This window comes from Podarcis raffonei, chromosome 6 (genome assembly GCF_027172205.1).
Source record: "Podarcis raffonei isolate rPodRaf1 chromosome 6, rPodRaf1.pri, whole genome shotgun sequence".
NCBI lineage: Eukaryota > Metazoa > Chordata > Lepidosauria > Squamata > Lacertidae > Podarcis > Podarcis raffonei.
The window spans coordinates 30296805-30584506 of NC_070607.1; the positions used below are offsets into that span (position 1 = coordinate 30296805).

The 287702-nt window shown below is 43.8% G+C and overlaps 7 protein-coding genes and 1 long non-coding RNA gene across 20 annotated transcripts in view; 6 read left to right on the top strand and 2 right to left on the bottom strand.

The window, feature by feature from the left end:
* Positions 1-1144: 1144 nt before the first annotated feature.
* Positions 1145-4365, bottom strand: CCN1 (cellular communication network factor 1). The gene is made up of 5 exons (XM_053391870.1): positions 3904-4365; positions 3328-3544; positions 2594-2941; positions 2191-2393; positions 1145-2071 (listed from the first exon to the last, which is right to left on the bottom strand). Exons 1-5 carry the CDS (start codon positions 3964-3966, stop codon positions 1772-1774), a joined length of 1131 nt encoding a protein of 376 aa, XP_053247845.1. The 5' UTR covers positions 3967-4365; the 3' UTR covers positions 1145-1771.
* A 2115-nt stretch (positions 4366-6480) lies between these two features.
* On the top strand, positions 6481-130053 carry DDAH1 (dimethylarginine dimethylaminohydrolase 1). Of its 6 annotated transcripts, none has more exons than XM_053391878.1 (8): positions 6482-6679; positions 12778-12875; positions 57803-57994; positions 98666-98765; positions 106803-106876; positions 108945-109064; positions 122302-122445; positions 124001-130053. In XM_053391878.1, exons 4-8 carry the CDS (start codon positions 98675-98677, stop codon positions 124115-124117), a joined length of 546 nt encoding a protein of 181 aa, XP_053247853.1. In that variant the 5' UTR covers positions 6482-6679; positions 12778-12875; positions 57803-57994; positions 98666-98674; the 3' UTR covers positions 124118-130053. The 6 variants fall into 6 exon arrangements, with proteins under 6 accessions (XP_053247855.1, XP_053247853.1, XP_053247854.1 ...); XM_053391879.1 differs by having other exon boundaries at positions 57809-57994; XM_053391880.1 differs by lacking the exon at positions 57803-57994 and having other exon boundaries at positions 6481-6679.
* A 7401-nt stretch (positions 130054-137454) lies between these two features.
* On the top strand, positions 137455-142770 carry BCL10 (BCL10 immune signaling adaptor). Its single transcript, XM_053391881.1, has 3 exons — positions 137455-137714; positions 139989-140277; positions 140913-142770. Exons 1-3 carry the CDS (start codon positions 137643-137645, stop codon positions 141269-141271), a joined length of 720 nt encoding a protein of 239 aa, XP_053247856.1. The 5' UTR covers positions 137455-137642; the 3' UTR covers positions 141272-142770.
* Positions 142771-146746: 3976 nt separating this feature from the next.
* Positions 146747-155520, top strand: C6H1orf52 (chromosome 6 C1orf52 homolog). 2 transcript variants are annotated; one of them, XR_008330989.1, is made up of 5 exons: positions 146747-147202; positions 148902-149112; positions 151486-151624; positions 152757-152880; positions 153585-155520. XR_008330989.1 is itself a non-coding variant. In XM_053391882.1 (3 exons), exons 1-3 carry the CDS (start codon positions 146912-146914, stop codon positions 150772-150774), a joined length of 582 nt encoding a protein of 193 aa, XP_053247857.1. In that variant the 5' UTR covers positions 146833-146911; the 3' UTR covers positions 150775-151270. The 2 variants fall into 2 exon arrangements, 1 of the variants encoding a protein (XP_053247857.1); XM_053391882.1 differs by lacking the exons at positions 151486-151624; positions 152757-152880; positions 153585-155520 and adding an exon at positions 150695-151270 and having other exon boundaries at positions 146833-147202.
* A 21762-nt stretch (positions 155521-177282) lies between these two features.
* On the top strand, positions 177283-222504 carry SYDE2 (synapse defective Rho GTPase homolog 2). Its single transcript, XM_053391871.1, has 7 exons — positions 177283-179125; positions 185485-186183; positions 199807-200906; positions 202080-202206; positions 211038-211219; positions 215079-215310; positions 221327-222504. The coding sequence occupies exons 1-7, from the start codon at positions 177652-177654 to the stop codon at positions 221815-221817; spliced, it is 4305 nt and encodes a 1434-aa protein (XP_053247846.1). The 5' UTR covers positions 177283-177651; the 3' UTR covers positions 221818-222504.
* A 2877-nt stretch (positions 222505-225381) lies between these two features.
* LOC128415559 (uncharacterized) lies at positions 225382-236443 on the top strand. 2 transcript variants are annotated; one of them, XR_008330991.1, is made up of 4 exons: positions 225382-226196; positions 231152-231267; positions 232369-232456; positions 236380-236443. It is a non-coding gene; the product is annotated as an uncharacterized LOC128415559 (long non-coding RNA). The 2 variants fall into 2 exon arrangements; XR_008330990.1 differs by having other exon boundaries at positions 231155-231267.
* Positions 232970-265046, bottom strand: DNAI3 (dynein axonemal intermediate chain 3). 3 transcript variants are annotated; one of them, XM_053391872.1, is made up of 23 exons: positions 264939-265046; positions 257295-257452; positions 255439-255480; positions 253542-253723; positions 252525-252629; positions 252279-252425; positions 251309-251511; positions 249482-249598; positions 248675-248865; positions 247492-247616; positions 247286-247375; positions 246452-246541; positions 245347-245475; positions 244442-244515; positions 243167-243314; positions 242218-242305; positions 240977-241107; positions 240599-240662; positions 239316-239446; positions 238236-238440; positions 237087-237178; positions 236309-236431; positions 232970-233467 (listed from the first exon to the last, which is right to left on the bottom strand). In XM_053391872.1, exons 2-23 carry the CDS (start codon positions 257434-257436, stop codon positions 233321-233323), a joined length of 2766 nt encoding a protein of 921 aa, XP_053247847.1. In that variant the 5' UTR covers positions 257437-257452; positions 264939-265046; the 3' UTR covers positions 232970-233320. The 3 variants fall into 3 exon arrangements, 2 of the variants coding, with proteins under 2 accessions (XP_053247847.1, XP_053247848.1); XM_053391873.1 differs by having other exon boundaries at positions 257295-257448; positions 264939-265041; XR_008330988.1 differs by lacking the exon at positions 232970-233467 and having other exon boundaries at positions 236325-236431; positions 238282-238440.
* Positions 265047-271008: 5962 nt separating this feature from the next.
* MCOLN3 (mucolipin TRP cation channel 3) overlaps positions 271009-287702 on the top strand; it is a 22467-nt gene continuing 5773 nt past the window's right edge. The window contains exons 1-12 of one of the 4 annotated variants that reach the window (XM_053391887.1): positions 271009-271238; positions 275594-275826; positions 278195-278362; positions 281155-281308; positions 282003-282087; positions 282172-282268; positions 283456-283555; positions 284942-285054; positions 285163-285312; positions 286439-286540; positions 286674-286796; positions 287642-287702. The exon at positions 287642-287702 is cut by the window's right edge and continues 146 nt beyond it. In XM_053391887.1, coding sequence (XP_053247862.1) covers positions 275596-275826; positions 278195-278362; positions 281155-281308; positions 282003-282087; positions 282172-282268; positions 283456-283555; positions 284942-285054; positions 285163-285312; positions 286439-286540; positions 286674-286796; positions 287642-287702 — 1384 coding nt within the window. In that variant the 5' untranslated portion in view covers positions 271009-271238; positions 275594-275595. Of the gene's footprint in view, positions 271239-271261; positions 271388-272522; positions 272559-275593; positions 275827-278194; positions 278363-281154; positions 281309-282002; positions 282088-282171; positions 282269-283455; positions 283556-284941; positions 285055-285162; positions 285313-286438; positions 286541-286673; positions 286797-287641 lie in introns of those variants that run through there. The other 3 variants (XM_053391888.1, XM_053391886.1, XM_053391889.1) reach the window with 3 other exon arrangements.

Genomic DNA, 287702 nt, shown 5'->3' on the forward strand with positions numbered 1-287702 from the left:
AAGAGCCTCGTGCTCTTAATGCCAATTTGGCCCAATTTAAGGCTAGGTCTATAGCATTTGTGTGAGCTCTGCTCGCCAAATGGCCTTGCACGAGTCCCAGTCCATCAGCTCTAAGCCCCCTAACTATGAATGGAAATATAAATTAGCTCTGTTGCTGGATTGTTGAGGATTGATAAATTATGGACTATGAAGCACTCTGAACACCAGAAAATAGGATTGAAATTGTTTAGACCTTGGCTACACACCTAGATCCACTTCCTTGGGAGGAAGCCTCATTGAACTCGGTTGAGACCAGTAAATATAAGTTTGCGCTTTCTGTTCCTTTTGAATAGTTCTGTTTCCTTTACTCTCTTTGACATTACATTGTAGGGGGGTGGGGAGAGAAGCAGAGGCAAAAGGAGAGGCTAGTTCTTGGCCTGCTGGAAAAATACTATGAATTCCTAGCATTCTTTTCCTTTTTAACAACATGTTTACTTTTAATCACCATGTTATTTAGGATTAACACAAGTAATTGCTTCAAGCTCATTTAAGTTTGAATTTAGTGAAAGCAAACTACCTCCTGCAGACTGAAGGAAACCTTTTCCCCACAAACAAAGAAATGTATTCATCTGCAAGAAGCAGCAGCAGTAGAAATCCTTAAAAGCACTAGCAACAACCTATTTAGCTGCAGAGCGAGAACGTTGCATTTTAGAGAAATGCCATCAATAATGAAAAAATACTTTGGCTTCACGGTGTACTTAAGAATCAGTATATGATCTGATTTAGAATCCTTAAGAACTGACCTGGAATAAGCACAATGCTGTGTTTAAAGATTACAAGTACAAAGATATGTATAATTTAATCAAACAAGTTACTAACTTCTTTGGTAAAATGATGGCAGAACTAAAGTAAGTCTAACAATGCAATGCTATACATGTCTATTTATAAACCGCACCGAGTTCAATGGAATTTACTCCCAGGTAATACGTGTGCATAAGACTGCAGCCTCAAAAGCCAATGCTGAACATGTTTAGTTGAAAGGAAGCCCTCTAGTGCTAATAAGTTTAGTGAGAGTAACTTTTCTTAGAAATTGCTTCCCATAGCCATCTAAAATTCCATAGCATCTCCTGCTTCCCTAAATCAACACACCATATTGAAAATGAAATTAGGTAAATATTTCTTTATTAAATGATTAATTTCATAAATAAATTCTCTTAATTCATTGAATATAAAATTAAATCATTTACAACTTATTCCAGTATTAGGGATTTTTTTTCCTCCAAAAAAACAAAAAAGCTACATTTTGATAAATAAAATATTCAGCTTTAAAAAGAACCAATTTCTGTTTGTGGGTATGAAATATATAGCTGGTGCCTATAGCTGCCATAGGCGAGGACTCCAAAAGTGCCCACCATAGGAAGGAATGTAACCTCGAACAAAAGTTTGGAACAACAACTAAAGCATGATATTATGTTGAACAGTAAGAAAATGAAGGTTTTCATAACCAGAACAGACGGACAAAGTATAAACAGATCAGTTACAAACAGAAATCGGTCATCATGAAAGTGCTCCAAAATGAAGCAATAAGATTGCTCCAGTACTATGAAGCTTTAAGTATGCTCAAACTGTTGCATTAGTATCCAGTTGCACAGTGCATTTTGTGTGTGTCTCAGTGTTGCCCTCCAATGGACAAACGCACCACTTCTGTAAGAGTTCATTTCTCCACTGTTACTTCAAAAAAAAAAAAAAAAATTGGAGCAAGCCTTCCGCTCAAGCCTGCACAAATCACAACCTAGTCCCTAAATTTGTGGATGTCATTGAATAGCCGGTAATTAGGATAGGCCTCATTTGCATGGGGGCAGTTGTAGTTGCATCTGCAAGACTGGATCATCATGACGTTCTTAGTGAAGGTCTCTCCGTCGTCGCAGCGGAAACGGATCTTGACAGTCCTGGTCTGCTGAGGCGTGCAGCATCTGCTGTCCACACATGAGCCGCAGTACTTGGGCCGGTACTTCTTTACGCTGGAGCAACCTGCGTAAGTGAACTTGACTGGCTCTTGGGACTTCTTGGTCTTTGTGCATTTCTTCCCCTTCTGGAAGGAAGAGATCAACAGCGTAAGTTAGGTTGCAATTCCAGCCAAAAGGCTCCCTCCACCCAAAAAACGACCTGGGAATTGTTGTGGGACCGTAAAGGGGGTTCTGTTGTTTTTACCTTTAAGGAGTCGTAGCTGGGTTGTCCGCAGGGTCTCACTTCACATATCCTGGTCTCTTTGACTAGTCTGCAGTCGGGATTATCGTTGGTGACTCGGGTGGAGACGCCCGTCCCACAGGTCTTTGAGCACTGGGACCAGGAGGTTGTCTGCACAATGCACTTTCGGTTCTCAAAGAAGTGAGTGCGTGGCTCAGATTCAAAGACTTTTAAAAAAAGGAGGGGGGGAGAGAAAAGAACAGTATAAATTTCTCATTTTTACGAGCTCTTTGTTTCTCTTCTCATCAACATGCATAGCAAAACACTGTAGACAGATAATCCCCCACACTAAAGAATTTCCAGTGGTAATCCCCCCTCCCCCTCCCTGGCAGAAGAACAACATGACCCTGGTCATCTTAAAACTCACCGGGTAACATTTTCAGCCCTCCTTTCACGATGGCTATGAGCTCATTGTTCCTGGTTAGCTCTCCTTCGGAAGCATCCTGACCAAACTCTTTGTCCATGAAACCTTGCAGGTCATCCAGGTTATCTTTGGAGTCATCACAGACCCATTCCTCACAGCACTGGCCAGGGACTTTCACTAGCCTTGGGTTAGGACAGCCCAAGTTAGGAAGGGAGAGTTCTTGGGGGCACAGCGGGATACAGCCAACCGCTCCATCGATGCATGTGCACTGGTGCTTGCAGTTGGGCTGGAAACTTTCTCCGTTCTGGTAGATTTTGGAGTTGTACTCACAGGGTCTCCCTTCTGATTGTGCTGCAAAGATTAGGAAAGAGGAGAGAGTTATAAATGGGGGCTCAGTCTGCTGAAGCAGGGTGTGTGTTTCTCTCCCCCCCCTTTTCTTTCTGCTCTGTTAAATTCGATTTATGGTAAAGTTCCCTGCAATCCCCAAGAGCTCTAGGCTAGAACAATAAGTTAGTCAGGAATCACTTTTCCTTATGCGCTGTTAGTGCAGCCCAGACATAGTGAATTGCATTCCAGACTGTTGAAGTCATATGCCCTTTTGCCAATCTACCAACAACAAAGCATAACCATACATGGACTGAAAATTACTAAACTTCACCGCTACAAGGACTGGTTGGTAATATATATATTTATATATATATACACTTCAAAGGGAGCCAAAGCCACAAGCTTTTTACCTCTGCAGATCCCCTTCGGAGCTGTGGAGCTGGCGCCGAAATTGCATTCCAGTCCCTTGGTGTGATCGCAAGGCTGCGTCTTGCTGCAGTCCTCGTTGAGCTGCTTAGCACAGACTTTACAACATCCACAGCCGTCCAGGACCAGACCGACTCCCGGGGCACATCTGGGGACCTCCAGGGGGCATTGGCAAGCAGCTGGGCAAGAAGAAGAAAGCACCTGGGGAGGAGAGACGGATAAAAAGTTTGGTGAGACACAAACAGGTACAACTAAGCAAAGCAGGAAACAGTCGGCCCGGCCTCCCTGCCATAAATGCAGACCAAAAACACAGGCACGTCACCTTTGATCATTGCCACTTCAGAGCTCAAGTTCCTTATATTTCTATGAACTGGCAAGAATACATTCGCTTCCCTCACAACAGGCGTGCCGGCTGCCTCTGCCTTCTCCCAACTTAAGTATATGCCTCCCCAAAGCCACACTATATCTTATTTAAAAATAAAAATAAAAACCATTCTGCCCACAGCAGACCAGAGAAGGCAAGAATCCTCAGCAAATGAGAAAGAAACGTCCACACCTACCCTGTTTACTAACTGAAGGAGTGCAAAAGCCAGGACGAAACAGCTGGTTCTCTGAGAGTTCATCTTCGGTTCCCTTTTTTTTAAGGCGAAGGATTTCTGGTCTCTTTTCTCCCTTCTTCAGCCAGAAGCAAACTTGAACAGAGAGAGAGAGAGAGGGAAAGTAGGACCTAAACAATTTCTCGGTGTTTGTCTGAGCGAAGTGGCGGTGACTTTTTGTTTTAAAGAGAGAGTCGCGAGTCCTGGAAAGCCTCGGGGGCTCGCTTTGCTTCTCTTGCGGGGAAGGCGGAGAGGAGGACTCGGCTGCTTTCTCTTGGCTCCCTCTGCTCGTGGCGCCGCGCACTTTCCCGGGGATCCCTTTGCCGTCTGAGGAGGCTCCGAGAGGGAGCAGCCTTATATAGTGTGCAGGCGCCGCGTGCTGCAGCTGCACTGACGTTGAGCGTTCCAGAATTCTAAAGCACCAGGAATTGTAAGGCATCTCAGGAATGTTTCCTTGGCGCGGTTTGCATCCAAGCTCCGCCCTGTCTAAGCTGCACTTTTTCCCCCTCGCCGTCTCACAAGCAAGAAAACAGGTTCTCCCTCCCCTCCCCTTTCCAACGCTTTTAAACAATCGCGGAGTTATAGATTGTAATATCGCAACACGAACCCCTCTCCTCTTTTTTGGGTGGGTGGGTGGTAGAAAATATTTTGCTTGGCTATAAAGATTTCTTCTCTTTGCCCCCCCCCCGAAACTTTCCCCATTTGCAGCCTAGGAAACAAGTGCGTTAGACATATTGTCCCGGTGTGTTTGCTAAATAGCTTATATGCTATTGAAGATTAAAGAGGAGGGGGGGTTGAGGGGGAAGGGGAAGAGGCATGCAAATTTCTTAAGACACTCGGATTTGATCTAATAGTGGAATGGAAAGGTGTATCCCTTAACTAAGACCCAGATGGCGTCGTTTAAATTTGTATATATATTTTTTGAATGGGGCATGGGCAAAAGAAATTACTCCCCGTTGTCTGGACCGGTCCCAGGAAGGGGGAGGGGTCCTCTTGTGCCCTTAAGTTTTTGGGTTATGGATTATTATTTTTACCTTCGGTTACCTTGATCTCGGAAGCTCCATTTCCGCTATTTGAGGTCATATCAAGCAGAACGTCTCCAGCAGCTCCCTCGCCCTGCAGCTATTAATTAACTTCTCAGGGTTTAATTGGCACATTTCGATGGCTCGAAAAGCAGCTAGCCAGACCTCCACGCTGCAAATGTTTCCAGCTTTTCAGGGAAAAGGTTCGGCTTTTCTTATCTCTCTCTACCTTTTAAGCTGATAATCTTTAAACTTGGGATGTTGCTGTAAGAATTTCGAGACGCTGAGAGTAAAAGCACACACACACCCTTTTTAAAGGTCCCTTTTATGATTCTTGATCTGTCTTGAAGAGGGCTGTGACCGTGTGTGTGAAATCTGCTTCAATAAAAGCAAAATTGAAAGTGGTTCCTATGGAACAATGAACTCTCCGTGACCTTCCACTCTAGCGTGGAATGATAAGCAATTAGAATAAAGCAGCGCCTACCCTGCATGTCCTGGCTTAGCAGTATTCAAATAATGTTTTTTGGGGTTTTTTTTTACTATAATGTGGAGAATGTTTTGAAAGCTATGCAGATGATAAACCATATATTGCAATACACCTACGGCGTTCTGTTCAAAATACGTAAAAAAATAAATAAATCCGAAAGTTCCTTATTGGCTCTTTAATTACGCGGAAGGCAAACACTTTGGTAAACGTGGGCTCCCATAATAAGTCATTTAAAAGCGATGGCGGGCCTTCAGAACACGCCTTCCTTTGCAAGCCTGTTGTTTATGGGTTTTGGGGGTTTGTTTGTTTGCTTATAGTATTTTCCTCTTCGGTTAAGTTTCTTTCCTAATGCATCTTCTCTGGTTTTAGGATTTGGGTTTTTTTATTATTATCGTGGAGGGCACGACGACGACGACACAGAGGTGTTCCTAGCTTCTGTTGTGGCGTCTTTCAACCCTCCTTCATCGCCCTAAGTATTTCCAGATGGCGATTCAGACACCAGACGTAACAATATTTCCATATTTGGTCGAGCAGTAGTCCGCATTTTCCACATTTTTCTGCACTGTTACCCAACCACAAAGCATTCTTGACAGCTTCAGATGTTGTTAAATATAGACTTCACTTTTGTTCCCAGGGCAGGAAATTCTTCGGAATTCTTGTTGGGGTGTTTTTCTTCTCCTCTCTACACACCCCCCCTTTCTCTCTCTCCCCACCCCCCGTCCTTCACGCAATCTACCTATTATGGTTTAGGAGGAATTGCATTGTGGCTTTGCTGGCCTGTTAGTGACAAATACATAACTTAGAAGAAATATCCCTTGCTGGATATCTTATTCCCCTGGGGAGGGGAGGGGGGGGTTGTTGCTGAGCTTAACTTTTAATAAAGCAACTATCGATTCCGTCCGCGCCGTCTGATTTCCAACCACAGAAACGTGCTGCTCCCAAGCAGAGAGACCATGTAGCAGTGGGGGGCGGGGGGTAGGGGGGGGAGAGAGGTTGTTGGAGGCGATGCGAAGGGGGGGAAAGCAATGTGATCGACCTGGCCGCCTCCCATGGCCATACGGGTTGTGTCTTATATGCGCTATTCGACGCACAGAGGGTGGCCGGTGGCGGGGAGGGGAGCGGACCCCTCGCCAGCCCCGCTGCTGCTTTGGAGCAGGGCAAACCCAGACGGCTCGTCGCCGGGTCCGCACACAGGGAGGCGTTTCAGAGGGGCTGGGAGCGTGTTTCCAGGGTAAGTTGTTGCTGCTCCTGGGTCCTAATTGGAGGTGGGGGGTGCGAGTGTGAGTCTAAGTGAGAAGTTGGGGGCAATGTTCGAGGAATAATAACCAGCTTTGTTAAATCCTGCAGGGAACTTCAGAAATGACAGAGTGGCTGTTGTTGTTAGGTGTTTTTTTTCCAAGGGAAAAGGGGTTGGGTGTCTCTGCAGCCAGGGAGACAGAACCAATATAATGGAGCCCTGTGTCCTCTGAGGGGGGGCGGCGGGTTGAAGCACCAGCTTGCAGAAGCAGTTTCCACGCACATATACGGTTTCCCTGTCTCTCCCCTTCGACTAAAGGGGAGAGCTCAGTTGGTACAGCATGAGGCTCTTAATCTCAAGGCCGTGGGTTCGAGCCCCACATTGCAGGGGGGGGGTTGGACTCTCAGTGGTCCTCATGGTCCCCTCCGGCCCTGTCAAATATGGGAGTATTTTCTGACTAGCTCCAGACACCTCCCCCCCCTCAAAAAAAGAAGAAGGAATAAACACGGGGTTGGGGTAGCATAAAAGACCCGTCTTTTTGTGCATCCTTCAGGAGGGAATTCTCCATCCCTCTATCCCCACCCCATCAGAAGACAACATGAGGTAACCATCTGTCCAAAAAGGAATTGAGTCCAGGGTTAAGACGATTGCGTTCCCCAGTGACTGTTCACCGGAAAGGGAGAAAACTTGTTTCAGTAGCTCGTGGCTCCCCACACCCCTAAAAAATGAAAAAACCCCACGCCTGTCAAAACCGATGGGGCTTGCGCGTGGGGGCCAGAGAGGAGCCGAGGTGTGTTCTGGCGCCGCCTCCCATTTGCTCCTCGTCGGATCTCAGGCAGAAAGTGCTGAGTGGGGCAGCCAGGGAAGCTGCCTCGTCACTGTTAGGCAGAGTGGGGTTTCCCCACCCCCACCCCTCCTCTCCCTTTGCCCTCTGCAGCCGGGTTGGTGGGGTCGGATCCCTTCCCTTGCTGCCTGGCCTTTGCTTTGGGAAACCGACGTAGCAGAGGCGGGGGCTTGGGGTGGATGGAGAGAGAGAGGAGATAATTGCCAAAGTGATTTCCGGCTCGAGCTAAACAAACTCCCGAGGTTTCCAACCCCGATCCATATTTGGTGAAAGTCTTGAGGAGTGTCGTCATCCGCTAGCCACCCCCCACCCCGCAGGAGGACGACGATGATGTAGCCGAAAGGGTAGGCGTAAGGCGCGTCCGGCTCTCTTTTTAGCAAGGCGAGCTCATTTGGGGTCGTTGACCCTGCAGCGTTCCAGAGATCCGGATCACTCGGGAATCTCTGGGCACGTGTCCCGAGCCTTTCCTAGAGAGGGGTTCTTCCTCCCTTCCGCGCCGTCGAAGATCCTCCCCGCGCAGCTCTGCGTGCGCTCTGCCTCGCTTTGCTAAGCCAGCAGCAAACCGGGTTAAGGACTTGGTACCTCGGGGCTCTTCCTGCAAGGGACATAGGAACCAACTCCTAGAGGACGAGGTCCTTTTGCATCACTCACCCCACCCAATAAAATATTCGAAGGGTGGGGCAAAGTTAACAGGCACTGCCATTCAAAGGGTGTGTGTGTGCCGCTTCATGTGATCAATTAATGTGGAGGGTGGATTACCTGAGGCCTCCCCCCCCCCGAATATTTTATTCAAGTTGGCATCCCTGGCAGGGGATGTTTGAGGTGGGGGGAGAGGGAGAGATTAGCCATGCAGGCAACTTTAGCTGGATTTGGCAGTCCTTACTGGCCAGAGGTGGGTGGTAGGAGTGTGGTGGTTTAACTTCCTTTCTTAAGGTTAAGTTAAAAGGCACAGATTCTAAAATTGCCAGACTGGCTTCACATGCGACCAAGAGGAAGCGCATGGGAGCGTCGCTATAGATAAGGTCACTGGCCAAGCAGTGGCCAACCTGAGAGGTGCATCTGAGAAAGCCTTGCAATATTACGGAGGGTGCTAAGGCCTGTTTCTAGGGCCGTACGCCACTGCAGAGAATCAGAGAGTAGGCCCCAGTATTTTCTCTGTGGCGTTTTGGTGCACCGCTCTTAGATCATTTGGTTGCCAGCACAATCTATTTGTTGGCTCTGTTCAAGCCATAGAGCAGCACTTCCCAAGCCTTTTACTGAAGTCTAGCCTAAGACATTTACCTGCACGTCCTATTCATTTGCTTAAGAACTGGAAAGCTGCATTCCCGGAAGCCGGTGCAGTCCTATGTGCGCATGGGTCCTTTCGCCCACATCTAGCCCGGCACTTTACCCTCAGTGTTTCCTGTGGATGCTCTTTTGCCATGTCTGCACCATCCATTTCCCCTGGAGTATCCTGGGAACTGTGGGTTGTTGTGGGTGCTTGGAATTGTAGCACTGTTAACTCGTTTCATATTGTCTTCTGTAAGCATCTGTTGCAAGACTGTGTCAAGGTCACTGTAACTGCAGAAATGACTGCATGGTGCACCGAGGCATAGACCCTCTAGTGCTGTGAAAAAATGTCCCTAGGTCCTGATTAGCTACAGGAAATACAGGCCTTTTTGTAATAAAAGTTGGTATCTGGCTTTGGTTTGATGCAAAACCCACATGTGCCTGGATACAGCTTGTTGGTTCAGTAGCTAATCTTCATGATTAGTTAGTATTAGGGTGGGAGCAATCTAGTTCTGTTATTTTCTATTCTGTACCTGACTTCCTAAAATTATCTCTACACTGCTGGCCCTTTTTCAATTGCCCTTTCTTGGTCCTGGGTTTATAACCTCCTTAATGAAGCATTGCATTTTTGCTGCTGTGGCTTTTTGGAGTAAACTTGGCTCTGAATCTGGATGCTCGGCTCCATGCGACTGGATAAAGTGTGTGGGTTTGAGGCTCAAAAGACAATGAATGGGACTGTTTGGCTCCTGTTTTTGTGACTCCCAAGGATGTCAAGATAAGAGCCTGAGTTTCCCCTGGCTCAGCTTGCAGAGCTACAGGTTTGATGGCCATATTACCTGGCAGGGCTGGTATTCACCCTAGTCAATGATCATTCAAACATCCCTCACACCAAAGGAACTCCTGGGAGCTCCAGGTCTAAGGGCACCCTTCCAGGAGAATCCTTTACATGGCAGCAGGATGGGATGAGAGCGAAAGGAAAGACGAGATAAAACTGATAAAGCTCACCTTACCAAACCTATTCCCACATATTTTCTTCCCCTAAGGGAGCTCATAATTTCTTTCCCTCTTGGTTTGCCCCCTGGCTCTATCCCAGTAAATGTGATATCAAACCCACACACTTCACACGGTCCCATTGGGAGCCTCTAAATCAGGGGCGAATCCGTGCCATTTTATAGTCCTGAGCTGAATTTTAAGGAGTTGAATCCCGCAGCTACGTGAATGACTTTTGAATTCAGATTTCCCTGTGAGCATTTCTCAGATGCTTTTCTGTTGCAGTCTTTTCTGCAGTCTGTACCTTAGAGAATGAATCTGCTTCTCTCTAGACACATTAGGGTAGCATATATATGTATATATATTTTCCTTCAAGATTGCTGATTGCCGTTATGTCGTTAAGGGGGAGTGTCCCACAGAGAGAAAGAGTGTAAAAGAAGATTGGAATGATTCTGTTTGTTTCTAAATGAAAGCCGTACAATTCCTCCCAGACAGGAGGCAATGTTGAACACAATCAATTGCATTCTGTTTTGATCTGAACATTTCTGCCCGAGGAAAAGCCTTGCTCGTGTATTGTAAGCATATGCCAGGGCTTCTATAGCAGTGGTTCCTAAGGCGATTCAGCTGCAACTACAGGTGCTGCCACAGGCCATGCATGGTGAATTCAGGACCAGCCTTTCAATATTCTCTTTGATCAATGGAGCAAATAGTGCTCCGCTGAATTGTGTAGAGGAGAGGGGCAGGATCTGCAATTGTAGGAACCAATCAGTTGGAGGGGTGGCTTTTCTTCTCTTCCACATCCCAGGCCTTGTTATCCTGAGGCAGTGGGCGATCTCCATCAACGTTTCTTCTTCCTCAGTCCTTCACCCATCTATTCCTACATTTATCTCCCATGTCACTTCTTGCCTCTGCTTCTCCTCCTCCATCCCATAGTATAGGGATGACTAACCTGTGGCCCTCTAGATCCTGCTAGACCAGAGTTTGCCAAACTTGGCCCTCCAGCTGTTTTTGGACTACAACTCCCATCATCCCTAGCTAGCAGGACCAGTGGCCAGGGATGATGGGAACTGTAATCCAAAAACAGCTGGAGACACAAGTTTGGGAAACCCTGTGCTAGACTCTAGCCCCCATCAGCCCCAGTCAGCATCACCAATGATGGGAGTTGCAATCTACTACCATTTGACGGTCCACAGATTAACTGTACACTTCTTGGGAACAAACTTTAAATAGATTTCAGAAGTTCAACACAGAACATCTTTGCTCCTATAGCATGAAGGTGACTTTGCCCCTTCACACACACCCCTCTTCCCCAAATAATAATTCATAATTCTCGTCATAGAAGGAAATCCTAATGTTTGGCTTGCTAGCACCAGTTGCATGCCTGGTTTATGATGCTTTGGCTGGAGGTGGAAACCAGAATTCCAGCCGGTCTTCTTGGTCAGCCAGGGCTCATGAGGCAGTGTTGTGTGCTGTGGGTTTCTGCCGTGCTGCACTGACTTCCTGGAGTAGCTTGCAAAGACATGACAACATCAGCAGCAGGAGCTGACTACAGACCACAGCATAAACACAGCAATATGGCACGTGGACTTCAGAAACTATCAGATAAAGTTGCCCCTTCCTTGACATGCCAGGAATTGAAGCTTGAACTTCTAGTACAGGCTACAATGGGAGAGAGCAGAACTTGACCCTATTGTGCCCTACTGGCTCGTCTTGAGTTTCCTGTGTTCATTTAAGGACAGTAACTCAACCAAGGAGCATCTATTGGGGCCAAGGTTTCATTCTGCATGAATGCCCTGAAAATATATATTGAGAATGGAGATGGATGGCAGTCATGTCCAAAGGCTGTCTAAATGTTCTCTTAGGAAAGCTTTTGCTCAATGGAAACACCTTTTGTGGTGTTCTTAATGTTTCCAGATTCGAGTTTTTCCTTCCTATGTCTTTCATTCTTCTCCTTTTCTCCACTTTTGGTTTCTTCCCTCAGCCCTACACTTTTCTGCATTTAATGTTTGCGCTTACCTTCGAATGGGCCTCTCCTGCTGCCTTTGCCAGACCACTGGTTCCTGCAGCCCTAAATCATCCCTTCAGTAGTAAACGTCTTGGTTCCGTGACTCACAAGGGAGGTGAAAAGCTGGGGAGGGGGCCAGCTAAACATGGAAATGCATAGAGAAGACAGCGGAACTGAAGTATGACCTCAGTGTTTAATGTTCAAGTGGTTTCAGGTTTTTGCTTCCTTGGTTTGCACAAAGTTAACGCAGTATTCTTCAGGAACAAATAGACAAGTCTACATTCCTTGTGCAACAACTGTATAAACAAGGCCTGCTAAGAACAGGTTCTGGGTGCTTTTTCAGTCCTTGGGAATAAAGATGTTCTTTCATTCCTGTGCCTCTCCTTTCTTCTTCTGCTGTATCTTTGCAGATCTCATGGTTCATCTTACCTACAGAGCCTTTGGGAACTTCCTGTCTCATTTGCTTATTTTTCTTCAGGGAATTAAAGAGAGGGGGGTGGAAATCTAACAGTTACCCTGGCGTTATTCAGAATTGGGGCTTCAGGACTGAAGGTGGATGTTGAATAATGTTTCATTTCAAATAGAAGAGGTGCAGGGGCTTGAGCAGGAAAAGCTATGTTGCTTTTCCTAGAAGAAGCCCCATCCCCTAATGCGGTTGTGGTTACTTAATGGTGAGGAAAAGGTCCTTGGTACTTGCTCAACAATACTCACTTTTTATTGTAACCAGTGTGGATGGTGCTGGCATTTCAAACCACTTCAGAGGCCAGGCCAAGCCCTAATCAGCCCTGAACCATATATTGGAAGTGAAGAAAATATGTACTAAATTGTGCAACTTTTTTCCAATAATGTGGAATCCAAATAAAAATAAAGGCAGATTTCTAAGAGCCAGAACAGACAAAACGTTTTCATGTGGTGGTGAAAACATTTATGTGTGGCGGTGAAAAAAACCTCATGAAATCTTTATGCTGTTTTTCATCTGAACAGGAGAAGGCTATTGTGACTGACCTGTGAACTTTTAATAACCCGTAAAATGACTGGACAACGAGGAACATTGGAGGGACAATTGCAAGCTAAACAAGAAGGTGAGACTACTCAGCTTTTTGAAAGGTTATTGACTTCCTTATCACAAGTTCTGGCATGGGAATTTCTGTCTGATGTGTGTTTCTGTGTTCTGAAACTTCTGAAATCAGATAGAAGGAGCATAGCTGGGCGATGATGATGAGATCACTGAGCAATTACATTTGATATGAGCATTTCTTTGCTGCATAGCGTGACAATCTTACCGTATTTTTCGCTCTATAGGACGCAGTTTTCCCCCTTCAAAAATGAAGGGGAAATGTGTGTGCGTCCTATGGAGCGAAGACGCCATAGCCCCGCGACCCTCTCCCGGCTGGAGAGGTGATGCGCGGCTATGGCAGGAGCCTCTATAGCCGCGTGTCACCTCTCCAGCTGGGAGAGCGCGCGCAGGGCTAAAGAAGCCATAGCCCCGTGACCCTCTCCCGGCTGGAGAGGTGACACGCGACTATGGCAGCAGCCTCTCCGCTGCGCCTTTCCGCTGCTCCCTGACCTGCTCTTTGGGGCTGGTGGTGGGCTTCCCCCCGCCAGCCCCAAAGAGCAGGTCGAAAGGAACCTGAAGCCTGGAGAGTGAGAGGGGTCGCCCCTCTCGCTCTCCAGGCTTCCAAGGTAGCCACCTGAACACACCTTAAACGGCACCTTGTTTTAGAGCGGGAAAACGGGGGAAATTCTCCCCCTCTCTGTGCAGCGCCTCCTGCCGCTTCGCTGAAGGGGCGCTGGGCAGAGAGGGGGAGATTTTTTTTTTCTTGTTCTCCCCCCTCTAAAACAAGGTGCGTCCTATTGTCCGGTGCGTCCTATGGTGCGAAAAATACGGTAATTGAAGCACCTAGCCTGTTCTTATACACATTTACTCATTAATGAAAGTAGCATTCTGTTCCTTGCTGCTACTAAGAATATACACACCAAGTTTCAACTTTCTGGAGTGCCTAGAAGCATCTTAGCTATTTGGGAGGAACAGTTTTATCCCTCATTTTCAGGAACACCCTTGCAGTTGTCTCCCTTTTGGACTTTTTGAGTCATCTGCATGTTTTGGGCAACCTGAGTGCCAAATATTCAGCTTCTTTGTTGTCGAGAAGTACCTTAACCATTTGGGGTGAACTTTTGAGCCCCCTGTTTTGACAGAATAGTGTTTTTAGCTTTGGATTACATATGTGCCAAGTTTCAGAGCTCTAGGTCCTTGGGAACTTTTCTAATAATTTGGATATCCAAATTACTGGACACAAGTTGGACACAAGCGTGCAAGACTCAAATCACCAGAACCGGTTGAGACGAAATCAAGAGACCAAATAAATGCAAAGGAAACACAAAACGGGTTCTGCTATAACTGCTAAATTTTAGTTACAGCCTCAGTATGAACTAGTTTCAATTTAGCTCCAATGTGCAAGTAACATGCTACCTTGGGATGTGGCTTTGTGCATTATGCAATGGGTTTGAAAGGAAGCGGGAGCACTCTTAGTCTTCTGCACTTCAGGTTGATGTGCGAAGGAGGAACTCAGGCTTCTTCCCTGCAAAAAGATGTGTGATCTGTCTGTGGCAGATGTTGAAGTTCCCCTTTCATTAAAGACAGTGGGAACATGAAAAGCAAAAGGGTTATTCATGCTTTCATCTCCCCCATACTTGCCACAGGCAAAGCTTCTATATGCAGAAAGATATGCCAGGGCTGATGATGGCTGGTGTATGTGGAGAGATAATCTAGTGCATTTGTGAGCAGCAGCCAAGGATGTAGAGGCAAATAATGGCTGAGTCCATGCATGGTGTTAATGACGTAATTGTTTCGCATGGTTATTTGCAGAAGGAAGCAGCATATGGAATGTGTGGTCCTTTCCCTTTATTATTATGCCTTATTTTATCTAGGGTACTTTTAGCTCCCTCTTTGTTAAAATAAATCCCGCAGCGGAAACAATATCACAGCATATGTTGAGGACTATAATCATGAACACAATAAACAACGAACCAATTCTAAAACAAAGAGCAAACAGTAAATATCGATCAAATCACAGATCAGTTCAGCGAGCTTGCAATATGCGTAACTTTGTGTTATACTTTTGTTACGCCCACTAGGCTGCAGGGGCCAGGAAACAAACTGGCTGTCCTCTTTGTGGCTTGGTAGCAATCGGTAAAGACTGCAACATGTAGAGCAGCAGAGGAGGTGCTGAAGATTGGAGTGCCCGCAGAGCACATATGGTGCGTGATGTCACGCGTGTGAGAGCAACTTCATGTATGTGACATCGTGGCAGCTTTGGGAACAGCTGGTGCCTCCTTTCACATCAGGAGGAGGAGGAGGAGGAGCTGGCCACGGAAGCCGTGCCATGCTTGGCTCCACACTTGGCCTCCTCCCCCCCCCCGATCATTCGGGCTATTGGAGAACCTGAGCCCCCCAAATACTTTTTGGGAGGGGAACATAGCTGAGCCCCCATGAGGTTATGCCCCTGTATAGTAGCAAGTGTGCTGCTGGCCACATGTTCCTGTAATGCGTGTTTCTGTTATGCTTTTACCTGTGACAGAAGGTGTTCTTGTGATAGTTGCCTTCTCATGAACATCGAACCCTTTTGCACCAAACTATCTCTTACAATCTCACCAAATCCCTCTGTCCTGTTTTATGCCAAAGTCAATCATGTTTGCTCGAGAATGACTCAGTGGCTTGGATCTGAACTTGTTAATGCAAGGCAACATCCCAGTTTCCATTCATTGCCTCCTCCCAGAGCCGCTACCTGTGCCACATTGTTCCAGAGGGTCTCCCAAATCCTTAGAAATGGCTCTTTAAGAGGGCACGGGAGGTGCAGCGAGAAGGAGAGGGTAGGAAAGTGCCATTGTGCCATTAGATGCATTTCAAGACTACCAATTCCATGATGCAGTCTGATATTGGAGAAAATATGCATGATTGCGAGTGATTCAAAACCATTAATACAATGCAGCCATGAGCCTAAATAGTATCTTGGTCCTAAATTGCTTTGAACAAAGATGTGCCAGAAGAGTGCACATTGAATTTTAATTTGACTTTCTGCAAAAAGTCACTGTTGGGGTTTGGATAATGGAAGTGGAAGCACACTTTTCTTCTCTACATTTTGCACATAACTTCCGCAAACCTGTTAACATATTTTGCTTGCAGTCAGGATTCCAGATTCTTTCGTGAATATGTGAGCTTGTCGCCAGCTCCAGTACTCCTTTTCTTGTATTTTCCCTTAAAGGTTCTTGCAATGTGCTATATCTTAAATGTTTTCATCATCTTCTGAAGTTCATATAATGCTTACTTTAATATTTTTTCCACTTCTATATGACCCAAAAGCGTGTTAGGCATTTAGAGAACAAAGCGAGAAAGGTGCTGTCCTTTCTCCAAGGAGCTTAGAATCTAATTTTACACATGACGGAACAACAAGGCCATGGCAAACAATAGGAGAGATGGGGTGAAAAAGAACAAAAGATCCAGCACGCTAGGTAAGCTTCAGTCATCCATTCAAAGAGCAAAATATCACCATGTAACTTAGGTGACCGCCTGCTCGCAAAATAAAAGCCACATAGCCAGAGCAAAGAATTAATGAGCACCCCTTGTGCGGAAAGAGGTCTGCGTGAATTTTAGATTTAATATCGCAATCCGAAGAATGTGCAAGTTAGTCAAAGCTGAAAGTCTGAGAATAATTCTAGCTTTAATAAAATTATCACTTGTGTCAATGTTATTTATATAGACGTCCCCCCTTTATCCTCCCTTCGTATTCATAGAATCCACTGGATAGATTATAAAAGCAATACATAACTGTACTAAAAACAGCAACTAAAAAAAAATAGAACAATAGGAAAAAATGCCTTAAAAGCTATGATGTCAACTATAAATTCAGGAAAATGGGATGGTTTTGGTTTGGTGTCCAGTGAAAGGCTCCAGGTGAACTTCTCTAGGAAAGGAGTTTAAAAACTAGGTACTCTTTCTGGTAACACCTGCCTAACTTGTGACGTGGGAGAACTCAGAAGCACACATCTCACTGAACATGGAGGTCCACATATTTGTGGGGAAATTTCCAGAGGATTCTGCTGACCTCATATCCTATGAGTTAGTTTCTGTCCCAGGCCATATAAGTTCCAGTCAGGAAGGGGGGAGGGAATCCACTGACGCAGATGTCACCTAAACCGACATAGCTTTCATTGTCACAATGACTACAAATAGAATTTGGTCACTCAAGCAGTCGACTGAACAAACATATAGGATGATCAAACTGCTGCTGTCCTAATTCAGAAAAAAGCTCCTCTTACCTATGTGGTTTGGCTAATTTATCAACAGGAGAAAAGTGAACAGACATGATGTCACTCTTATATTCGTGGAGGCATTCCAGGAAACCTTGGGGTCAACATACCTGACTTATTGACGAATGATTTTTTTTTAACACACACACCGACCACAAAGACCCCCATTTAAATTAGTATTTAAATTATGCCTTCTGGTTTTATTTCAGTGAGAGTATAAACCATGTGCAGATAAACTAAATATGTAGTCCTCCTTATGTTGTCATGCTGGATGTAGTGATTGTAGAGTCGCTGATCCTTGCCTAAGCTCTTTGCATGGCACCTTAGCATAGCAATACAGTGGAACCTCGTGTTACGTACCGTCCTCCTTGCGAACGCTGCAGGTTACGAGCTCCGCTAACCCAGAAGTAGATGCTCCCGGTTGCGAACTTTGCCCTGGGATGTGAGCGGAAGTCGCACGCCGGCAGCGCGGCAGCAGCGGGAGGTGCTATTAGCGAAAGCGCGCCTTGGGTTATGAACGGTTTCAGCTTAAGAACAGACCTCCGGAACAAATTAAGTTCGTAACCAGAGGTACCACTGTATTGCCCCCAGCAGCAGAGTTTAAGCGCAGGGGAAAGAGGCAAAGGGAATTGTAGAATCATAAGAGTTGGAAGGGACCCTGAGGTTCATCTAGTCCCTGGTTCCCAAACTCAGGTCTCCAACTGTTTTTGGACTACAACCCCTATCATCCCTAGCTGGCAAGACCAGTGGTCAGGGATGATGGGAGTTGTAGTCCAAAAACAGCTGGAGTCCCAAGTTTGGGAAACACTGATCTAGTCCAACCCCCTGCAGTCCAGGAATCTTTTGTCCAACATGGAGCTCATACCCATGATCCTAAGAATTAAGAGTCTCATTCTCTACTGACTGAGATATTAAGTCCCCTTATGCAAATGGGAGTCCACTCGCACAAAACTGGATGTCACTTATGACTGTGTCTGTTAATTTGTCGTATTTCCTTTGATACGGGCAATGGGTTCACCAAACGTTTTGGAAGGAGTTGCACATATCACTTTTTTTATGGAGTAACCTTATTTCAAAAAGAAAGGGGATGTTGCTGTCAGTGCAGCTTCTCCCATTACAGACTGAAGCAGAAATCACTTAGAAGCTTGTATTTTATGCTTCATTACCTTCCTTTCCGAGGGACGTGGGTGGCGCTGTGGGTTAAACCACAGAGCCTAGGGCTTGCCGATCAGAAGGTCGGCGGTTCGAATCCCTGTGACGGGGTGAGCTCCCGTTGCTCGGTCCCTGCTGCTGCCAACCTAGCAGTTTGAAAGCACATCAAAGTGCAAGTAGATAAATAGGTACCGCTCCGGCGGGAAGGTAAACGACGTTTCCGTGTGCTGCTCTGGTTCGCCAGAAGCGGCTTAGTCATGCTGGCCACATGACCCGGAAGCCGGCTCCCTCGGCCAATAAACCAAGATGAGCGCCGCAACCCCAGAGTCGGCCACAACTGGACCTAATGGTCAGGGGTCCCTTTATCTTTACCTTACCTTCCTTTCCAGGAGGCCTATCAAATAAATAAATAAATAAATATCATAGTTCATCCCCCTACTGGCTGTGGGCTCAGTTCCTCTGTACCCTCTGTACAGTGGTACCTCGGGTTACATACGCTTCAGGTTACATACGCTTGAGGTTACATATGCTTCAGGTTACACACTCCGCCAACCCAGAAATAGTGCTTCAGGTTAAGAACTTTGCTTCAGGATGAGAACAGAAATCGTGCTCCGGTGGCGCTACATCAGCAGGAGGCCCCATTAGCTAAAGTGGTGCTTCAGGTTGAGAACAGTTTCAGGTTAAGAACGGACCCCCGGAACGAATTAAGTACTTAACCTGAGGTACCACTGTAGTTGCTTCTCAGCTTCCCCGCCTCCATCCATTTGTCTAATTGCCTTGCAAAGTTAAAACAAATGGCTGATACTACATCCTGTTGCAATGAGTTCCATAAATTTATGCTAACATTCACAGTCCTTTAAAAGATTAAAGCCCTCTCACTTTTGGAATGCAGATAACTGTGATCTGACTCTGAAATAATAATAATAAAAATGCAAACTTCTACATGCATTACTGTACTATAAGCAGAAAACATTCTGCATTAAAACTTAACGGAGTTCGATGTACCGAAGTCCCTCTTGCTCACAGTGAGATACATGCCCAGTAGTCACATCTGGTGCCCAGTGAACACATTTTATTACAGGAGAGAGGCAAGAATTCCCTTTTGGATGTTGTGTGAGAAGCAGGTGACTGTGTCAGCTGCGCAGCTGCATTCTCTTCCAAGTCATATATAATGTGCAAAATCTGTAGGTCACAAATGCACAGCAATCTCTTGACTTTTCTTCCTTCATGAACTGAGCCCACTGAAATTCGCTGAGCGTGTCAGATGCTGGTGAGATGATATGAGTGTTTATTCTGTGTCATTTGCTTTCTGATGTCACATTCACACATGCAAGTCACCACTTGGTGCTTCGGGATGAGGGACCCCATCGTGTCTCATCGTGGCTGGAAGTCTTTTCGCTCCAGGAAATTATCAACAGTCACTCTCTGTTCTTCTTCCTTGCAAAGTCGTCTATATCAGTTTCTGTTTGGCATCCTGTCCATCCTTAGCCACGCATGGCATTGCTCTTGGAGATAAGGCCTTCCTGCGGAAGAGTGGGCATTTACAATGTCATGGGACCTCCACATTTAGGCAGCTTTGTGTTCCTGGGAGGAAAAGCCTTTGAGAAGGAGAAAATGTAAGCAGACACGATGTCATCTTTTCCTACCGATAGGGAAGACTTGGTGGCAGCCAAGAAATCATGCATGTGCTTTAAGAGTGATGGTTGACCCAGCGTTTCTATTTAGGAATGCACAAGGACCTGCCCACCCCAATATTACACGCTTGTGAATAAAGCAAATGGTGGCATGTGAAGCTAACCTCTTAGCACAACTGGTTTCCAAAACTTGATGTTATTTCATACCTGATGTTCCTGGTTCATCTAAACGGAGTGGAGTGATGGGTTCGGGCCAGTGGGAGGAGTGAAATTTCGTAATTCTTTTATTTCTCCATGAGACTAGAAACAGATTTTAGGAAAGAGAAGAGCAAGGTTTGGAGCTGTGCTCTCCAAAAAATAACCTCGACCCCTGTCCCTTCCAACCCTACAGTTCTGTGATTCTATAGCGGCATGTGCAATGCATAATTCTTACTTTGACATACTGCTTTGTCAGCCCAAGCCAACTTCAGCAAAGGATGTCCTGTTGAGCCAGCCAGAATTTTAAAGCAGTGTAGATCACACATCCCTGGGAATAAAAGTACATTTCCATGTTATGCAGGTTGTGGGGTGTAACTACATCTTTAATTGTGGAAGATGACCGGCTTTTATACTGGTGACGTAAAATCCATTCATTCGTGGTGCTTGCTTAAGGAGCCTTTTTTGTTTTATCGTGGCAACGTCAACGGTGGTTTCCCTGTGAGGGATTCCTGGCCGCATCTGGCTTCCTAGATTATACCATAAAGTGCTAAGCAGTTTCCCTAGGATCACAGAAAAGAGACTGGATTCTACATATTTGGACATGTCTAGACACTTTCATAATAGCTCTGGGACGCATAAGCAGGAAGTGCAGTAAGACTGTGGTAGAAATGTTTGTCGGTACATATGCCACCGCTGATGGTAATGGAAAGAAAGCATGGCCATGTTCCATGGGCATTTTTTGTGTTGTTTTGGAAAGGTGTTGTTTTTTCTTATCAGTATTGTCAATAGCACATGGTAGAGATGCAGAACCTGTGGCCTCTAGATGTTTTCTAGACTCTCAACTCCCATCAACTCCAAGAAGCAAGGCCAGTTGTCAGGAACAGTAGACATTGCAATCCGATAACATTTTGGGGTTCACCAGTTCCCCATTCCTGGCATAAGGTAAAGACTGTGCCAGGAAGCACCTTCAAATACTGCATTAACATAGTTATTTAATATAGTTAGAGAAGCCGAGATTCCTAGTGTGAAGTGTTAACATCGTGCCAGAACATTAAATTATCCAGGATACTTACTGACAAGTATTTCCTCCAGCAAACAGTAAAAATCCAGCTCCTGCGTCTGTTAGGTATACAATAAAATTATGAATTAACGCAAAGCTATCCGCCTGTAGAGCAGTTGACTTTTATATGCCATTACACTTTTGACCTTTCTTTCGGTTTTGCTTCTTCACCTCCAGCACTGTCTTTTTGCCTACCTCTCTTTTTAATTGTAGGGTGTTTGCTGTTCCAGCAATCTCCCTTGCTGGAATACAGCACTTTGTGGTGTATGGAGAACTGATGGCAGCATGAGAAGTGATATTGCCCTTTCATGCCAGGTAACGGGGAGATAAGTAAATACTGTCTATACCTGGTGGTAACTGACATAACTTAAATTAGGAAGGGTTTGCATTTTCAGAACGTGTTGGATATAGAATCCTGGGCTCTGCAATGGCAAGGGAACCATCCCAGTTCAAAAAAAAATGTCATCTTCTTCTACTGGCAAAACTTTTTCAACATATGCCTTGTAAACAGCAAATGTGTAACGTACAGATTTCCTTGTCCACCTTTTATGCTGACTTTTCTCAGCTTAACAGCAAAGGCAGACAGTCTGTTTATAGCCGGTTCCATGTGCTAGCACAATGCTGTACTGTTTGGCTTGTGGGCTCTGGAGGGGAATGTTTTAAAAATATAAAATGGTTCCATTGACTTTCTTCTTCTTCTTCCTTAATTCGGGAAAACATTGCTGTTAATATTAGCTGGTGGAAAAGCTTCCTTTTAAGAAAAATAGCAGCTCAGTCCTATATATGAGGCTTGAACTGTTGACACAAGAGAAAAGGCTAGAATGTTGTTAGAGTAGGTCTAATAGTGTTCAGAAGGGCTGGATCGAGGATGCAGTAAGAGGAAATTCCTCTCTGTCTCCTTAACATATCCTGTGTAGGAGGCAGTCAGAATAGCAACCCTTAAACTTAATGGAGCACAGAGCTAATGTCCAAATATTATTCCTGCATACCTGCATAACCACCGGAATGATGGGGGTAAAGGAGCAAGCTAGGTGGAAGTGTGGCTAACTTTCAGCTGTCCCCAGAAAACCCTGTGGATTGTCTTCTGCTACCACAGAATAATCAATCCCCTATAGAGGAAATAAGAGTCTTTGTTCTTCCCATTGATTTCAAGGCACCTTGAATGTTTCCTGTTGCCCTGCAACCAGTGTTGAGCTGAATCATTAAAGAACAGTAACACTCAAACGCCGGAATAGATTAAAGATTTAAACTCTTCAATGGCGAGGGAGTGGTCAGTTTTGGTGCCATTTTGAAAAGTAATGCACAGGTATGGGGGGACATCATTGGACCGAATCACGTGTCATTGTGGTTCACATGAACACCACTTGAGCTTTGTACGACTTGAACCAGCAGAATGGTAACAAATCTTTATATTCTTAATTCCATTAAGCCCTACTCCATAAGCACTACTTAGTAAATTCAGCACTACTTACATACCTGCTTAGTAAGCACTAAGTTGAATGCTAGAGGATGTGGGTACTCCTCCATCTCTATCCCTCCAACTCTGCAGCTTACTGAGCTTTGCTCTTGACCTTCTCCCCCAATCCCCATCCCCGAATCCCAGGTCCATCACCAGTTGTGATTTGCAGGTCAGCCCTCTATGATTGATGGCTTTCAGATTCCAAGTTGATGCTTTTGCCTGATACACAGCCTTCTGTATACTGGACTCCTACAAACTCAGAGCCATGTGGATATTCATTTTGTTGTCTGACTCACCTTTTCCTTACCTCCACACGGCAGCGAGCCTATGATCCTTTGTTTTCTTCACGCTGAATACGTGTAACAAAAGTCCATACATCCAAGAGATTTGGATAGGGGAGTTCCGTTATATCTATTTCTGTGGAAAAGGGCCAACTTCTTACAGAATGCAATGCTTAGGGGGCCATATTGAACTGTGTCACATGGAAAGAGCCACCGAGAACAGTGTGTTTGCTAGTGGGGTGGCTTTGGGTGAGGGGAGACACCGATTATTATTTAATTTAATTACTGGAATACTATTTATTAGATCTCTTACCAGCCATAAAGCAAAAGTAGTAGGGGCAATCTTTGGATTATATAGATACTTGACTAGTTTGCATTGCAGGTTAAAATGTTACAAATACATTCCTCATGAAATAGGATAGAAAATAATTAATATTGGTGGCGAGGTTGTAGGCTGGAGTACAGTTGAGGGTAGAGATGGGGACCAGGCCTTCTGAAGCTGGGGGGGGGGAAAGTGTGTCTGTAATCTTTCGGACTTAGCAGTTTCCTCTTCCCCGAATTTCTCATTCTTTTTGAAGGCTCTGCATCTCGATAGAGTCAGGGACAGCTGGCATGATGACAGGAGATGTAAAAAATGAATGCTTTGTCAGCCTCCGTCTGGATGCTACCATTATTTTAATGCTAATGCGGTTTCTCCTCAGTCTTTTTCCCATCTGAATGTAGGGAACTAAAGCCTCCTGATATTTATGGGATTTTACTAGATTAGCTTTTTAAAAAAACAACCCCCCAAAAAAACTTTAAAGTAAAAGAGGCAGTTCATTCAGTAGTGGGGGGTTGCTGAAAGTGCCACCTCAGATAAAATATTACAGGAGTCAAGTAAGTATAAATAAGACTCTTGCCTATGAAATGGCTTCTTATGTGAATTTGGGATTAAGGCCAAGAGTATGTCTAGGTTTTAGGGAAATTTATTAGCCGAGGTCAACTGTATTTCTAGGACTCGGAAGATGGGATGGCAAAGAATTTGCCAGTTGGAGTCAGCTACATCCTCAAGTACCATGCCTTCCTTTTACTGAGAGTTTTTTCTCTCCTCTCTTTTTTTATTTAACATTTTGAACTCTTAGGATGATACTGTTTGCAATTTTGACTGTTATGCATCCTGAATCGCAGCAGATTAGTAATAGTAACACATACTGAACACATGAGTGCAGCACATTGTTCTTCTGAGAAACTGCCAAATTTTAATGACCCCCCCCCCTTTTTGGAGACACATAGCTCTGCTATAGGATATTTCTCTCCCCCCCCCTTTCTTCTACTTTGGTAATTCCATCTGAAAGGATATACTGTTGGCCATCTTAGCTGACACACCACTTATTGGTTGCTTGCCCTTTCCCCCCTCGAATAACTTCTTACTGGATTTTGTAAACAAGGATCGTAGGAATAGCAAATGATACAAATAAATAAATAGACCCTCCATCTGGTCATATCAGATTGTCATGAAGTGTTGTGGGAGCAGATGGGTGTCCATGGGCTGTAGTTAGGATTCCTGCCTTCTGTTTCCAAGTATTAAGCATGGTTTGTATGAATTTGTTTTCAATTTTTTAGGCCAGTTTTAAATTTTTTGCTTTAAGAAGGGATATGCGGAGGTTGGAATTTCCTCGCTCAGTTCTCTTTCCAATTGTTTTGTAGCATCATCTAAAACAGGCATGTACAACAGGTGGGTCGCGATCTACTGGTAGATCCCCTTGTGATCCTGATACATCACGGGATCCTTATTGATCGCTCCCCAAAGAAAGCTGTACACCTGTGGGCTCCCCAAAGAAAGCTGTACACCTGTGGGCTCCCCAAAGAAAGCTGTACACCTGTGGGACCCTAAAAAAATCTCAAGAAGTCTGGGCAATCCTCCCCCCTCCCCCCAAAAAGGTAGACCACTCTGAGTCCTCCCCGAAAAGCTCAACAGCTCTGAGCAATCCCCACGCATGCTCCTCCTCCCTCCAATGACAATGGGTAGATCACTTTCAGTTTTTTTATACTGAGAGTATATCGCAGTCTCTTGGGAGTTGGACGTGCCTGATCTAAAATAAAAGGGATGGTACATCTTACTTAGGGATGCGGGTGGCGCTGTGGGTTAAACCACAGAACCTAGGATTTGCTGATCAGAAGGTTGGCGGTTCGAATCCCCACGACGGGGTGAGCTCCCGTTGCTCGGTCCCTTCTCCTGCCAACCTAGCAGTTCGAAAGCATGTCAAAGTGCAAGTAGATAAATAGGTACCACTCCGGCGGGAAGGTAAACGGCATTTCCGTGTGCTGCTCTGGTTCTCCAGAGGCAGCTTAGTCATGCTGGCCACATGACCCGGAAGCTGTACGCCGGATCCCTCGGCCAATAAAGCGAGATGAGCGCCGCAACCCCAGAGTCGGTCACGACTGGACCTAATGGTCAGGGGTCCCTTTACCTTTTTACATGTTACTTGGTTAGCAATAAAATATAGCTTCAGTTTTGGGATGACCCAGCCTCCTTACACTGTGAGGAGGTACAGAAGTTTGGCATTTATTCTGGGTCTTTTGCAGGGGGGGACCCATATTTCTGCCACTTTCATATCTGTTTGAGTGGAATCCAAGTTGGGAGTGATTGGAATAGAAACAGCAATTTTGATAAGACCCTCACTTTAACCATTGGTGATCTGCCTGGGAGGGTTTGCTCTATTTTCCCCCTTCAAATTTCTTAGAATTGTTTGCCATACAGGGGGATAGTGAATAGAGTGTGTTAAGGTTTCTTGTGATAATTCTTCTTAAGTATCTTAAACTTCGTGTGACGGAGTCTAACGCCTGTGAGTTCTGCAAATACTTCTTGGATCTTATGTGGTACACTGAAGCATAAAGCTCCAGATTTTGAGAAGCTAACTTGAAAACCTGGTAATGTTGCAAAGTTGCTGAGCAATTGAAGTATTGCTGCTTCCCTGTTTGGCAGGCCAGGTGTCAAAATCATTAAATCATCAGCAAATAGCCTGGTCGTGTAGTTTTGTTTTCCAATTTGGGCTCCCTTGATGTAGCTAATGGTTCTAAAGCTAGGATGAACAAAAAGGGAGAGTGTGGAGCGAGTCTTCAAATCTCCACTAGGGATGGACTGATAATTGTTTATCCTTACTTTATCCAGGGTTTTTTTGGCTGCGGCTCCAATCTGGTGGAACGCTCTGTCACAAGAGACAAGGGCCCTGCAGGACTTGACATCTTTCCGCAGGGCCTGCAAGACAGAGCTGTTCCACCAGGCCTTTGGTCAGGGTACAGCCTGACTCCCTCCTTTGGCAATCTTTATAAAACTTTAGTTTATGGTTGCCATCAATTTTGATTTTAATTAATTTTTATAATGTTTTTATAATGTTGCACTATTTTAGTGTTGTTAGCTGCCCTGAGCCCGGCTTCGGCTGGGGAGGGCGGGATATAAATAAAAATTTTTATTATTATTATTATTATTATTATTATTATTATTATTATTACTGTGATGGAAACTTCAGAGTATATTTGTTTCAAAATATTTGATTGCCCTTTTTTTACTGTGAGTCAAGTTACGGTTTCGTGACCTGTTTAAAGTAGAACTGCAAAACAGGGCATTTCTCATCCAAACTTTTCTTTTTCCTTCCATTATCTTCCACTTAATCCTTTAAGAGTGTATCCTCCTACAAATCCTCTCAGAATCCAGCAATTCACAAATACCAGCGTCAGGGGTGACAAAAGCCCAACTGAAAATGCCATCCACCAACAGATTATATATAAAAGAGGCTTAGAAGATGCTTTTCTTTCCTTGGCTCCTCAATGTTTTGTACCCTACTGGCGCCACTGCAATCTTTCCCTAGAGCTCTGCCTCCCTCTTCGGATCCCCATGTTTTGTCTTCCTCTCTGTGGTCCTCCTGCCTGCTGTCCATTCATGTTTCTGATTTATTTTGCTCACAGTCTCCATATAGGTTGGTGATGTTTTGCTCCAGGCGATTATATTACAGGCTAAGATTCAGAGAGGGTGGAACTACGCATGAATGGATGCCCGCTGTGGGGGCAATAAGTAAATGACAAGGCACTTGCCGTCTTCTCATAAACACAAGCAGAAAGGCCCCACCCTCCAGCCATGGGTATCATTTAGGGAGGGCAAGGGGCATCTATGTCTCTCATTCTGCGCTCTGATTGACTACTGTAATAAACAGTATGCAAATAAAAAGCAATAAACTATGTGCTAAGTACGCATGCCAAAGGCACACATTCCATTGCTTCATAAAACGGAGACCTTTTGGCCTGTGTTGATAACATTGCTATAGTATGAGGTACAGCAAAGAGCTCCTTGGGTCATTCCACACCAAATCACCTGGTGCCATGTGCTCTCACGACTCAGATTTTCTTCAAAAAAAATTATGTGTAGATGTAGCACCCTGCTTGTGGTTAACGCTTAGCTGGAATGAAATATTCAACGCAGCAATAGAGAAATTAAAATAATAATTTATTTGTCTGACAAATAAATGATAGGCACAGTGGTATATGGTTACCAAAGCTCTGCCTGCCTTCCAGCCCTGATGGCCAGCACTTATATTTCTTCAACCCAGCCCCCTTGCTCCTCCTTTGGCTGCCTCTGTCCAATCAGCCTGGTTGAAATTCCTATTGGCTGTTTGCTAGAACCAATCATAAAAGATACACCCATTTCCTATTACCTTTTATGGGAGACAAAGAGCTATATTTCCTTCTATCCATAAATGGCAGACAAGTAGCCATATATCTTACATTTGCCTCAACAAGGCACCTTAATTACCAGATCACCTTTTGCCCCTGTTGCCCCTGCTGCCCCTGCATTCCAAAACAAATGGCTAAAACAGATGGCTCATGGTATTAAGTTCTATCTAAACAGAGATCTTACTATTTACCAACTCTTAATTAGTGTTTTTGCAGCTTGATTGTATTCTGTAATATGTAGGGTCAGTGTAACCTTTGCTCCCAGCCTGTATTTCCCTTTTACAACCTTGAGAAACCTGTCTCCTGCTACTGCTATAAATCAGGGGGGCCCTTGTCCAGGAGGATAAACAACTGCCAAAGTCCTTAGCCAGCTGGTTTTCTTCCTGGCATGAAACATTTGCAAATCTTTAAGCTCATTTTAAAATACAGGCCTTGATCAGATGCCTCATAGATACCTATGAGATAAGCTCAAAATAATATTTTAAAATTTTTTGGTCCAAAATTGGGCACAGGAGAATATTTTGAAAATTTCAAAATTTGAAGAAAATCTGAGTCTTGAGAGCACAGTTGACTATTAAAATCAGGTGATTTGGCGTGGAATGACCCGTTTTAAATAATGCTGGAAACTTCCTCCCCACTACCCTGAAATATCCCCCCCCCCATTTGAAATGTGAGGGGCTTTATTTCTTAGGGCCCAGTGGCAGCCAAAGAGAGAGTGTGTGTGTTGTAGCTTTCCATTTTAAAGCTTTCCTGTGGTTCTTGGCTTAGACACAGTGTTTCTCAACCTTGGGTCCCCAGATGTTGTTGGACTACAACTCCCATCATCCCTGAGCACTGGCCTGGCTAGCTAGGAATGATGGGAGTTGTAGGCCAAAAACATCTGGGGACCCAAGGTTGAGAAAGGCTGGGCTTTAGAGTGTGGTCATTTCCCCTTCCAAAATGGCGCCCATGCAACCATATCTACAACCATAGTAAGCCCTCCTTCCCAGGCCTGAGCACTATACAAGTTTGAAAGGATTGTCTCGTTTCTGGCGTTGGTCATTGGGAAGTTCTCCTTTCCCCACACATATGTTCCACAAATATCTTAGCAAAATGCTGCGGGTCTTCATCTGGATAATAAAATAATAATACAAATAAAGCATAGCTTTCTTGCTTGTTGAGACTTAGAGTCAAGAGTGGTTGAACATTCTCTCCGACTCTGATACAAATCAGTGTTTTAAAAGAAATCCAATACAGTGGTGCCTCGCAAGACGAAATTAATTCGTTCCGCGAGTCTTTTCGTCTTGCGATGTTTTTTGTCTTGTGAAGCACGGTCAGTCGCAACTGCACCTCTTCAAGCGGTTTTAAGAAAAAGGAAACAAACTCGCAAGACGTTTTCGTCTTGCGAAGCAAGCCCATAGGGAAAATCGTCTTGCGAAGCAACTCAAAAACCGAAAAACTCTTTCGTCTTGCGAGTTTTTCGTCTTCCGAGGCCTTCGACTTGCGAGGTACCACTGTAGAGAAATCCACTTTGGCGTGTCATTTGCAATCTTTCTGGCATCCAACTTCGCTGAGATTTTTTTGGTGAAGCTCTGAGCTGAAGTGTGGGGGGGAAAGCCTTCAAACTGAACTTCACTTCTTGTCTTCTGTGTCATTTCGAACTCTGGAATATTTGTCCTTCCCTTTATTTGGACTTTCCCTGCTCTCGTGAAGCATCTTTTGCTGTAGCATCTGTCAAGTCTATTTCATCCTTGTAAAAATAAAACACGTCTTTTAGCATAAATGAAAAAGCAGACAGAAGAAAGAGCAAATAAGAATCATGCTGCTCCAATTATTCATTTTAGTCCAATATAACTGCAGAGATTATGGCCTTAGTCCTTAACACTAGAGCATGAATTTGATTTAAATAAACTATTGTTTTAATAGTAATTTAAATATTTTTAAAAAATTAATACACACGCCTTACCATGTTTACCTATTGAATATAAAGGGGCTTGCTCCCAGATAAGTGTGTTTAGGATTGCCTTAGATTGTGTTTGCACTTTCTTCACAAGGTAAGGTCCTCACCTTCATGCCTGTACAGTGGTACCTCGGGTTACGAACTTAATTCATTCCAGAGGTCCGTTCTTAACCTGAAACCATTCTTAACCTGACCTGAGGCGCATTTCACTAATGGGGCCTCCTGATGCCGTCGCGTGATTTCCATTCTCATCCTGGGGCAAAGTTCGCAACCTGAGGTACTACTTCCGGGTTAGCGGAGTTTGTAACCCGAAGCGTTTGTAACCCGAGGTACCACTTTACAGTATACACAGCCACACTTCATGATTGACAGCACAAGCCTAAAGGATCTACAGTGGTACCTCGGGTTACATACGCTTCAGGTTACATATGCTTCAGGTTACAGACTCCGCTAACCCAGAAATAGTACCTCGGGTTAAGAACATTGCTTCAGGATGAGAACAGAAATCGTGCTCCGGTGGCGTGGCACCAGTGGGAGGTCCCATTAGCTAAAGTGGTGCTTCAGGTTAAGAACAGTTTCAGGTTAAGAACGGACCTCCGGAACCAATTAAGTACATAACCAGAGGTACCACTGTATACCAGCCTGGTTTGTTTGCTTAAGTGCCTACATGCAGGGGTAGAAGTAATGCACCATTTACAGTTTCGCTACATGTGACACAAGATTCCCAGTGCTATTTTAAAAAGTCCAGTAATCGATATTTTCAAGATTGTATCATGAAATTAAAAACAGTGTGTTTTGGTATCATTTGTTGCAGTCCCTTCTAAATATTTGTTGTCCCTTCTAAATATTGTAATAGCTATAGTGATGTTGTTAGCGCAGGTCAGTTACATACAGATACCCTTTTCCTTTGAAGCAAAGGGATTTGTGTCTTATTACGTGTAGACAAAGCGAGCACCGGACTCCTAGAAAGAGCAAAGGGACTAGTTCATGCTCTTGCGCAGAATCTTCCTTCTTGCAATGACACAAGTGCTGGCGATAGCTCAGCCTCAGAAAACAGCATAAAAACAAGGTTACGAGGGTTTGTTTGTTTTTAAGATAGGCTTGTTATGTGTGTGCACATTTGTCGGCACTGCAATCTGTGTAATGAGCTGCATTTGCTCCTGGGTGTAGGTCCAATTTGCAGCTATCACACACACACACACGCTTTTGACCACGTTGGAATGGCAAGAAGGTAAAACGAAGAAACAGCCTAACTGCTTTCAGTGCTGACTTCTTGAGAAACTATAAACAGCTGATTCAGGAAAAGGAAATATTGTTAATATATTTGTGCTCGTAAGAGCATGCCGCTGTGTTGTGGAAAGTGTTCTTGCAGCAGCCTACCGAGTTCAACAAACCATGTGAAAAGCGAATGGTTTGCTCATTTGCAAGCTGCACGCGCTCTGTTAGCAGAACGGGCGTCTGACCATGTGAATGTTTAGCAAGATGGCCCCCATAACTTTTTATGAAAAGTGAAATTTTAATACACTGTTTATCGATGAACTGAGCTGCTTGTTTTCTTTTAGTTCATCATCTTTGAAGGTAGAGGATACATTCACATGTGTACATACACATGTGTGTATATGTGTGTGTGTGTGAGAGAGAGAGACAGAGACAGACAGACAAAGACAGAGAATATGTGTGCATATAAATTAGGGGGAAGTCACATACGTATATAACTAATTAGGTTGAAAACAATCAACATCTGATCTGGTCCTCGGCTACTCTGGTAAAGTGCTATAAATATATACACGCCTATATTAATATGGAAAGGGGCTGAACGCCCAGAAAGTCTCTTGGCAGCTCCCGCTGTCTGGTTAGAAAAGGAAGCGAGCAACAACATCTGAACATTCAGTTCTGAGACTTGAAAGATTTCTGGATTTTATTATGGGCTCAACAGGGTTTTCATTATGCATGTGGCCAAGCGGAGAGGTTTACGCAAGAGGAACATATTGCCGCTGAACGTGTTTGTAATTTTACACATTGTTAAATAATTGAGATGAATAGATACCTTCGAACTGTATGCAGACCGAAAAGAAAAAAGAAAAGAGAGGAAAAACCAAGGGTAAGGAAGGCTAGCAGTGTCAAGGCAGATTGACAAGAGTAAACAAAGGCAAAAGGACATCCTGAACCCGATTCTGCACTGCTAAAATTAATGACAGGTTGAGAGTATTGACTTGAGGCTGCTTAGATCCATTTAACTACCCTTGCTGCTTGGCAAGTCTTGAGGTCGCTGCATCCGCTTCTCCAAACTGGTCCACCCCTTACTCCTTCCCCTTGCTATCCTTAATAGCCCTTAAAAAGTGAGGGTGAAAAGGCTGGTACTGGAAGGTGGGGTGGAGTAAGGGGAAGCCACTCCACAATGAATTGGTTTTAGTCAGTGCTGTTTTTTGTTTCGTTTTCTTTAAGAAAAAGGCTCTGGAACTCACCACAAATGCTTCCCTTCTTTCTCAATGGCGCCCACCTGAGAGGTGCCGGAACTGAGATTCTGGCTGAAAAACACACACCCTGGTTTTAGTGAGTATATTGGTTGATAAGGTAAAGGGACCCCTGACCATTAGGTCCAGTCGTGGCCAACTCTGGTGTTGCGGCGCTCATCTCGCTTTATTGGCCGAGGGAGCCGGCGTACAGCTTCTGGGTCATGTGGCCAGCATGACTAAGCCGCTTCTGGCGAACCAGAGCAGCACACGGAAACTCCATTTACCTTCCTGCCGGAGCGGTACCTATTTATCTACTTGCACTTTGACGTGCTTTCGAACTGCTAGGTTGGCAGGAGCAGGGACCGAGCAACAGGAGCTCACCCCGTCACGGGGATTCAAACCACCGACCTTCTGATCAGCAAGTCCTAGGCTCTGTGGTTTAACCCACAGCGCCACCTGCGTCCCTTATATTGGTTGATAAAAGGGTTCTATTGCTACAAAACAGTGGGGACAAAAATCATCAAAGCACCAGTGGACACTTATATTACTAATGTCTCTGTATCATAAAATAATCCATCCTATCTATTACTAAAACGATCATAGAGCTTATTGCAGACCCTCCAAGTGTCCCTATTTTCCAGGGACAGTCCTGGATTTACAGAAGCTATCCCGGCTTCTGATTTGATTCTGGAATGTCCCGCTTTTCCTTAGGACATCCCTATTTTAATCAAGATAAGTGTTGAAGGGTATGGTAGGATGTCCCTATTTTCATCAGAGAAATGTTGGAGGGTATGTTATTGGCCCCATCTAACTGAAATTAGATGGGGCCAATACCATTGGTCCAGTTAAGATGGCCAATACTAGGTTGATGTTTATGCCCCTGTAGCTGGTTGGGATCCTATTATCTTCTGGGAACGTAACTGAAAGCACAATAATAACAGAGGCAATGTAGCAAAAGCCACTCCCACTGAGCCCCTAACAACTTCATCAAAACCCATCAATCGCATTGTTGCTACTGACAACACCCCTACACTAGCTGTGTCAAAAGCAACCTTATGATGATGACCAGAATGCAGTTCTGCCAGGAAGGGTCCACAACACACCTAATACAATAGCTAAGCAGCCCAGAGAGCAGCAGTTGACGCTTGCAGCCTTAAGGTCCAAGCCTCCCCTTTGGTGATGTGCAGACATCAGAGAAGATATTATTGCAGGGAGTGGCAGGGAGCTCAGCCAATGAGGCAACACCTTTGAGGTTACAAAGCTCCCCTTGGCTTCTCTATTTCCCTCCCCTGTCCCACAGTCTTCCAGATTGCTCCCCTTTCCTTCCTGCTCTCTTGCTCATTCTGCTTTCTCTCGAGCTGCTCAGGTCTGAGTAGAACTGAGCCTTAAAAAGCACATTGCTGAAAGAGGAAGTGGGGAAAATCTTGGCCCTTCCAACTTCCTTTGGCTCTATTAATTTTTCCACGTGTCAAAAAGTAGCTTACCTTTCTCACCTCATAGCGAAGGGAGCTGGAAACAGGGGAGGGGGAGAGAGGCTTAGAGGTTTTGTTGGCACTGGAGGCGTCCTCAGTGGCACGTTGGTGACCCCAGAATTAGGCTGCTAAACCAAAATGGAATGTTCCGCTACTTCCGAGGATACACAGCTACACTACATTACAGCTGCACCATTTTTGTTCTGCTAAAATTTTGTATCTGGATTAACAACCCATGTGCTCTAGGCAGCATTTCCACTGAACGCTCCTAGGTTGGTTTCTGAATCTCTGGCTACCTTTGGATTCAGAAAGATGAAAGCTTAAAGGTTTTATAATAGATTGTAGCAAGTGCCGGACCTATTCAGAGTAGACCTATGGAAAATGGCTAGCTTAGGCCCATTTAATATCATTGGGTCTATTCTGAATCAAACTCAGTTGGATGCAATTTTCTTTGCCAATACGTCTATCTATATATTGTGCATCATCCTTGTGTCTTTCTTGTTACACCTAAATGCATCTTGAAGGTCTCACAGTTCTTAAAAGCTTTTATTAATTAAAAATAATAATATTGTGGCGTTTCTCAAGAAGTCTCACCAGCTGACGGGCTCTGACTTTGTCCAGATTATGTGAGGTTAGACTGCAATGTAAGATGTATCCGGCTCAAAATAGTTTTGTGTGGTTTTTCGTTCACGTTGCTTGCAATGCCCTCATTGACATGCTTCCATAGCTGATGCACACATTATTTCCCCCACTTCGCCAGCATGCATAAAGTTATACTTGGCTGTCCCTTGCTTGTCTGTCATCCTCCCAGGTTGACCTTTTAAAAAAAAGAAATCCTTTCAAACATTGTGCTCTTGCAGACTCATGTAATCCTGGAACGGCCCAACTAGAATGAGAAACAAATGGCACAGACCAGCCACAGTTAAGCACTTTTAAGTCCTTGTCTGGGTAGGAAGGTGCCCCCACCCCTTCCCAGCTGCAGCTGCAGATTTTCCCTCTCCCTCTGTGACCTCAGCTGGAGAGAAATGAGATCTCTGGTAGCTCAGATGCCTTCTCCTTCTCTCCAAGCTCCAGTTTGTATGCAATGCTAGTCCTGGTCACAGTAGACCTGTTGCATTTCATCTTCAGCATGTCCTACTCTTAGTGGGAGTAGCATTGGATTCAATCCTCCATGGCTAGCACTTGAGGAACTCTGGGAACCTTCATTTCTGGCTACCTGCCTTCTGAGCCGTTGTAGGCAATTTCTGGGCCACACATGTCCCCCACCTGCCTTATCTTTCTTTCAAGATTGCCTGGGCTCTGATCAAATGGTCTCCAGCAGTCGACAAAAGCTCTAGCCCATCATAAAATAGGCTTTAAGGCGCTACAGGACTTTTGTTGCTGTCTTTATGAGAACTAAAAGGTCGCATCAGTTTGGAATACCTGCCTGTGAATAGAAATAAAAAGATATTCAGGTGTTCCTAAATCTTCTGCCAATTTATGTGGTTCTGCGGTGACATTTGCCTTTCACATGCTCAGCCGCTGGGTGTGGATTGACTCAAACAATCCTTAATGGTCACTTGTAGAGGAGAATAATGATTCAGTTCTGTGAACAAGACACTAGGATTCTTTTTAAGTTTATGAATATATCTATATCTAGTGCTTTTTTCTGGGGGGGGCGTACGCAGGGGTACGCATACCCCTAAACATTTTGTGAATCTAAGTTTGGCCTCACTGAGGGGCAGTATTTCAATATGAGTAGGAAAATGAGAGTACCCCTAAACATTTCTTTTAGAAAAAAAGCACTATATCTATATCTATATATCCTGTAGCAATACTTTGATAACAATGGCTTTGTTAGTAAGTTTCATTTAAACAGTAACTCGGCTGCAATTGCTTTTTTTTCCCCAACAGCTTCAGGGGGGAAATAAAATACAAGTTGAAACTTTCAAATAATGAGCCAAGCATCTTGCAGGGTGCAAATATGAGACTCCATAGGCACCTGGCAGAGACAATGAGTTGCACCCAACATTAGGTAGCTCAATCCCTTGTGTGTGTGACATCACACACACAACATCACACGCGTTGCGATGTTGCACGACTGTCGCAGCCCTCCCAAGTGTCTGTGCTGTGTCTCCCAACGCTTCAAGGTCACCTGGGGCCATGCAGCATTGGGAGACACAGCACAGACACTTGGGAGGGCTGCGACAGGTGCGGTGGCCAAGCCACACCTGTCTGAAACGGCATCTCCCAAGATGGCAGAGGACAGTGGACAAAGGGAGGGTGGAGGAGGCTGGTGGGCGAGGAAGGGCTCTGCCTCCTCTGCCCCCTCTGCCCCATCAAACATTGGGGGGCTGAAAACGCCTCAGCCCTATAGAGCTGGTGCCTATGGCACCCAGCATGCCTTCCTCCTAAGGGAAGGCTGTAGCTGAGTGGTAGAGAGCATTTGGTCCCAGGTTCAGTCCTTAGCATCTTCAAGACAGGCTGGGGGTGTCCTCTATCTGAAAACTTGAGTGTGTGGGCAATCCTAAACCAGATGGTCCAATAATCTGACTCAAGAGTAAGGCAGTTCCCCATGTTCCTTTGTTTCTTGTGTCTCAGAAGCCTGACGAGTGAAATCCTCTATGCTGCCGCTTGTGAGTATAGCCATAAAACTCTGAGGCTGAGGACAACTGAAATTCTATGTCTGGCACAAGGGCTTAATTATTCTCTCACTTTGTTTCAAATCCAGCTACTCAACGCTTTGCAAGTGTATAAACAGCACTACTGGGGTAGGGTGTGCATACAATACCTAGAGCTCCAGGGAGCCTGACCACAACAGTTAGCAAGTTAGCAAGACCCATGAGACCACTACCTTGCAACAGCTAAGCCAGTCTGGGGCTGGGCAATGCCCGGGTTGGGTAACCACCTGAGAAAAAACATGTACATTTTCTTGAGTTCATGACAGAAGAAAGGTGGAATATGTATAAACTACAATGCCGGTCTTAGGAGTGGGGAACTTACACGGGGCGAGTTACGTTGCTTAGAGCAAGTTTTGTATGCTGCCCTATAGGTATACTGTAATGCCACTCTACTGAGAAAGCAAATGGGTTATAAAGTGCTGGGGAAATCTTTAAAAGATGGCAAGTGTTTCTTGAGAGTTCTATGATACATTCAGCAGCCCAGCTGGTTGTATGTGCCAAGAAAAGTAAAATTATACAGCTGGTATACATTATGCAAATGTATTGCTTCGTATACATTTTGCATAACTTATCCCTCGTCTGCTATTAATGGGGAAGAACAGAGACATGTCCATGAGGCATCTGGCTCTAGGGATTTTACCTGGCATTGCCCAAACGCTTTCAAACCCTTTTTGGTAGTCCTAAGGGCTAAAAACTTGCTTTTTTGAAAGGAAGGAAGGAAGGAAGGAAGGTTCTTAAAATGCAGACTTCTGCGCCCATTATCAAATAAATTACTTTTTCTGCAAATGTGTAATCATGGAATATAAACAGCACTGACTAGGTTATGTTAGGCTTGCCATACGTCAGAAAAATTCCTGACATGTCCTGGTTTTTATGTGTAAAAATGGTGTCGGGGAGAATTTTGCCGAAATGGCAAAATGTCATGGAAAACCCGGATGTATGGTAACGCGATGGAAATAGTAGTGGAAACAGCTCAAAAAACTTAAAATCACTATTTTGGAGGGAGGTTTCCCCAAAAAAGCTCAACAACTTTGCGGGTGTCAGGAATTTCACTTTTTGAAATATGGCAACCCTAGGTAGGTTTCCACAGCAGCACAATTAACACAAGTCCCCACTTGCCAGGACAAATCTATGTCACCAGAGGGAGCTTATGAATTCACTAGACAAGCAGGCTAACAGCAGAAGGCGTCACTTCTTGAATCTCTTCAGATTTCTACTTGGTTCCCACCATTTGTTAACTGAAAAAGAGAAGCATTTGTTTGGGGGGAATATTTGGCTTTGTTCAGCCACTGACAATTCAAATGAACAAACCCCCATCTCTAAGCATAAGAGCTGCCTGCCCACGTCTCAGTTGCCCTCCTGAATGCATTTCAGGAGACATTGATTGTACTAGCAGGTGGGCCTTTGCCAAGGGAAGGGCCTTGGAAACAACTGAGAATTGCCTTATACAATGAAGGATGCCACAGAGGCAGCATCTGAGACTGAAGCCGGGGCTGAAATATAGGACATGGACAGAACAATCCTAGCACTCTGGGTAATGTGCCATGTGTAATTTCTGTCCTGTTCGGGGTGGGGGTGGGGAAAGCAAAATATTAGTTTCTAAAAGGATAATTTGTGAGCTCAGACTTCTCTGTCAGCTGCAGCATCTGACGTGGAAGCCCTGTTTTGACACATGGCCAGTGACCTGGAGTGAATCGGTGCTGAGGGAAATCTACTCTGTATGTACATGGTGATGTTATCATTTCTCAAAGGCCAACTAAATAATACATGCAAATACATGTAATGATACCCAGTGCTTCTTCCGTTTTTGTGGCCTTCAGGTGGCCTTCAGCAAAGCACGCTCTCTCAGCCTGCATTATGGGGATAATAATCCTGACTTCGCTTACAGAGTTGCTGGTAAGGATTACAGCTAGATAAAGTACGCAAAGTGCTTTGAACACTTGGAAGTGCTGTACAGATGTTAAATCATGGGCAAACTAAGGCCCGGGGGCAGGATCCGGCCCAATCGCCTTCTAAATCCGGCACGCAGACGGTCCGGGAATCGGCGTGTATTTACATGAGTAGAATGTGAGGTTTTATTTAAAATGGGTTATTTGTGGGGCATAGGAATTCGTTAATTCCCCCCCCCCAAAAAAAATATATAGTCCGGCCCCCCACAAGGTCTGAGGGACAGTGGACCAGCCCCCTGCTGAAAAAGTTTGCTGACCCCTGTGTTAAATGGTGGTGGTGGTGATGATGGAAAGGGATAGCTTAGGAAGGGAGTGCTTAATTCTTTCCCCTTCTGGCGTTTTTCTTTTCCTAATTTCCCTCTCCAATGACCCCCGGCAACTGTGCTTTGCTACATTTTGAACCCGCTGGGGTGGTTAATTTTGAGCAGAGCAACAGTGGGCAAGGGGGAGTGTTGATAGCTTTTCACTCAAAGTTTCCTCCTCTTCAATGATGCCTCTTCTTGAAAATAGCATTTGGGGCAGCATAATATGCACTGTAGCCACTCGTGGTTTTTGGCATGCAAAAGTGGTACTGACATTTTAGTACAGTCATACCTTGGCTCTTGGACGCCTTGTGACTTGAACATTTTGGCTCCCGAACGCTGCAAACCCGGAAGTGAGTGTTCCAGTTTGCGAACGTTTTTTGGAACCTGAATGTCTGACGCGGCTTCTGATTTAGTGCAGGAAGCGCCTGCAGCCAATCGGAAGCCGCGCCTTGGTTTTCTAACGTTTTCGGAAGTCAAATGGACTCCTGGAATGGATTCCGTTTGACAACCAAGGTATGACTGTGCTGACATATTTTAATAATCACAATGTTGGCAAAACTTGACAAAAGGTTGCAAGTACTAGTTGGAGGTTCGTGTCTCCCCCCCCCCCAAAAAAAAGTATTTTTCTTTTCTCTTTGAAGCATAATACCAGATGTGTGTGAGAGTTTTGTTATCACAAAGTCATCTTTTCCCCCCTGACGGCTGATATGTGATGCTATGCTGTCCCATTTGCGGGGTACATTACTGAACTGGATGCCTGCAGAGCTGCCTCTGTTGAGATGAGTTCTTCCGCTGTGCAAAAATGCATGTCAAATGGGAACTCTGAGAGGTCAAGACGTAGTAATAATAATAATAATACTAAAAACACAGACCAAATAGCTTGCAGTGTAAGCGTCTCAAGCATGCTTGTCTGGGCAAAGCTGGGGACAAACCTGAGACTTCCAGAGCACTTTGGGTCAAACATTGATATGCAAGAGGAAGAAAATGGCAATCAAGGGTTTTTGTTGTTGTGCTTGTTGTTCCATAAGCAAAATATACGCATAACATTTTATTGGAAAATGCTAAATCATGTTCCGATAGCAATGCGAAGAGAAACATTTTTAGCACCTTCTCCACAACCATGAGCTCTTTTCTCATGACCCAATTCTGGAGCATCCTTCTTAGGACTTTAAATGGAGGACTTTTTGAAATGGGATAACTTATGGCCAGGGTTGGAGAGTAAGGGGTTGTGGGCTTAGTTCATGGCCAGAAGCAGGAATCAGCAGGGCCCGTGCCAAGGCTCAAGCCCTAGCAGGTGGGTCACTGCCAATTCCTGATGCCCTGTGGCTCTGCCACTTCTTCTTGCTGTTGCAGTATGCTCACTTGGCACCTCTAAGCAAGTAAACAATGGCAGCAGGGCTGATGCGGCCATTAAACAGGGTGAGGACGCTGCCTCAGGCAGCAGAAGTCCCCTGAGCCGACATCCCTTGTGGTGCCTTACATGCCCCACCTCATCCACCACTGACATCAGCACTGATTTGGGGTAAGATCTTATGGAAAGTGAGAGATCTCACCCGAAATCGGCACTAGCTTCTCCAGCAACCAGGCAGGTCTTGGGCCAGGCAGCACAGGGCAGTGTGGCACTTCCTGTTTCGCCTCAGGCGGCAAAAGGGGATGCGCCGCCCCTGAGTGACAGAAACGAGGAAGAAGAGAAACGTCCTTGGCTCATCTCTTGTCTCTCTCTCTCTCTGGACTGAGCTCCAAAGGAAGGGGCAGGCAAATGGGCAGTGGCAACAGCAGTGAGGGTGAGGTTTGCCTCCTGGAAAAGGGCCGGCTAGGACAGCTGGCATCTGAAAGTGCTGTAGTTCAGGGACAGAGTGTCTGCTTGGCATGCAGAAGGTCTCAGGTTCAATCCCCGGCAAGTCCAGATAAGGCTGGGAACGCCTCTTCGCTGAAGAAGAAGAGTTTGGATTTGATATCCAGCTTTATCACTATCCGAAGGAGTCTCAAAGCAGCTAACATTCTCCTTTCCCTTCCTCCTCAAGTGAGTGGGGTTGAGAGACTTCAGAGAAGTGTGACTAGCCCAAGGTCACCCAGCAGCTGCAAGGAATCGAACCCGGTTCACCACATTACGAGTCCACCGCTCTTAACCACTATGCCACACTGGCATAGTGGTCATTGTGGATAATACTGAGAAAGATAGAAGGCAGTTTCCTCCAACCTGGAGCTAGCACTGACTGCTACATCTGCTTTAGGTTGAGTTTGACAGGAGTATACCCCATATACTTACCCAGAATGTGAAGAATGGATTGGACTAGCTAGAAACTTCTGAACAATGTGAAAACTTTAAACAGGCCATCTTTCATTACTAGGAATGCTGTTTGAGGCAGGTGAAGAAGTCCACCCCTGACCCACATATGATAATTCCTCAGAAGCACGTGTTTATTATGCGGGATACGAATGCTCCTAAAAGACATCACTCTTTCCTGTTTAATCTTCAGTATATCCAGTGACAGGTCTTTAAGTGATGCTGTCAGTCTTGGCTGACAGCTCAAGTCTCTTCTTCCATCCCAGCAGAACACTTTCTTCACCCATCCCCATTCATTGTATGCCATGTCTCAATAAGTGATATTCAAGAGTGTGGTTTGAAAGCTAAAATATTTAGTTGATCATGCAGAAAACACCACAGTCAAATCAGAGCGGGGTGAATGCGCTTCAAGTGGAGCTACCTTTGAAGGTGACTCAGAAACTACAACTAATCCAGAATGCGGCAGCTAAGCTGTTGACTGGGAGCGGCCGCCGGGACCATATAACACTGGTCCTTAAGGATCTACACTGGCTCCCAGTACATTTCCAAGCACAATTCAAAGTGTTGATGCTGACCTTTAAAGCCCTAAATGGCCTTGGCCCAGGATACCTGAAGGAGCGTCTCCACCCCCATCATTCAGCCTGGACACTGAGGCCCAGCTCCAAGGGCCTTCTGGCAGCTCCTTCACTGTGAGAAATGAAATTACAGAGAACCAGGCAGAGGGCCTTCTAGGTAGTGGCACCCGCCCCGTGGAACGCCCTCCCATCAGATGTCAAGGAGATAAATAACACTACAACTTTTAGAAGACATTGGAAGGCAGCCCTGTCTTGGGAAGTTTTTAATGTTTGATGTTTTATGCTTTTATATTGATTGGAAGCCACCCAGAGAATAATAATAATGTTGTTGTTGTTGATGATGATGATGTTGCACAAAGGAGATTGTGCACCTTATTTTCAGTACATTTTATGGTCGGTGGGACACAAATCGTTGCAAGAGGAAGGGAAGGAAATAGCCTTGGCACATAGCAACACCATTATTTCCCATGGAAGAGGAAATAAAAATTTCTTCCATATACAGCTGAAGTCCTTCACATTCTTGAGCTTTTCATGGTCAGAGCAGAAGCCTTTGATGACAGCAAGGATGTTAACTTGTCTGGAATCTTTCCCCTTTGCACCTTCCCCTTCCATCCCATAAAATGCAGCCAAGAACAGCGTCTTCTCAAGTAACACAAGAACTCAGCTCAAGGTCTCACTATATCGGGTGAACCTCTTGGCTAGGGGTTTGGGTCAAGTCCTGCAAGCTGTAATAACAAAGCCCTGTTAAGAATGGTTACCCTGACCCACGTCTGTTGTTGTCACTATAAATTTTGAAAGTGCCTAAAAATACTGGAAGGACAAAGTGTGGCTTTACTAGTTGACCGTTATTCTTCGTGCACGGCTATGGACGGAGCAAAACTTACAAGGAAGCACGATGCAACAACTGTGCATGGATTCTGCTGCAGATGTGTTCATGCAGGATGACGACCGCAGAATTGTACAGGATTGGAAGGAGCCACCAGGGTCATCTAGTCCAATCTCCCATGATGCAGGAATATTTTGCCCAACATGGGGCTCGAACCCACGACTCTGAGATTAAAGAGTCTCATGCTCTACCAGCTGAGCTATGATGTCCAGTTCAGATTATATTGTGCTGGCAGGGGCTCAAGCAGCATGCCACACGGTCTGTATCTTTAGCCTACCTTGGTAGCCTTCTGTCAAGCCAATAATAATAATAATAATAATAATAATAATAATAATAATAATAATTTATTATTTATACCCCGCCCATCTGGCTGGGATTCCCCAGCCACTCTGGGCGGCTTCCAATAAAACACTCAAATACAATAACCTATTAAACATTAAAAGCTTCCCTAAACAGGGCTGCCTTCAGATGTCTTCTAAAAGTTTGGTAGTTATTTTTCTCTTTGAGATCTGGTGGGAGGGCGTTCCACAGGGCGGGCGCCACTACCGAGAAGGCCCTTTGCCTGGATCCCTGTAACTTGGCTTCACATAGCGAGGGAGCCACCAAAAGGCCCTCGGCGCTCGACTTCAGTGTCCGGGTAGAACGATGGAGGTGGAGACGTTCCTTCAGGTATACTGGACCGAGGTCGTGTTCTTGAGTGACAGAATGGAGCCGCGTGTGTAACACCAGTACCTGTAATTGGCTGGTACTATGCAGCCTCTGAATTGGCCAGGTCTGGTTGAAATACTGGGAGCCCGGCCGGATCAATGGGACAAAATTTCTGTCCTTTGAAGTAAGCTCCTGGGATCCTCAGCTGGGGATCATACCCTCCAGGTCTAGACTGGGTATAAGTACACAGGAATATGCCTTATAGTGAGTTGGGCTATTGGCCTATGTAGTTCAGTGTTATCTACACTGCATGGCAGTGGATGTCCAGGTTTCGGATGATATTATTCCCATCTCTACCTGGAGATGTCAAGAATGGAACCTGGGACCTTCTGCATGCATGCAAAGCAGATGCTGTGGTCATAGGTAGGGCTGCCCATAGTTCTAACTTGGCCTTGATGTGCAGGTGTAGATCAATGCACATTTTAGTATTTTTTATATACATACAGATTTTCATACAAATTTTAAAAAGCACGGACTAATGTGGAACCAGGACGGAACACAGTTAGGAATGAACACAACACAGATCAAAAACCGACTGATCCGCCCATCCCTACCCCAAGGGTGCCTCCTCCTGGCCTCTGTAGACTCTGCAATAACAATAGACATGTGAGGCAGGCTTTTGGAAGCTGGCACTGCTCCTACCAACCACGGCAGTATCACTTAAAGGAACACAGCACCATAGTCCCATGTTGGCTTAAGGAATCCAGTTCCAATTTCTGTTGGGTGGGCAAAGAAATTTCAGTGCATGTGAAGTTTAGCCTTGAAGGGCTGCTCTTGGATATATGCAGGATAAAATTGCAAAGGAGTAATGCACTATATCAACTTATATTGTGTAAACTTTTGTTTAAACCTTACAATAGCAAGAGTAAAAATATTGTCAACACAGCTGGTTCGGATATAACAATCAAACAATGGTTTGGCTGTCTGGCCTCAGTTTCACACTTCCTCCTCTCTTCTTCTCACAGGGAGGTCTGGTTCTCTCCCTGACCTCTTAGTTCACAGCAAAACCATCGTTTGCTGTCACATCCAAACTGGGGAAACTGTGGTTTGCAACTACAGCTTGAATACAGTTTCCAGTTCTGACATGTGGACAAACTGTGGGTTGCCTTATTTGGGTATAATGTTATATCTGTTCGCACCCCCATTTCCCCATTCTTAAGCGAATGAATCTGTAAACATGCCTAGTTTAATTTCACTTAACACTTTAATTCTCTTCATTTACTTACTTGTTATATTTATACTCCACCTTTCTTCAGTGGTATCTAGGACCGTACCATGTCTAATGTAAGCCATACATTAAGAATTGAAAACAGTATAGAAATTGGATTGTATCCACTGCTCCACATATGAAATTCCGCTTGCACAACAGGACTTTCCTTTCCCTTCCTCATGCTGTGTGCCCCTCCAGGGGGGTCTTCCAACTTTCTAGAGCAGATTTTGAGGGTGCAGAGGGGGCTTCACAGGAGAGGAGAGGAGAGAGAAGTTCCATTGCACAAGTGAAAGTCTGCTTCACAAGCAGAACAGCAGCATTGCCAGTCTCAGAAGTCTTTAAAAAAGAAACAGTTCTGCCATCAAAACAACAAAATCCATATTTCACATAATTTTTCAATAATAAATAAATACATCACATGCAAAACAATCAAAAGAAAAAGAAAAAAAGAGCAGGGGTTAGGGAGAAGAAGGCAGGGTGGAACATGTGGTGGGTGTGTTTCTGAATCTTTAGTTTCTTGGACCATCATACGATATAATTTATTTGGAAAACAAAAGCAAGTTGCCTAGCCGTTTCCAGTTCATGGTCTTCCTTCGTTACTGAGCATTTTCAGTAATATTTCAAAAACATGTAGCTCTGTTGTTACACAGTAACAGAGCTGTAATTTGCAAGATTTATAGTGATTTATAAGAAATCAAAATGTGATATGTGACAGAGTCTGTTGGGCTAAATATGCGTGTGTGGTCTCCAAAATTCACCATATGTGTCTGTCAAGTCAGGATTGGTTTGCTCATCAGACGTGCAGCTGGCCAGGGACAGGTCATGCTTGCAAAAATGACGCAGATGACTAATGGCAGCTTGACAGCATCACCAGCCGCTAACTTAAGATGGGGATGTGCACGATACAGTGTTTTGAGCTCATCGCTCTGGCTCATCCTGACCAGCCACTTAGAGGCTTAAAATAGAAACCACCTCAACTGGAGAAAGTACCACACACTATAAAGTTTCCAAAAATAAATGTGATTGTTGCAGAACTGATTTCTGGAAGTAGTGTGCACTTTGAGCCCCTTTCTGGCTAATGCATGTGCACCCAATAACCCCTCGTTTGATTAGAGCTATTAACACTATTCACTTACCTCACTGAAGTGGAAACATAGCCTAAACCGGAGCAAAACCAGTTTAGATATTCTGTTTACAGATTAGCACCGGATCCCTTTACAGTGGTACCTCGGGTTACAGACGCTTCAGGTTACAGACGCTTCAGGTTACAGATTCCGCTAACCCAGAAATAGTACCTTTGGTTAAGAACTTTGCTTCAGGACGAGAACAGAAATCGCGTGGCAGCGGGAGGCCCCATTAGCTAAAGTGGTGCTTCAGGTTAAGAACAGTTTCAGGTTAAGAACAGACCCCCAGAACGAATTAAGTTCTTAACCCGAGGTACCACTGTACTCTTCTTGATAAAGTCTTTGTTTTTTTAAATTGATTAAGAATCATTAATAAGACAGCATCATCAATGTACACAGAAATTGGATAGTGGAGAAGAAAACTAAGGGGATGAACTGAAGGGAGGGATGGAGATGCAAGTGGAGCATTTTCACAGCATGGTGGGGAACCCTTCTCAGAACATAGGCCAGTGACGGGCAAGGACAAAAGTGGGAAGAGGAATGGATGGATGTGAATCTTGCTTTGTACAGTAGGCTCAATTCCAGCCGTCCTGAAATTTAAAGATTTCCATACATCTCCTAATTGCCACCTTCAGTTCTAGCAAGTAAGATGTGTTATTATAAGAACATAAGAGGAGCATGCTGGATCAGACCAATGACCCATTTTGTCCAGCATCCTGCTTCCACATTGGCCAAGCAGATGCCCACAAGCAAGAGCCAAACACAAGAGCATCCCCCCCTCCTGTGGTTTCCAGCAAGTGGTGTTCAGAAATATATGGGCATGGAGACAGAGCGTTGCCCAGTTGGCTAGTAGCCATTGATAGGCTTATTCTCCATGAATCTGTCTAATTCTATTTTAAAACCAACCAAGTTGGTGGCCACCATCGTCTCCTGTGGGAGTGAGTTCCATAGTTTATCATCATGGAGTTTTTTTTGAAGCAAAGCAAACCACAATTCCTCATTTGGACGCAATGCTAAGCCAGGGATCATGGTTTGTTTCTCCTGCATACTATCAGGGAGGTGCAAAAGAACCCAGTTTGGTGCATTCACAGTAAACGACTAGCTGTGTTTTCACCATGTGAATCAGTACAGATCACAGAATAGAACTATAGAGCTGGAAGGTACCGCGGGGGTCATCTAGTCCAACCCCCTGCAATGCGGGAATCTTTTGCCCAACATGGGACTCGAACCCACCGCCCTGAGATTAAGAGTCTCACACTCTACCGGCTGAGCTATCCACGTTTCGTTTCAGTTGGGGTAGTGAGGGTTCAATGGTTAAGTCAGATCCTTCCTGGAAGAGGTAGGATTTGAGGAGGAATTTTAAACAAGAGAGATGTATCTCCGTAGATGTTCTGGGATGTAATTCTAAGTACAGAGAAAGAGACAAGGCTGAGGTAGTTGGACAACTGAGGATGGCAGAGTTGGTGACCTGAGGCCATAGATATAACAGAAAATAAGTGACAGTAAAAAAGTCTGAGGCAAAGTGCTGGTGTGGAAGGGAATGGGAAACTATTGTGGATGTCTGAGGAGACATGGCACGTGTCCTGAGTAATAAGATGGATAATGTTCATCTAAGATAGAAAGCTGTTTCATAAGGCCTCTATCACCTGCCAGTGCCGATCCACACAAAATATCAGAGCCCCACATAGATCAATGCGACCAAGACTTACAAGTATGCTGGAATCAGAAAGCTGGAGGCAACTTCTGTGTATTTCAAATGGAAAAATGCTTGTGTGCCCTTGGCAACTGTTGTGGAGAACACATATTTTGCACTGGTATATTTTTACTTGAGTACAAAATGTGAGAAGACACCCTCCAATTATCTATTCAGCACACTGCATGGGTCATTTGGTGACTGTGTTGCTTTCCTTTTACCCAAGCAACACCCTCTGCCTGTTTTTCTAAAGCTATGGGTATAGATTTGGAGATTTGGTCAGATCAGAGATACAGGAGTGCTCCATACCAAATTATCACAGTTTGGATGGCAAGGGGAATAGGTTCATTTCTGAACCCTGAGAAACAAAAAACATAAGATGTAACCTGTCAGAGTGGATTACTGTTTTATACTAACTAATTTGTTGTTGAATTTTATATAGAATATGTTGTATATGCAGTATATACATGTTTTAAATGGATTAAAAATGTAAATATATAAACAAAAGGGGGGAGGGAGGTGTGAAAAAAAAATTAATGGGCTAATTTATGTACTGAATTTTGCAGTAAGTGGTGAAAAGATGAATAGTCAAGCCACACACCTTTTTTGTGTAGGTCAGGATTCAATTTTGGATTGTTGAGTTGTGCTATATGACAAGGCAGGGCTGGAAACAGTTTATTTCCGGCATACGTTCTGCTAAAGTTTAGTTTAACTATTACACGATTTGTCTGCCATTTGTTGAATGAGACAATCTGTCTTTTCCCAAAGTACCCTTGAGTTCGCATACAATTTCCCCCCGCATTTGTGCACTTTTCTATAATACACCATTTCAAGGCAGATGCACTTATTAACAAGAGTGTAGGCTGAGGAGAAAAGGTGTGGCCTGAGGAGACTTCTGGGGAGGCTGCGTTTGATCTCCAGGCTGAGGTGCCTCTAAAAGGGTGGGGCACTGCCAATCCTTGGAGCCTCCTGGCTCTTTCGGCCCCCCTCCTTGTTTTTGTTGCGTGTTCACCTGCCCTCTCTGAGCAAGAGAGCAGTAGGAGGAGCGAGGAGGAGAAACAATAATCTCCACCAACCTTTCCTTCTTCCTCTAGGAGTTGGTGCTGATGGAGCCTGGCAGAGTCAAGTACAGTGGTACCTTGGTTCTCAAACTTAATCCGTTCCAAAACCCAAAGCATCCCAAAACCAAGGAAAGTAATGCATAGAAAGTAATGCAAACGGATCAATCCATTCCAGACTTTTGAAAACAACCCCTAAAACAGCAATTTAACATGAATTTTACTATCTAACGAGACCATTGATCCATGAAATGAAAGCAATAATCAATGTACTGTACTATAAAATAAATAAAACAGTATTGTAGATGATAAAAATTGAAAGTAATTTTTTTCCCTTAGCTGCACTGATGATAGTCACTGTTTGGATGAGGGGGCTTTTATCCATTTCCGCAGTCACACAATCAATCAGTCAGTCAATCAATCAATCAATCAATCAATCAGTCAGTCAGTAGCTGAACTGGGTTCCACACAGTCACAAAAACAAATGAACCGAAAAAGCCTTAAAAACAAAAATGCAAAATAAATAGCAAAAACAAAAGCACCAAACTTAATCCATTCCAGAAGCCTGTTTGACTTCTGAAATGTTTGAAAACCAAGGCACAGCTTCTGATTGGTGCAGGTGCCCCAGAAACAATAGCTGACAGCCGCATCCGACGTTCGGCTTCCGAAAATCGTTTGAAAACCAGAACACTTACTTCCGAGTTTTTGGCATTTGAAAACCAAGGCGTTTGAGAACCAAGGTACCACTCTAAATGGGAGCTGGACACAGTTGAGGAGGAGGTGACAGGTGTCCATCCAGCACATGAAGTTTGGTATTTGTGCACAAGTATTTAAAAATAACTCTTTGGATCTCAGCACATAACCTTGTTTGGACAGGCGTGCTCTGTTGTCTCTCATACTAGTGGCAATGACAAAGTAACTTTGGAGAGGAATGTGGCCACAAACAGATACTCTGTGCCGTTTGCCATCTAAAGTTTGTGGTTGTCAAGATATTTCTCCAAGATGACTCACCAATGGAATTCTTCTCTTGACTGAGAATCCACCTATTGGATTACACTCCACAAGTCACCACTTTCTGCATGGTGCCTCAGTGTCTCCTTTGCCCACCAGCCCATCCAGAATTCCTGCTCCATGATTGCAGCCATGGGATTTTTGTCTATCACATGACGGTGTGTGTTTTGACTCCACAGAGTGGGAAGTGACGGAGACAGGATGTTTGTGTTACTGTGTTCCGTGAAGTGGGACTATTGTCCTTTGTTCTTTCTCTCTTTGCTGTCTGATGCTAGAGAGAGAGGGAGCAGTGTTGCAGTGCACCATGTGTGTTTATATGTAAATAAAGTAGATTAGCCAAAATGCTGAGTTGCTGAGGTCTGTTACACAACTGCGAAGACTCTGCGGATCCCTAAGTGTGCCGGTGTCTGTTGGCATCGGTTGCTGTGATGTTCAGGCAGAAGAAAGCTTTTGAAGCTCCCGAACGATCGACCAGGAGGGAGGGAACATGCTAGTCGGGCGTGTGTCTCTGCCAGGGTCCTACTCGAGAGTAGGACGAGCTCCTAACACCAACCACCCATTTTGCAAATACATAGCATAGTGTTTAGGACAGATTGTCCCCCTGACACTGGGCATATGCCTAATGGATAACGAATTGGGCTGTCACATTGAGCTTGCACACTCTTCCCACTGGCAGCATTCGGATGATTGTATTTCAGCTTGATAAGCCAAAATACAAATGAGCTTCATGCAACCGCATACAATGGTTTTGCTCCTCCCCTTCATTTGGGCAGGTAAACACGCCAGAAAGCAAAAATGAACAATGGCTGCCCGTTAAACGGAGATAAGATGAGCCTCCTGCACCCACATTACAGTTAATGGCTTCCATACAAGGCAGGATATAAAGTCATGATTTCAAGTTGGCTTAATATCCTGGCTTGTGTGGAAGCCATTAACCACAGTTTCCTGGTTTGGATGTAGCAGGAAGCTATGATCAACTGCAGCTTCCTGGCTTGTTTTCTCGCTTGCACAAAGGGCACATGCAGGCGCAGGAGGCTCATTCGTATCTCAGTTTATTAAGCAATGTTATGATCAAGCCAGATGCAACTGCTGTTTCTCTCTGTGTTTAATGAGAACTTGGACACGCATGTCTTCACAAATATACTGTGCTTGCATCTTTCAAGACAGAGCTAAGAAACCTGTGGCTCTCCAGATGCTGGATTCAACCCCCTGACTTTTGGCAACACTAGCTGTGGCTAAGGGAAGTTGGCATGTGAGGGTTTCTCCAAGGCCACAGGTTCCCTAGCCCCATGTTAAGTGGTGAAAGTATTGCAAGGATCAGTCAGTTGGGCATACTCTGCTCATTTCCTGTGTCACATTGTATGGGAAGATTGGGTAGTATTTAAGTTCCTGCAGCAGTGCAAGGGCTAGCGATACTACAGAGCGATTCCCCCCTTCCCCTGCATATACTTGTCATGGGCCAAGAGTCATCTTTACCTGCTGAACAGCAGCCTGAAGGGGGAGAAGGCAGAGGGACCACCTGCAGCTGATCAGCTTTCAAGGACACTGAGAAGAAGGCACTGATGAGAACCAAGCTGGCTTCAACTTTAAAAAGAGCTCTCAGCAACATTGAGATGCTGGAAACAATGCCTGTGGTTCCCAGCCCTACCTTGCTGCTTCCTGTTTCCCATCTGGTCCCTTGGCTTCATGATCATCGGATTCCCTGACCCCTCCAGGTTGTCTGACTATGTGGATTGCTGTTGGCCCAACCCTCGAAACGGACCTAACTTTGTGTGCTGAATCTGTCTCCAGGCAAGCGTATCTCAGAGACTCTTACGTTCTGTTTGGGGACTACGACAATACTCTGTGCTGTCCCAAAATCTGCCCTGGAGATTTAGGGGCTTGTGGGTGGGGGAGTGGAGTGCTGTGTTGAATGCAGCTCAATCAGGAAGTTTTTAATGTTTGATGTTTTACTGTGTTTTCGTATATGCTGTAGGCTGCGCAGAGTGGCTGGGGAAACTGAGCCAGATGGGTGGGGTATAAATATAATAATAATAATAATAATAATAATAATAATAATAATAATAATAATAATAAAAAATAATGTGGGTGGCCACTATGAGAACAGAATGTTGGACTAGATCAGAATTTGGCCTGTTCCAGAATTTGGCTTCTTATGCCCAACTTGTATGATGTTTCTGGGTAAGTGGATGCAAGGCCAGCCCACCCATGAGACGGGGCGAAGCAGCCTGCTCAGGAGGTAGAGGACCTGCCCCACCCCACCCTGAGACACCCCACTGCCTCTGCTGTTGATGGAGAAGCGGTGCCAGCACTGGTGCCTAATTCTGGTGAGATCTCACCCAAACATCAAGAGATCTCACTGGAAGCTGCTGCCGCCACACAACCTAAATAAGAGACGCTCTGGCAAGGGAGGCGTGGCGGGGGTGGGTGGGGCAGCATTTCCTATTTTGCCTGCGAAACAGGATGCACTTCCCTTGAATGGGTGCATGAGGTGGTGGTAGAAATATTCTGGTAGAGAGGTGTGCACACCAGAATATATAGCCCAGTTTGGCTGGTTTATCGGAAATGACTTTGCTGCACAGGATGAATGCAAGCTCCTGTACCAGCGGCTTGGTCCTAACTGGTAACTGGTTAGCTAACGTTAGTTCTAACACTATTCCCAAGAGCTGTTTGCATAACCAGAGAAAATCAGAATTGTGGAAAGTGGAATAAAGAAGCATGTCCTTAGATTGGGAAGTAGCAAGCTGAATGAAATGCCTCATTTAAATAAATAAAAAATGTATGTAACAGTCAAAGCACAGGTCCTTTCTTATCCAACCTGAAATTATATAAGGTGGCCGGTTGGGGTATATATATATATATATATATATGTATTATTTTTAGTGTTGGACTGGAAGGTAGTTTGCGGGAAAAACAACTCGCAATGAACTGGTGGTTGGAAAATGTATTTCAAACTACTTAAAACTTAAAGCTAAACATTCTGCCTTTAAGTGTGGCTTTTGTTGAATGGGTTGTGTGCATGACACAGTAAGTGGTGGGATGTTATGGTAATTAGTAATGACCCTTGAATACTCTGGTTTACCACAGTGCAGAATACCAAGTGCAGTAGCTTTTCCAGGAAGGTTTAGCTCCATCTTCAGGATTAACTGCAAGTCTCCTGTTTCAGCAACTTTTCAGTTATTTCAGTCCAACTCTTGGAGTTTCCATTCTGGAAAACAGCATGTCCTTTTGACATTTGACTTTTTTTTTCCTTGCGGGGGTTGGGGTGGGGGGATGTTCCATTCTCTACCTTCCTAGTAATGAACTGTGAGGTTATGCAAGGGAGGAGAGTGGGTGGGGAGGGGGGATTTTTGAACCACTTGTTCTGGGTGGTGGTGTTTTTTTTCTAAAGTTTGCAGAGCCACACTATAGAAAGATCTTAAGACTGCTGCATTGCAGGAAAACCTTCAGGATTTGCAATTTCTTAATCCTGCTTAGGAAGGGGCAAGAACTAATGGCAGCTAGACTAGAGATAGCTAAGCACTGGGAACTGGGAGGAACTTTACATTTGAGGGATGGCTCCATAGAATCTGGAATGTCTTCATGGCAGAAAAACTGGCTTTTTTTACTTTTAAAGGGGAAAGCAAAACCAAAGGATTTATTTTTATTTTATTTTGCAGTCTGGTACTCTTTTATGAGGGACGCGGGTGGTGCTGTGGTCTAAACCACTGAGCCTAGGACTTGCCGATCAGAAGATCGGCGGTTTGAATCCCCGCGACGGGGTGAGCTCCCGTTGCTCGGTCCCTGCTCCTGCCAACCTAGCAGTTTGAAAGCACATCAAAGTGCAAGTAGATAAATAGGTACCGCTCCAGCGGGAAGGTAAACGGCGTTTCCGTGCACTGCTCTGGTTCGCCAGAAGCGGCTTAGTCATGCTGGCCACATGACCCAGAAGATGCAAGCCAGCTCCCTCAGCCAATAAAGCGATATGAGCGCTGCAACCCCAGAGTTGGCCACGACTGGACCTAATTGTCAGGGGTCCCTTTACCTTTACCTAGATGCAACAGTATGCGATTGAATCTTACCTGCAAAATAGTGACAGTCTGCAATTGCCCCTAGTAGGCAACCTGATGCACAAAGGAAAAACATAGGTGTGTGGTTGTCCATGCTACAGATCTTCAGCCAGGGGGCAGCTCCAGAGAACAGTGAGGTATACAAGAAGGTGAACAGCAGTCAACAGAGGAGCTTGTTGGAAGCCCAACAAAAGCCCAACATGGTCTTTTGAATTCCCCTTGGTCTTAACTTAGCTTTCTATTAATCATCCCGTTGTGCTTAATTAAGTTCACCCACGGAGGGATATTTTTTTTTAACATACTTTTAATAGATCATTCTAAGCTCTACCAAGTAATTAGAATAACAGGCTAGATCCATATTCATAAGGTGTGATCTTGTATAAACTGGAGTGTGAGAAAAATGTTATTGGGGGCACTTTTATGAAGGATGGTGGCGCTATCCTTTTAGATACACTGTGGGCAGTTTAAAAGATGACTTTTAAAAAGCCATGTGGGTTAGTCTGATTATGTGATTCAGCTGAGAAGATGATTTAGGAAAAGCGTTGTTTGCATGCTGCATTCCATCTCCCCTTAGCTGCTTATGCCCCCCACCAAACTGCCTTTAGTTGCGGGGGGGGCACCTCCGGAATCCTACATTTGTCCCAGTGCCACACTTTCAAAAATCATGGCTGAGAATTAGGACCAAAAATCTGTATCCCCTTTTCTCTCCCATAAAGGCAGTGGAGGTGGGGATATATATTATATTAAATTAAAATCAAGGGCTTACGTCATCAGACTACGGCAGTAAATTTAACGAAATGCCAATTGTAAACTTGGGCATTCTGTTCTGAAAAGAAAGAAAACTGGATTCAGCTTCTCCAAAATGACTTGAAATACTATATGTTTTGTGTAGAGGCAGAAGACGTTGCATTAAGTACATGATAGCAAGCTTGGAAACGTCGCAGCCCTGACTCTTGCAATGTAGTTGTTTCTGTTGAATTAGCTCTGTTTCCTCCCATTTGGCACAATAATACAGAAAGCCAAATACTGTATATCTGCGAACACTTAAGGGATTTAACCACCATTTGTTTTATTTGTAGCCCCACAATTATGTTAATGAATCACCTGTGTTGCACTGAACTACTCTTGTGCTCGATAAAGCTTTGAGAGTGGGGCTGTGAGTCATCAGCTTGAAACTGCGTATTACTGAATGTGTGTTCAGCAGCAAACAGCGGTAATCATTAATGCTCAGGAAAATGGTAATTTCTCATCCATATTCCTAAACATGAGCATGCTTTCAGAATCAAAATTGATAGTTACTTTTTACATCACACATGTAAAAGGGGGAGGAAAGGAAAGGAAAATCTATCAGCTACTCTTTTTCTGTTTTCCATGTCCAGTGATGGAGTGTGCCAATTTCAGGACAGGATGAGGACTGAAAGAGAAGCATGTTGCTTTGGATTTTGGAATGATGGCAAAACCAACAGCACCCCATAGTCGAATTTGACTGGACTTAACCATCCAGGGGTCCTTTACCTTTTTTTTATCCTTATGTACCCTGAGCAAGTTGAAAAAAAAATGCTTTGGACGATATTCATTTGCTTTGGAACTGTTGAAGTAAGTCCCCTTCAAAATCAAAATTTTCATAAATCTCTGCCAAATTACATTTCACTTTCCTGTGTATAGGAAGCAACCTTTTCTTAGGAACTTTGCCAATTGTCTGTATCATACCGGCTGCTTCTCTCCCATTAGTTTGGGCAGTGGATAATTCCTACTCTCCCTTCCTAGCTGAGCTTCTGTTTCAGAAGTTTCCCTCTGTTTTTCTCATATTGCGCTGCGTTAGTTTCTTTGTTATGTTAAATGACCTTGCAAGATATTTAGAGATCTAATCTCTCTCTCTCTCTCTCTCTCTCTCTCTCTCTCTCTCTCTCTCTCTCTGTGTGTGTGTGTGTGTGTATGAGAAAGAGAGAGAGAGATCACCTTGGTTCCTGATTCGACACCTTGGTTCCTGATTTGAACATAGCTTGTTGTGCACTCTAGTACAACATTGCTCGGACATGTTCATTCTTACACTTCTCACAGGCAAATTTTGTGGTAAACACACATGCCCTGAATAGTCACAGATATTTCCCAAATATTTGGTCAAGTTGTTGTTGTTTGTTGTTGTTAAAAAGCTTAATTAATAAAAGGGGGAGATTCTCAGTGCCACATTTTTTAGCCCAAAGTTCAAGTGTCAGCATTGTAGAGTTGGAAAAGCTGCAGGACAAGAGACCCAGGAGCAACTTCCCTGCAAGGAAAAGCATTTGGGGCTCTTTAGGTTTAATAATAATAATAATGATGATGATGATGATGATGATGATGATGATGATGTGGGAGATGCAAGAGGTGTTTGTCGAATTGTGCATGGCATGGAGAATGTGGAGATAAGCATCCCTTACACTTCCTCTCTCATAATACTAAGATTTGGGGTCATTCAGTGGAAGAGCAAGGTTCCATGTTCAGTTTCTGACATCTTCAGGTAGGACTCAAATAGGATCCTGCCTGAGACCCTGGAGACCCACTGTCAGTTCATGACCTAGATGGACCAATGGTCTGACTTGGCATAACTGTCTTAGTTACATCACTTGAGCTAGTTCCAAACATTGCCATGATGATCTAACAAAGAGGAAGGCAGCCGGGAGTGACAGCTTTCTCTATGCTCATTTATGGCCAGTTATGCTATCTGTGTTCCTGTGGGGCTCTCGCATTCCAGAGTCGACGGTGCGAGTTCTGCTCACGTGCACAGCTTTGGATCACACTCATTACGTACCACTCTCTTGAGTGTCTTGCCAAAAGTGAAAGGGGATTTGCTACAAGGGAGAGAGGATCAGCCAGAGGTTGACTGCAGCTTGCCTAAAATGTCACTGGGGACAGATGGCAATTACCGAATTTACAATGGAGTAAGTACCACATAAATACAGTGTCTGTGCAGGTGAAAAGGGTGCAATAGAATTGCAACCCATTAACTTTGGATCAGGCCCAATTGCTTTAATTTGGCTGTTCTGGAGAAAATCCGTTGTGCGTTGTGGCTAAAGCAAATGAGTTTGGCTCTTAAGTAAACCTTTGTGACAGAATTTATGCAAGGCTCTGAAACTTACTAAAGTAGTCCAACTGACGAAAGAACAGTCCCTTAAATGAGATACAAATTATTCGCTCCTTTTATGACTTTTTGTACCTTTTGCCCTTGCGTACGTATAACCAAAACAAACTTGTTTGGTGGAAAGAAGGGGAGCAGAAAATACTGCACTCTTTCCCCCCTCTTTTGTCTTTCTCTTTAGCAGTGTGGGCTTCATATGCAAGCCCAAAATGAGGCATTCTAGATGTGAAAAGATTTCCTAGCGGAAGCCTGGACATGCATAGCAATTCAGGAAGTGCTTTGTGCTGAGAACAGCCCGGCTAAGTTTCTGAGAAAGCAAGATGCCCAGCACATGGTGGGAATGTGCATGGAAGCATAGCCATAAGGCTGCACAGTGGCTAAGTGGGTTTTTGGGTAATGACGTCTACTTCCTTCTCCAGCTGCACTGGCCCCAGATCTCTTGCCCCTCCATGGTACCAGGTTAAGATCACTTTGGAAAATGAGCTTGAATAGCTCTGTTGGTAGAGCATGGGACTCTTAATCTCAGGGTTGTGGGTTTGAGACCCACGTTGGGCAAAAGTTTGGACTGGATGACCCTTCGGTAAAGGTAAAGGGACTCCTGACCATTAGGTCCAGTCGTGGATGACTCTGGGGTTGTGGTGCTCGTATCGCTTTACTGGCCGAGGGAGCCGGCGTAGAGCTTCTGGGTCATGTGGCCAGCATGACTAAGCCACTTCTGGTGAACCAGAGCAGCGCAAGGAACTCTACACCGTTTACCTTCCTGCCTATTTATCTACATGCACTTGACGGGCTTTCGAACTGCTAGGTGGGCAGGAGCAGGGACTGAGCAATGGGAGCTCACCCCGTCGTGGGGATTCGAACCGCTGACCTTCTGATCAGCAAGCCCTAGGCTCTGTGGTTTAACCCACAGCGCCACCCGTGTTTGGACCAGATGACCTTCATCCCTTACAACTCTACAATTCTGTAATTCTATGACTGTTGCTTCTACTCATTGCCTGATTCACCTGCATCCGCTGCTTCCTTTCTGCAGTCCTATTCAGCTCTTGCCCGCCATCTTAGTGAGCTCTGCATAACTCCTGTCTGCACAGCCCCATCCTGATTGCCTTAATCCTGGACTCTGTTGCTTGGAAGTTCCTGGTGCATGCAGAGGAGGAAGACTGGTGTATCAAATTCTGATGTCCCAAGTGTTTATGCATTCAAAGAGAACAGAAGGAGTCAAGGTCCTATTAGCCGTTTTCAGAGTGGGGAGTGGGTGCAGTTGTGCTAGCCAAGGGTCTGCTGGATCCTAAGCCAGTCCAGGTACCTGCAAGCTGTGGCAAGGGGCCCAATTCAGGCTTGTTTCCTGTATCAGCCTGGAACTTTCACAGCAAACTTGTAGACCTCTCCTGCCTTCTCACCTTCCACCCTGGACAGTGGAATCAGAGGAGCTGCGGGTGCAAGTGGTGGCTCCACCACTCTGTAAATCTGCTCTGCTGCCGGCCAGGAGATAGGATTGTGCACTTAGCAACAGCCCACCCTCAGATAAATATTGCTGAGATATTTTAAGCAGCGCAAAATGCCAGTAATAGTACTTACTGTGACTAAAACATTAAATCGGGCAAAAATAAAGCAACACGTGTAGCCCCTTGCCAAGAGGGCCGAAAAATACCTAATGCCATTGTTTGTTTTAATTGAAATGCCTAAGCAATTGAGTTCCCTCCATTTTTCCTTTAAGTTTTAGGTCATGGAACGCCAAACAGGATTTGCATCGCACTCTATCCCGAAGCCTCTATTTGCTTGCAGATGCCAGAATTAACCGCCCGAAACCAGCTCTTGGAAATGACTGTGGAACTTTCATAGAACATTGTAGATTAAAATCTGCAGTGCTTCACCAACATAGATGAAGACATACCGCGCATTGTGAAAGGTAATCTTCTATACCTATTTTGAGAGGTGTTATTAAGACAGAACATTAAAAAAATGATGGTGGTGTCGAACAGATGGCGTCGTTCTCTCTGGATGTGAATGCCCACATGTTTCCTTTGAATAACTCTTTGCGTGTGATTCCCCCCTCCCCCGCTTACTTATTTTTGTTGCAATTAGTAACATTTTGTAAGTATACCAGACAGTTTCTCCCTGACGAGCCTTTCTTCTTGTCAGCCGTGAGTCTGGTCTCATTTACATGAAGAGCGATTCAAAGTGTTTGGTATACAAAGATGAAGGGGAGGGATGGGGAATCAGAGGCCCTGCAATTATTGCTGGACTCTTAACTCCCATCAGCCCCAGCCAGCATGGCCAGTAGTCAGGGGTGGCTGGTTTCTTTAATTGTGATAATTTATTTAGACCAGGGTTTCCCAAACGTGGGTCTTTAGCGGTTTTTGGACTACAACTCCCATCATCCCTAGTTAGCAGGACCAGTGGTCAGGATGATGGGAATTGTAGTCCAAAAACAGCTGGAGACCCAAGTTTGGGAAACCCTGATCTAGACCATTTCAGTAGCAACTTACCGTATTTATCCATCTATAAGATGCCCCCTATGTATAAGAAGCCCCATATTTTTGGGGACTCCAATTTAAGAAAATGGGGAGAGATGGCCCCCATGCATAAGACGCCCCCAAATTTTGGACATTATTTTTTAGGGGGGAAAACTAGTCTTATACATGGAAAAATATGGTACATTTCTCTCTCTCTCTCTCTCTCTCTCTCTCTCTCTCACACACACACACACACACACACACCCCTACCTATATCTCCAAGCGGTTTACAACATAAATTGAAACATGAAATGAAACATTAAAATATATCAATGTGAAACATTACAAAATACAACAAAGACCCACATTTAAAGCAGCATTATTAACAAGAAAACAAACTGTTATCTGAAACATATACTGTATATTTTTTAAAAAATGTGAATAAGACTCAGACTTAGAAATGCAATATAAAAAAACCCCCACATCATTAGTGGTTAAACAAAATAATTAAGGTAGAAGGTGCACCCCCACTATCCCCCCCCACTCAGTAACACCTCCCAAACACATCCTTAGCACTCTCCCTCATAGAAAATTCACTCTCAACTATTCGTATCCATCATAATTCAGGGGTGGTGTGTTCTGTTTCACTGCTTGAGGTGAAATGGGAAGCGACACCTTGCCCTGCCTCTGCTACCTACCATATCTCTTGCTGCCGGCACTGCTGCTCTGTGGTGCCTTGTTGCATAGTTCTCCTGTTCGGATTTTAAATATACTTCAACTGAGAAAATGCACGCTCAGCTGAGCAATTTGTGACCATTAATGTTAAAAATCTGGCAATGGAAAATTTCTGTGGTGTCCCCCTTCCCTTGACGCCCTAAGCACATGCTCATTTTGCTTAATGTTTAATCCAGCCCTGTTTACGCCACAATAAATTGGTTAGTCTTTAAGGTGCCACAAGTCTCCTGTTTTGTTGCACCAGACGAACATGGCTCTGGAAAACGTTACTGGTAAAAACATAAGACTGATTCCCTGAAATTTGGATAGGCTTTTTTTTAAAAAAAAAATATGAATGTGCAAATTTACTTTCTCACATTACTTTAATCTCCATGACATTTAAATAATTCCTCGCTTTTAGTGGCTTTCGTCTCCAGAGAGCTTTAGACAAATTAACTAATTCACAATGGATTCTAGGCTTATTCAGAATGGCGTCACCTTGGCCAAAGTCACTGTAGTAGTGTTACTGGAAGCCATTAACACCAGCTGACAGAGACCATAATTTATTTTTTGCTTCTGCCTCCACAGAGAGTGGTGTTTGCTTTGCAGAAAATAATACAGATAATCTTGCACATTTCTGGCAAACCTATCAGTTTTTGGTGCTGCTGCCAGTTTTGACTTTCAGCTTCTAATCTAGAGGGATCGTTTGAATAATTTAGTCAGGAAATCCAGTGCTCTTGTTGGTCTTCCATTAAGCTGTGCTTGATAGAATCTGGTTTGCAGAATAACACTCAGGGGCTTGGTCAGAACCTTTCTGTCTTCTGTCTGTGGGACACAAGATCTGGCACCAGGGGTTCCAATAGAGCAAAGGGAGCAAAGCAATGTTTTCTTGCTCAAGTCCAGTGAACCAGGCCTGTCCCCTGCACTGGTATTGTACTACAGACTCTCCAAGTGTCCCTATTTTCTAGGGAAAGCCCAAATTTACAGAAGCCATCCCAGTTTCTAATTTTACCTCGGAATGACCCGCTCTCCCTTAGGACGTCCCTATTTTCATCTGAGAAATGGAGGGTATGGAATTATCTGACCCCTGAGCCATCTGAAGGCAGCCCTGAATAGGCAAGCTTTTTTAATGTTGAATGTTTTATTATGTTTTTATATATGCTGGAAGCAACCCAGAGCGACTGAGGCAACCCAGTCCAGATGGGTGGGGTATAAATAGTAAAATTATGATTATTGATGAATAGGACATCCCTATTTGTTCTAGAGAAGTCTCATGCACAAAAGAAAGTCTCGTTGACTTTACTGAAACTTACCTTGCTTAATGCAGTTGTGATTAGGAATGAAGGTCCTGTTCTTGTTTCTATAACAATCTGAGTGCCCAGAGTGCTGCAGGAATTATAAATAATTACAATCTTACCTGGATTAAAGTCAGATGAAGAGGGGAAACAGAAGTTCTGTAGATCCTTAACATTTAAGCCTGTGGTTAAACAGACTGTACTGGATACAACTTTAAAGGCAATGAAGACACCTAGAGTCCACTGAGTATGGCTGATTGTCTCTCCTGCGTAAAACTGCACATTGTACAAAACTGAAAATGTGTTCACTCGTGCAGCTGAATTAATTGTCCTGTCATGCAACAGTAAGCTGGGGCAGATGAGCCTTCTGTTTATTTGCTTGAGTGTTTCGGTTCTTTGTTTTTGCTTTGATGCTGCGCTCCCAGCAGTGGCACAGAGGAAAAAACCTCATCCACATGCTTTAGCGCTGAGAGCTGATCTCTCTCCCCTTGCACCAGGGTAGCAGCAGGAGCCACAGGAAATTATGTACAAGCTCTGGGGGGGGGGGAGCCCTTGTGCAGCACATGCATTCCCCGAAGGCTTTTAGAGGCTGTGAAAGGAGTGGAGGAGGAGTGTGCATGGTGCCACCTTAACACTGCAAGAGCAGTAGTTTGCACTGGAGCAGAATGGAATGGAAACGGAGGTATCAGGGCCCCGAGGTATGTGATGTCCTGCTTCAGACTACAGAAATTGGGTTGTTCTATTTTTGAAATCTCTCCTCAAATGTTAAAACCTGCAAAACAGAAAAGCAGCACAACGAACAGTTGGCTGAGCTGAAAGCTGTGCACCTGGATAGGCTAGGTTATTGGTTTGTTTGTTGTCGTTTGGCAGGGAACATTCAAAAATGTGTCTTATCGTGTGGCACAGCCCACACAAATCTAACTCCCTTTTTCTGCTGCAAGAGAGATTTCAGGCAGAGATCAGAGGAAAGAAGGATTCCAGTAGAGCTTCTTGCACAGTAAAGTTTCCTGCAGGTCCCCCCAAATGCAAATTCTTCCTGCATTGCTATCCACTTGCCTCTTCTCATCTCACCTTTTGGTTTGAAACTGGCTCAAAACACACAACGCCCCACCTTCATTATTTGATTTGTTTGTGTGAAGATAGCCAGTGTAAGGATTTATCAGGGGCAGGTACTGAAATATAGTACAGGTCTTGAGTAAAGCAGCCTAGTAGGAAAATCTTGTAGGAAGTAACTAACTGGGGTGGGGGGTGGGGACTTTATCCTGGGGAAATAATTGCATTACTCATAAACATGTTTAGAATTGACTTTCATTTAACTTAACCAACAGCCATCGTCCAAAACATATTAACAGTGAAATAAGTACTATTAATTTCACTGAAATAGCGATGCTGTCTTTAGCAGCTTAATCAGTCCAATTATTAGAAACTAAGCTTAATTCTAGTTAATCAGGAAAAGAATAATTACCCTTTTGTGCTTTAGAAGGTTGCTGCAAATTGAGCAAAGAAATATGGAGCCAAAACAGAAAATAACCACTGTGTTTCCTAATTATATAGTGGTACCTCGGGTTACATAAGCTTCAGGTTACAGACTCTTCAGGTTACAGACTCCGCTAACCCAGAAATAGTACCTCGGGTTAAGAACTTTGCTTCAGGATGAGAACAGAAATCGTGCGGCGGCACGGGACCAGCGGGAGGCCCCATTAGCTAAAGTGGTGCTTCAGGTTAAGAACAGGTTAAGAACGGACCTCCAGAACAAATTAAGTTCTTAACCAGAGGTACCACGGTACTGTAACAGTGATCTGGAAAAAGGTTTCAGCAGCAGCATTAACATATTAATATGTGATATATTTCATATCACAGCTGAAGTGTATAGGGCTTTTGCTGCTTGAGGTGAAAGACAAAATGGTGCTCCCTCCCCATGCTATATACAGAAGCTGACTGGACTGGCAGCTGAATCTTACTGTAATACTTGTGATGGGATATTTATTTTTTATTATTCTTTATTAAATTTGTATACCACCCTATACGCATAGATCTCAAGGGGTTCACGACATAAAATCACAATATGAAAAACACTAAATACATAATAAAAAAATTTAAAAGGCAACCCAATAATCCCCACACCACTGTACCTGAGGTAGAGGGCCAGATTAGGGGGCCCAGGAGAAACCATGTGGCCCAAGGGGAATGGTTGAGAGTTCAGGAGGACGAGCCACCTGAAGCAGTTATCTCACTCTGCCGAATGGTATTGCTGGCCCTGCTGAAGAACACCAAATATTTGGGAGAATAAAAACCATACTGTTATTCATTCTAGTTATCTGAGAAATCATCAGTTAAACAAACTATTTTCACTCAAGATTCTCCCAAATTGGCCCACTGAAACGAAATGTAATCAAAAAGTTGTGTATTACTGAAGGGAGGTAGTTTGTGTTTTTTTATCAGCTTAGTTGTGAATTGACTGATTTGTCCAATGAGCCTTTCCCTTGCTCACCCACACACTTGCCTGTGAAAGCAGCAAGCATAAATTGAGGATATACTGGGATGGTTTACATTTTTCAAGTAACATTTTATTTATTTCAGATTTGTGTCAAAATGTAATGGCTTCTCAAGAACTCATAACTCTCTCGCAGAAAACACATCTGCTAAGGGCTCAGTCTAGGTTTAGTACAGTCAGACCTCTTTGTTACGTTTGCTTCATGATACAGTGGCACCTCGGGTTAAGTACTTAATTTGTTCCGGAGGTCCGTTCTTAACCTGAAAATGTTCTTAACCTGAAGCACCACTTTAGCTAATGCGGCCTCCCGCTGCTGCCGCGCAGCCAGAGCATGATTTCTGTTCTCATCCTGAAGCAAAGTTCTTAACCCGAGGTACTATTTCTGGGTTAGCGGAGTCTGTAACCTGAAGCATACCTAACTCGAGGTACCACTGTACGTTTTTTCAGGTTGCGTCCTGCGGCGACCCGAAAGTACCGGAAAGCGTTACTTCCAGGTTTCGCCACTCGTGCATGCGCAGATGAACAAAATGATGTCACGCACATGTGCAGAAGCAGCGAATTGCGACCCGCGTGTGCACAGATGCGGGTTGCGTTCCTTTCTGGTTGCGAATGGGGCTCCGGAACGGATCCCGTTAGCAACCAGAGGTACCACTTTATTCATTGTCACAGTCCCAATAGTAAGGTCCAGCCCATTGCTCACTCCAGGTCTGGTGTCTGCTTCCAGCGTGGTGTAGTGGTTAAGAGCAGTAGACTCATAATCTGGTGAACCGGGTTCGCGTCTCCGCTCCCCCACATGCAGCTGCTGGGTGACCTTGGGCTAGTCACACTTCTCTGAAGTCTCTCAGCCCCACTCACCTCACAGAGTGTTTGTTGTGGGGGAGGAAGGGAAAGGAGAATGTTAGCCACTTTGAGACTCCTTCAGGTAGTGATAAAGCGGGATATCAAATCCAAACTCTTCTTCTTCTTTTTCCACCAAAATCCGGTGGCACAGAAGGTGTTAATTCCTTATCAGTCCCATTCTAAAGCTTACAAAGGATGGGGATGAATCAAGGGTAATGGAAGGGTGGTTACAAATGTGGGGGGAAATTATTTACACCCTTGTTTAAGGTAAGCTGACCTTGGCAAGGAGCAAGGGTTTTTGGTGATGGCAATGGGGCTATGGAATGACTTCTTGGACGCTTATTAAAGTGCATCCCTGATAAATGAATTTGTGAGATGAATTTGTCAGCCGTTTGGACTTTTTTCTTGTTTGAAAATTTGTTTTTATTACTGATGGTTGCTATGATTTTAATTGCAGTTGTAAGCCACCTTGTGCTGCTATAGGATATACATATTTTTAAGTAAATAAAGAGCAACTTGGTTCTGACTCCATGTCTTACCAAGTGACCAGAACAGGCTCATACTAACCATTAGAAATCCATATTTGTCATGGCAAGCAAGCACAAACAAAGCAGTGTTTCAGAGTTGGCTGACATCTTGCCGTCCACTAGATTTTTCCTTTCTACTTTGCCTGCAGAAAAGGTTGACTCTTTGCTGTGCAACACGTTTTGTTGGGATTCGCTGTGCAACACGTTTAGTTGGGATTTAGTCATTAGCAATTTTCAGGAAATAAATCAACATTTTCCAAGGTGGACCGTTCAAGAGGAATAAATATTACTTTCCCCTCATGTGTCAGGTGAGGTCTGTTTAAAAAGAGTCAGTCATAGCAGAAAGCTTATTGACAGTGTCAAGTTAGTTTCCTGCTGCGGTAAAAATGTCGAATTCAGCCTTGGAAATATTTGGGAAAGGGATTGAAAACAAAACTTCCAAGAGTTATTGCGCCTTTGAAGAGATTTGTGGAAATACATACAAAGCCTTAGATGACAACATCATGCCAAGCCACATTTGGAATATAAGTATATCTTATCATGCTAGACTCTGTGCATTCACAGTGCCTCTGAACATTGCCTGTTCTCTCTAGTTACATAGGATACACAGGATTTGCTGTCAAAACTGGTTTCTAAACAATCACCATTGGCAGCCGTTCCCCCCTCCCCTTCTTCTCTGCCTAGCTGTCAGTTTTGCTGACACTGCTATTCATCTGAATGTAGAAAACGGCGGCAGACAAAATGCCAGGTTAATTTAACCGCATTGGGTGACATAGACATACCCCATGCATCTTCTAAGGATCTTTTCATGTGACAACTTTTTATCACCTGAATTGCTAGAACAGGAAGGTGAACAGGGTGCGCCTCAGAGGAAGGCTGGTGCTAGGGTGGTAGCTTTGATCCTGCAAGTTCATTTGAACTGGAAACAATTGGAATGCAGATCACTATATCATTTGAAGGTGATAGTAAAGCTGATTCTGTAATGTGACACTTGCAAATTATTTCTGCCTGGAAGTGCGCCTAGAAATAGCTGTGCCACAGAATGACAGACAGTTTCTAGTTGCGGTGATAGTTTCAGTTCTTCCTGAAGGATCTTCCAGCTTCAATCTGTAATATCTGGGAGCTGGTTCAGACAGCAATGTTAACTGTCCACATTTGTTTGTAGGTAATGGCCATGCCCACGGTTGTGCTTGTGTTGCTTCCAGCTTCTGTTGTGATTGTCCAGGATTACTTGGTCCACACATTCTGTCTGCCCTCATGAGCATAAATGTGGGGATATTTAAGACTGCTCACACAGGCAATTATTATTTCATCTATGCTGCCTATCTGGGATTAAATGGTGGTGGGAATATGTTGTCCCACTAATTTTGGGAGAAAGAGGTGATTGTTTGAGGTTGCACCATAATTCATGCAAAGTTCATGTAGGGCAAACAGCAGGTTACCAGTGCTGTGGGTGTGTGGTTTTCAAACATAAAAATTATACAGTAGAAAGAGTTAAACTATCCCTCTACCTAGTCCTGATTTTAGTTGGGGGGGGGTCTTCTTTCCTGATACCAATGTTTTGAAAGAAACTTGGGAAATCTTAGTCATGGATCTCACATATATTTAAACCATAACTGGGATTCTAAGTAACAAGGCTGCCTTTGCAGCCCAAAGGAAACTGTGCATTATCTTTGGGGTCACTTGCAATAGAAAACTCAGCTGCGAATTTTCTATAAGTTGTTCTTTCAAGCAATTACCCCCTCCCCCCCCCCATTTCTGAAAAGCTCAGTTTGGGGAAAATAATTGAATACTGAAAGGGCATTGTGGGGGGAGGGTTGAGCACCTCCTCTCACCTACTGGTTCATCTCTGCAAGTGCCCCCCTCGGTCCCCACAATATGGTTATGAAGGAATCATAGGATTGGAAAATGCATGTTTCCAACATGATGTCTTGTTTGGCCTTTTGATATAAGCATTGGTGCTCCTCACCTTTGCTTTTAAGTCAGACTGTTCATCTGCTACACAGATAGCATGGCTATCTCCTTAGATAACCAAAGTTAGAAAGTAGCCTGTAAAGTATAACTTGAAATCTCACATCCAAGCTTTAAACTCTTGTACCCGGGCAGCTCCTTGACAAAATTCTAAACATTTGTTTTCAAATTTAAATCTGCAGGAGGGGGAGATTTCATAGATTGCTGAATGAATGAATGAATGAATGGTTGAATTAATGAATGAAATCTACTTGTTCACAGCCAATGGAAGTCACAATATGCACTTTGTTTTAACTTATTTGCTGTGCAGAGCGCTTGCAGTTCTTACTCTCACCAACTCTCTGAATTAGGTCACTCCTTATTACGGTGTCTAATTAATGCAGGCACTTTGGAACAAAATAATTATTATGTGTTTACACATGGGGACATGAAGTTCAGGCTTTGTCAAACCCATCCTCTGAGTCCAGAGTCCATGGCTTTGGGTAAATGGTCAATCCATGTCTCTCCAGTCCGTATTTAAGACTATGTACACATTAGCAGCTTGAAATGTGATGAGCTCATCCCACCCTGACCCCCCGCTGTGTTTCAGGTTGCATTCTTACATTGCTGTACTCATGTCCCTTACCTGACTCTCCTGCACATGTGCAATGCCTGACTGAACTGTACACACCTCAGCTTAATTGGGGCTTCCATTTTCTAATTGGATGGAAACTGGTTTCAGGGAAAGCATATCAGACAGCTGCAGGATACATATGGATTGTGGCTAATATAACAAAGCCTAACACTTTATCCAGGAGGCGATACTGCAGATCGTTGAGGTCAATGTGCAAGGAAGTTGTGAGATCCAATTGTCCCCCACAACTGAAATCATTTTCTTCTAGTCACAGTGCAAAAGGTCTCTTCTGCAATATTTTATATATTATATTATATACACACTTATTAACTTTCTTCCACCTCTTTTCTAGCTAGGCAATACCACCACCAACATCCCTTAAAAAGGCATACACTGAAAGACCTTTATGAGCTAGGGGACTCATACTGTAGGTTATATATTTTTCATCATCCCTCAGTTGAAAATAGGTGTATTTTGTTTTGCATTATGTGAAAAAAAGTTTTCTTACACTGAGGGACTAGAGAGACAGATGCTAGAATTATGTGCCATAGAATTTTATAAAGGGGAAAGATCACCTAGAAAGTCTTGAAAGTTACTTCATCCCACTTTGCAGAGCAAATTTATTTTAGCTCACTTGTCAGGGAGATGGGCTTTTGAAACCTAATCACCAGACTCTCCTTCCTAGAGGAAAAGTGAGGTGTGTGCAGGCATCACAAGAAACTGCCTTCTTCTCAACTCACCTGCAGCCCTCCGAGAAAAGAAGCAGAACACTACTAAGTCTGGTTCCAGCCTAAGCTGTCTTCTGCTGGAGAACCTATGTGAAAACTAGGTGGGGAAAACATACCTAACGTTTTCTGCATTCTGTACCCCGTTATCAGGTAGAAGCTTATTCCGTGCTCACACTCTTATTGCTGTTGCTGGTGTTAAGAACGGATCCCTTGGACAGAGGCGGTTGGTGGGTATGTCCAAGGCCAAGGTTTCCCCAAGGTTGTAAATCAGCGCACAGGTAATTTCTGCCGCCTCGAGCCAATCGGATGCCCCGACCAAAGCGCCCAGCCAATGGACGGTCCCCGGGATGCAGGACTGCGATGAGGCTAGCGTGGCCAATCCGAAGCGGTTTCGGCTCCTGGCGCTCGCCCACCTCCTCCTATTCTGAGGCGGTGGGGAGGGCGCTTCAGCTGGTGGTGGGAGGGAAAGCGGAGGAGAGGTGGGGGAAGCTTGGCAGCGCCGGAGCCAGACGAGAAGGCGGGCTGTGGTGGTGCCTCCTGCTCTTGCCGCGGCTGCCCTCTTCTTCCTCCTCTTCCTCTCTCTCCCCAACATGGCAGGGCTGGGCAGCGGCGGCGGCGGCGGCGCCTCCGCCTTCGGGCGCTGCACGCACGCCTTGGTGCGGGCTCTGCCCGAGTCCCTGTGCCAGCAGGCGCTGAGGCGCGAGAAGGGCAAGGAGGTGGACTTGGCGCGCGCCGAGCGCGAGCACCAGCTCTACGTCGGGGTGCTGAAGAGCAAGCTGGGGCTGCAGGTGCTCGAGCTGCCCGCCGACGAGAGCCTGCCCGACTGCGTCTTCGTCGAGGACGTGGCCGTCGTGTGCGAGGAGACGGCTCTCCTCACGCGCCCGGGCGCGCCCAGCAGGAGGAAAGAGGTACCGGGGCGGGGCGCGCTGTGAGGGGGCGACTGAGGAGGGAGGGAGCGGGAGGGGGCGCCTCTCCGTGTATGCGTGAGTGTGACTCCCCCACGCCACCGCCACCTCTAGGGCGGGGGCCGCTGCAACTTCCCACCGTGGCCAAAGGAGTGTGGAGAGCGGGAAAGCCGGTTGGGCGGGAGAAGAAGCGCCTTGGTGGGGGCGGCAGCATCTTGGGATGGGCCGGCAGAGCGTTGGCAGGCTACGCTTTCCTCTCAGCCGGACCTGAAGGGGAAGGTCGGGGTGGGAAGCGCTCCCTGAGAGGAGCGAGGGGCTCCTGGGCGCAGCAGGCTGCTGCCGCCGCCGCCTCCGCGCGCGCTGGGTGTGGGGAGTGCGGTACTGTAAGGCGTGGCCGGCTGTGCTGGGAGGAGGGAGAGATGCTGGAGGAAGAAGATGCTCAGCACCAAGGCAGTCTCCTCTCTCGTTCCTCGTGAACTCTGAAGCCTTCCCATCTTCCCATCCTCGCCCGTCTTTCACCAAGCCAGCACAATATTGCAGATTGGGAGAAAAAGTAGATCTGAATGAGGTTTTTTTTTGGGGGGAGGCATGAATCAGTTTTCAGTCGTGGGGCACACAGATGCGTTCTGGCAGGGTGCTTGCTTTAGAAATAATTGGCTGGACTGAAAAGATAATCTCGTTCCTTTCTTTGTGTCTTCTACCCTGCCCGCAATTTTAGAAGGGACAGCTTTTTTTTCTTTTATACATGGGCAGGTTCTTTTCGGAAGTAGTAATGGCTCCAAATGAAACCACAGCAGGTTTCTTTTTAATGAAGCCAGATCAAGAGTGATGCTCATCACGTTTGCCAGGAATAATTAGAAACAGCAACCACAGGAAACTTCACAGATGCAAGGAATAAAAGGTACACTTCCATGCACTGTGGAAAAGTTGTCCATGAATATTGCTTGAAGAGATATCTTTGTATTCCGAGTAGGTTATTTAAAGCACAGGTGCATGTGCCTTTGGAAGAACAGCAGAACGTAGATGACATCTTTCACATTGATGTATAGGCATCTTTGTGGGGAGCAAAATATCCCCATTCACTTCATTAGGTGAACAGTTGCTTAGTCTTCCACACCAGTATATATTTCCTTTTGGTGTTTCTTCCTAAAAATCTGTAGCTTGGTGCAGTTTTCCCAACAGGTTTAACTGGTAATTTAAATGGCATCTTACAGCACAAGTCAGCGCATGATTACTTTGGAGAGAGTCCCATTGTGTTCAGTGGGTCTTGCTCTCAGGTGAGTGCAGGGCTGCCATGCTCTGCTCTCTTTCAGGTGAGAGATCACAAAGTCTCAGACATTTCTTTCTGTTGCAAAAAGACTCTGATAGAAATTGAATTTATCCTGGACAAAGTGGTGAATTCCACATGTAAACATTCAACATTCCATGCATAAGTTCCATCCGTTTTTATTTAGGGCACAATCCAAACTCGCACATGCACATCGTGCTGCCAGGGCTTTGCAAAGCGGCAGAGCTATTGCTGCATCTGCAGCTCTACAGCTCACACAACCAGCAGCAGAAGGTCAGGGGCAAGATGACCAAGCCTGATGTGGACCTGACGGCATTGCCCAATTGTGGTGAGACTGGCTTGGGAATCCAGTGGATCCTGGGCCAGCTCAGTCCCATCTCTCCCCACCTTTGAAATGTCTCGTTTTGGGGTCTTTTGCCCACTGACAACTCTTCCACTCACCTTCACAGTCGTGACCTGGCAGAAGGCCAGTTCATTAAGGAAGGCTGAGCAAGGGTATATCTCCACCTAATCCAACCTTCTCTCTACCAGCTCAGCAATAGTTTCAGTTGCTCTCTACTTTACATACAGTTTGCTATTTCAACATATCCCAACAAAAAAGTATTGGTGTAAAATGCCCCGGTATATAGTCCACATTCAAATCTAAACCATCCTGCAGCTACCACTAATAATAATAATTAATCCCACATTTTAAATAACATAATTAAGCAACAACAAATAAAACTATATGCATGAATAAATAATCACAAAAGTAAATTATTTATGAAACTTAATTGCAGCATGTATTGTCTAGAAAATTTGAATGGTAATACAAAATAATACAGCGGTACCTCTGGTTAAGAACTTAATTTGTTCTGGAGGTCCGTTCTTAACCTGAAACTGTTCTTAACCTGAGGTACCACTTTAGCTAATGGGGCCTCCCACTGCTGCCGCGCCACCGGCATGCGATTTCTGTTCTCATCCTGAAGTAAAGTTCTTAACCCGAGGTACTACTTCTGGGTTAGCAGAGTCTGTAACCTGAAGTGTTTGTAACCCAAGGTACCACTGTACTGGGAGGATTTCAGCAGCACACACTTCTTGTTGTTTTGGCATTTCTGCTGCTGTTAGAATGATCCTTCCGCTCCTTCCTGCATACTCTTCTGGGGGTTCTCCTGACCCTCCAGCGTGGGAGAGGGGAGGAATAAAAAAACCCTTCCAATGTTCAACCCACCAAGAGTCCTGTGCAAAGAATTAGGTCCACTCAATAAGAACAGCTCAATAACAGCAGAAAAAAGCAAACCAATAACTTATTCATTTCAACCCCATCTCTCACCTGGAGCAATACAAACACTCTTTGCCACCTTCTTAACCTGGAGAGCCCAATCCCTTCCCACAGGCAGATGCTCACCCAGTAGGGAGGCAGATGCAGCCACCAACACTCTTGATGCTCACCACTTCGCAGAGAGCATCCCTATCACCCAGACAAACACAAAGACAAATCTCTTTTAACAATGCCTCGGGAACACTGAATAAATAAGCAGGTGTGAGGACTCTGAAGTGGAAACCCAAAAGGGACGGACCTCTTTGGTGTTTTCCTGCGGTGCCGTTCACTGCACTGCAGCAATCTTGCTTTTTTAGATCTATGGGCAGATGGTGCTTGGCTGCCCAGAGCTCTCTCAGCCACCACCATGCTTCCAGCTGGTTCTGCTGCAGCTGTAGAACTTTGCAGACAGATGAGAGACTATTGGGAGCCCAAGTGTGGGGGCTGGCAATATTTTTTTCTCTCCCAGTCTCTTTCCTCTACCTTAGCCACAAACAAAGAAAAAGTCAGTGTTCTTCCAATGTGTAATCTTCAAATGTATATTTGCACTTTATATAGGAAGAATGCTCAAACTATTGAGATATATATATTTACAAACTGCGCCCCCCTCTATATAAGCTTTGTTGATTTGTTTGTATATACAAATACATATTTCCATTTCTTCTTCCATAATCTTGTGGAGATGTGTGATTTTTAGACCTCAGTTTCAGAGCCACTGAAGTAGACAGTTTGGGCAGAACCTGAGTTCTAAGTTTTAAATGATGATGATAATACGCGACCTAAAGTTTGCTTTTGTTTTCAGCAATGTTTTATTAACATGAAATCCAAGTACATTATATTCTGCCCTGTTAAATTTTCTCATATAGCCCATGAGTTGTAATTGGTTTCCAGGACGGAAGACAGTCATGTCAAGAACCACCTCTGCAATCCATTCAGACAGGCAGGGATAAGATCAGTGAGCCAGAAAATGAAATAAAAGCAGTCAGCAGAGTCTGATTTGGGAAATGGCTGAAGTGGATTAGCAGCTAAAGGGGTGTGTGTGTGGAACCAGGCTGCTAAATACAACAAAAATCTACCATGGAGTACTGATTACTGTATATTGGGAAATAAATGTATTGCATGTATGAAGTTAAATGCGCTTAGGTACTATGGAAATCTTCAGCACATATTTGCATGAATGTGTCTGTGATTTTAGTAGGATGTGGTTATATCAGTAATTTCCAAACTGTGTCCTGGTGCATAGCAATATCTTTCAGGAGACTGCTTGGAATAAATAAATAAAAGGAAGTAGTTGCAGTGAGAAATACATTAATTATATAATTAAATGCTCCTCTGAACCCAAAATACACCACCACCACCACAACAGCCTCCAACACATACAATGCTGTCCGCTGCATTTCTGTTCTGTGCTTGCCTATATTCCAACAGCCTCCACTAGGAGTAGGTAATTTTGCCATATCATATTGGGTCATTCATTCACTACTAAAGCACAAAGTGGTAGAATTCTCATTGCCATGAGGGGCTGCCTGCTACACCTCTGCATGAGTCACTGATCTTGGGTTTTCCGTCTTCCAATCAGCTGGTACCCCAGAAATGTGATTCATGCAGAAATGTGAGGGATAGATTAACTCCATTTAAGGTGGGATATGTTCACTCATCGGATGTGGGTGGTGCTGTGGGTTAAACCACAGAGCCTAGGACTTGCCGATCAGAAGGTCAGCGGTTCGAATCCCTGTGACAGGATGAGCTCCCGTTGCTCGGTCCCTGCTCCTGCCAACCTAGCAGTTCGAAAGCACATCAAAGTGCAAGTAGATAAATAGGTACTGCTCCGGCGGGAAGGTAAATGGCATTTCCGTGCGCTGCTCTGGTTTGCCAGAAGCGGCTTAGTCATGCTGGCCACATGACCCAGAAGCTGTACGCCGGCTCCCTCGGCCAATAAAGCGAGATGAGCGCTGCAACCCCAGAGTCGGTCACGACTGGACCTAATGGTCAAGGGTCCCTTTACCTTTACTATGTTCACTCATCAACATACTAAATGTAAACATTTTTAGGTGTGGGGGTAATGAATCTGCATCCAATAACAGGTCAGAAAGTTTTCCTCAGATCTGTGAATTTTCAGGAAGCACTGGATTCCATTGTAGGTTTGGATATAGTTCTCTGGAGCATGTAAGGTCTGTTAAAGGGTGCAGATTTCCTGTATCTGTTACTGACCTCCCTCGTCTACTCACCGGTGTGGTGTAGTGGTTAGAGTGCTGGACTAGGACCTGGGAGACCAGGGTTCAAATCCCCACTCAGCCGTGAAGCTCACTGGGTGACGTTAGCCAGTCAGTCAGTCTCTCTCTCTCTCTCTTAGCCTAACCTACCACAGAGTTGTTGTGAGGAGAAAAATGGAAGTGGGGAGAATTATGTATGTGCCACCTTGAGCTCTTTGGAGAAAAGCTAGGATATAAATGTAACAACAACAGCAACTCAAGCAACACTAGGGAATAAGTTGGACAGTGGTGCTTATAACTGAGCAGCAAAGAGAAGCAACAACAAAAAAATTGTGGCTCCCTCTTCTCGCCTATTGTTGCCACAAACCAGAGGGAAGCGAGTGCAAAGGAGGGAGGAGCAATGAGTTTTCCAGAGCATTAAGAATAACCTTCCTGTAATTAAATTGCTGTAATATATTAACCTAGTTTCTTTGTAAGATAGCAGAACATGCATATATTGTAGTACGAGATTCATTATTTTTCATGCTTAAAATGTAAATTAAGAGTATTAGATTTATGTTTGATTAGATTAGCGCAACTAGGATATTCAAGGGTATTTCAATCCGTTCTGCATCCCACCAAGTTCCTGCACAGTGGGGAAATGAGACTTTTTATTATTATCATTATCAGACTGGTATTTAATAAACAGTTGCAAGAGATTTATTGTTGCAGTGGGAGCCTTATGTTCGGAAACGACTGATTTAAAACTTTAAATCTTATCTGGCATTTGGCTTTTGCCAAACCTGCTTGGCGATAGATCTCTCTCAGTTCCCTCATATATCTCCTGAAACTTCCCACTGCTTATGGGTGTCCAGTGGAGAAGGGAGATGTTGGTAACAAATTGAAAAGCAACACGCAAATAGTAACATGCATAAAGTTCAATGTATAACAAGTTCAGTTAGTGAAGTTGCTGCTTTCTTTTAAAGGCTAACTTTTAGGTAATAAATTAATGGAAAGTAAACTGCTGGCTAAGTGCTAAAGCGTATTCATCGGACCAAGTGATGGACTTGGACCTAGAAATCAAAGGCTTCAAAATCCCTTTTAAGCATTTTCTTGGGTCAGAGTTATTTGGGAATGTTGCTGTCTCCATTCTACTTACTTTCTCATCTGTGAAACAGTTGACAATAGAAACTTGCTCTGCAAAGAAGGTTGAGTGGAGGGTGTGCTGAAATTCACTTTGTGCTTGCGACAGAAGCACCCACCTGCTTTCCTTAGGGCATTCTCAAACAAACATTTTGCCCACAGTGGGACACAGGTTGCAATCACCAAGCTGAACGATTCTAGTGGAAACAGGTTGTCTGGACAATATAAATAGTCTGTGTCCATTGGAGAAAGGGAAATCTGTTTGTCTGAATTTATACCAAGGGGTTTTTTACCCACAATTCATGACAATTCTGCTATAGTAGTGAGACTGAAGGTCTTGTTTTCAACCGTTGCAACTGGAGAGAGCAACAACTATAGTGATGGTGAGGGGTGATGTAAAAGAAAAAGAGTCCAGTCCACAGAGGAGTTTTGGCATTGTTTAAGCCACTTGGAGATTATTTGGTCGAAAGGCAGGTATAAATATTTAAAGTAAATGAATTAATTGATGGTTCTTGGGTTAGACAACAAATAGTCCAGCTTTGACTGGAGCCAAACCCTGATGAGTCCTGTGGCTTAGGTTGTCATGTTGATCAAAGGCAGCAATTTTACAGCAATTCCTGTAAAAAATTGTCCATGTTTTTGAGTTCTGAAATCTGCAGATTTTATTTTAAATGAAATCGGTTGATTTAATCTGTTTCAAGGAAGATGATTTATCAGCTTAAAATTCTGTGATTGGTTGGCAGCTCTGTATATGTACCGTATATACAGATGCAATATCAGTTCAATATCAAGGAGTCTCACTAAAAAAGGAAACAGGATATGCTATTTCCATCATATATGCACTGTTACACCTTTGGTTCTCTGTTAATTTGAACAGCAGCCCAATTCCAAAATGTCCAATAACCTATGGAAAAGCTAAGCACTCCAAAGCGTTGAAGCCCAGCCCCCATGCTGTTACCACTTTTACAGCCTGATCCTACTCAGAAGCAAGGCCTATTGAGTTCAGTGGTGCTTACTCTCAAGTTAGTCTGCCTGTGGTTACAACACTGGGATTTCAAAGGCGGACTTGACGTTTGAGGCAGGGGGCGGGATTTCCAAAAGGTGGTGCTTTGTCCTGAATCTTAGGAAAGTCAATCGAAAAATCGTGGGGGGGGGCATTTTTGTAAAAAGAAAGAGAGAGAGAGAAGCTTTGGGGTTTGTCTAAAGAAAAGCTCCTTAAAAATGCGCAACAACTTTCGGGGTGTCCTGGCTTTTACTTTTTGAAATATAGCAAACCTTATTTAAGTGTGACACAAACAATGTATTAAGCGATTCTGGGTGAGAGACCCGAATTGGTAGATGACAATTTCATTATCCTGCTATATACATACATTATTTGTATTGTATAACTGGATATGTTATTTGAAACATTGGGTGACTGCTAAAAACATGGGGTTTTTTTCCTCCTTTCCCCCATAATGTGTTGGACTTCTTACCTGGTTTTGTGAAGAAGAGGGGTGCACAGAGGGGGAAAACAGTAGAGTTGACTTCAAGTGGATGGTGTTAACATAATTTGTATTATAACATGTTCTAAAAAAAGCAGTTCAATATAATTCAGATTATAAGTTTTACATGATCGTTTATGTAATTTGAAAGGCAGATCTCATCAGGTCCCACCTAACTTCAATCCTTTTGAGGCTGCAGGTCCAGATAAACTGGTTCCAGATTTGAACTCACCTGGTGGGACCAGGGTGCTCTGTTTCTGTTCTATTAGCCTTTACTGAAGATGGAGATTCTTAGGTGAGCTGCAAGCTTAAATTGCGTGTGCCTTCAACATTTAGGGTTTTTTTGAGTGCTAGTAGGGTCCCATGAAGGAAAAGAGAAGAAGAAGTGAACCCAAGCACCTCACTCAGGCTCTGCAGCCTTTCCTTTGATGTTGTCCTAGGAAGCATTCATTCTGAGGACAGCTTTAAATGGATTAAGTAGTACTACTCAGAACTGTGATACGTGTGATGCAGTTTGTGAAGTTTATCATAGGTCCTGAAAGCTCTGTGCCAAGAAATGAATAAGAATAAGGTTGTTAATAAGAAAAAAAAACTAATGAAAGTGTTGGCCATATGCTAACTTCCCTATCATTAATTAGAATAATTAACTTCTTTACATTGCACATTAGTAGCAGCAGTAACTCCAGTCACTGGCAGATCATTTAAAATAGACTCTCTGCTGCACAATTGGCTGTGGTCCATCAGTAGTTCCATGGGGAATTAGCACTTTACAGTAGATCAAACCCAAGAGATGCAAACTCAGGCTGAAATTTTCTATTATCACTTTGCAGTATTTATGTCCAAGCTTAAGTATACCAGTATGTACACTTGGTGGAATGTGTGTGTCTCCATTTTCCCCTCTGTTGCATTTGCTTTTGCTCTTTTCCCTGTCTCAGCTAGGAGGCAGGCTTCTAAAACCATTTAAAAAGCATACCAGCCTAGAAAAACCTGCAGGGCAGAGGGAACCTTGGAAAATAGCTCAGTTCATTCCAAATCCAATTCAGACCCTGTCACACTCCCTATGATATAATCAGGAGTGTAACAGAGTCTCACTCTCCCCTCAACCTACAAGATGCAGAAGTCCTCTGCATGGAGAAAAGGATACCTGTACGTAAGTTATCCCTGACAAGTAGACCAATTCCTGAGGTAACATTGATGGCCTTACAGCTATGTTCTGTGTGGGGCTGGAGAGGCTCAGGCTCACTGGCGGATGAAGAAGAGTGTGGGGGGAGCGCCCTGCCCCCAGCAGCATGATCACGACAGGGTGCCATCGCGGCTTCCCTCCCGCCCGTGCTGGGTGCCCCGCCCCCGCAGGTAATGTGCCACACCCCTGTGGGCGGCATGCCCCGCCCCCAGGATGCACGCCAGCCCTGCCCCCACCTGCTCTCCGCCCCCCCCCCGGTGCCAGAGCATGAAGCTCCGCCACTCCTCAGGCTTAAAAGCCTTCCTCTCTAGCAACCGAATGCTAGAACAATGCCTTTGTGCTATGTGGCTGTTGGCTCTGGCTAACTAATTATTAACATCAGAGTCAGCAGACTTTTTCAGCAGGGGAGCTAGTCCACTGTCCCTCAGACTTTGTGGTGGGCCAGACTATATTTTGGAAAAAAATGAACCAATTCCTATGCCCCACAAATAACCCAGAGATGCATTTTAAATAAAAGGACACATTCTGCTCATGTAAAAGCACTCAGATTCCCGGACCATCTGCGGGCCGGATTTAGAAGGTGATTGGGCCGGATCCAGCCCCGAGGCCTTAGTTTGCCTATCCATGTGTTAACTGAACTCTGTCTCCCTTATTGGTCTTTGGGCTTGCTTCACACTTCCTTCAGGCTTTGTATCTCTTATTTGTCCTTATGGGAGTTATTGATCCTGTGTGTGTTTTGCGCAGGTTTGTGTTTGAGTGTTGTTCATTCATAGCAAGGGAGGACTGAGTGTCTAATTCACTTGTTTGCATTTACATAGCATCATCTATATTCTCTCTTTAGAAAGAACAAGTATCATAGGTCCCCACTACCAGGGGCTTATGGCTTATGGTGAACAGATGAACAGATCCTCTGTAATTTCCATGAGGGCAGTTTTTTGTGGGGTGCAGGGGTGAAAAGCTATTTTGAAGGGTTGTGTGTCAAAGGACAGCTGCAGGAAAGAGAGTTTGGACACCGGTTGTTAAGTAGCACATGCCAGGAGCTTGGAGATAAAGCGTAGAAGGAAAAGTGCTAAATAGCTGGAGTGGGATGATGGGTTTTTTGTTTTTTGTTTAGAACAGTGGAAACAGTGATGTGCTTGCATATCTATGTGTCTTCCATCTAATATTTATTTGGTTGGTTCCCTTTATTTTTGTACTTGCATATGTATACCTATGGTGCATCCTTTTGGATGCAGTGTGTGTGTGTGTGTGTGTGTGTGTGTGTGTGTGTGTGTAGAATTAGGTACCTGTCTCCACAAAGCCCAGCTGATATTTTTTTGCACACCTAATTCTACATACACACACTCATCACATTTGACAAGGTACGTGGGGTTGGTTTTTTTAATAACGTGCTATGAATCCCTGGATACAAAAAGGGAAAATGAAGAACAGCTCATTGATATGCAACCTGATTTTGAAGCAATGTTTCTTCTGCTCTTCTCTCAGAGAAGGCCAACGTAATTATAATTACTTTAACGAACTGTGAGCATTCTCAGGCCATCATACATGGTGAAACTGAGATTTTCTACATAAAGTTTTTTTGTTCGTTGGTCTTTGTGAGCAGAGCTGTTGAAATTGGAAACAAAATAGGTGTGTGGCTTTGTATGTTGAACCCATTAAACTAACAAGCCCCACTGGTGGAAACTTGCACAAGGACTAGTCACCAGAGCAACAAGGTTTCCACCCTATCCTCCCCATGCGTCCCCCAAAAATTGGCTCAGGGTGGGGGAACCCCCACTACAGCAGGAAGGAGAAGAAGAGACATTGTTCCATCTGGCAAGCTGAATTTCTTGCATTGATGGAGTGATTGTCATAGTGCTACAGTACAATGAATTCTATCCATTGTTGTTCAATAATAATAATAATACAGAAGCAAAATGTGCAGGAAAGAGTAGCTATAGCATGGAAAAGAGAACATCGGATTTCACCTTATTCTAACATTTACTCTTCCAGTGCATAATAAATAACATCCAGCTTTCAGTAAACGTATCAACTGAAACCCATATCCAGGCCTTCTGCGATGTAATTTGGACCTAAGTGCACTGGTCCAATGCCATTCTAGACTGATAGAGCTATGCTGCCTATATATATAATCCTAACCAAGTCTACCCAGGAGTAAGTCCTGCTGAATTCAATGCAGTTCATTCTCAGAAAATGTGTTGTCTTTGAGTTTCTTCTCATCCAGTTTGGTGCAATGAAGGTAGTACAACTGGCCATGTAGCTTGCAAAGTTTGATGCTACAAGTCCACTTGTTCTCAGCTCCTGTAATTACTGTGTAGGAGGTTAATCTATGATTAAATCAATAGTTGATTGAGTATACCATTAATTTGATTTGAAGATTGCAGACTTAACATGACGACATATACCTTATCTAGTTTGGTTTTGTAACAAAGATTTTAGGCAAGAGGTTTTATTTTATTTTTTAAAGGTAGTATGTGATTGATGACATCCTGAATTTTGTACTGAGTGGGCTGTGCACCTTTTAAAAATGTGACTGAGAAGTAACTGTTTATTGTGTTAAAAATTGCATTTTGAGCACCTTGTAAAGAAAAAGAAAAAGTAGCAAGAATACGGTTAACATGATACAGTCCATTAGCCATTTCACCCTTCTAAGTTAGCCTGTATTTATTCACCCATGAAATATGAACATTTGGCAAGGCGTTTTGACAATGTACTATATGAATAGCGCAATCAAGGTTACTAACCTTGGGGCACTCAAGGTTATCTGCTTAAGAAAATATGTCATCAGATATCAGGCCTATTTTGTGGTTGAATCTCTGGTATGAAGTGAAAGACTAGCATTCAGGAGAAAGGGAAAATTCAGCAAAAATGGAGCTGCCTGAGCCAGAAGCTTTTTAAAAAGGTAATTAAGTAATGAGTTTCTGTCATGTTTGTGGAGGAAAGAAAATAATTTGTACAAGTAACCATGTTAATTATGCTTTCTGGTATAATGTTAAATATTTTATTAGATGTCCAAGGGTTTCTTCATAAAACATTGATCTAACAAAAGCTATGGGACATTTGACTGTGGCAAAGCTTTGCATAACCAATCTCTACAAAAAAAGGGAGCTAGATAAGTGAAAGCTTGTGGAGGGGGCAACAGAAGACCCTGATTGGGGGGCGGGGGAGGAAACAAAACAAACATATCCTTACTCATTTTGCCTGAGACCTGAAATGGAAAAACTAAGAACGGGGATATGATTTTAAATAAAACATTATTATGCCTTCCAGAGTGATGTATGAAATATGTTTAAAGGAGTCTGTTATAATGTTTGCACCTAATTCTCATTGCTATCTGCAAATCTGTTGTATTCAGGTAGGGTTGCCATACATCTGGAATTTCCTGGACACAGCCGGAATTTGGCTGTCAGAAACTGTGTCCGGGCGGAAATTGCTGAATGTCCAGGAAAATCCCATGCCGGAAGTGTAGATTTAGGCGAAGGGCAGATCTTTAGCTCAAAAACTTTTGTGTCCGGATTTTCACATTTTGAAATAAGGCAACCCTAATTCAAGATTCAAAGTTCGTTTTGTTAATGATCACTACTGCATTATAAAACAAGCAATGCTTTGGGACTTTGTGCTGGAAAATCACATCCAAATGTTCCAGACTACAGAACACCAGGTCGCTGAAGTTGCAGTTTGAAGCAGAAGGGTAGAATGGGGGCGGGGGAAAGGAAGAGGGACCTCTTAGCTCTTTCCTCATGTATAGGAAAAGAATAAATAAACTACATTTACACAATGCGTGCATAGAATACTCTTCCCTCTGTAATTGTGCAAGCTCTAGTGATGTGACCCTGGCGGCCCCAAGCCCATACCTCTTAACAGTCCCGATTTGAGTGGGACATTCCAGAATTGCAGAAGCCATCCTGGCTTCTGATTGGATTCTGGAATGTCCCTCTGTTTGGGTGTTTGGGCATTCTGGTATGAGTCAGGTGGCTCGCGCCAGAGCACCCAACCAAAAGCTGCAATTTTTTGCCTCTCATGAATCAGTTGGCTGAGGACCAAATAACAAACGTCCCAATTTTGATCACAGCGGGGTTTGGGAGGGTATGCAAGACATGACAAATGGCACCAACTTGTAGGAACGCTTTCAGGGCCCAATGTCTTGGACTGTGGACCAGGCCAGACCCTAGTAGGCAAGTTGCTAGAACTTTCAGAACCAGAAACACATGAAATCAAAGCCTACATCCCTCTCACTTCAGTTGCCAATTAATTCACTTAGAAAAACCAGCATGGGAAAGATTGCAAAGCTTTAGGTAAGGATGGCTCCTGCTCTTCAAGATATCCCAGAGAGGGGAGTGAAGCCTGGGGCTGGCAGTGTGGCAGACGACTCCCTTTGGTGGGCACTTACATATAACTCCCTACAAATGATGCTTTGCAGAGCAGTTGCTATCCTTGAGGATGTGTGCTCCCTCCAGTTCCCATCCTCTGATACAGATTTTCTCCCTTCCCTTGCCAGAAATAGCTGGTATAGCATCACCAGTTCTTGAAGAGTGAAATTATGGTACTTGGGCAGGTGGCAGCGCCTAACCAGGTGTTGATCCATCAGTGAAACTGTTCACAATATGCATTCTATGGTCAACAAATTAAGTACTTAGAAAACACCCAATGTGCATTTCTTTTCCTGATCCCAGACAGAAATGCTCACTCACACCCTTTCATGCATGCACATGTCCTCAAAACATTGAGGTCACAAAAGGACCCAGAATCACATCATGTCCACAGCAGAAGATAGGAGGGAAGTTATCTGCATTGCTGATGCTCCCATTACATAAAGAATGCTGAATGTGTGCTGGCTGTGATTCATTTTGAAGGGTTTTCAGCACAAAAAACCATCTTTGATGATTTGGCTTCCTTGCCAAATGCATATATATGCAGAAAACGCTTTTACTTGCTGGCAAAGATCTTATACAGAGTGCATCTCACGCCTGTTTGTAAAAACTCATACGGACCAGGGCATCTGTAGTTGGAGTTGCTAATGTATGATTCAGATACATTAGATCCCAATTCAGCAAAAGTTAGTTATGACTGAAGTCCCACTGAAAGCAATGGAACCTAAGATAGTCATGACTAACTTGTTCCAATAGCTAACTTTAAATAAATAAATTTAAATTTAAATAACTTTAAATAATAAATTTAAATAATAAATAAATAATAACTTTAAATAACTTTAAATAACTAACTTTAACTGAAGTCTAAGAAATCTTGCTTTGAGAGCTCATGGTGTATCTTCATTCAGGATAACAGTTATGTAACATTTGCCGTGTTTTTGCACTCCGAGTGACACATCTCCCTGGTCTTTAATGATAAACAGAAATCATAAATTTAATAACACAGTAGCCTTTAATAACATTGTAAACCAGTAAGGCTAAAAGAGCAGAAGAAAGCAAATTCTAATATCCTAAAAATTAAGCTATTTAATTTTCCACTGAAACTGAGTTTTGGCCTGGACAAATAAGGAGCAGAACGAAAGTGCCAAAATACCACAAGAGTGTCTGCTGTTGTCTGGCCTAACCAGAAGCAGGAAATTCTTGCAAGATCCTGTCTCCTGAGATTGTCAGCCAGCTCTGAGGCTTGCCTGTTGCTAGTTATTAGAGAGCAAGGAATGTAGCTGAATGCAGCATCTCTGAAGATGTAAAAAGCAGTGGGTCGCTGGACATCTTTTTTGCATTTTTAAGGAAATGGCCTCTAGGTTTTTGCTTTCCCTTATAGCATGTGGCACAGCTTGCTTGTTCTGAGCCATCTGGCTTTGTTTTATTAAAACGTCTACTGTTTATCCTGCAGCCACTTCACTTGTTCCTTCCTCTCCTGTTTGTAGGACATTTTAATCTGGATGTGATGTGTTGTATGTTAAATGTTGGACAACAATGGGGATTGAAATGCTACTTGTGTCTCAGACCCTCCAAATGTCCCTGCTTTCCAGTGACAGTCCCTGATTTACAGAAGCTGTCCTGGTTTCTGATTTTATCCCAGAATGTCCTGCTTTTCCTTAGGATGTCCCTATTTTCATCAGATAAATGTTGGAGGCTATGAAGTTATCCGACCCTCAAGCCATCTGAAGTCAGCCCTGTATAGGGAAGGTTTTTTAAATGTTTAATTATGTTTTTATATATGTTGGAAGCCGCCCAGAGCAGCTGGGGAAACCCAGTCAGATGGGCATGGTATAATTAATTAATATTAATATTAATAATAATTGAATATGACATCCCCATTTTCATCAGAGAAATGTTGGAGGGTATGGTGTCTTGAGAAGGATTAGATTAGCAGAATTAATTTTTGTTTTGTACGAAAACTGCAGCTGTGACACAATTGTCCAGTGGGATTTCATTTTATTTCTGAGCATTTTCACAGGAGACATTATACAAAACTACATCACAGAAGCTGGATATATGGGAAAGGAGAAACCATAGGGGAAATGGGCACTGGACAAAGCACATTTATGCTCATGATTTGGTGTGCCACACTCTTCATCAGTGATGTACATGGAGTGTTAGCTTAGACTGGGGGCAGGTTGATACCTCTTGAGTTACTATGTTATGCAGTTTATCAGAAGGCTATGGTAAACCCTTTAAAAAAAAAATTATGTCTCCCAGACTGCCTCTGCTAAAGGAATATTACTCAGAATCCTTCATTTAATAACCACTTCCTGCAGCACCAAAGCCCATACTGTGTAGGAATTTCCAGAATGACACCTATAGGCACTCTTCCCCTGGTTGCCCACAGAGGCTCTGATCCTTCCCTCAGTGGCTCCTTGGTCATGAGGTGGGTGTGGGGGTTACCTTCCATTTAAAAGTACATAGAGGTGAAGGACAAATTTGGAAGTAATACCCTTTCCAACTTCATCTTCAAGCTATATGTGTTTTCGTACATATCCCATGGCAAAGTGTAGTGTTTCTCTATTTCTCCCCCACTATGGGAAGGGGACTGGGAGCAAGAAACAGAAGTGACCAGATAACTTCTCCAAGGTAGTCCTAAAAACAGGTTTGTGGGGGTCAGGAATATATTCGGCTTGGAGAGAGCCCTACTCAAGTGACTAGTGATCTTAAACATTTATGTTGATTGCTATTGCCATTGCAACATTCCTAAAACATTATTTTGTGATGCTGTGCTGTTTTGCTGATTGACAGTGCTGTCAGTCTTTTTTCTCCACTGCTTCTTTTGTTCTAATAAAATTAAGTAGGAAGATGCCAAGGAATGGTAGATGTAACATTGTTGTAATATTTTTTTCTAGAGTTGATGCCGTATGACAGCTTTTAATTATAGCCAGCTAGTTATTGGTATAGTGACCAAGCAATAAAATACAGTGGGAAGTTAGTTTTCTGTAAGTACTATTGAAATTGATGAAGCAAGTTAGTTACAATTAACAGAAGTTTATAATTGATTCCAACAGGTGCTGTCACATTTTGAATTAGGGTATATCCAAGCCCTGTCAAAGGCCTTATCAAATAAAATAAGAAACAACAGGGAAGTGCCTGATTGTGCTTGTAGCAAGGAAGCCTCTGATTGGTTGGCCTGGTCTGGTGCTGTAGAATGTACATGACCATTCTAAGTGCTTAGCAAAATATCTGCGAGGGAACAGAAATTTCTGCTATACCTAAGGTCTATATATGGTTTTACTCACAGTAAAACCATACATAGACTTTAGGTGTAGCAGAAATTTCATTGGGCTGTCTGAGAGCTTGAAATAGATGCTGAAAAATAGGGGAGCAATGGGGCAGGTTGCCCGGTGAGGCAAGGTGGCAGAAGCAAGGGTTCACAGTAAACAACAGATTGAGAAACAGAAGCCGAAGGGGGGCTCTGATAAATGGGTGGAGAAGGCAAATGCTAAAAAGGAAGGTGGGACTGAATTTCACATCTTGAATTAAATAAATCAGCCAGTTCTTGGGCTGTGGTATTAAAGAACTCTTAGAAGAAATTCATGTGGTGGAACTAAACATGAAGTCTGTAAGCTCCTTTTCAGTGTCCTTGCCCATTCAGATTATAAAACAGCTCTGGAGCTCTCATGTTGCATATTTTATTTTAATTGAAACATTTCAACATCTGTATACAAACAGTCGTGGTTTTATACTTTAAGTTCAATTAGGTTTATTGAACTAAAAGTTACTATAAGAGAAAATGTTCTGTGCTTTGTAAATCTCAGCTTCCATGAAGAATGTTAGTTCCAGATGTTAAACTGTTGTTTTTTCAGAAGCCTTGTTAAGTTGCCAGAACGTTTTGATTTTTTGAATGATTTTCCAAACCCCAGCTGATTATCACAACATGTAGGAATCCAAATTCGGAGTTTGGCTATGAAGTCATCTCAGCAGCTGCAAGAAATATGTGTGAAGAGACAGGTTCACAGAATTATCCTCCAATGCCCTTAAAAGGTTTAAGGAAAAGGTAAATGGTTCTTCCTGCTCTGTATAACTGCTCCTAGTATTTCATCAGCATTTAAATCTACCACTTTTGCAGCACATATTAAGTTTCTTTAATTGTGTAACATGTTTATGGTGTGTGCCGTAGCCCAAACTTGTAATGCTTAGGACCCCACCCCGAAAGTAACAGTTCATGCTTTGAAATTAATGGATTACATTGGGGTACTGTTTTAAGCATGGCTTGTTGATATTGCAAGATGATCTATGAAAGACTGAGTAAAAGTAAAGAACCCCTGACCGTTAAGTCCAGTTGTGGACAACTCTGGGGTTGCAGCGCTTATTTTGCTCTATAGGCTGAGGGAAACGGCGTTTGTCTGCAGACAGCTTCCGGGTCATGTGGCCAGCATGACTAAGCCGCTTCTGGAGAACCAGAGCAGCGCACAGAAACGCCAGAGCGGTACCTATTTATCTACTTGCACTTGAGGGGGACCGAGCAACGGGAGCTCACCCCGTCGCGGGGATTCGAACTGCCGACCTTCTGATCGGCAAGCCCTAGGCTCTGTGGTTTAGACCACAGCACCACCCACGTCCCATTATGAAAGACTGAACTTTGGCTCAAAACAATGGTCTGGTTTGGAGTAATGTCGTTGCTTATGAGAAACCTGGTTTGTGAAGCCAGGAACAAGCATCAGACTTGTGTTCTCGCTCTCTCCTCCCCTCTCTCGTGACACATTGGTACAGAGATCCTGCTTTGTTTTAAAGCCAGAGTTCCCCACTACACCCCAATGGATGTTACATTACTTAACTAATCAGGGTATTAATCCAGAATACTGATCAGGATATTAATCCAAGAAGCAAAAGTCACGTCAGAAGAAAAGATGGAAGGAGGAGGCAACCAATTAAAGAGCTAGTGAGCTAGGAGCAACTTCAAACGTGTCTTGCTGAGCCACACAGGTGGGTACTACAAATGCATTATATTATTTGGCACCAATGGTATCTGTATAAGCAAGATTCATTCTGAATTGAACACCTACTCTTCCTCAGAAGGCTTCCAATGGCATACTCAATTTCATTATCTTCCACAATGCAACCATTATTTGTTTTGTGGGGTGGGTGTATCCAAACCAGGCCATTGTTTTGAGCCAAAGTTCTTGTTTGTATTCATTGAGAGAGAACACAACATATCTTGTATGTATCAAATAACATTTAAAAAAACCTACGGATTGGACCCCATCATAACTACAGGCCACTCTCCATTCTGCTGAGCCCATTTTTGCTCTGATGGGTTTTCTTTAGATATACAACATACCACATCCCTAAAGCATTGGACAGGAAACAGTTGTGTAAATTATCTGCATTTATGTAGATTAGAATAAAAGTTAGCAGCTTGCCCAATAAAATCCTGGCCAATTTGCACTCGGATCATCCAGATCTACCGGTGGCCATGCAAACTTCTTTCTTTAAAGGGACATAGTTAAGATTAAGTTGCTGCGATATTTGTAAAAGGAATAACATCTGGAAGAGAGCTAGATGTGAAGGTAAGATCATTTAAGGCTAGCCTGCATTTTCCAATGAAGTCACTCATGCCCGTGAAGGCAAAATTTACTGCTTTGTGGAATGCAGGTTATTTCCCGCCCCCCATGCAAATATCAACAAGGGATCCCAGTCAAGATATGAAGCAGTGTCTCTGAGTGATTATCTGTACTCTTGCTGCATCATCTCATTAGGTAGCTATTCCCCACACCCCCTCAACATGTTTTTAATGATTAGAATTTCCAAGGTTGGCGGTTCAAATTCACGTGATGAGGCGAGATCCCTTTGCTCTGTCCCATCTCCTGCCAACCTAGCAGTTCAGAAGCACACCAGTGCAAGTAGATAAATAGGTATCGCCACGCTGGGAAGGTAAGCAGAGTTTCCGTGCGCTCTGGCTTCTGTTGCACCAGAAGTGGTTTAGTCATGCTGGCCACATGACCTGGAAAGCTGTCTGCGTTTTGAGTCATTGCACATTGACTTCCAGTTGCAGTTGCCATTCATGGAGACGCTTCTAGAAATGCGACACTACTGGCAAAATAAGGATGAGTCAGCCTTTTTTTTGCATTCTGCTGTGAGAGCAGCTTTAATGAGTGTTCATAATGGCATCCAAAAATAAACAAATAATGCAAGCCCCTGTTTCCTCTGAATTCTGCATCTGGCACCAGCATTCAAATGACTATTTCATTCCATGTTACATGGCAGTCCTGTCTATCTCATGACTACAGTGCCTGTCATATAAACAGGTCCTTAAGACTGTCTCCATTGCAATCTCACGATTCACTTTCAGAACCCTTATTTTATTCTAGTCCCCGATTTGCATAGAGTAGTTTTGAAGCATTTTCAGCCAGAAGTACAGTTGTTCTAATTAAGAAGAACAGAGATCACTACTTTGTCAAAAAAGCAAGATTTAGAAGAGTTACCTGGGTGTAAGTCCTATGAGGCATTGAGAAGAGAGACGTAGGATTAGAAGGCATTTGTTTTTTCTCCAGGCGTCAACCGAGTTGGAGGAATGTACGCAGCTTAGCTTTCCTCTGATATAATAGTTTCAAAGAGATCAGGGTACATTTTGCCTTAGTGTCTAGCAATATGAGTTTATTCAGGCCGTTTGGCAGACAACCCTGTGCTAAAAACTGTGAATCATCCATTGTTGGCTGAATCCACTCTAGTGACTAGTTGCTAAGAGATTTATCAAATGTTCACAAAAGCTTAAGACTGTGTTTGCTCCAAGGAATGATAGATGTATAAAAACCGAAAGATTTTTCACCTATTTTCTAAACAAACAACTCCCTTTCTGTTGTTATAAGCTGAACTGTAATTAAATAGGCAAACAGGGATATTTCTTGCTACATGGGATTCGCAGTTCACGATTTGCTAGGGAGGAGAAAAATTAACGCAACCATTTTTTAAAAAGCTACACGTAAGCCACCTGAAGCTGCCCTAGGCCACACACGTATTGGAAAACGTCACCGTGAATCAGATTGTCTAGACACACAACCAGAAGTATTTATTTCACTTGTGACATCACTTCCCACTCACAGGAGCTTCTGTAGCAGTTCCAATGTAGAGTGTGTCTCACCTGGACTTCCTCTTAAAAGCTATATGAAATTGTTGCTGTGTTGATCAGATTTCCCCCCCACACTACTTTTTTTTTTTACAGTCAAGTATATCATAGTAGGAAAGAATGAATCCTCTTTATAGAGCCCTATAGGTCCTTGAAATGAATAGTCTTCTTAACAAAGGAAAAGCAGTTTCTTTTCTCTGTTTGTCCTTTTTGTTTGTTTGGCTTCGGTCAGAGAATGCCAACCCCTCCTGTCATCCAGCGTGACTGGTTTTGTTTCCTTCTATTTTTCATGGGTTGTTGTGAACAACTTGTGTTGGTCTACTTTTTTACCCTACCCAATACAACCATGTTCCTGTGTTCTGAAAGGTGTGTCCAGATCTATCATTAACCAGGGAGGTCGTCTACATAGTAACAGAAGCAGATTTAGACTACATTCTTAAAACACAGAAAGGAAAATGCAACATTGAAACCAGTAGAATTTTGTTCTGAATAAGCAAGGACTGTGCTTGAATCTGTCTAAGTTGCCAACAGAATAGTTTTCTATCTTCAGTGCTGGGGAGGGGCACACACCACAACCCACATCTTTACGCAGAGGTCTAGGTTTACTTTATACAACACACACTATTTTCTTTAATAAAAGTTTTAGGAAAATACACAGCTTTGGGGTTATTGATATATGTTTAGAAGGGAAAGTACTATAGGGAAAAGTACTATAGCCCACCCTTAGGCTTCTTGCCATGTCTCCTTCCTTTTGTTAAGTTTATAGCAGCCTCCCTACACGTGTTTATTTAATTTTTTTAAAAAGATAAAGGACCCCTGACAGTTACGTCCAGTCACAAACGACTCTGGGGTTACGGTGCTCATCTCGCTTTACAGGCCAAGGGAACCAGTGTTTGTCCGCTTCCGCAGACAGTTTTTCCGGGTCATGTGGCCAGCATGACTAAGCTGCTTATGGTGAAACAAGAGCAGTGCACGGAAATGCCATTTACCTTCCCACCGGAGTGGTACCTATTTATCTGCTTGCACTTTGACGTGCTTTCGAACTGCTAGGTTGGCAGGAGCTGGGACCAAGCAATGGGAGCTCACCCCGTCATGGGGATTCGATCTGCCGACCTTCCGATCAGCAAGCCCTAGGCTCAGTGGTTTAGACCACAGCACCACCCTTGTCCCAGATTATTTAAATTAGCAATAAGCTATTCGAACTTAATCTTGGCTTCCATTGATAAAAAGCATAAGGTTCACTGGAATCTCAGTGAAAAGGCATCGCACATTATTCTCTAATAGCAAGTAGTATGAAGGTGTATAGATATAGATATTCTTTCCAGTTCTTCTGATCCCTTGCAAACCATTGGGATACAAAGATGGAAGTATATTATGTACATATCTGTTATTCTGGTCTTGCCTTTCATGCTCTTTGAACAGCATGAGGCAGAGTATAGCTTAAACTGAGAGTACTAAATCACTATCCAAGTGTCCTTATCAATCTCTACTATGTACTTGTTTGGAGCCGCTCTTTGCTTTAGTGCGCACAGTAGCGGAGGTGAACCATGCCAGTCATTTGTTTGTGCTGTAAAGATTCGGCTGTAGTTAGGTAGTTGTCTTTGTTTCCTTTGCATTGTTTTTATTGTCAGAACTAGTCAGCATGATGGAGAAAAAAAGCCTCTTTCCTGTAAAGGGAATAATCATTGCAGGATATCACCAGTTGTCTATTCAGAAAACATAAACCACTTAGATCCCCCCAAAAAGAAACTCAAAGTGGCAACAATAAAATATAGAGGCTTCCCTTCATTTACACACATTCAAGTCATGCATCACTGCGCATACGTGCAGTGCCAAAAACCCAGAAGTGGAGGAAGAAACCTGAAAAGCTTCAACAAAGTCCCACAGCACCTCCAGCTTATAAGGAGACTCTCCCTAGAGCCCAAAAGGGGAATCCTCTTCCCACTCCTGGAAGGTTCTCCTCGCAAGCCAGAGGGGCTGTGGTGTGCTCCTTGTTTATGTGCGCAGGGGGCCAGAACATAACCTCTGCATAAATGAGGAGTCACCTGTACATACAATGTAATCAAGTCAACAAAACACACTAAACTACCACCAGAAAATACCAACATCAGAAAAACAGTACCTCCCCAAAACAAAGTGAAGGCACAGAGAAAGCAAAACAGCCTTAACATACTCATAATGAGGAGATAATGTGGTTTTTCCTCAGCTAAATGCCTTCTTAACCAGGTTTTGGTAAGTACTTAAAGCCGTGTAATGCTGTGGGGCTTGATCAATCTCCACTAAAAGGGGTGGTTGTCACCACCAACCAGGTCTTACTCCTTGTTGGTCTCTGCTGAGCCTCTTGTGGCTGAGGAATTTGGACCAAAGTCGCAGATGATGAATGGAACATGCAGGAAAGAACACATAGAAGACAGGACCATTCTGTTCCTTTCCTTTCTGATGTGCCATGTCTTGAAATCTAGACTATGAGCAGAGCCTGCTTTCGTATTCAACTGCCTCTAATGATTTTAGACACTTTATAAATGAACGATAACAACACCTTGTGGCTCTGCCTTGGCCCTTCCCTTCCATCAGTGGTTGTCTGCTGTGGATTATCCATTGGGCTTGCATAAGGCTGCTGTAAGAGCTTGGAACTTAGAAAGAAGATGATAGAAAATGTCCACAGGCCTGGCCAGCCCATGCAGGTAAGAGTCTGCAGCCTGATGGGATGGCAGAGTGAAAACCATTCCCAGAACCTTCTGCCCTGGTGGTCTAACCAACCCACACTTAGAAGTGTTCGGCATGTCGGAGAGAAGGTTTCTGAAAGAATGAATGAAATGCTTATTGGAGCCATTGGTTGCTTTGTTTTCAGTCCCTTCTTATGTGAATGCTGCAAATATAAAACATTAGGTTTTCTCAAGGATGGAGGATTCCAGCGCTTCTTTCATTGTAAAAATGCCCCTTGTAATAACCACATGTTTAGTTTGTTGCACATCTTGAATGAATTTACTAGTTTTCCATGATGCTATTGTTTTCCGCTTTGTGTGATTTCATAATTTGCAACATTTCCATTCCTGTTCAACACCATTGTACAGCAATGGGCGTTGTAAAGGACTGAGAAAGGAAAGTTTTTTTAAAAAATGTGTGTGTATGTGTGTTTTAAAAAAACAACAACATGTACCTATTTATCTACTTGCACTGTGTGCTTTCGAACTGCTAGGTTGGCAGAAGCTGGGACAGAGCAATGGGAGCTCACCCTGTCACACAGATTCGAATTGCCAGCCCAAAGCATATGGACTGTGGCAGACCAACTGAAGCCTTTTGGAGACTAATGTATTCAGAAGAAGAAGTTAGGAACATTTCAGAAAGTTTAGAGCTGGGATGGAGAGCTTGAGGTCTCCCAGAGGTTGCTAGTCTCCCAAGTCCCATCAGCTCCAGCCAGCAAAGCCAATGGCCAGGCATGATGGGCACTGTAGTCCAACAACAATTAGATGGCCAAAGGTTCTCAGACTCTGGTTTAGGGCAAAAATGTTTTAGGAAACATGGAATCTAGATGGCAATTTGAAGAGGCCCCAATATAAGACAGCATTTAGTCTTGCCCTAATACTGTTGGTATTCTTGCAGCCATACATAAGCACAAGTACATATAAGCTGCCTTTCCCCCTGCGATATTAAATAAACATTGCCATTACATTTCCAACTTTTCATACTGTATATGAAGCAAGAAGAATTACATTATTCATTCTCGCAGTTATATTATTATTTAATTCTCCTCCTTTCTCCCTTTGTATTTTAATTAATTTGATAGTAAGGCTTCAGGCAAAGCCTTTTATATTTTCTTTAAACTGTTTTTGTAGAGTACCTAGTTCATTTTAGGTGCTTTTTAAAAAACAAAAACCACGATAATTAAAAGGAGGGACTCGGCAGTAATCTACACCTAAAGCATATTCTGGGCCCTTTAAAACAGAGCAGCTTGTGATCTCTGGAATGGAGCAAGCGTTCTGAATACCTTGCGTCAAGCCCTGAACAAATAGCACAGAAACAGCAGTACTGTACAAAGTGAAATCTGACATCTCGGTGTTAGGGGAAAGGAATGCTCCTGTATGGCTTGATTGTTATCTACATCTTCAAGTGGGTTTATTAGCAATTTAATGGAATATTGGTTATTCAAGGGCAATAGTAGCTCCAGCTGAAATGTCCATTATACTCTCTTTTTCCCATGCACTTTGGAATGAGTAGAATGTGACAGCTGAGCTTTCAGCAAGCTTCATGAATTTTAAATACTTTTCATTGCAAAAAAAAAAGGAGGGGGGAAATAGGGTACATGGCGTGTGGTCAATGGTGGACTTGGAACTAGCAGTCAGTCTTGGTATTATGGGATATTGGGTGTCTCAAAGATAATGAATGCTTCGCTTATGCAGGTGCATTCTTGGCCTACCGTGCAGGTCCCGGCAGAATAGACTGTGCCTCTCTCAGTCCAGCATCTAACAATTGACCATTTTGTAATTGTGAGCAGAAAAGTATTTAGAATGTTGCTTTCTCAGCATACTTGTCTAAGATTTACATTTTCTGTCATCGTCTCTATCCAACCAAATATTTACTGGTATTTTGCAGCTAATTATCAGCAAAAGTTTTCCATGCCTCCGCAACTTATTCCCGTATTTCATCATGTACATTTTGACCAGAATTCTCCCTCCCTTAACCCTCCTTCACCGTTAGCCCTCAGACTTTTTAAAAATAAATTTTTACCCTTGTTCTAAATAATATGCATGTATAAAGCTGTAATCCATTAATGTAATATTCACACAGGCTAAAAATAGCACACACGTATATACCTAAGTGACGATGTTGTTTAAAGAGCCCTTCACATGCCTGTTTTATAGCTCTTGCATTAAGCACTTTTCAAATTAAAGGAACAGTCAAAAACTGTAGCATGTGGGAGTGGGGGCTGCTGATAGTGAAACTGATGTGGTGAGCAGAACTGTGAATCCTTATGACTTTATGCTTAGGATTGGTTGAAGGAGAGAGATATGTCAATTAAACCAAGCAGAACACCTGAATGTTATGTGTACACAAACATGCTTTGTTCATGGAAGCAACCCAGCCAGATGGGTGGGGTATAAATAAAATGATGGTGATGATGAAGAAGAAGCAAACAGTTGAATACTCACATAGGAAAATTAAGAGTTTCACTTACAAACGAGAAAGAAATTAAGATTTGGATGCATGCTGCAAGCTCATGTTTAGAGCTTGAAAACATAACTTACAGAGTTGCTTGGACATCTGTTTGACCTGGAGCAGTAAAGAATGGGCATCTCTGTGGAAAGCAGTGATGGGGCCTCAAAACCTAATACAGTCATACCTCGGGATAAATACGCTTCAGGTAGAGCGCATTCAGGTTGCGCTCCGCAGCGACCCGGAAGTAACTGAGCGTGTTACTTCTGGGTTTCGCCGTTCGCGCATGCGCAGACGCTCAAAATGACATCATGCGCATGCGCGGAAGTAGCGAAATGCGACCCGCGCACATGCAGACTCGCTGTCGCGTCTTACGTTATGTTCAGGATGTGAACGGGGCTCCGGAATGGATCCCGTTCGCATCCCGAGGTACCACTGTACTAGCTAGAGTCTTAACAATTTCCTGTACCGCTGGCTTGTTTGTTTCACTAATAATATTTCTTTAGAGGTGGTGCTAATAGGCTTGTTCAGCATTGCCATTTGTTCTCAGAGAAGAGGGTTAGGGGGCAAGGAAGGAATTTTAACATACTTTCATGTAGTCTATAGAACCAAGTTCTGAACAAGGCATTCACAGTGGGAGAAATTCAGCTCCCACCGAATGACATTTCAGCTCCTGTGTTGGGTTAAGTTAAGAATACTTCTTTGCTGGCCATTTTCTAGAGGGTATGCAAAGACCAACAGAGCCATGGCCTTTTTTTGACATAGATCAGGCATAGGCAAACTCAGCCCTCCATATGTTTTGGGACTACAACTCCCATCATCCCTAGCTAACAGGACCAGTGGTCAGGGATGATGGGAGTTGCAGTCCCAAAAAACATACGGAGGGCCGAGTTTGCCTATGCCTGACACAGATCCAGGCATTTGTTCAAGGTTTTCAGCTTTCAAGCCAATTTTATAAAATGTTGTACGCTGTTTGCACCGGGCAGCTAAGAAAATAAAGGGTTCGTCTCCCTGTTTCTTTTCCCTCCCTCCATTCTGCTCATCAATCTGTCATTTCTGTTCTCATTTTGAAAACATTTGTTTTGTTGCCAGAGTTGAGATAACCAAGTGCCAATAAATAACTTTTTAAGAAATGGCTTTCATTTAAAGCACATTGGCACAACTGTGGAAGGGATAGATATTTTGCATATAGCAGCTGAGGCAGTTGATGGACTGCATCTATGCAAAGACTAATGAGTTCCATTTTAAAGTGGTGGGGCCAAGGAAATAGGATTCTTATAAATGCCATCAAACACATTTAATATCCTTTTTCTTCAAACGTAGCTCAGCTGGCTTAAGCCCAGAGTCTCTCGACCAGATTTATTATGGATTAGATGCATTCCATCGCACAACAGGAATGTGCTTATTTGGGGTGGGGGAATCACAGCACAGAGCAATAAGGGCTTAAGCATTCAGCCACTTGATATATTAATGGGTAGCAGTTATTATAAAAGCCTTCTGTTGTGTGCTCTTAAACTTAAAATTGACTCTACATGCATCTTTCTTTTTCAAAGGGCATGTGTACAAATGTAGGCCATTTTCTCTTCTTCTGTAAGCAAACATACAACTTGCTTTCTAGGGTGAGCTTAAAAACACAGTTGTGAACTTCTAACATAATATAATTTAGCGGACATCAGAACACCAGTGGAGAGCACCTGATGTTCGGAGCTTCTGATATTATAAGCCCATTCCTCACTGCACCGATCACAAAATTCCTCGAGTAGTTTAGCAAGCCTTTATACAATAAAAAATAAAAAATAAAATAAGAGGGTTGGACTTCCCTTCCGACTCTACAGTTCTATGATTATATGCTTCTAAGGAAGGCTAAATTGACTCAAGGGCTTCAATATTGGATCTGGGCACAGGGGGACCTAAGTTAAGTTCAGGCTCAGTTAAAGGGCTCAGGTTCAATGCCTTCTCGGTCATACTCTGTTCTGTCTGTGACACTGCGGGAATCTGAGGTCATGAAAGTTTTCCTGTTGAAATCTTCTCCCACCCCCACCCTCCGGAGCTGCCAATAGTCCACTGCAGGCAGTTGGGGGGGAGACAAGTATAATGGGGTTACATTAAGCCCATTAGCAACTGGGGGTGATCATTTTGAGCAGAAAGAAGTGATGCAGGGAGAAAATAATTAACCTTTATTGTGCTCACATATCTATCTACTATCTACACAGTTATTCAGGGTTGCACCTAGCTTTCACCCAGAGAGAGAGAGAGAGAGAGAGGGAGAGAGAGAGAGAGATTTTAAAGTTTGAAACAGTTCATAATATTATTAATGGGCATCGAACTAATATGATCAACTCAGGTCATGGCTTCAGGGTTTTTTAAAATGAATTCACTGTTTTGTACCACTACACTCATTTTTTTTTACGGGTGAAATAATTTTTTAAGTCTGATTCATATTGATTCAATATTTAAGCTTTGACACTTGCAGGCAAATAGATTTTTTAAGAAATTATGACCTAGCTTATGAGTTCTCTCTCTACTTAAATACATCTGTCTCATCTCTTCTGTATCACAAGGTTAAACGAATCTCTACTTAATCTCAGCCAATTCACTTGGTATTGCTATGCCATCACAGGCAGTGGAGACATTTGCTTTCTTTGTGGCCGGCATAAGCTTCGGTATTCCTAAGAACCTGCCTTTTGCTTTGCTTCTACCTGCCTTATCATATTGATGTGACCTCTTCCCATGGCAGCGAGTTCTGTATACTGAGTGTTATCCAGAAAAATCAATGGAACCTTATGGCCAGTTCTCATGTTACCTTTGTGACTTGTTTTGTCTTCGCACATGAGGGCAGCTCATATGGCAGTGAACCATTAACTTGAATTTTGCAACGGCAGCAAGATCCATGATTCAGAATGGTCAGTGAAATTGCTAGACTTATGGTGTCTAAAAGTATTTTTGTTGGCATCCGTTGGGAGACAAATGAAAGAGCATGCCTTCAGGGGTGAAGTCAAACCCTTGGAGAGTTGCAACGCTTGCTGTGGCTATAGAGACCAATATGGGAGAGACATGTTTTATTGCAGGTAAGGCAGTTAGATGTGGCATCCAGTTTTGCTGCCACAGGTGCACCATGGTGTGTGTTCTCTCTGTGCTCCCCCCAATGATCTTTCCTTCTCTGGTCACTGCTGTGGTTAAACAACCTGACTGTCTGTCCCCAGGTACTGAGATCATCTGCAAGGATTCCCATAAGGCGGGGTTAATGTTCCCAGCCTGCATGTCACTTTTGCAGACATGTTTGTACACAGAGTTGTATTGCCAACACCTGAACTACTTGCTACAAACAAGTAAGGACTGTTTTGTTAGCTGTGCGCAATCACGCCACCTTTTGCAAAGAAAATGCCCAGTGCACACCAAATTAGATATTTAATGTCTATCAAGGAATAAGTGCAAAAATCATAGCAGAGCAATTGCAAGTTTGTCAAGGAGTGGGCAACTCAGAATACCCAAGTTGTTAGTTTACTATGGTGGTCTATTTGCGTGTCAAGACCCCGCAACCACCCCCTATTTGAAGAATAAACACACAGGACAAAAATATTAGGTTAATTTTATTGGGCAAATCTTGGCCACAACTTTATTGATTACAGAATGTGAGCGGTATTGGCTTAGGCATTGAATGAACCGGACTGTATCTGACTCCTGCGTTGCACAGGGAGTCTGGTAAGGGTAAACCACCAGAAGGGGGAGCCCCGTCGATGCAGACCAACTCGAGCTCCCCCAGGTGTTCCTGATGGGGTCGTGGCATGGCCCTAGCCCAGCCCCGGACTTCGGACAAGATCCACACCTCCCGGATTCCTTTAACAGAATACCCTTAAGCTTGGAGAAGCAGGTGATGGCCACACCTCCCCTCCCCCATCATAAGGACAAACAATGCCTAACCGCAAAACCTTACAAAGTTGTGACAATTGCTACGAGGTAGGCGAAAACCAAATGGCCCCATGCCAATTTTGCCAAGTAGAAAAATTCCTACCAGACCCCTCAATGACCACGCCCCCACCAGCCAGAGGATTGGCTGGCTGCTCATTGATGTGGCCAGGTTCCCCCGGGCAACGCGGGACTTTGTCCCCCACCCCGGAGGTGAGTGGGTGGCCACACGATCCACCGCAACTCCTCCCCACAATGAAGTGGAGCGGACTTCCTGTCCCCCCCATGCATTAGCACAATTGACAACTTTTAATTGTAAGATTAAAGACGGCTTCTGGGCACAGAAGTATTCTAGTTCAGCAGTGGTGCTGTAGTTAAGATGCTTGAAGTGCTTTTATGTGGATGCCCAGAAGACTTTACAACAGATTCCCAGAAACTTACATTCAGTCTCGCAGGGCATGCATGACTAATGTCAAAGTGTTGCCTTTGAAATGCATTTTGGGGACTCTTCCAGTATTCCAAAGCAAATGAGGTACTCACAAGTCCAAGCTGTTCATTAAATCTTGAAATATTTTATTTGGTTAACCCCTCCCAACTGATTGATTTGGGGGGCGGCTGAGGTGGGGCTTGTCTTTCATTTGAATCAACCTTCACAAAAATAAGTAGACTTTCCTAATAACAACAACCATCAGTGTGATTATGCCAGATTGAAAGTTGGTTCTCTAAACTTGGCTAAAAAAGCATATCACCTTTAAATAAATTTCCAGACATCTCTTTTTGGTTTGATTTGTGGATGTTCCAGTACAGCAGATACAAAGCTGAACAATATGCATGGTTAAAAACTATGCCTAGGGCTTCAGCCTTTAAATGAAATTCTAAAATGTGTCCTTTTCCAAACAGGTTGAAGTAATGAAGAGAGCGCTTGAAAGCCTTAACCTGAATATTGTAGAGATGACAGATGAACATGCAACCTTAGATGGAGGAGATGTTTTATTTACAGGTACAGTAAAATAAAATACGAAATTTTGCCACTTAATGTTTCGGCTGCACAGACAGCTTGATGGTAAGGTACTGATTTAAAAAACCCATTTCCCGTTTCTCTTTACATTTTCATTAGTTAATTTGCTTGTCCAACAGTAACATGAGACTTTGAACACAGGAAATCATTTCCTAATGCAATAAATTTCCTGACATCAGAATAACAAGTGAATTAGGAGAAGTAAACTAAGTTTGTTGTTGTTGTTTATTTCATTTCTATCCCATCCTTCCTCCCAAAGGGGTCTGAGATGGCAAAGCAGCAAGACAACACAATTACAAACAAAATAAGAGCATTAATAGTATCTAAAAACAATTTTAAAGTGCTATCAACAGGAGTTGCTCATATCACACAGGTACCCTGAGTTTTTGTATGTGTTTATCAGTCTGCTTTATTTCATAGGTTGCTTGGAAAAAATAATGTTAGTACAGTCATACCTTGAAAGACTTGTGAGATGAACGTTTTGGCTCCCGAACTCCGCAAACCTGGAAGTGATTGTTCCGGTTTGCAAACATTCTTTGGAACCCAAATGTCTGTTGCGACTTCCAATTGGCTGCAGCCAATCGGAAGCCGCGCCTTGGTTCCCAAATGTTTTGGAAGTTGAACGAACTTCTGGAATGGATTCTGTTCGACTTCCGAGGTACGACTGTATTAAGATTGTATCAAAGGTCAATTATCCAGGCCCCGCTGCTCCTTCTCATTGCCGTTGCTGCTTGTTCACCTGCCCTTTTTGAGCTAGGGAGCAGTGAGATGGTGAACAAGAAGGAATGGGAACTTCCAGAAACCTTGCTCTCTCTCAGTTGCTATCACTGGGAGCAGATAGGTAGCCGTGTTGGTCTGCCATAGTCAAAACAAAAATTTTTTTTCCTTCCAGTAGCACCTTAAAGACCAACTATGTTAGTTCTTCGTATGAGCTTTCGTGTGCATGCACACTTCTTCAGATACACTGAAACAGAAGTTGCCAGATCCTTCTGAAGCCTTAGATTAGCAGTACCCGGAGGTCCAGCGGTCCGCCAACCCCGTGGCCAGAGGGGAAAAACAATTCCAGAGACTTCTTGGTCAGAGAAAAGAGATTTATTGCAAATCTGTGCACAGAGACAGTCAGCAGAATATAGTTTCTGAAATCTGACTGTGTTGTTACCATGTTCAGCAAGCATTTTTATACCTGAAAGCATTCACCCTCCTCCCATACCTCCCCCCCAATATTTGCTGGCTAAGGCTGCTAGCTAAGCACTTCCTCTGCTGGTTAAGCATTTTCTCTGCTCAGTAAGCACCCCCTCCCACCTTCTTGTACACGTGTCTTTCTTTTGCTAGCTAAGCATTTCCTTCGTATCTCTTCTTATCTTGCATTACTTAAAGCAGAAGTAAAGCAGGAAACATCTTGCTAGTGGTTTTTAGTTGACAGCAGTTTTTGGCTAGGCAGGAAACGACCTTCTGACCTGTAGCTAGCATCAGCAGTTTCAGATAGCTGGTTAGACAGAAAACGGCCTCCTGACCTGTCTGATTTAGGCTTTGCAAATAACTGCATTTTTGAGTTTGAGCTTGTGTAGCCATCCTAGCAGAGTGCCGGAATTTACTATGTGTAGATAATATTAATGATTAACCGTTCCCCTCTCCCTTCACTCCCTCCTCTTCTTCTGAACAACCTAATACTTAGGTTCGTTCTGGGGTATGGGCCTATACTCCCTCATCACAGCGATGACTGTGGGTCCTAGCTTCCGTGACAGGAGTCTTTGCATCATTTGCTGCAAGCATTGCAATAAGCAGGGGATACAGAGGCAAAGAAGCAAAAGGATTAATAGCGGTCCTGCTAATAATACTATAACATTCCTGAGCCAACTGCCATCAGGCAGCCAGGAATACAACCAACCCCATGCATCACTCCCTGTGGCTTTCAGCGGGTTTTCAGCTATCATTGTTTCCATGTGATCAATGGTGACTGAAATATTATCTAGGACATATCTATTTTATTGCTGAAGGGCCCACTGATACTCGTGCTCTATCAGCTGCCTTGCTTTTTGGGAGGTTGTGTCCCACCTCTCTGAGGAGGAGCTTATTATCTTAACCAATTTTCCCACCTGTCCTTGTGGATGCTTAATACTCTCATGATTTCTTCCCAACACACTGTATCCGAAAGGGGCTTCTCCCTCTACATATATTAACATATACCCACAGGAATATATATATCCACCCTTGCAGAGGCCTGACACACGGAGTGACCATATCAAAGAGTTCTGGCCCCAATATCAAAAGTCCTGGCGGTGCCTCAGAATTTGCTGGGAAAAAAGTCTCTACGTTGGGGACGCTGCCCGCGGGCGTCCCTCCCATCCACTTGTCCAGTCGTCTGGCGCTCTTCTGGAGATGGTTAGCTTCAGAGGATCATCAGGATTTGGTGTAACTGTCCAATCTAAAATAGCCTTCTTCACTTAAGTGTGGTGGACCCAAGGGGTGAGGTCAGCAACTTCAACAGCAGTGGGCCTGGGTCCACCTGTTGAGATAAGAGAAAACTTGGGAGAGTGACTGTACATAATTATTCAATTGCACATCTTGGCTAGCATATGGAGTTAACATTCTAACATATGGAACTGGTCTTCCAAACAGAATCTCAAAAGGAGACAGGTGGGTTCGCTTTGACGGGAGACTGCGGACCCTGAGTAACGCCAAGGGCAACATGGTCACCCAATTAGACCCGGTTTCCTGTGTCAGCTTGGACAGCTGATTCTTTAGAGTCCTGTTCATTCTCTCTACCTTTCCAGAACTCTGGGGTCTATAAGCAGTATGCAGCTTCCAGTTGATCTGGAGCGCTTTTGCCAGTCCCTGTAGGACGGCATGAACAAATGCTGGTCCATTGTCAGATCCTATGGACCTTGGCACTCCATAGCGAGGGATGATTTCCCTAAGCAGGCACCTGGTTACTTCAAATGCCTTTTCAGTCTTTGTGGGCCATGCTTCGACCCATCCGGTGTAGGTGCACACTGCCACCAGCAGGTAGCGGTGTAGTCCACAACGGGGTAATTCAGTAAAGTCCACGACAAGATGTTCCATAGGTGCCGTTCCACTGTGCTGAATCCCTGGGGGAGCCAGTGGTCCGGTTCTGGGATTATTCTTTTGACACAGCAAGCATTTCCTGGAGATCTGGGCTGCCAGTTGGTAGAGGTGGGCTATGTAGAAGCATTTTTCCAGCTGCTTGGTTGTAGCATCGGGTCCTATGTGGGTTGAATCATGGTACCTCTGAATAATCTGCCGAGAAAGGGACTCTGGAATCCATATTCTGTCATCATGAGTAAGGTAACATCCTTCTTTGGACATAGTCAGCCCCTGGGCATCTGCAGTGTCCTTTTCCATTTTGGTGTATATTGGCTTATCAGCGGTGTTCAAGATCCTTCCAGGGACCAGTGCTCCAATAACTGATGCGGGAGCTGGTTCTCGGGCTGCTTCCTTGGCCACCCTGTCTGCTAGTCGGTTTCCTCTGGCCACTTCTCCTAGTCCAGTTTTGTGTCCATAACAATGGATAACTGCCACTGCCTTGGGCTCCCATACAGCATCCAGAAAGTTCAATAAGGCTTGTGGGTGGGCCACCTGGTTTCCTCTGGAGGTAAGCAAACCTCTTTCCTTCCATAAGGCTCCATGGGCATGTAAAGTCAGAAAGGCATACTTAGAGTATAAATGTTTATCTTCTGTCCCTTTGCTAGGGTCAGGGCTCTGGTGAGCGCTGTTATTTATGCCAGCCGGGCCGACGTTCCAGGCGGGAGTGGCTGCGCTTCAATCACTTGGTCTTCCAAGGCTACCACTGCATAGCCTGCCTTCCGCTGTCCAGCCTTAACAAAGCTGCTTCCATCCACAAACCATGAAGGCCAGTGGGGGTTTGCTTCATCTTTGAGGTCAGGCCTGCTAAAATATTCTTCATCATCTTTGCTTGGGAGAGGAAATAGGTACCCTTCATGTCAAGCAGAGCTGGGACTGCATGCGGGGTCACACAAACAGTGTCTTGGCCAAAAGTAAATTTGTCTGCTTTGTTCAGTAGGGTGGCTACTGCCACAACTGCTCTCATGCACGGCGGTAAGCCTTGTTCTGTAGGCATCAGGCGCTCAGATAGGTATGCCACTGGCTGTTGCCAGCTTCCCAATTTTGGCACAAAACGCCTTTCGCTGTCCCTTGGTCCTCATCCACGAATAGAGTAAAGGGTTTCTCAGGGTTTGGGATGCCAAGCGCTGGGGCTTGCTGTAGTGCCCTCTTCAAATCCACGAAGGCTTGCTGTTGTTCTGTGTTTCAAACAAAGGGGTCTCTCTCAGTTCCTCTGGTTGACTCATGTAGAGGCTTGGCAATGATGCTGTAATTAAATATCCATATCCTACAAAATCCTGCAGACCCCAGAAAGCCACAGAGTTCTCTGCAGTTCTTTGGCTCTGGTATCAGGATAATAGCCTGCTTCCTTTCTTCACTGGTAACAAAAGGGTGTTCCACTGTGATTGGCATTGCCTCAAGATCCTATGTTGGAGCAGTCGCTCTAGATGCACCTACACTCCTTCAGTCGCCCTTCGTGGGATGGGATACTTATTTACTGCAACAGGATTGACAAATGGCTTGGGCTTCACAATTATTGGTGGGATATTCTTTGCCATTCCTGGGGGGTTCACTTGTTCCAGAATACTGGCGGGGATGGGTCCCTCCTCTTCTTTTATTATCATGAGGCGCCAGTACTCCCTCAGGGGTGCCTCCACAACCAGTTCCCCAAGTGACATAGTGGACAATGTGGCTTCTCCCAATGGCTTAAAAGTAATTTGGGCTTGCAACTTTACCAACAAATCTCTTCCTAATAATAGAATAGGGCATTCTCTCTTCCAGTGCCCTTCCTGTCGGCAGATGGCGCACTGATTCCTCCCCAGACGGCTTCGCCCTCCTCCCCGGGCACTTCCTCTTTCCTGAGGGGTGGGTGTGGTAGCCTGTAATGCCGTCAACTTCCTTGTTTGATACTACTTCAACATCTATTCCAGCCCATGATCGATGCACCCCTCATGCTTTTGGATTTTTTCTTTTGGCGAATATTGGACGCTGCCTGAGCTACAAAGGCAGCCTTTATAATGGGGCGTTGGCAATATCATCTGGGTTCTCCTCAAAGGTAGGGTTCTAATTTCTCCAATTGCACACATCAGCACTTGAAAAAGGCACATGTTGGACTGTATAAGTGCATGGTGGTGCTTCCCCACCCTGTCCTGGGGGGCTGGTGGGTCATACACTCTGCATAGAGGCATCATTGCAGTCCCACCCTTTTTCTGTGCCTTATGGGACTTATGGAGGGACACCCTGGTTGCTGCTAACAAATGGGAACTAACATCCACTTCTTTCACATAGGGTTGTACATACTGTTGCAATCTCAATTGTCTGATACTGTGTCCACATTTTTCCTTTCTTTGCTAACTCAATTAGTCCCTTCATAAACTCCTCATCATCCTCTTCCTCTTTGCTCTCTAATTCATCAACCTTGGAGGGTTCAGGCTGAGGGCCGGCTCCTCCCTAGTCCTGGGGCCCTGGGCCTGGGGGATTCGCTAGAGGGGCAGTTGGTGGAGCATAGGGTGGCGGCGGTTTAATGACTTCCCCCTCTTCTCCTTCTGGCTCTGGTATCACCGGGGGCTTTTCTGACTTCCCTGCCGGTTGGACTGCACAAATTGTATTTTGTGGGGCGTCGCCTCGGCAGGCTTTCAACCACGGTGGATTCTTTTCTACATTGGTTTTCCAAGTAGAAATATAAGGGATCTGGTCTGGGTGGACGTTCAAGATATTTTGATATAGTGGGCTGATTAGTTGCAAATCAAAGCTCCCCTCCGAGGGCCAGTTAGTTTGTTGGGGCCAATCAACTTCACACAATGTCCTCATCCTCTGTATTCTCAATTTGAACCCCCAATCATCATGCTTTGTGGCCGCTTTCCAGTTCTTTAAAAAACATTCCAGAGGACTACATTGGCTTGCCCCAGACCCCATTTTTTTTTTTCTTTTTCAGATACCCCGCACCTAATGGGCTGTAAATTCTTTCACACTCCACGCACTACAGATTGTGACCTGCCGAGGTCGCCCTGGCAGAAAATGCACAACCCTGCAATCGCTCGGCCAAGGGGAACGCTAGGCCCCGACCCACACTTGACAACAATTCAGTCACTGGGGTATCCGACATGCAACATATAACATACAAATCACACCATTATAATTGCAACATGCAACACACAAAACACACCAATACAATTTCCCCTCTGTTTCCCTTTTACCCAACCTTACTGGCGGCACTCTACTGCAATCGGCCAGTTCCCTTCCTGGCGGCCCTCTGCACAACCAGGTGAGGCTTGATCAGACCTCGCCCCCCTTTTCCTTGGGGCCCACGCCCTTTCCCTTGGGCTTACCGTTTTCCGCTGCGGATTCCCTCCTTCGGCCGTCCTCTTTTCTCTCCCGACTGGGTGTCTCGGCTCAGGCACAGCGTGGCGATCTCCCCCTACGAACTGGCAGGGTGCGCGCTGGAGATTGCGAGCGCTGGTCCTGGTTGCTCACCCGGTCGAGTCTGGCCCCTCGGTCCACCTTTCGTGGGGTGGGGACCCATCCCGGACACGAGCCCCCAAAACTGAAGCCTTAGATTAGCAGTACCCGGAGGTCCAGCGGTCCGCCAACCCCGTGGCCAGAGGGGAAAAACAATTCCAGAGACTTCTTGGTCAGAGAAAAGAGATTTATTGCAAATCTGTGCACAGAGACAGTCAGCAGAATATAGTTTCTGAAATCTGACTGTGTTGTTACCATGTTCAGCAAGCATTTTTATACCTGAAAGCATTCACCCTCCTCCCATACCTCCCCCCCAATATTTGCTGGCTAAGGCTGCTAGCTAAGCACTTCCTCTGCTGGTTAAGCATTTTCTCTGCTCAGTAAGCACCCCCTCCCACCTTCTTGTACACGTGTCTTTCTTTTGCTAGCTAAGCATTTCCTTCGTATCTCTTCTTATCTTGCATTACTTAAAGCAGAAGTAAAGCAGGAAACATCTTGCTAGTGGTTTTTAGTTGACAGCAGTTTTTGGCTAGGCAGGAAACGACCTTCTGACCTGTAGCTAGCATCAGCAGTTTCAGATAGCTGGTTAGACAGAAAACGGCCTCCTGACCTGTCTGATTTAGGCTTTGCAAATAACTGCATTTTTGAGTTTGAGCTTGTGTAGCCATCCTAGCAGAGTGCCGGAATTTACTATGTGTAGATAATATTAATGATTAACCGTTCCCCTCTCCCTTCACTTCTATATAGTGAGAAGGTGGGGAGGGGTATTACTCAGAAGGGTGGTGGGAATGGGTGATTGGCAGATAGCTGTGGTGAGCCTGTTGATGACTCTTAACGACTGCAATAGGTCTTACAGGAAAAAGCAAGGGGTGAGAAGGTGAAAAATGGCTTTGTCATGTATAATGAGATAAGAATCCAATGTCTTTGTTCAGACCAGGTCTCTCCATGGTTTTAAGTTTGGTAATGAGTAGCAATTCAGCAGCTTCTCTTTCCAGTCTATTTCTGAAATAATCACTGGGAGATTATGCTGATAGGGCACGGAGGGAGAGTCAAGTGAATGGGCAGCAAAAGTGATGGGAAAAAATTGGCTTCACTCTGAGATGAGTAGCTCATTGAGATGATCGTGCCCACACAACCTAGGTGTAGCATCGGTTACTGTGCTGATCTCAAAAGGACAGGAGACCAGGCAAGAACAATAGTACTATTCAAAGGGTTCAGTGTTTATTTCTATGTAGGAGTTATTCCTTTGGCTATCTGAAGGAGGTGATGATGTTATACTTGTAAGTTACTATTTCTAAAAAAATTATAACTATAATTAAACTTGATGTTGCGAGATTGTGTGTGCATGTTTTCAAAGGACATTTCTTTGTTCAGTTTACGTATTCAAATGATGTTAACTTCAACAAGATTGGACGAAAACAGTAGATTATCTTATTGCATACGAACTCAATCACGCCTGTTAATATTTTCTTTTCTCAGGCAGGGAATTTTTCGTTGGTCTTTCAAAGCGGACCAATCGACGTGGTGCAGAAATTCTGGCAGACACCTTTAAGGTTAGCAGAGTTGCAGATTGACCTTCGGATGGGGGATCCAATGCGTGGTAAAGTTTTGCACACTGTGTAAAAGGAAGGAGCCAAGATATATGCCAGTACTGAGGCATCTTCTGTGGAGAATTCAAGGCATTAACACAGTGCAAGAACTAAAAACAAATGAGAGAGATTACTACAGTTCTGTGCTATAATAACATATTTATTTTTTGTTAGTCACTTTCAATTTTTTTGGGGGGGGAGGCAACATTGCCTGAATGATCTTGTACCTTACCTGATTCTGAGGATGTGAGGCTGGGAAATGGATTGTTCATCTTTTCTTACTTCATTTTTACACTATAAATAAAATTCTGCTGAGGCACACAGTGTCAATGTAGGAAAGTGGACAGAGTGCTTGTCTTAAATTGCTGTGACCTGGGTTCAAAGGTCCACCGCACCGTGAAACTCAATGGGTTCTGGTGAGTCATGATGACAAGGCATGGTTCCATGAGAACTTGGAGAAAACGTGAGAAAAAATATATAATTGAAAAACATGTCTTATGCTGCAATCATATGCACAAGGTACTGGGAGTGCGGGACTTAAGTCCAAATAAACATGCATAAGATTTGCAGGTTACAGCTCATCTTTGATTTTGATTTTGATTTCATTTTGATTTAAAAAGTGGTCGGCATTCCCGAAAAGTTGATGTTTCAATATTTCTTCTTTGACTGAACATCCTTAAAGTATGGATGGAAAATGTTTTGAAGATACATACAAGGAATAAAGAGAATTTTGTTCAATCTGCATTTTTAAGCAGACTGACCTAATTTGCACATCCCAGACTAATAAACTAATTAGAACATTATTATACTTCTAATTTCCAGACTGCTCTGAATTTTGCAATCCAGAAACATTCCAAAGTTGTTGTTTTTTAATTGACTATTTTAGAAATGCTTATTTTAAATAATTATTTTGTATAGTATACAGTACACTTATTTTGTGATAATTTACATATTTAAATACTCATGAGTATTGGAATACAAATTCTTGCATGGGTGGTGGTGAAAGTTGTAAATTGCAGATCAGTGTGGAAATGGGATGGGAGGAGGCTTAGGTCTAAACACATGGAAAAATTAACATGGACTGGGAGTAAACTGATCCATCCTATCCCTACACGTGAAACAGTTCTATTAGTGGTGCTAAGCAGATCCAACGCAAAGCAACCCCAATGATGTCATTAGATTAACTTCCATCCGCTCTAGCCAGTATGACCAATGATCATGGATGTTTGGAGCAGATAATAATAATAATAATAATAATAATAATAATAATAATAATAATAATAAAAATATATATTATTTATACCCCACCCATCTGGCTGGGTTTCCCTAGCCACTCTGGGCGGCTTCCAGCAGAATATTAAAATACAATGATTCATCCAGTATTAAAAGCTTCCCTAAACAGGGCTGCCTTCAGATGTCTTCTAAAAGTCCGATAGTTGTTTATTTCTTTGACATCTAATGGGAGGGTGCCACTATCTAGCCTAGATGGGAGACTTCCAAGGAGCCATACATCAGATGTTCAAGCTCTTTGGAGGAAGAATGGAGTGAAGTATAATAAATCAATAACTTCTGAAATCATAATTGAAATACTATTTTGACCATTATTTCCCATCCAAACCACATTGTAAGAATGGCAATCCGCTGGCTTCAGCATAACATGCTTCCATGGAAAGTATTCAGGAGAAGGGTGCTTGTTACTAGGAAACTGTTGTGTCTCTTAGCCACTCAACATTTCTTTTTTTAGAGGCTCTTGAAGTCAAACTGTTGATTTTATGGAGGCTTCTTTTGCATGTTAATGAAGCATTTTTTTATCTACTTGTTTCCTGAAACAATGATGGCACTGAAGTCCACGGAACGACCCAAAACTCTCCATAGAAAATTGCTGTGGTTCTAAGAGTTGACTCTACATATATCTTCAAGACACATGAATTCATTAATGCACGGGGGTTGGGGGATGCAATTTATAATGGTGCTAGTTTACGAGATTACCAATCTAATGCATTTCCTTTGCAAATGCCTACTTTCTGTACAGGATTATGCCGTTTCTACAGTCCCTGTTTCTGACTCCTTGCATCTGAAGAGTTTCTGCAGTATGGCTGGGCCAAACCTCATTGCTATTGGTTCAAGTGAAGCTGCACAGAAAGCCCTCAAGGTAAAGCATGCTAAAAATAGCCTGTGCTTAAAAAACATTGCTTTTAGACTCCGTGTTTCCTTATAGACTCCGTGTAAGGGGGAATCCGGCCTATGCAAGCTGCAAGCATCAACAGCCTCAGCAACTTCAAAATGAAGAACCATTCCAGCTGTGATATTAAATACATCTTTGTTATTCACTTTAAAAAAAAAGTGCCAGTAATGTCAGCTTGAGGGGTTGATAGTTTTGGGGATCACAGCAGATGTGCGGGGGGAAATTAACACTTTCCTCCTCTTTGGTGCTGCAGAGAATCTGCCCCCCCCCCAGCTATCATTTACATGGAGTAAAATAAGCAGCATGAATGTTGAGAGATGGGGGTAACGGGAAACTGTGGGGAGCTGAATTAAATGGAGTATCCTAAACTAGGCATTGCCTGCTAACTGGAACACTGTACTGCACTGCACTGCACTGCACTTCTGCACTGCAGCATTTTATTATTACAGGTCCCACTTGTGTTAGAGATGTAGCAGAAACCAAAAGTGAAGTAAGCAGTGTTTTAAGAAGGAAATAGCAGTTATGCATGCTTATTGTTTCGTCACGCTGGCCACGTGACCCGGAAGTGTCTTCGGACGGCGCTGGCTCACGGCCTCTAGAGCGAGATGAGCACGCAACCCTAGAGTCGGACACGTACAGGCAGGGGTACCTTTACCTTTTTTATGCTTATTGTTAGTGGGATGCGGGTGGCGCTGTGGGTTAAACCACAGAGCCTAGGACTTGCCGATCAGAAGGTCAGCGGTTCGAATCCCCGCGACAGGGTGAGCTCCCGTTGCTCAGTCCCAGCTTCTGCTAACCTAGCAGTTCAAAAGCACGTCAAAGTGCAAGTAGATAAATAGGTAAATGGGGAAGGTAAATGGCATTTCCGTGCGCTCCTCTGGTTCGCCAGAAGCTGCTTAGTCATGCTGGCCACATGACTCAGAAGCTGTACGCCGGCTCCCTCGGCCAATAAAGCGAGATGAGCGCCGCAATCCCAGAGTCGGCCACGACTGGACCTAATGGTCAGGGGTCCTTTTACCTTTACCTTTATGCTTATTGTTCCGTACTCCCCTGCTCATCGTTCTTCCCAGTCACTGCATAAGTTACAGGCCGCCATTGTGTTCAGTTATAATATCTGAACCCAGGCCAAAATGCACATGCTAAAGCATTCATCAGGTTTGGGGGTGGGGGGAAGGGTGCTGCTAACCCTAACCCTAACCCTAACCCTTTTTAATTAGCACATTAAGCCAGACAGAGTACCCAAAAGAAGATGGATTTTAAAAAAAATAAAATTCTGGCTGTGCTTCTCTTTGTTGTTCCTTATCAGGAGTGACACATGAAAGTCATTTCAAGGTCAATGTTCTTCAGTGTAGAAAGTTCATCTCACCCTGCTGAAAGAGCAAGTTTACTATGATACCTGTGTGGCTAGCTTGCTATATTTTAAAGTTGCAAAAACTATATCAAATCAGAGGAAGATTGGAATTGAGTCGTGCATCAGTGTAAGTCAGGAGCCATTTAAACTGCGCAGTGAGGTTAACTGGTGGTGTCAGGCTAAAGGAAGGAGATTTTGAGATAGGCAAGACTCCTATCAAAAGCAGGCAATTTCTAGGGCAGGTGCTTAATGGAACTTGGAAGGAACAGGAAATCTTCACTGTGCAAGAGTTCAACAATTGGCCTTCTGTGGTTGCTTGGCCTGCTTTGGATTAGCAAATCTATTGAGCTGTGGAGACTTGTTTCTGTCTCCTATGCTGTAGTAGAAAAAGTTTTTCCTACAGGACTAGCATAGGACTAGGAAGGACTCCAGGGGATACCAAGAACTATCAGGTGCATCTCCAAGCATGTGTCTTGCTGCCCCATATATTTGATCAGAAACTTCATGAATGATCAAAGATAAATAAATTAAAAAGCCTTCACTCTGGGTGGGACTAGCCAACGGAGGCTTCACCTGAAGCACAAATAGCAGGGATTTTTGTTTTGTTTTGTCCAAACCATAGAAGAGAGAATGAGTGTGCCAAAGGTGATTCAGGCTTCCCTGCGACCTCTATTTTACATAACAAAAAACACGCACCTTCATTGCATTCACATAATTAACATCAGGACAAATGACATTGCTGAAAACGCAAACTTAAGTGGATACCCTTTGGGGAGCTCTGAACTCATCTAAGAAGAAGCAAGGAAGATGAAAATATGGCCTAATTACTGCATTCCCTGCCACGATAGGGGAAAAGAATAACAGGAATATCCCAGGGCATGAAGAAACCCAGGCTTAAATTTGCAATCACTCCACAAATTCTGGAAACTAAAAAATTCTGGAATTAGTATGTGGCACCTAAAGGACTATCAAGTATTAGTATGTGGAATTAGTATGTGGCACCTAAAGGACTATCAAGTATATTGTGATGTACGCTTTCACGGACTAAGAGTCCATTTCATCACTTACATGACATGGGCTTCTTGAAAGGTTTGCAATCATCAGGGTGATGTCACGGCCAGATTTCTGACACTAGATCCCTTTGTAGAATTCCCCCATTGTAGCCTGAGTAGGTTCTGTTTTTCTTTCACTGCTTTTGATGTACAGCAGAGCAGAAGCTGTACCCAAAGGGCTTGAATAATAGCTCTTTTCAGTGAAATGAAGTTTGGTCCTAAGGATGCAAAGGTTACACTGCATCTCAGCCTGTAACTGAAATCGGATCTACTACCTAGAGCTCCATCTAGTGACTTCCTAGCAAGATCCAGAGGATTTCCCCCTCGTTTTCTCTGTTTGAAAACAGAAGAGAAAAATGGTTTATATTAAGATGAGCAGATGCTGCTGGGGGAATCAAACTGAATAAGGCTATTGTGAATGGCTCTTGTTTTGCTTTTTCCTCCTGTTTATAATTGCTGAGGTTTTGTGTAGCTCAGATTGTTTGTACTTGTTTGTTTGTTTGAAATGTTTTTACCCCCAAATTCCTTGATCTGCTGGTTTAACGACATGGGTTGTGATGGTAAGAGAGAAAACTGAAGACTTGAGGAGGTATAGTACAGAATCTACTACCTTATTTTGCATAAGGTATAGAAGAGGAATGGGGGACATGTGGTTCTGCAGATGTTGCTGGACTCCACTAAGCCTCCACCAGTATAACCAGTGGTCAGATACGACAGGAGATGTAGTCTAGCAACATCTGAATGGTCATAGGTTCCCCATTCTTGGTGTAGTAAGACTCTTTAAGATTTATTAAACTGCAATCCTGTGGAAAACTATAAATGCCATTGAATGGACTTATTTCTGACTGATCATGCATAGGATGGTGATGCTATAGTTTAATATTCATCTTGCTTGATGCAGGTTGCTGGTAGAACTAGTAGTTCTTCCTCTTCTGGATGGGATCCAAAACAAAGACCCAAAGTCAAGAGAGAGAAAATATAAACATTAAGGGCTGGCGCTACCATTGGGCAGAGTGAAGCAACTGCCTCAGGTGGCAGATGCTGGGGGCAGGGGGGCCACAATGAAGCACCAGAGGACAGAGCTGCACCGCTAGGCTAGCCTCCTGCCCCCAGGTCACCAGTGTTGAAGTAAGATTCAGTGATCTGTCCAGCTGGAATGGAGTGGGGTGGAATGCACAGGATTAAAAAAATAGGGATGACATGTTGTCTTTTGCCTCAGACAGCAAAATGGCAAGGTCTGGCCCCGATAAATATCCATGTCTTCCAACATCTACAGAGTGCTTAATAGGATCAGTAAGTAACCGTCTTTCGTCCAAGATTTATTTTAGTGGCTAATGCTGGTTGTTACAAAGAAAGAAAGAAAGAAAGAAAGAAGATGAGGTAACTTGCACTCCCTTCCTAAATCCTCTTCCAGTAGGCCAGTAGTGCTTCTGACTTCCATCAGGAACTTTAGCTCTGAGAAGTCTGGAGCATGCTCCGTGTAACTTAGATTTCCACGTCAGCCAATAGATATCTATCTAAGTATTATGCTTTAAATGGCCTCACTATCCTGTGTTTTGTTTCTCGAGTCACTTTTTAGCAGCCCTTAGAGTCCTGCTGAGGCAATACTTGAACGGATGCCTATTTCTGATGTAATTCAGTTAAAGTTTCATTAGCCCTGGGGACACAGGCTAGACAAAATCACCACTAGGAATTACTGGAAGAACAAAAACCCACTTTATTCCTATTATGCTCTCCTTCTCATCCCTTCCTTCAAATGTAAATCCCAAGATTCTGCTTGTTTACTTAGCTGGCTGGGCAAACATGAATGTCCAGCTACCAGGCTCTGTCTAATCCTCTAGAGCTTGTATCAACTTTACCAGGCAACGTACTTCTGTGCTGCTTGCCGTAGGTGGACAGAGGCTCTGACTTATTCAATATCGAGTCCTGCTTCAAGCCATCTGTCATTTTCAGGCACTTCAGAGCTTTCCCCTTAGTTCCAAAAGGCTTTTGTACATGACAATCTGTATTCCCATTCAGGCTTAAGTACTATTGCATATGCGCCAGCAAAAAAAACCACACAAAACTTTGTGCATATTTTCTGGAATATTATATACTAGTTATTTTCCAGTTCACTAATTGCTGAGTTTACAGAGAAATGAAGAGGTAACATGCTTTACACTCAAGACTTCTGGCTGGTGCTGATCATTGTGTGCCACTGAATTCTCCTCTTAATTGGGTTGGGTTCTTCGTGCAGATGTATATTGGACAGAACTTAGTGTGTTTGGCAGCTGCGAGAGAGGGAGATGGAGGGAGGGTCGGCAAGGGGCACAGATAGCCACAGGTTTGGTGGAACTGCAGCAGCTTGCAGATTTCTCTAGCATCTAAAACCCTATCTGAGGGTATTAGAATGGAGTAAATAGGTAGAGCCATATAACATTTCCTGGGTAGATTCTGTGAGGACTGCTACACAGAGATCTAAACGGTTTGGCTTTTGATAATAATAATTTTATTATTTGTACTCCACCCATCAGACTGAGTTGCCCCAGTCACTCTGGGCAGCTTCCAGCATATACAAAAACATAATAAAACATTAAATATTTATAAACTTCCCAATGCAGGGCTGCCTTCAGGTGTCTTCTAAAGGTTATGGTTATAGTTACTCATCTCCTTGACATCTGATAGGAGGGTGTTCCACAAGGTTGGTGCCACTACCGAGAAAGCCCTCTGCCTGTAACCTCACTTCTCTCAGGGAGGGAACCGCCAGAAGGCCCTCAGAGCTGGACCTCAGTGTCCGGACTGAATAATGGGGGTGGAGACACTCCTTCAGCTATACAGGGCTGAAGCCATTTAGGGCTTCAAAGGTCAGCACCAACACTTTGAATTGTGCTCTGAAACATTTGGAAATGCTGTTCTAAATGGCATGTGGTGAAAATGCTTTTCATCTTGGGTTTCATATGTATTCCCAACATATTGCTGTGTTAATTTTGGAAGTAATGGTAGTTTTCTACTACTTCAGCATAGTGAATGCTGATCGTTCTTAATTGCATAGCTGTAGTTGACACATTACTCTCCTAGTGAGACATTTGTCATGGGATATCAAAGTAATTGAAATAACACTAATTAGCTGCAAGTATATCTGTAAAGAGCAAATTAGCACAATTTCTCAAGAGCATTCTGACTGTAGGAGAGAGCACAGCAGCCATTTAATAATTTTAGCACTGGTGCTGAGGGCAATTGGGTACGAGCCCAACAACCTGAGACATAGAGAGCTGTATCCAATGTTAGTCCTGCTGAGAGTAGACCTATTGAAATGAGTGAACCTAAGTTAGCCATGTTCATTAACTTCTGTGGGTCTCCTCTTTGTACGACTAGCATTGGGTATAACCACAAAGAGTCAAGGACGGCACAATGTGTCCTTGTCTACATATGTGTATGCAAGACATACACACTGATGGAACACACATAGGTATGTATAACCAAGAGTGACAGTGTACCCTGACTTGAGGTTTGCTTTTCTAAGAAGGGCAATTAGGAGCAAGCTAACAAGCCAAAGTTTAGTGCAAGTGTGGAGAACTACTGGCACTCATGCATAATTAGGCTCTCTAGGCTTCCCCCACCTGGCTTCCAAGACCAAGCTGCACCTTTTCTGAGAACCTGCTAAAACGCAACACAGCATCTCATGGACCTGAATCTTCTGCCCTTCTTGGGCCCACGGCTCAGTGCACCTGCTCCACATCTCCGGGGGCTATTGGAGAATTGTCAGCCATTTGTCTTCCACCCCTTGAATTCTCAGGTTTGATCTCCTGGTCTACTACTGTGTTCCTGCAGCTTAAGTTTATTATTCAAATGAAGTTATTCTAGGTTTTTTGTTTAATTCGTTCTCCTGCCAGGTTGACCTTCTCCACTATTTCAGTGTTGTTGCTTTTGACTGAATCCACACACTTACTCAGATCGTCTGGCTTGTTGTCTAGCGTTGTCACCCAGCAATCTTTTAAGTTCCTCTTTAAACGATGAATGTTGTTGCAATAACTCCTCCTTTGCTGCATTAGTCAGCATTGCCAACGTTATCAGGGCTTCCTTGGAAGGAGAACTCCCTGTTTAAGAAATGTCTTTGGGGGTTCAGATGTACCAAGAATATTGCTGCAGAAAATGCAATTACAGATTAAGGAAGGCGGATTTGGAATTCCAGATCTGGAATTTATACCATCGTGCTTATGTATTGGCAATTATCGGACACTGGAGACCTGCTGATGGTCTTAATCTCCCGAATTGGGCAACCCTAGAGCATACATATACCGGTACAACACTTTTGGTTGGGTGGGCAGTATTAGGATCAAAATATTTGAAAGTTCCAGCAACTCCTGAAACAATTAAGTCAGCTAATGAAGGCTGATGCTGTTTTCAGAGCTCGCAGCATTCCTAGAACCTTCAGCTTTTAAAGTATGCTGAAACCTCATCTTATCAGTTCTGCCTTTCCCCACTATTCTACCACAAGCACAGAGATATTGTTTATTAAGCTGCGGGTCACTTTAGGCAGGCTTTGGGGTCCATTTTTACTGGGTGAGCCGGGTTGTTCCCTCGCTACGCCAACATCTAGCAGGCACTGAAGCGCTGTCCCCTTATACATTTTTTGAAACTTTTTTTTCAGATTTCTCTCTCTCTTTTGCTGCTGTTGCGTAATAAACTGGGCGAATCTGTGATTGTGAAAGAATTCAGCTAACCACAAAAATGCTGAGAGTACAGCAATTAACCATAGCAAAGAAAAGTTAGCAGAGAAATTAAGCTAGTAAACAAATGTGTGTTAAAAGTTTGGGACTCCTCTAATCATGTACCTCTGGCCACCCGGCGCTTGCCAGCTCTTGTGACTGGGGAAGCTGTCCGCTTGGCTTACGTAAATAGGAACTTGGCTTCCCTTGTTATTGTTCTTGTTTGCTTTCCTTTGCTTTTCTGAGGACCAACTTCCCTTCTCTTCCCCTGCTCGTGTTCCAAAAGACAGGATGTTCATTCTCTGAAATTTCTTGAATGCAACAGCAGTTTGAGCCATTTCCTGGACATGTTTTTTGCTTTCTGCAGGAGTTCCTATGCAATGGCTGAAGCTATGCCCCCAGTGCCACCTTGTTTCAAGGTTATATCAGAAGAGGCAGCAGAGCAGCTCAGGGACACCATGTCAAGAGTAGTGCAAATCTACAGCCTGGTTATCAGTTAGATTCCTAACTGCCTCTGAAAGGCCAAAGTAAAATAATGGCGGGAGTATCCTGTGCTTTTTTTCAGCCAGAACGCACCAGGGGGCAGTTCCAGCACCTCTCAGGTTGGTGCCATTGTAGGCCAGCACTCCATTCCCCCCACCCACTCACTTCTTGCCTTTACATACAGTGGTACCTCAGGTTAAGTACTTAATTCGTTCCGGAGGTCCGTACTTAACCTGAAACTGTTCTTAACCTGAAGCACCACTTTAGCTAATGGGGCATCCTGCTGCCGCCGCGCTGCTGGAGCATGATTTCTGTTCTCATCCTGAAGCAAAGTTCTTAACCTGAAGCACTATTTCTGGGTTAGCGGAGTCTGTAACCTGAAGCGTATGTAACCTTAGGTACCACTGTACTTCTGAGAAGCCCCAGATGAACATTTCAAGTCAAAATGGCAGCTGGCCAGTGTGTTCTTTAATATCAATTACTCCACCTAGCTGCTAGCCACTCCTAGCTGTGATTGGTAAAGCTACGGATCGGGGCCAATTTGTATTTCCTTTTCTTCAATCCATCTCCCATGTAGTGGCGGCAGGCTTTAAGCTTTTCAGCCAGGCCTCCACCATTACCCATGCACACGTTTGCGTGAGGGCCCTTCTGAACTGCCCTAGCCATTCGCCTGAATCTAAGAGAATGAATGAGGAGGGAGTGCATTTATTAGACCTACACCAGAATCAGGGGCAACCTCCAAACCAGCTTTCTGTAGTGTTTAGCACCTCCGTGGGTGGTGAATGCAGCTGTTGTCAGACCGGCATCTGTTCAGTGCTGCCTCGAGTAGCCTGGCGACTTACTGTAACAACTTCATGGTGAGTTCCGGCACCTATTTTCTTGCGGGGGTGGGGAAGCCGTGGTGGTGGTGAGGTGCACTAAAGAAAGAGTGCCTTGTGCCTGCATGTGTGGTCAGTGTGCATGCTGTATATGTGTTTGTTGTGTGCAACATGCATGGTGCTGGTGTGAGTGTATATTTGCCATATGTGTGATGAATGCACATATGGGTGCAAGTGATGGAAGCCTGCTGGGAAAGGTTAGGTAAAGGTGAAGGGACCCCTGACCATTAGGTCCAGTCATGACCGACTCTGGGGTTGCGGCGCTCATCTCGCTTTATTGGCCGAGGGAGCTGGTGTACAGCTTCCGGGTCATGTAGCCAGCATGACTAAGCCGCTTCTGGCGAACCAGAGCAGCGCACGGAAACGCCGTTTACCTTCACGCTGGAGCGGTACCTATTTATCTACTTGCACTTTGATGTGCTTTCAAACTGCTAGGTTGCCAGGAGCAGGGACCGAGCAACGGGAGCTCACCCCATCGCGGGGATTCGAACCGCCGACCTTCTGATCGGCAAGTCCTAGGCTCTGTGGTTTAACCCACAGCGCCACCCGGGTCCCTGCTGGGAAAGGTTAGCCACCCATAATAAGCCTTCCCCATATCTACCACATGTTAAGTTGGCTGTTCTGTATTCACTCTTTCCCTGAACACCATCTGTTTAAAATAAGGTCTCCAGCAGTTGAAAGGAACAACAAACTAAATATGGGATGTCTCATTTAAAAATTAAAAAATAATATATAGAGATTTGACTGGAATGGGGTTCAAGGCACAATGGAACAATGAGAGCTGGGATGACAGCATGTGAATGAAGAATACTCAGTCTGTTTAGGGTCTTTGCTGGGCACATTTAATTGCATTACTTGTTATCCTAGACTTCAGTTGGCAAAGTATGCCTTGTAAAACACAATTGGAAAAAATGAGATTGGGGGCTTTGGAAATTTCTTTGTTTGACATCAGGAAAGCGTGACTCAGGCTTTGGAGAATGCGGACCAAAAATTGCCCTGCACAGGAAGGACAGATTTCCCAGAAAAATCATGCATGAAGGAAATGCCAGGCTCGTAGTGTAGATGGCCATGCAAAGGTTTCTGGGCAGGAATCCAGATTCACACATACTGAATTTGTGACTGTTTTAATCTTTGTCAATAATGAAGTTTCCCCCTGTAGTACATCTTAAACACAGCACACACTGGCGAAATGGATGTTATTTTTTCTATAAAGAGACATTTGCAATGAGTTAAATACAACGATGCCTCTAGTTACGAACTTAATTCATTCCAGAGTTCCATTCTTAACCTGAAACTGTTCTTAACTAGAGGCGTGCTTTCGTTAATGGGGCCTCTTGCTGCCACTGCACCGCTGGCATACAATTTCCATTCTCATCCTGGGGCAAAGTTCTCAACTCAAGGTAACTCTTCCAGGTTAGCAGTGTTTGTAACCTGAGGCATTTGTAACTCAAGGTCCACTGTATGCTTGTATCATCTTATATTCAGAAGGCCTTTCTGCAGCAAAATCCAATCCATCACTACCATCTTTTAACTGCTAGCTAAAAGAGAGGTTTAGGAAGAGAAGGGTTTCATTTGCTCCAGGAAGACCTTTTGGTGCATTGTGGTGAAAACTGGTTTGCATCTAAATGGTAAATGGAGCGGATTCTTCCCATTTGTAGCCCCAGAATGAAATACTACTTGTTTTGCAGTTTTAGGGCACCACGAAACAGCATTTTCATCAGATGGTTCTCTCAGTTATCTGCATAAATTTGCAATTCACTGTGCTATCAATACATTGTAGAAGATGTCTCGTTTGGAGCACTTTGTCAGCAGCACTGATACTGCTGAAATTTGAAAAAGGTTCTGAATATGCATTTTCCCAGCTCACAGTTCCCAGATGTATTCCAAGAAGATCTCACTTGTCCTGAAATCCTTTGTCTACATGGAATTTAAATGAAAAGTATTATGGGTTTATGTGCCAGGTTTGTGCTTATGCAGTCTTACATTCATTAGGTTAGGCACTCAAAGCCAGCAGCAATGTTGGTACATGTTCAGAAGTTAATTGCTTTGATCCTTATCTTGATGACACTCTGGTTTATAGACTAAAACTTTAAAAAATGAAAATGTAATTTACAGAGCAGTACCTTGGCTCCAGTTGTGAGCAGTCAACTGCACCTGGAATTTCCAAGTTTGAAAAATTCATTTTTGCCTCAAGAGCATACATGTCCTGCATGCAGCCCAATCCTGGCAAATAATAGACGAGCAAGGAATAGATGCAGGTGGGCTTGTGTGCAGGTGGGCAGTATGGCTGAGGGAAACCTCTTGCCAGAGACCGTGCTGACTTTCCTGTCCCCCATACTTAATGGTGTTGAAGAACTTGCATGCATCTTTTAAACTTTCTTGTATAAAGGGTCACATGCAAAAAGTATTCTGAGACTATATGAATATAAATATTAATAGCTATTACACTCACACACACACAGAGAGAGAGAGATTCTCCAATAATGCTTTAAATTGCTGGTTTGATTCCCAGTCAAGCTGATGGGAGTTGGCTCATTGCTGACTTCAAATGCAGAGCCATCCCTGCACCACATGGCTATGACTCCTTTTGCATAGACCTGTAGGTTGTCACATTAGAGACAAAACACTACTATTTAGTCATTCTAAAGTGTTTTGTCTCTTTCTTTTTCTATTGGCCCTATTTTCATCTAAGGAATGCTGGAGGGTATGGATGGAGAAATAATGTGATCTGGTATAAGTCAGATTCCATTGTCCTTATGTGACTCCTCAAATCACAGCTGTGGGCCCATCCTTATACCCTCTTTTTAAATGTTAGTTACTTAGACCAATGTGTCGTGGCATCCTGGGGTGCCTTGAATGATGGTCAGGGGTGCCACAGGCCAACATTGGCCTCTGTCCCTCTTTCCTTCCCTCCCTTCCTCTGATGTCCTCCTGCGTCTCTGCCTCCCAAAGGCTTGCACAGCTGTTTCTTGCAGCAGCCCTGCTACAAGCTCCCCAGGCAAATGGTGCCTCTGGGGCTGGCCAGGGGGTGCTGGTTGCCAGGAGCAGAGGTGGCCTCGGAGTAAGCAAGCAGGCGAGGGAGCCCAGCCAGCCAGTCCACCAGCCCTTGCTGTTGGGAATGGACAGAAAAGTCCCAGGCCCCTGTGGGCCAGTGTGAGGAGGCACCTCTCTTTGTGGCAGGGGGGCAGCTCAGAGACCAGGGGCGGCAGTAGAGGCTGCCCAGAGGACTCCCAAGGAGAGGAGGCTGAGAGAACACCCCACAAAGGAGGGTGTTCATAAAAAGGGTAAGAGGCTGCCAGCTCTGCAAGCAAGGGGTGACATATCTGAGCTCCTGAGCCCCACAGGGGTGCCGAAGAAAGAATGTAGTTGAGCAAGGGATCTGTGGACTCAAAAAGGTTGAAAACCTCTGACTTAGACTATTAAGGTAAATAAAAGAGCTTAAAATGGTTCGTTTGATATTCTTCCATAGACACTACGTGCACAAACTATGGGATAGTATACAACACAAGAGACTGACTTTGCTGTTTCTATATTTGTGTTTGGTTCACATCTTTGGTTTTGTAATCTACTATGTGATTTCCAAATGCCTTCTGTTATTCCAGAGTTTGGTCTTGGTTTAATTTGCTGTCTCACTTGGGGGTCTTACATCTCTCAGAAAGTATCGCTCAGTATAAGGTTACATATTCCAAGGATTCGTTGCATACTGTAAACAAAATAAAAAGGTGTTTGGTCTCTGTGCCTTCTGTTTAAATGATTGTTTGCAACCGACTGAAAATACATTCCTGAGAGCTGAGCAACTGCTTCCATAAAAAAGTACAATAGCAGGGATTTATCTCCCTTTTCCCTTCAAGAGTGAGGCACCCAATTTGTGTCAGATCATATCCAATCATAGGTTCTTTTTGCACTGATACCAGGAAAATGATGCTACGATAAATTATATACCTTAAATGGAACCTCGACAGGTTTACTATGAACAGATCTAGCACAAACTAAATTAATTCTCAATCAAGGTAATCCAAATATTGTGCAAAGGAACAGTATTTGCAAAAGAACTCATCCTCCTGCCACCTGTTTGATCTTGAGATTTATCTATTTAATTGGTGCTAAATGCATAGAAGAGCATGAATCTTGCAAAGATCATCTAGTTCAATGTTCCCTATCCTATAGTGGTCAACCATATACTCCTGCTCCCTCTGTGGCAATCAAAAGTATCACTGCTTCTGCCTGCAGTCTGAAGTGAAACAGTCCAGAATTTCTACCAGCTTAGTTTATCACATCATTCTGAGTAACTGAAATTGAGGATTGAAACTTCTATAGAGGGCATGTGCTATTGTCAACTGCAATCCTATACACACTTACCTACTGGTAAATCTCACTGAACTCAGCTGGTTTACTTCTGAGTAAACATGTACAGCAGACTTGCCCTGTAAATGCCATAGCTCTTTCCTAGAAACTGATGGAAACGCACAAGAGACAGTAGCAGGCTTTACTTTCAGAGACTTGCTTTAAGAAATCCTTCTGCCATCTTGGAAAGTGTGCAGTCCTAAATTGTACAAATGGAATTCATTGTGACTTTGCTTGTTGCTAATACGTTTGGGACTTGGAAGTGCGTGGTATGCATTAGAGACCTCTCTGCGGAAACAGTACCTTTGTGCAATTATTTCTTGTAACCCCCTCCCCCAGAAGAGCCCCCCCCCCTTACAGCTGATGAAATCTTGCTCTAAAGGTCTCCACCTTAACTTTCCATAACAGACGATGCAGCAGATGAGTGACCACCGCTACGACAAGCTTACAGTTCCTGACGACGCTGCAGCAAACTGTATATATTTAAACATTCCTGGCAAAGGTCACATCTTGTTGCACCGAGCCCCTGAGGAATATCCAGAAAGTGCAAAGGTAAAAAAGCTAATAGAATAAAAGCTCCTTCTTATAAGGTGCCGATCAATGCTAAACTAATAGCGGCTGTGTAAGGGAAGGTGCGGAATGTTACTTTAGCCATGCCTTCAAATACTAGCCATTTCCACTCCCCCTTGCAATGTGCGTTAAAGAGGGGAAAAGGAGTGGAAAGGTGAAAGTTTTATGTGCATGGTGCTAGCAAAAATAATTAAGCAATGGGTCTTGTGCTGTGAATTCCAACAGCTTTTCTTAGCTGCTCCAGGTGATGGCACAAAGGTTGCCATTTCCAAGGATGTACCTGAGTGCAGAGCATTTTTGTATCATTCACATGTGTTTTCTTTTTTTTTTAATATTCTTTTTATTAATATTCAACCAAAATTATACATTTTTAACCAAATTTTCACAAATTATACTTTTGAGACTTCCTTCGATTTTTCTGGTAATCATCCATATTTACCCCTAAAGAAAACGCATTTCCTTTGTTGCATTGCCTTTTGACTTTCACCTCTTTCAATTTATATTTTCCCAAACAATACATCTTAACCTTTACAGTGCTTCTTGGAACCCCACTAGCGTTGTTTGTAAATCACATACATTTTTCAGATAATCTACAAACTTCCCCCAATTTTCGATGAACTTTTGGTTTTCAGTATATCTTATTTTCCCAGTCAGTTTATCCAGTTCCGCATAGTCTGTTAGTTTCATTCTCCAATCTTGGATTGTCGGTGTTTCTTCCTGTTTCCATTTCCATTTCTGGGCTAGTAGAATTCTTGCTTACAGTAGAATAGCTTACAGTCTTTTCTTCTTATTTCTTTCCCTGTGATTCCTAAAAGAAAAACTTCTGGTTTCTTAACAAAAGTATATTTTTACATTTTTTTTAAATTCATTATATATCCCTTCCCAGAAGTTCTTAACTTTCTTACATTCCCACCACCATTCACATGTGTTTTCATAACTAAAGCATAGGAGACCTGGTTACAGTTCCTGATGCTTAAGTCGCTCCTTCGTAGCTCTTTGAAGTTTTCCATCATCTCTGCTCTGTAAAGGATTCAGGGTGCAGGTTTGGGATACTTGCTGCTACTGTAGTACTGTTTGGTTTAATCAGTTCTATAAGTGATGCCGACACATGCTGCGATTTTTAACCACCTGATAGTTGTGCAAGGCTTTCCTTGGTTCGCGCCATTAGCGCACTTGCATTTTTTGCTCCAATGAATCATTTCCCTGTATCCCCTTTCCAGTTTAAACAATTTGTTGGACCGAGAGAGGTTTTGAACTAGGCCTCCAGAAAGCGCTCCCCCTAAAGGCATCTTTTTAGCCCTCGTCAGACTGAAATATGTGCTCCCAGTGTGATCTGGGAGCTGTAGACTTGTGTGTGTGTGAGAGAGAGAGATTTCCAAGTCAGAACAGTGGGGGGAGGCATAAGTAAATATGTAATCAAAGCACAATTTTAGTAGTGCAACCTCTTATTTAAATACTTAGAAACCGTTTCTGTGAGAGTAAGAAATTCGCAAATATAACACCTTTTCCCTCTTGTTTCTTCCCCCCCCCCAAATAGGTCTTCGAAAAACTGAAGGACCACATGTTGATCCCTATAGCGAACACAGAGCTTGAAAAAATAGATGGGGCGCTCACTTGTTGTTCTGTCCTTATTAATAAAACTTCGCAATTATGAGTTTACAGACTTCCTCCCTTGTAACTGGCAATAACGTACATGCAAGGCAGACGAATCTGTACCCACTTTTTATTGGTTCCCTTGACAATCTACTGTACCACTGTGCTACTAACCTTTGTTTACAATGGTGCCCTTTCAGGTGGTAATTAAGGTATGTGTGTATATATATATCTGCTTTTTTCTGATGTAAAAGGACTCTGCTGCATGTTTGTCTGGACCATTATGACGATTAGTGGTTTATATAGTTGGTGTGAAACTGATCTAGAAAGCAGACGTAGGGGGCCACATCTAACATTACTTTTAACTGACACAAACCTTATGACCCAGGTCTTAAATGCTACTTTATAGAGTGCTCAGGTGCATATTGTGTACATTTCACTCCCAAGGCATGCTTTAGGTGCAAGATTCCAAATGTATGAAGCAAGTCAAGTCCCCTTAACGGCACATGCGGACAGGTGCTAGAGAAAGTATAACTTTTAGAATTTAGCCTCCCTTCACACAAGCCAGCTTTATTGCTGTATTGTGTCCAGCAGTATGCTGATGACTGCCTACCTTGTACCCCAATGTAATACAGGGGTTAGGGGCCGATGGTCCAACTCTTTGCTTCTGCTGATGTTGACTTTGTCACGGGAATTTCAAATTTGTTCCCATAAGGGCTTTCTCGTCTTCTTTCCCCATTGATCTGCCTATCTTCCATCCCAGGTATTCATGGCCAAAAAAAATGACCTTTAGAAATAACAACAAAGCTATGGATTATCTTCATGTTAGAAAAGAGAAATGGCAGAAGAAAGGGGATAATTATCTCTTCTCCCGCCTGACCACTTTTTAAAACTAAATATTGGTCTTCTAGCATCTTTTTTTACCTTCTGGAGAAAAGTTATGGTACTGTATATTTTCTCCCGTGGGTAAAAAAGCAGCTTGAGGAGGATTTCAGGGGGGGAGTGGCTAGATGTGAATAGCTTTAGCAACCCCTCCCCTGCTTATTCCTCCACTTGGACTTGAAGATATCCACAGCTGTTTTTCTTTACAAAAGGACTACATGTGACTGCCATGTAACTTCTGCCATGTAACTTCTATAACCTCAGGTTTGAGCGATAGCTGGGACATAAAAGGCTCAGAGTAATACCAATGCCTTTAACTGGGGATGCATTAAGATGGATTTCACGCCCTCAAATCAGACTGTTACACTTTGGTGGCCTCTAGTCATTTCCCCTTGAATTTTGGGATGCTTGCTCATTAAAGCAAGATCTTTGCGCCTGTGTTAGGTGGGTTGCTTTTGTGCTTTGCTGAAGGCATCTGTTGGGATTGAAATTTACATAGCGTGCCATCACGCATGAGGCTTATATTAGTTCTTGCTTCAGTCCATTTTTAATGTAAATGTGAAATCTACATTGGCCGCAGTACTCATGTTGCAAAGGCCTCTAATGAACATCTATAGCTGACATTGGTTCTGACGTCTGTGCTCATTAAGAGTAATGCAGAAATCAGCCTCGGTTTTATTCATCCCTGACTTTTGCCTTTTTTGTTCTGTGTCTCGTTTTTTCTTCTCCTTCTCCCTCCCCTTCTACCTTTGCCTTCCGTTTCTCTTGTCTTCTCTCTTCCAGAAATCCCTATTATAGGTAACTAAAACAAAAGAAATTCGATAGCATCATGAACCTGGGCTTCTGTGTAGTCCTTTTTAGAGTACCAGCTGCAGTGTGAAATGTACTGTGTTTTATTATTCCACAGTATTGTGTTGCTGCTCATGCCATGGAAGTGCATTAGAAGAGAATCGTGAGCAGAATCTATTGCAAACGGCGGGTGGCACCTAGAGAAAAAGTGTTACTGCAAAGGTGGATTCTCAGGGGGATTTCATTCTGATAGTCTTGAATTTCAGCAAGGCTTAAACTACTAGTAAGTTTATCCTACTGGATCCTAGAAGCTGAGACAATGGTCTCTTTGTTTATCCACTGGATAGACAGATAGCTCATAAATAAATCTTATATCAATCTTGTTCTAAGAATAATCCACGTGTTTTTGTGAATCTCAAACTTAATGTTCTGACACCCGTACAGTCGGCCTTAACAAATGATGTTAACAAATTTCTTCTTCATCTCACCTTCACCAATTTTGCTTTACTTTTCATGGAATTTTGTTTTGTTTTGAATTTTTGTTTGATCAGAGTTCTTCTGAGAGCCAACAGTGAACTTCCTGGGAAGTTTCGGTAGTGAGAAAGAGATTGCAGGAGTTCTAGCTGCAGAAGTTTTGCTTTGGTTTTTTACTGTGGTGTATTCCTTCAAATAAGGAAGAGAGTTGTCTTCCAGCAGGCTGCCATGACTACTCTGTCTAAGCTTTCAGGTTGTTGTGCTCGGAACAATGAATATCTTGGATGATTTTTCTAACTTTTAATTGTGTGACTGTTTACTATGGAATTCAGCTGAAAGAAATATTTCTTATGGTAAATTCCGCAACACGCTTAAGGCCTTAGTCATATGTTTTTTCACCACACACACAAAGAATATAGACAATTGCATTGTCTTGAAACCTGTTATGTCATTTCAAAGTATGGATATACTATCTAGCTCAAGTAGCGGTAGGAACTCTCCAAGGGCTGACATACGGTCTGAGTATTTTATCAACTTCCTGGTTAAGGCCACTATTCTCCAATGCTAATTCTGTCTAGTTGCTGAGGTGTCATAGAAGGAAGGAAGACTGGGTAGCCAAGTAATAAGGAAAGAATCTCTGAAACTATTTAACCATGTAGGGAATCCAAGAAATGTAAACTGGAAAATGCTACCAATATCATCCTGTTGCCTTTTAGAAGGATTAAGTATACTTAAAAACTCTCTGGTTCGTGATTCTTTTGCCCTTTCATTTCTCCCTTTTGATGAGAAATTATACTGCGTCTTATTCACTTGTCAGGTATTGCTCATGTTCCATCAAGCCAAAAGCCTTAGAATGAGTTTACATGAAATTTGTGGAGTGAAATAAACATTCATGAAAGAGGCAGGGCTGATTCATATGGGAAGGGTTTTATGCGGTAAAGGGAATTAATATGAAAGCAATGCATTTCTTTCACCATTTGGAATTCAGTTTATAAGAGAGAGAGAAAACAGTGGAAGAATTGCAGTGATTTTTGTGACAATATATCCCTGCAAGGAAAAATGAAATAAAAACAGCTGCAGAAAGCCACTCTTCAAGAAGTCACCATCTCTCCAGCTGAAGGAGGAAAGAGGAAGAGGTATGAAGTCATCTTCCCCAAACACAAGCCCCACAGCCCAAAGGATGAGAGTTCCGCTCTGTTATGTTTCAGTGGACACCCTGTCAATCAGTCAATCAATCAGTCTCCTTTACTGGCATGCAGGGACCACTTGCCACGGAAGTAAAATCTGCAAATTCTTGTGAAAGGGTCTTCATCTTTGATGCTTTCTTTTGTCTTGCATTCCAGCTTCAGAGCTGTGTTGTCACTACGCCAGGCATATATCTTTCTAATTGAAGACATGTAGATTATGTTTCTCATCTGCTTTTTGTGTATAAATTTGTGTGATGGGTTGCCTCTGCCGAGCTTTTGATAGTTCATTGAAGGCTTTTTGGGCACATAGTTTAATTAATTTTATTCATGGATAAATTCGTATGTTGCGCTCCAAAACCAGTTTCTGTATTGTTTCCGAAACAAACAAACAAAAATGGATTGCTATGCCTGATTATGCAACAGTTCTAGGATTGCCAGCTTTCCTGATTTTTATCATTATGGTCCAGGAAATTACTATCACCCCAGTATCCAGAAACATCGCTCCACAATGGGGGGATTTTCAGAATTTGAAGGGTGTTAATGTAGAGTGAGAGAGACTCATTTAGATCTTTATATGTGTGCATACTTTGTATTCTTCCAGCAGGTACATTTCCCTTCCGTTATTGTGTGCCACATGGAAGCATATGTAAACACTTGGAAATCTATGCTCCAGAATCAATGTTTGTAGTTCAGCTTTGTAGCATAGCAAATTCCTTTCTGAGGCTGGAACTAGACTCTACAGCTAATGCAGAGCTATTGCCAAAGCCAATTCTCCCCTTCAATATCTAGAGGTTTGTAACATAATCACAATGAGTATCCTTATATGTTATGGGTGGGGTTGGGGAAAAGGAAAAAGGGTATGGAGCTGTTGCTTTCAGCTACTGCCTGCATCTTCCTAATTTTGGCCTGAAGCACTGAAACTTTATCTAAATAATTATTCAAGCCTATGTTTGGCACTTGTACAATCTGATTGCCCGTTGTACAATCAGTAGACTCAAATGGTAAGACCTTTCTTACACACCACTGCTTCGAACTTTGTTATTGAATATTCCATTATAGAAAATAACCATGTATTTAGAAAACTGCTATTTCCATTGAGGGTAGTTCAGCCTGGCCTTCTCTCAGTCCTGATATGTTATAAAATTCTTCAACGTGTATGTTGGGGGCATTTTTTTAAAAAAATGCAAACCCTTTCCCTGAAGTGTAGTCTAAATTGGTAAGAGTCCATTTACCACCTGTTGATTCAGCTGGTAAGGTAAAAGTAAAGGACCCCTGGACAGTTTAGTCCAGTTAAATTCAACTATGGGGTACGGTGTTCATCTCTGCTTTCAGGCTGAGGGAGCTGCCATCTGTCTACAGACAGCTTTTTCGGGTCATGTAGCCAGCATGACTAAACCACTTCTGGCGCAGCAGGACACCGTGCCGGAAGCTAGAGCACATGGAAACGCCGTTTATCTCCCCGCTGCAGTGGTACCTAGGTATTTACTCACGCTGGTATGCGTTCAAACTGCTAGGTTGGCAGGAGCTGGGACAAAGCGACATAAACTGGCCCTTAACTTCTGATAAAATCTAAAATGACCTCCCTTGCACTACCCAATTCAATGTTCGGAACTGCTTAAATTAAAAGATGGCAAGCCTAGCACTGTTGTATTCTGAAACTTACTTTGTCCCACTGTTTCCTCTGTCATCCATGACCTGCCCAGACCTTTACACTTTCCCCCCAAACACTTTGGTGGTTACAAAATTGGAAGCCCCAGATAAGCTCTCCCATTTCATTCCTTTTTATCCTTGTGTTGTTTAGTTTATTTTGGGGCTGAAGAAAGTGATGCAACTTGTGGGTTTCCTTGTTGGACAAAATGTGATCGGTGTCATCTAAGGTTCCCCTCTTTATGCCAACAAGAAGTTTGTATACATGATGTACCTTACATTGCTACACTTGGCATTTTTCCACTCCCACCCACACCACAAAGTATACACTCAGTTGAAATATTTCACAGATATGCCCCGTTTTAGAAGTGTACTGTGGCATTTTTTTGTTAAGGACAGGCGAAACACAGCAGTCCCATAAGATGGGATCATAGCTCAGGCAGAACATCATGTTCAGCTTAGTGAAGAACTGTCAAAAATCTCCCCCTCCCTGTCTTCTCCCTCACTGAAAGCAAACTCTGGTACAACTTTGGCACTTATTTAAATATAGGCAGGGCAGAATCCATTTGAGTAATAATCAAATGTTTCTCAGGAGTTGGTACATATCCATACAAAAGAGAGACTGTGTTGTTGTTTTTTGAAGAGCATTTTTTCATCTGTTAGAAGCTGTGAGCAAAATATCAGGGACCTTACTTGAACTCCCAGAAAGCTTGACACTGGATGCTTGATGGTGTAGCTTGTATGAGATCTACTATGAATCAAGTGCATTGTGTTGCTTTACTATGCACAGATATGACTACTAAATTACCACAGTATTTTAGACTCTGTTACCTTTGCGAGACCTTTATTACAATCCAGTATATTGTTGCCCACTTTTTTGTGCCAAACATCCACGCATTCCATAGTCTGTTAACACTGGAAAAAGTTGATCCAGATTTTCCATTTTGTTTCGTCTTCTGCAGTTTCAGTACTTCATGTACACATATCACTATGGAATAAAGTGTCAGTTGTACCTGGACCATGTGTGTTTTGTTCCAGCAGATGACTTGAATTTTCTGCTTAGTTTGGGTTTACACAAAAGTTTGCATTATTTTGCCAGCCATGCAGCCTAATTAGAGAAGTGGAGTTTAGTCACAGACATTGCTTTTTAACATTGGGTTGGATATAATAATAATAATAATAATTCTTCAAATTATATACTACCTCTTATCAGAAGACCCCAAGGCAGTGTACAACATTAAAAACACATAACAGAACATCAATGATATAAACATAATTGAAACATTAAAAAAAAACATACTGACAAATCTCGTTTGTGACTTAGGTCACAGTGCAATCAATGTGAAAAAATTAGTCATGACTTAAGTCTCATTAATTTTAATGGGAACTAGCAGTGCAGTTCTATATATGTCTACTCTAGGGGAGACCCAAATAATTTGGCTGCCTGAGGCAAAGGACAAGATTCCACCCCAATTCTATATTCAGAAGCTGACTAGAATGGCCATGGAAACTTATTTCAATAATTGCAATGGAATATTGCCTGAAGGCAATGGGCTACTTATGGGGGGGGGGGTGCAGAACAGGCCATATGGCATACAAAGCCCTGTCCTTTAATAGGAGGGTATGACCCAGAAGGTTCATTCCTGCTGCTGCTCCTCCTCCCCCCAGCACTAGTTGCCTGACACAGTTGCCTCACTCTCCCAACAGTAGGGCTGGCTCTGTTCTATACAGAATTGAGTCTGTTTGAGCTCAGTAGCACCTAGTCCCAAATTAAGTTTGTACAGGATCACTGCTGGGCATAGCAAACCAAACCCTGCATGGAGCAGGGTGGGGGTGATCAGAGTGGCAGAACCACCATTGCATCAGAAGTCTCTCAAGGTAGAATGGGGTGGTGGTTTTCTTGGTTTGTTGTTGTTGTTTTCCTGCACCAGCTCCAGGCTGATACAACATATTGCCCCCCCTCACCTGGCAATGGGGCCAACATAGGATCCAGCTTTGCTTGGACCATTTGGTAGCCTCCAAACTATTTGGAGAGAGGTCAGAGTCCTCATGAATCAGTGGCAGTCTGCTCCACCAGTGGAGAGAGGACTGCACTTCATCCTAAACTCCCCCCAGCCATCAGCTTTGATGGGTTAGGATGGTTCCCTAAGTCTAACAAACAATGGACCCAACCCGTAGTTCATAAAAGCAAAATATTCCCATCTATTATATTGGTAATGCTATTTAGATAATTTGAGTACTTAATGTTTATATAGCAATAATAATAATAATAATAATAATAATAATAATAATAATAATTTATTATTTATACCCCGCCCATCTGGCTGGGTTTCCCCAGCCACTCTGGGCGGCTTCCATAGAAACCAAAAATACACTAAAATATCACACATTAAAAACTTCCCTGAAGAGGGCTGCCTTAAGATGTCTTCTGAATGTCAGGTAGTTATTTATCGCTTTGACATCTGATGGGAGGGCGTTCCACAGGGCGGGCACCACTACCGAGAAGGCCCTCTGCCTGGTTCCCTGTAGCTTTGCTTCTCGCAATGAGGGAACCACCAGAAGGCCCTCGGCGCTGGACCTCAGTGTCTGGGCTGAATGATGGGGGTGGAGACGCTCCTTCAGGTATACTGGGCCGAGGCCGTTTAGGGCTTTAAAGGTCAACACCAGCACTTTGAATTGTGCTTGGAAACGTACTGGGAGCCAATGTCCACACTAGTTTAATAAACCGTTATTGCAGTCCTTAACAACCATCCTGTAAGATGGGTCTGTGTTATTATCCCCTTATTGTAGGTGAGGGGGCAGGTAGGGATGTTTGATAAATTTGATTTATTTCAGATTCTGATTAGGAACTGACTTGATCAATGCCTCCCAGACTTATACCTGTACAGAAGAGAACATAGCCACCCAGAGTGGCTGGGGTATTATTATTACTATTATTATTACCTTTGGTTTTCACATGCTCTGAATTATGCAACACAGTGCTTAATTTAAAACAATACTGACTTGGAGGTAAATCCCACTGTGATTGATTGAACTTAACTCTGTGTGTAGGAGTGCTTCTTTAAAGCGAGGATAATGCTCCTACGTTTTTTTAAATAGCAAAACCATTTAGGTTACAGAAAGAATAGTTATATTATTGTTCGACCTATATTGCTTATATTTTTATACCTGCATTTGATTATTATATATGATAATATTAAAACGTGTGTGTGTGTCTAAAAAAGAACAGCATACAGAGGATATATTTAGAGAGAAGAGTTTTTCACAGCAGCGTAGTACCTTTTAGTGACAGCTGGAGGCTGGTATGACTATTAACATGCAACATTAAAGTCTACTTTACATGTAACATTTACCATAGTATAAATCACATTACGTAATACAATATATAAATTTGTTTTTATTTTTTGGGGGGTGTGGGTGTGTGAATGAATGAATGAATTTATCCATCCATCCATCCATCTATCTATACACACAGACACACACATATACAAATAGTTGATATATTACAGTAAAGTTTGCATTAACCATTTGCTGGAAACTGCAGGAGAGCGGAGTGCTCTTGGGCTTGGGTCCTGCTTGTAGGTTTCTCACAAGCATCTAGTTGGCCGTTGTGAGAACAGGATGTGGACTAGCTGGGCCACTGGCCTGATCCAGCAGGCTATTCTCATGTCTCCTTTATTCATATTTAGATTTATTTATCAATTAATCACTTTAGCTTCATGGCTGAATGGAATTTTTTTAATCCTGTCTGCCTTAATGCTAACCCAGAGCTTTCCCAACTGTGTGTCTTGACACATTAGCGTGTCGGCTGCAATATGTAGGTGTGTTGCGTGAACGCTCCTCTTGGGGCTGGAAAGGGGTTAGTTTAACCTCCGGTTTGCTAGTAAAACTAAATTACTGCGTCGTGAAATGATGCATGTCTAAAAAGTGTGTCACCAACATGAAAAGTTTGGAAAGCTCTGTTCTAACCACTATAAGCGTGGTTTTAGCTAATTTGGCACAGTTTAATGAATACGTAAGGCACAGGTGTAACACACGGGGCCCATGATCAGAAAATCTCTCTCTCTCTCTCTCTCTCTCTCTCACACACACACACACACACACACACACACGCACACACGCGCGCACACACACACACACACACACATATATATATATATATATATAAAGTTAAATAGTAGCTGGGTATGTATGTGTTGGATTGGGACTGCAGTACTGCAGCTAATATTGCACAGGTGCAGTGTTTTTGCCCTCTGCAACTAAAAACACTTGGAGATTGGTGCTTTTAGTTGGGGACTGGTATATTGCTGTGTTCCCTTGCCATCCAATATGCAGGGTTTTTTGCTCAATTTAAGAATAGTATTTAAAGCAGGGAACAAAATTGTATCCCAACTGACCAGAGATCCTGGCCTACCTTCTGCAGTAATACATGGGTTTGGCTTTCCTGGAGAAAGGTGCCCTGCAAGCATTTTTCCGCATGGCAACTGTTCTCTGCCACAATGTGGTCTGATCGATTGAGATTGATCTAGGCAGGCTCAACCTGTGGGGTATCATTCTTCCACTGAAAAGAACATATGAAGCAAGGAGGCTTCTGCTGGCTTCTCCATAACATTGTAAAGAAGAAGGTAAAAGGTGAGAGGTAAAAGATTGCAAAATTACTTTCTGCAAATTCCCATCTTGGCCCGTGTAAAAGCATAAGCCTGAAGACAGTCCCCTTGCGGAAAGATGAGTTTTGCATTAGGGAGTAAATAAAAAACAGAAGGTCCATTTCACGATGCAGAAGCCGAGTTAAATGTGGAAGGAAACAGACAACAGCCATGGCAAAAGCAGGGATGAGTGCTGTTGCCACATTTCCAGGAAAACATCTCTGGCAGAACAGTAAAAGGTAATAAATGTTACATGCATTTAGGAAGACATTTGCATGCACAATGTGTTTTTTCCTTAAAAGTCTGCCGCCTATTTCAAGGTGACCTTTGATGATTGCGAGCCAACAGAAGTTCAGATTGTCAAGGATTAATCATGCGACTGCAAGAGGAACGGGGTGGTAATAAAACCACTACCTGCACAGCAGAGAGAGCTGGGAAGAGAGCTAAAGAGTCAAGAGCTATGAACATCACATGTAGATGACCTGGATACAGCAATCATTCTGGGTGATCTCCTTTCAGAGCTCGTTTAGAAGGAAGAGAGAGAAATCTTCCTCTCCCTGATAAGGAAAACTGATTTCATCAACTGACAGCTTACACAGAGAGAGTGTTTCTCAGATATGGTATCAAAGGAGGGGGCAGGGGGAGGTTGTGTGTTACAAGACTGAATGTGGTTCCTGGTTGCTAGTTCCTTACTCAGTACAGAGGTACACAACACAAGCAGCTTCAACAAGTATGCACACAATTTCATCAAATCATGAACACGATGACTTGAGAGGATATCTCTTTCAGCATTGTCTCCTACCCCAAGCCTTGTTTTTGTGCCATGAATTCATAGAATTATAGAGTTGGAAAGGATACTAGGGTCATCTAGTCCAATCTCCTGCAATTCAGGAATCTTTTGCCCAACATGGGACATGAACCCATGATGTCCACGAGTGCCAGTGCTAGGAGAGAGAGAAACTTCTCTAGCCACTTTCTCCATACACTTCTATCCCGTTTCTCTACAATGTAGGTGGAAATTTCAATCTAGTAGCTATAAATTATAAGAATTTAAAGTAATGCTGGAAATGATTGGGGGGGAGAGATTTGTTGGGGTGAAAGTGTTAAACAGCAGAGACCTCTAGTGGGAACTCAATAAATAGCACTGCCGCAAATTTGCTTCAGCATTGTATCTCCCATAGTATAACAGTCAGTATTTTGAAGGAAGGCTGACATTATCGAAAACATGTTTTACTTTTGTGGAAATAACAGTCTCCACCATCTACTAAAAAAATGGTTTCTGGGGTTTTTCCTGTTGTTGTTCTACACTACAGCTACACTAAACCTACCATTAAAATTATGGACTGGTCATTTCTTCGTCAGGGGGAAAACGGGCAAATTTAGCAGGGGACCAAATACTTTTTTCACTCACTGTAATATAATAATATGACTATTATATTATTACTACTAGCCTCAGACTATAGTGAAGAAAGTGTTATTACCAGTGCAATCCTACTCACATGACTACTCAAAAATAAGTCTAACTGACTTAAATACAGGATTAAGGCCTTACAAGTAGGCATACAGAGGGAAATCCCACAATAGTTTCCTCAGGTAGTTCTGTGTTTCCCATATTTGTTAACATTAGTTAGCTAAAATGAACATCTATTTAAAGGGTCTTTTCACAAGTGTTTACTTTGATAGAATGATAGAATGTGACTGTAAAAAAGGGAGGAAAGAAACAAAGAAAGAAGAAACTAAAAAACACGTCTCTTAAAAATGGCTTCAGGGCCTGGCTAGATCAACCATAAGAAGCATATAGTGTGATGGTGTCACAAAAGGTTAGCTATTTAATTTATTGTTGTATATTTGCTGCCAGAGGGATGAGAGTTGTCTGTGAGATTTGCTGTCTCAGGTGGAATGTACAGTACAGTACAATTCTTAAAGATTTTTTTTACAAGGGATTCTATTAAAATTACCTTCAAATTATAGTTCATGCTTGTACCTGTGGACTGCACAGGAATAATAATAATAATAATAATAATAATAATAATAATAATAATAATAATAATAATTATTTATACCCCGCCCATCTGCCTGGGTTTCCCCAGCCACTCTCAGCGGCTTCCAACAGAATATTAAAATACAATAGTCTATTAAACATTAAAAGCTTCCCTAAACAGGGCTGCCTTCAGATGTCTTCTAAAAGTCTGGTAGTTGTTTTTCTCTTCGACATCTGGTGGGAGGGTGTTCCACAGGGCGGGTGCCACTACCGAGATTCACTGCACCCAAATACACAAATCTAAGACATGCATCCCAAAGAATTTGCATGATTTTGTACAGATTCCCAGCAAAACCACTATAAAATCAGAGATCGTTTCCATATCCATAGACTAGACTGGGAAAATCACAGGTGTGGCACTGGTTCCTGGCACCGTCATAGTGCAAAAACATGATTACAGGGTGTGGATCCTCACGGAATACTTGGGATTTTCTCCTGGCATCTCCCCAAACCTGAGTGAAGAAAAAGGTTACACCCGTGTCCTCGACTGTACAGTAAAAATAACACTATGGAACCAGTATGGAGCTTAAGGACAGATCCTCACGCATCCTCCGAATTTTTATATGTGATTCCGGCAAACCACCATCAAATCACAGAGCACATCTGCGTCCATGTATATTATGCTGTTTGATACAGAGGGTGTGTGTGTCAAACACAAATTCTTAGGGATTTATGCCTTGGGTTCACGTTTTTGTGCCATGAAGCAGCAGATCCATTACTGTACTGTGCAACTCTATGGATGTAGATTAGGCTTCCTCAACCTCGGCCCTCCAGATGTTTTGCACAATTTTGTTTTGTACAATTCCCATCATCCCTGACCATTGGTCCAGCTAGCTAGGGATCATGGGAGTTGTAGGCCAAAAACATCTGGAGGTTGAGGAAGCTTGATGTAGATATAAACTAATGGCGAATAAACGAACAAATGATTTTTAATTTTTTTTACATTACTTAGTTAACAATGGTTAACCACAACCTTATATGTTTTAAGCTATATGTGTTCTATCTCTAGATTAGTTTTGAGCCACCTTGAATCCTGGTTCTGACTGGGGGGGGCGGGAATTGTGTACACTTGAAAACGTTGGCAGCAATAAGATAAATTCAACAGTGTAAATAAGTTTTGATGGATGTAATAGTGGAATACTGAATGGCTTAGTTTGTGTAAAATATGCAGGGATTTATGATATGCCAAATGAACCATGGAAAGAGGAAGGGAAGTCACTGGTATTTTAAGGATGTTTAAATGAGTATTCTAAATTGTAAAACAGAACATTCCTGGTTCTGTGAGAAAAGCGAGATGTAGATAAATATAGAAAGAATAATAATATTAATAACGCAGCTAAAATAAGCACTAAAAAACCAAGCAGAAACGATTAGCAATAGTTAAAGAGCGCTGCCATGATTTTTATTAGGGCGCGGAACATCAGCTAATTATTTTTTTATTGATTTACTTTTTTGGACGGGGGGGGCAGTTGCCTAGATAGATAAGATTAAGAGCTCAGTTGGTAGAGGTAGTTGCATCTTTTATCTCAGCGTCATGGGCTCGAACCCCACGCCGGGCAAAAAGATCACTGCGTTTGCAGGGGGTTGGACTTGGATGGCCCCCGGCGGTCCCTTCGAATGGTATGATCCTGCGATTTGGCAGGAAGACAGCAGCGTCCTGAAGCGCGCGCCCGCGCCTGCGCCAACGGTAAGCCTTGCGTGAGGTCTCTCCCCACGGCCGGCGGAGAGTGGGCGTGGCCTCGAGAGAGGTGGGCGGGGCTTCTCCCCACCCCGGCGCCGGAAGCTTCGGCATCTCCCCGGGGGAGTCGGGCTTGAAGGGCCGCTGAGGAAGAGGGGGGCAGCGGCTCCCTTCTCTTTCCCTCCCTCTCTTCCCTTCCCTCTCTCGCCCTCTCACCGTCGCCCTCCGAAGCCGTTTCCGCCATGGCCGACTCTGGGCTCCCGGCTGCCGGGCGGCCGCTTACCGACGACGAAATGGCGGAGGTGAAGAAGGAAGTAAGGACCGCGAGGACGGGGAGAGGAGCCTCTGTCCCTCCAGACACGCGGGGAGGGAGGGAAAGCGGGGGGGGGTATTCGTATCGTGTGAATGGAAAAGCGTGTCGTGGGAAACGGGGAGAGCGGTGGGGAGGGGTAAAGCTTTTGGGGAGGGGACGTGTGGCGGGGTGCTTGTTTATAATGCCGAGGCTGCCGTGTTCTCTAAAAGCAAAAAGCGCTGGTTTGTTTAAGGCTCCTCTGTGCCAAGATTCCCGCCTTTTTGTTTGTTTCTCTCCTGGAAAAGGGGAGATGCCTTTTCCTGCCTCTGTAGGATGGGCGTAGTAGCTGCCGTCCCCCCCCCCCCCCGCCACCAGATCAATAAAAATAAATAAAAATACTTAACTCATGGAGGGCCTGCCCCACCCCCACTAACCAAAGTCTGCCCTCCGCCCCACTACTCCCAGCAAAAACCCCATGCTCTGTAGCAAGAGGGTGAGAAGGAGGAAATGCATACCTGGATAAGATCCTGGCTCTGGCTTGTAAGATGGATATTGTCCTGAGCTAATGGTGTGAAGATCATATGCCCTTTTAAAATGTGGGGTTTTTTGAGTGGGGTAGTTATTGGGTTGTTTTTATTTTGATTGTGTCTTTTGCGATTTTGTATTTTATTCTGTGAACCACCTGCCCCTGAGACCTCTGGGTATAGGGTGGTATATAAATTCAGTTGATAATAATAATCATAATGGAGGCTTCTGTATTCCTTTCACCACCGCCACCCCTTCTACGCTTGGTCCCCAGTGCACCACCCACCGAGGGGTGCCGACTTGAATAAAATATTAGGTGGGGGGAGCCAGGTAAGCCTCGCCCCCACACAATGGATCGCATGATGTGGTGCTTCACACACTGCTTGAATGGCCATGTCCATCAACTTGAGGGGGGGCTGGCCCCCTTAAATATTTTATTGGGGGAGGGGCAAAGAGACCCCAGCCCCTTTGAGTTGGTTGCTTCTGTGCACCCACCCCACTGCTCAACCTGCATTGGAAGGGCTGTATTAGAACGTAAAATATACTGTACTAGGTGAGAGCTGTGAGTAATGACAATCACAGTTCCTAGCAGTGAGGCATGTTCTCACAGGAATGCCACTGTTGGGGGGCAGGGGAGGTTCTCTGAATTGCAGAAAAGTCTCTGGGTGAGTGCCCTTTCGTGTCCTAGAAGAACATTAAAAAGGAGGAAGGAAGGTCCACTAAATCGCATGCATTCTGCCCCCGTTTGTAAATTTCTACGTAGGAGTTTCTCTTGGAGTGTTTATAGGAATTCCCCTCTTTTGTTTCTGAGCTTGACACATGTATGAGTCAATAAAAGTAGTTCTTGCTAGTCCTATTTTTTCCTGCTATGAAGTCCACATACTATGTGTGGAATACACGATGTTTGTTCAGAACCATAAATCTCTCTCAGTACGTTATTACTTTATGCTGGGCCAGAGGGTAATAACAGTTTATGTTCACAGCAGTAGTGTAATGACAAATTTAGGAAGTGCAGGTCCATGATGTCGCAGCCGCTCGTCTTCTTAGATTGCACCATAATATACGTAATTATATAGTAATAATTTGGGATGCATTGTAATCATCAATGCAGATCTCCACTTGTTGCTTTTCAGCTAGATACATTTTTTTTCTATGCATGTATACAAATAAATGATTTGGAGTGCTGCAATATTTTATTTCACAGTGACTTTCCTCCAAGTTCCATTGTACTTAACAGAATGTGAACACCATTCTCTTGAAGCTGAAGCACTTTGTGTTTTCAGTGTTCCTAAATGCTAAGCTTTGGAGTATACACCTCAGTTTTATTTCCATAGACCTTCACCCGAGTGACCCTAGGAGCCAATCTTCAGAGGCTGACTTTCCTCCTTTCAATTGGATTGGCTCCAGTGTGCACAAAGGGTGAGAAGACCTCTTCTCAGTGGCTAAAAAATTCCCCTTTCATGCTGATTGGGGAGCTATAGAATCCTAAAGAGAGAAATAGCTGAAACACCTTTGGTAACCCCTTGCTGGCAATTTCCTTTTTGTTTCTGTAGTCAACATACAGATACTTTACCTTAACTTGAAACATCTGATTCCTTTCTGGTGTGTGTGTGTGTGTTGGTCAATGATAGCGATTAATGAAATTTGTTACAATTTGAAAGCTAGGATGAGTATTTGAATGTGCACCAAGAACTACCACACATATATTCATAGCACAACATACAAGATGAAAAATTCATCTGTTGCTAACTTCGTCATTTCTTCTTGCTAGGTTTTGGAACGATTGCGCCGCTATCTGTGTGACAAAATTATTGCAGAAAGACACTTTGATTATCTACGTTCAAAAAAAATACTCAGCAGAGAGGACACTGAAGAAATCTCTTGTCGATCTTCAAGTAGGAAGAAAGCTGGGAAGCTGCTGGATTACTTAGCAGAACATCCCAAAGGACTGGATGCACTAATAGAATCTATTAGATGGGAAAAAACACAGACCTTCCTGTTAGAAAAGATAACTGATGCTGTCTTGAAGGCAAAAAATGAAAAACTGGAAAGCCTCAAAGGTAAATGGAATAACATGCATTTGAATCTATTCCAAAAGGTTTTGTAAAAATTAATTTTCATGCAACCTGCTTCTGTGCGTGTTTGCTCAAAAGTGTGTTCCGCTGATTTCGGGGGACTTATGCCAGGTAAAACTTCAGTTGTCAGCTGTGGGTTTTGGTCCTCTTTTTGTACTTAAGATGAATAAACCCAAGGCACAAGCTACTGACCAGAATTAGTTTGTTCAAAATCAGGTGATAGCATTAGGGTGGGGGTGGGGGTGTCCTTTGGAAAGGGGATATGTGGAAGAACTTAATGTAATGTTTCTATTTGAGTGTTTCATGTCTGGCCTGGGTAGTTGCATTGGATTATATTGGTGATTGGTTTCTGCCTTTTAATTTTACCTCTTAAGAACCTGCTGTATCAGGCCAATGGCCCATCTACTGCAGCATCCTGTTCTCACAGTGGTCAGCTACATGCCTCTATACCTGAGGATTGGAAAGTGGTCAACGTAACACCAATTTTTAAAAATAAGAACCAGTACTCGTAACACCGCTTGCATGGACTCAAGAGGCAGTGTTGTAGACTTAAAAAAACAAACCAACCACCACACTATGTAAATTGTATGCAAATGATACATTTTATGTCTTTATTACAGGCTTGAACTGTAGCAACTGCATGGCTTCAGGGTATGACCAATCGAACAATCTCTCCAGATCACAGTCAAATGAATCTAATCTCTTTGAGAAACAAAAAGACAGAGAAACCACCTACCTTCATCCGGAAGAGTTTAGTACATCTGCTTTTGTATCCGCCGCTTCTCTTCATTCAATGAATTTGCCGATTACTGAGGTTGGAAGTACGGAAAACTCTGTTTTCTCAGCCACGCTTCCTGGCCCTGGAGATTCTGGAGCCCCACCTCTTCCGCCGCAATTGCAAAATGAACAAGAGGAAACATGTACGACTTCGAGTGACAGTCCTTTCCTGCCTTTAAGATCCCGCTCTCTTCTTCCGTAGCGATATTTTTCCTTGAGTACTATCATGCTGGATACCTTGAACAGTTTTGGGTGGTGGGAAAAAAAGTGTCTAACTGTAAAGTCACAATAGATCAAGAAATAGCTTGACAGCTCACTGCATCTTATAAGTTTTTTATTAAAAAAAATTGAACAGTTTCCCCATTAATTCATATTTTAAATGTTCGTTTGTATGCTTTTATTGATTTTTTTTGCAGTGTAAAAGCTTTTAAATGGTATTTTCTATTCAAAAACAATATAGGCAAAATGATGCTCAGTTGAACATTTTAAGGAGGTTTTTCCTACTGTTTTCTATATGCACTGTCTGCATAAAATTCACACCGAGAAAGCATAATTTGATCCTCTTCTGCATCGTAAGAACAATTTAATCTGGTGATTTTTTGGGCTTGCTGATTACTGAGAACTTCCTAGTTTTCTCCCAACTTACATCAATTCGTGCTGATGAAGTGTCATGAGGAGGGAAGTTTGCACCAAGGAAAGTTTTGATATGAACATAGTAGTCATGAATGAGGGTGGTGAGTCTTACATCTCACTGGTGTTGGCATTACATTGGTAAGTTCTGCTTGGTTACTATTGACAGGAAGTAAAGAAGCCTCGGAACATAGGGAGACGTATTCTTTGATTTGCAACCCAAGTATACGATTGTTTTGTAATGTATCATGGGGCGCCTGCCTTATCCAGTTTTTGTGTGACATGAACAAATTCCTGGCTGTAGGGTTAAGTGCCTTCTTTTGGAGTAAGACATGATCTTCTGAGTAATACTCTATTGTCACTGATCTTCAAAAGCAATTAAGTGTGTACTTCACAAATCAAATTCATTTTTATTCACTATCAAAACATTTAACTTTCTAGGCATTTTACTTCGTTTTAGTACATATGCCTTGGGCTCCTTTACAATACTGAATATATATATAAAATTAACAGCTTAATTACTCTCGCAAAGTGAAACAGGTTGCCGCAAATATGAATTCCCTGCAAGCCACTAAAGGGATTTATTGTTGCTAACTAACAGGGAAAAGATGCAGCAAAAGAAAGATGGCAGTAAAGAGGGGCCTTACTTTCCTGTGAACTTACAGGATTTGCCATTTTTTATTAACTTTTTTCTAAACCTCTTTTCTACTCTTAATACTATTTTTTTCTAAACCTCTTTTCTGTTCTAATACCATTGTTGCTTAGCTTTACTAAAGATGTGTACTTCTCAACATTTGCGAACGTACAAGGAAGCGAACAGGATATTCTTTTAAATTCCAGATGTATACACTTTTAAAAGTATTTGCGCTCTGGGCATTATCAGGGATGTAGTGTGTTTTTTGCTGTCTTCTGTGCTAACTGTATGTCTACTCTAAACCTCAGGGAAGCAGTGCCTTTTCTATATCCGGTCAAAAAAAAGTCTCAGAAATACCAACGTATTGTGAAATGTGCCTGCATTTTTCTTTCACAAGCCCTTGGATTAAAACGTGCAATAAATTACACTAATTTACAGCCTGCTTCTATGCATGTTCACTCAGAAGTAACTCCCACTGTATTAGGATTACAGGCAAATATTTTAAGAACATTTGATCTGATGGCAATGGGTCAATTACACTGGTCACTGTCTGCAGAACACAGTAGATCTTAAGCACAAACTGATCTGGTGGTGGTTCTGTCGCAGTGTATTAAGTACTTGCTTGCCATGTAGCTTGCCTGAACTCAAACTTCCATGCTGGTGATTTACAGGGCATTAAGTTCCTACTCTAGATGTTGCTGTGTTAAACAAAACCTTGTATTCACACAACCGTGAACTTAACATTTAATATTGTGTGATGTTTTCCCCTGAAAAGCTTTATGGCTTTCTAGATTTTGAAATTGCACTAGGGTTTATTCCTCTCCCAAGCATGTGATCCCATATAATCCAAAATTTACTTGTGTGGAAATTTCCACTATTTCTGTGACTATTTCTGACCATAATGTGTTCTACTGTGTAAATTGCGGACTGTTCACAACTGCTGTATTACCCCCACCCAAAAAGGTACAACCATTATAAAACAATACTGAACTGAAAAATTGTTTGGAAACTCTAAACTCAACTTTTCAAAAATATTTCTCTTGTAGAGTTTAACTTTTGAAACAAGCAATCCGAGAAGCATTAATTTCTAATAAATTGTCAGTAGGTGGTGTTTTTTTTTAAAGTACACCTCACATGTGCTAAGCTTGCTTTCTATTCAGTGGCAGCTGTGTTCTTAATGGCTTTGCTGAGCAGCATTGTTCAAGGGTTGTTGACACCTGACAATAAAATACATTTAGAGCAGGTTATATCTTTGTGGTATTTCAGAATTGGAGGATCATTGTAGCCTTCAACAGGTTCCTTTACAGCACTAGGCTCTGATACATTAGCCATGATAATGAAAAGGAACATCCATGTTCAGAACCCATGTATTCTGCATATTAGAGGCTTGTGTGTGTACTGCAATGGGCTTGTTTTCATGCTTGGCTTGTAGACTTCTGGGAAGAATCTGGCTGCCTGCTGTTGGAAAAAGTGCTAGAAGAGAGACCCTGGTCTCACACAATTCTTAATGTTTTGGTGTCCTGGGCAGAATATTTTTCTTCTAATATGATAATTTGTTTTTGCTTACGGTAATTCTACCCATAACTATTGACCTAAGGCATTACTCTTAGGAGTGGGCTGAGATTGGTTTGGTCACAATTCTTTCTAACATTGTAACTTTTCATGAATACTATAGAAACCACAGTTGATGCTAGCCAAATGACATAACAAATGCATTCTAGCAGATTGTTATGGTAATGCAAGGGTGTAAAATAACAAAAGCTTTATATCCAAGTAAGGCTATATGGCTACATAAGGCATGAACTCTAAGGTTATTTAATGAGTTTGTAAATATATTTTGCACCAGAATACTTGTTGGGATAGGTCATCAATGAATTTGGCAGTGAGTGTTAAAATATTTTATTCCTTCCCTGTAATGGCTTTTGTTGTCCTTGCAGTCAATTATGTAAGAATGAATTTAAAATGAAATAATGTTTTGACCATACTCTGCCTTTCTCTGTTGGAATATAAGGTGAGAAATATTTGGGTGGAAGATATCAGTGTTTGAATGTGTGGTTGCTTTGGAAAATGGATGGCTGCCAAAGCTTGGATCTGCTATAGATGACCAGAGTAAAATCTCAGCTGTTGATGGTTGCTGGAAAAAAAGGGGCTTTGGGATAACTTTGGACCCACACATCTAGTACAAGGGTTTATAAGCCTCCAGTAATGTGCTGCTCTTTGAAGCTTAGTTTTTCCTTTAACTACAGGATTTTGAGTAACCAGGTCTATGCTCTTTTTATATCCTGTTGCACACAGAATAGCAAAGTCTTGTAGCATTTTACACATCAAATTTATTACAGCACAAGCCGTTGTGGACCAGAGCCCATTTCATCAGATGCATGCATTGTGATCCTTGGTTGGCATGTGTGTTTATAAAGCATTGTGAGCTGGGCTGAGTGTAGTTCTGCTCAGCCAGGTACTTGGTGCTATACTAATACAGACTGGGGTGATGAGGCATTGCTGTGGTCCAGAGAGACTCCCATCACAAAGAAACCCCTATATCTTGGAGTGGGCCTAGATCATGGGTAGGCAAACTAAGGCCTTGGGGCTGGATCTGGCCCAATCACCTTCTAAATGTGGCCCAATCGCCTTTTAAATCTGGCCCACAGACAGTCCGGGAATCAGCATGTTTTTACATGAGTAGAATGTGTTCTTCTATTTAAAATGCATCTCTGGGTTATTTGTGGGGCCTGCCAGGTGTTTTTACATGAGTAGAATGTGTTCTTTTATTTAAAATGCTTCTCTGGATTATTTGTGGGACCTGTCTGGTGTTTTTACATGAGTAGAATGTGTTCTTTTATTTAAAATGCATCTCTAGGTTACTTGTGGGGCATAGGAACGGCCCCCTGCTGAAAAGGTTTACTGACCCCTGGCCCAAAGAGGCAGATTGGGGATGCATGCAATGTACCATCCACCCTGCTGCACTACAGCCTCCCTGACGAAATTGGCAGAGATTACATTGGAAGGATCATTAGAAGAGCCTATTCTAGGCTTCCGTAGGATCTCTTGGTCTTTATGGCAACTTTGGGACTGTCAGGGACCCAACGCACAGAACTTTGGATTTGGTCTTTGCTGCAGGGGCAGAGGTGAATGGTCTGAATGCAGCAGGGAGATTCCAAACAACTTTCAGATAACTACCTGGTGAAGTTTCGACTCATTGTGACTGTTCTCCCTTTGGGATTGGAAGACCTATCTGCATGGTCTTCTGCAGACTCCTGCAGTGAAGAGAACTGGTGATAAGTGTTGAGGCCCTTCTCTCACTATGGAGAGGTGAGATGTGAAAGGACATCAATGTTATTGCTGCTGAGCACCCTCTCCAACATGAGCCCACAATGCCATGGAAAACTAGGTAGCTGTGAGCAATGAAGCAAGATGTACAATAGCTAGAATGCTTGCTGATAATACAGGACCCATGGGTGTAGGCAGGATTTTTGTTGGGGGGGGCATGCCTTTTGTTAAGGAGGCAGAACCTCGGCTACTGATTTTTATTGATTAGGGGGGGCAGCTGCCCCCACTCCCCCCCCTGGCTATGCCCATGACAAGACCTGTTGCAAAGGTGAGTGAACATGCCTTTGAGCATGTTACCATGCCTATTGTGTAGCAGTCACAGGCAAAGCAACCCACTTTATCTTCCATTGCATCCTCAACTTCACTGCCCAGTAGAACGACTTCGAATAATTCAACACGTATTAACTTCAGCCCATAAAGGAGGCATTTAAAGCACATGGTTCCTGGCCACCAAAGAATCCTGGGAACTCTATTTTACTCCACACTCAGCAACAATTTCTAGAGCCTTTAACAAACTAAAGTTCCCAGGATTTAGGGGAGGGGACCCCATGTGCTTTAAATGCGTGGATGCGACTCCCTAGACTACAATCCCATACCCTCCAACATTTCTCCGATGAAAATAGGGACATTCCATTCCATAATGATAATTTTACTATTTATGCCCCACACATCTGACTGGGTTGCCCCAGCTACTCTGGGCAGCTTCCAACATATATAAAAACATTAAAGAAAACAACTTCCCTATACAGGATTGCCTTCAGACCGCTCGGCGGTCGCATAAACTCCATACCCTCCAACATTTCTCCAACGACAATAGGGAGGTTCTATTCCATCCCCTCCAACATTCCTCCAAGGTAAAGGTAGGGACATCCTAAGGAAAAGTGGATCAAATCAGAAACCGGGACAGCTTCTCTAAATCAGGGACGTCCCTGGAAAATAGGAACACTTGGAGGGTCTGCAATCCCTTACACGTTCACTTGGGCGTGAGAGCCCCCATCGACCTCAACACAAGTTATATATTAACACTGGATATATATACTGTATATTTCCCCCAAGTGGGGCAGCAGCAGAGAGGAGGAGAGTTCTTTCCCAGCCGAGGTGGCAGCTTGAGTTCGGCCGCCCCCTCTCTTCCCTTCCCCAGGCCTGAGAGGGCGAGTTGTGGTGTTTTGTCCCCCCCCCTTCCCCGGAACCTCCCTCTCCTCGCGCCTCCGTTTCCGCGGGCGGGTGTTTCTGCCGCACCGGTCCCCCGCCATGGCAGCTGCGGAAGGGAAGGACCCGCTGGGCTTTTTCGCCGCTTACGGGGCCAGCGACGACAGCTCGGACAGCGCGGGCTCGGACTCGGAAGGCGACGAAGGGCCCGGCTCGGGCCGCGGCGGGGAGGCCAAAGGGCCGCCTCCTCTGCCGAGGGGGAGCCCCGAGGGCAGGCCGCGCTTGCCAGGGCCCGACGAGCTGTTCCGCAGCGTCCACCGGCCGGCCTTCCTCTATAACCCGCTGCACAAGGAGATCGACTGGGAGAGCCGGGTCCTGCGAGCTCCCGAGGAGGTGGGTGGGAAGAAGCGGGGGGCTGGGGAGGGGAGGGCTGGGGGTCGCTCTCCTGCAGCAGCAAGAGCTGGGCGACGAGGGGAGGACCACGCTGGGAAGACCTAACATGATGTATTCCTAAAGGGCGGAGTTGTATACGGGAGGGACACACACATGATGTGCATCCAGGGGTAAATAAAATGTTTTTTGGGGGAGCAGGTAAGCCCCCCTAATAACCGACCACAGGACATGGCATACACGCACACTATTTGAATGGAAACTTGGGGGGGTCACATTTTATTGGGGTGGCTGAAGGGACTTTGGCCCCTAGGAGTTGGCTCCTATGTGTGCCTCGCTGCCGGGGCCTGTAGCTTTTCCGGCTGCGTGTGCCCCTGGAAGTCTATATTTGTGTTTCTTGTGTCCTAAATTTATTTTATTGGGGTGGCTTGTGGCCTAAAAACGTTGGTTTAGGGCTATTGGAGGCCCTGGCTGGAGAGGGTATTTGAGACTTTTAGGCCCCACCTAGAGCATATACACATATATACACACACACACATGTACACACACAAAGCTATCTTAAGTGTTGGTTTGCTTCATCGGATATGTGTTATCCTGAGTTTCAGGTGCATATGGAATGCTGAAAAGTTATGTGTGATGTTAATTACCGGTACATTATAATCAATGGCTATGCATAATTGATGGCTACGCATAAAAATAATATCTAGATCAGTAGTTCCCAACCTTTTTTTGGCCATGCCCCACCTAAGCATCTCTAAAATCCTGTGACATATAATTCTTATTCAAAAAGTGAACTCCTGTTCATGTGGAGGAAGCCTAAAAGGCCATTAACTTGGTTTAACTCATTCTCGAATTGCCCCCCTTTAAAATCAAATTGCCCCCCTGTGGGGCGTGTGCCACATGTTGGGAACCACAGATCTAGATATTCTGGTATTGACTGTTCGTCTGAGAACAGAAAGGGCTGTCATTGAAGGTCCAGCCTATGGCAATAGCAATTGCCCCAGCAGCACTTGTCTCTTTACAACTTCTCAGTGTTAAATATTTTATTTTTTTATAATTAATTATAAAAATAATTAATTTTTTTAATGAAAATCCTGTGTTGTTCCTTCCATCCTTCTAGGGGAAGGGATGGGGATTCTGTGGACCTCCAGATACATTAGGCTCCAGCTCCCATCATCCCTGACCATTAGCCATGGTGTCTGGAGCTGGTTGGAGTTGACACCAAAGAACATCTGGAGAGCTTCAGGTCCCCAATCCTTCCCTAGAGCCAGAGGCTGCTTTAAAGCCTAGTATTAAAGATACGGAACTCCTTGGTCAGTGGGGTTTGCTTTCTTGTTTGTATCCAAAATATGGAACTTATTTATCCTATTTGCGATGAAGATGGAGTCTTTCTCCTAGATCAGGATTACTTGTTGTTGTATTCCTCCTCCATTTATCCTTGTAATGAGTGGCTTGGCTTATTTGCTTAAACCATTTTGATTTCTAAACGGCCATGGCATTGATGATACTATGTTGCTGCTTTATTCATTCATTGGTGATACTGCTCATTCATTAGATGCTGGGTATATTTTCAGATATGAGAGCAAAACAGCTTGTGCCCATGATTTCGCCTATGCCTTTAAAATGTATTACAAGATACGTAGTCCCTGCACTTGGTCTTCTGACAGCACAGTATTTTAATCCAATGTGTTCCCCCAAACAGCCTCCAAAAGAGTTCAAGGCATGGACGACACATGCTGTTCCGCCCCCTGAAACTTATAGTGTCAAAGAAACAAAGCCACCGCCACCTCCTGAGCTCGATATGGCAATCAAATGGTCCAATATGTATGAAGATAATGGTGATGATGCTCCAAGGAATCCAAACAAAGTTAACTTCTTACCAGCAGAAGAGGAGCAAGAGCACGTAGAATCAGGTAACCCTTTGTATATAAATAATTTGATTTAAATCTCCCCCGTGCCAGTTAGATACTTCCATCAATGCCAATTTGTGTAGTATATTTTTGAATCCAGGCATACTTTTAGCCAGCAATACATCCCGTGGCTTTTTCTGCAATGTAATAGTAAAAGTAGCTTAGTTTTCCCATTACAATTTTACACCTGAAAGTAGTTTGGGTTGTTTGTCATGGAATGCGGGGGCACAGGAAGTACAAGGCACTTCCTGTTTTTGCATGCTTACCTATAACAGAATCTTTGCATCTCCCTCTCAAGATGGGGATTGAATAGTGCAGGAAAAAACAGGGTGGGAGAGTGCAAGACATTCATTTTCATTATGTTTATGTCCAACTTTTCTTCTATTATCATGGAATCCAAGGTAGCATACATGTGGTTTCCAGGTAGTCACAAGGCATCAGATCCAGACTTGCTTAGCATCAGCAAGGCTGTATCTTCATGTATTTTCAGACTACAGTGGTACCTTGGGTTACATATGCGTCAGGTTACAGACGCTTCAGGTTATAGACTCCACTCACCCAGAAATAGTACCTCGGGTTAAGAACTTTGCTTCAGGATGAGAACAGAAATCTCGCAGCAGTGGCACAGCAGCAGTGGGAGGCCCCATTAGCTAAAGTGGTGCTTCAGGTTAAGAACAATTTCAGGTTAAGAATGGACCTCCAGAACGAATTAAGTTCTTAACCCAAGGTACCACTGTATAATATCTATTTCTGTTCTTCCTCCTTCGCTTTCCTAACGTTCAAAGCCACTTTTGTCTGTTGGCTTTTACTGATGCGCGGGAGTTTCTGTTTTGATAATGAAGGTGTGTGTCATGTTCTGAGGTATTTTAAGTAGTTTCTTCCTCAGGACAATCCCTGAATATTCTGATACTAACTCTGAGTTTTTCATCGCTTAAATCACTGGAGGATATTGCTGCTTCCAATAAATGGTTTAACTTGCTATTTTAGATTTCTTTTGGACCCTTGTTTCCGTGTGTCCTTTTGGTTTGACTGCTATTCCTATTAAAGATGCAAGCTTTGACTAGAATGTTTAATATATAAAAAATATACCTCCATTCTACCCCATGCTTAATTGGTGATGCTCACAAGTAGAAACTACTAGACTGTAGACCGTTACTGGCCACAGAGATGTGCCAGCACAATCCTCCCTGTACCAAACACTTTGTTTTTAAAAATTGTTGAATTGCTCTTACCATTAATTACCAACTATATACTTTCCTGTAAATTAAGCCTATTGGATGTAATCCTACAGTCTGCTAAATTAGAAAACACACACTTCAAGGAATATCAAGTCCCTCCTCATTTTTTTCCAGGTTAAAAATATCCAATTCCTTCATTTAGCCTTTCCTTATAGGACTTTTTTCTATACCCTTGATCATTTTTTGTTGCCACCTTCTGAACCATTCTATATCCTTCTTCCAAAGTGTGTTGCCGAGAACTGGACGCATTATGCCAGATGAATTGAAGCCAAGCTTTTGTAAATGGGGCTTTAAAAACCTCCAGCTTATGCATATATTTGCATTTATAAATACTTTTTTATTTGAAGATGATGAAAAAGATGAACCTGCTTCGTTTAAGAAACGCAAGCTAGACCCTGAGGAGCAGATGAGAAAAAAGAAGCAGTGATGAATTGAACAAAAGTTTGACTGCTGACAATGTTGTTCTTGAACACGTAGAACGTCTACTGAACCTTGATTTCACCACTGGACCAGGGAGCAAAAAGCATTGCCAGCCATACAGCACATTTATGGACTCTATTATTATACAGGAAATTATAGAATGCATTGATTGGTATTGTTTTAGATGTCATGTCTATAAACCCACAATGTTTCAATTAGAACCCTTTTAATGAAAACACAACCTTTTAGAATATTGTGGTAAATATTTGTGCGGGCTATGGAATTTCAGAGTGTTCTGTTCATCCATGAAACTGAAAAAAATGTGAGAATTGTTTACTGAACTACCATTGGGGTAGAAGATATTTGTTTCTAAAATCAAGAAATGACATTTTAAAGGGGTGAAGTTTTCAACAATGTATTGTGGTGATGATAGTGATGCTATTTTGAAATGTATGTAAAATATGTAAATAGGTCACTGAAATAAAACTATATGTTTGGAAGTGTATCTGGTATCCTTACTCCAAAACTGACAAAAATGCGCATAATAAAAAACTCCATAATTTCCTATAAATCAAGAATATCTGTGTTGAATCACACAAAGCTTTGTATATGTTTTTAATAGGATTTCGCCATGCCCCTGCCCCCTGGTGAGTTGTACTTTTCTTGCCATTTTTCATTTTTACCACCATAGATGTGCCATCTGACTTTTCTTCCTCAGACTCAGAAAAGGACTTTGTCTACAAGAAGGCATTGTTGGGACGCAAGCAAGAAAACAGCAGAATGTTTGACAAACACACAGTGTTCCAAAATATCTGACGTTTGCTATCTCAAACTCTGTTGCCTCACTCTGCCTAATTGTAAGTCTAGCCCCGCCTTGCTTTCTTTGAATTTGACCAACTAGTTGCCTTAAATGGTGTTGCAAGCTTTTGAGAGCCATCAAGCATCTCTGCAGCAGCAGCAGCAAATTTTTTTATAACGTGTCTGCATATTCTTTTCTGAGAACAGCGAGGAAAGTGAAGCAGATTATATGAATCAGACAATAGTTACACTTTATCCTGAGTAGTGTAGGGACCATTTAAAAACCAATGACCCTTTTGTATTTAGATTTCTGTCATCTCTCAGTCATTCAGATTTTAAAGGATTTTTTTTTAACACAAGATGATAAAGTGAATAAAAAATAATACTTTGTAGTACAGTGGTGGAGAACCTCTAGCCGCTAGGCCTCCACATCTAGCTCACGAGGCTGCTTTGGCCAAGCCACACCTACCTGTCTCATCACCTGATCTCAGGTGCGGAATAGGTAAAGCTACGGTGAAGCTGAATTCAAAAGGAAATATTCTTCTTTGGCAGGCGTGGCTTGAAGTCACCACCTTCCCAATTTGGCACTTGAGTTCATTTCCATTCAAGCTTTGTCTGCTTCGGATTGAAATAAAAATCTCCTGGTGTCATACGGCATCAGGAGATTGACAAGGAGATGGCCCTGATCCAACAGAAAGCCAATTCTGCCCATGTTCTACTCTTGTGGCCTTGGTTTGAAGAAAAAGTGACAAGAAACCGTTCCTCCAGTTTGTCTTTTCAAGAGACTTAGCTGCAAGCTCTGAATATTTTTATTTTATTTTTGGTTATTGCTTAGTACCTATGACATTTTAACACTTTAAAATTCTTCACTTGAGTTGCAGTTTCTTGCAAGCATTTGTTAGGATGAACCCACAATTGCTCCTCCATCTGGTATCCAGGAGTAAGAAGAAATGCTAATTGGGTGCCTGTCTTCAGAGGTGCTGCTTATTCATGCAGCATATGCTCTGGCTAAAAAGATAGATAAAAGTGGGTCTGACTTTTAAGAGCTAACTTGGGAGCTTTCGCCTACACAAAAAGTGCTGACTGATTGTTCTCAGTATGTTTGCAAGTGACAGATGTTCTCCAGGACCAGTCTGTGTTCTCGGAGAACAATGAGTGTAGTAAATAACACAGATCCTTGTGTGCTTTCAGGCGTCAAATGAGAATCACCAATCAGCTTGGAAAGCAGACATCTCTCCCCTCACAGACACGAAAAGGAGGCTCTGGACAAAAGTTGCCTACCAAAGGTCCCAGGTTCAGTCCTCAGCATATCCAGGTACAACCAACAGAGAAATCTATCTGAAGCCCTGGAGAGCTTTTCTCCTTCTGAGTAGTAGACAATTCTATGGGGACAAGGGTGGTGCCGTGGTCTAAACCACTGAGCCTCTTGGGATTGCAGATCGTAAGGTTGGTGCTTCGAATCCCTGCTACGGAGTGAGCTCCCATTGCTTTGTCCCAGCTCCTGCCAACCTAGTAGTTGGAAAGCACACCAGCGCAAGTAGATGAATAGGTACCACTGTGGCGGGAAGGTAAATGGTGTTTCCGTGCGCTCTGGCACTCGTCATGGTGTCCCGTTGTGCCAGAAGCAGTTTAGTCATGCTGGCCACTTGACCTGGAAAAACTGTCTGTGGACTAATGCCGGCTCCCTCGGCCTGAAAGCAGAGACAAGCGCCACATCCCATAGACAGATTTGGCTGGTCTTAACTGTCCGGGGTTCCTTTACCTTACCTTTAACTTTCTGAGCTAAATAAGCCATTTGTCGCACTTGGCAGAAGGCAGAGGCCTCAGCCCTTGTTCCCTGTTGCAGTTCTGACTGCAGTATGTATTGTAGCGTGTTGAAGCACCATCCTCTTTGAGTTATAACGATGCAAGCTGCAGACCAAGTCACCCAATTAAATATGAGAACTGAATAAGCAAACCTTTCTGAAAAAAAGCGACTAATAAAAACAGCCCCTAAGTTGTAGAACTCTTTCCCCACAGAAGTCAGTCTAGCAACTTCACTATGCAGTTTTTGTCAAATGCTGAAGATGTACCACTTACCTGGCCCTGAGAGGTATGTATTTGAGGACCCACCCTATTTTCATGAGTTTAAGTTGTTTTGAACTGTTTCTTTTTTTAATGTTTCATTTTAAATTGCTATCACATGCTCTGGGACCTTTGGATGAAGGGTGGGTGGTTGTTATCATAATCATCATCATCATCAATAGTTTGGCCAGGAAAACAATTCTGCATTTCCTTGAGAGTCCACTAGGAGGTGCTAAATTGATGTTTTTCCATTTGAAGCGGGTGCTTTTAATAGGGCAGGAATTTGTTTTGACTGAGGGGAGGAAAATAACTTTCCACTCAACTAACTCCTTGTTGAAGGTTGCACACCTGCTGTCTTGAATCTGTGCTCCCTCTGACCTGGAGCTTTTGTTTCTGCTTAACGGTCTTTGCAACGTTCCGTTTTTTTTGTTTGCTCTAGCCAGTTGCTTGAAATGGCTTTTGTGTGTCTCAAGCGGCTGTGTTTGTATTTCTTCACCCAATAAATATGTTTAAATAGCCATGTCAGCCTTAAGTTATGGCTACTTGTGGAGGTTGAAAACTGTGTTTTGGGGGTTCAGACCTGAACTCCTTATTTACATCTTCTATTTAGTGTCAGGGCACAGCTGGGGGCTCATAAAACCAACACTGGGGGGAAAGAAGAGGCGCACACACAAAGTATCATTCTTGACAATTTGTCCTGCACAAACTATTTGTGCAACTGGAGCATCCAAAGTTTGAAGTGGAGCAAATACCAGATAGAAACGTACCGCATTTTTTGCTCTATAAGACTCACTTTTTCCCTCCTAAAAAGTAAGGGGAAATGTGTGTGTCCCCTATGGAGCGAATGCAGGCTGCGCAGCTATCCCAGCAAGAGGGATTGCTGCTTTCACTGCACAGTGATACCTCTTGCTGTTCTGGCTTCTGAGATTCAAAATATTTTTTTTTCTTGTTTTCCTCCTCCAAAAACTAGGTGCGTCTTGTGGTCTGGTGCGTCTTATAGAGCAAAAAATACGGTACATTCTATTTGTGGATAGCTTTAAATTCAGGGTTGTTGTTATACTGTTTCAAAATATTTGCTCCAAATTTTGTTCTTTTGGGCATTTCCTGCACCACCCCTCCTCAGTGCCTCAGCTGTTCAGTTGGCACATTCTGGTTCTCTCACCCTGGAGTAAAATTGCCTCACTCGATGTGAAGAAATGTGCGTGAGAGAAATTGCCTCTGTGTTGCGACTTAAAAGGCCAAAGGTTAACCAAAGCAGTTCACCCCCCCCCCGGGGCAAATGTCTTACCACCAGATGTCCCAGGAAGCAACTGTGGAATGTTAGATAAATCTCTGCGTGTTCCTGAACCATGAACTAGATTTAGATTTAAGCCGGTCTGCTTCCTTTTAAAGTCCATAAAACTAGCAGTTAATTGTAATCAGGTTATTTGAGTCATATGGGGTTTAGGTACTGAGGTTCATGTAAACAAGCCAGGACTAAAGAAATCCATTCATTGACTGAGCATTTTTATTCTGCACCTCTCTCGCTGTTTGACGGCTTGTAAACACAACGAAAACGCAACTGTTAAAATTTCAGCAATGTTGTTGATGATTTCATTAAATGGCAGAGATGAGGCGATCTGATTATAACCATGGTTTGATTGCTGGACATTGATGGTTGGGCTGAACCATATCCTGTGTTCTAGTACATATTATTTCCTTTTTAAAACATGACTAGGTGCTGTGGGTTAAACCACAGAGCCTAGGACTTGCCGATCAGAAGGTTGGCGGTTCGAATCCCCGTGATGGGGTGAGCTCCCGTTGCTCGGTCCCTGCTCCTGCCAACCTAGCATTTCGAAAGCACGTCAAAGTGCAAGTAAATAAATAGGTACCGCTCCGGTGGGAAGGTAAACGGTGTTTCCGTGCACTACTCTGGTTCGCCAGAAGCAGCTTAGTCATCCTGGCCACATGACCCGGAAGCTGTACGCCGGCTCCCTCGGCCAATAAAGCGAGATGAGCGCCGCAACCCTAGAGTTGGCCACGACTGGACCTAATGGTCAGGGGTCCCTTTACCTTTACTTTAGTCACTTTTCCTCTGTCAGGCGCTGGCTGCAGAATTGGTTTTTGACGCTGGGTCCTTGGTTTTCTGGTCACGTGCTCCCAACTACATCCTGCCACCTGGGTCTCACAAGATACTCTCGTCTCGAGATGGTCTGGCCTCATCCACAAGCCAAATGTTACCAGGTGCAGTGGCTGGTACAGTGACATGGCTTGCGATGTGGCATCAGTGCATCCCAGCAGCTAGGATGTTACTCTGGTACAGCGATGCAGGACAGCCTAAGAACCTGCAGAAGTCAGGTGTGTGTGGACAGCGAGCATGCTAGGAGTTTTCTAGGGCAGAACTGCTCAGCTACCTCCAACCAGGACACTGCGTGCGACTCTCCTTACGGCTGCTCTGGAAGCTGCAGCCAGTGCAGAAGGGGTCCTTTGAACAATGTGCAACACCACTGCCAAAAGAACTGCACTGGCCGCCAATGCGCTACCCAGACAAGTTGAAGGTCTTCAGGGGTAGGTTAAGCTGAGAGACGAGGCCACAAAGTGAGCAGCGGTTCAAACATGAAGCGTCCACACCCAAACAGTGCTCTAGGTGCACAGCCACAGGAATTCCCTTGACTCACAGATGCTTCAAAACTGTTTTCTGTATCTGAGAAACATGACTCTTCACATGGTGCCCTGATTTGATTTTTGTTGGGAGAGTTTACAGGTCCCAGTCCTTGAAAAGCTCCATTGCCATTGGTTGAGCTCATCAAAGGCGGCTGCATGCTGAGTCTGCACCTGCACCACCGAAGAGGAGGACAGCTGGAAGTGACTTAATTTTTATGCAAATAAACTGTGGTCCATCCGTATCTGGAAATCTGCCAGTCTCTTCCACTTGCGGTGGCAGTCTTCGTTCTACCTCAGGGCATTCTTTCCCTCCATTTGTTCTGAAGGGTGAAGGATTTAACAGTTAGACGTAGCTTGCTGTTCCTCCAAGGGGACTCTTTTTTTTACTTCAGGCAATAAAAATACCCTTAATACTGTACTGTTTTATTTTCTGGCCAAGGGCAACTTACAGGGAATACTACGGATATTTTATCATACAGTACTTGTGCAGCTTGAGATTCATTCTTTATGGGGAAGTAGACGCTGTGTCTTGAGAAATCCGTAAGGATATTCTCATTCAGGCAATTACTTCTTTGGTTGCCCAAGCTGTCTGATATATATATATATATTATGTGTGTGTGTGTGTGTGTGTGTATATATATATATATATATATACACACACACACACACACATATACATACACACACATTATACACACACACACAAACACACACACACACATGGGCCATGTGATATATTGCCTGGATACAGACTAACCCAGAGATTTTAGGGATACGTTGCCAAAATGTAACATGCAAACGAAAGCATGGGTGATGATGGCAGCCAGAATCTATATTTAAAACTAAATTGGGATGCGTTATCTTTTTGACCTTCTCAGTTCTTTGTGGGAGTAGGGATTTCTCACTCTTATCTATTTGCTATACAGTTTTTAGAAGTTTCAGAAACAACAGTAGATGCTTGCAGCCAAATAGTTGCTTCAGTTTGATATCTGAAAGCCCTACTTCTTGACATCACTTTGAGACCCACCCATCCACCCTTTTTCCTGTGTTCAATTCTATTTCCCCTCCTAGCTCTCTACTAACTGCTGGGGTGTCCATGTGTCCTGTTTTACAGAGGACAGTCCCCTGTGTAAAGGGCTGCCGAGTCCATGTCCAGTTTAAAGATAAAGGACCTCACTAGTTTGAGATAATTGTTTTTCAGCATTCATCAGGAAAACTCGAAGGGTCCAGTTGGTTTTGTCAATCAGCACAAGGCTATGTGTTCTGCATTAGATTCCAGCACGGCTTTTCCACATTTCTCAACAAACCAACATATAGAGACTTCACTGTGATTACAGTATGGTAATGATGGTCCCCTCTGTGTCTGCCCTGAGGGAGAGCGTATGAACAAGTCGCTGCCTCTTTTTGTTCCCTTTCTACTGCCCTCGCAAAGCATTCCCTGTCGGGCTACTTGAGCAGTCTTGGAACAAGATAAACTTAGCCGAAAGCAGTTATAGACGTCTTCTGTCTGTGGTGGGAGGTCTGAGGGAAAGGAATTTGGGAGAAGTATCAAAAGTTGAGGGAACTGGGATACAAGGGGAGGAAAGAACTTCCACTCCTCTCACTTGACTGATAGTCCTCACCCAGACAGTGGAAGCAAAGTGGGATTCAGGGAATTGAAAAATTGCAAGTCTCTCTGTGGGCCAGAAAGAAGATAAACAGGAAATACCATGTGTATGTTTAGTGTAGGTGAACTCTCCACTTGAAGAGTTTTTCTGCAGCTGTCTGTGTACTCTAATGGGGGGGGGCGTTTAGAGACAGAGAGTCAGAGAATGAGGCATGACATACGTATGTATGTGTGAATGAGTTCTGGCTTTGTACCCCCCGCTGAACACTTCCCTGCCCCTTTGTGGAAGAGGGATTCCCCACCTCAAGAAGAAACAGTAAAACTGTGTGCCCCCCTTCACTAAACATCTAAATACATATCCTACCACTTTAAGCAGGCTACCCCCAAAGAATCCTGGGAACTGTAGTTTGCCAAGGGTGCTCAGAGTTGTTGGGAGGTGACTTATTCCTATTGTTACATGCTTCTGTCTTTTCTTTGTGTAATTAATCTTGGGATTAATATTATAACCAGGACATCATGCTCTTAAGCCACACTTCTGTGTCGCTGCATTTTTGCATATTTGTCTCAGTAGTGATGTATGGAAGTGAGAGCTGGACCATAAAGAAGGCTGATAGCGGAAGAATTGATGTTTTTGAATTATGGTGCTGGAGAAGACTCTTGAGAGTCCCATGGACTGCAAGAAGATCAAACACATCCATTCTTAAGGAAATCAGCCCTGAGTGCTCACTGGAAGGACAGATCCTGAAGCTGAGGCTCCAATACTTTGGCCACCTCATTAGAAGACTCCCTGATGTTGGGAAAGATGGAGGGCACAAGGAGAAGGGGATGACAGAGGACAAGATGGTTGGACAGTGTTCTCGACGCTACCAGCATGAGTTTGACCAAACTGCGGGAGGCAGTGGAAGACAGGAGTGTCTGGCGTGCTCTGGTCCATGGGGTCACGAAGAGTCAGACACGACTAAACAACAACAACAACAAATCAGCATGTATTGCACAGAAAAGACCATAGTGTTTGCTCGCTTCTTGAGAGCCTGGAAGCTGCATTGGATTATTCTCGGTTGTTTCAGAATCACGGTGTGGAACAGGGAGGGCAATGCTTGAAATAAAGTATTCGCACGGAACAAGTGGGTTTGATTAGAAAGAGAGGGTCATGACGTCACTCTGTAAACTCAGTAGAGTGGAGAGAACACTCAGTATTAATGAAGAACATCGGTATGGGAAATGGTAACTTCAAGCCGTCCATTCATAAGCTTCAGATGGAGAATAGGAAGAGGTTTCTGAACAGTGGTGATGTCACAGAAGCAGAGAGCCTTCAATATATACAGAACTGGGACAGGTGATGACTATGGTTCCATTTTCATCGGTGTCTCCCTGATACCAAGAAGGATTCTTCTCCCCCTGTTAACATCTTAGTATTAGTTTGGTTTACCTCTTATCTCTGGCAGTAAGAGGTTGAGAGAGCCTCTGAGATGAGATATGGACGTTGTAGAATGCAAGAGGCCCTCAAAATATTTGTTCTAAGGCCACCTTCCCCAACCTCGCACTCTTCAGATCTTTTTTTGGACTACGAGTTCCGTCTCAGGTAGCACAGCTAAGGCTGGTGGTCGTGAGTTGTAGCCCCAAACATCTGTAAGATCCTAGGTTGGAGAAGGCTGCTCTAGAAGATTCTCTGTGGCATGGAAGAGTTTCGCTCCACACTCAGCACAACGTCGGATAATAAAGGCATCTTCCCCTGGTTGGCTTGGGTGGCAAAAACCCCCATCCTCTTGTCATCTTCTCTTCGAGCATGTGGCTAACTGAACTGCTCCTTGAATTGCATTGTGTTACTTCTCTGGCATGAGACAGCGCTGGTTTTCTTTGGATTCTGGCATGCTGCAGTTTGATGGGTTTAATGATTGATTCCCACCCACCCCATCTCTGTCCTCATGGCAATGTGGCATATTTTATGGTGTAACACTGGGTTGCTGAAGGCTGGATTCTGCCTTTAGGGCAGGGATGATATAACCTTTGGCAGTAGGAGCCAGATAGATAGATAGATAGATAATTTATTTATTACTGTCAAAGACCAGCTCACATGGCAATAGGAGCCAGTGTGTATGTTGCATTTTACCTGAAGCCCTGTAAAATGCCTGACTATATCCCATAATGGACATTTCTATGCAGAATAAATTTATCTTTACCACTTTCTTCTTATCAGCAAATCTCAGGCTGATAAAAGAGAGTGTGGCTTGTTAGGGAATCCGTTTGCATAATGTGTTTATCCGAAGATCGTTGCAGGAGCAACCTTATTCCATGCCTGAGTCAGTTGTAAAAAAATAAAATGGTTTCCTTGCTCTGAGTGTTCTTCAGCTGAAAGCAAATCATTTGGGGTGGGGGATATGGTTTATCAATACAGTGGTACCTCGCAAGACGAATGCCTCGGAAGACGAAAAAGTCGCAAGACGAAAGAGTTTTTCGTTTTTTGAGCTGCTTCGCAAGACGATTTTCCCTATGGGCTTGCTTCGCAAGACGAAAACGTCTTGCGAGTTTGTTTCCTTTTTTCTTAAAGCCGCTTGAAGAGGTGCAGTTGCGACGGACCGTGCTTCGCAAGACGAAAAACCGCGCAAGATGAAAAGACTCGCGGAACGAATTAATTTCGTCTTGCGAGGCACCACTGTATCATTTCCCCTCAAACCACCGCAGGGATTTGCCTAGAACATATGCCATTTAAAAAACAAAAATAAATAACCGGCAGTTGCTTAAAGGTTTTCGAAAGCCACACTTACTATTTCAGGGATTTTTGTTGTTGACATAGGTGGTTGGCTTCTCCTGGGGAGTTTTCTCTGCTTGCTCTAACAGTTAGGAGGAGGGAAGCTACCAAACAGGCCCGGCAGGTTACAGCTGCCTAAGACAGTTGTGTGTGTCTGTGTGTGTCTCCCAAGATTCTTCCTTTCAAGGTCTGCAGGCTTTGACCTGCTAATAGGTGCCCAAACAGGGACCTATCCATCACACAAATATGCAACAACATCAAGTCAGAAAGACTTGCAATGTAGGGATTGCCTCTTTTATCGCACAGTTCAGCCTGTTCAATAATCGTGTGACACAACTGGAATATGCTTAGAACAACGTGTTTAGAGTTGTTAACCCAAGAACTGGCAAGCCTGGAATAAGTTCTGTATTTTTCTTTGTCTCCCCCCCCCTTTTTTTAACATAGACTGTAAATTACATTATCAATTGACTTCCCATCCTCCCTTTCCATATTTATTACCCTTGAATGCTGCATATTTCACATGTACTATTTAACCAAATTGTCTTAATAATTCACACTATTGCTCATATTTCAAGTCCTGCTCGTGTTTTCATCTCACCATAAAAGGTAAAGGTACCCCTGCCCGTACGGGCCAGTCTTGACAGACTCTAGGGTTGTGCGCTCATCTCACTCTAGAGGCCGGGAGCCAGCGCTGTCCGCAGACACTTCTGGGTCACGTGGCCAGCGTGACAAAGCTGCATCTGGCGAGCCAGCGCAGCACACGGAATGCCGTTTACCTTCCCACTATAAAGCGGTACCTATTTATCTACTTGCACTTAAGGGTGCTTTCAAACTGCTAGGTGGGCAGGAGCTGGGACCGAACGATGGGAGCTCACCCCGCCATACGATCGGCAAGTCCTAGGCGCTGACCCGCGTCCCTCTATGGTCCCATCTCACCATAGTAGTTCTTTAAATGCACAATAAAAGGTCTCTACTCCTCAAGGAATTTTTCATCATTTGGGTCTCTGCTGTTAACTTTGCCAGTTCCGCGAACTCCATCCTTGTCAAAAGCCAGTCTTCCTTTGTTGCAACTTCTCCGTCCACCTTTCTTTGGGCATACAGTATTCATGCCGCTGTCATTATATACATGAATAAATTAACCAACTTTTTTACTACATCGTTATCTATAATTCCTAAAAGAAAAGCTTTGGGTTTCTTGGGAATCATCAGCTTGAACATCTTTTTAATTTCATTATACATCATATAATGAGTTATATTCTCATAATATATCATATATCCCAGGCTTCCTCAACCTCGGACCACCAGATGTTTTGAGACTACAATTCCCATCATCCCTGACCACTGGTCCTGCTAGGTAGGGATCATGGGAGTTGTAGTCCCAGAACATCTGGAGGGTCAAGGTTGAGGAAGCCTGATATATCCCAATATACATCATATAATGAGTTCTGTATTTTTCTTACGGCTCTGTAAACTGCAGGAATTCTCAGACCTGATGCCCAATACACATACACACCTGATGTGTTAAGAACACTCCCTCATTCTTGGAGAACCAGGCAGCTTCTGATTTCTCTTGTATCATGCCTCTGCTCTTACCTGCGCTCCACCCCAGCAAGTTTTTTTGAACTTCCTAAACAAAAAGGCAGCTGGGACAACCCTTAGTAAAAATAAAAATAAAAATCAGGTTTTGTGCCACAGTGGCCTATGTGACATTCTTTTCCTTTTGTGGCTTCAGGTCACAAGTATCACCCAGATTCCATTTGGGATTTCCTTCCGTAATGCTATCCTCTACAGTGGTACCTCGGGTTACAGACGCTTCAGGTTACAGACTCCGCTAACCCAGAAATAATACCTCGGGTTAAGAACTTTGCTTCAGGAAGAGAACAGAAATCGTGCAGCGGCAGCAGGAGGCCCCATTAGCTAAAGTCCTCAGGTTAAGAACAGTTTCAGGTTAAGGACTGACCTCCAGAATGAATTAAGTTCTTAACCTGAGGTACCACTGTAATTGCATTTTTTTTTTAAGACCAGCCTTCCCATTCCTATGCGCCACAAGGTGATGTGGTCAGCAAACGTAGAGGCCAGTTTTGGGATCAGGACATCTCTTGCACCCACATCCATGATCAAGTTATAGCAAACATCCAAATGATTTTCTGTTACAGGCAGGGGTATTGCTACAGTACTTAAAGGACTTTGGGCAAATTAAGAAGGCAAGTGGCTGGTTGGGGGTCCCTACAGGGCGAAATTTACACCCACACCCCTGGGTGATTCCCAGGTGCATTCTTCAGTCTGAAGGTTTCCTGTATCTTAGGGTTTCTATTTGCTTTCAGATCAAGCAATGCTTCACCCCACCACCTCCTCAAATGGCAATACAGTGGAACAGTGTTTGTGTTCAGCATTATACACTGCCTGCTGAAGGGTTAAACAGCACTAGAAGCAACCATATGCACTCCAGATCACAGATGACAAACCATTTTTCAAAAACGACCGTCAGTGTTTCCTAACCCATCTGTTTCCATCTTTGGCAGAAAGGGAGAACTGCTTTTTTGAAAAACTTAAGAAATGGGTTTTAATTATTAGTATTAATAGACGTTCTAAAAATATTCCAGCTGTTGCAAGCCTGAAACAAGCTATTCAGCAGCGAGGCAAAGTGGACCGTTTGTGAGCTTGCGGTTTCTGGACTCCAACCCTAATCTTCCAAACGGCATATGAGTTTATAAACAGAGATTAGTGCATATGTGGTATTTCCCTGCCTCCCCACCCCACCCCCAAAATTATTGAAATGTTGCCAGTGCTTTAGGAATGAATAGGAAAGATTATGCCAAGAGAGATGTCGGGGAAATCAAACTATTAGAGCAGAGATTAGAATAAACCAGTGCTTTTATCCATCAGAGGAATGCAAATATTTTGAATATCTTTGACCTCTAAAAATTATCAACAGCAATCACCATCGGAAGACCAGGCTTACTGTGAGGTTAGAGTGGGGCGGGGGGTACAGAACGCTTCGCAGACCTGATTGCATGTATACAACAGAGTCAGCTAAATGTATTTATCCAGGATGGAAAATCTTAATGCCGTTGCTTCATGCTTCTCATGCAGACCCTCCAAATGTCCTATTTTCCAGGGACAGTCCCAGATTTACAGAAGACGTCCCGGTTTCTGATTTGATCCCGGAATGTCCTTAGGATATCCCTGTTTCTACCAGAGAAATGTTGGAGGGTTTTTCAACCCCCAAGGAGATAATTAACTATACAACCTTTCAAAGACATCCAAAGGCAGCCCTGTATAGGGAAATTTTTAATATTTCATGTTTCATTTTGTTTTTATATATGTTGGAAGCTGCCCAGAGTGGCTGGGACAACCCAGTCACATGGACGGGGTATGAATAATAACACCATTGTTGTTGTGATGGTTGTTGTTTAATAGGCCGTCCCTATTTTCATCAGAGAAATGTTGGAAGGGAAATGTGTGTGTGCGTGGTTCTATTGTGACTCTTTTATTTCCATGATTTGAGAGCTGCTTAGGCAGAAGCTCTTTAATTGCTGGTAGTTGATTGCCATGTGTTAGGGTAATGGGGTTCAGTAAAAGAAGCAGGAGCTCAAATGCTTTTAATGGTTGCAAAGAGGGGACTTCTGACAAATGCAGCTTTCAAAAGCACATGAACACTCTCCAGTGTTGTATTTGGCAACTCAGTAGCAGACACCTAGCCTTAGCAAACCCCTCAAAGGTCAGCACAAGTGAGCCACGTGCCATAAACTAATAAAGTCAGCACTGTCCTCTTTTAACCCTACTCTGAAGCCCCAGTGCAAATCTCAACTGTGCCATCACTTCAGAAGGTGGCCTTATAGGCAGCAAATTGTTTTAACATTCGTAGCTCCGTGATACGGAGGTGATAACATTGGCCTACTGACAGGGCTGTCGTAAAGAGAGCCGAGATAATGTATTTGAAGAGCTGTGAACTCCCTAAAAAGGTACAATACAAATGGCTATCTGTTCTTAGAAGCTACCCTGCTGCACACACAAAAGACTTTCTGTGCAACTATTTATACTCTGATACCGAAAATGCTTTTCCAGCCCTTTGCTGTGGCACAGAAGCACTGGCGTTGTATATGCAAGGAATGAACTTATGTGCTCATAAAGGGTTCCCCCCGCCCATTCTGGTTTCGGTAAAGAAATACTCCCCCCCCCCGCTTTAAAACCACTATGTGTATGTCTAACATAGCTGTGACTCATATGTGAAATATTTCATTTGTTTAATTGCATGGCAGAGTAAACAGACGTAGAATTCCATATGCCTCCAGGCAGTCTGAGTTTAAGCTTTGGACTTTGCTTGCTTGCTAGCTTTTTACTTCTCTCTCTCTCTCTCTCTCTCTCTCTCTCTCTCTGCCTCTTCGTCTCTTTCTGTTGGCTTTACAGCCTTTCGATGTATATTACTGAAACTGCCCATATGCAGCTCATGAATATACCGTATTCCTATAGGACGCACTGGCCCATAGGACACACCCTATACTGGACGCACTGGCCCATAGGACACACCCTATAGGACGCACTGGCCCATAGGACGCACCTAGATTTTGGGAGGGGGAAATAAAGGGGAAAAAATTTATTTGCCCCCCAGGCACGGGGCTGGGGCGGGGGAAGCCCGAGCTTCCCCCGACGCCAGCCCCCAGAACGGGACCCAGAGCGATGCCGAAGCTGCGTGGCTGGGGGAGGGAGGAGGGGCTGGAGAAGGGGGAAGCCCTCCACCAGCCTTCTAACCAAGTCGGGGGACAGCGGGAAAGGCGCGCTGCGCCTCCCGCTGTCCCCTGAGTTTGCGGGGCTGGTGACGGGGAGGAGCAGGCTTCTCCCCCCCGCCAGCCTTCTAACCAAGTCGGGGGACAGCCGGAAAGGCGCGCTGCACCTCCCGCTGTCCCCCGAGCTTGCGGGGCTGGCGACGGGGAGGAGCAGGCTTCTCCCCCCCCCCCGCCAGCCTTCTAACCAAGTCGGGGGACAGCCGGAAAGGCGCGCTGCGCCTCCCCGCTGTCCCCCGAGCTTGTGGGGCTGGCGGTGGGGCTCTCCTGAAGCCTGGAGAGCGAGAGGGGTCGGTGCGCCCCGACCACTCTCGCTCTCCAGGCTTCAGCGAAAGCCTGCATTCGCCCCGTAGGACGCACACACATTTCCCCTTCATTTTTGGAAGGGAAAAAGTGCGTCCTATAGGGCGAAAAATACTGTACTCCCTAATTAGCAAATGACGAAATACATACAGCCACAGAAATGGTTCCCCCTTCAAGCTCTCGTATAAAACTGTGAAGAAAAATCCGCAGTCTTTTGTACAACTTTTACAAACTTTTTTTTTTTTAAGGGAGGGGGGGTGGAAACATGGTGATGATGATGGCGACGACTTGTTCTGGCTCATACCGCAGTATAACCCTTCTCATTAACCTAAACAGAGAGCAGCATATGGTTTTTGGCGGTATAAATGCTCCAGACGATGCTCTCGCCGCCATAGCTACATTCTCTTGTTCAGCTTTGAATTACTTTTTTGTTTATTAAACAGAACTAAGCCTGGAGAGCTCAGTTGATTAGTGTGTGGTAATGATAAATACCAAGGTTGCAGGTTCAGTCCCCGTATGGGACAGCTGCATATCCCTGCATTGCAAGGGGTTGGACTAGTTGATCTGCTGGGTTGATCCTTGCAACTCTAAATTCTGTGATTTTATGACAAGCAAATGTGTGTTTGTGTAGTCATGCACATCTCACGGGGTGCAAGACTAAAAAACACACAAGAATAGGGCAAAAACGTTACCCATGCAGAAGTGAGAGGTATTAGTAGACTTGGGGGAGGCCCAAAGTTTGTAGGGACACAAATAAGGAGAAAAAAAGGTATAAATTGGGGCTAGAATCCCAAAACATCCCCATACGGATAAATATAATGTCTGTAGGGGAGGGAAAGCTGGTATCTGGGTTGAAGTGGGAATAGAATGAAGTGACTGGGATGATCGGAAGAAAGAAGAGATGATGATAGAAAGTGTGGAATGACCCCCCTCTCCATCTCTACTAATAGATTGTTTCTTGGCTCACAGTGAAACAAGAACTGTCCATACAAATCAATTGAGAAATTGATGTACCCAGGATTGGGCCCCAGTGTGTATCCCCCATCCCCTCATAAATCAAAACTAAACGAAAACTTAAGGTAGCAGCAAAAGGGGTAAAAATCCTGCTTTTTCGAACTCGCTGATTATTTGATGTTATTTCTTTTTTTTTTAACCTCGCTAATGCACATTTCAAAGCAAATACAGTTCATTATCCACCCCGAACCGTGTAGTTCACACTGAATACTGCAGGGCAGATTCTGAGTGCTTTACAATACCCTGGCAGTGTTACTCTGCAGTACCCTGTTGCTGTTTGGGCAGAAACTAGGAGAATCCAGAAATCTGGCAATGCTATCCGCTGTTTTTTTATCCCCATGCTGCAGGTTGAGCCAGTGTGCATCAATCCAGCAGGGCGGTTCATTGTTACACCCCTGTGGCAGGCTGGAGGCCTGTGCCGCAAGTAGCTTCCACTAGCCAGGCAACTGCGCTCCACTGTTAACGCTGCAGGTCAGAGGTGGAGCTGAGCCTGATTTGGATTCCCAGTCAAAAAACACCCCACACCTCTCAGGTTGCAGCAAAGGTCAGGTTACTTAAATTGCCTCCTCAGGCTGCATGCTGAAACCTCAGGCTCTGTTGACTTGCGTGCAAACAGCTTGCTCTTTTAACCGGTCAAAACCTTAAAAATAAAATAAAAAATACATTTTGTACATGGCTTAACATCCAAGTTAGAGCAGGGGTCTCCTGTCCTTGATGCTAATCCCCCGCTCCCAACCACAGGCTCAGGTAACACCCCTCCCTATGGCAGGAATATACTGCAATACTGTGTTGTGGTCTGCCAGCTAGTTTCTACTAAGGCTGCACATACATCATACATTTAAAGCACATTGGAAGCATGTTAACCCCCTCCAACACACACACACACACAGAGAGAGAGAGAGAGAGAGAGAGAGAGAGAGAGAGAGAGAGAAGAGTTCTGGGAATTGTAGTTTGCTCCTCACAGAGCTAGAATCTACAGCACCCTTAAGAAACTACAGTTCCCAGGATTCTGTTGAGGAAATAATGTGCTTTCAATATATGGTGTATATGCAGCCTAAGAATGAATCCACTCTCGAAGTTCCTATCTTTATGTAATCAAAATGGCACCACCATCCACACACAATAGGTTTGGGAAACCCCCTCCCCCCAGAATTACACAAAACTTGAAAAGGAAAAACATGGCAGGAGGAACCCCAAGTACATCCTAATGAGGACTCTGCGTGCTCAGTGCCCATGGAAGGCTGGCTGACTCTTAGGAGTGAGCGCAGAAAACAAGGGGGAGCAGGGTAGAAAAGGCCGTGGTTGGCTGGAACCTGGGAGCACTCTGCACTGCAACATTTTGTTGCAGGAGCTCCCACTCAAATCAATCTATTTTTAAAAAGGTATGGTGGTAATCCCTCAAACAGACCAGTTATGTTTAATAAAAGGTAAAGGTAAAGGTACCCCTGCCCGTACGGCAGAGTCTTGACAGACTCTAGGGTTGTGCGCTCATCTCACTCTATAGGCCGGGAGCCAGCGCTGTCTGCAGACACTTCCGGGTCACGTGGCCAGCGTGACGAAGCTACCCTGGCGAGGCAGAGTCGCACACGGAAACGCCGTTTACCTTCCCGCTAGTAAGCGGTCCCTATTTATCTACTTGCACCCGGGGGTGCTTTCGAACTGCTAGGTTGGCAGGCGCTGGGACCGAGCAACGGGAGCGCACCTGCCGCAGGGATTCGAACCGCCGACCATGCGATCGGCAAGTCCTAGGAGCTGAGGTTTTACCCACAGCGCCACCCGCGTCTGTATGTTTAATACAGACTCTCAATTCAGGAAAGACTCTCAATTCAGGAAAGCCCAAGAATCCTTTCTTGCGCCCTGAGTTTTCCACTATTTGTTTATATCTGTGATATGTATTATATATATGTATTTTGAACCACATATTCTATAATATGTTTTTGAGACCTGTCTGTGTTTGTTTGTTTGCTTGCTTGCTATAACCTGTATTTGGCTGACCAATAAAAACTGATGACGATGATTTGGAGACAGGCAAGCGTAAATGACACCAGTGCTACCGGTCTGAACATGCTAATGTTGGAATAAAGGCCATTGCACCTAGCAAGACCTATTTCTGAATAAACATATTCCAAATTGCTCAGTAAGGTAATCTGAGAAGTCAAGAGAGCCTTGTATGCATCCACAGTCACTGCTGGTGTACAAGCTCCTTGGTACTTTTTATATATATACAGCCAAACCTTGGGCTACAGATGCTTCAGGTTGCGTTTTTACGGGTTACGGACCCACCGAAATTGCCTAATTGCAACCCGCGCGTGCGCAGATGCGCCGCTGCAGGTTGTGAACGCTGTGGGTTGCGAACGTGCATCCTGCATGGATCACATTCACAACCCGAGCATCCACTGTATATATAAAAAGTGGGGGTACATGGGGTGTTTGCTCTATGCGTGCCAGCTCCAGTCCTTCCTGTTTTGGTCCCACCCACTTTTTCTGTTGGCTCTGCCCATCACTGGAATGCAGTTCCTGGAAGGATAGGTAAAGGGACCCCTGACCATTAGGTCCAGTCGTGGCCGACTCTGGGGTTGCGGCGCTCATCTCACTTTATTGGCCGAGGGAGCCGGCGTACAGCTTCCGGGTCATGTGGCCAGCATGACTAAGCTGCTTCTGGCGAACCAGAGCAGCGCACGGAAACGCCGTTTACCTTCCCACCGGAGCGGTACCTATTTATCTACTTGCACTTTGATGTGCTTTCGAACTGCTAGGTTGGCAGGAGCAGGGATCGAGCAACGGGAGCTCACCCCGTCATGTGGATTCGAACTGCTGACCTTCTGATCGGCAAGTCCTAGGCTCTGTGGTTTAACCCACAGCGCCAACCTGTGGGCTAAAAAATGTCCTCCACTCCTGATGCACATAATACTAAGCTAGCTCTTCAGGGTTTCAGGCAGGACTCTTCTCCATCCCGACCTGCTTTCAAGCAGCTTCCTATGTCCCTACTCTGGGTTAAATGCAACAGCACCGGCGAAAACCTTAAAAAGCAAAACTCCAGCTAAGAATCGGCAGCCGGCCAAGCGCACATACCTGGTTGAGTAGATATGAGAATCAACCTTCAACGACCTGCTCTTTTTGTCCCAAGGCCATTTAATATTGACTATAATCTGGTCAGCAAATACAGGGGCATTGTTAATAGTATGCAGAATTTCTATTTTTATTTTAAATGTAATATGCTGTAGATAGCTGAGTAAAGCACAACGGGTGATTTTAAAATCAAGATCAATTTAAAAACAGAGCAGAACACCAGTGTCATTGAAATTTCGTTGTTGTGTACCAGTTCAAAAAGGCTCAGTTTGCATAAAGGGATATGCTGAGACAGAACTGACCCTGGAAAAGGAGAAGCAAGGTCACTCAGAGTTGTTTGCCAGCCGTCTTGAACAAGCCACTTTAATTTTTCCTTACCTCAGTCAAAATTAGCCCTCAGGCAGGTGTCCTTGCTTTCTGTTCAATATCAGCTGCGGGACTTAAAACCACTTACGCTGGAGTAATTCCTACAGATGGGAATGAAGCAAAGCCAGTGGGTCAAGAGACTTAAACCAGTTTGCGTGTGAGCTTTTTGTTGTTCTTCCTTTGCCACGGAGTTGTGCTTTGCCGAAGACTTTTATCACTGCAAGCGTCTTGAATTTCAGGCCTATGGCAGTCATTAATATTCTCACTTCGTTGGTGCCATATCTGATAGCTGAGGCGCCCAAAAAATGCAAGCAAGCGGGGACTGAAATCTTACTTGCATCTTATGAGAGAAGTATGTGATTGAATCTGTACTGAGGCATTTAGCAGCATTATTTTAATGTAACGATGAGTGAATCTAAACACAAGGTCCTGAGATGAATTTCAGAATGGGCAAGGATTATTTCCTAGATTGCTGCTGGAAGCCTAATTTTTACAGTACCTGTACAAGAAAACACTAACACAGTTCTAGAATACTTGGCTTCAGTCCATTCAACACAGGACCTCAATGGGATCTGATTTTTTTTAAAATTAAATTTATTTGCAAATATAGGGTAGTGATTTTTTAAAGTGTTTTCTGCTATCACCAGTTTGCTGGAAGCAATCTGCTAAGTCACAGAGCGATCCTATGAAAGTTCATAAACATAGGCTACACAAAGGAATCCTGTTCATGTCTACTCAGAAGTAAATTGCACTGAATTCAATGAAACTTGCTCTCCGTCTCAGGCAGGTGTGTAGAGGATTGCAGAACTCTCCAACTGGAATCAAAGGGACTTAAACATGTTTGTGTTTGGATCATGTTCCTATAAATTAAGCTGTGCTTGCAAACTGAAGTTACCACTTGTTGTCCTGTGCCCATGTAAAAAGTCCATAGCTGAACAAACTTACTGGGAAGTTCCATTTTATTGCAATGGGATCATTTCTTAATAATCATTTGTTGCTATCTATTGGTAGCAATTGACTATTGGTTGCACAATAAGGTTTTCAAATTTTGTTTAATGCCAAATCATCGTAAAGTGATATCTTGATGCTCTAGTGATGCAAAAGAAGTAACATGTCATTTGTTCCCACTGTCTTCAGTTAAGTGAAGGAATGTGCCATATGTCTGCTCTGAGGTGGGGGATATCAGGAGAACCCCAGAACAGTGTGCAGAACAGATCATTTTGTCTGGCAAGCTGCTGTGCTTGCGCAGATGGAGCATCTGTCATAGCGTGCCGCTGAATTCCAGCCACTGATTTTAATATTGCATTTAAAAATTGTTGTAACCCACCCTGTGAGATTCTGGTGAAGGCAGGCAAGACATTGAATGACAGATAAATAATGCTCTTGGGTCCTCCTTGGTTTTGCACCATGTATTCCAAGGCTGGACTCCAGCTCATGTTGAAAGCTCTGGCTATGCAAAACAAGATACCGCACTGTTTCCCGCCCTAGTTATAAAATAATTATTGTGTATTAGATCCCCCTTCTCCTTGATCCCACTTTGTGCAGTTGCCTCAACTAACACCACACCGAAAACTAAAATACCGATTGTAGCTATTCAGATGTGAATGGCAAATATTTTTTATTTGCTTAGAGGCACTTTTTTCTTTGTTGCTGTATCAAGTATTCCAGTCCCACCACTGAAAACAGGTTCTGGGCTACATCCTGGCTTGTGAAACCCTTTTGATCTGTGCTACCTTTTTTTCAATATGCAGTATTTTTGTTAATGTTGTGTTACATTGATAAGCCTTTCTTTCACCCCACGGGGGCACCCTAACACCAAGTCACAAAAGAACGGAACCATTCACAAGTAAGCAACATTAATTTTCAATATGTTGCTGCTTTGACATTCCTGTTACCAAAACGTCAGAGTAAATGCTGACATGGTTTGGTAACATCTACTGTCTAAACACTAACCTTTGATGAGCAACTTCAGGGCCTCTTTTCTCCCTTCCGTTGTTTTTTTGAAACATATAGCTAAAGTGGACTTGGACCAGACAGCCTTAACATAAACTGCTGTCCTCTGTAAAGTAGGATACAGTACATGGTCACCCTACATGAAAGCAAGGTGTGTTATCAGCTCCTTATGAGTGGATCCATAATTCATCCATTGGCATACATCATCACCATACTGAATATTTTTCAGCCCTGTTTCAAAGATACATTATTAGGTTAATAAGATTCTAATTACAGTGGTACCTCGGGTTAAGAACTTAATTCGTTCTGGAGGTCCGTTCTTAACCTGAAACTGTTCTTAACTTGAAGCACCACTTTAGCTAATGGGGCCTCCCGCTGCCGCCACGCCGCCAGAGCACGATTTCTGTTCTCATCCTGAAGCAAAGTTCTTAACCCGAGGTACTATTTCCGGGTTAGCGGAGTCTGTAACCTGAAGCGTCTGTAACCTGCGGTAACACTGTATTTTCCCCATCCCATCCAGGCTATCCCTGTTGTGAAAGAAAACAAAGACACAGAGCAATATTTTCCTTCAAATGTGAAAAGAAAGATAGGTTGAAGCCATTATTTGTCCCAGGGAAAGATCAACCATCTTTTTGGCTTATCAAAAAAAATGGCTTGGATTTTTTTCTTTTAAAGAAACATACTGGTTTCAGTAAGGAAGTCAGCATTTATCCGGTAGATGGAATACTTCTGATACTTATTTTGAGAAAATGTACAACATGTTGTACTTTTATGCTTAGGTCTGCATCTTTGGATTAGTTGGGGATATATTTACAGGGTCGCTTTGCAATATGAATACTGAAGGATACTTCAGTCTCAAAAATGGGCATGTGAATGAAATGATGACCCCTGGTGACACAATCTGGTCCCTTGGCACCATTTACCATGTAGCCGAGGCCTTGGATTACATAAAACGTTTCTACCAGCTGATGGTAAATCAGTGTGCTGCAGGGAGTTCTGGCAGTGTATTCTGCAACAAAAGGGCTTGTATAAAGGCTACTCATTTTCAAGAAGGGACATCTGGCATCCCTATTTCAATGTCTTCAATCAAACAAGCTCCCAAGATGAAGTTGTGTTAGTGGGAGTACACTGCAGAATTTTTAAGATCAGCGGTTCAAAAGGCCCTTCTTCAAAAACCACTTTGTGACCAATTCCACAGCACGTTTTCTTCTGTTATACGAGACCAGCTGTTGCACTTGTCTCTCTTCTTCTTCCCTATCCTCACACAAAAGCAAACAAGGGAAAAATACTCTCCGCAGCTCCACTAACCCCTGTTGCTTCATTGTGTTTTTCTGCAATGTTTGTTGAGAAATACTGGATACAAGAAAAAGAAATAATCAATAGAAAATGCTCACAAGTATATTACATAGTTAATTATCACATTTAAACATTATTGCTAGTTTTAAACAAAACCATAGCAGGTGATGCTCAACATTAGCCATACCCAGAGCTGATGCATTCAGATCAATGGATTTAAGTAAATGAAGTCAATTGATTTGAAAGAGTAGGGCTGCAGGCACACCACCCATTTAAAAACACAATTTCCTCCAAAGAATCTGGAAAACGGTAGTTTACCGAACCACAATTCCCAGAACTTTTAACAAGTTACGGGTCCCAAGATTCCCAGGTCAGGTGTGTTAAATGTGCTTTAAAATATAGTGCATATACAGTGGTACCTCGGGTTAAGTACTTTATTTGTTCCGGAGGTCCGTTCTTAACCTGAAACTGTTCTTAACCTGAAGCACCACTTTAGCTAATGGGGCCTCCTGCTGCTGCCGCGCCGCTGGAGCCCGATTTCTGTTCTTATCCTGAAGCAAAGTTCTTAACCTGAAGCACTATTTTTGGGTTAGTGGAGTGTGTAACCTGAATCGTATGTAACCTGAAGCACATGTAACCTGAAGCGTATGTAACCCGAGGTACCACTGTACAGCCAAAGTCATAAGTAGATGTAATCCAATGTGCTTAACAGTCATTATGGATATTGCTCACCATGTGTTAATTTAAGGAATGTTATGTGACAGAAAGAAGAATTTTTTAAAAAACCACATTGATTTCCATGCCCTAAGTAATTGTTTTTATTCTCTAACAAACAGCCCAGTTATGATACCAATCTATAATAACATTAGTCCCTTCTTGGACACTTGAAATACCACTCTGGACAGCATCAGCTCTGTCGCTCCCTCTCTCAGAAATTTCCAAAATAAGGAGGGAAAAGATAACACAATTTTGCCGTTTCTTAATACAGTAGTACTTAACGATTGATCAAAACGGCAACTTGCTTCTATTCTAGGGGCTTTCAAAATTCCCAATGTTGAGCAGAAAATGGCAACTCATCTATTTCTCCGGCTCCTGGGACAAGTTGCAGACTAAGTAAGTCTTTGACCTTAGCTTGCAATTTCCCTTTGGCAGAGAGGATTCCAGCCCCTGGGGACGCAGTGTGACAGGGCAGTGTCCTTGCCTAACCTTATCAGGGTCAGGAGACAACAGCTGGCCCCCAAGGCTGCTGCTCCTGCCTGCCAGGTGGCACTGCAATGCCAAAAAAAGGGGCTGGTGGTGGCAATAGGGGGCGGGGATGGTTGTCATCCCCAAACAGTGCCTATTTTGTCCAACTGTTCCCTTCTTTTAAAGGGTCACATTGAAACTGCAGGTAAGTGTAGCGCTCCATTGCGGAGACTGCAGTGCAAAGACATTTGAGGGCTTTTCCATGGTGTTGGCTCCGAAAAGGGACACTGCAAGTTGCAATCGATTAGGAAAAAATTAAACAAGACCGCTGCCCCAAGGGTAGATCGGCTCTAAAACATGGCAATGAGTGTGACTTCTAAATCAAACTAGGGCTTCCATATATTACTTTAAATGAAAGAGAAACAAAAAGGCACCCAAACAATAGCTGCCATTTGCATGGATACACCAGAATAAACAATAATTGCTGTTATAATCCAGAGAAAAGAAAAAAGGAGCAACATACATTAGTGAATTGCATATAATTTTCTCATGTAATTGCAAAAGGATTATAAGTAATCCTGTGCTCGCTCTGCCTGCTTATTCCAAAGTTCTTTAAACGTTTTCCATTCTTGCTCAGATCTATTTCTTTTCTTTTCGCGTCAGACCCAAAGGATCCAGGCGATTTTATTTAAAAGCGGCCAGTTCCCAGCTTTTTTAATAGTCCGTTCCCCTCAGATAGGGAAACCTATTTCTTTTTCCAGTACATACAAAATCCTTGCTGCTAGAATCATAAATCCTTGCAGCTAGAATCCCATTATAATTTCTCTCCCTTTTTTCTCATCTTCCAAAGCACTTGAATGCCTTCGCTTGCGCGACCATATGGCAGGGAGAAATCCAGCCTTTGCCTGGAGGAGAAGCCATGTTTGCTGAATACGAACCTCTCCAAAGAGAAGGCACCAGGGCCTGTTAGTCAAAGTGATGCAAAGGCAAAAGTTGCTGAAGGGTGGAGAGAACTGATGAGATGTTGGACTTCACAGGGGTCCCTAACCTGTCCCCCTCCAGGTGTTCTTGGACCACAATGCCCAGTGTTCCTCACATACTGAGGCTGGGGGGAGTTGGGTGTCCACCCCCCCCCCGTGTGGTCTTTCCTGTGCCTCCTAGGCTGGCTTGCTGCCCTCACGTGGAGGGGAGGATGTTCTCCCCTCAACAGCAGTGAAGGACCTTTTGTGTGGGGAAACGTGAAGGACCTTTTGTCTGCGTAATAATATGCCGATGCAACGCCCGATACCGGTAATACCAAAGTTGCCGTATTACCTGTTGTTGGGCCGTCCTCCAACACGCTTGCAAACCTGGAAAATGTTTAAAAATCTTACACTGAGTTTATTTTTACAACAACCCTGCAAGCAGACCCATTTATTTTCATTGTGTAGATGGGGGAGCTGAGGCATAAGAACAGAAGAAACTTGCTGGATCAGGCCAAGGGCTAACAGCGGCGGCAGGCAGGATGCCCAGGATGCAAGCAGGACTTGAGCTTGACAGTTCTCTCCGCACCCGTGTTTCCCAGCAAGTAGCCATGGTGCTTAGCAGCTTTTGGCAGCCTTGCCTTCCATGAATTAGAGCCCTTCAAAGGAGTGGTCATAACTTCTCATCAACTTTCCGGTAAGTAAAAGTAGAATCTTGTACATGGAGTCATGGCAGATCTATTTCCCTTTGCCCCACATGGACCTGTGGAGACCCTAAACCGGCTCCACCTTTTGCTTCCACCAAGGTGGTATGGTTGTGGCAGGTGCTTTTCCCTAGACCAGGGGTTCTCAAACTATTTTCTCTGAGCCACATGTTCAGAATAAAAATTTGCTCTTGTCACACCAAACTTATTTTATTGATAAGAAACTCACTGAAAAACAAAAAAACAAGCAACTCCTGGCAGGGCTTGATTTATAACACAGAACACAACTACTTTATAATATGACATTCAGAAAGTACAGCTACATAAGAACAGTAACCATCCCTAAAATATAATCATAAATGAGCTGCTTGCCTATGTACCATAAGTATGTATGCAAACTCAGTGCAAGGTGTGAGCTTGCTTTTGCAAGGTAATCTCATTTGTATTAGGTATAATTTGAGACAGACTCTCTTCTCATCAATGCAAAGAAGCCCTTCTCTTTTCTGATCTTTCCTATTTGTCAGAGTTGAAAATCGCTGTTCACAACAGCATGTAGTGGAGAACTGCAGAAAAATAGGCAATGCTCTTTGACGAAAGGCTTGGAGACTGTGGTTGTATATCTCCCCCCCCCCCCGCCGCAAATTATTGCTATGCTATGCTATATTGAAACGTTTAAATGTTTTTGGATTCCTTCAATCTTCCTGAGCCACTTGCCATCATCTCCTTCGCCTGCCACACCCTTTGAGAACCACCGCTCTGGGCTCTAGCTATCAAAGGCAGAGAAGCCTCCCCAGAAAAAGGGAGAAGAAAGCGAAGCAGCCTCGCGGCTAAGCCCAATTCCCTGCCCAAGGTAGGCTCACTGAGGCTCGCGCAAAGTAGGTGCCTTAGAGGGGCCAGTTAAGGGTTAATTTCCAGGCGAAGGAGGGGAGAGGGAGCGGCGCTCGCCCCGCCCCTGCGCGTGGGGAGGGGAGGAGGTGCGCGGGGTAAAAGAAAAAAGAAGAAAAAACTTCGCCTCTCCTGTTGTTCTCCGACGTCCTATCCCAGCCTGTGCAGCCTCGGGGCTGGAACGAGGAGGCGGCGGCGGGAGGCCGTGTGCGCGAGGCTCCTGCGAGAGCGCTCAGCCCAGCTGCTGGCAGCAAGGCATGCGCATTGCAGGGCGCCCTCTCACCCCTCTCAGCTATGCCAAATATGTGGTGAGCAGCAGCGAAAGAGGAGAGAGAGCGGGACGCGCGCGAGCGAGAGAGGGGACCATGGGGCGCTCCTGCCAGCCGGGCTCCGGGCTGCTGCGCTCGCCGTCTCCCTCAGGGGGACCCTTGCGCGCAGCGGCGGCGGCGGCGGCGCCCAGCAACTAGCCCCCAGGCGGAGAGAGGCGACGACCAGCGCCAGGCATGGCTGACCCTCTGCGCAGGACCCTCTCCAAGCTGCGGGGCAGGCGGGCGCAGCGAGGGGCGGCGGGGGAAGCCGCCGGGCACCCCAGCGGAGGCGGCGCCCTTCGAAGCCGAGCCCAGCAGAATCTGGCGCGCCCGGGAAACGGAGCGCCGTGCGGGGTCTTCGCGCCCCACCTGGAGGAGCCCACGCTGAGGGAGCCGGAGTCTTGGTCCCGGCGGGGGAAGGCTGCAGCGGCGCCTGAGGAAGAATCCACCGGAGCCCGCCTTTGCCCGCCGAAGAACCGCGTGGAAGGGACGCGGCAGCTGCCTCCGCCGAGCCCGCCGGGGCTCCGTGCTCCCCCGCCGGCGGCCGAGCTCTGCTTCTCGTCGTCGTCGTCGTTTTTCCCCCGGGGGGAGGACTCGGGCTCTGCACTGGAGCGGGGCGGCGGGAGCGAGGAAGAGGACTATTACGACAACCACAGCCTGCCCGGCTGGAGCTGCCCCAGATTGGCGTGCCGGGCGCAGGGGAACGCCGACGGCAGCGTGGCCCTTGGCAGTGGCAGTGGCGGCGGCCACTCCAAGGCACAACAAGAGAGCGCGGGCCGGCTTCGCAGCCAGCTGCAGGAGGCTTATTACCTGCTGATCCACGCCATGCACGACCTGCCCCCGGCGAGCCCCGTCGTCGGGGCTCGCTCCCCGCAGCCCCTGGCCCACCCGCCGCCCTCCTCCTTCTCCTCGGCTGGGAGGAGCCACGATGCCTCAAGCTGGTCTTTCCCCTGCGGGGACGGGTCCCCGCCGTCGCCAGCGCCCGATTCCGGCTCCCAAGGCTCCGGCAGGCGCCGGGGCATCAGCAAGAGCTGGGAAAGCCTCCCCGCTGCCCAGCCGCCCGCCAGACCGCCGCCCTTGCGGAGGTGCAGCAGCGACGGCGCGCTCGGCCCCTCGCCCCGGGGCCACCTGCTGCAGCGGCTGGGCGCCAGGCGGGGACTAGGCTGCGGCGCCCTCGCAGCTGCCGCCGGCTGCTCTGGCCACCGCAGCAGCTGTGAGCAAAGCCCCGGCAGCCGGAGCGCTTGCGAGGGACATCCGTCGGCGCTGCCGCGGGACGACTTGGGCCGCTTGCTGGGCTCGGAGCTGTGCGCCGCCCTGGGCGAGGCGGGGGCGCTGAAGGGCGCCGCGGACCCGGCGGCGGAGGGGGGCGGCGGCAGAAGCCACGTGCGCCCTCCGGCAGGCACCCACGGCGGCCCCTTCAAGCCTCCCGCCGTGACGGTCCGGAAGCTGCAGAAATGGATGTACAAAGGACGCCTCCTCTCCCTGGGCATGAAAGGCCGCAGCCAGCCAGCGGGGGCTTCGTCGTCTTCGTCTCCCGCAAAAACATCCAGGACCTGCGGGCCACCTCTGGGCAGAGAAGAGGGGCCGGCAACGCCGCCTCCTGCCCCCTTGAGGGGTCAAGGTGGAAAGGGCCTAGGATCCCCTTCAGACCAAAGAATCTTGCTGACAGGTAATGATTTTTGTGACCGCTCCCCCCCCCCTCACTTTCCCATGGTTGGGGGTTTGCAAGGCTCCCCAGAGTTGCTCTGTTCTTCTTTTTTAATGGACAGTGGTGATGTGCTTTTAACAGCTGCTTGATAGAAAGAAAACACTTCAGTGCAGTTTGCCTCACCCTTGCATCTCCATGGTTGGGAAAAGCTTCACTTGGCCGAATTGCTTTCAGGTGCAGGAGACTTGCCTTTGTTTATTAAGGAGCAGGCCTACTCCAAGCTTCACCTGCTCTGTTGCATTCTGCTAAAGGCAAAATAGTCTCAGTTTCTGGGCCGGATGGAGTATACCACTAATGCTTATGGCATGTGAAGCAGTATTGCATAAAAATAGCAAGTTTGCTATAACAGGCATGCGGAGTGTTGAGAAAGAGGCAAGGCTTTCGTAAAGTTTGCATGCCAAATACTAATTTGCAAGTAGTGTGTGGGATTCACATGAAGGGAAAACGCACGCACGCACAAAAATGAGGTCACTTGTGTTTGCAGACCAGGACAAGTAGGTTAGTTAAAGGAAAGGAGAGTACATGTAGAATAGGAAGAAATACTGTACAGTAACCATAACTTCTCCTTATTCCAGTGCGCAACCTGGAATTTTTTTAAAGCTCACTTATTTCATTGGGAGAGTTAAGCAGTTGCATAGATCTCCCCCATTCAAATACAGCAAAACTTAAAAATGCTTGCTGCCATTAAAATATTAATTAAGGGGGGGGAGGAAAGGCGTAATGCTTCTGAGTCTCGATTTCTCCAAAGGTAAGTTGTGGGGAGGGCTTTTCCGCATCAAATATCGCTGCAGGTGGAAAGCTGGCGTAGCAAGGAGAGAGGTTCCATCCTAACTAACACTTCCCCTTGCATGCTGTTTTTCATGTGCAGGGAGCTTATTTTATTTTAGGCTGGGAGAAGAATTTAAATATTGAGGACTTGCCACATTTGCAGCGTTTGAGCCCGCTGCAGCAGTGCAACCCCTTTCTCTGGTGTAAGAAAGCCTTGAGGAGGAGCCTACCTGGCACAGTGCTACTCTAAATCCAATGGGGAGGAGCTGCCTCTTAAACAGTCCTCATTTTACCCCAAGTTGCAGAGCAAAGTGTTGCCCAGTAGCACTTCCCCTGCTGTGAATACAGTGTGAAAAGTCATTCTTGGTATGGAATGCAATTTGTCTCTCTCCGCCCCAGTTACTGTTTTAAATTGTAACCTCTGCGTGAAATCTTAATGGACGTGTGACACTTATTAACCATAAATGTTTAGTTACTTTGAGTCCAAGAAGTATCGTGGAAAATACTTCTCTTTTTTATCTCTCCCTCCCACCCCTGAAATCTCTGCCCAGTGGCAGGTTCACAAGTACACCTCACAATTCCGGTGACAAAACAAAAACAGGGGGGAGTGGGGGGGAAGTACAGTGGGGTGGGGAGGAACATGTTACTGTTATCTGGTCAAGCACCACTGTCTCATTTATTTCTATTGGCCCTGAGGGGGTGAAACATTCCCAGAAGGGTTGGCAAATCAACATGGATGCTTCCAGAAAAATGCCTCCCTTTTATACATTAATCTCAGAACGTGTTGCTAAACCGTGTTAATAGCTCACTTATTAAAGTGCCCGTATATGAAGTAAGCTTTCAGTTTCTAGGTCCCTTGGTGTTTAATTTCTCTATAAAGTCCACATTATTGTGGATAGTCCAGTATTGTATGTAGAAATTAGAAGCTACAGATTCGAGTAATAGTAATGATGATGAATAATACAGTGGTACCTCGGGTTACATACGCTTCAGGTTACATACGCTTCAGGTTACAGACTCCGTTAACCCAGAAATATTACCTCGGGTTAAGAACTTTGCTTCAGGGTGAGAACAGAAATCATGCTCCGGTGGTGCGGCGGCAGCAGGAGGCCCCATTAGCTAAAGTGGTGCTTCAGGTTAAGAACAGTTTCAGGTTAAGAACAGACCTCCGGAGCGAATTAAGTACTTAACCCGAGGTACCACTGTAATAATAAAAATAATAATAATCGGAAAATGCTTAATTATCTTTTTCTGGGCAAGCCTATAGTAAGTTTCCTTTGTGAAATACTTCAAGTTCAACAGAACGCTGGGTTGGATCCAAATTGAGTCATGTTTAGAGCAGCTCCATTGAGTTATTTATTTAGAAGATTTTCAAAATGCTTAATCAAAGAGCTTTCGAATTTAAATGGGTAGCTTAGTTGCTTTGATTGGTTTATCCTGAGGGGGGATACAGTCCTTTCCACCTGTTTAACCTGTCTTTGGCCCTCTGTGTTGTTCTGGACCATTTTCTGCTGTATTGCCCTCTGCTTAACATCCAAGAAACAGTACAGCTCAATAAATCCTATATTGTATTTCCTTATCTAGTTCCTCAAGACACAAATGTGTGGGGAGAGACAAATATTAAAGATGCTAGTATGGGGGACGATGGCACCCACTTGTTGTGTTCTGTACTAAATCAAAGGCACCCTCCACAGTGCCCAGTTCACACACAAAAAATCAGTACTTAGCACACCACTGACCACATTTTGTGACAATTAAAGAAAGACCTGTGTATCTGCTATGTCTTTAAAGCACATTCTTTCACTCAAAGTAATTCTGGGCACTGTAGTTTATTCCTCACAGAGATGCAATTTCCAGCAATCCTTAAACAGCAGTGCCCAGAATTTCTTGAGGAAAGTAATGCATTGTGCATGTACTCTAAAGGTACAATGTGTGTGCAGCTGATTGAAAGTATTTCTGAAACAAACAAATTCTGTATGTCAGCGTAGGCCAATGCTTCCGAGAGTGGGTGATACCGCCCCCTGGGGGGAGGTACTGGAACGATTGGGGGGGGTAGTAACCTCTGGTGCAATTGGGATGGGGCATTGAATAAAAATAAAGGGGCAGTGGAAGCATGAAGAGAAGAAAATTTTGAAAAACTGTACATGTTTCATCTGTTGTTTACAACTACATCTTTATTTACTATGTTGTAGAACGTAGGTAGAAATATAGATACATAAAAGAACACAAATTTGTCACTGCACCTTTCTGTTTGTTCGCGTAAAGAAGGTAGATTTTCTGGGGGGTGCTGGGTAATGTTTTGTTTTGTTTTTTTCCTGAAAAGGAGACAGTAGGTCAAATAAGTTTGGGAACTTCTGGTGTAGACCGAGGCATGCTTCCTCGTAAGCAAGCCCCATTGTGTTCAGCAGGATTTACTTCCAGGTAATAAGATCACACAATTCAAAGACTACACAGGGTTTGAATATATTTTGTCATTGCATCTTAGCACCCCCCCCGCACCCCCCACCTTAAATAACTTCTAATTAGGATTGCTGCGATAAATCTTCAGGATCACTGTGGTGCTTTGCCCTTGTTAAACTTGCTTCTGCTGTTTTTGTAAACTAGACATAGCCTTAGGTCTAGTTTGTACATGTGTGATTAATGTTGAGTAGCTATGGATATGAGTTATGTGTTGAGAATCTGCTCTCTGGAGGGCTGTTAGCTTTCCTAACTTGTCCTTAATGGAGGAGGGAAAACTTGCCCTTTTAATATAGGGTGGACATTTGTGAATTGCTTCACGGTCCTACAAACACAGAGATGTGTATCTTGCTAAGGTGCCCAGTTGTAAAGAAACAGACTGCACAGGAAAGGGAATTTCAGCAAGTGCTCCTGTCAAAATTCTCATTTCTACGGGGCAGTTAAAGAGAAGGGATTCTCCTCCTCCGCAAATCTTGCCCCCAGGGGCAGCTCATGGCAACTGGCCCCAGTACCCTCAAGTGACCCATTCTCCCACTGTGATCAATCTAGATCTTGCAGGAAAGCCCGGGCATTTAACAAAGCTCCAGGATGTCCACTTTGGTGTTAACAGTGCTTGTGTGAAATAGTCACTTGCATTAGCAGGTATCGGTGCTTTTTATAATGAATGAACCAGCTTGTAAGTTAAATGTTAATAATTTATTTATTCAAATACTCCTCTTTAACAGTGTGTGGTCTCTAATCTTAACTGAAAGAAGCAGTTGCTTTTTAGTACAGTTTCTTTCATGTTTTAACTTTTCCACATAAGTGTGTGTAGAATAGCTGCAGTGGAAAATCCTTTTCGAGGGTGCCTCCCCCCCCCCCCCAGTTTTGTTTTAAGTTCTGTTTTAGGATTATGCCTGGTTTAAAGTTTCATTGCTCTAAATCCTCCTAGATTTATTGCAAAACACTGCTTCAGAAAAATATAATTAGCCAGAGCATTCTAAACATTGGTTGCACAATGGTACTACATTCTGTGTATTGTTTTACAGACATGGGAAGGTTAAAATGCACATAATTACGAGGTGCCTGTTAATTGTACAGACTTGAGTAGTCACAGGAAAAGAAAAAGACTTACTCCAGAAATCTGGGTTGAGATGTAAGAATGCTTCTTGCCCCATACAGGGGCGGACTTTAGTCTTTCAGATTTCCAGTAATAACAAAATATATAAACCAACATAGCGAGTGATGATGATGATGATGATGATGATGATTATTATTATTATTATTATTATTTTAACAAAGAACTTATCGATTTGCGTTTTTAAAAATAGGCAGAATGAATTCTGTCTGCTTAAATAGGTTTTATGGAGACATGGGTAAAGTTAAATGAAGTCAAGTTCTGTTCTGTTCTTGGTCGTAACCTCGAGTTTGATTGACTGATGGGAATTGTTCTGCCTAATGGCTTTATTTTTACAATTTCTTTTGCCCAATAACCTTAAATATTAGGGAGACAGTAACACGGCGAAACTTTTCTTAAACTGCTTCCATGTTCTAGTAAAATTACAGGATATTCCTAGTGAGTATTTGTTTAGCATATGGACTATTGGGGAGGCCATGATGGTAGCCCAAGCCAAGTCTTTGAGCACTTCTTAGTAATAGCAGTGCAGTTGTGGAAGGCGATGCCCCTAGAGGTTCAGCTGGTGCCAACATTGTCCACTGTGACACGACCTGCTGAAGAACTGCCTTTTCCACCAGGTTTTAATATAGTAGGATGCTTGGATCTCAGGAAGCTGGCCGACTGTTCTTTTTTTTATTATTGTATTGCTGATACTGTGTTTTGTGTTAACGTTTATTGTTTTGTGTATTTACTATCGTAAATTGCTCTGGGGTCTTAGGACGAAGGGTAGGATGCCAGTGAGAGAGAGATTCTCCTGAGGAATAATTGTAAGCGGCCAGAAATGGGGTAAAAGGGAACCTTCACCACATCTGGAGGAACAAGAAGACATGAAACGCTGAAATAATGCATGATTAAATGATTGCATCTCCCCCCCCCCTGTGCCCCTTATATATTATTCACAGGGAGCATAGAAGTTTTAAAAATATTCCCCCCCTTTCTTTTAGAATAAACGTTTGTTTTATGAAACCTAGGAAGAGTGACATTTGTAAAAATGCATCTCAGATAAATCTATTCTTTGGTTATTTACTTTCATCCCAGAAGGATGAAAGAATCTGAACTAGTCAGTGGCGTAGCGTGGGGGGTGCAGGGGGGGCCAGCCGCACCGGGCGCAACATCTGGGGGTTAGGGTTAGGGGGCGCAAATCCACGGGTTAGGGGGCGCAAATCCACGGGTTAGGGGTGCAAATTACTTGCCTTGCCCCGGGTTCTGACAACCCACGCTACGCCACTGGAACTAGTCAAGAATCTGGTCCCTTGGTGGGTCATGATAGCTACATTATAGCATGCTCCCTAACTTAATGTTTATCAAGCAGTGTCTGATATTGGGGTGGGGGGTGGGGTAGATCCTTTTCTCGCTGTGTCTGCACACTTGGAATGTGATGCATGTTCAGACACGACTGTCCTACCATTTGTAGTTACTTCAAGACTTTTATTGCTGTCGGGTCTGTGCATCTGGTCAGATTTGAATATTTAGCCATCAAAATATACAGCCTCCCCCTCTCTGCCCGCTATCCCTGTTGTATATTGAATCTGTGTGGAATGCCTGTATGCTGAGCTATGCCTGTATATGGATATAATGTGTGTATTATGTATAGCTACAGAGTTTATGTAGTTTTTTGATTTAAAAAAGGGGGAAAGTAAAATCAAGGGAGTTCTGTTTCCATCAGAGCTTTACCTTTATGTCAGCCTTTGCCAACCTGGTGCCCTCCAGATGTTTTGGGCTGCAATTTCCATCAGCCCCAGCCAGTAAAGCATGCTGGATGGGCTGATGGGTTTTGTAGTCCAAAACTCTTTGGAAGGGCACCAGGTTGGCTGCTTTACTTCTATGAAACAGAAGCTTTTTTCAGGCTTTCTGGACACTTGCAATGTGCTGCTGTAGACCATCCCACTCCGCAATTACAATTTGCTCTCTCTGTTTCCCTCCTCCCCGTCCGTTACAGATTTGATTGAAACGGTGTACATACCGTCGGTGAGCAGAAGAGAACTTAAGAACTTCAAATCCACCGAAGTTGTTGAGTGCAGGCCTCGGATTGCCAGCATCACCGTGTCCAAGAAACGTAACTGGCTACATCAAAGTTCTCCAAGGGTGCCCAGTTTGGAAAAAGGAAACTCGTATAAGAAAATTTCAAGAGAAACGCACCAGAGACAGAAATCGCCCAGCCCATTGCTTGAGCCGAAGATGCCTCACCTTTTCCCCAAACTTCTAGGGCATGAAAGCCCTAAAAGAAGAATTGGTTGCGTACGAACTGTTGAGAACGGGGCAAGCTCTTTGGCACGGCGAAACTGTACTTTAGATTTTGGGGATGATAACGATGCAGATGATGAAGGAGAAATATGGTACAACCCTATCCCTGAAGACGATGAGCCCAATTTCCCTGGTTGTAATGCTGACCATTTGGACCCTCAAGCCATTAATTGCAAGGTGCCTTCTGGGAATGACTTGGTTAAAGTCATAAGGCCTAATGAAGGCCTCGCACACGTCCTAGACTGTGTCGGAAACACTCTGCCCAGGGAAATTAATGAAGTAGATGGTGTACATTCCATGGAACATTTGCAAGTACACAAGCAAAAGCCTACGTGCAGTATTCAGACTGGATTTGCAGTGGAAGATAGCCCTACATTAAAAGGTACTTTGGGAGGTAAGAGGAGTGCAAACATTTAACCTACAGCGATGTTGTTAAATATTACATTTCATAAGGTGGTACTAGCTATCATTTTGGGGTAAGCTGAAAGTCCCATTTCTCTGGAAGTTCAAGTCTTACGTAAGCATTAATTCACTCATACAGCTTGATCAATGCATCTTCATTCAGAAATGAACTGATTTTTTAAATCAGACTTACTCTTTTAGAAAGCTTTATTTTCACTAGGCCTACTTTGGGTTTCTTCTGTAACAAATTCTGAAACTTTCATTTGCTCATGTAGAAACATCTCTCCCAATCGTTCTTCTAGTAGGTTTGCGGAAACACTATTTTCAGCCACGATTGGGAATTGGTTATATCCTACAATATGAGATCTGCCGTTGATTTTTGTTTGCGTAGAACTGACATTTTAATTTTTGTTCAGTTCTTAGAACAAACTATATAACACAAATTGCCCATTACAACTTATTGAACATTTTTCTTAATAGTGCTGTCTATAGGGATACGCCTAACATTGTTTCTAAATTGGCTTTGCTTCTCAGGGTTGTTTTTAAAAAACAAAAACAGAAAACAAGGAGCGAGGAGGGGGGGATTCCATTTTGTGTGTGCTTTTAATTTCTACAACATCAGAGTTATGCTTTTCTTGAGACATACTAGCTATTTTTTGTGGCTTCTACTGAGTTCATCGTAATATATACTTTATTTGCAAGCTGGTAAGGTGTAAATATGACCGCTGTAGGAAATCTACATGCATTTTATGCCATGTTTCATGGATCAATTTCTTAATACATACATAGCTCCCACGAGTATTGGCAGAGGACTTCTGATAGATTAAAGTTCGTTTTTGAATTAAGGGAAATTATATAGAGGCTTTCAACTCACTGGGGGAAATTTGTTGCTTAACTAAATCAAGATTGGTTCATGATTGTGGTGCCTATAATGAACCCTGGTGAAATTGATTGCAAATTTATCCTGTACTGTTCCTTGTGTATTAAGTTAATGAATGCAGCCTTGCCTCTGTGTCCATTGAATAGTAATCACACAATGCAATAATTGATGAAGAGAGTCCCTGCTGTTACGTAATTGGCTTTATTGCTAAGGAGTACTTAGTGATTCTTTTAATCCTGTTAAGGTGTCTACAGTTAATTTCAGTCAAAGCTGAAATGACAGCTCCTCCAGACAAAATTGTCACATAAAGGGCAGCAGGGCAAATCAATTTGTTTGTATGAATGTATAGTACTGAGTAGCACATGCAGTTACTCTGAAGTGGGATGTAAATGTCTTCATGCCTTTCAATCATAGCTGGTTGTTACTGTCTTCTGCCTAGTGATTTTCTAAATATTTACCCCACCCCCAAAAGGGATATCCTTTGAGGTGGGGCAGATGCCAGCTTGTGTATAGTTTTTATGCTGAGTTGATTTTGAAATACTTTCCTAGTCCAAAATTGACCTGTTTCCATAACAGCACAACAGATATGATTGCTATATTTCCCAGAATACCTTTTAGCAGATCTGCAATATCATCTAATCATCCTTGTTGCCCGTAATGGGGACTAAACAGCTTAACCGTTGCATGCAGACGGGATTTTGTGTAGCGCTTCTTCAAGGGGACTTACTAATAAATGTCTTTAATATCTTTCCAGGTTCTGATTTGCACTAAGTATGATTTTTATTGTTACTTTCCTGCAAATCAAGATAGGGCTGCCATCAAACACGCCATTCAATATCAAGCTTTGCAACAACATAGGGGAACTTACCTTTCCTGCCATTGCTCCACATTGCTGACTGTTGCTGATGGGAAAAAACACAAAGCGTGATGTTGTCAGGACACGGGATAACTTTTACTAGCCAGTGCAGAAGGGTGAACTTGGCACGGTTGTGCTGTTCACAGCGACAGTTGTGCTTTGTCCATTTTTCATTCAACTCTTCTCCCTGACTTTTAAAACCAGCGAGAGGCAGATGACATACTGCCTCCCCTTTACAAAGAAAGCAACTTTCTCTTCCAACTCTGCATGTATATATCTAAACCTGGCAACAGAACCATCCCTCCTGAAGGGCTGCTGAAACAGAAGTCTTGAACTGCGTGACCACAGAAAGGCTGCATGAGTTGGCTTCTCAGTAAGCATCACATTGTTTAATACTCATCATGCTTTCTAAGGCACTCGCATTTTACTGTCTTATTTTCTTGGTACAGAAGTCTCCTGTATGTGCTATGCCGTATTTTTTTTAACCATTCCAGAATTAAGCAGCAGGCCTCTCATAAGAAAAAACAGCAATCCTTAACTGCCTGCCTGCCGTAGAGGAAATCTCTTTTTTAGACAATTGCAAGCTTTCTGAAAATAAGTGTCTCTCTATTGCTATTTCCATCTTAACTATAGTGTTTGCTGCTGAGGTTTTCCGAGATAATGTTTACTGAATTATACCTAGCATCCTTAAGACTTCCTCAAATCATAAAAAAGGGAGAGCAGTATTTTTAGTTCAGGAGGTACTGAAAGGAACATTATTTGCATTCCATCCTGCAGCCGAGTAGTCCATATTTAGATAAAAAAGCTTTCTGTTTTTACCGCAATGCGTTGCCTTTTATATAAGAACTGCAGCTTCAGAGTTTGTAAGGCTTTCTGTATGAATGTGTAGCTGTGGGAGGAGAAAGATAAATATCCCTGCAGACTTCCTTCGAAAACAGAAGGCTGGTGCTTTTGATCATAATTTTATATAGCCAGTTTGCATTAGACCAAATGAATGTGTTCGGTCCAAGACAATAGCTGTATCCGTTTAGTATAACTGGTGGCGGGGGAGCACGGTGAGGACTCTTGAGTATTGACTTCTGGGGTTAATTTGAGTCAGCCTTTCTGCGTCTGAGCAGAGTTGTGTACATGTTGTTTTAATTAGGATTGACTTGATGGATTAAATAGACTTCGATTGAGTAGATGAGATGAGATCTGACTTTATGAAGTACAGTGATTCCCATGTGATGCTTGTTGGTCTCTAGCTTTGAAAGAAGTGGGTGTGCGGCTGTGCATTTAATTGCTTTATTGCAGAAGCTCTATAACTTTTTAAAAACTAGGTAACACAAGCTCACGGGCTAATGTGGCTATCTTCACTTTTTGTGTTATCTGCAGAAGGCAGTTTATAATCTTGTGTAGTTCCCCACCTCCACCCCAGGTGCCATATTGAAAAGCTTGCAGACACTTCTGTGCCAAGATGATGAATTTAAACTGACCGCAAAATCTGCCTTTTCTTTCTCTGTTACTTGTGAGTGAGTGTCTGCACACATATTTATGATGGCAAAAAACCACCAAAGCCGCCTTATTGTAAGGCTTTGTTTTTTCCCAAGCACTTGCTTTTCATTGCAAATATCTGATAATGCACTTGGAAAGAAAATGGGATGTGGCAAAAATCACAGCAGTGTTTCTGTTTGTCCCAATGGGAACTGCATAGGTGAATTCTGTTGGCTGTTTGCAGTTTAGTAGCGCAGAGAGCTTGCTGGGGAGACCATGCATTAAAAAATAAAGGACTCAAAAATAACTTAAACTAGGTTTTAATAAGAAAAACAAAAACTCCTTTTACACTAAATACATTAACAACCAAACCAGACCCAACCACCAACCCATCCCCCAGGGTAATGGGAGAGCTAGGTGCTGCTCCTTATATACTACACCCAAATGCTGACACACCTTAATCAAATACAACTCAGCAGCACCTGCTATGCTTCACAGCTGTAAAGCTGGGTCTCGTTATCTTACTCTGGCCCTTGCTCTGGCCCCTTAAAGACATACACATTGGGTGCAACAATGATGAACCTTTACATTTAAATAAACCATTCAACATTTCCCCTGCGGTTCATCATTGTGGAACAAAAACATAAAGCATATTTTGTACATGTCTTTCATGTGTAACCTTTGGAAGTGCTTTAGTAAAAATGTCCGCAATTTGATTGTCACCTGGAACATATTCAAATACAATCATTTCGTCAGCAATTAGTTTCTTTACAAACTGTAAACGTAACCGTAAGACTCTAGTGCGCTGCGTATTGGTCTCTGAACACAGGATAGCAAGTCCGCTCTGGGAATCAAGGTAAACTTTTACTGGTAGTGTTACTTGCATCTGTAGGTCTGCAAATACTTGCAGATACCATTCTACATCACGAGTGGCCTGAACGCATGCACATAATTCACTCTCTGTTGTGGAGAGACAAATAATGGTTTGTGTCTGGGACTTCCATTCAAATGGACAACCGTTATAACAAAACACCATACCAGACACACCCCTGCAATTATTTTGTTCCACTGCATGAGATGCATCGCAGAAAATTTCAAAACCTTTGTCAATACATGTTGTAAACTGCAACCTATAATGTTTGGTGTGTTTAAGGTACATTACCACTCTCTTAAGAGCAGAGAAACATTGTGTAGTAGGCTTTTCCACAAATTTTGCCAGAAAGTGAAAAGCATAAGTTATATCTGGTCTTGAGATTCTTTGAATGAAATTTAGCTTGCCTATAGCAGAACGATACAAAGTTTTGTTAGGAAATGGCTTATCTTCACCTGTAAAGGTGAAACCACACACCATAGGCGTTTCCTTCCCATTTGCATTTTCTAAACATAGCATTTCAACAAGATCATCAATTTTTGCGGTTTGATGAACCAGAAAAGATCCATTTTTGCCTTTCTCAATTTGCATGGATAAGTAATTTTTAGCTATGCCTAATTCCACCACATCAAATTTCTTCTGTAACTGTGATACTACCAGTTCATATTCCTGTTTAGTTTTTGTAGAAATTAACACGTCATCTACATACACACATATTTTTGTTACAGAGTTTGCCCTTTCCTTTATAAACACACAGTTGTCTGCCTTTCCTTGTGAAAAACCAATATCCAGCAATTCTTTCGCTAAAGTTTGGTGCCAATTCCTTCCACTTTGGTGCAGACCATAAAGGGATTTGTTTAATTTGCATACCAAACCTTCAGCGGCATCTATGCCTTCAGGAACACGCATAAAAATTTGTTCTTTTAAATCTGCAAACAAATATGCAGTTTTTATATCTAGGTGATAAACAGAATGTCCACGTTGTGATGCATCTTTTAACAAAAGCTTAACTGTTTCATATTTTACGCTTGGTGAATAACACAAATCATAATCTTCGCCTGGAATTTGTTGAAAACCCCTAGCAACTAGTCTTGCTTTGTACCTTACAACTTCATTTTTGTCATTCATTTTAACTCTATAAACCCATTTTGAATCAATAAGTCTCATATCTGGGGTTTGTGGTACAAGAGACCAAGTGTTATGCTCTTTTAAAGAAGCTATCTCAGAGTTCATAGCTTTATACCAATTTGCAGCTTGTTCCTTAGGTAATTTCTGAACATCATTGTAGCTTTTTGGCTCAAAAACTGCCTTATTGGCATACACAGTATTAAAACGTTCATCTGCAAAACGTTGTGGCTTCTGTCTCTTTCTATCTGAACGTCTCAGTCCAGAAGGAGAGTCAGACTCCTCAGACTTAATAGGACTAAGTGAACTACTAGTTTCAGGTTGTAAACCATCGTCAGATTGAAGAGATGCCTGTAGGCTAAGCTCACGGTCAGAAAACTCAAGAGAATCTAACCTCCCCTCGGGTGCCTTTGACTTTAAATCATCAAACAAATCAGATTCAACAGACTTTTTGTCTTTTTCCATTAATTCAGAAGCACCATTTCCTGCTGCTGCTGCTTCTTCCTCTTCTTCCTCAGTATTATCTATACCATCAGTATCTTGGAAGACAGCAACTCCATTCCAATTTACAGTTTGTATCATGCTTCTGGTAATATGAAATTTGCCAGTTGCTGGTATGTAAATTCTGTACGCTCCCTGCTGGTAGCCCATTAATTTTCCCTGGACACTACGTTCACCCAATTTCTGCTTAGCGGGATAATGCATTATTACATCTGAACCCCAAATGCGTAGGTATTTCAGATTAGGGCGTTTTTTAAACAGCTTCTCATAGGGGGTGACATCTAAACCAGAATGATAACTGCGATTTCTAACATAACAAAAAGCATTAAGCGCTTCAGCCCAAAAGTCTTTGGGCAGATTAGCATCGTGCAGATAAGTTTTAACCCCTGCCTGTAGGTCACGCTGCACAACTTCAACAAGCCCATTTTGCCAGGGACTTCGGGGGCAAGATAACTCATGAGTAGTCCCCTGCGCTTCCAGGAATTTCTCAAAATCCTCAGAAACAAATTCCCCGCCCCGGTCAGAAAATAGGTTCTTAATTGGTTTGTTAAAGTGCGTTTTTACCCAGTTGCAAAAAACTTTGTACTTCTCAAATGCTTGGGACTTCTCAGCTATTGCATAAGTCCAACAATATCTACTATACTGGTCTATCAGAGTAAGCCAGTACTTAGAACCTCCTAATGATGGTGGGAGTGGCCCAACTAAATCACAATGTACACGCTCAAATGGCTCAGTTACTTCCCTATCTGAGCACCTACCCTTGCGTGCAACCTTAATCTTATTCTTGCAACAGGATAGACATTGCATAAAGAATTTACATGGTTTTAAGTTGAGGCCATTAACAATATTCTTTGTCTTAATTACATCAGCAAAATTCAGGTGTCCCAGAATTCTGTGTGCCTCGTGGACACACCCGGAATGTGGCCTTACATTCCTCAACCCCTGGCTTGACTGTGCTGCTCTGCAATTTATAGGCGATTGGGAGTATGTGCGAAAATACAGTCTATATAAACCATCAGATTCCCGGGCATACAATAGACGTTTGTTCCCATCGAAAAACTCACACATTGACTTTAAGAAACGCACAGTTATGCCTTGACGAGCAAAGCACCTTACTGACAATAAATTGTCCACTGACGGGCAGTAAATGCAGTTCGCTATTGTAATGTTTAAAGAGTCAAGTTTAACGGTACCCCTGCCAAGCGACTGCAAGACTTGTGAATTGGCTAAATGTACATTACCAATATCCTCTTCGAAAGAAATAAACAAGCTTCGATCGTTGCAAATATGCTGAGATGCTCCTGAGTCCACAACAAAAGACTTCCACTTGGCACGTTTAAGTCTTTTACGATCTGTTGTCCTAGCATGGAAAACTCGCGGCTCGTTTCTGTCTCTACTATACGATGTCGGCTGCTGGGCTGACAACCGTGACTGATGAACAGAAACAGGCTTGGGAGTACTTTGCTTTCTTTTGGATCTGCAGTCCTTTGCAAAATGTCCTTGTTTATTGCAGAACCAACAACGCTTTGCAGCTTTAAATGCAGTTGTACCACCACAGGTTTGCATATGGCGTTCCTCATTACTTCTGGAAATAGGAGTGCTTATGGCACAAGCCTCCCTTCTGTCCAACTCGCCCATTAATCTTGCCGTCACCCCTTCCACAGTTAATTGTGCTGGTGGAACAGCAGATATCTGGCTAGCTATACCATCAAAGTCCTCATTAAGGGAACATAGAATGATAAAAACATACTGAATATCAGGTATGTCCATGTCTCTTCGAATTAATTCGCCACGTATTGCCTCCAGACGTCTCAAGTGTGCTGCCAAATCACTACCAGGCTGCAACTTCGTCTGGTACAACTGCTTGAAAAACGTCAATGCAGATGCTGACTCTTTTCTAACATGCACTGCTGCAAGACTGTCCCACATTTCTTTGGCAGTTTTCTTATTTCTTATATAGACTACTTGATGGTCGCTGACTGCCAAATTAATTATCGCCCTGGCTTTTGCATCTCCTTTCGACCAAGCATTAGTCACAGGGTCAGGAGGGTCATCAGTTACATAGGTCCATACTTCTCTAGAGGTCAAAAGCGCCTCCACCCGAAAAGACCATAAACTATAGTTCTCATCTGTTAGCTGTGGGAAGACCAGAGCCTTCTCAGCTTCAGGAACCCAGTCAACCATTCTGGAACTCTTCCAGACCCACAGAACTACGCTAACAGGAGAAGGAGTTTTCAAACCTTTCTCAGAGTCAAAAAATATGCAGTCATCCACTCAGCAGCTGGGCCCATAACCAAAGATGTTGGCTGTTTGCAGTTTAGTAGCGCAGAGAGCTTGCTGGGGAGACCATGCATTAAAAAATAAAGGACTCAAAAATAACTTAAACTAGGTTTTAATAAGAAAAACAAAAACTCCTTTTACACTAAATACATTAACAACCAAACCAGACCCAACCACCAACCCATCCCCCAGGGTAATGGGAGAGCTAGGTGCTGCTCCTTATATACTACACCCAAATGCTGACACACCTTAATCAAATACAACTCAGCAGCACCTGCTATGCTTCACAGCTGTAAAGCTGGGTCTCGTTATCTTACTCTGGCCCTTGCTCTGGCCCCTTAAAGACATACACATCAGGTGGAACAATGATGAACCTTTACATTTAAATAAACCATTCAACAAATTCTCCATTATATAATACTCCTTGATAATTCCACCCTCACTTTCAGAGAGCAGTGTGCATAAAGGACAATATACAGCAAAAGCAAAATATTTATTTGTTCTACAATAGAGGGGGTGTTGGTTGAGAGACTCTGGGAGCAGAACTCGTGCTCTGAAGGACTGGGGGACTGGATTGTGCCAACCAAGGCTTCTTGAAGGGGATGGGCTTCCCTCCCCCCAGATATTTTCCTGCATCCATCCTTTCCTTCCCCATTTTCCTTGGCTGAAAGCAGGTGTCCCTCCTTAACCTCATTCTTTCCTGAGCAGCTGGAGACAGTCATCCTTGTGAGGTGATAGCCATTTTAAAATAGCTGCTACTTCAGGAGGATGGGAGACTAGTGGCTTGAGGCACATGAGTAGAGTTTCCATTGAGGGAGTGCTATTCCAGCCTGTACTGAAGCTACATTCTGCATTTGTTTCAAGCAAAACAGCAGTCATGCCTTCAAAGCGGAATTAGATTGACTTTGGAATGGTCATATACAGTAGTTTACAACTCATGCGAGAAATACCTTCGTGTGTTTCTGTTCAGACTTTTGCACATTCACATATCATCTGATCACTGTTCTGTTCCACTTCACCTGTGCACACGTTCAACTTTTAGCGAGGGTATGCAATAATTTAGCGAGGTTTTACCATAAAATGGGGAAGGTGCAGTTCAGAGGCAGAGGGTCACTGGCTAAATGCCAGTAATGAAAGTAAAGTTTAGCAATGTAAAACAAAATACCAAACGCTCTAGACTGGAGCTTTCCAAACTGTGTGGCGCGACACGTTAATGTTTTGGCTGCAATGTGTCACACAAACGTTCCCCTTGCTCCTCCCAGGGCTGGAAAGGGGTAAGTTTAACCTCCGGGTTTGCTAGTAGAACTGAATTACTGTGTCATGAAATGATGCATGTCTAAAAAGTGTGTCACCAACATGAAAAGATTGGAAAGCTCTGCTCTAGACCCTGTGTGCGCAGTAAGATAGACAGGGGCGCCATCTTGGGAGAGGCTGAGGGCACCCCTTAAATTTTCAAGGAGTGGGCTGGGGCCCCTCAATATTCCACAGCCTGCGATAGGCTCTGCAGAGCATCCCTGTGGCTGCAGTGGGCCTTGCGGTCTCCTCCCGCCATGTAATGTCATACATGCATGCCAGGCACCCAGTGCCTGTAACAATAGATATACCGTATTTTTTGCTCTATAGGACGCACTTTTTCCCCCTCCAAAAATTAAGGGGAAATGTGTGTGCATCCTATGGAGCAAATGCAGGCTCCTTGGCTTCAGCGATAGCAATGCGAAGCCCCCGAAGCTCAGAGGGAGCACTCCCTCCGCGCTCCGGAGGCTTCACGTTGCTTTCACTGAAGCCTGGAGAGTGAGAGGGGTCGGTGCGCACCGAAGGAAGGGGCTCCGTTTCTCCTGCCGCTTCGCTGAAGGGGCGCTGAGCAGAGAGGGGGAGATTTTTTTCCCTTGTTCTTTCCGTCTAAAACAAGGTGCGTCCTATGGTCGGGTGCGTCCTACAGAGCAAAAAATACGGTAGTATTGATTTTTAAAATAGCTTGAACATGCATGTAGGACCATGAGAAGGCCTGAACCTCCTCATGGATACCATTTGGAAAAGGTATAAGCAACTTAGACGGCTTAGCAACAGAGATGTCTCTGGCATCTACATCTGTAATAAATGGATGCCACACTGCCAGGAAGAATTCCAGTGCTGCCCTTTCGACGTCATTTGTCACTCTAACAAATTTGGGTGAGGGGAGAGAAAAGGACTGAAGCCACCGGAAGTTAGACGGGAAAACGTCAAGAACGTTAAGAACTTCTCAGCTGTAATGGAGCCGAGGAAAGTTTTCTAATATCTTGGCTGGCTTTCCTAAGCCTTTGCCAGAGGCTTCTGACAGAAAGGGAAGATTGATGTTAGCAGGCGAAAGCATGGCACTGATTACTATAGAAGGCTCCAGAGCAGGCCACCAGTGGGACTACGCTGTGATTTGCAGTACAAGGGAAGCCTTTGTCCGGTTTTATCAAACACCGCATTTCTTGCGAGCTGCTTGCCAGAAAAGCACAGCAGGCGTGCTAGAAATAGTCTGTTCCCTGCAAGGAAACAGCTTCAACAGAAGCGTAGCAACTGGGAGAAACAAGAAGATTCATTGAGGCATTTGGAAAACAGACTTTGTGCAGCATTGTATTCTTTTAACTTTTTTTTGTCTTTTTTTAAAAAATGAAGCTCCTTGTGAATTTGTATCTGGGAAGAGAGTTATTCAGCTTCCTGAAGGATTTTGATGAACTTTAACTTGTTGAGCTTCGTTTTCTAACATGAAACGTGGAATGGGTATTGAAGAATCATGCCTGCTTTGTCCTGTGTGATTAGTCAACAGGTTTGGTATTTCTAGACAAAGTGCATTAAAGATGTATAGTACATAGTTACTAGTAGAAATACTTGATGCATATTTTTTTTAATAAAAAAGGGAGGGAGGATATCATTTTGTATTACAGTGTTGTTTAAGAACTCGTTTTATTTTTCCTCCAAGCAGGAATTTTTATCACCGGAAGTGAGAATGCAGTGTGACTATTTGAACTTTTTGTTGTTGTGACTGATGGAAGTACTTCCGCAGTCCCTCTGCTCATTGTAGGTTAGGAAGTGATGGCCTAGTGGCTTAGTCTGGTCCCTTTTGCATAGCCTTCGAAACTAAGGAAACTCTTCTTGTTATGAATCCTAACTTAACTGCTTTCTAATGACCTTTGCATGTGTCCTGGAGTGAGCAGCAGCTATACATCATAAGCAAAAGGATAAACTGAATAATATTTCACCTGAGTCTCTGTTGGCATGAGAGTAGGTTCTTGGGCAATGCTAATGTTATTGAATCTTCAATTCTTATTCTGTCCAAAATATGGTCATTGCTAAAATTAGATAAATAGGCATTTGTTAACCTGTTGGTCTATGAAAGGCTCATGAGAGAATTTTGTTAGTTTTGGAAGTATACTGACTTCTGAGGCGTATGGGATTTTTAGATTGGGGCAGTGGTGGAGGAAGGGTTCTTTGTAACGTAATCACATGTACACTCAATAGCTGCTGGTCCAAAATATCCAGATGAAATAACTTTGTAGTGGAGCACCTGTCTTGTTAACAGCTTCTTGTGAAGTCGCAGCCTCAGTAGAGTCTGCTCTGATAACAAAAATTAGGAAGTGGTTGGTAGCAGATGCTGCTAAAGAGAAACTGTCAGAAAGACAGTAATATATTCTAGAATCTCACCTGACCAGTTCCTATGAATTATGACCAGTTCTGTGAATTCGCCAGTTGTTGTGAATTATGAAAATGTGAATTACGTTTTTGATATAGCTCTGTAAATCCAAAGAGAGAAAATCGAAATAAAGCCACTGTTTCTCTCTCTCAGTTTAGAGAGAGTGGTTCGCACTAACCACAGTTTAGTTTCCAGATTGTTGTTTGAGTTCCCAGCATATGGGCCAACTTTTTTAGAGATACATGCCTGCTTTACTTTTCATCTCGTCGGCAGTCTTGTTTCTTGGTGCAAGAGCTTCCAAAGGTAGCATAACAACTATGGTCAGTTCAAAAAATTCACATCAGAACGGTTAGCTGAAACATATTCTATGGTTTCGGATTCTAGTTTGCTGGCTGATCTCAAACCATGCTTTGCCAATTGAGACTTTGCACTAAACTGTAACTCACAAGGAGAGCAGGTGCTTTTGTTTTTTGTTAACTACAGCTTGTTTTGTCAGAACCCAACAAAAAACATGCATGGTTTATCTTATTTATTTGGAAAACTTACAGACTGCTAAACATGAGCAGATATCATAGTGAAGTACAATAGTAAATAAGAGTACTTGCAGGTTCTTTGCTATTTTCTGATTGGATTCAATCATATACTGGCAAATTCAGCTTGTGAAATCAAAGCTGATTTGGAAGCTTCTTGTGCAACGATACTGCTTCCTCAAAAGGTCATATTCTTTCTGATACGGAAAGTGAATGGAAATGCAATGGAAAGTATGGTATAACTTTTGCTTCATTGCAATGTTTTCCAGGCTCCCTGGGGAAAAAATCTAAATGCTGATAATTTACCGGTAATCTTTCTGCAAACAAATCAGGATGAACCCTCAATAAACAGGTCATCTGGAAAAGTCAAGGCAAATAAAAATAGTTTTACTGGAGAAATTAGCTGTTAGGAAGCTGGCTTATTTCAGCAAACCATAGTTAAGATTAACCATGCTTTAGAGGTCACATTACTCCAAACCCTGTAGTTAGTCAAAACAGAAGCCAGAGCTTCCGATCTCCTCCTCAAGACTCACCTAGGCTTACCGTAATAAAGCTTAATTTGTTATGATGCCCTCATGCAACCACAGGATGCAGGGCTCCTGATTAATGCTCAGTTTTTCTTCTCCTGGCTATGATAATTTTTTTATATATATAAAAAAAGAACAGTCATCCTGGATCAGCACGCAAGCTGGTAATCCTTTGCTGAATCCACTGGATGCTTTCTTAATTCCTAGGTGGCTATCACCTGGGAGCCAGCAGCTTTCCATGACACACAGAAAGGGGCATTGTGCAAGAAAGGAAGAGGGCACTTTGGGGCTTGAAGAAGCAAGGCAAGTTAGAACTGTTAAAAGACTTCCAAAAGCATTCCATCTCCACCCTGCCCATCAGAAGCAGAGGGGGACATGGTTGTTTGACAAGAGGGGGCAAATTACGCTCAAACATGATGCAGCTGTTTAAAAGATGCAAGTTCTAGAGCAAAGTTAGGTCCCCTTTAATTTTCCATTCTTTTCCAGTGGCTTGACTTGCAGACAAGGCACAGGAGTCTGAGTCTTCCCCCCCCCCCAAATGACTTGCTTGCACAGAGCAGTTGCATCCAGGAGTCTCTTCTTCTGAAAGAAGCTAAATTAACAAGTCTGAGAAGGCAATGCAGAGAGACAAAACAGTACGTAACGGGCAGGGATCGGTTAATTGTTCCGAGGCAGATTCTTAAGGGAAGGATGGGGCAGGTTCCTTGTGTGGTTCTGCTTTTGGCAGAACAAGGCAGAAAAGTACAGCCCATAGGTCAGAGCATGTTGTAGGAGCATCTGATGCTCTGCGTTGTCCTGAATAATACCACACATATCTTTTTCAGGTCCTGGCAAATTAGTAGCTTCTTAAATTAAAGTATCCTTTCCCTTCATTTTTAATATGTCCCTTTCTTCTTTTCCCCACCCCTGCAAAGGTCCTGGGATCTTGTCTGCAAGCAAGTCCGAGATGGGAGTGACAGAAGGTTCTCCTCCGAGTCCTAACCCTTTGAAGAAAGGTGGTTCGATAAACTGGTCCTTCCCTGACAAAATAAAATCCCCGAGAACAGTGAGGAAACTTTCCATGAAAATGAAAAAATTGCCAGAGCTGAGCAGGAAGCTGAGTGTCAAGGGAAATTCAAGCCATAGTAGCACGGACAATTCTTCGTTGCTTAAGAATAACTGCCAGGTCATAGGTCACGGGTCACTACCTTCTTCCGGGAACATCACGGCGGCAGCCAGCAGGAACGTCATAAGCCGGTACCATCTTGACAGCAGCGTGTCCTCTCAGCACAACTACAAAAAGAAAAGCAGTGGCAATTCGAAATCCTCCAGCAAAGGGGGCTACCTCAGCGACGGAGACTCTCCTGAGCTTATAACAAAATCAGGGAAGCACAGCCTCGAAAGCCGGGCTGGGAAAGGAGGAAAGGAAGCATTCCCAAGCAGCAACGGTAGTAAGGCGGAAATAGACATTGACGCTTTCAGGCACTACAGTTTCTCCGACCAACCTAAATGTTCCCAGTACATATCTGGACTCATGAGCATCCATTTCTATGGCGCGGAGGACCTGAAACCGCCAAGGATGGACTCCAGAGACGTCTTCTGCGCCATTCAGGTAGATTCGGTAAACAAAGCGAGGACTGCCTTGCTGACCTGCAGGACGACCTTTTTGGACATGGATCACACTTTCAACATAGAAATAGAGAACGCCCAGCATTTGAAATTGGTGGTCTTCAGCTGGGAGCCCACACCGAGGAAAAACCGGGTCTGCTGCCATGGGACGGTGGTCCTCCCTGCTCTTTTCCGGGTGACGAAGACTCATCAGTTGGCAGTAAAGCTGGAGCCCCGAGGTATTATTTATGTCAAGCTGACCCTCCTGGAGCAGTGGGAGAATTCTCTCAATGGACTAGATGGAGAAAGAGAACCGGTAATGTTTGGAGTAGATGCTCGGAAGGTTGTGGAGAAGGAAAACGTGGGCTTGATGGTGCCCCTGTTGATGAAGAAGTGCATTATAGAGATTGAAAAAAGAGGCTGCCAGGTAGAGTTAATTAAAAATAACAACCACTGCATTCTTCTGCATTTAATTTTTTGCTGCTTAGAGCATTACCCCTATTTATTTACTTTTGCTATAAATAATGTTGCCTTTGTTGGATGCACCATATCCTTCACTTCCTTAGTTTGGGGTAGCACACCTGCATTGCAGTGGGATGAAGGCTGCTCTCTCCTGCTCTTTGCAGTCATGGAGACATGATGTGTTTGTATGATACAAGAAGTGGAGGGATAAAAGCAGTTTGTGCCTTCTGGAACGCCAACAAATCTATTGTGGGTCTAAGTTCCCCCTGGCCTCAGGAACTTCCAAACCTGTAATATGGTGGTAGTGAAATTAATTGGGGTTTTTTGTGCTATTCTGAACAAAACTGAACAAACAAAACAGCTAGTTTTTACTGTCCCAGTGTGGAAGATGAAGTTGTAGTAAGCAGTTTTGATGGATAGATTCCTCACAGGGCAAGTTTAAATGTTTTATTGCTTTTATGGGAATTACAGTCATCACATGATAAGCTGAGAGCATGTAATTGCTATCAGAGGTTATTGCGTCCTCTGGTCATAATGGGATTATTGAATTTCCAAGAGTGGAGAGAGAGAGAGAGAGATTTCTCTCCCTGTGGCTTATTTATTAAGCCTTTTATGGGTTCCTAATAAAGGAGCCTTTGGGGAAATTTTCTAAACAACTTTGCTGCATATAACCTAAAGACGATTTTGCCTACTGGCTGGCTGACTATGTAGAAAGCATTCATTGCATTCAAAAATGCAAACTGATGTCCTTTGTAATTTTGAGTTTCAGCTTATTTTATCGCCTGATACTAATTTCCAGGCTTCCAACAGTTTGACTCCACCCCCAAAGGCACACTCCTCCACTGTCTTCTGAGACAGATAGATGCCAACAATATTAATTTATTTTGTTATATCTCTGGCAGAGTACTCCGTAGAATATTGATAACTGTTATGTCTTTTTCTAGCGAAAAACTCATACTGTGTGCCAATGATACAATCTGCACGTCTCTCAGCGTCTTTGGGGGTCTTGCATGAATATCTTGATGCTTCTACTGGGCTTACTGAAAACTGTGTTTGTGCTTGGTATTTAACTTACAACCTTCGTATTCCTTAGGTGGCAAACCTGTGCCATGTTGTAAGGTTATGATTTTGCTTCTAGGTTGTAGGCCTGTACCGTTTATGTGGCTCAGCAGCCGTCAAGAAAGAGCTTCGTGAGGCATTTGAGAAGGATAGCAAAGCAGTTACCCTCTGTGAAACCCAGTACCCAGATATAAATGTGATAACAGGTAAAGAAAATTAAAAACCTTGACTTTTTCCCCCAAAAAAGGAAGAATATGCTTAAAATGTCTGTCAATGTCAATGTGAAAATTATTTTAATTTTGGTAGTCTACACGTGGAGCCATAGATATCATTACAGTGGTACCTTGGTTGTCAAACTTTATCCGGAAGTTTGTTCAACTCCCGGAAACATTCAGAAACCAAGGCGTGGCTTCTAATCGGCTGCAGGTGCTTTCTGCGCTCAGTCGGAAGCCGCGGAAGCTGCGTTGGACGTTCGGCTTCCAAAAAACATTCGCAAACCTGGAAGTAAGTGTTGAGCTTTCGTGGAATTTTGGGTCTTCAGCTTGGACAGTTCCTCAGTGCTCATCTGCTTAGGGATTCCTGATCAGGGCTGGTTCCCATTTATCTGATGAGAAGGAGCTTTTGTCACAACATTCTGTGTATGTGTGCTTTACAACAGAAATGGGAAAATGTCCAGAGTAAGTAGTTGCATTGGCTGTGTAAGGCAGGGATGAAGCTGACATTTTCAAAATAAAGAGTATGCTTTCTGTTTTGTTTTTTTAAAAAGCAGAAATGCTCAGGACATGATCAACAGAACCCTCTAACTTCCCTGACCAGTAAGAGCGAGCTGAGAAAGGGGAGGAAGAGAGATCCATTTTATGCTGACCATGCATAGGGCAGGATTATGCCATCGGAACAATCCTGGGTGTTATTTTTTGGCTGGGCTTGGGGGCATGAAGGTTATATCTTACAGCTATTTCACCTTGTTATTTGCCAAGGCCTACTCCCACCCAGGATCCAAAATGGACATGGCTTGGAGAATGTAGTATCAAACAGAGAATTGCTCAGATTGTCCTGCAAGTTTGGCTTAGGGTGGAACAAAATTAATACATTTTGACTTATTTTGCTGCTGGAATTGTCCTCCCCAGGTAGTTTTCAGGGGTCACGAAGCCATGGGAATACTGGAGGAGATTTTAGAGCTGCTTTAGGATTTAGCAACAAGGACAACTTTTATGACATCAAAATTACTTATTGGGGGGGGGGTCTAGCTGCACACTGCATGCTGGTGCCTGTTAACAGTCTGGAGCAAACTGGAGGGGAATTTAGGTCAGAGAAGTGAAGGACAGAGAATGAGCCCTTAACCCTTTCCTCACACATCATCTTGCTACTTCAGTTCAACCTCCAAGTGTTAGCCCCACAAGGTTCAAAGTGTGTGTTTACTAGGGCCTGTTTGACTAAATTGTGTTCTGAGTCTAGGCAGTGCTGCACCTGTCCATTATAAGTTCAGCAAAAATTGCTGAAATAAAATATAGCAGTTCTGAGTGTCTTCTCTGATGTAGATGAATCTGAATACCTTGCTTGGACTGTCTTGATTCATCTCTTGAAATCTCCGATTAAGCTTTCCCCTCAGCTGAATAAAAATGCTCATGGATTCCTTTTTATGGAAAATTCCTCTTTGTGCTCCTTTTCCATCTTGGATGACAGCGAACCTCAAGTGTGGAATTTCCTGTGGGATGGGCAGTTTCAAGCAACGCCATCTGAATTACAGCCGTTTTGAGAATAGAATGTCTCTTTCAATCTTGTCTCTCTTGATTTGAGCTGCTGCGGCTGCTCTGCTTTCATTTGTGTGCACAGGCTAGGCTTTGTAGCACTGCGCAGTAATGAGAACATAGAAGACTCAGGTCAATAGTCCCATCTAGTCTAGCATTCTGTTTCCAACATAAGTCAGGCAGAGGTCTCTCGGAAGCTTGCAAGGAGGGCAAGAAATCAGTAGGTCTTGCCTGTTGCGTTTCCTCAGTATCTAGTATACAGAGGTACACTACCTTGTAACGTGGAAGTTTCCTTTAGCAATCATGGCAAACAGCTGCTCATAGACCTATCCTGCATTAATCTGTCTAAAACGTGGAATGCATGAACAGTGGTTGGAGATGATGGAAGTTGTAGTCCGACAACATCTGGGGTGGGGTCCACAGATTCCCCACCTCTGGTATAATGCTTCTTTTAAAATAGCCATCTAGGCTAGCATCCATAGCATGATTATATCTTACATTTAAATGTGGTTTTGTTTTCGAGCATTGGTGAACATTCCAGTTACAGACATACTTTAGATCTCAAATGCCTTGGCTCCCGAACAAATCAGCTCCCAAACGATTGAAACCTGGAAGTGAGTGTTCTAGTTTTGAACCATTTTCAGAAGCCGAATGTCTGCTGTGGCTTCCAATTGGCTGCAGGACGCTCCTGCAGCTAATCGGAAGCCGTGCCTTGGTTTTCAAATGGTTATTCTGTCAAAGAACTAAGGTACGATTGTACTTCAACTCTCCAGCAAACATTGCAGTGCCTGTATCCTTCATTTTGGTGGCAGCCCTTTTTAAAAAAACAAAATGAAAAAACACTGTTCCCCAGCTAATGACAAATTCCAATAATGCCTGGATCAAGTTGAGTGTGTGACTGCTGAATGGTTAGTCTTTAAAGCCCAATGCAAGGATGGTAAGATGTGTGTGTTATTGAGTTCATAAGAATATGAGCTTTCACTTTTTTTTTAAAAAAAGGACATTTTTCTAGCTCTTGTTGTTGTTAGTCAAAAGCCTAAACGAGCCTCAGCAGCACCTGTTGAAATTGGCTGGGAGCTCAGCAAAAACAAAGAGGAATAATAGCTCAATGGGTAAAGACAATGCTGTCCGCATGCAGATGTCCACAGGTTCAGGGTACCTGGCATCTCCACTTAAAAGGAGCAGGGCTGGGGAAATATGCTCCCTGAGACCTTACAGAGCATTGCCAGCCAAAGCAGACAGCACTGTGGGCTAGCCAGGCCGCCAGCCTGACAGTACGCACAGTGCTGCTTGCCAGCATGTGTTTTAACTCGTAAGCCCTGCAACACTTCAGATAAGGCCGTGCTATTTGTTTCAATAGATGAGAGCAATAATGGCCGTCTGTATACGCTGTAACAGAAATCCAAACCGGATGCTTCTTAAGCAAAATCAGAATCCCCTTCTCAGAAGAAGAGTGCTGGTGGACTCAGGTTTTTGAAAGGTTTGTTTGTTTTCGGACAAGATCAGATATAACGAAGCAGGTTTTAGCAGTTTTTGCTTTGCCACGGCAAGGGCGGCACTGCCCTCTGGTGAGGAACCAGATTTCTCCCAGCATCGAAACTGCAGAGTTGGGTTGAGGCTGTCCTGCACAGGGGAGAAGCACTTGGGCACAAAGTCGCCCGTGTAGTACTTTTGCCAGCAGCATACTCTCCCTGCCGACGCTGGTGGGAGGGTTGGCAGAAGCTTTGGCCAACCAGAAGTTGTAGGCCACTGTGGTAAAGAGAAAGGGAAGGAGAGACATAGAAATGGAAGGTGTTCATTGTGTTAGAAAGGTTTTGTTGTTTAGTCGTGTCCGACTCTTCGTGACCCCATGGACCAGAGCACGCCAGGCACTTCTGTCTTCCACTGCCTCCCGCAGTTTAGTCAAACTCATGCTGGTAGCTTCGAGAAAACTATCCAACCATCTCATCTTCTGTCGTCCCCTTCTCCTCGTGCCCTCCATCTTTCCCAACATCAGGGTCTTTTCCAGGGAGTCTTCTCTTCTTATGAGGTGGCCAAAGTATTCGAGCCTCAGCTTCACAATCTGTCCTTCCAGTGAGCACTCAGGGCTGATTTCCTTAAGAATGGATAGGTTTTGCAGTCCATGGGACCATAATTCAAAAGCATCAATTCTTCTGCATCAGCCTTCTTTATGGTCTAGCTCTCACTTCCATACATCACTACTGGGAAAACCATAGCTTTAACTATATGGACCTTTGTTGGCAAGGTGATGTCTCTGCTTTTTAAGATGCTGTCTAGGTTTGTGTAGGTTAGAAAGGTAGTAGGAACCAAAAAGGCTAGTGGTAACCAGGGAAACGCAACAGAGGCTCATACTTTTCATTAAAGCTCATCTTGTGACTCCTTCAAAGGTCAGGAGAATTCAACTCTCCACTGAGTTACAGTGGTACCTTGGGTTACATACGCTTCAGGTTACAGACTCTACTAACCCAGAAATATTACCTCGGGTTGAGAACTTTGCTTCAGGATGAGAACAGAAATCGTGCAGCAGTGGCATGGCGGCAGCGGGAGGCCCCATTAGCTAAAGTGGTGCTTCAGGTTAAGAACAGTTTCAGGTTAAGAATGGACCTCCAGAACGAATTAAGTTCTTAACCTGAGGTACCACTGTATTAACTTTCAGCAGGCACTTTGTAGGCATTTGCAACTGTGAGGGCTAGAAACTTGTCCTACAGCTTTGAAGTTTATGACTATTTGGGTGCTAACTCCAAATACCAAATTCTGTTTTTAGAAGATATGTATTTACTGATGTGGATGGTGCAGACAGTGTATCAGTGAAATGGGTGCAATTTCACTGCTGGGATTGAGGACGGTTTTAGTTCTTAACATTTATTATTTTGAGGCTGATGTGTACATGTGTATGATAAAACACATTGTTCTTGTTAAAAGTATTTTGTTGAAACCTCAGCATAAATCGTAGTTCTTTTAAAAGCTGATTCGTATTTGATGCTGCTCCCCCCATTCCCACTTTTTAATTAACTGTGGGGTGTCCCTAAGACTCTAAAAGGCATTGCTTTACTTTGAAAACTCCAGTTGGTCAAGGAATGTGCATTTAATTATTAAACCTCAACTGAGGAATGCTCCTCTGGCTGGCAAGCAATTAAATGCACATGTGATTTAGAATAATGTGTTCTGCTGGATTTGGATCCTGGTTGGTTTCTGACATTGCTGCATCGTTTCTGCTTCCAGCCATGTGAATTCTCATCTTGGAGTAAAGCATGTCATACACTTAACAGTTCAGTGGCTCAGAAAAATGGGAAATTAATGAGGTGGATTGGGGGAGGTATGTGTTTTCTGCTTGCTGCCTAAATTAGTTCTGTGTGGACAGTGGTGTATCAAGAAAACCGCAGCTGTCAGGAGAGCAACTCCATAAAAATAACTGCCGTCTCTTACAGAGCTCAGCTAGTGAAAGGATTTGGACAGGGGATGTGGGTCAGAGGGCTCACAAGTTATTCTGTTCAGGAATTAAGCAGGAGAAAGTGTTTTGAGAAGGAAATGCCAGGTTACTCTGTTGCATAGCTCAATGCTGATGCTATGAATAGACATTGCAAGTGGTGCCTCTGTAACTGAATGTGTTTAAAATACAGGACAGATTCCTTTCCTATCAGTTGCATATGAGCTGTCTGCAAAACTTCTTTTTTTAAAGCATTCTGGTGACAGAATTTGATATCCTCACCCCACCCTGTTTCACTATATTTCCAAACCATTATTTACAAAGACCAGCTTCTGTCTATTTGGTTCCACTGCTTGTCGAGGTTGTAAATTTAGGCCTACCTAGACTTGAAATAATTGTGTGAAATGCATCCCTTTGGCTTGCAAAGTAACCATCAAACCCTCCTCACTTACTAGCAAGGTTTGAAGACTCTTGCGTCAGATGGGCCTCTTAGGAGCTGTGGAATTCATAAAGAGCTCTTTAGTGTCATGTTGTGATTAAACAATTAGCCTTTACATTCTGGCTGGTTCCAATATTCCTTGACATCAAAATTATGTAGTCTTTAGGGCTTTTTCAGCAGCGCCCCCCCCCTTTCCCCAAACAAAGAGTGAGAATAGAATCCCTCACTTTACTCTTAAGGATTTTTGCTCTTAACAAAGTCTTCAATTAACACAGTTCACATTACAGTTGGGTCATAGGGCAGGATTTGTGGTAGGCACACTGAGGCTTGCAACAAGTCTTGCTTTGTTAAGGAACACTCAGCAGTGGTATTTCTGTCATGGTTCGAGGATTAGCAAGGCCTTTATTTGGCAGATACTTAAACTGGTATCTCGGCTTCCTATTTTCAGTTCTCTTTGTTTTCATTCTGCATTAAATGGTGCTATTTATTGAAGAGCAGGCTGTGCTTGCCTAGTTGGGCCATGAGTTATGAACAATACAAAAAAGGTCTCGTGCACCACTACATTCGCCCCACCTCCCAATTAAAACAACTGAGCTGCCATTTTAAGAGTTTATAAAGTTAGGTGTTTGGATTTCTGAGCCTAGATACTTGGTAGCATAAAACAAATATCTTGGTTGCCAGATGGGGTATTCCTAAAAAGGGGAGGCAGTAGTTTTAAAGCTGGTATGGTTGCAGAATTTTGTGTTGGGGATGCAGTTTGTTTTAACTTGACTGCTTTATTTTAGTTTCTCAAAGCAAAATGTTGGGGCCTGAAATGAATAACGTTACATGATCTTCAAAGCAAACTATACAAAGTGTCTGAGATCTCACTATCTATCTCGGAAAGTTGTTTGTCTTCCTCTGTTCGCTTGGCATTTGGACACCACTCAAGATACCGTAACCAGATTTTGCTTGCTGGTTGGTTCCTGACTTAAAGGAGCGGGGTTTTTTGTTTTTTTTATCTTTGGACACCATTTTCTAGCAAGATGGCAGCCTGAACCTTTCAAAAGTGTGCTGATTTTAACTACTGATTATTTTTTAAAATAAAATAAAAAATTCAAGTGATGCCAGGTATTTCACTTAGTATGAAATTACTCTTGTAATGCCAGGTATTTCTGCTAGTATGAAATAGTCTTGCACAAGGATTGGATGCTATGTATTTGACATCAGGATTTATTTTTGCACAAGTACCTGTTACATTGAAATTAGCATTTGCGCTCATCATTCTACGTTTCCTGTAGTGGCTTGTACATTAGAAGGGGGGAAAAACATAGTGTGATAAAATATTGCTGGTGTTTGACATGTTACTTATGTGAAGAGAGGGCAAGGGTAGGGTTGATTGCTTAGCTCTGTTTCCAGTATTGCATGGCTTCTCCTGCCTCCATCGTGTCTGCCAACCTTACTCAGTGGGGAACAGTCGAATATGTGGAAGCTGTGTGATGTACATAGTGAAAGGTCCCTGCTGCAGAAGCTATGGCAACCACAGTGCGCAGCCCTGCAGCACCCATCACCACATTTAAAACACTGTACACTTGACTAACAAGAGTAAAGAGACCTATAGACAACAAACTGTTCTAAATTGTAGCAAAGGAATTCAGAAGTTGCTAAAAAAACAAACAAACCCAAAAACCCTCTATTTTGGGTTTGTGGGTGAAATGTCTGCTGGCTCCTTGATGCCGTTTCTCTTCCACAACCACAACACATTCCACACTCCAGTGTGGAGAGCCAGTGTGGTGTAGTGGTTAAGAGCGGTAGTCTCGTAATCTGGGGAACCGGGTTCGCGTCTCCGCTCCTCCACATGCAGCTGCTGGGTGACCTTGGGCCAGTCACACTTCTCTGAAGTATCTCAGCCCCACTCATCTCACAGAGTGTTTGTTGTGGGGGAGGAAGGGAAAGGAGAATGTTAGCCGCTTTGAGACTCCTTAAAGGGAGTGAAAGGCGGGGTATCAAATCCAAACTACTACTACTACTACTACTACTACTACTCTTCTTCTTCTTCTTCTTCTTCTTCTTCTTCTTCTTCTTCTTCTTCTTCTCCTCCTCCTCCTCCTCCTCCTCCTCCTCCTCCTGTGGAAGATGGCATCATAGGTCCAGTCTACAGATGCAATAGGACGAGGCGGTAGAATCGATGGTATCATTTCAGACTAGAGGTTGCTAGAAACGGGGGGATTAAATTTTTGAATGCTCCAATGTGTTGAGAGCTTGCTTCAAGCTGATCAGCACAGTAGGTGAAAAGGTAGACTAGAACTTTTCTCCTCAATGATTTACTTTCATATTACCATGGAGGTATGTGTTTGGGTTTTTCTAGGGGGTGGTGGAGTTCGGTAGAGGAGTGGTTAAAAGCAGCATGCTCCACTTCTAGCTTAAAGCATGATATAATCCATTCTGCCACCTTGTTCTTCTGTGGGTATAGACCCAACCACAATGTGAAAAGTTCTAAACGCAAGCTTAATTTTCTACCCTTCAGCCCGGCTGATCCTCATTTTGCTGCTTTAGGTTTGAGCAGCTGCTTCAGGCTGTAAAGATTTCTCTCCCTAGGGTGTGATTTTTGTTTGAGCGCCAGTTCTGGGCTTTGAATAGCACCACAATGGTAAAGTTAACACAGTACTTTTTCTTCTGCCAGTATTAAAGAACTGGTACTACAAGATTTCCTGATATGGTGAATGGTAGTCTTGAAAGGGCCATAGCTCAGGGGATAGAAAATTGGTTTTGCATGGAGAAGTCCCAGAGTTCAGTCAGTGGCATCCCTCACTAGGGCTAGGAATCTCCTCTAGGGAGCCACTGCCAATCATTGTAGACAACACTAAGGACATGGACTCGGTATAAGGTATCTCCCATGCTCCATAAGAGTATTGCACTATCAAAGAGGATAAAGCAAAATGGGAAAACAGAATATGCAGAAAAGGAAAATGTCCCAGTCATTGCATTCTACCCTGAATGCCCAGTTCTAAGATTATTGGAATTCTATATGGCATAACTCAACTGACGTTGAAATGGAAAGCATTATAGTGTTGTGACAGCTTCCCTGTATTATTTAATTATTAGATACTATTTTCTTTTTGGCCATCCATCCATTAGCAAACATTGAATACAGAATTCGTGAGGGAGGGTTTAAAAATCGGAATTAGAAATTGTTGTGAGATCGGAGAACTGGAATTATTTGCAGGATTTTGTAATATTCAAAATGGGCCATTTGTAACACATGTGCTCATGCATACATGCCTTGGGATATACGCTCATACATACATGTCTTGAGGTCCTGGGATGCTCTGGGAGTGGTACCCTTGTGCTTTGTACATATGCTCACAGTGTGTGCAGGGAGGTGCCTGCTGGCGTCTGTCATTGCAGTTTGTTCATTGCACCTTGTCTGCATCTCTTCTGAAGGTGTTCTCAAGGACTATTTAAGAGAGCTGCCTTCCCCCTTGATAACCAAACAACTCTACGAAGCTGTGTTAGATGCCATGGTGAAAAAGCCCTTGAAAATGACAGCGAATGGATGTGATAATAACCCTGGTGATTCTGAGCATACTGTGGCTCTCTTGGATTGCCTTCCTGAAGTGGAGAAGGTAAGTATCGTTTACTGGTCTGTTGTAGATGGCATATTAAATTCCAAATCCGTTTTAAAGAAAACAGATTGCGTCATGACCTGAGACAAATGGGCTCTTCCATAAGATGTTGGACCTCATGAATCATACAACGGGTTTCTGAAAATATTGCTAAGCGGGTAATTAGATCAGTCTAGTGAACCCATTCTTATTCATGGCAATATTAAGCTGTTTTTGTCTTTGCATTGCTGGGTGTCAATGATGCTAAATAGTGTTAGCTGACATTCTGTCCAGATTTATGTTGGCATTGCTGGAGGTGCATCAGCAGAGATCATTCTATGTGCAAATTAAAGGTTTAATTTTATTGGTATTAAAGTCAACTAGTCAAGAGGGGAATAGGTGGAGCTGTTGCTTAGCAACCAGGCTGACAGTGGCATGATGTTTGCTGAGGTAGAATGTGGTCCAGTTGACTATGTAGTTCTGAAGTCGTTTTTCTCTGTGTGGCTCCCTCTGCACTATAAATTTAAAGCAGTATACGTGCTACTTTAAACAGTCAAGACGTCTCCCAAAGAATTATGGGAAACTTATGTTTTTTGTTTTTGAAATATTTTTATTAGCTTTCAAATTATTATGGAACCACAGAGATTGCTAAACTATAACAGAAAATTCAATAATATATCCACCCTAAGGACCAGGGCATACAGAACCTAAATAATATTAAATAATAGCATCCAGTCTGCAATCATGACAACCATATTTCTCTAGACTGCATGGGGAGAGATGCCTGTAAATCTGAAATTAAACTGTGTGAAATTTAATTCCACCACAGTGAATAGAATGATCAGAACCTTATTTTTTTAAGGGTGCTGGGTTAAGAGTGTTAAAGAGACCACTATTCTCATAGACCTACCATTTCCAGTGTGGAAATCCTTCTCAAATAGATCCATGAACTCTGATAATGCTTCTTGTTTGCCTTGTTTGCCTGGTGTGTGTGTGTGTGTGTGTGTGTGTGTGTGTGTGTGTGTGTGTGTGTAAGAGAGAGTGAGTGCTAGAGATGGATGTGAGAGTGTGTTAGGAAACTAACCTGCAGACTTGGTATCTAGATAATATACCGTATTTTTCGCCCTATAGGGCGCACTGGCCCATAGGGCGCACTTATTTTTTGGGGGGGGGGGAAATAAAGAAACAAAATTATTTCCCCCCCGAGTCCCAAAGAGCAAAGAAGCCATGACAGCAAGCGGGATGGAAGCCCGAGCTTCCTCCGACCCCAGCCCCCAGAACAGGCTGCTATCCGCAAGCCTTGGGAGCCCGGCGGGAACTCCCCCTGGGCTCTCTAGGCTTCCGGATATCTGCCCAAAGCCCGGGGTGCGCTGCTCAGCGCGCCCCAGGCTTCGGGATGCAGGCTGCTATCCGCAAGCCTAGGGAGCCCAGGCTTGCAGATATCTGCCTGAAGCCCAGGGTGCGCCCCGCTGCGCTCCCTGGGTTTCGGGCTGCAGGCTGCTGTCTGCAAGCCCGCTGGGCTCCCAAGGCTTGCGGATAGCTTCCTGAAGCCTGGAGAGCGAGAGGGGTCGGTGCGCACCAACCCCTCTCGCTCTCCAGGCTTCAGCGAAAGCCTGCATTTGCCCCATAGGACGCACACACATTTCCCCTTCATTTTTGGAGGGGAAAAAGTACATCCTATAGGGCGAAAAATACGGTAGATTGCAAGTGTCCTGCAAGAAGGTTCGTGTTCTGCTACTGTCGCCATGCCCCCGGTAGTGAGCAAAGCGAACTTTAGACCGCAGATGTTTAAAATCATCTGCTAAGCACAGCAACTTAATGCTCCATCTCAGCAGATCATTCCCATGTAAACAGAGGGCCTGGGAGCCAAAGAAAGAACATATGTACATGGCAACAAACAACACCTGCAGCTACAGCTCTGCTTTTAATTATTTGTTTATTTTCTACACAGTTCCCACTACCAAAGAGAGAAACTGGGGGGGGGGGGTTGGGGGGGGGCTGAACAGTGGCTTTGTCTTCCACAGTGGAAAATAAAAAAGCAAATCTCCCAACAGTTCTCTCTTAGGCATGCATGGCCCCTTTTAGATCCCCATGCTGTTAAAAGCAGCTTTGGCAAGCACTGTGTGGTTGCTTTCAAATAGTAATTTAAAAACAGTAAAGTGCTGCATTTTGTTTATGAATGAGATGGTGCGACGTCTGTGAGTGACTGAAAATAAACGAAAGGCGAGATCGTTCAGCAATGCTGATGGAAAGGCCCATTGATTTTGAGCAATGCCCAAACACTGTGAATGTTTAACCGACAGTCAACAATAATGCGTGTGCCTGTTCTGAATATATCAGGAGACAATGATTTTATTGACTTGCTAAGCTGCCACGTGTTGACTATCCCTGGGCCACTGTAATTTTCAAGTACCTCTAACGAAAGACTGCTGCTTAATTAATTTCACATACAGCCAAGGCATGTGGGCATTCTAACCTTCCCAGTGAAGGGAACCAGCTGCGCCATTTTATACTCGGGCAGCTAGACAGGGGCGACTTTTTTTTCTACATTGAGTTACTTAATCCCAAAGCTTTATTTTTAAAAATAATATTTGTTTTCCTCCGGCATCTTACCCTTTCCTTATCCAAGAGGCAGAGATGAGGCAGGTGCTGAAGGGCTGGTGCTGGTGCTGAAGCCCACCCTCCTGCTGCAACCACCTCACCTCCTTTCTGGTCTCCCAGAATCCAAAGAAGTATGAAGTATGAAGAGGGTAGAGCAAAGACACGCAAGATGACAGAGCCTCAGATTGCCTGGGGAAAAACTGGGGGAGGAGGCGAATTAGGGAGCTGGGGGAAAATGTGGACTTTCAGTCCTTGCAACTGCCACATTGGGGCAAGATCGACCAGGAAGTGTTGTTGTGCTCACGAGGCCTGGCCTCCTGAGCTTGTTTCCTTGAATGAAGAAAGTTAAATTTACTGCCACCGTGTGAGTTATCGCTGACACCCACCCTGACAGAAAGGATGATGGGAATTGTAGTCCCACAACATCCTGGAGGGATACTGGCTAGGTGAGTTCCGTGGTGGAACTCTCACATGTTGCTGTTGTTGGCGTAAGAGAAAATTATGTGATGGTACCAGTTGGAGAAAAGGACACACCTGCAAAAGGAAGCCATGCATGCTGTGGTAGATTCATTGCTCTGGTTTTTGCTGTCGTGATGCCCACTGCTGAAGAGCCACATGCTGAGGCAAAGAGCCCCCTACAGTTTAGCTGCAGGGCTGTTTATGGGGGGGGGAGATGGAATTTCTGTGCTGGCATTATGGTTATAATTCTGCCCTTGATCCTATGGGCTGCTGTGCCAATAAAACAGTTCCTTGATAGCTAAAGCTTCACTTTGAGACCGAAAGTGTTTTATAATTCTTCCAAAGAGCGGGGGGAGGACCCAGTGTGAGCATAAAACATACTAAAGATTTTTTAAACTGTAACTAAAATGGCCCATCTGTGACTGATTATGCACCCAAGTATGTGATGAAGCACAATTCTATGTTTATGTGGAAGCAAATCCCACTGTTTTCAGCTAGGCTTATTTCCAAGCAAGTGTGCTTAGGACTGCAGCTTAGGGCTCTTTGGCAAATTTTTCCTGAAGAAGGAATTACAGAACACAGAGCAGCTGCGAAAACACCAGTTATCTGCGCCCTTCTACGTGGCACACAAAAAGGTACTATCGAAAGGTTATCTTCTGTTGACTGTTGGCATCATGCATAAATGACGATATTGTGGCTATGTGAAAAGGCCCGATTCTTCAAGAGGATTAGAAACAAAACAAAAACCCTCTCTCCCCACCACCACCCTGAAGCTAACTAACTCAAATTATTCCCCACCCCATTTTTATTTTATTCTTAGGCTACTCTAAGGATGCTGTTGGACCATCTGAAATTGGTGGCTTCGTACCATGAAGTAAACAGAATGACATGCCAGAACTTAGCTGTGTGTTTTGGGCCTGTGTTACTGAGCCAGCGGCAGGAAACCACCAATCACAACAACAGAGTTTTCACAGATTCAGAAGAGCTTGCCAGTGCCTTGGATTTCAAAAAACACATAGAGGTTTTGCATTACCTCCTCCAGCTGTGGCCAGGTAAAAGTCTTAGAGGAGCATATCTGGAAGTGATTTAACTCTTTATTTGCAGAGGGGGAGCTGCGTTGGGATGTAATCCAAACCCCAAAGCTGGGCTGAGGAGGGAGGCATTCCTAGGCTCACTTCTGCCAGCTCAGCTGGTTCCCCACCAGTTTGCCCAGTGGATAGCCCTCAAATGGGGCATTCCAAGGGCAGGGCAGTGTTGAGCCAACCCCGCTAGAGCCCAGGCTGCTCACAGGGCCGACACCGGCCAGCAAAAAACCTGATGCAGCCTGCAGGGCCTCAGTAGCAGCAGCTGTGACAGATTTGGATTGCAGTCTTAGTCTGTTGCTGCAAAAAACCAAACAAACCAGAGTGTCTTAGTACATTTATTACGGCTTAGCTTTTGCAGAGTAGGGACCACTTCATCTGATGCCCTAAATGGGCAAGTATAGGTACATATATATGTGTATATATGTATGTATGCACACACACACACCTGTTGTAGTTGTAACAAGGACCATTCACAAAGCAGTGTTGATGGTAACACAAATACACAATCCAGGCATGAGTAAGCTAATCACACCTATAGTGGAGTTACCTTGATTCAGGCTACTGGTGATAGGACCGAACTTCTTGATAAGTTGCAATTCAGCCGGCGTCAAGCTGGAGTTTCCCACGTGAAGTTCCTTTGCTTGAGAATGGCCACCTTAAGGTCAGTAACTGTGTTATGGGGAAGTTGAAATGTTCTAACCTTTATTTTTATATATTCACTTATTTATTGTATATTATTCTTGAGTTTATTTGAGAAAGATGATGCAAACGGGTTTAAATAAAAATTGGTGGTGGTTATTTTATTTTTTGGCTTGCCAACTAGAGGAAAGGAAGTGGATAAATAGAATATGAATGCTGAAGTGTTCCTTCCCCCCCCTCACCCGCCCCCACTGTATAGCATAGCAAAAAATAAATAAATGCCATTTTAGGTATGAAGCCAGAGTTTGCTTGTGATATTTCAGAATGCTCATCATCACCATATAGTTCTGGTGGTTGCAGCAAAAGACACACTCACTCAGTATTTTTCTCCATCGCTGATTACTGGTGCCTCAGCAAATAACTTATGCCTTAGGAATATTTCCAGAATGCTTTCCAGAGCCAGAAATATTTGATATCAAGCTCTTAATCCCATTTCAAGCAGAACTGCTTCAGTAGTCAGGAATAAAGCTGATGATCGCAGCAGATTAAGTAGGCAAGTCTGTGAAAGGTTGTGTACTGGGAGGACTGTCTCATTTTCTGCATAAGTGTGTTTTCGATTGTCTGTCTTTTTGTAGTTTTGAATGAGCCACGCTTAAGAAGGCTTGATCCTAACACTGGTTAATGACAGCTGTTAAGGTCAGCTGTGATCAAGTGAAACTCATTTTGCGATAGGTTTGTGGCATCACTTGCCAGATCAGATGAGTCATCCGAAGCTTCCCTAAGGAGATGGAGGGTTCCCCTGTGCTACCCACTGGTTCCAGTCTGGTTGCTGATACGGACCATAGAGTAGATGGGGCAAGTCTGCTTCAACTGCCCTTTGGGTGCCTACACCACATTTAGAAATTGTTTCCATCTTCTACCATTCCCATTTCTACCATCAAACCCTGATGGTAGGAAAGATTGGGTATTCAGGGCAGAACCCAGGCTTCACTGTGCTACAGGTTGTCGATTGGTCATGTACTGAAAGCCCAGCCCACTCTTAGAAATGGATATTTATGGCCTTCCGGTGTTTATGTAGCAACAATATCTCCATTTCCAATCTGTGCAGTAATGTGGAATATTCTTCATCCACCTGTTGGTCCACCCAGCAACATAGCTGTCTGGAGTTGTGTGCTAACATTCTCAGTTGGTTAGAGGGTGATGCTGATAACGCCAAGGTTGCAGGTTTGATTCCTGTATGGGACAGCTGCATATTCCTGCATTGCAAGGGGGTTGGACTTAGTTGATCATCAGGGTCCGTTTCCACTCTACAATTCTGTGAGTCCAGCAAGCAGGATGCAGTGCAGATCTGCAATTAAATTTCGCTAAATTGGGAGCAGAAGAGATATTGCACAAATGCAATGAAGACAAAAATATTTAACTGAACCCAAACATTTAGAAGCACTCACTTGCTGTCCGTGTGCCACGAAATACCATTGTTGATGCTGTCCCCTGAGCTATTCTGTTTGCTGCTCTATAAGTGCAAGGAGCATCCCCCCAAATGGGTCCCTGTTCCTTGGTGCTCTTGATTTTGTCTTTCCTTGCCAATGAGAGCTTCTGCAACACTGTAGTTGCTGTACAAGTTCATTCACCACCTTTCCCACAACGGGTACAACGGAAACCTCTCAAGGCAGCTACTCCCCGAACTGCTGTGGCAGGCCAGGCTGAAAGAAGAAAGTGCCTTCAGAGTAATGTGTCTGCTCCTAAGCAACAGCATCTTCTGGTGGTCACATGTATAATGCTAGCTATAACCTGCAGCCATGCTTTCAAGGTCTGTTCGTTGCAACCATGATGTGGCCGTGCTGTCAGTGGAAGCTGAGATAGTCTCCGTAATTGGACAAATCCTCATGTTTGCCCAGGAAATGAGGGCTATGGCTGGTTGCCTAGGATTTATGAATCTCTGATTTGAATGTCAGAGTTATAAACGTACAGGATGTATGGAGACTGTTTTGCTATAAAAAAAAATTTTGTGTGCTATTATTGTCAAGGAAGCTAACCATGGCACAAACGAGAGGATTGCAAAAACTCCTTGTAGAGGCATGATACTGTACAGCGTATTTCAGCTCTTCAAGAATTTAATTAAACATTGTGGAGTGAGCTCTGTTCCAACGAAGGAGCCAAAAGCCAGAGCTTGGGCTCTCAGAGATTACGCCTCCAATGGATTTGAAAAACTAGATAACCATGTTTGTGCTCCTCGTGGGTTTTTTTAATTTTTAAATGGAAAACACATGCTCCTTGTTCAGTAGGAAAGCTCAACAACGCTGGCACTTAAGGTTTAACACATGACCCTTTTGCCTTAAGAGAGCAAAGCCTAAACAGAAGAGCTTTAGTTGCTGTGGAGAGTTCTCCCCACTCCTGGTTTCTTAAAGAAAAAAAGCCGAATTGTTAAAGACTAATAACAAGACGTATCCCCACCAATAAGGCTTGCTTTTGCAGAGGGCTCCCAGCTTGTAGTGTGCTGTTTATAGGCAGGATTTGACTCTTCACATACTACTGCAAATGCTGTGTGTGCAATTTTTACTTTTTTAAAAAAGAGAACTTCCTATTCCCCATTTTCTTGCAGGTAACATGTCCTGCTTTTTTACTTTTGACCTCTACGGTTGTACTTTAGAGCCTCTTGGTGGTGATTTCTGTCGTGGTTTTCAGTGACTTACGTGGCTGAGGATCACAGCAGTGTGCTCTTGTAATCTGGTGACCCTGCAAAGAATCTGACCTTGTCTTGCAAAGCCAAGGAACGCGTACTTCCAACACAAGTCAACACCAATATTTCATCAGTGGAAACATCCCCCCCCTTTTTTTCTTGGAAGGGTAGCTAGACTCACCATTTCCCTCAAAAATACTAGAGGCACAGAGAATATTCATCTTTAGAGAACTTGAAGGGAGGAGGGATCCTCTTCATGCCCCAAACCAGAAAACTACTACAGATTTTTCAGTCCCTTGTTGCTTGTCTCACCAAAGTCCTCCATCTCCTAGTCAAGCCCTTCAGATTGACCAACTGTATGCCTGAACTGTGTCTGAATTAGACCATCTGGAAATCGTCTGAAAAGGCTCCTTGGTTGGCAACTTGATTCTGCAGACAATACGGAATGCTCTGGCAGAGACCATTCTGCTGTTTGCAGAGCACAATGAACACAACTGCCAGCATCACTCTGCTTTGACTCCACTAAGTCATCTGGCTGAAGGAGCAGCTTTTGCAGAATTGCCGCCTTATTGTGGGGTTTGTTTGTTTTTTAATTCCCAGCTTTGGGAAACAGGCAGGAGGACTCCAGCATCCTGTCATAGCCCTGTCACCTCCTTGCCAAAGCCCAGGAAGCTTCTGTCCAGCTTAGGGAGGAAGACGTGATGCCCATGTGTGTGACATCAGGACATCAAGACGTCATGTGTGCGACGTCACCCCATCGCCCTGGCAAGCTGGCGCCTCTGGCCCTAACTCTTCCTGTACAAAAAATTTCATGGCATGCCACTGATGCAAAGGCCTTTGGACTGTCTGGCCATGTACTAATCTATGGGGAGATGGCCCCTGTGTGTCCATTTGTCTTCTTTTTTCAGTGTGGGATGTCAGATGGGGAGTTTGTACAGTCGGAAAAACTAGTTCAAAAAACACTGGCTTTCTGTAATATAGTTGCCAAACCTACGCTTGCTAGAATGTTCTGTCACGTTAACGTCCGCATCCTTTCCCTTATTACCAAGAATCATATCTGACACACATGCCATGTGAGAGGCTCAAACTGTAGTTTTAAAGTATGAAATGCAAGAAGACCCCTTCTGTCTATCAAACTGTCAAAGCATAACAAGGGCTAACTCTCTCCCTTTCCCCTTTCATATGTCCGCCATGCCATGCATGATCCTATCCTCCCCTTTTTCTTAGCCCAGTTATCTTCCATCTTCATGCCTAAATAAGATGTTTCCCCAGACTTGGATTAGTCTATCCTACTCAGCGCTTGAACTGTGAGGGTAAAGGTAGCGGAGGCCTCTCATGAAATCCACAAGGCCCACCCCATACTTTCATCAGTTTTCTCCAAATCACAGTGCCCCACTCCTGTAGACTTCTAAATACAGAAGCTGGGAAGTCGGCCCCTGTCACAAAATGTGGTGACAGGCCCGCTTTCCCCCTCACCCCAGTCCCAGATTCAAGCACTGCTACCAGGTCCCCTCAGTTACTTCTGGATCATGACAACCTACATTTCCCCCATAGTTCTCTGTTGATAGCCTTTCCTTCTCCCTCATCCTTTAGCCACGCCAGGGCGTTACCTGGTTTTCAACATCGTGTTATATATCGCCAGCTAAACCTCGCAATATACCAACATATCGCAATGTGTGAAATAAGGATGGAGCTACGTAGAGACATTGGCTGGCTTCATGTTTTCCCCGCATCGTGATTTTTGTATAGCACACGTGCGCACACACATTATAATTGCCAATTATGAAACCAATATCACGATATGGACTTCAGATTTGGACGATATATCGCCCAGCCCTAACCTTAGCAAGTATTTAAGCATTTGGAGGAGGAATTACGCCCCTTTCATGTTCCATATTGCAGCCAGCAAACAGCTAAAATTGAACAAAAATGGCATGATGGTAGAAGCACCATGGGATAAAGATATTTTACAGTTGAAATATTCAGCCGTCAGCTGTCAATAAAACATTTGTACTATTTAACCATAGGGAGCCGGTAACCAGAGGAGACTTAGTTTCTTGGGGTGTAGATCCATGAGTTCAGGTAATAAAAATTGTCAGATGTGTGTTGCATGTATTCCCCACCACTGTCTCTGAGCTGGAGTATATGGCTGCTTAGAGGTGGGGGGGAAAGAAACCTTTGAAAAGCTTCGACTGGCTTTGCACACACTTGGATCCAAAATAGTCAGCTTTCTAGAGTGGTGGCTATATTTGCAAGCTGTTTTAACACTTGCCAGGCCTTGCTTTTGTCTTACACAGCTGAATGTGGGTGGCAGATGAAAGCCCAGCCCTCACTTGAACTGTGTTGCGTTTGCGGGTTTGGGATTAACTTGCAGAGTTCATTGAGGCGCTTAGAAAATTTAACAGACTCCTGCGGTTGCAGGTGGACTAAGGCATGATAGTTTTGAGATGGAACGTTTTCTCCTAGGCTTCCCCCTCCTAATATAGGATTACTAGCTAGCTCCACTACCCCAGTAGTAGAATGTTTTGGCTGTTAAGTGTGCATGCATACATGCATGTTCCAATTGTAGAGAAATAGAGAGAAATAATGCAAATGTTAACACTGTTGGTTTCTTGTCGTATACACCGTTCAGCTAACATGTCTTAAAACTGCTGTTTGTCTTAGTGCAACATTCAGCCATCAAGGAATCTGCATTGTCTGAGCAGCAGTCGTCTGTGAATTACTTGAGACCTAAGAAGCAGCGGCCTCAGATGTTGAACTTGAGCAGTACCGAGATGTCAGGCATCCTCAGGTCCAGGCCAGCCAGACTGGATAGCCCTTCAAGCAACCGCTATGCTGGAGACTGGAGTGGCTGTGGGGAGAGCTACTTCGTCAGCCCCAAGGAGGCCCTGAACGAAGCAGACTATGATGATGTTCCTTCGGAAGATGCCGAAAGTGGCGATGACAGCGGCAGAGTGGATGGCTCGGAGAAGCTTGCCGAACGGCCCCATTGCATGTCCAAAGAACACACTTTCCAGGCCTATTTGACGGTGCAAGCCATGGATTCTGCAGGGAACCACAGAGTAAACCTCAAAGATCTGCAGGAAAGCATTGATACTCTGATAGGAAACCTGGAACGGGAACTCAATAAAAACAAGCTCAACATCAGTTACTGATAAGTAATTTCCCTCTGCAATACCTCCTCTCTCTTTTTTTGCTGTCTCTTCCCCCCCCAACCCCCTGTTTCTTCCCCAAAAGAGAGACGGGTGCAGTGCTGTTATTCCCATTGCATCGTGCAGTGATTTTGATCCACCGTGGGCTTAGTGCATTCGTATTACACAATCTGTTTATTGCTTTGTTGTAATTTTCCTCCCCCTTCCTTCTTCTCCGTTGAGGATGGTTTCGGGTTGACCCTTCTGGGTTTAAAATGGTACGTTACTTTTCGTGAGATGATTGCAGAATTTCCGTTTCCCTTTCAAGGTACTATGCACTTAGGAAGTTTGGACAATTTATGCAAGGTACGCAAGGCACCATCTCGGTCTACGTTACAGCAGGAACAGCACTCATTTGTTCCTGAAACTTTAGCCCTGGTACACATGCTTTCCCAGAAAGGGAGGATTAACATTGCTGCTTACCTGATAATTTGCAGCGCAAACTGTAGGTAGATCATTTTTTTTCTACCATATTTTGACACCTTATTCACTTGCAATGCAAAGGCTGCTATGAAAAGAAAAAGCTTTTTATATATACCTATATAGCTATATATGAAAACGTTTAAATGTACAAATATTAATGTATTCCTGCATTAACACTTTCCAGCAATTATTTAAAAGTGAAAAGAAATTAAATATTTTTCTAACTTTTTTTTTGTTTTGTACATATTTATATACATATATTAAAAAGCATTGGGCTTGATCTACTCCATTTGGGGCACAGTGCTTGTACAGTTCACCATAGCCCTCCCTGTCTTCCCTCTCTTCCCCCCTGCTAAGCTGTTCCAGCTGATAAGCAGGAAGGAGCCAGATTAAATTCAGCTGTGAGCGGAAGGTTCCCCATCCCTGCTATAGAACATAGCATAGGAGATCATGCCTCCTTACGCAAGACACATGCATTATGCATCTACAGGCAGCATACTTGGCTTGTCGGAAATAGGAGGACACTGCATTCCTCCTCTTCCCTGTCCAGCCTTCCCTTTCCCTCGCCGCAAGTCAAGAAACGAGAGCCTTGCAGGGCAAGTTCTATGAGACATTATGAAGAGCAATTGCTGCCTGTCTCAAACCCTTTGTAATCATCGGTACTTCAGGAAAGGGCCGTTTTAGATTTAAACATGAACACAACTTCTAAAAGGAATGTGTGTCGCGCGATGCCAAAATAAATGGCCAGCTAAGCAGCAGTGGATATGGGTCGGACCAGAAGGGACTTGCTGAATACCTGCAAGGAGTTCGAAGGCCACAGATGACATTGGTATCTCTCAGATGTACAAGTGCGTAACTTTCCCAGATAATGTGTCCTTGTCTCATCGTGCAATTTCCACGTTTTTGAGAGTTTCTAGAGAGGCTTTGGCAATGGGAACGATTGTTTCCCAGAGTCCAAATTTCACACCGTGGTGGCTCACAAATATGCATATTGTTTAAAATGCAAATTTCCCCCCAAATATACATCCCTGTAACCCTTTCCAAAGTTCAGCCAGATGCAAACAATGGACAGAGCAGTATCTCATGCATGATCAAAGGCTCTGTTAATGGCAAATGTTCAGAATAAGTTAGATGCACACAAACACAAAAAAACTCCATGAGACTTAAATTGGGATGGATTTAAAGACTGAACATGTTTTCTGGTTCAGCCTCAAGTAGCAAACATAATTCAAGAGTGCAGATCCCTATGCTGAACCATGTTTATGAAGTTGTAGTCCTTGTGACTACAAATGCAGTGATCAGGGATTATGGGAACTGTAGTCCAGAACAAACCAGAGGACTGCAGGCTCCCCAAACCCTGCTCTGAATCAACCATCCTCAGCATCTGTAGTCCAGATGTTTTGGTCTATAACTTGTATCATCCCCAACCATTGGCCATGCTAGTTACATCTGTCGGGAGACAGACTCCAACAACATTGGGTGGGCATCAAGTTGAGGAAGGTACTCTAAATGTTTTGGGTTTTTTCTCCCCTGTCTAGAGTTTTGCCAGTGTCTCATGCTAGCCAGACTGGCTGCTAGAACTCAGAAGTACGGGATGTGGCCACTGCTCCCCACATAGTGGTGAAAACCATCCACTGTGTCTAGAGCTTGCATAGGACTTTAAAGGAGACCTTGGCATGGATCAGGTCAGGAAAAATCTCTGTGTCTCACCCTGCCATCACCACAAAAGTAGAGAGCGATACTACTGTAGGGGGACTCCCATTGAACTCTAATTGTATTCCATAGCTTACTAGTGGCAGCACCCCCGGCATTCTTATTCCGACATTACATCTTGCTGAGTTCAGTGGTAAATGTTTAGGATTTCAGCCATAGTGTTAAAGCTAATGCAGGTCTACCTTCTTGTCTGATGCGAACTCGTTAAGTAGAGGTTCTGTGGGAGGACTGTCTTACAATGGTGTATGTGCCCTTCTCTTAATAGTAGGGTTGCCTACTATTAGGAGAAGGGCACATACACCCTTGCTGAGCTTTTTTTAGACAAACCCCAAAGTTGTTGAGCTTTTTTACAAAACGCGTTTTTGGACAGACGTCATTTCTGCCTTTGAAATCCCGGTGATGTCCAAGAAAATCCAGACGTATGGCAGCCCTATAATAGGCATGTAGAATGGGCCTTAGGACAATATATATAGCTACCAAGTAGTCCATACCCCTTGAAAATCTGGGCACAGGTTGTAAGGTAGGAAATATGTTTATAGGGGGTACAAATCCAATTGCAGCACATGTTATACATGTCTGCATAATAAGTATTCACAATCCCAACGCTCCCACACCCAACTGCATATAAATTGTGTGTGCCAGACTGGTGTCAACGGGCTCTTCATTTGCACACAAATTGTTGGAAAGAAGCCACCTAGGACTCCAGAATATAGCCTCCAGTGTCTACTCATGTAGTAAACACTATAGCTCTGATACCTGATGCAAAGGTATACAAACAGAGAGAGCCTGTTTTTTGTTTTTTGAAAAAAGGAGGAGAGTAGTCATATTGGTTCGAGTGGGATATTTTAGATGTTCTGAAAGCTTAGTAGATGCTAAAATGGCTGTAGTCCCCTCCCCGAGAAAGTCCATCCTATTTTTAAAGGTTGACATGTGAATTGAGAAAGTGCCTTTTAAAAATAATGTATCTAGGTCCTGAATGCATTTTGAAGTTCTTAATATTTGCTCTCATACCAGAAATATTAAATAAGTATTAAATGAGACTATCAATTTACTGTTTATCTTGCCAGTTGTCTTAAATGAGTGTTATTGACAGCTCCTCAGCCCTTCCCTTAGAAGGATAAATGTGACAAAACGTTTATTAAGCTTGTCCTCGGATGTTGGCTATCTTAGTAGTTAACCAAAGCAATTGCAAGTCTTATGCAAATATATAAATGAAAACTCAACTTCTGTCCACTGTCTAGCAATAAAACCCAAGCAATAAAAATTATACAACCAATTGCCTCATTAAAAAAGGCTGCATTATTAATAATGCAGATGAGTAAGTTTTTAAATGAAAATGCTTTTAAAAATATAAGTTAGCAAAGGTTTCTTAAACAGTGCTTTGGATCTTGACACACTGTAAGATTTCATTTTCTCCTGTATTATGTTAGCGGCCGCTCTCTTGGCCTATGGACCTTGTGTAAATGCTATTTTAACTTGTTTGTTTCCCTCCTATATTTTGTCTGGCTACTGTTGTTGTTATTGTTATTATTTATTTACAATAGGATGCACAAATTTGGTGCATGAATTTTTTGCCACGTTTTTTCCTAAATATCTCCACTTTTTATCCAGTGTCCTTTTTATTAATTTATTATCGTTAGTGTCTCAGTACACAATACAGTCATTGCAATTAAATAACAACGGTACTGTTTGGAAATTTTAACCTGAAGCATTTATTGATAAGCTGATGTATTTTTTTAAAAGTATATATGTACAGGAAGTGGATTATTTTTAAAAATATAAATGTTAATTCTGAATAAAATCTGGATTAAGAATAAAAATGGGTTGCATTTTGTAAAAGGTTGCCATCAGTGCAATTTTTCTAGGAAAAGAGGTGCAGGAACTCATCATGAACAACTTCCTCGTTCTCTTAGAATGACAATGGTGCTCACCTGAGAGGTGCCGCAACAGAATTCCAGCAAATTCCGGCTGGAAAAAGCCCTGGTTGCCATTATTTGAAGATAAGTTGGATGCATTTCTGATTCCACATAATACCTTGAAAATGTATTTGCCCACACAGAATCTGCTGTGGTTGTGAATATAAGTTTTCCTTCATATTTTTCAGGGCTAGTCGTTCAATGCGCTCAGCAACTGAGAGGGAGGATGAAGGCCTAATCTCATGCAGGAATTTGAGTGGCGATTTCAGTGCTATTTCTTCCCAGCCAGAGGTACCGTATTTTTCGCACCATAGGGTGCACCTGACCATAGGGCGCACCTAGTTTTTAGAGGAGGAAAACACACAAAAAAATATTCTGAATCAAATGTTGCACTAAACTATTTAAAGCACAAAGCGGGCGGCTCCTGTCCGCTTTGCTGCTTTAAATCGAGCCTCAAAGGAGGGTAGGAAGGGGAACCATGGCTTATCTAAGTCCAGTTAATAATGCTGAGCCTGACTTATGGCCATCGAGATTAGCCTGGCCGTCTCAGTGGAAATCTGGGGAGGCTGGGGTGGACTTTCAGTGGTCAAAGTGTGGTTGTGTCTTCCTGCCTGGCATCTATTTCCTGCCGTCTTTCCCCCCTGCACCCCCGCACCCTGCTTTGAGGGAAGGAAGCGGAGCATGGATCCTCTGCTCGCAACTGCAGTGGATTCCCTCCACTTTGAAGCAGGAAAGTGGGAGAGGAGCTGCTTACACAAGTGTAAGCTGCTCCCCTCCCACTTTGCTGCTTCAAAGGGAGCACGGGAGGAGGGAATCCTCTGCAGCCGCAAGCAGAGGATCCATGGTCCCCTTCCTTCCCTCTTCCGTAGTTGCTTTGAAGCAGGAAAGTGGGAGAGGAGCTGCTTACACGAGTGTAAGCTGCTCCCCTAAGTGTAAGCTGCTCCCCTCCCACTTTGCTGCTTCAAAGGGAGCCGGAGAGGAGGGAATCCGCTGCAGATTCCCCCACCTCCTGGAGAGCCCGCAGAAGCCGCCAGCTCTTTAAAGGGGCTGCGCGTCGTCTCCTGGCTTTTCTGGGATGTGGGGGGGGGGATTCCCCCACCTCCCACAAAACCGGCAGAAGCTGCCAGCTCTTTAAAGGGGCTGCGCGTCTTCTCCTGGCTTGTCTGGGAGGTGGGAGAAGGGACTGATGCAGCCAGTCAGTCCCTTCTCCCTCCTGTGGAAAAGCCCGCAAGAGCGCACGGAGCTTGTGTGCGGCTCTTGGGGGCTTTTCCCGCCTGCCTCCCCCCTGCATTCGCTCCATAGGACGCACACACATTTTCCTTTGCTTTTTAGGAGGGGAAAAGTGCCTCCTATGGTGCGAAAAATACGGTAGTTTATCTGATACAGATTTGTTTGCAGCTCACTGGGTGAATTGTTGCATTGTTATAGCACGTGTTTTGCCATTTGCTACCAAGCCAGGTTTAATGTTTTGCTGTTATGGAATGAGTTCAGCTGAAGATGTGTCTCCTATAATAGACCTGCCTGGTCATTGAAGTTTACAGTGTGAAAGTGCTCCTAATGTTATGGCCTTCTTCTCTGTTACCATCTTGATCCTCTGGGATACCCTGCTAGAGATGGAGTACAGTATTGTCTCCTTCCAAACATCTTCCCAGAAGCAACTTACCCTTTCTACCTTTGAAAACTAATTGCCTGTCTGATCTGCTTGCTTCTGATCTTCTGCATTTGTGTTGTTCCGCTGACTAGTTTTAGATAAATGAGAACTTCAACATTGGAAAACTCTTTAGTTTTTGTACGTCAGAATAAGTAGCAAAACCTTGTTTTGTAGTTTTGGGCCTGTGGTGTCTCATTCACACAGGAAAACAACTGATGTTGCAGTTGTCTAGCAATGAACATGGATGTACAAACGAAGCCTTCATGTCTCAGTGGATAGATAATTGGAATTGGGCCAGAGAGAGAGCCTAGCTCAATAATGGGCTTTGCGTTTTTCATGCTTGCCCTTTGCATAATGAGAATGGAAGTAGCCTACTTTGTCGCGTTGTGAAAATCACAGTGCCCTTTTAGCACACACAGACATGCTATCAGAATGTTTAGCTTTCCAACAGCTTTTGAACATACAAATTCCCAACAGAAAATGAGTAAAATTCTACTCTATCCACATTGTATCTTGAGCCAGAACATCATGTTGTTGAGTAATTTGATCAATTTCCCAGAGGCCTAATGAGCTACAAGCACACAAGGACTCTATTGTCATCGTTTTCCCCACACACACCTTCCTGCTGCAACATATCTGTTAGAGGGGGAATAATCACACAAATTAGGCCATTGTGCATATGACTGTACATGCAAATGCTTCTCATCCAGACCATTTCCAAGGGTGGTGGGGGATGCACTCACTGGCCCCCCCTTGAACTTCTGTGCTCACCTGCCATTCACTTTCACTTTCCCACTGGGCCTGACTTGTACACCTGCCTATAAGCAGGGGTGCAGAAACTGTGGTCTTCCAGATGTTGCTGGACTCCAGCTCCCACCATCCCTGCTGATGAAGCTGGCTGTGGATGATGGGAATTGTAGTCTTGACAACATCTTGACGATCACAGGTTCCTCACCACTGGCCTAAAGAGAGAGTTCAAGGCAACTCACCTTTGTTGTTGCTACCATGCTCAGGGCAAGCATGGAAGGGGTATAGCTCTAGGGGCTGGAAACTGGCCCTCTTCAGGAGAGCAAGGCTGAAGTTCATGGTTGTTCTCCCATCCATAGAACAGGCTGTGGAACTCAGTAATGTATGAGCAGTGACTGAATTTAATTCTGTTAGCAAATTTCAAGACTTCATGTCGTCTTGGCATTTTGGCCAGTAGTTTTTGTTATATTACAAGTAAACAAAAAACTTTAGTTTTAAGAAAGCCTAATATTAAGTCCACCACGTCAGATGTATTTATATCTGTTTTCTTCGTAGCAATTGTTTGTGGCCATTTGGGAGAGATGCACGTTTTCCATACACATTATTTTAGAACTGAAAGAAAGCTGTGCTTGTTTCAACAAGCACAAATGATAAAAAATTTATGTGAAAACTTGTGTCTCCCAAATGGGAATTCATCATCTGTCAGGAAACAATTTAATGATGCATTTGTTAAATTGAAATGCAATCTGAGAGCCTGTATTAAATGGCTTCAAATCTGTTTTAAATTAATGGCTTCAGCACATCCCTGCTTAGAGGTAGATTGTGTGCCTGCATGATTTACAAATTAGATGTGTGGAAATTAAGAACTGTGATGATGACCCACTTGGTGGTTTTTGCTCACTTTATTAGAACCTTCTGTGACATGCATGTAAATGTTTCCTGCTCTTATTAAGAACAGAGGAATGCCTGGATTCTACCCTGGTTAATACAGCTTACATTTTACCAGCATAAATATATTGCTGACTGGTATTGCAGTCCCCCATCCCACCCCCAGTCCGTAGCTGGTTAAGTGTGTGAATGCAAAAGAGCCCCAAACCTGTACCAAATGTCAGCTTTCTGTCTGTTGTTCAAGCCACCTAAACTGGTGATACATGTTTGTGTAAGCTGTTGCTTGTTATATTATGTAACAGTTTATATAATAGGATCCACTCTATGTACATATTGCAATCAGGCATAGTCGTCCCCCCCATAAAGAATAGGATTAGGATTCAGATTGCAGACAAACAACAATAAATGCAAGGATTACAGCTTGCTTGCTTGCTTTAGGAAAGAAGATGAACATCATCTTCTAACAGACGTGTCTAGGGTTTTCAGTTTTTCAAGAGAAGATTCTAGGTCAGCCAGTAGCGGATATATTGGTGAACCCATATTGTTTACCTGCCTTCCATCCGGCTGATTTACTACTGCGGCAGGCAGGCATAGGGTGCGGGAGGTGGTGGGGTGGGGGTTTGAGGTCAGCATGGTGCAAACAGGCCAGCAGAGCTAATCTGTGTTTAGCATCTTCTGCAGGTTTGTCTGGGTTTATGCAACAGTGCAAATGAATGGTTCATGTGATCATTCTTAAAGTTGCAGTTTAAGGGGTGCATGTGCTTTTTATAAACTTTTAAAAAAATGCTCTTTTTTTGGTGTGGAAGCGTTTTGCAGTGCAATAATTCCAACAATAGTGAAGTTTTTGTTTGCAGGCATTTTTGTTCTTCAGTCCTTAAGTGCAGCCACCCCATATTCCTTACTCGTGAATAAAGAGAGATGCATTTGACAGAGACTACTGAACTGTGGCCTCTTGTTATCTGCCTCCATCTGTCTCTGTCCACCTTTCATATTTGAATGCCGACAGATGGAACATTGTCAAGTACAAGTTTATTGATCTAACCCTGCCTCCACCATATGGTTCAGATGGAGGCCCCGAGTTTGTTCACCTAGGCTGAACCTTCCAGCTCATTTTTGGGGGGCCCTTGTAAGTTATTTTGCAAAATACACTAAGGAAACTAGTGTTTGGTGAGCCAGCCAGTCCCCTCCTCACTGCCCTGGCGTGGGGGGGGGGGAGGGCAGGCGGCAGAGATAGCTAAATTGGTATGCTAAAAATAGCTGGTAACTTCTCGTATAAAAATAGATCCTCTGGATTTTTGCAGCACAAATCTCTAAATCTGATAAGCTTGGGACACATCTGGTCGTTCAAGGCCACTCATGTTTTAGGGGGGCTAGTCTAGTACACGAAATGCATGTGTGATATTTGAAGCATATTTATCACAATATATATATAATTGTGGCTGTACCCAAATACTTCAGAGTTTATTGAAAAGGTAGTGGCAGGGATCCACCTTTGCTGCTCTTTAGCCTGCCTGTGTATGTAAGAGAAAGAGTGGGTAAACATATTTTAAGGGGTTACTTGTTCATCATCTCATGATATTTGAATGTGCTGTCTGGAACCATGCCTTGGGCATACAGTCTGGGTCATGTAAGAACATAAAAAGAGCCCTGCTAAATCAGAGCAACAGGCTACCTTGTCTTGCTCTCGCGGTGGCCAACCCAGATGCCTATACGAAGCCTATAAGCAGGATCTGAGCTCAAGAGCCCTCCCCTCTCCCAACTGGCATTCAGAGGCCTGCTGCTACCAGGTGTGTGAGAGAGGATCTAAGAGTTGGTGGCTGAAAGATAATTTGGACTGGGGAGAAAAGGAGGACAGAGACCTAAAATGGTCTTTGGCCACTGTATTCTGTTAGACCTTCTGTTACTTCTTTTTTTAATGTTTTCTTCCCAGCTTCTAATTATCACTTTCCTGTGCCCCAAGCAGGTTAGCATCTACTATGGATTGTTGAATTAGAGGAGGTACGATGGCCATCTTCAGATATCTAAAGGGCTTTCACATGGAAGGTGGAGCAAGCTTGTCTTCTCCTGCTCCGGAAGGTAGGACTCGAACCAATGGATTCAAGTTACAAGGAAGGAGATTCTGACTAAACACCAGGAAGAACTTTCTGAGGGGAAGAGCTGTTTGGCAGTGGAATGGTCTCCCTTGGGAAGTTGGGGACTCCCTTTCATTGGTGGCTTTTAAACAGAGGCTAGAAGGCCGTTTGGTAGGGACGCGGGTGGCGCTGTGGGTAAAACCTCAGTGCCTAGGACTTGCCGATCGTATGGTCGGCAGTTCGAATCCCCGCAACAGGGTGAGCTCCCGTCGTTCGGTGCCAGCTCCTGCCCACCTAGCAGTTTGAAAGCACCCTTAAGTGCAAGTAGATAAATAGGTACCACTTTATAGCGGGAAGGTAAACGACGTTTCCGTGTGCTGCGCTGGTGCTGGCTCGCCAGAGCAGCTTTGTCACGCTGGCCACGTGACCCGGAAGTGTCTCCGGACAGCGCTGGCCCCCGGCCTCTTAAGTGAGATGGGCGCACAACCCCAGAGTCGGACACGACTGGCCCGTACGGGCAGGGGTACCTTTACCTTTAGAAGGCCGTCTGTCATGGATGCTTTAGTGGAGATTCCTGCATTGCAGGGGGTTGGACTAGATGACCCTTGATGTCTCTTCCAACTCTATGATTCCCGATTTGTTATTTTCACTGATCAAAGCTAGACAGGAGCAGTGAATATTGCAGACTGGTAAGAGTCGCTTTGCAAACCGTCTCCATGGGTCTTTCCGCTTTCTGCCCTGGCCGTATGACCGCTTGTCTGACAGGAGCCTCTGCTACCACAGCAGGCTGTGGAAAGTGTGGATTCACCCTCTTGAGAGTCTAACCTGCCCTTCTCTGAAGCCTTTCATTTCTGCTTAATGGTCTCTGATGGCACCTGACCTGGTAACATAGCACTGCATGATGAAAAATGTCACCCCAACCGATAAGAGAGCGACATTAATATTAATCAGCTGCTGTTCATTTGCACAGGTAAATAGTCAAGCTGTTGTTTAACTCCTCCAGGGGGAAAGCTGCTCTCCTGCTGCAGCACAAGCAGCCGGTGACCTGCTTTTGTGTGCCAAGGGAAAGGTGCTCCCTTCAACACAAATCTTTTTACTATTGCAGTTTGTGCATCCTGACGTTCATATGTTGAGAATGTGTATTGGACAGAAGGACTATGTAAATAAGCAAGCTGATAGCACAGTGACTGCAGGTGAGTTTGAATGGTGATTATGCCTCTTGCTTGGCTACATGGGGAGATGATGTGTTTGTGGGGGGGTTGTAGTGCTTACTGTTAATCGTTAAGTCGTGGCTGTTGCGGCGCCCATTTTTTCATTCAGCAGCATTAGTTTAACCTCCAGTTTGCTAGTAAAACTCAATTACTGTGATGCGAAATGGTGCAGGTCTAAATAGCGTGTTACCAACGTGAAAAGTTTGGAAAAGCTCTGGCCTAAATCAACCTTAGTCACTTTGAAAACTGAAGTGTTGCTGAGGCCAGCTGTTAGCATACACAGAGAATTATGTGATAACAACGGAATATGTAGTAGATCTGGAAAGAAGCCTGATGTGCACTTCCAGATGTCTGAAATGATTACTTGTGATGTTTCCTGGCGTTGCTGCTGTTTCCATATTATGCTGTATTCCAGGGCACTTAATGGGCATACATATTAACAATATTAAATATTGTTTTTAATATTTGCATTAAGGCGCTACAGGTTCTAATTAATGCAAAACCAATTATTTTATTGTCAATACGCACCTTTAGCCATGTGTGAAAATGTTGCTTACCTGTATATTTATTATGATACATAGTGTAGAGGTATGGAGGAACAGCACCTACAACCATATTGGGGAGGGGGGCATTTTCAACAGTCCTACAGTAAAAAAAACAAGCTGCAAATTGAACAGTACAGCAGCAGGTCCTTTTGGCTTGCGGGGAGCTCTCCTGCATTGCAAATTTTCAAAGCCACACAAGGGTCTCCTCAGGTGCTCCCATGTCTTTGGATCAGTGTCATTCTAAATATGTTGCTTACAACAAGTTACGCTGTCCTGAATATGACAGTGGTGTCTTATGCAGCTAGTTGGTCCTGGAGGCGTATCTGTCTGGCACCTTCAGTACCCCAAGACGAGTCAGAATGGTCTTCTCTAGATCCAAAAACTCTGTATAATCTTGATTTGTCTGTTCTTCCATAAATTCTCTTGACCGCTGGCCACCTAGCGCTCTCTGCAAGGAAGGAGGGGGTAAGTTAATTCTCAAAGCCTTAAAATATAGCCTGCTTAGGTAGACGATGATATACCGTATTTTTCGCTCTATAGGACGTACACGACCATAGGACACACCTTGTTTTAGAGGGGGAGAACAAGGAAAAGAATTCTCCCCCTCTCTGCTCAGCGCCCTTTCAGCAAAGCGGCAGGAGAAACGGAGCCCCTTCCATTTCTCCTGCTGCTTTGCTGAAGGGGTGCTGCGCAGAGAGGGGGAGATATTTTTTTTCTTGTTCTCCCCCTTTAAAACAAGGTGCGTTCTGTGCGGTCAAGGTGAGCGGGAGTTCCTTGGAAGCCTGGAGAGCGAGAGGGGTCAGTGCGCACTGACCCCTCTCGCTCCCCAGGCTTCAGTGAAGGCAACCCGAAGCCTCAGGAGCGTGGTGGGAGTTCCCGCTGGGCTCCGGAGGCTCCAGGTTCCTTTTGACCTGCTCTTTGGGGCTGGCGGTGGGGGAAGCGCTGCTTTCCCCCACCACCAGCCTCAAAGATCCCTGAAGCCTTCAGAGCGCAGCACGAGTTCCTGCTGTGCTCCACAGGCTTTGGGTTCCTTTTGCTGAAGCCAGGAGAGTCTTGCTCGCACAGACCCCTCTCGCTCTCCAGGCTTCAGCGAAAGCAACGCGAAGCCTCCGGAGCGTGGAGGGAGCGCTCCCTCTGCGCTTCAGAGGCTTTCTGTTGCTATCGCTGCAGCCAAGGAGCCTGCATTCGCTCCATAGGACGCACACAAATTTCCCCTTAATTTTTGGAGGGGAAAAAGTGCGTCCTATAGAGCGAAAAATACAGTAATAATAAAGGACCCCTGGGTGGCAAATATAGGGTTGCGGCGCTAATCTCGCTTTCAGGCCGAGGGAGCTGGTGTTTGTCCACAGACAGCTTTCTGGGTCATGTGGCGCAACGGAACACCGTGACGAGTGCCAGAGTGCACAGAAGCGCCATCTACCTTCCCGCCACAATGGTACCTATTTATCTACCTGCACTAGTGTGCTTTCGAACTGCTAGGTGGGCAGGAGCTGGGACAGAGCAATGGGAGCTCACCCCATCACAGGGATTCAAACTGCCGATCTTCCACTTGGCAAGCCCAAGAGGCTCAGTGGTTTAGACCACAGCGCCACCCTTTATCAGAATATCCCAGGACGCTGTGCAACATTAAGAATACATTGCAGAACATCAATGATAAAAACATAATGAAAAGCATGTTGAGACAGCCTGTTTTCTTATTGCCACCCTCCAGACCTCTCTGTGATGGGGGGGCATAGAGGGCATCAGATAAGTGGTTGGTTCATAGATGAGATGCGATTCTTAAGGTATTGAGGTCCTGAGACTTTATAAGGTTGACACCAGCACTTAGTAAATAATTATTACCGTATTTTTCGCCCTATAGGACGCACTTTTCCCCCTTCAAAAATGAAGGGGAAACGGGTGTGCGTCCTATGGGGCGAATGCAGGCTCCTTGGCTTCAGCGATAGCAACGCGAAGCCTCCGAAGCCTGCGCTCCGGAGGCTTCGCGTTGCTTTCGCTGAAGCCAGGAGAGTCTGCTCTTTGAGGCTGGTGGTGGGGGAAAGCAATGCTTCCCCCCACCGCCAGCCCCACAAGCTGGGTCGAAAAGCGCGCAAAAAGCTCTTTAAAGGCTGCGCGGCTTCTGCTGGCTTTTCTATGGGGGGGGGATATTTTAAAGAGCGCGCCGCTCTTGGGGGCTTTTCCCTGAGGAGGGAGAAGGGACTGACTGGCCGTTTCAGTCCCTTCTCCCTCCTGGTCGAAAATGTGGGGGTGATGTGAATTCCATCACCTCCCGCAAAAGCAGGGAGAAGGTCTTGGAGTAGCACGCAGGCTGCGTGCAGCCTGTCCGCTGCTCCCAGAGCTGCGGGGGGGGGGATCATATTTTTTCCCTTGATTTCCCCCCCTGAAAACTAGGTGTGCCCTATGGGCCGGTGCGCCCTATAGGGCGAAAAATACGGTAAGTGTTCATATTCAGGGTACAAACCCTGCTTCTAAAACAAGAACACTTTACCAGTACAGCAGCTCAAACATGCTGTACTAAAAGATATCCTTCACTGAATTTAAATTATGATTGTGGTTAAATTTAGCTGCCCTACACTGCACAGGGTCCGACTGCTTATAAACTAAAGGAATGGAAAATAAATAGAATACCGTATTTTTCGCACTATAGGACGCACTTTTCCCCCTCCAAAAATGAAGGGGAAATGTGTGTGCGTCCTATGGTGCGAATGCAGGCTTTCGCTGAAGCCTGGAGAGTGAGAGGGGTCGGTGCGCACCAACCCCTCTCTCCCTCCAGGCTTCAGGAGAGCCTCACCGCCAGCCCCACAAGCTCGGGGGACAGCGGGGAGGCGGAACGCCGCCATCCCGCTGTCCCCCGACTTGGTTAGAAGGCTGGTGGGGGGGAGAAGCCTGCTCCTCCCCGTCGCCAGCCCCGCAAACTCGGGGGACAGCGGGAGAGGCGCAGCGTGCCTTTCCCGCTGTCCCCCGACTTGGTTAGAAGGCTGGCGGGGGGGAGAAGCCTGCTCCTCCCCGTCGCCAGCCCCGCAAATTCGGGGGACAGCGGAAGAGGCGCAGCGCGCCATCCCGCTGTCTCCCGACATGGTTTGGAGGCTGGCGGAGGGCTTCCTCCTCCCCCAGCCCGCGCCTGGGGGGGGAAATAAAATTTTCCCCCTTTATTTCCCCCCCCCAAATCTTGGTGCATCCTATGGACCGCTGCGTCCTATAGTGCGAAAAATACGGTACATGAAAAATAGGCACATTTTTCAAAACCTTAGCACTCCTAACTTTTTTTGTCACTTTAAAAGAATCTTACCGTTTTCTTCATCATATTCTCACGCTCCATATTCTCTCTTTCTTCTTCTCTGAATTCTCGCCGCTTTTCAGAAAACTCCAGATGTTTGACTTCTCGCTCAAAGTAATGAAGGACACTAGAACGCTGATATTCCAAGGCATTTTTAGGTTATGACAGAGGCATTTTAAATATCCATCAACGAAAACACAGTTGCCCCTTTTCCAGCCATGGGAGCCGAACCAGGTTTCCATATTACAGATGTGTGGGAAAATGAGGAAAGGAAGGAGAGAGAACCATGTACCTTCCTAATCTGAGCTGCTCAGAAGAATAGTGGGATTAAAATTTAATTTAAGAAAAGAACGAATGAGTCTCTTGGTAATTAGTTTCCCCCCAAATCCAGCCGCCAGAAGTTTGTCAGTTATGCCAATCAGAGGCTGCATTTAGGTCTTCTTCCCCGACCAAAGTGGCTGGCCAAGGTAGTTGCCTGTTTTCCAGTTGAGTTCTGCTCACATTCCAGCCTCACTACACAATTGCCAGCTTTCTGATATGAGTGTTACACAAATGCAACAAACCATTGTGTTTGCACCTCCGATCATACCTTGTCTAAATGAATGGCACATCCATTTTTCTCTGTTAGTCAACAGGATGCCACCAGATCATAGAGCTGGAAGGGACCCCAAGGGTCATCCAGTCCAACCCCCTGCAATGCCAAACCAACTACAACATGTAACTCTTAGAACCCCATGCAAGAAATATTGTTTGCGGCTCCCCAGCCCAGTTTCTGGAACATGTTACAAACCTCATTGAGGGAAGGGTGGCTTAATGTCCACGAAATTTCCAAAACATGCAGGGTGCCAAAGTCGTCAGATACTGCTAAGAAGTGTTGCTTTGCTGTAAGAGAAGACAGAGAATGCAGAAGGAGTTGTACACAAAACACAGAATTATTATTTGTCTGTTCAGTATTTGTGGCAGTGAGAAAATGAGCTGTAAGGGTCAATTTGGGAACTCAATCTCTTGCATGTTCTTCCTAGCTGCCTTGCCTGTTCTGTTTTGCTCCTCCTCCCCCAAACCTTATTAAACTGGAATCCCAAAATACAGTTTATAAGCCTATTTGTTCAGAGTTCGGCACATAGCTGTCAACTTTCAGATTTGAAAATAAGGGATCAGCAGCCTCACCTGTCCTGTGGACAGTCTACGGGATATCTAACAATCCGGGATAGCAGCGGGAAACGGCGCTGAAATAAGGGAATTTCCCGCAAAAAAGGGAAGGTTGACAGCTATGGTTTGGCACGAGAGAGCTAAAAGCAGGAGCAAATATCTCAGTGTGCATACCTACTGTACAGAAATATCACAATAAAACGTTATGACTTCTAACATCCAAAGATAAAAGATTAACTCTCTACATGTCTGACTGCAGAGCTAACTACATGTTCTACATTCATATGTGCAACTGAGTCCCAGTGCTACTTAAAAACAAAATAAAAGGCCATTTGGGGAGGATGGAAACTGGTGCTGACAAAACAAGGGGGAGAGCAGGAATGTGAAACCACATGGGGTGTCAGGAAAAGATTTCCCCTAGAAAACCACCTGGGAGTGGCTCCTGAAGCAGCTTTTCATATTTTAAAAAATGGCACCTGGACTCTGTTTCATGCATCTGCTTGTAATGTGTAGTTCACCCAAGGCCTTTTTTTCAGCACTCATTCCACTTTCAGCTGCTGGAGACGGAGGGTAATGCTAGACCAGCAGGCTTAGGCAAAATTTCATTGCTGCTTTCCCTATTCTTCCTTTCCCTTGCCATCTTATAGCCAACTGTGCATGTGATACAAGTTGATATCTCCATTTGAATTGCCTTCCTTTTTTTAAACATTGCCTTTCTTTCTAACCTGGCCGACCCACTGCAAAGTTACATTCAAAGTAAGGAAATAAGAAATACGGTACACTGACATACAAGAGTAAATCCAGGGTTTGATGCAAGTAATCAGTGCAATACAGACGTTTTGGGTCTGAGACGCTTCATGAGTCTTCTCCAACAGGTCCCAAATGTCAATATTTCCATCTTCTCTCCCAATGAAGAAAACACCTGGCCTTGATAAGGACCACTGCCCAACAGTGTATCTCTTTGCTGTGCAACTTGACTCAAGGAGGGGACCGCTCTTCATTAAAAAAGCAAAGGCCAAAAGGAAAATAGTTGCATGAAACAAATACCAGATTAAAATTGTTCACCTAACACTTCCATCTTTCTGTCTTTTTTTTTTTTTGAGTATTCCTGCCTTTCCCCATCCCATCCCATTAAAATGGGAGCTGCGGCAAAATCCCCATTAAACTCTTCATTGACTTTCAATCATTATGCTGACAAGTCTTACACATTGTACAACCTGTTACAATTCTACGTGAGTGCTTTTTAAAGGATTTTGTTATATTTGGGTAGCTTAACTGCAATTGAAGAATACAGGAAGATTAAAATAGAAATTTATTGGGGATCTGTATCCTCAGTTTATGGCAGGTGCATGAGGATATGATAAATTGATAAATTCATCAGATATTCATCACTGATAAATTCCACTCTGCTGGCAGAAGAAGCTACGCTTGCATCGTGAATTTATGCATATACATTGAAATAGTGAAACCTCTACACCTGTGGGGAACTGAAGAATATCCTTCAGTATGTCCTGAATCAGTGGGGCACAGCATTATTCAAACAGGTGCAAGAAATAGGGGTATTTTCATGTTTTTGCTTCTTGCAAAAAATATCCAATATGTTCTGAGCTATAACAGCTCTTGATTAGAGAATCATGGCTGGTTTTAAAATATTCTGTTATATTCACTGAGAGGAGTCATCTACATATAAACCATCTGCAGGAAACTTCTCTTGAAGAATATCAAAGGAAATAGGTAAACAGCCCCCCCCCAAAAACAGCTGAAAACACGTTCCTACCTGTTCCTCACACCTTTCTGAATCACCTTGTGCTACACTTGGAATGGACTTGTCACCCCTTTCTTAAGGATTTCCCTTTCCAGAGGAACATACCGTGACACCTTCTTTCCATATTGCAAAATTCCAGCCTCCAACGGTGAGAATTATGTCTTTGAAAAACGGAGACCTCTGTACAGTATGAACAAGTCCATCATGGATGATGTACGTGTTGGATGGCTTTTGACCTTACGAGAAAGAGAGAGAGAGACTCATGTTTTGCATGTGCATACATTTGTCTCTTTGCCACATTTTATCTGGCTCTTGCAAGGTGTTGAACTAGTTGGTAAGTGACTATTCTGTGCCTTTTAAAGAGGTCAGGATAAAGAGAAAAATTGCTAGGATACCCATCACAGAGCTACAATTCCCAGCACTCTAAATGAACTAGAGTTGCTAGGATTCTGGAGGAAGCCATGATTGTTTAAAATGGCATGTGTGCAGATGTGAATAAGGCCTCAAAGTACAGGTCCATATGCCACATATTTGCACAAATACATATAGTTCCTCAGTGCAAATTAAAGAAGGTAGATTGGGTCTTACCAGCCCCACACATTGCCGTGTGCCCTGCTGCCCTTTAAGCAAAGTTTTTGTTTGTGTTTTAAAGGAGGGTCAGGAGATCTAGGTCCCTCCCTGCACAAAAAATTCCCAGGACTCAGACACCCCACCTAGGCAACCCCCTTGCATTGCCCCTTAACCTAATCTAAATAGTTCCTTTACCTACATCTAGTTTTTGAAAGATGCTCTGTTAATCTGTTCTCATCTGAACCCCACAGCACAATAATACATGCATGTATCTCCTTGAGTAATAAACCTTCACTGCAGTGTGCGAGGAGAATTTAAAGTCCATATGAAAATTTGTCAGGAGTTTCTGCCAATATACCCGCGTGATTTCTCCTGATATAAATGTTTTGCCAAAGCAATATTACCCTGAAGACATGCACTTTTTAAAGCATCGCTTGGCTGGAAAACTACACAGCACAATTTGGAGAAGTGTAAATTTTCAACAGTGATTTCGTTTTGATTCAACTGTTGCTATGGAAATGTGAAGAGAATTGAATTTATCCCCCGTGCCCCATTGCTAGTAGTAGTGTTCTCAGCATTTATTCGCCTTTTCTACCTCTCCCTCTCTCTTTTACTCAGCAACACCTCTCTAATGCCAAACTCACTACTGTATCCTGTTAAACTCAGTTCAGTTGAGTAATATTAACATTGACTGAAGAAACTGTTACACGCAGATTTTTTTCAGAACTGTGTTGTCCTTGGTTAGTTTAAAAAACCAAAACAAAAGCCACCCAAATCCCACAGCAATCCCTGTCCACCCAGAGAAATTCAAAGCATACTGAGCAGTCTTCCTGAGTCCCCATCTCTCTCCATCTTCCAGTCGGTATAAAGGACTTCACCATCCTGCAATGCCATAAAGTGAAATACTGGTCACAATTTTATTTTTTTTAAGCTGAGCTTTGATCTCTTTTGAAGCATACAAAAGTGTTTGCAAAATCGAAACAATTTCCTGCATGATGCCTTGTTTTTAAGATGGGCCACAAGCTGAGAGAACGAAGAAGAATTGCCGGGATGGTTTAAGAGGCGCTTTGAAAAAAAACAAAATACTTTATGGTGTGGTTATTACTTTTCCTTTAAGTTCAGGCCTTGCATTCTCCAATTGTCTCTTACCCTCCCCCACCTTAAAGAACAATTGTACACCCAAATGTCCAACTTACCTCAGTCCCAACAAAAAAGCTGCTGGTGACATTTTCTAGCAGCTTCAGAGGTTTCATGGACGTGGCCTGTATCTCGCTATATGGCAGCTTTTCCACAAGTGCCTCCTGTTTGACTTGGGGCTGTGTTTTGTCTTTGGAAGAATGTGGATAAAATCACTATGCAAATTGTATAAACAAAAAAACTCGAAACTTTCCACATTCCTACTCACTCATTGCTATCATTTTACGTGTTTTGCATTAAAAACAACAACTACTAAGCACAGCAACCGTTCCCATTAATTAATGCCTTTCATCTACCATCTTTAAGCTCAGGTGGGCAGAAGGTGGCAAGCTATGGAAAATCCACATTCCAGAATTGTCATTGTCCTGCAGTTTATTCAGTTCGAGCAGGCACGTCCAACAGGTAGATCGTGATCTACTGGTAGATCACTGGACGTCTGCGGTAGATCACTGGCTCCCCCAAAGCAGCTCAACAAGTTTGTCTCCCCGAAGAAAAGCTCAACATTTTTGCCCTGAACCCCTAAAAAACTGGGCTTTCGCCCTCCCAAAAAATACCTCAGCAAATTTAACCTGGACCCCCCCAAAATGGGGTAGATCACTGCCAGTTTTTAATTCTGTGAGTAGATCGCAGTCTCTTGGGAGTTGGCCACCCCTGAATTAGAGGAGTTCTCAATAGAGAATTGTTATCTAACTCCCTCAATGGGTATGTTTCTCCGTGTTTTATGAGAGAAACTGCTGTCAGTTTCACCAGGTTATGTTACGGCGAATAGACATGCCCCGAGAAAAGAATGTATGGCATTTAATGAATGTGCTCTCTCGAACTCCTAGGGACCAAGGACACCTCCTCCCCCCAAATATTTGAGGGAACCAGCCTCCTCCCCCCCCCCCCCCCGTTGATGAGCATTGCCATTAAAATGGTGTGTGTGTGACATGTCTTTTGATCAATTATGTGGGGTGGAGTGTACCTGGCCCCCCAATATTATATTCAAGTTTGCACCCCTGCTCCCTCCTCCCCACCTCTCTCCACTAAAAGTAGATTTAATAAGCACCCACATTACGGGCATAGTGTTGTGTTTAGAGGTTTTGCAAGCAGAAAGCTTAGCTTCCTGTGCTCCCCAAACCTCTCCCCAGAGGGTTAGGGGCAACCCTGAATGGTGTAGAAACCAGGTGGAGGGAGATATGCTGGCATCAGTCCATATGTATATATAATTCATGCATATATAATGTAAATATATATATACCTTGAATTTTGGTATGGTAATGCTCTTCTCTAAAGCTAAGTTTTATAGGGCTGTACTCTGCACCTGTATCTGTCTTGGGCAGGTTCACCTGTTTTAAGATACGAAGAGCATTGGACCGTATACTCCACAAAGAAACTTGAGTTAAAAGTTACATCACTTTCTGGTGTGACCAGACAGAAAGGCAGCTTACACATTCAGTGGTACTGAGATAAGAGGTCAGAAGCGTTAGTTGTGCCACACGAGCCCTCACCAACCTGGTGCCTGCCAGGCGATTTGGACTACAACTCCCATCAGTCCCTGTGGGGCTTGCTGTCCAAATCACTTTTCCATTCATAAGTTCAGTTCCTTTCCATTTCCACATCATATTGCATTTTCTTTTAAAAAAGGAAAGTCCTTATGTGTACTCATCAGCATTTTAGTATGAATTTCTCCCCACGAACACGTTTTCCTATGTCATTTTGCCTAATATACACCTTTTTCCAAGCAGGTTTCCCTCCATAATAATGCATTTGTGCCTGCTATTTTCACGAATGCACACTTTACCCTAGGGATGCAGGTTTTTTTGGTAAACATTCCCCGGTTGGAGAATTGCACTGCGAAATTCAGAGCTGTGCGAATTTCATAAAAGGCAAAAGATTTATACGATCTGAAGAGAAACCAGAAGGCCGGCTGTGTTTCAGTTTGCATTTTCTTTTGGAACATGTGGGTTGGGTAGGGCTTGCTTTTAAATGAATCATGTTTATCCACCATCCCTGCTGCAGAGTAGGACAATTTGTACATGCAATTTTAAATATTTTTTCCCCGAAACATAAGATTGCTCAGAGAGAAACCTCACTGCCTTGAGGAGATGAAAAGTATGGTGGAGAAATTAACAATAAAACTATATGCTGTAGCCACATCATCCCTATCAATAGACCTTGGCGGTTCTCCTAAATTCACAGCCCCGTACCTTAATGAGAGGCCTCCAGCAGAGATCCAGGTGTTTGAAGGTAGTAGGCACATCAGGCGGAGCCAAAATCAGCTTATCCTCCTTTTTCTTCTCACCTGAAGGCTGGAGAGTAGGCCTGTGGGCTCGGAGATCCCAAAAATATATTGTGCTGTGGAGGAATAGACAACGATAGAAAAGTTAGGTTGTAGATCCAGCCTGCCTCATCCACTTTCAGTGAGATAGCAGTTGTTTAGGAACGGCCGAATACATCAGGTAAGCAGATGTCACAGAAAAAGGAGCCCCTTGGGGTGTCAAAAGGATTACAGTACGCTACAAACGGAGAGCATCTGGCAGGGTAAAAGGTGAGTCCCTACTAGGGTGCCAACCAGAAACAGGTCAAGATGGGAGGTGGTGGAGAAGTAAAATGAGCAGAAGAAAGCCCTAAATCCACCGATTAATCTACAATAAAAGGGGAGGATTCTTATTCTCATCCAGCCCTGAGCAACTTATGATTCATCCTCCAAGCCAAACGCAGCCCATTTTAGCTATCTGATAATCCCCTTTTTGCAGTTTCAGGTAGGTAGCATGAAACAAAATATCTTTCAAGCCTCTTGATGGGTTTTCCATACATGGCAGACTGGCTGTGGTTAGCTTGGGTGCACGTCACAAATTCTAACCTTGAGCAAGTCTCTGAAGCCTCTCCTATTTAGAGGACTATTCCAAATGCCAGTGTGAAAGAGAGAGGCTTTCCTGCTCTTAGTCTTCCTTTGCCAACACACTAAATCTAACATCTATACACTCCACGGCACGTGCAAACTAAATGGTAGTGGAGCTGCTGAAGAGTACTCTTATGTGAAAATGCTTGTGCTAAAGTAAGTTTTTTTAAAAAAAGTTATGCAAGATTCCATAAAGCGAAACCTTGCAGGTAACATTTTTCAACAGCTTAATTGGTAGTATGGGACATTACTCGTCTATTGGTATTCAGTAGTTATTACACAAAAGGAGTAGTTGTTACACCAAACCTTATCAACCTGGTTCAGAAGTCACAATCTGTTTGAAGACACTGCCAAACCACAGTTTCCTGGTTATGGTATCACAGGAAACTGTGATTTAGGAAATCGGGATATCTTTGCCAAAGGAAGCCCCAGGAGAGCAGGAGCAAAGAGGATGGGCAAGGAGGGAGCCTGCAGGCACACAACTCATTCCTGGTCCAATAAACCATGGTTTAAAAGTCGGAGATTGTGACATCTGAACTGGGCCTTGCGTAATAAACCTTGAAGAAGAAGAAATACTTACCAGTCTGGTGAGCAAGTGACAAGCTGTACACAAACTCCAGCTCTGTTTTCAAACATAGTGCCCATTCTGTTGACCTTAGAAATAGCAAGTAAAACAACGTTTATTAGAAACAAAAATACAAAATGCAGTAGCTATACAAGTGCTTTGGAGAAGGCATGCTCAACAGCAGGGATGGGGAAACTGTGGCCCCCCAGCTGTTAAGAACACAGTTGTGGCTCTGCGATGGAATAGGGATCTCCTAACAACTCCAAGCACCCTTAACAAACTACAGTTCGCAGGATTCTCTGGAGGAGGCCATGAAGGTTTAAACTGGCATGATGCTGCTATCAATGTATAGAGCAGATGGGGCCTAATTCAAATCTTGCCTCTTTCATAAACATGCTAGGGCGCCTAAGACAAACCACTGCCATACCCCCTCGACTGCAGCATGACGATCATTTGGCCTACCTTACAAAGCTGTTGAAAGGGTTGTTGAAATAATGTACGTAAAAAGTGTTTGGAACACTGGGGAATTATCTATAGTCGCTGTCATGAGGACAGGCTAGAAATTCACACTCAACATCTGTATTCACACTCAACATCCATATCACACAACTTTTTTTTAAAGGGCACAAGGGAAACACACACACACACACACGAGTTACAAGCGTATGCAGAGCTTTTCATGCAATAATTAAATTTATCTCGTTCACCAAAACACAATGAAGAAGTATGGTGTGAAGCAGCCCTTTGAAATTACACGGGTAATTAATACTGAGCTTAATATGCATGGGTTGCTTAGTATAGATCACTGTTCCTGTGTTGGTCCCAGACAGTTATACAGATGTAACAAATAGGGCATTATTTGTAATTTTTCTCTTTTGCATTAACGGTACAAATATGAAATACTTAGGATGGACTCTTACCTCAAAAAACTCTGGCAACCACTGTATATCTGTTATTACTGATTTATGGCCATATTCGATGGAAGAGACTGCACAGTATCTCACCAAGTGTGGCTCCTTCCCAACTTGTTGTTCCAGCATGAAACTTGGCTGAAATTGAACACAAATTAGTGTCCACTAATTTCCATACACGACAGAATCATAGAATGCTGAGAGTTGGAAGGGACACGAGGGTCGTATGTTATCCAACGCCCTGCATATAGTCTAACCCCCTGCAATGCAGGAATCTTTCACCCAACCCAGGGTTTGAACCTGCAGCCCTGAGATTAAGAGCCTCATGCTCTACCGACTGAGCTATCATTTGCATCCACTGCATGACCCAGCTCTTTCTAGTTTTTCCATGCTTTCCTGGTGGGCATTGCTTCCTGCATCCACTTGCCATTCCTGTTTTTATAGTGAATAATTTTGGATACATCTTGGGGGGGGGGGGACTGCCAAGCATTCATTGATACAACCTGACCTAAAATTTCCCACATTTTTTCGTCTATAAGTCGCCCCCATGTATAAGATGCCCCCTATATGGGGAGGGGGACTCAGATTTAAGAAAATGGGAGGAGAGTGACATTATTTTTTAGGGGAAAAACTTATACATGGAAAAATGCGGTAATACTTCTACATTGTATAAGCGTATGTTTTTCAGGGGCAACTAAAAGCACAAAGCCAGTTTCCTTTCACACCTGAACTACCGTATTTTTCGCTCTATAGGACGCACCCGACCATAGGACGCACATTGTTTTAGAGGGGGAGAACAAGAAAAAAATAAATCTCCCCCTCTGCTCAGCGCCCCTTCAGCGAAGTGGCAGGAGAAACGGAGCCCCTTCTCTCCCATCACCTCCTCTCCCCTTCTGGCAAGCCACAGCGACCCACCTGCCAGAAAGCGAGCGCGGTGGATCTGCCCCACTTCCAGCCCCTTATTCCTATGTTACCCTTGTGTGCACACAAACGAGTGCTCTGGAAAGCCTGCAACTTCATCCATGCACAGAAGAAAACGTGAAGCAATTCTCAGTGGTTCCTTGAGGAATTCATGATACGGAACGCTAAAAGCAGAATCTTTAAAAGTACCAACCATGTTAACTGTGGCATTCTTGCTCCCGCCTGTACCGGACTTCGCATTTCGTAACCTCTCTTCATATGCTGAAATGTCCCACAGTACAACCTGGAATGGGAGGGCAGAGAGGGGAAACGACACGTTAGAAGGCAGATTGTCCTGTTTTAATGGACACTTTAATGTGCCACGTGAAGGAAGGGTAGAATAGGACTCTACAGAATATGCAGAGAGGGGCAGCTGAGCTCACGGGGAGAAATCTGTTTTGTACTAATAGAAAGGGAATCATTTTTATTTTTTTTAAAAACATTAACATGTCTCCGGTACTGAGGAGTCCCACACAATGGCATGGGGATTCCAGGCGTACTTCAATAAACCCTGAATTATCTAAACGAGGGTGTGATGCAACATCTAGTGAGGCCTCAAAGTACTCATGTAGGCAGTGTTAGCATTCTGAGCAGGGCTTGGCCAATGCGCGCCCCCCCCAGGCACCCATGGACCCACAGAGGTCTTCCCTGGCACCCATAGGATCCCACTCCTGTGCTGAAAGTAGGCTTGAAGGAAGCATTCTGCTGTCACCAAAAGAAGAGGTTGCAGTGTGTGCTTGGTTGTGGTGTGCATGTGATGCCCCTGGCATTTTCTCCAGTTTGCAAATGTGACCACAGACCCCAAAAAAGGTTGGCAACCTCAGATTTTGAGGGTTAGATGAGAATGACCAGACCCTGCATGGGCCTTAGCCCTTGCTGGTCCCTCAAACATCTGCAAACCTGCCGGAGCAACTTATTCCACAATACCGATGTAGAAGAGGTATGTTGCGAATGCAAACAAGTAGCTGAAAAATAATGGAATCCTAACCTGTCCGTTTATACAGCCTCCTGCAATGATGTTGGGATTGCTTGGGGAGAACTGAAAGCAGTAGATATCTTCAGGGCACTCCAGCATCAGCTAGAAAACATAAATATCCAGGGAGGAATAGATCAGATCTGAGGACAGCCTTATGCTGAAATTATTGGTTCTGTTCTTTAAACACCTCAGAAACATTCAAGCCCTCCTTTAAATACCTGGGGGTGAATTGGGTCTGCGAAGCTCCAAAAGAGAATTGGTGCTTTCCACAAGAGCAGTCGCCCAGAGTTGTTCACCCGCTCCTCGTAAGACAGTCGCTCCGTTACCGCCACTGCGATAATCCCTGATTGGAGACAAATGTCATTTCACCTTTTGCAAGGGTAAAACTTTGCGTCCGTTTAAAGTGGTCCATGTCCACACTCAACCACGCTGTCAGAAATTGCGGCAAGAATTGTCCAGGGCTGTTTTAGAAGAGGTGCAAATCCTAAAAGCCAATCATCACCTTCACTTCTTGATGGCAGTGAATTCCACAAGCACTATGTGAAGCATTACTGTCCTCAGCCTTTTACTAATCAAGTTTCTGGGTCACCTAACGCGATGGTGGCAGTGGCAGTGAAGAAACAACTCTCTTATCTGCTCTGCCGACATTCTTCTAGTCGTTACAGGCACTGCTTTATATTCTGCCTCCTAAGTGGAGCACTTATGCTCAGGGCTCTAGCCTGCCTGCAGCAGGAGTCTTAAAGTAGCATGGGTTGCCGGTGCCCGGGGCCGTGTGGAAGGCATGTTGCAAGGGAGGGAAACGGATGCGAGTACGCATGCACATTCAACGGCCTGACAGTGTCTGCATCACCCAAGAGGTTGCAGCCTCCGGGATAAGAAAAGGAAGTCGTTCCTTTGTTTGGAGAGCTCACTTCCTGGTTTGCATGGAGAAGCCATTTTCAATGGAAGCCCACACCTATATTGAGGCAGTGCCAGATGTTGAAATTTTGCACCCCTAACAATTTTGGGCCTGGGGCAACCACTCTTAAGAGACTGCAGCAATAACATTCGTTTCACTTTCATTTCTGTTACAGCTTGCCTAGCGTGAGGTAACCCAAGTTTGCTAAAACGGGGGTAGCAGTCCAGATGTGTTGGATTCCAACTCCCAGCATCCCTAGCCATTGACTTCTGGCTGGGGCTTATGGGAGAGTTGAGGTCCAACAGGATCTGAAGGGCACCACGTTGACTACCCTTGTGCTAGCACGTTACAAAAGATTTCCTCATCTCATTTTCCTTCGTGCTGCTGATTTGTTCAGAGAAAGGGCCAGTGGAACGGGCACAGTGGCTAATCTTTAAACCCAAGACTTCAGAACAACCCTCACAAAGTTTCTGCCCACAAACCGAACGCTCTGCAAACTTTACCATAAATGGTTGGGTGCCAGCAGACGCAGCTCACGGTCCTGTCCTTGAGGTAATGCAGGTCTGTGAATGACTGGTACTCCTTGAGGGAAACGTCGGACTTGCCTGCAAAGCCACTTTCATCTTCCGCAAGGGCTTTCCAGTCGTCAAAGAAGGCATTCAGGATCTCATTCTGCTGCAGTGCTATTTCAACTCTGGAACGGGGACATTTTTGTTTTGTTTTGTTTTTAATAAAAAAATTCAGATACTGTATTTCAAATCGTGGTATAGTGTCACTAGCAATAAAGGATTATGTGCCATGGCTTCTTTATTTGATACTGTAGACCAGTGTTTCCCAAACTTGGGCCTCCAGCTGTTTTCGAGCTGCAATTCTCATCATCCCTGACCACTGGTCTTGCTAACTAGGGATGATGGGAGCTGTGGGCCAAAAAAGCTGGAGACCTCCCAGTAAGTTTGGGAAACATTGGACCAGAACTATTATACAGATTTAAGGCACACATTTGAGAGGAAGACATTTTCTACATGACACCAGAAGCTGCTCAAGATGCTGGAGATAAAAAATATGTCCAGGTGCTTTATAGAGTGGTCATGTGTCCTCCTTTACAGAGGACAGTTCTCTGTTTGAAGGGCTGTCTGGTTTAAAGATTAAGAACCCTAAGGAGGGAAAGCAGAAGTCTTCGAGATCAACAGTTTTATATATAATTTCTTGGGCTGAATACTCCTCAAGCCACCCTATCCTCATATTTTATGACTGCAAGAAATCTTGCCTACGTCTCCATACAGAACTTTCAGTGGACCTTGATACTTCACCTTAAAGCCACAGAGACAATGAAGTCTTTCAGGTCTTCCGATGACAAATACTTTTCTTTTTCTTCATCTGAAAAGTCCCTTGGAAAATACTGTGTTGTTGCATTTTTGGGGTAGGTCCTAAGGCGAGTGAAAACACACTGTTCAGAAAAATTTGGGAGGGAAAAGGAAAATCCAAAACAATGAAGGCAGAATTGATGAAACTTCATAGAGTGTTTCCTCCTTTAAGCCAGATTTGTGTATGCCACTCATTTCACAGTGTTCCCGCATTCCTGCTCCACAGCACCATCTGTCACTGATGGGAGATGAGAAAGCACACAGGTAAGTCTGGCTAAACCAGCTGTGGGCAGCCTCTCTGACCTGTAGGCTTAACTAGGCCTATGCTTGAAGGCATATAAGACATCATTTGTGGGGCAGGCAAAGTCATGCTTGGACCTGTCAAACCTCCTGGCCCACTGGTGGCAGCGAAGAGAAGGATTTCATGCGCCTCCTCCATGAGAGGTCCGGAGGGTGGCAACACAAGAACAGGCCTTTTCTGCGGTGGCTCCCCATCTGTGGAATGCTCTCCCCAGGGAGGCTCGCCTGGTGCCCTCATTACCTATCGGTAGGCGCCAGGCGAAAACGTTTCTCTATAACTAGGCCTTTGGCTGATTAACATTCTACGGCCTTTTGAATGTGTTGGGGGTGGTGTATTGGTTTGTTGTTGTTTCGTTATGTATTTTGTGTTCACATTTTGTAGTTTTATGTTGTGAACCACTCTGTGATCTTTGGGTGCAGAGTGGTATACAAATTTAATAAATAATGAAGAACAGTTGTATTAAATAATATGAGAAGTGAAGAACTTTTTTTGTGTGTGTGCATCAGCCCCACCTAATAGCGTGCCTAGTCCCATCCCCACAAAAGAAAATGTAGTTGTTTGTTAAGAAGTGATGTTTGAAGTACATAATCTCAGGGAATAGTCAGAAGACATATCCCTGGGAATGATTGGAAGTTGCATAATATAGCAACCACACCATAACTTTAAAGTGCTATTATACCACATTAACAGTACAGTGGTACCTCAGGTTAAGAACTTAATTTGTTCCGGAGGTCCGTTCTTAACCTGAAACTGTTCTTAACCTGAAGCACCACTTTAGCTAATGGGGCCTCCCACTGCCGCTGCACCGCTGGAGCACGATTTCTGTTCTCATCCTGAAGCAAAGTTCTTAACTCGAGGTACTATTTCTGGGTTAGCGGAGTCTGTAACCTGAAGCGTATGCAACCCGAGGTTCCACTGTAATGGATTCCACCCCCCACCCCCAAAAAAAGAAATCCTGGGAAATATAGTTTGTTAGAGGGGCTGAGAGTTGTTAGGAAAACCTTCACAGAGCTACAGCCCCTACCACCTTTAACAAACTCCCATGATTCATGAGGGGTGGGGAGGAGTCATGACTATTAAAGTGCTATGCTAGTGCTATAACAGTATGTTGTGGTTAGCAATCCTTGTTAAAGCTAAGCAGGTATAAGTCTGGTCAGTAACTGGATGGGCGGCCAAGTAGGAAGCCCATGTACGTTGCCTTGAACCACATCAGGCAAGAAAGGCAGGATGTAATAAACATAATCTGAAATTGCGCACTCTGCTTCATACCACTCTGCTTGAAAGTAAATTTTAAAAAGTGAAAGGTGCCCGATTCTAGGTTTCCCTCCATTCAGATAACGAAAGAAAATAACCTGGCCCGAAATTAGTGGGGGCATTGTTTCTTTTTAAATATGATTTAAAATGGTATATATATATAGAGAGAGAGAGAGAGAGAGTGTGTGTGTGTGTGTGTGTGTGTGTCTTATACTTACCATTTTGTTTGAGTTCCTGTTTCTTCTACTATCGGGACAACCTGAGTGCCAACATTTTTCTCAAGCTGCCGAATGGTAAAGTTCTTATCGAAATAACTCGTACATTCCACGTAGCCGTGTTTAGGGTCAGCCGAAGCGTTTCTGTTGTGAAATTTAACCCGAGCCCCAAATTCTCTCTGCCGCCGAGAAATCTTATATTTAACCTGAAATTTCACACAAAATATTTCTCAATGGAAACTCTTGTTTTTGTACATTTGACTGTGCATTGTCTTGAGGGTATGGCACACAGCCATAAAACAGAGAATAACAGATCTTTAAGATCTCTTACAGGACCTGCATTTGATCTGATTTTACGACTATTTTTCAACATGCTCATCATTCCCCCATGGGAAGGAACAACTGAACACTTGGGATGTGCTTGTTATGAGACCAGTATGTTGGTGGAGTAGTCTCAAGTATTCTCACCAAACCTTCTCATCCACATCCAGAGGTCCTTTTCTGTGGAGTATTTCACAGGTTACCACCTCATTTTCTCTGCTTAAAATCCACACCTTGGCCAAGGCTAGCAAAGATTCTGTAAGAGTTAGGTTCTCGTTTTTCTAGATGCTTTCTAAATCTACTCCCTACTCAGGCTTTGAAATCTGAAAGATTTCTAGTCAAAATTGGGCAACGCAGGATCCTACAAGTTTATTGCTTTTAAAAATATAGTCTATTTAAGACTGTTATTTAAAGTAGACAGTCATACTTTGGCTCTCAAATGTCTTGGCTCCCAAACGGTCGAAAACCGGAAGTCAGTGTTCCGGTTTTCGAACGTTCTTTTGGAAGCCGAACGTCCGACGGGGAGCTTCCTGCAGCCAGTCAGAAGCTGCGCTTTGGTTTCTGAACGTTTTGGAAGTCGAACAGACTTCCAGGACGGATTCCATTTGACTTCCAAGGTACAACTGTATAAGACACTGTTAGGAAGACTGACCTTTGTCGTTCTTTCCTTAACCGATTCTTCTTCAATTTCTTTTTCACTTCCAAGCGAAACCCAAGGTTTCCACACAGGAGGCTTGTACACATATTCTTCTGGGGTGCCCTCTTTGACCTCCCCTTCCTCTTCCTCTGGCTCGGGAGGCTATCAGGAAAAATATTTGCAAAGGTATCAATACAAAGAGTATCAATATGATACAAATAAATATAAATGCAGTATTTTTTTTTATTTAAAATGCCTTACATGTAAAATGCTTTCCTTGGCCTCTTCCGTTGCAATAAGATAAAATATTTGCCCATATTTTAATTCCCTGTCAAAGACTACCAGAAGTTCGTCCCCAGGATATTCCTGTGTGAATACAAACAGTTGAAAAGTTTTAAGCAGTTTTAAATGATTTCTACATCCAACTATAACTGACAGTTGAAGGAGTTGGATAGGTTTAAGCTTGGGAAAAAGGAGACCAAGGAGATCTGATAGCCATCTTCAAATATCTCAAGGGCTGTCACATGGCAGAGGGAACAAGCTGCTTTTCTCCTGCTCTGGAGGGTTAGGGCTCAAACCAATGGATTCAAGTTACCAGAAAGGAGATTCCAACAAAACATTAGGAAAAACGTGAGAGTAAGAGCCATTCAACAGTGGAATAGCCTCCTTCATGAGGTTGTGGACTCTCCTTCCTTGGAGGTTTTTAAGCAGAGGTTGGATTGCCATGTGTCATAGATGCTTTTGTTTAGATTCCTGCATTGCATGGGGTTGGACTGGATGACCCTTGGGGTCCCGTCCAATTCTACGATTCTATGACATCACTTTAATACTGATGGATTGGAAGGTTCTCCGCTTACGTTTTTGGTCTAGCACTAACTGCTTCAGAGGAGCAGGGTCCCTTAAGCTTCTTCCTCAATGTATCCTCCTTCTTCCCATTACTTTCTAGAATGCCCTCTGCCTGCCAATGCGACTGATTTCTTTCTAGATCACAACTGCTCATCCCGCACCATATACTAGGGGTCATTTCTGGGGCCCATAGGTACATTTACAAACCAGAGAAACAGTTGTGGGCAACACATACACCACAATCCGTGTTAATGTTGGGCACTCCTTTTGTGAACCTCATGCCTCCATCACAGCCACTTCTAAGCTTGTGCTCAAAAGGACTTTGTTTGCCAGGAGGAGTAACAAATCTTAAGTGAAATGAAGTTAGGCGATCAGTTTACCGAATTCCAGCACAACCCCCGGTATACAACATGCCCCAAAAGGGTAACTCACCAAGATAATTTTTTTGAAAGGGTGGAAGTCAGAAACTGCAGCTCTTGCTTTCATGTCATCAATGATGTCCTCTCTCTTCAAAAGTTTGTGAGGGTTTTCTGCTGTGACATCGATGTCAGCACGGCAATTAAATATCTCCTGAGTTTTCTCAGTGAGGACCAAGGGGAAGATTTCCGGGTGGCCTGAAAGAGTAAAGAACAATATAGAAACACCTCTTCTTAAAAGGCTCGCTGTATTTCAAGTACCAATTTGTCCCACACATTCTAGAATTCTTCAACAAGTATAACTAGATACTTTTAGTACCCTTACAAGTGTTAGTGAAATTAAACGAGATTCCCACCCCCTCAGAGCAATACCTTTTTACTTCTTTTGCCATATACTCTTTCCATACTTGATGTACGCTGCCCTAAAACGAAACCCCTTTATTGCAGTTAACGAGGCAACCACCGTGGATATATTATGGGTGGAAAAGAGCTCAGTGGCTCAGGGTGAAGGAATTTATGTCCGTGAAGATGTCAAGGACAGGCTTCTTTATTTTTAGGCATTTACAAAGCTGAATGAAATATAAATTTGGGAATATTGATAAGCTTAATGTACACATGCTTTGGGGGGAAAGTCTTCACTCACTTAATCCTTTTTTTTTTTGAACTGACAAAATGCTAAATCCTATTTTAATCCGGCTCATCCAGAAATCTAAATCCCTCAGCAAACGTCTCTCACTTAATATGTTACATTTCATAAACCCTACATTTATCCCTTAAGCCCTGTCATTTCTGGTCCTCCACTGCACCTGCTCAACTGCAGCTATTCATTAAAACCTACAAAAGGAGGAGAGAGATATCTGGCGCTTTCGTAAATTTGGCACCAGGAGCCCCAAGAGAAATCGGCTTGGAGATATTTTCGCTTGAGGCAGAAAGTACCCACAAGCCCACACAAATGGCCAGAAACCTTCTGCAAATGGAGTAGGACAAAAATGGTGGGCCCTATAGATGGATAGATGGATATTATCCCACTATTCCTCCAAGGAGTTCATGGTTCTCCCCTCTCCATGTTTTCCTCACTACAACCATGTAGGGTAGTTTAGGCTGAGAAACAGTGACTTTCCCAAGGTCGCCGGCTGAGCTTCATGATCAAAAGGGAATTTGAACCAGAGTCTCTGAGATCCCAGCCCAACCATTGCACTGCACATACCAAATGTCTTATGAGATACAGTGGTACCTCGGGTTACAGATGCTTCAAGTCATAGACGCTTCAGGTTACAGACTCCGCTAACCCAGAAATAGTACCTTGGGTTAAGAACTTTGCTTCAGGATGAGAACAGAAATTGCGTGGCTGCGGCAGTGGGAGGCCCCATTAGCTAAATTGGTACCTCAGGTTAAGAACAGTTTCAGGTTTAGAACGGGCTTCCAGAACGAATTAAGTTCTTAACCCGAGGTACCACTGTACACTGTATTCTACTGTATTCTACTTAGCACTTATGAATCCCAGCTAATGATCTGCTCCTCTTTCCTACAACTTCTCAAACGGACATAACAAAAAAAAAATTTTCTTTCCAGTAGCACCTTAAAGACCAACTAAGTTAGTTCTTGGTATGAGCTTTCGTGTGCATGCACACTGCACACGAAAGCTCATACCAAGAACTAACTTAGTTGGTCTTTAAGGTGCTACTGGAAAGAAAAAAAAAAAAATTGTTTTGACTATGGCAGACCAACACGGCTACCTATCTGTAACTCAAACGGACATGTGTTCTGTGTTATTTTCCCCATAGCTAAAAGGCAGAAGATGCAGCTTCTGAAGAGAAATATTTCTTTTTTCCTTTCACAGCTAGTCTTATGGCCTTAAGACTCTATGTCTGCTGCATATTCTTCAAAAACTGTTTTTTCCGTGTCGAACTTACCCATGCTTGCCATCGATAAATCCACTTCTTCATCTTTTTTTGCTGAAATGAGATAAAGTGGGGTCTTAGCATAAGAACATTAAGAAGAGCCCTGCTGAAGCAGACCAAGGGCAAATTCTTGTCAAGTATCCTCTGGAACCGAAGGCATGAACAACCCACTCACACCATTGTCTTCTCCAGTATCACTTATTCAGAGGTCACACTGTATTACACTATCGGAGTTTGCTTGTTTTCCTTTTCTCTCCCCATCCCTTTTTTCCCTCATGACTTTTAGATTGTAAGCCTGTGGACACGATCTCATGCTTCTGATCTGTGTACAGTACATTTTTTAGGCACTTTAAAATAAAAAAGCTATAATTCTGTTTCCACCTGGAGGTTTCATAAAATGATGAGGACTAGTATACCCCATGAATTTGTTGAATTCCATTTTAAAACCTCCTTTCGTCAATCAATTTCAGTGGGTGAGCTCTAGCCTGGGGGCTGCGGCTGCTAAAATCTCTTCCATTCGCAACTTTATAAACCTTTCTCATGCTCCCCACAAAATATTTTTTCCTGAATTAAAAGGCCCCCAAACACTTTAAAGTTGCACTTTTATCATTTCAGTTGTTCTTTTCATAGCCAGTGCTATATGATATATATATATGATATATATATATGACATATATATATATATATATATATATATATATATATATATATATATTCCCCAGACAAGATAATAACAGCCAAATGTACATTACTCCAAATGTGGCCAAACTCTCTCTCTCTCTCTCTCTCTCTCTCTCTCTCTCTCTCTCTCTCTCTGTGTGTGTGTGTGTGTGTGTGTACATAATACTGGCAGATACATTTTCAGCCCTTTCCTAATAATTCCCAACAACGCATTGGATCCCAAAAAACACAATGGAAGAAAAATCATGGAAGGAAAGTTTTAAAAACTCAGGAGGGCAGGTCTACACTGATACATTTAAAGCACAACCAACAGACATTTAAAGCAGGTGACACCCCTCACAAAGAATCCTGGGAGCTTTAGTTTGTTCAGGGTACTGGCAATTGTAGTTCTGTGAAGGGGAAGCCACAGTTTCCAGGATCTTTTTTGGGGGGAGGGGCGAGTCATGTGTGCATCTGCCCTCCCAACTCTACTGCTGCCCTCTTTTCCTATCACAGAACTTGGCATGGTTTGGGATGGGGTATAGTAGACTCCGTAGGGGAAAAGGGAGAACTGTCTAAAACCACAAAGCCAATGCAAAGCTACCCAATTTTGCCCAATCCTCCAACTTTTTCAGGAAGTGCAGGGGATTGTGGTGAAGAGGGGGTTGGGGGAAGGTGCAACTTCCTTCCACATGTGCTTCCTTCACCTGATTATTCTGATTACCCAACCCACTGAACTTACCACTTTCGCTTCTGCTACATGTTGAGTTTCACCCTGGCCTTTTCAAGGAGCGGTCTTAGCTGAAATGGAGGGGTGGGGGAGCCATCAACAATAACTGAAAACCTTCAGCTTTTGAGTACAGTCATACCTTGGATCCTGAACGCCTTGCAACTCAAACGTTTTGGTTCCCTAACGCCACAAACCCGGAAGTGAGTGTCCTGGTTTGTGGATGTTCTTTGGAACCTGAACGTCTGATGTGGCTTCTGATTGGCTGCAGGAACTTCCTGCAGCCGATTGGAAGTCGCGCCTTGGTTGTCAAACATTTTTGGAAGTCGAAATGACTTCTGGAACCGATTCCGTTCGACAACCAAGGTACGACTGTACATGAAAACATCACAGAGAAATGTTGTTGGGCATACTGTCTTGACATCCAAATTCCCGACAAATTACTTTCTTTAGTTCCACAGTTCTGCACTATTATACTTACCAGCACTTCTTTGCTTCCCTTTGGGTGAGCCTTTTGGCGATCCTTTGGGCGACTTTTTAGGTTTCGGCGATCCTTTAGCTTTAGGTTTCTTCGCTGAACCAGGAGCAGAACGCGGTACGGGAGTCTCTGCGCTTTCAGCCATTTTGAAAGATTTCTGCCTGGAAAATAGGTGGCACATCAATGTGGATAATGAGGCGGAATTCAGGGGGGTGGCTTAAAAACTCATTCATCCCATTAGTTGCGAGACAGTGCTGGCTGAGACATGGGATACTGCTTTGGTGAACAAAGCCCTATGCAGCTTGGGACCAGAATAGCTGAAAGATAGCCTCACTCTTTATATACCCAGCTGATCACTGTGCTCAACAGGCTAGGCTTCCTGCAGATGCCATCTTAACAGAAGGTCGGCTCTGCACAAGAAATTGGGCCTTTAGTGCTGTGTAATCCCTCCCCCTTCCCTGAAAGACACCATCTTTGTTTTCTTTTGGATACCTTCCTCTTCCAATAAGCCTTCCTGCCTCCCTCTGATTTTTCCGAGTCTGAATCTGTATTGAAATTGCTTTTCAGATTTGCCACTCTAGGCTAGTTTTGGAGGAAGGGTGGGATACAATTGTAACATACCCTCCGATATTTCTCTGATGAAAACAGGGATGTCCTATTCCATAACAACAAACAACAACAACAACAGTTTTATTATTTATACCCAGTCCATCAGAGGCCCGGGTTGCCCCAGCCACTTTGGGTGACTTCCAACATATATAAAAACATAACAAAACATTAAACTTAAAAAACCCCAAACCCTTCCCTATACAGGGCTGCCTTCAGATGTCTTCTAAAGGCCGTATTAGTTACTTATCTCATTGGCTTGCAGGGGTTGCATAATAATAAAAAAATAAAGAGGATGCTCCTTGGGTAGAGCATAGCTATGCACTATTTGAGTGTCCTTCTGTAACCTTGCAAGGTTGCTTAGGACAAATATATTAGGTTACATGCTGTTTCATTGGCACTCCCGAGACTATCAACACACCTAAATGTGAAACCGGGTTGGACTAAATGACTGACTGCACAGTCCTTTACAACTCAGTGATTCTATGATGATAAGACTGGGGTCTAGGCAAGTGGCTGCTAAAGTCGTCAAGCGGGTTGAATAGAAATCATAGCTCTGCTAAAGCAGCCAGTTCAGTTCTTAAAAACAAAGCATTAATGAATCACTTAAACAGAAAAGATGAATGGAGGAAGATTTTTAAAAAGTGTATGGGGGGAATAACTCCAGCACCATCATGTGGAAATGATGTGCATAACAGGAAACAAAATAGCAACTTCATAATTTGAGTCACTGTTTTTATTTTTCAAAGTGTCACCATGTTTAACCCAATGCTGCTATACCAGAAACTGAATTCTAACAAAGCAGATAACAAAAGAGATGGGAGACATAGGATGCGATCCAACCCAAGTTAAGTGCTAAGCCTGATGTCACATGGAGAGATTTGAGCAAATGCTTGCTTCTTTCCCTGTGTGACTTTCAGGTAGGTTTGCCATATGTGCAGAATTTCCCATACATAGGTGGTACTCAGCCCCAGAAACAGTGGAAATTGCTGAAATGCCCAGGAAAACTCAGACAAACTTTGCCAAAGAAAGCTCAACAACTTTTTTTCACTTTTTGAAAGATGGCAACCATACTTCCAGGGTCTGGAAAAATCACAAAGGATGACCCAAACATCAAATTGGTAGCTAGGGAAGCTGTCAATCGCCACTTTACAGGGAACTGAAATAACCACAGATTGGAACATGTGATTTGCTTCTCTCTCAAGTCATCCAAACAATCCAGTCACATGAACAAAGACAACACTGGCGTTTCTGAGATTAATCACAGAGATAATTTTAGAAAAGCGGTTTACAAGGCAAGGCAGAAAGCTCCTAAAAACAGCTACTTATCAAACTGATTGCCCTAAACCTATGGTGTATTGTTTTTGTTGACTTATTAAAATGATCCTTCTTTCTGAGTGCTGAAACTTTGGAATGTGGAAAGAGAATACCAGATATCAAGAATGAGTGAGAGGAGCTCATTAATACAGCATCAGTAGCTAATGGCTACAATCAATAATGTTGGAGGGCTGGGCACACTGTTAAGAAATAGCCAGAGCAATGTAAAGTAGGGCAAAATAGAAAACCAAAACAAGGATCTTTCTACCCCAAGACCTTTTTGAGCTGCTAAAGTGTTGCTGTTTTACAACTTGGTGGAAGTACAGTGGTACCACGGCTTACATATGCTTCAGGTTACATACGCTTCAGGTTACAGACTCCACTAACCCAGAAATAGTACCTCGGGTTAAGAACTTTGCTTCAGGATGAGAACAGAAATTGTGCAGTGGTGGCGCAGTGGCAGTGGGAGGCCCCTTTAGCTAAAGTGGTGCTTCAGGTTAAGAACAGTTTCAGGTTAAGAACGGACCTCCAGAACAAATTAAGTACTTAACCCGAGGTACCACTATAGAATTAAAATTGTGGTCCCGCATTGTATTTAAATAATAAAATGCTACATTTGCCATAAAAACATTCAGTGGCCAACCTCCACTGGCAAGAGTCTAAGTATGTTTACTCAGAACTAAGTCTTGTCTAATTCTCAACAGCAAAAGTATCTAGTTGAAATGGACCTTGGGCCTTCATTTCCTGTTCCTTCCAGCTCGTCCATCATTTCCTCTTTGCAAAGCAAAAATGCCAACATTTGCTCATTTGTCCATTTTATTTTTATTAGTTCAACTGAATTCTATCAATAAATACATTTTTTTAAAAAATACACACAAGCTTTTTAGACAGGAGATTAATACAAATGGGGGGAGAAATTCTGGCTATGAGAGAAGAGGCTGCTGAATTGAAGCTTGGTTAAGCAAAATCTCTCTTGGATTATCCGATAAAATCAGACGCAGCGGGTAAGATCAGATTTTCGCAAGGCACAGCGGCAGAACAATGAGAAAAGCTCTCAGGCCAGGGGGATACAATCAAAATATGGCCCAAGCAAAAGTATGGATGAGCCTTTAGTGACTGGCCACTAATGGGATAGCTTTGGCAACTCTGAGATAGCTCAGTTGGTAGAGCAGGAGACTCCGAATCTCATGTTGGGCAAAAGATTCCTGCATTGCAGGGGGTGGACTAGATGGCCCTTGGTGGTCCCTTTCAACTCCACAATTCTATGAGTCTATGATCCCAGCACTTAGGGCATGAAGCAGCACCAGTGAAAGGCGTGGCACTGGGAAGAAGGGAATGTAGCCTGGGGTGTGTGTGCCAAGGACCATACCAAAAAACCTGTAGGCTCTCCAACCCTGCCTTAAATGAATTATGCACATGATTTTAAAAATGCCTTCGTTTTGTCGGTTCTGAATCTCCAGCCAATAAGCTTAATCATGGGCAAATTTGGTGCATATTCATTGAAGTGCTACATTTTGAGACAACAAACATGGAAGCGGAGAACAAATCAGTCCATTTTTTTTTAACATGTGATCTGAACAAACTGCATGATCATACGAACCACACCTCAAAAGCTCAAATACAGACATAGCCTTCTAGAAGTGTGATGATTTTGGCCCATGGTGGAAGGCACAAAGGAGTGTCTTCCCAGGATTATATGTGAACCCTCAGCCATCAGGACCTATTTTAAGTGCTAGAACTTCAGCCCTGTAATATGCGAAATAATCACAATAGCTTTGTGCATGTTAAATAACTCCCTTAGTTCAGTAACCACAGCCAGACATGACACAACCAAGATTACAGAAGAACATCTAGATTTGAGGGTGTGGTTTATGAAAAGGTCCTGCCACAATCTTTTTACTCTGAGTCAATAGCAGGGAACAGCTCTTTAAACCCCTCCTGCACTCTTTGACATGAGTGTTGTGGAACAGAATGATAAAAATTAATGCAGTTCACTAGAGGTGGAAAAAATTCCCAATAGATTGTGACCAAGGCTCCTAAGGGCCTCTACTCTTTCCCTACAACCTTTATTTAGGTAGACAATGTTTGGTCTTTTGGAACCGCAGCTCAAAAATATAATTATATTTTGCTCAAACCCCCCCCCCCCCCGGGTTTGGGCTAATTAAAAACACTTTCCCATGAAACTGTTATCTGAGTGAAAGGTAACTGTTAAGTGTTTTAGCCCAGGTGTTTGTAGTTGTGCATTTAGCCAACCTAAATCCTGAGTCATGAAATAATAATGTTTAGAACTGACAGTGCATTAGCAGAACTACAGGCGGCTGTTAACTTTGTATCTAAGTATTTTGTATTAACTTAAAAGTAACAAAAACAGAGAAGTATGTTCTTCCAATTATCTAATGGGCTGAAATAGTTAGCGTTATGAAACTAAACTACCATGTTGCTAGGTGCTCAAGGGGAGGAAAGTTAATTAGTTATCAGCAAAGACATGGATGATGTCTGTACCAAGAAGAAAGAACGATTAATCAGTGACCAGATTGAACTATTTAAACATCATGTTTATGTGCAGTACCCATTAAAGACTGCAATTTATTTCATTACAAAAGAACTGAATCATCAGAATACATAGGTATAAAACATGAAGTCCTTTTTAACAAATGTACTTGACATCTCAGTCCTTGAAGATCCATGCTTCTGTCAGAAAACAAACTGCCTCATATTTTTACAGCTAAAGTCTAAAAAGATATAATATCTGAGTACTGAAGTGATCTAATATCTGAGTGTTTTAATTTTAACCTTGAAATTTGTACAGCAGCCACACAATATATTTCTACGACTCCTCTGGTATTTTTTTCTGAAAGCCCATAATTTCTTAAAAACCCAGTTTGTGAATCCAGGTAATGGGAAATGAAGGTATGAATGGGGAGAAACTCAACAATTTCAGTGAGCACATCATGAATGGAAGAGGAGGGCGCTGTCAAAAACTGGGGTAAAGAGAGTCGGTGTGATGTAGAGATTAGTGTGTTAGGCCAGAACCGGAGAGACCAGGTTTCAACCAGGGTGACTTTGGGCCAGCCACAGTCTCTCAGCCTGGTCTACCTCACAAGGTTGCTATGGGGATAATCTCTACAGAAGCAGAAAACTACAAAATAAGACAGGTGTCCTTTAACTAGCCAGCCAGCTCCTCCAATGAGCTTCCTGCAAAGACAACTGCTGTGTACTTGCCCTAGGAAGGCCTTGCTGCTAATATACTTAAGGTGATAACAGTACTCAAGTCAGGTTAATCTTTTCAATATTTTGCATCATGTGGAATGGAATCCTGTATCATTTGGAAATGAAAGTGGGGGATCTTCACCATGGTCTGTATGAAAGAGAGGGTTTAGTACTAATTATCAGAGGCTGCAGACCATGGTCACATCATTTTAGGCTGTAATTCTCTACACAACTGCACACAGTAATCCTGCAGGTGATAATTATTTTACATGTTTGTTACTGAATGGATTTACATTGTGCATTGGACTGCTGTGCTACTTTGTGCCTTTGCAACAGGAAATATGTTCAGAATATCACCACCAGACAAACAGCAGCATGTGATGAAATGCACTGCGATCCACATATGTTTGTGTCACCATACTTTTGTCAATCTTTAAAGCGCCACAAGTTTCTTTGGTTTGTTTTGCTGCAGCAAAATATCACTAACCCTCTGGAAGTACAGTGGTACGTCGGGTTACATACGCCTCAGGTTACATACGCTTCAGGTTACAGACTCCGCTAACCCAGAAATAGTGTTTCAGGTTAAGAACTTTGCTTCAGGATGAGAACAGAAATCATGCTCTGGCAGCGCGGCGGCAGCAGGAGGCCCCATTAGCTAAAGTGGTGCTTCAGGTTAAGAACAGTTTCAGGTTAAGAACGGACCTCCGGAACGAATTAAGTACTTAACCCGAGGTACCACTGTAATCTGCTTGTACATTTTTTCAGATTTACCCAGAAACAAATTTAAGCAACTTTCACTACAGATATATGTTTTACAGATGCCATGTGGGATAGAGAATAGTAAGGGTTTTTGAGTGCAGATCAAAACAATTTTTATTTTTTAATATTCTTTAGTTCTCTTTTTTTAAAAAAAAAAGCTTTGCCTTCTGTCTCCTTAAAACATCTTTGCTCCATATGGCAGGCATATGTCACATGCAAAATTAATGCTTGAGAAACCTTCATATTTCTCCCAACCAGTCACTCTGACTGAGAAAACATCAACCAGTTTTTCTGGGCCATTATCAAGCTATATCTCTTGACTTATTACTGATCCCGCAACCATAATGTGTGCTTTAATTATTTATTTCCCCCTCCCTTCCTTTCTTTAGGATCAGTTTTGCGCAGTGGTAGAAAAAGAGGTGTGCCAAAACTCAACATGAATGCTTCCATTGTTCTCTTATAATGGCAATGGTGCCCACTTGAGAGGTGCTGGACCTGAGTTGCAGTGAAAAAAAGCCCTGGTTTTGTGTAATATTCCTCAGTGTCAGGGACAGGGGAACTTGTGTGACCTTCCAGAAGTCATTGGACACCAATTCCCATCAGTCCCAGTCAGAATGGCCAATGGCCAGGGATAATGGAAGTTGTAGTTCAGCAACATTTGAAGAGGAACTGGTTCCCCAAACCTGCCCTATGCAGATTGCCACTTTTCTTGACTCTGTAATTCCCCTACTCTGACACATGTGTTGAAAATGATTACTTCACTTGCAGGTGCAGTTGATTAGTCTTGAACTAATCAGTAAACTCCCTGTGTGAATGTACTGCCATTGTAGTCTATAAGCCTCCACAATAGCCTCTTCCCAGTCAGTAGCTCTGGAAAAGACTTCGCCAAATGAATGAAGTGTCTCTGGCTCTTGTCACATCTACACCATACATTTAAAAAGCATGCCCCCACCCAAAGGATTCTGGGAACTGTAGCTCTGTGAATGCAGTAAATTGCACTTTCCAGGATTCCCTGGGGGGAGTAATGTGCTTTAAAGGGTGTGGATGTGGCCTCTGCAGGGTTTCCCAAACCCCGAAAGTTGGGTTTCCGGCTGTGTTTGGACCACAGTTCCCATCATCCCAGACCATAGTTCCTGCTAGCTAGGAATGATGGGAATTATAGTCCAACAGCAGCCAGAGACCCAAGTTTGGGAAACCCTGAATCAAGCAATTCTGTTTCTTCCTCCTCCTTAAGCCAGAGGGAAGTAGCACAGTGTAGGTTGGCCCAGAGTTCACATAAACAGATGCCAAGCTAAATTTGAAGTATAATTATGGGCTAGCTGAGTGTTTAGATCTGGGCAGGATGAGAGCATGCCATCAGTTCCCCATCTATGCAGTGGGTGCAATCAGGGTTTTTTTCTCCCCAGCTGGAACTCACCGGTGGGCGCCATTGCCATTATAAGAGAACAAGGGAGGCGTTCATGAGGAGTTCCAGCACCTGTTTTCCCTAGAAAAATAGCACTGGGTGCAATATTCAGATTGGTGACCAGGCATGCACAGCACGGCTGAAGGTGCATTTCTAAGGAATTAGATGAGACGCCAATGAAACGAAAGACTTTGAAGGAATAGCTCGGATAAAGAACTAGGGCATGCTTGCACACTCTGGCTGCAACCTGCAAGCTCCCGGTCAGCGACCTAGCTGGCTCCATGGGAGACTTGGGGTGCCCCAACGCAGCTGCCCCCCCCGCCCGAAGTTGCACTGTCCCCGCTCCTTACCTGCTTTGCAGCGTCCCCCACCCTCCGTCCGCTTCCCAATCTGAATGCCGCCTTCCTACAGCCGGCGTCGTTCAGTTGCTATGATCAACAGTTGCTATTAAAGACTGGCAGTTGAAAGAGCCAATAAGCATTCGAAGGGCTTAACCCGTCCCTCCTGGAGGAAAGAGCCATTGGACGCTTCGACAAACGACGCTGGGAAAAATCGAGAGGACTACAACTCCCAGCATGCACTTGCTCTGGCCTTCTCGCAGCCACAGGTGGAAAGAGGAGGAGGAATTGTAGTTTTCTTTTTGCGCAGGTTTGGGGTGCGATTCATTGGAGCTCGTCGTTGGCGCTTCCTTTGAAGTACCAAACGTCCACTTTTCAGCTTGCAGTTCTTTTTTTCCTATCCTTAAAGCGTTTGTATTTTATTTTCAATTTTATTTCGAAAGATAAAACGTGCTGAGCCATTGGGAAAGCAAGAGAAGGCGGCTGGATCACTGCAGCAAAATATGCCTTCGCGTCTGTGGCTGACTTGCTCATCTAATAACTTTCAAGAGCTTAATTATACTTGAGCGTTATTTGGATTACATCTGCGGAGATGCAGTCAAAGGAAGCTATTCAGAGTAGCTCTCCCCTAGCAAGAGATTGCTCCCTATAATTGTTACTTTGTGACCGAAAAGGAGATTTCATTAAAGATTCAGGAACTAAACTTGCATGCAGTTTTCTTTCCTGAATTTGGGAGGGAGAGAGAACGAGGAACGACTGACACAATTGCTGTTACATAAAATGTTTTCACAAAGACTGTACATCTTTTAAAAAAAACACGTATCTCCAGACATCTTTATAACACCAATGTATTTCCAGAGACTTTTTAATAACAAAAACAAATTCCAAGGTGCCCAGGTCGATACTTATTTTGGGTTATATTTCTAATCTTATAATTTGGTCACCATCTTTTAAAACGGTGGCTATGACGAATAAAATGAATAAATCTCGACATCTTGGTACCAGTGAGACTGATCTTGAATTTCTAAATTGATTGTAATTGGTAATGCGATAACCTACAGCCAGTGGCGTAGCGTGGGTTGTCAGCACCCGGGGCAAGGCAAGTAATTTGCGCCCCCTAACCAGTGGATTTGCGCCCCCTAACCCGTGGATTTGCGCCCCTAACCCTAACCCCCAGATGTTGCGGCCGGTGCGGCCGGCACCCCCTGCACCCCCCACGCTACGCCACTGCCTACAGCTCAAAAAGAAAGAAAAATTTACAGTCATTAAAAGTTTCCCTAAAGCTATGCTGCATTGATACATTAATTACGAAGTAACGGTAATGCCAATACAGACTGTGTAGAGAGCCTTTCCTTCACTATTCAATAACTCTAACCATATCCAAATTTCCTGGGTAGAGAGCAAGAACTACAGGAAGTTTTGTGTACTTATCCATCTTGTGCTTAATTTCTAAACTACAAAGTGTGGGGGTTTCAGCCTTCTTGAAATCACACCTTTCTGCCCTGTGGAATTCTTGGATTCCTCTGGGATTTTAATAATTATGAGGTGGAAATATACTGCGCATTATGAGCTTAACAATAAATCTGGCCATGGTGGGGCACCAGCTGTAGGTGAGATAACTAAAGCTGAATAGAAGTCATAAGAATCGTTGTGTGTAGATGAGGAGACAGGATTTGGATGCTCCCATGTTTGCTATTTCGGAGTGCTTCTGGGTCTGCAGGTGTGCCTGGAAGAAGCTCAGATGCCAGTGATGGCGAGATATGCATTCCACAGCCCATATCTTATGAGAAAAGTGCAAGTGTGTAATGCTATCCAGTCATAATCTAAAACCCGGAGTTTATGCGGCCATAAACTCGAGGCTTGGCTGCTTTAATGCAGAACACGAGGGGATGCCCTTGATAACTGCTCGGGAAGTTCCGTAGCTATAGTATGTTTCATTCACAGAACTGCATAGTTGGAAGGGACCCTGAGGATCATGTGACTCTAGTCCAATCCCCTGCAATGCAGTTGTCCCATATGAGGATTGAACCTCCAACCCTGGCGTTATTAGCACCACTGAGCTATCCAGGCAGAATAATGGCCTGCCACCTCACCCAGACAGGTCACAGGGGACACTATGCCTTTGTTCCAGCATCTGACCACCTATGACCCCCTGGGCACCATTCAAGAAGGGGCAGATCTTGGTCTATTAGGCACTATGTATACCACAGATACTGCCTTCCCTCATTTCTTCCACCACTAGAGTGTCCCTATGACATCAGTACAACAAGTTCAAACAGCAAAAGGGATTTAGAAAGTTATTTTTAACTGAACAATCATTGTGGCACTCCCTTCTCCCAGAGGTCTATTATTAAAGTATTGACTCTCGATACTTGCTGGAAGTACCTTTTAATTAGTCTACAATAGTAAATGCAGCTCACGTTCTGCAAGGATGGGTGTATTCCCAGGGTGCTATAAATTTCCTCTCTCCCACCCACCTGTGCACCTCATGGAGAAAAGCAGGTGAACAGAACTGCAGCACCTCTCCAGTCTATATTACCTGTTTTGCTGCGTTCTGTTGGAATGGTGGCAACATTCAGGAAAAAAACATATTTAAGCCTTAAAATTGATATATTTTTTTGAGTCAGCTTTGCTAATGAAACTCATCCATCTGTTTGTGTATCAAATTTATTTAATAACTACCTCTATTAAATATATTAATGGTGCATTTAATTATATAAGTTCAATATACTGATTGTGTGCATATTAAATAACATTAAAAATATTGCAAACACTTGAATTTACAGCGTGGAAATGTAATTCGCTCTGCGGCCCACATATTCTGTGCCAAAGTACCCTTGGTATGAAAAGTTGGACCGCCCTGGTCTATACCAAGAGGGCTAACCTCTGGGTGGGAGAAAAATAAAAATAACCTCACGCTGCCTTTGTCCATTACCCCATAAGATAAGAGCTAGATCTGCTGCAGGCAGCAATCTAGCTGTACTAGCAGCTTAAGCCAGGTGTGCCAACTTGAATAACATATTGTGGGGCCCAGGTAAACCCCACTTCACATAATCAATCGCAAGATGTGGCACACACACACACACCATCTGAATGGCAATGCCCATTAACTTTGGGGGAACCAGGCCCTTCAAATATTTTTTGTGTGTGTGTATGTGTGTGTGTCAACCAGGGCCGGATTTAGGTTTGATGAGGCCCTAAGCTAGTAAAGGTAATGGGGACCTTTATATGTCCAGCTTTCCTTTGTCAACAACAAATTGTCACTGTTTTTTGTGTTGAATATATGCTATATGGTAATTTATGGACCTAATAGCTATCTAAAGCCATTTGCACATGCATAATGTAGGCACCCTATAAATAGAAATGAGCAAACCAGTGATATTTTAGGGAGCAGGCTAGCAAGTGGGGCCCATTGCTTACATCATAGGAGCCTTGTTGTTGTTTAGTCGTGTCTGACTCTTCATGACCTCATGGACCAGAGCACGCCAGGCACTCCTGTCTTCCACTGCCTCCAGCAGTTTGGTCAAACTCATGTTGGTAGCTTCAAGAACACTGTCCAACCATCTCGTCCTCTGTTGTTCCCTTCTCCTTGTGCCTTCACTCTTTCCCAACATCAGGGTCTTTTCCAGAGAGTCTTCTCTTCTCATGACGTGGCCAAAGTATTGGAGCCTCAGCTTCAGGATCTGTCCTTCCAGTGAGCACCCAGGGCTGCTTTCCTTAAGAATGGATAGGTTTGATCTTCTTGCAGTCCATGGGACTCTCAAGACTCTCCTCCAGCACCATAATTCAAAAGCATCAATTCTTCGGCGATCAGCCTTCTTTATGGTCCAGCTCTCACTTCCATACATCACTACTGGGAAAACTATAGCTTTAACTATACAGACCTTTGTTGGCAAGGTGATGTCTCTGCTTTTTAAGATGCTGTCTAGGTTTGTCATTGCTTTTCTCCCAAGAAGCAGGCGTCTTTTAATTTTGTAGCTGCTGTCACCATCTGCAGTGAACATGGAACCCAAGAAAGTAAAATCTCTCACTGCCTCCATTTCTTCCCCTTCTATTTGCCAGGAGGTGATGGGACCAGTGGCCATGATCTTAGTTTTTTTGATGTTGAGCTTCAGACCATATTTTGCGCTCTTCTCTTTCACCCTCATTAAAAGGTTATTTAATTCCTCCTCACTTTCTGCCGTCAAGGCTGTGTCATCAGCATATCTGAGGTTGTTGATATTTCTTCTGGCAATCTTAATTCCGTCTTGGGATTCATCCAGTCCAGCCTTTCGCATGATGAATTCTGCATATAAGTTAAATAAGCAGGGAGACAATATACAGCCTTGTCGTACTCCTCTCCCAATTTTAAACCAATCAGCTATTCCATATCCTGTTCTAACTGTAGATTCTTGTCCCACATAGAGATTTCTCAGGAGACAGATGAGGTGATCAGGCACTCCCATTTCTTTAAGAACTTGCCATAGTTTGCTGTGGTCAACACAGTCAAAAGCTTTTGCGTAGTCAATGAAGTAGAAGTAGATGTTTTTCTGGAACTCTCTAGCTTTCTCCATAATCCAGCGCATGTTTGCAATTTGGTCTCTGGTTCCTCTGCCTTTTCTAAATCCAGCTTGTACTTCTGGGAGTTCTTGGTTCACATACTGCTTAAGCCTGCCTTGTAGAATTTTAAGCATAACCTTGCTAGCATGTGAAATGAGCGCAATTGTGCCATAGTTGGAGCATTCTTTGGCACTGTCCTTCTTTGGGATTGGGATGTAGACTGATCTTGTCCAATCTTCTGGCCACTGCTGAGTTTTCCAAACTTGCTGGCATATTGAGTGTAGCACCTTAACAGCATCATCTTTTAAAATTTTAAATAGTTCAGCTGGAATATCATCACTTCCACTGGCCTTGTTATTAGCAGTGCTTTCTAAGGCCCATTTGACTTCACTCTCCAGGATGTCTGGCTCAAGGTCAGCAACCACACTACCTGGGGTGTACGAGACATCCATATCTTTCTGGTATAATTCCTCTGTGTATTCTTGCCATCTCTTCTTGAAGCGTCTGTAACCTGAAGCGTCTGTAACCCAAGGTACCACTGTACTGTAATGTTAAAATGTCTGCCTTGGATTCGTATCGAGATCATTCTGTCATTTTTGAGATTGCATCCCAGTACAGCTTTCGCCACTCTTTTGTTGACTATGAGGGCCACTCCCTTTCTTTTACAGGATTCTTGCCCACAGTAGTAGATATGATGGCCCTCCGAACTGAATTCGCCCATTCCCGTCCATTTTAGTTCACTGATGCCCAGGATGTCAATATTTATTCTTGCCATCTCATTTTTGACCACATCCAGCTTACCAAGGTTTGTGGTTCTTACATTCCAGGTTCCTATGCAATATTTTTCTTTACAGCATTGGACTTTCCATTCACTTCCAGGCATATCCGCAACTGAGCGACCTTTCGGCTTTGGCCCAGCTGCTTCATCAGCTCTGAATCTACTTGTACTTGTCCTCCACTCTTCCTCAGTAGCATGTTGGATGCCTTCCGACCTGAGAGGCTCATCTTCCTGCGTCGTAACTTTTCTATGCCTGTTGTCTTTGTCCATGGAGTTTTCTTGGCAGGGATACTGGAGTGGCTTGACAGTTCCTCCTCCAGGTGGATCAAGTTTGGTCAAAACTCTCCACTGTGACCTGTCCGTCTTTGGTGGCCCTGCTCATAGCTTCTCTGAGTTATTCAAGCCCCTTCGCCACAACAAGGCGGTGATCCATGAAGAAGTCGTAGGAGCCTACATACACAACACAAAACACTTGGAAATGTACATCCAGTTTTTTCCCTTATTTTTTTTGTTTTGTTTTGTTATACGTAAATTTTGCACTGGGCAATGCCCATTAACTTTGGGGGACCCAGGGCCTTCAAACATGTGTGTGTGTGTGTGTGTCTCAACTTGGACTTCTTCTTCTGCTGCTGCTGTAGGTGAAGAGAGGTAAGTAGGGCGGCATTTCTGGTCTAGTTTGTGCACACACTGGCTATCTTCCCCTGAGGGAGGCGGAGGCCCAAGCTGCTGTTGCTGCTGCAGGAGCGCGCTTCGCCAGTCACGTGGCGCGTCCTCCTCCTGCGCCGCCTTCGCCGCTGCAGTTCCTGCGCCCGGGCAGCTTCGCCGGCACCAGCTCGGAGTGAGGGGCCGCCCTCCCGCCTCCTGCTGAGGAGGACGCTCCCCTCCTCCTCCTCCTCCGCGGCAGCAGGGATGAAAGCGGACTCCCCTTGAGGCGCCGGCCGCCTCCTCCTCCTCCTCCTGGCGATGCGCGCGCCCTTCCCGGGCAGGTAGGGCAGGTGAGCGAGCGGCGGTGGCGCGTTGCCCTCTCCGCGGGCATCAGGTGTCGCTTTGCGCCCGGGCGCGAGGAGGTCTCTCTCTCTCGGCGTCCCTGGTGGTGTCGTGTTCAGCCGGCGGCGTCCGTAAGCGCTTGGGGCCGCCTCAATGAGTAAGTCGCCCGGAGAGGCTGGTTCACGGATGGGGGGAGCGCATGGAAGGGAGAAGCGCGGTAGGCTCAGGCGCCCCAATGCGCTGCTTCTCTCGCCGTCCCTCCAAAGGTCAGTCCGGGCGCTCCTGCTTTCTCTCCGAGGCAAGGAAAGGCTCTCCTCCTGGTTGAAGATCCCGCGGAGGTCATATAACCGGGGTGGGGGCAGGGAGAGGAGACAGACCTTCCCCGCTTCGTTTTGTGGCCCTTCTTCAAAGATGCTGGATTTTGGAGCTGAGCATCAGACAGGCAGGTGGACGCGCACAAGGATTTTTAAATGAATCTCTTTCCCATGATCAGTTGGTATATGGAAATGGATGCTTTCGTTGAGATTCCTGCTTTGCAGGGGGTTGGACTAGATGACCCTTGGGGTACCTTCCAATTCTATGCCCATAGGGATCCTTGCTTCTCTTCTCCAGTGCTTTGGAGGGAACTCATTGGTAGAGGGAAAGGCACTTTGTGCATGTTCAGAGGCATAGCCTGCTTGGTCAGATTTTCAGGGATGAGGGGTGGCACTGGAAATAGATGGGGCTGCAACCTTTAATTGGTTAATATATTAGATTCAGCATCTTGCAATTGACTAAAAGGAGACCCTTATTAAATGGACAATTAAAAATGCAAGTTAAGTATCAATTTGTTTTATTCATGGATTTTGGATAATTTATACCCAAGCTTTTCCCCTTTGTTTCAAAACTATTCTTTAGTCATGTAAGCTTATGCAGATTTAATCACATATCTGATTAAAACCAATTTGATTTATCTGTACAATGACTTATACTTGAAAGTTTGACTGCAATCCTAACCACACTTATCTGGGAATATGCCCCATTGGTTTCCTTGTTTCCTTCCTAAGAGAGGCTGGGATGGTGAAGATGAAGTCAACAGAAACATGCTTGTTGTCTCCACCTACAATCTCTAGATCAGTAGATGTGGGACTCAGTGGCGGAGCGTGGGTTGTCAGCACCTGGGGCAAGGCAAGTAATTTGCGCCCCCTAACCCGGAGCAGGGTCCCCATAGATCCCCTTGCGAGTGTGAGCGCGCCCCCCCAGATGTTGCGGCCGGGCCCCCCTGCACCCCCCACACTACGCCACTGGTGGGACTTTGATATGGGTATATCCAGTAACCTTGCAGAAATGTGAGTAATCACTCCAAATGCCTGATAATTTTACCCATGTGGCCATGACAAAGTTTCTCGTTCAAACAGTAACACAAAATGTGGAAACTTTGGACATGAAAATGTTCCTGATCAACACATTTGGCAATTTTAATTGCAGTCATTTATGGATACATTAGGGATGCTGTGTGATGCTCCTGTTAGTTAGCAATTTTTTGCATGTATCCGTGCTGCATATCTTGTCATGCTATCAGCCGTGAAAATGAACAGAACATCAATTCCTGTGTAAATGTGTGCCACTCTTGCAGTGCCCTTGTTTCCATCAATTGGTGTGTGAGGGAGACAAGAGAGTCGACATAGTTTGGCACTTATCAGCTGCATAGCCAGCCTTGTGGGTTTTTTCAAGCTCAGGTTGTATGTTAACATATTTTTAAAGAGCTAAATTAGGGACTTAAATCTAGCGCAGAATTTTGCTGCATTTGTCTGTAGTTACGGACCCTGGTTTGGCAAAAAGTGAATCAAAGTCACTACTTTGTAGATTAGCAGCTGCTTTCTCACGTGTGCAGAATTTTCTTCCAAAAATTGAGCTGTTCTTGTTTTCTATAATGGCAATTACAGTAACCTTATACATGTCTACTCAGAAGTAAGTCCTGTTGGGTTTAATGGAACATACTCTCTCAGGTAGATGTGTATAGAATTGCAGCCTAAATGACCCAAAGAGATCAGGTCAGCGTTTTGTGATGTTTTTCACAACTTGATTATATGTATGTTTACTTGAAAGTTAAGGCCCCTAGTGGGATTACTTCCCTGCTGAAAGCCGTCATCCAATGTGCATTTCCTTTGGGAAAAGCACCATCAGATTTACTTCTAAGCATACGTTCGGATTGAGCTATACTTGTTCTTAAATGAATGCACTGCACCCTGCTTGTAGGCTCTTGGCATATTTTGGTCACTGCTGCAGGTAAAACACTAAATAATTCACATACCATTTGCAAGAGATAGGGGCAAGAGAACTAGAAGCAATGCCATCGGTCAAGCTGTAAGCACTTCTACGACATTTGTGTAGCAAGTAGAGCAAAGGGGATGTTCTCCATTGGCCAGATGTAATCTGCTTTCTGGGGACCTCAAATCTAAAGCAGCTGCACAGTTGCAACTAAGACTTCCAAGTACCTTCCTTCCCTTTACTACAAGGTTGGGGAACCTGTGCCCATCCAGAAATTGCTGGACGGAAACTTCCTTCATCCCTGACTACAGGCCACCCTAGCCTTAACAATATCCGCAAGGCACCAGGATTCCTGTTTGACAGCCTCATTGCTGGTCAGAGAAATAAGTTAGTAAATTAAAACTCAGGGGTAAAGAGATGCTTTCCCTTTAGTTTCCTCACTTTTAAAGAATCTGCATTCTGCAAATAATTATCTTGATACCGATTTGTATTTAGTGAAAGCGAGGTTTCCCAAACTTGGGTCTCCAGTTGTTTTTGGACTACAGTTCCCATCATCCCCGACCACTGTACCTGCTAGCTAGGGATGATGGCATTTGTAGTTCAAGAATAGCTGGAGACCCATGTTTGGGAAACCCCGTGTGAAAGGATGGAGAACCTGAGACTTTCCAGATGTTGCTGGACTACAACTCCTAGCATTCCCTGATGATTGTCTATGCTGGCTGAAGCTGATGACTGGAGCACAATACCTGGAGAACCGCAGGATTGCTGATTTAGTCAATCCGTATCTTGGAACTGTATGTGAGTAAGAAATAAAGAACACTCTGATCTGATGACCTGTATTATAAGAAATACAGATAAGTTCCAATTAAGAATTTATATGCAAGGGTGTGTTTTTTTGCATAGCTTTTTATTTTTTAAGAAATCTGTCTTCTATTGTATCCAAACTCTAGTAGGAAAACCAGAAAAAAACCAAGATGTGGAAATACTGCGTTTATGGAAAATGCCTCTATTGCTCATCTCTAAAAATAGTGCTTTCTGTGAGTGAAGCATGGGAACTGTGTGTGAATTAGTTTTTCTGTACTCTTAACTAATTCACCCTTCCCTGCTGTGCTTAGTTGATGACCTAATAAGCCTGATCATATGGGTTGGCTGGTCCTTGGGATGAGTGTATATACCTGGTTTCTGTTTTACACCGTACACATCTGGGCTGTGCCACTCCTAAGGGCAGTGGTTCTCAAAGTGGTTCTTTCTTCTCGGGCACAGTTTCAGAATAAAAATTTGGTCGTACCACACCAAATCTTCCTATTGATAAGAAATACTTTGGAAAACAAAAAGAAACCAACTCCTGGCAGTGCTTGATATATAACATAGAACACAACTACTTTATAATATGATCATGGGACATCCAGAAAGTATAAAAACAATGCAGCTACATAAGAACATGGGACCATTCCCAAAATATAATTGTAAACGAGCCTCTTACATATGTACCTTATGTACGTATTCAAACTGAATGAGAGAGGCATGAGCTTGCTTTTGCTGGGTAATCTCATTTATATTAGGTCTAATTTGAGACAAGCAAACTCTCATCTCCTCATCAACACAAAGAAGGCTTTCTCTCTTCTGATCTTTCATATTTGTCAAGAGTTGAAAATCCCTGTTCACAACACCATGTTGTGGAGAACTGCAGCAGAATAGCTAATGCATTCTCTCCAGCACAACACGGCAGTTCAGAGTCAAAACAAGGATTATCCTCAATATCATTTGATGTTCTTGCTCTCGTTTTGAAAATGTATCTGTCCAGATTCTGCAAATTAAAAAATAAAATAAAATTCTGATACGATGCTACACCAAAATGTTTAAGTTTCTTTGATGGTCCTTGAATCTTCCTGCCACACCATCTACTCCTGCCACACCCTTTGAGAACCACTGCCTCAGGCGGTTGGGCCAGATGACCCTCAAAGGTCCCTCCCAACTCTACAACTCTATGATTGTCTGATTCCTTCATGGAGACGATAGTCCAGCTCATATAGTAGAGATGCTCCTAACCAATGTTAGTCATTCTGAGCTTGCTAATGTCTCTTTGGTTTAATCACTGGGTTGCACATTCCAGCAATGGAAAACCCTGAAGTGGTGGTTGTAAGCAGCTGCAGTTCCCATGATGATGAAAACGTCTACAGCTACAAGAGGCGCCCTTCAATGTGTCAGGAGTTGCTTCTGGAAGATCAGCTGAGAAGGAAACTTAAATTTTTCTTCATGAACCCCTGTGAAAAATTCTGGGCCCGGGGGAGGAAGCCTTGGAAACTTGGGATACAACTTCTGAAAATTGCCATGGTTACTATCCAGGTGAGAGACAATGGGGAAGCTGCAGGTTGCCTTTTAGAAACGCCCCAAACCATATTATGTTGCTTGGACATGACTGCAAGAGGCTATTGATACTGAATTGAGATACAGTGGTACCTCAGGTTAAGTACTTAATTCGTTCCGGAAGTCCGTACTTAACCTGAACCTGTTCTTAACCTGAAGCACCACTTTACCTAATGGGGCCTCCTGCTGCTGCCGTGCCGCCGGAGCACAATTTCTGTTCTCATCCTGAAGCAAAGTTCTTAACCTGAAGCATTATTTCTGGGTTAGCGGAGTCTGTAACCTAAAGCGTATGTAACCTGAAGCGTATGTAACCTGAGGTACCACTGTACTCCTTTGAGAAATACATTTCTGGAATTACTTTTAATACTAATGGAAAATGTCAAGACTTGAAATAAAATGGAAATGGCTTCAGTGTTTCAAATTATGAAAGTTTGCGAGAAAAATAAACTCCTCTGATATTGGAGGCCCAATAAACACCCAGCTATGCCACTAAGCAAAGTGAGAGGTGGGAGCTACCCCCGCTTGTTCTTTCGGAGCCCTCTAGATCAGGGTTTCCCAAACTTGGATCTCCAGCTGCTTTTGGACTACAATGCCCATCATCCCTAGCTAGCAGGACCAGTGGTCAGTGATGATGGGAAGTGTAGCCCAAAACCAGATGGAGACCCAAGTGTGAGAAACCCTGCTCTAGACATTTCCTTTTGTTGTCACATGACCTGCCCTGGGCCTCCTAATCTAGCTTGTTGCATCAAGCATGGTGGACAGTATACAACTATACACCATACATTTCCCCCTCACAGAATCCTAGGGACTGTATCTTCAGAGAGATTCCCAGCACCCTCAACAAACCGCAGTTCTCAGGATTCTCTGGCAGAAGCAATGTGCTTTGAAATGTATGGCTTGTATGCAGCCTGAATTGTCACCAATGGTTATTTTTTTGGTTGCAAAATTGACCCCTCCACAACAGTGTTGGGAGTAAAATCCAACCTTCAGGCCAGTCAGCTTCTTCACACGGAGAGGGGAGGGGGTGTCATATTGTCCTTTCTCTCAGGCTGCAAAGCGCCTCCAGCTGACATATATTTAGAGTCAGTTTTATAGCCATTGCACTGTCTTCACCTTTGCAGATCCCAGATAATAAGCTCTATGTGCAAATAGAGTGAGAGAGATGTGAAGGTTAAATTTGCAGGAAATCCACTGCTTGCATTCAAGGCCCAACAACGGATTGGAACCAGGGAGGGATACACCCAGTAAACTGAGAATATACTCCTACCTTGCCAACTTTTTCTTTGCCAAATCATGTAAGAACCGAAGAGAATAATAAGGTTGCATTTCTGAACTCAGCCCTTATAAGTTTATGGTAAAGGTAAAGGTAAAGGGACCCCTGACTATTAGGTCCAGTCACGGATGACTCTGGGGTTGCGGCGCTCATCTTGCTTTATTGGCCGAGGGAGCCGGCGTACAGCTTCCGGGTCATGAGGTCAGCATGATTAAGCCGCTTCTGGCGAACCAGAGCAGCGCACGGAAACGCCGTTTACCTTCCCGCCAGAGCGGTACCTATTTATCTACTTGCACTTTGATGTGCTTTCGAACTGCTAGGTTGGCAGGAGCAGGGACCGAGCAATGGGAGCTCACCTGTCGCGGGGATTTGAACCGCTGACCTTCTGATTGGCAAGTCCTAGGCTCTGTGGTTTAACCCACAGCACCACCCGCGTCCCAAGTTTATGGTAAAGTGCCATAATTGTATTATTTTAGATGCCTGCTAAAAACGTTTTCGACGGGCCTATCCAGACACATCATTGGTTACAATATTTTTTGCTCTATAAGACTCACTTTTTCCTGCCTAAAAATTAAGGGGAAATATGTGTGCGCCTTATGGAGTGAATGCAGGCTGCGCAGCTATCCGAGAAGCCAGAACAGCAAGAGGGATCGCTGCTTTTGCTGCGCAGTGATCCCTCTTGTTGTTCTGGCTTCTGAGATTCAGAATATTTTTTTTCTTGTTTTCCTCCTCCAAAAACTAGGTGCGTCTTATGGTCTGGTGAGTCTTATAGAGCAAAAATGTGGTACATGTTTTATTGCGATTCATTTTTCAAAAGGATGTTTTTCACTGTTTTTAAATACATTTTTATTTTAAATTACAGATGTGTGTTTGCTACCCTGGGATCTTTCGGGAGGAAGGGTGGGATATAAATTTGATAAATATAAATATGGTCTTAGCCATAGCTGTCCACATAGCAGAGAAATGACCTGTGTAGAAACGTGCAGCTTTTAACCAGCTGAAATTATTTGGAATATAAAAACAACAACTTTTGCTCTCTTTTCTTTCTTTCTTTTTGTGTGCGGTTGCCTTCAGCTGGTAGTGTTTGGGTTAAGCAACCAAATGGTAGTGGAATTTAAAGAGGAGAACACAGTGGCTTTTAAACATCTCTTCCTGAAAGGCTACACGGACAGACTGGATGACACCTATGCAGTTTATACGCAGATGGATGTCTATGATCAGATCTATTTCGCAATAAATCAGGTAACTTCACTTCCTACGAGCCATCTAGAAGCAATTTACAATACAATAAATATAGCAGCTGGGGTTATTCTACAAGGGTGCCTTTCCCATGAAATTTAAAGCTAGCTTAAAAAAACCAAGCAACTACTCCCCGACTAGGTGGAACGCTCTGTCACAAGAGACTAGGGCCCTGCGGGACTTGACATCTTTTCGCAGGGCCTGCAAGACGGAGCTGTTCCACCTGGCCGTTGGTTTGGACTCAGTCTGACCCTTATGTTTCCCTCCCCTGATGGTTTTGATCTATGGGCTACTATTAAAATGAGGTTGCATTTTAAATTGTATTTTAACCCATATTTTAATAAATTGGTTCCCCCCCATTATGTTTTTATTGTAATTTTACTGGTGTTAGCCGCCCTGAGCCCGGCTCTGGCCAGGGAGGGCAGGGTATAAATAAAATTTATTATTATTATTTACACCTTTCTCCCACCTTTTACTTGAAGGAGCTCAAGACTGACAAAGTACAAGGTTCTGTTCATACATTACCCTCAAAACAACATTGTGAGACAGGCTGGGTTGAGTGGCCCAAGGTCACCCAATGAACTTTATAGATGAGTAGAAATTTGAACCTGTTGGATTGCTCCTAGTCCAACACTACACTGACTATACAGACTTTCTGTACAGACAGAATTGCACAACAAAAGTAGTCAACACTAAAACTATTTTCAGGTGCTTCTGCAGGGAATGGGGAACCTGTTAGTCCTCCCCATGTTCTTGAACTTTAGCTCCCTTCAGCCAGCAGAGCTTAATGGTCAGGGATGATGGGCATTTAGAGCGCCACAGGTTCCTTCATCTCTGTGCTATTGTCTGAAGAGGGAGACCTTTAGCCTGCCCCAGAGCTGCATGACTCATTCAGCTTTTTGCTTTGTTTTCAGCAAAATCATGCAGAGGTGTCTTGCACATTTCACAGAAAAGTAGGGACCCTCACCTAGTTTGCATGGCTACAGAGAGTGAGGCCAAAAGAATGTACCTGCAGATCTGCCGTACCAGTGTTCACACCTCAAGTGATAATGGCTAAAAAGGACTTGGGTCAGCTGTATGGTGTAGGGCAGATAATGGCTGATCCGTGGTCCCCGAAAAACATATTGCACAAGGCTTCTCAAGTGCTGACAGTCAGATGAATGTCTATGCATTGCAGAATGTTTTGCCCCTCAGAGTTTGATTTCAAACCATGCAGGCTAAAAATGGGCGTGATGTCAGGTGACTGGCCCCACCCACCTGTTAAGCTTAGTTCATGGATGGGTGTGTCAAGATGAAGGAACCCACCTGCCAGATTGATCTAGTCCCCCACCCTTGGGCTTAGGTGAAGAAGTCTACTTGAGCCCAAATCTGGGACATGTACTTGTTTTGATAGCAGCTTGAAAACCCTTTTCTCACCACAACATTTGGGAGCTAAGATGTGGAACCTGCTTCTGTCCTTGTCTGGCTACCTACCTGTTTGGCAAGGCTAACAGTATAAGGATTTCCTTGTATCCCATCTTGTTTCCACGTGGCCCAAGAGACTGTACTGCCTGAGGCAGAGTAGCAAATGCTGCCAATCTAGGTGCAGAATACATAAGGCCAGTCAAGTTATTTTGGCTCTTGAGGCAACCCCCCCCCCCAAAGCGCTCCTCCTTGTCTCTGGCTGTAAAAATCCAAGAATGATTAAATACCTAACCATTTGCTGGCCTTTCAAGAAACCCAAACCAGTTGTCTGTGGTGATCACTTCATCCTGCCTAATGATAGGGCCGGCTCTGTAGTAATTCTGCAGGGTCACAGGCAGGCTGTTATTTGTCTTCAGCATCTGAGCATAGTAATAGCTAATAGATAACATCATCCTCACAAGCCAAACTTAATTCCCAAATCAGAATTCCAGAAACTCCTTCCCACTTATAAACTACCATAGTTCAAGAGCCTGTAGATACAGTCTCATTCAAATTGGTACATGCCTTAGTGTGCTTTTTGTGAGTCACTTGTAGTCACTTGCTGGTTTTCAATTATTTGGGTTTCTGTTGTGAAACTCCCCGTGAAAAATCCTTAAAGGGCAAAGAAACTGCTCATCTTTGTCCTAATTGCTTGTTCTTTGCTTATTTATGGGAAGCAGGCAAATAGAAGCTCAATAAAATGCAGATTCCGATCTCGACTTTGTCCATACAAATTTAACTAAACCCAGTGAAACCAAACATAGCTCAGAGAACAACACTAAATTTATCTATGTAGATTTAATCATTTATCTGGATGCCCTCAGATGCTCCCTTGACCTGTCAGGAGGATGACCTATTTCTGAAAATCAGAAGAGTTTACAAAATGAATAAACACCAAAGACAAGGCAATAGAAAATGTTATTTTGTAATTACAGTTACAAAAACCTAATGCAGCCAATAACATAAAATGCATTCAAAGCTGCACATTTAAAATTAAACATTAAAAGCATGTTGAAATGAAGGTATTTTAAATAATATTTCCAGAGAGGTGATCTGTGCTGGTCTGCTGCAGCAACACCAACAAAGAGTGGCACCTCAATGTTATTATGGCATAAACTTTTGTAGACTTAGACTCCAGTTGATCACCTAAAAACCAAGAGAGGGGACCAGAATATCTCCAAAGGGAGGACGTTCCACACACATTTGGAACCACCACTGGGATGATCCTGCCTCCAGTAGCTACTTATCTGATATCGTGCATCAACAGGATGGAGAGAGAGTCATCTGAGCTTTCTCTTGATTGTGAGGCAAGTTCATATGGGTTCATTAACCATCTGTCAGTTTTGGGTTAGTATTTACAGCTACGTACCATATCTGTTGGAAATCACGCCTACGAGAAGAGAGGAGCCGAAGAGACACCGATGGCCATATGCCAATACTTCTACAAGCGAGGAACCATTTGTCCTGGAAATGACACTTTTGATATTGATCCAGAAATCGAAACTGGTAATATATATTTTTATTACTCAAGTCTTGTGTTTGAGAGAGAGAAAGGAGGGGGGGGGGAGAGGTCAATTTCCTGTCATCACTCATATGCAATACCAACTGTTACTCTTGAGGTTTGTACACACACCATCTCATTCTAGAATCAATGGAGACTTAAGTACTTGGTTTCCTCCCCCCCTATATAGCCCAAATACATAATCTAGATCCATTGTGTTGCTATTTTCCCCTGGTTTTTATTTATTTATTGAGAAACTGGTGTTCATTCTGAAATAAGAGCCCATTTCACATTGATTCAGCATTACCCCACATTTGAAAAACAGATGTCGGCAGTCCTGACACTGAGGGGCTTATCCTTAACTGCCCAATGAAGTTGTGGGTGGCTGGGGAGAAGGAAGCAGGGAGAAAAGGTTACACGGTGGGTAACTTAATCAAAGGGAAAGCTTCCCAATGCATGTCAAATCAAACATGCCTACCCTTGTGGACAGTAGGATCTTCCCAAACCTGGGTTTCCAGCTGCTTTTGGACTACAGTTCCCATTCATCCCTGACCACTGGTCTTGCTAGCTAAGGGTGATGGGATTTGTAGTCACAAAACAGCTGGGTACCCAAGTTTGAGAGAGACTGATCTAGACTCTTCTTTGCCTTGTGAGATGCCGAGTACTTCCCACAAAATCTGTCTTGTCTTTTCCTCACAGAATGCTTTTATGTGGAACCCATGCTGCCTTTGGAAAACAGGACACTGGGGAAGAATGTTTTCAACTTCACTCTAGACTTCCATAGGTGAGGCGGGAGTTCTCAGTTGCTGGTGTGCTCGCATGTTGTTGTTGGTAATGGTGAAATAAAATCCCCAAACTCTTCTTCTAGACTTGTGACTCTGCAGCTCACGTTCAAACTGAAGGCTATCAATCTCCAGACGGTTCGTCATCACGAACTACCAGATTGCTATGATTTCACACTGACAGTAAGTACAGGCTTCAGGTTCAAATGTTCCCATTTGCTGTAGGGCCCCAACCAGCTTTTCCAAAGGGTGGGTTGGAGAAGGGGTGATGTGAACCCAGGAGCCCATCAAAGCCTCAAGAAGATGTGCGAGGCAGAAAGGGCCTAGCAAATCATGGGGCTGAAGCTATCCCTTGCAAGGGGCACCAGATGCCAAGTCGTGTGGTAAGGATCATTTCTGTTATTTTAACATCAATAGTTTGGTTCACCATTTGCAAATACTTATTAAACAATATTAAAGCATATGGAACACAGGTAAAGTGTATGGACTTGCACTCCAGGGATATCCAGTTTATGAAGTATAAATTCATGTTTCTTTTTCCATTACAACTTGGATTTTGCCGGTGGAGGATATGGAGGATGAGACCTGGACAAAGTGATAATAGCCAAGGGAGATGTTGAGGAGTTGAGGAGATGTGAAGAGTACCGAAGCCCCATTTTCCTTGAGGCAGTTCAGCTATTTTGACTTCAAAGATGTCATCAGTGTGCTAAGGGCATCCTTGCAGAAGTGCTGAGGGGGGGGAGGGGGGACCACTTATATGTTGGGTCCTGGCAGGCCAGCTTGGTGGTGTTGGGCAGCGGCACTCCAGTCAGTGCTAGCCAATGAGCTGCTATTTTAATTCCTCCCACTATCCCTGAGCTGGGTTTTTGCCAAGGCACTGTGGGAAATTAAAATGGTGGCTTCCAAGCCTAGTTGCCTGGTGCCAACTGAAGCATAGAAGAGATTTTTGAAAAAGAAGATTCCGGGTCAATCATCTGTTGTGGGCATTGCCAGCTGCCCAAGGATTCCAGGCGCCAACTCCAGGCCTGTTTTCAAGAATATAATTTTGGCTGTCATGGTGCAGCAGTTATAGCTAAACCAGGAATAGCCAAGGTGGCACTCTCCAGATGTGGTTCATCTCCCATCATTTCTGACCATTAGCCATGTTAGCTGGGGCCAACAGGAGCTATAAGCAAACAACATCTGGCAGACACCAGGTGTTCTTTCTTTTGAGCAAACAATTGGGAATCGTAAGATGTTTCAATCCAATGTGTTCTTGCTAGAAGAATGTTTGTCAGATCCAGTCTGTCTTAATGGCACGTCAGTGTGATATATGGCTTCAGAGCTTTCTCTCTAAATAGATAACTGCTTTTTTGTCTCTGACCCCACAGATAGTCTTTGATAACAAAGCACACAGTGGAAGAATCAAAATTAGCCTAGACAACGATATTGCCATTAAGGAATGTAAAGACTGGCATGTTTCTGGATCACGTAAGTAAAAACCTCATATTCAAGGTTTTCTTTGCATCTAATGTCCAGGTCTTTAAAAAAATGCAAATTCAATCAGTGCAACAGGTGGGAGAGGATGAATTCCACCCAGTATCAGCTTTGACTGTTTCCTTGAAGGTTTCATATTCATGAGCATGTTCCCTCAAGTTCGCTGAAAACTTTGACTAGTAGAATTGCTTGGCCACCCCAAATTGCTCCATGATCCAAATATTAACGAAAAATGGAAACCTCATCTCCATTGAGGACAAGTCTCCCAATAGGAAATAGACTTCTCACTTAGCATCATTGCTAAGGGCTACTTTTCATATAGCACTTTTTAAAGATAAGCAGTTTATGGATATTGTTGGTGTTACATATTTGAGAAGGAGAAGGAAGGCATAAAACTATTTAGCAAGATGACATTTAACACTCTCTTAAAATAAAAAACTGTTGCCATTGGCTTTGGGGCTGAAGTCCAGGACCTCACTCAGTAGTGAGTGCAGAAGGGGCCCCCAATGCAGGTCTCTCTGGCTTTTATACACAAACACACACTAACTGTGTGTGTGTGTGTGTGTGTGTGTGTGTGTGAGAGAGAGAGAGAGAGAGAGAATATATGTACACCTTATTGAAAAATGAAAAGTATATAATTACAAGTGCACAGAGTAAGATAAGACACAAAAATGAATAGTACGCATGTAGAAAACAACATTTATGTATGTGACAACAGCCGCACAGATGCTACCAACACGGAGATGGAAGGCAGAAAGAGTCCCTGCCAGAGAGGAATGGCAAACTAAGCTGATGGACTACGCTGAAATGGCAAAGCTGATTGGAAAGCTCAGGAACCAAGAGGACAAAAACTTTATAAAAGAATGGGGAAAATTTATAACTTACTTAGGAGACCACTGTAAGCAGATGAAAACATTAGCAGGATTTTAATATCTCTTGTAATGTAACAGGTATTATGGATAATATGAATACAAAATATAGATTAGGAAATAATATGTAGCTGAAAATGTTCACATGGAAGGGCTGGGGGAAGTCACAAGAGTCAGAGAAATCTCTTTAAATGGATATGTATTTGGAATTGTTATAAACTTTTTTTGTTTCAAAAGAAAAGAAAAGAACAAAAAATGAAAAGGAAATTGTATACATTACAAAAATAAAATAAAATGAAACGTTATTGTGGTTAAGTTATTAGCCCTTAGCCTAATATGGTATTTATAAAAATGAATTCCAAATATTGCTATATCCTCCCATGGCCAGTCTATGTTTGTAAGATACTACGCTGACCTACACAAACGTACTGGTGTGAATGAGAATGGGGTGGAGGAGGGAATGACTATTACCTACAAGTTTGTTAGGGTTTCCCCCCTCTTTCTCTTCCAGTACAGAAGAACACACACTACATGATGATCTTTGACGCCTTTGTCATATTGACATGTCTAGCATCCCTGGTTCTCTGCACACGATCTGTGATTAAAGGAGTCCGTCTGCAGAGGGTGAGTTTAGGGTTTGCTGGACGGCACTTCCCAGTGTATTGTCGTTTGCAGCTTCTCATATAATAATTCCTCCCCTTTTTTCCTCTATGTCTGTGTCCCCTCTCTCAGGAATTTGTATCTTTCTTCCAACAACACTATAAGAAAGAAGTCTCTTTCACGGATCAGATGGAATTTGTGAATGGCTGGTATATCATGATCATAGTTAGTGATGTTCTAACACTAATTGGTTCTACGCTGAAGATGGAGATACAGGCTAAGGTAGGTAGCAGGCTTGTGTGCTGAACAGGGAACAAATGTTTCCTCTGCTCTTCAACTGGCCTTTAATATCTTGGCATCCTAGGTTAACAGAAATCCTATACATGTCAGTTCAGAAATAAGTCTTAAGTTCAATGGGGCGTACTCCCAGCTTTGTAGGTCTAGGGATTGCTGCCTAAATATTCTTTGCCTGCTTTCCCCCCCATTCATGTTGTGATGATGATAAGAAGATGCTGCTGGACAGGCCAATGGCCCATCAAGACCAGCATCCTGTTCTTACATTGAGGCTGACCAGATTCTAGTAAATGGTATTCAGAAGCATTGCTGCTTCTATAACTGTGGAGGCAGACGTCACAGCTGCTAGCCAGATAGCCCTCTCCTCCATGAATTTGTCTAATCCACTTTTAAAGCCATCCAACTTGGAGGCCATCGCTGGCTCCTGTAAGAGCGAGTTCCATAGTTTAAGGTATGAAGTGGGACCCTTGAAGCATCTCTGGGCACGTGGAGGAATATCGTCAGTTGTGCATGTATATTAAATAAATGTTCTAATACACACCACTTTCCAAATACTAATTTCATCTAAAACAGGGTTTCCCAAACTTGGGTCTCCAGCTGTTTTTGGACTACAGCTCCCATCATCCCTGACCACTGGTCCTGCTTGCTAGGGATGATGGGAGTTGTAGTCCAAAAAACAGCTGAGGAACCCTGATTTAGAAGCAGCTCTACTCATCTCTCCGGTGCACCTTGAGTCTCTGGAGGCTCCTTGTTCACCTGGGTCATAGTGACACCCCTCAGAAAAAGAATGGCCTTACCTGTCTGCTATTGCTGCAAAAGTAGTTGATGTTTTCCCCTGATTTTTGTCTGGCAGGTCTGGGGTGCCTCCTGTCTTAAAGGGAATAGAGAGGGTTTTATCTAGGACAGCTTGTAAAAAATGCAATCCACATATCTTATCAAATGCTACCTCTCACCAAGACAGGTGTTTGATAAGGAGGCAGGTTGTGATCCAGATCTACCTTGCTCCCATCCTCCCAATCACCACCATAATGCTACTAAGATTCAATGCTATTATACCTAATCTGGGTAGTTATACAAAACAGCTAATAACATTCCAAAATTCTGTTTCGCACAGAGTCTAACCAGCTACGATGTCTGCAGCATCCTCTTGGGAACCTCCACCATGCTCGTCTGGCTTGGAGTGATTCGCTACCTAGGCTTCTTTCAGAAGTACAATGTAAGGATTACCTAGGACCTCCATGCTGTTGGTATTTATTTTGTTTCCTGTTGCTATCTAGCTGTACTGAATGCAGGGCTGAAGTCTGATTAGCAATCCTGGATTGTTTTGCTTTTTGTTTTGTTTTCTGCAGCTGCTTATTTTGACACTACGTGCGGCTTTGCCCAACGTCATCCGATTTTGCTGTTGTGCTGCTATGATTTATCTGGGCTATTGTTTCTGCGGCTGGATTGTGCTGGGCCCATATCATGTCAAGGTATTGCAATCTAGGGGTTTTTGTTTGTTCGTTTAAGCCTTGCATATAAATTTATTTAGCTCCTTCTGCCCCATAAAAAAACCATACCTACTGAGGGAGATGAAAAAGTCACTCGTGGATTTTATTTAGGGCAGCGTGCCCCAAACACAGAGTAGTTTCCAAAGCTGTCTGTGCAGAAGAAGAATCCCATTCAGCTTGTGTAACAAGATTTCACTGTCCTCTCCTCTCCCCTGCAGCCTTGTGTGCAGCCTCAGAATCTGCTGCGAAGAGTTGGAGGACTCTCTGTAACATATTTTGGAGGCACACCAGAAAAGGAGAGGAGTTCTGTTGCACAAGTGGCAGTCTGCACAAAATTAGATTATGCCCATAACACCCAGTTTACCTCTGATTGGGACTCCAATTTTGCCTGTCCATTCCTATGTATGGCCCTGTATATGGAGATAGTATTAAAGTACTGTCCAAATGATCTACTATAGTGGTGCCTCGGGTTAAGAACTTAATTCGTTCCGAGGTCCGTTCTTAACCTGAAACTGTTCTTAACCTGAGGTACCACTTTAGCTAATGGAATCTCCTGCTGCCGCCGCTGCACAATTTCTCTTCTCATCCTGAAGTGAAGTTCTTAACCCAAGGTACTATTTCTGGGTTGGCAGAGTCTGTAACCTGAAGTGTCTGTAACCAGAAGCGTCTGTAACCCGAGGTACCACTGTATTTACTGTATACTATGTGTGACAGGGACCCGCACATCCCCAATAAGGTATATAACATGTTTGTTTGAAATTGCTTCACTAATCTGTCAAAAACAAACACCTATCTTTTTTTGTTTTGTTCTGGTTCCTCTCTTCCAGTTCCGTTCCTTGAACATGGTTTCCGAATGTCTCTTTTCGTTGATAAACGGAGACGATATGT

Coding starts and splice junctions, on each gene's coding strand:
- CCN1 (XM_053391870.1), bottom strand. CDS start 3,966: ATGAACTCTCAGAGAACCAGCTGTTTCGTCCTGGCTTTTGCACTCCTT. Junction 2,394..2,593: donor AGGGCTGAAAATGTTACCCG/GTGAGTTTTAAG, acceptor TTTTTTTAAAAG/TCTTTGAATCTGAGCCACGC. Junction 2,072..2,190: donor CCAGCTACGACTCCTTAAAG/GTAAAAACAACA, acceptor TCTTCCTTCCAG/AAGGGGAAGAAATGCACAAA.
- DDAH1 (XM_053391874.1), top strand. CDS start 68,314: ATGGCAGGGCTGGGCAGCGGCGGCGGCGGCGGCGCCTCCGCCTTCGGG. Junction 106,877..108,944: donor TTCTGGCAGACACCTTTAAG/GTTAGCAGAGTT, acceptor CTTTCTGTACAG/GATTATGCCGTTTCTACAGT. Junction 122,446..124,000: donor AATATCCAGAAAGTGCAAAG/GTAAAAAAGCTA, acceptor CCCCCCAAATAG/GTCTTCGAAAAACTGAAGGA.
- BCL10 (XM_053391881.1), top strand. CDS start 137,643: ATGGCCGACTCTGGGCTCCCGGCTGCCGGGCGGCCGCTTACCGACGAC. Junction 137,715..139,988: donor TGGCGGAGGTGAAGAAGGAA/GTAAGGACCGCG, acceptor TCTTCTTGCTAG/GTTTTGGAACGATTGCGCCG. Junction 140,278..140,912: donor AAAACTGGAAAGCCTCAAAG/GTAAATGGAATA, acceptor TCTTTATTACAG/GCTTGAACTGTAGCAACTGC.
- C6H1orf52 (XM_053391882.1), top strand. CDS start 146,912: ATGGCAGCTGCGGAAGGGAAGGACCCGCTGGGCTTTTTCGCCGCTTAC. Junction 147,203..148,901: donor TCCTGCGAGCTCCCGAGGAG/GTGGGTGGGAAG, acceptor TCCCCCAAACAG/CCTCCAAAAGAGTTCAAGGC. Junction 149,113..150,694: donor GCAAGAGCACGTAGAATCAG/GTAACCCTTTGT, acceptor TTTTATTTGAAG/ATGATGAAAAAGATGAACCT.
- SYDE2 (XM_053391871.1), top strand. CDS start 177,652: ATGGCTGACCCTCTGCGCAGGACCCTCTCCAAGCTGCGGGGCAGGCGG. Junction 186,184..199,806: donor ATTAAAAGGTACTTTGGGAG/GTAAGAGGAGTG, acceptor ACCCCTGCAAAG/GTCCTGGGATCTTGTCTGCA. Junction 211,220..215,078: donor GCCTTCCTGAAGTGGAGAAG/GTAAGTATCGTT, acceptor TTTTATTCTTAG/GCTACTCTAAGGATGCTGTT.
- DNAI3 (XM_053391872.1), bottom strand. CDS start 257,436: ATGGCTGAAAGCGCAGAGACTCCCGTACCGCGTTCTGCTCCTGGTTCA. Junction 248,866..249,481: donor ATTGTCTCTGTGGCTTTAAG/GTGAAGTATCAA, acceptor TCCCCGTTCCAG/AGTTGAAATAGCACTGCAGC. Junction 237,179..238,235: donor CAAACCCTGGATTTACTCTT/GTATGTCAGTGT, acceptor CTTCTCTTACAG/CAAAGCAACACTTCTTAGCA.